The sequence below is a fragment of the Melospiza melodia genome, chromosome 4 (assembly GCF_035770615.1).
Source record: "Melospiza melodia melodia isolate bMelMel2 chromosome 4, bMelMel2.pri, whole genome shotgun sequence".
Taxonomy (NCBI): Eukaryota; Metazoa; Chordata; class Aves; order Passeriformes; family Passerellidae; genus Melospiza; species Melospiza melodia.
In genome coordinates this window covers 85,592,008-85,880,365 of record NC_086197.1, presented here as the reverse complement: position 1 = coordinate 85,880,365, position 288,358 = coordinate 85,592,008, and the positions used below count along the sequence as shown (strand labels likewise).

Sequence of the window (288,358 nt, the reverse complement as noted above, 5' to 3'; positions counted from 1 at the left end):
TTTAGCAGCATAGGCAAGGATTAGATGATCTGCCCAAAAAAATGGAAAATGAGACTTTGTGCTAACTTCATGGGAGAATCTTTCTGCTTCTGAGAGAAGGGGCTGTGGGAATGGGTGAGGAGACAAGCAATGGGTGTGGGCATTGCCCAAAGCTGTGATGTGGTGGAAGGGGGGCTGCAAGATTGCTCTGTCACAGGATGCCTTCCTTCCCTTCCCCATCCATCAGGAACAATCTGGCAGGAGGAGCCATCTCCCAAGGAGATAATATCTGTACATGAACACGTACACCAGGCACTGAGATGGAGTGCTCCTTTGTCTTGTTAAATAGTCCTGTCTCAATATCCTCATCTTGTTCTGGAAAATTATAGTTCTTTCCTCTGATTATACCTTTCTTGTATCTTTTCACTGTGCTCAGCGCTGTCTTGATGGTAGAAGCTCAGCTACTCATGTCATTCCTTTCTGCAGGCAAAATATCCTCTCTTCTTTTTCAGACACTTTTCCTGCCTGTGCTGTGCAAGATTTCCATCACTGGATTATTAAATTCCAGCTATTTTCCAGCTAAATTTTAATCTGTGCTTAGAAAGAATGCATATTCTTATTACACACCAGTCACAAAATTTGGTAACACCTTTACATGGTTACAGCGAAGGAAATGCCAGAGTGGTAATACAGTTATATTTTGGACACTGAACTGGAAAACATACAAATTATTTACTTTCAATTTTTTACATTTGTACCACTTTTGCTTAATCATAAGGTGAGCATTACTGGGCCAGAATACTTTGCATTTTTGAACTGATATTTAAAAGTGTGCCCAGTTTATGCAACAGTTATTTTTGTATTTTTTATTTTGATTTTTACCTGTATGTAGTATGACTGTCCTTTAGTGGATTCAAAAAAAGACTATAAATAGAGGCACTCAGAGACATTTCTTTCACCTGCACAGGTAAACTCTAGCTATGGGCCAGCTGTTGGGGAAGTCTCTCTTCCATTTTCTTCCCTTCTTATCCATTGCTTTTGAACACAGAAACAATTTTGAAATATTATAGTCATTGTTCACTTCTTGACAAAGGACTCTATGTAAGTGCTATCAAGCAATTGTGTTCATTGAAAGAAGACTGCATTTTTAAGTAGCAATGACAAGCTACCAGAAGGACAGTTCATTTGAGAGGTCAGAAAGCAGGATTTTCTTGTTATTAATAAACTAATAGCATAAAGGTCATTGAATCCATTAGAAATGCTATAGCCCCAGTGGAGCAGCTCTGCTAATTGGGTTGTTGATGTGGGGTCCCAGATCTCCCAGACCCCTCAGCACAGGAGACCATGTGCTGAGAATCTCACTGAAAGCACTTCTCCCTCCTGCAAGGGGAATGGACTTCAACAGCAGGTTAGGACGAGGATTGAAAAAGATCAGTAGTATAAAAGACAGCTACTGAAAGGGAATATGCCTTTGAGTAGTGTAATACTAAGCGACCAAAGACAGAGGGATTTAAAGGTCGAGCTGTGGTGGGGGAGCCCAAGGCAGGAGCGGTCCTGAGCATGGCCAAGGGCGCGGGCATGGAGCGCCGGCCCAGCTGGGGGACACAGAGACGTGTCAGGAGCTGAGCACTCCGGACATTCACGTCTTAGACTGCCAGGGTATAAAAGCCCAGCCTTTCCTTTGTTCAGGAGTCCCTCCTTGGGCCCAGCTCAAGCTGTGATTTTGTTATTGCTCCACGATAAATTATTTGAGATCTGGGTACCGCAGACTCTCCTACAGGAACCGGGGTTTGGGATGTCTGAGAAGAGCTGGTGTGACCATGGGAGTGCGGGGCTGAGCTGCAGAGGGAGCGCAGGTGGGTGGCACTGCCAGAGTCCATCTGCTGAACAGCTGGATGGGGAGATCTCCTTAACACAAATATGGATATGGAGGTTGGAAATAGGTAATCTTTAAGGTCCCTTCAAACCCAGAACATTCTATAATTCTATGGCTCTATGACTGACCTTATTCACAGCTAGCCTTGCTGAAACGAAACTGAAATTATTAGCGGAGCAACTTCTTCCCTGGGTAGTCATTTCAGAGGGGTCTGATGTCTTATGAAGTGCTTCATAAGCAGAAGGCAAGAGCCAGGATTTACCTCTCCTGACAGGAGGAGTTGGTGTACTGCAGACTGAGCAGGCAGAGCACTGTGCTTTCCAGCCATAATTGTGATGCTGGGTTTGGAGCAGCTCCTTCAAATTCTCTGCATTTCATTTTCACGGTTCCTAAAGGAAAAATACTTTGTAAATGTTCTGTTCTCTTTCTTTCCATTTCAAGCACTACTTATTTACAGGTTGAGAATACTTCATATTATTAAAAATAAAGAGAGCAGGGGAGCCTATCCTTCACTCTTTTGAAAGTATTTGAGAGTCCATTATTTAATAGTGGAGATGTTATTTACACAGAGTGTGGATTACTTCAGTTGCAAAGAAATATATTCTGTTAATTAAAAATTTTTGTACTGATCTTTGAAACAAAAGACATTAATATGTTTTGAATTAAATGAAACATTGCATTTATAGATTTTAGAATATTGCAAAAAAGGGCTCTTGAACTCAAAGTAAACAAATACTGCAGCATAAACCAAATGAAGATGAAATTTTATTTCACAGTTCAGAGCACTGTATCCAATAACTGTTTCCAAAAAAACTTTTGCAGAGATGAAAATATAAAAAGAAGAGGATTGGAAAAGAGGAAGATATCAATAAACAAAGGCACAAATATATTGGGATGTGTGAATTTTTATACTGTTGGTTAGACTGAAATAAGCCACTGAAGAAAAACACAATATGAGACTAAGAAAATATTACTTTGCTGCACTTCCTAAAATCCAAAACCCATTAAACCTTCATTGGAGATTCTACCCTCAGTAATAGCCTTATCCAAAATTTGGTGTACAGTAAACTACAGTAAATAAATTCAGGGACCTATAATGACAGCATATTTCAGAAGCTTTTAAATCACTTTTTAAATCCTCTTTCTGTCAGATTCTTTAATGTCAGGAACTTCCTTCATATTTTAATTCTGTATTTCACAGTTGGGAAGACGGTGTGTAGGAAGAAGAGACTTGTTCCTTTTAGGTTTGTAGACTAGAACAGAGTAGAACAGAATAGAATGGAATATTTCACGTTAAAAGGGCCTACAATGATCATCTAGTCCCACTGCTAGGGCTGAAAATTTAAAGCATATTAAGAGCATTGTCCAAATGACTCCTGAACAATGACAAGCTTAGAGGATCAACCACCTGTCTCGGAAACCTGTTCCGGTGCTTTATCATCCTCTCAGTAAAGAAGTATTTCCTAATGTCCAGCCTAAGCCTTCCTTGTGTTGCTGATGATCTAGATTTCCCTGAAACATTATGACTGAACCTTTGACAGGAGAGGACAGCCAGTAAATATGGCCTAGTATGAATTTCAGACATCTTAGAAACCCATTTTTTATTTAACTGTTGCCATTAGCAATGCCAAATATATCACAACATTGAGGAAGGTAAACAATACTTACCGTTGTCATTCTGATTCAAATGCTATAGAAGTCACATTACACAAATTAAAACATCCTAGTGTGAAAACTTGTTAAAAATATTCTTAATGGAGTTGAGTAATGTTTGCCTGGGGATAACAATATCCTTCAATTACTTCTTGGCTAAAGTGGAGTTTAAAACTAAACAGTCTAACACTTAACCTTTAAAATTGGTGGGGCAAAATGCCTCTTTTTAGGTGTCTTTGTTTCATCAATTAATCCAGAACCCAGAGTTTAATGTCCATCCTAAAATCCATGTCCAGTGTCCTGAGAGGGGTGGGAATGGCTATTTGAGGTAGCTACTGGCTACTGAAACAAGCACGAAGCCATTTAGAGCAAGCTGAGAGGAAAGAATGAACACACAAGTGCATAGGAAACAGTGTCACCTTTCACACTTGAGATATTGGGTCAGGGCTCCACAAAAGTATCTTTTTACCAGGTACACTCCATCCACATTCCTATCCTGGAAAAAAATGGCCACTTTTTTTTTTTTTTTAAAGAATGCAATAAAGATCATTCATTTTATAGAGAGGGAATTGTTACACATCTTTATACAACAGCTTGATTGTTAGAAAATTCATCCATACTCTGGAGTTGTTAAATTCAGCTCCTTTTCTACCCAAGGGGATTCAAACTAGTGTGATATTTCCTCAAAGCATGGCAAAAAACAACTGAAATATTCAATAATCTTGTCAGTGAATTATGTGCAAAATGTAGTGAAAGTTTTGCAGTGCAAAGCTTAAAGCAGTACCATTCTCCAAACCTGATATGAATTTATATGTAGTTTCAACATCTCAATAAGACCAACAAAGACCAAACAATGTACTACCACTGTGCCTAACTTCAGAGCACAGAGAAAGCCTTGTCTGCAAACAGAAGACATAAGATACATAAACCTTCCCAGCAGCATGAAAATTTCTGAAGGATACCATACAGCAAATACAGAAACAGTGCATATCATCTGCTAAAAAAGATTTGGGAAGGGAAAATATAAAGCCAGGATGGCTATTCAGCAAAGCAAAATATAGTACCAGAAACCAGAAAGTATTCTTTAAAATGTTATACAAAGATAAAGAAAATGAAAAGCCTGATAAATTTTGACAGTGTAGATGTAAAAAGTAGTACTATGAAGGCTAAGCAAGAGTTTGAAAAACAAACTCAGTGAAAAGAATAAAAACTAGTAATAAAGTTTTTGCCTAAAGCCATAGCAGCAAAATTCCTTCCAGAAATCCTTGTAGAATCACCAAGCAGAGCTGTGTCCTGGCTCAGCAAGGGTCAGCAGCTCCCTGGGGAGGGCACCTGCACAGACAGGGAATCCATCAGGGCAGGAGTCTCACCAGCCACATCTGTTCTGCCCCCAACCAGGGAGCAGGGCAGGTTTGGGCAGCTGGAGTGGCCGGGAGGGTGATTGGCAGCCTGTGTCATCTCACTGAGAACAAGCCAGTGAGAGGAGCTCTTTGTAAATGCTGGGATAGAACTGGTGGGGAAGATCAGAAGTTAAGAACATTTCAGGTATATGAAGGAAGAAAAAACCATTAACAGTAGTTAGCATGGATTCACCAATGGGGAGTAATGCTTTCCAGCATTGATAAACATGTGTGACAAAAGGATTGGCTCAGAAGATGAGAAGAGAGCAATGGATACTGTCTGCCTTGACTTCACCAGGGCCTTTGACAGCATCCCATAAGAGCCTCATAGAGAAGCTGATGAAGAATAGGCTGAACAAGCAGACAGCAAGGTGGTTTGAAAATTGTCTGAATGGGCCACAGATCACACCACCAGCCCCAGAGTGGGATGATAAGCAGCACAAAATCTAGTTGGAGGCCATAACTATCAATATACTTTGTGTTGTTATTATAGTGAAAGAGTTCTATCGTCATCTTATTGCAAAGGTTCCATACTGCTAGAGTTTCACACCGCTTCGATGGTTCTCATAGGCAGCTCCTCCAAGCACTGACTCTTCCTCATCCTCACAGCAGCCAGCTGACTCCCATTCCCCTCAACCAACCAATCCACTCTTTTATAACACTCTTCTGATTGGCTACAGCTGCGGCCTGTTAAAATCAGGCCTGTCCCCAATCTCTAATAATTGGCTCAGCTGCAACTCCTTAAGGGGTAAGATTGGTTTCTATACCACCTTTATTTTCTTATATTGTAGCCCCCCCTGCAATTTGGGTCAATGCATGGCCTGGTCCAGTTTAACGCCTTCATTAATGGTCTGGGTGCTGGGGCAGGGTGCCCTTTTATGTTCTTTTCCAGTTATTTTTCCTTAAGCATCCTCTCCTACAAGGAATTAAGTCCTTTGTTTGACAGGTAGTCTGAAAAGAGTGCAAGGAAAGAGTTAAGCAAAATTTTGGTATTTCTTCTCCAAATTTCAAAGAAAAATGCTGCCTGGTGAATGACTGGAGTACCTGACTTACTTCTATTTAAAATTCTTTTTTGAAAGTCTGTTGAAGCTTAGAAAATTTATAGTGCATCATTCATGCCACTGAAAAAGCCATGTCAACAAAAGAGGGAAAGATGAACAAATAATGCAATTAATACTTATGTAAATGAATGTTATTGCTTAACAAAATATAATTTTGTTATTACAGTTACTAATATTTTAATTTAAAACAGTGGTTAAGTCCAGAGTCCTCTAACTACAGATGCCAGCAGACATGAAGAAGAATTAGAAACTGACAATCATTTCACAAGCCATATTCTGATGCATCGTGTTTCAGCTTCAGAGACATCACAGACTCAGTAGACACAGTAGTTAAACAGTTCAGGCTTATTAAACCCTATTAAGGGAACAAAATCAAGAAAAGAAAGTTTAAAAAAATATCTAGAAAAATGTTATTATAGTATCATTCCCAAAGGACATTTCTCATATAATCAATAGAGAAGTAAACTCACAAAAAAAAAAAAAATAGTAAAAGAAATGGTAAATGTTTCAACACAACCAGCACATCCCCACTCCCTGAGTAAATTTACATGCTTTCCTTATGGAGGGCGACAGAAAACAGTTTAATTATGAGTAGCTAAGTTATTAATGTTAAATCCAAGGATCACATCTTACATTTATTCAGTAAGAAAGAGAAAATAACCACATTAACTAAATAGAGAAACACTAAAAAGTCACATTTTTGGAATTGTGATAAAAGTATCACAGATTCTAGAAGCCTTTTCAGCTTTCAGGCACCAGAAGCGATTACATGTGCATGTCACACTTCGATGAAGGTCTCCCTTCACTTTATTCTTTGCTTTTGATTAAAGAAGTTGAAACTCCAGCGATATTTGCATTAAGAAAAAAATTCCCCTGGGAATGTTTTCGGTGGGCCAGGGGCTGGCCCTGCCCATGGCTGCCAAACAGCACCTGGAGCCTCTCCCCTCTTCACCAACTGTGCTCACCTGGCTCTGGGACCAAAACCAGAGGGGAAAAGGTGCTCTCAGATGCCTCAACACCTGCTACTGGGTAAAATTCCCAGCTTTTAAAGGAGCTAACAACACATCATAGAAAAAGCATTTATATTTCAATGTGCTCGGTGTTTTCCATGTTTTCACCTGCAAAGTAAGAACAGATTTAGTTTGGTGCTGGGGATTTCCTGTGGCACCAACCTTTCTGAGCCCAAGAAAATAGTTGTCAGAGCAAAACTGCTAAAAGATAAAGCATTGGTTTGGTTTCTCTGAGGTATTAATAAAGTGACAGCCTGGGCTCTCAGAGCACTTTCTCTTGGACTGACTGCTCCCTCTAGTCTGGTCAGATCCTTCCCACACTGTGTCTGTTTCATTGTGCTCCCTTGAGGCTCAACATCATTTTCTTCCCTGACAGTGTCTGTCTTCCCTGAAAATCCTTGCAATTGCAATTCAGGGTGAAATAAAGTCAAGTGTACTTGAAAAGAAAGATATAAAAATCACAAGCAGCACATTAATATTGCTGCCAGAATTGCTAGGCAGGCTTCTGAGCATGATTTGTGGTAGCACCATGATGCAATGTTCGTGACCTAACTTGGAACGAACTTGGGATCAGAGACCTTCCCAAGTAAACACAACAGTTCCAGAACCTAGGCACAGCCCTACAATTATCCTAAACATTAGCACAGCCTCCAAATCACTTGTGTCAACTAGCACCCTCCCAAGAGCTCCTGGCACCACTGTGTTCCAAAAGGCAGTCCAGCTTTAGCCACCCATCTGGAGAACACAGCAATGGAACAACCACAGCCTTTTCCATCAGGTTCAGTGCCAGAAGTCAAGCAGTGGAGACATTGTCTGCTACTCTGACTTATGAAAGGATCTGATACATTACCATTCAAGATGTCCTACTGGACAGCTATCTTAAATTCTATATATGAGTACCTTTAACATCCTGCACAATTTATTTTATGAGATAGGTATGTGGCAATTAAATAATTCACTCATACCCAGGTCCAGAGCATTAAATTCACCCATAAATCCATGTTCACATTTTTCTGTCATGGCACTCCTGTCTCACACACACATGGGAGGGCTGCAGCTGCCTCCCTGCTCTAGACTCCATATGTCAGTCATGGCCCGGCAGGTGAGGCAGAAGAGAAGCTGCTGCATTGTCCCTAAGGTGTTCCCTAACCCCTTTATGCAGCACAGTCTGACACAAAGCAGAATGCATCCTTAAGCTATGCTCCTCTGAAATATCTCAGAATGTCCATATGTCTTATACTTCAGTACAACTCTGCTTCTGCATTTTCATTACATTTTTTATTCCGTTCCATCATGCTTTTGTTTTTTTTCTACTATCTTTTCATTTGCTTCCCTTGCAGTTAATACTCATTCAGCCCTTAATAGCTATACCCTCTTTTCTCTTTCTCTTCTCTTTCTTAGGCTGTTTTACTCTCCTGCTTGTGACATCACTCTCAGACCAAGCTTTAGTTCTTCTGACACTCTACTTCTGCTTGTTCCTGTAAGATTCCTACTAAACAACAGTCTTACCCTTTCCAAATAGGTACACAAAGCTGTTCCTGACAGAAACATAAGCAGACCTCAGACTCTTCATGCCATTTTAAGATGTTTCTTATTGAACTGCTGAAAACACCTCAACTTGTCTCTGTGTTTTATATTATAAAACACTTTTCTCTTTGTTCCTTAGACTCTGCCCAATTCCAAATTAAATTATAAAAATATCACTATCTCCTTACCACAAAGGAGCATCTCAGGGCTCACTCTTCTCACAGTGAGAGCAACGGAACACTTGCATGGAATTCAGTTCTAAAGACACTGATCTCATTAAAAAATAACTTAGGCTAATGTAAAAGTGTAACATCATAGAAAAATCTTTGGTTTTTCTCATCATCATTTTTATTATTCCCATGAATTGGTTAGCATATCTTTCTAGTTTTTATTTCATTTCTTTCATCTTTCCCAATGAATAAATACCATCTGACAAATCAGATCACAGGAAATAAGCACACTTGGTATGTACAACTGTTTCAGAGGAGAAGAAAAAGATGAGATGCACACTCCAGTACTCTTCAGACAGTGTATCTCTTCCAGCTTATTTGCTTTGACAGTAACTGTACAAATAATATCTTCTAAGCCTGAGCAAACAAACCTCTTTTAACAGCACAACAGATAATGCTAGGAAGTCTAAGGATCATCTGGGATGTTCTAGCGTATTGTCTGTTTTGCTATATTACTTTTTAGAATATGTTTGGCAAAGAAAATTAACATATAGATCCAAAAACCTGTCACTGAACATGCTAATCAATTTGTTCACATTATTGGTTTCAGTAATTTTTCATATGTAGATGACATTTGAAGGTTTCAGTCTGAGGAATTTCAAACTCTTGCATAGAACCCTTCTCCCTCCATTACAACTTATGTACCAGTGACTAGAAAAGTAAGTCACATACTTCAAAGAAACCATCTGTTGCACAATCATTTTGAGGTATATTTTGTAGCAAGTGATGACAAAGGCAAAATGCCACCTGTTTAAAAATCGTGACAGACAAGAGAACAAGAAAAAAGTCATATTTTTGCTTCATTTTGATCCATACAAGACTAACAATTTTTTAAGGGTAATAAATTTGTCATGGAATAGGGAGGAGATTTAGGAGAACATATGACAGTTTCTCTTGATAAAAATATTGTTAAATGCCTGTGTTCTGAAATCAAGAAAGTACTAGATCTCTGTAATAACAATAAATAAATTCCAGGGGGAGAGCATTTTCAAAAAATACATTTAAAAGTGCAAATTGGACAATCTATTGTCAATCCAGAAAACTCTTCCTTATGCCGCTAACTGAAAATTTCTACTGAAGAAACACTTCTACTGAAGTGTCCCAGAAGAATGTCCTATGGTCTGTAAAGAATGACCAATACAAAGTTTGTTGACACTAAAGTTTTATGATATGTGTCAAGAAAAGAGCTAACTTCACTTTGTTCACTACAAATAAATAAACAGAAATAAGAAATTTCTTCTGTGGACACCGTGCTCTATTGTAAGTGCAAGCCTTTAGACTGGAAAAATCATTTTGAAAGATAATATTGCATAGTGGTAACCCAATTTTTTTAGCCATTAACTGCATCTGTAAGTGGAATCCTCTCAGGCTAATAATTTTGACCACAACCCACGATCAAGAGTAAAATTGGAACATAATGTATTAACTGATGTGTTATAGGAAGTACTTCAAAGAAATGCTGTAGGAAAGGCCACTTTCCAGGCCAACACTGACTTTTCTTTTTTTCTAGAAAATAATCTCTAATTTCACAAAAGAAATGAAACTTTAACAGCCTGTGAATAGGGCTTTCTATTTCTTTTTACAATCTTACAGCCAGTCTGTTCCAAGACCATGGAAAATTAAGTTTAGACTCTGACAATCCCATCATTTTATAAAATAGCCAGCTCTGACAGCACTAACCATCAACCTCAAAAAAGCTAGGCTACTCTGTGTGACATCTGATACCTACAGTAGATTAAGTGCAACAAGCCTCTGTCCTTCAGTGTATTCTTAGGATATAAACAAGGGATTTTTTTATACAAATTCCTTTCCTGTTTTCATTCATTTTCACGTACTTACAGATGTTCCAAATTTCCCAACATAATTTTTATTACCAAAGGGCATAGTGATTGCCAGTTAAAGAAGCTAATCTGGACCACTGATGTCTTGGGAAATAAGGTCAATTACTGCTATACATGTTCATAATACTTTTTAAACCAAGAAAAAATATTAAATTACAAATAGAAAATTTACCTGAAAGAAATATAAAATTACATAAGGCAATTGCTATCATATTAATGTGAAATAAAATGTGGAAAACTTGTTTGGTACTGTTACCTTGTTGCTCTGTTAGTTTAGAGGAGGTCTCCTGAAACCATATCTTTTTAAATATCCAGAGGTAGAATGTCTACATGTTGTAGCAGAACTAAAACATAGATGTCTAATGCACATTAATAAAAATTAAACTGAGCTAAAATATACACCACAGAAACAAATTTATCTGGTGGACTTATCATATGTCCTGATTATTAGAGCAGTTTTGAATCTGTGTCTAAATCTGTCTATATGTATTAGTAACTCCATTTCTGACTGGCAGATTTTCAGAATTTAATTAGTTTATTTATCCTTACTGACATGTTGTAAATAATGGAAAGAACTTAAGAAAAACACTTCAGTGTCATTTCTGACAGCTCCATGAAAGCAGAGCTCCATGTGAAGTAGTGCTTAGTTGGTTATGCAAGTTAAAGCTCATCTCTACATTCAAAGAGAGGAGTGGGGGAGCCTAAACACCCTGCACCATCTACAAATCCATTTCCATGAGCCATCAGGGCCCCATGAGCCAGGGGAAAGAGCCTTCACACAGTATGGGATGGCAGAGAAAAGCACTTTGAGATTGTACAGGACTTATTGTGGGATGTTTCAGGGATGAACCAATGGTGGAGAAAGAGAGGTATCTAGGTGGTTTTGGAATGAACATAGCACAGGAATACAGGAAGATAAAGGGTTAACACAGGTAGCTCTTATCAGCACCCCCTGCACTATATCAGGAGTCTGATGTGTCTTTTCATTAAACTCCCTTTCTAAGTGCTGTCCTGAGTGGAGGGGCTCTTTCTGCTGGTGCTTGTTTGTGCCTAGGTCTGAGTGCCAGGGCTGGAGTGAAACCACCCATCAGAGGCCTGTGTGTTTGGGGTGCCAGCAGCTGGAGACATCAGGGTGTGTGCATCACAGTGTGACCTCTTGCAAACATCCAGAGCACAGAGAAGTGACCCAGGAGCCAGGAGGGCAAGTGTGTCACTCACAGGGAGACAGCAGGAGTTCAGCACTACCAACACCAGGGTTTGTTCCGGAAAACTGCTGAGGCACTGGGACTTGGGGAATCTTCTGGGACTCATTTGTACATGGGCATTTGCATCTGGGAGTGAGACAATTGAGAAGAGCAAGGATCCAGGGAAACAATGACAAAGTAATCATTGGGCGTGTTGTACATACACATTGTACATATATATATACATATATATATATGCTTACATTTCCTGCTAATAAACCTTTATTCTAATTAGCCAGAGAGGGAAACAGGATGAGGCTTTTAGTGTTGCTGAATGCTTGTGTGATTGCTTAGTTTTTTTCTCTGTGTGGCCAGTGAACTGCACATGTGTAGGTGCACCATGGGTGCCTCCCTGTCAGTCATTGGGAAAACACGCTCAGCATCACCCCTGGCTGGATCTGAGGGAACAGAGGTGCAGCAGCCTTGGCTCTTTCAGACTGCAGGATTCATCAGCCCCTACCAGTGATAAAGACAAAAAGTTGGGAAACACAAAGATGGGAGGACATCTAATCTTTAAAATTTTATAGTACCACAGAATAAATCAGAGAATATCCACTCGTAAAAAATTCACTTCCAAGGTTAGGATTTCAGGAAAAATGTGGCAGACATGAAAAAAGTAAGATACAAATTGTGAAACTGACTCTCTGTTGGAATAGTTAAAATCTACTGCATTCAGACATGGCTAAAAAATAATTAGAAGGAAATTCATAAAGGTAGAAAAGTAAGGTTGGTTTTGCCTACGTAATTTCTTAATTTAAGAAAAGGGGGTATTCATTCGAACTGCAGCCATTTCTAAGAGCAATAAATGAAAGTGCTTTTTTACCAAGTACATAATTCAGCAATGTCACTCATTATCAGAAGTTAATAGTCAACACAAGGCAGATGGCTGAAGATGCATATTAACTCGGTAAAATAATAGAAAGATTCCATTTGATATGAAGACAGAGAATAATCACAACCGTGAATATTAAGTAGGATAAAATAATTGGAATTCAAGCCTTTATACCTCAGGGCATAAACCAATGACTAATTAAATATGATACAAAGAGAATGTCTTTCTAAGCACATTTTTCTGTAATTGTCTATACCATTTCTTGCAACTGGTAGTCTCTGCTGATGCAGGCAGAGCACTATCATTCAGTGATCCAGAGAGCATATCCAATATGATTTTTTTAGGATCTATTTTAACTTACCCAGTGTGGTCTTTTCTATTTACATTACTTTAGCACTAGGCAGCTGTCACAACTCTCTCACCCATACAAAAAAAGCAGGCCATCCAGCTTTTGAGAAGTGTAGAATGGTTCTAATTTTTATTGCCAGTTTTGTCAATGCTGATGTTTCAAGCATTGAGCACTTTATAGTTAATTTATATTTTCCACTAATATATGTTTTGCCATTGTAGAGAACATTACAAGAACAGATAGTTGTAGCTAATTATGCAACTTCTTGGCATAATTATATTTTTCATCAGCAGACCAAATTCAGTAAATAACAAATAGTTCTTTAAAATACAAGATGGATCATATATCAAAGGTAGATAATTTGTAATGTTGTTTGGCTCTTAAAGATAATACTAGTTGTAGTTTGAAAGGCCACATCTTCTCTCCACTGAGAGGATTTGGTTTTCCTTAGCTGTAAGTCTGTGTTCTGGATGTTTTATCATGATGAAGTGTACAAAAATGAATATGTCATTTCAGCATTTGTTATTATACAGTAGATAACCAGTTTTCTTCAAGCTGAAAAAAGTCCAGGAATCATAGTATTTGTCAAAGCATTTAGAATGGCATCTGCATGTTTTGTAATAAGATTTGTTCTCTTTTATTTTGTTGTACATTTATTGATGCAATGTGAATGTACACAAGTGTTGCTTCTTTTTTGATTTAACAAGCCTTCAGATGTGGAAGTCACATATCTCCATGAAGTTTTCTTCATTTAATATTTTAGGCAGTTAGAAAAAATCTCTTAGCTTGCTAAAATGTTGTGGTGTTGATTTAAAAAGTTCTTATTATTTTAAGTTATTACACAGATTTAGGAAGTTCTAGGAAACCAAAAAGGGAAAGATTAATATTTTAGCTCAAGGCTCTGAATTCTATTTTGCTACCTTTTGACAGAGATCAACAGTTGACCTCTATGGTTTATACTTTGGTTACAAATGCACTTCCTGACAAATGATTTCTAACTACAGTGCTGCCTATTCTTCCAAATTCCAATTATGGTTGACAAAACTAAAAGGTAGACAGGACCTGAATTTTTTATTTCTCCCCAGCCTTGGGTAATGGAAGGTGTCCCCATAGGGGCAAAAACTCAGACAAAAATCCAAAGGTTTGCCTTGTTCTCTTTGTAGCTTTATTCTTCATTGTACCAGTTCCACGTGCACAGATTTAGTGTCTGTGTAAATTGCTTTAAATATATCTCTGGAGAGAAGTCCTTTTACATGGTCACAACGAAAACAAAGTGTGAGTGGAAAATGCTTTTTCCCTTGGGCACACTCCAACCTTGACCTTAAAATACACAACTGCAGAAGTGATAAAATGCCATTTTCAATTCTCCTCTGAGGTGTTGCTGCTTAACTGCAATTTATAGGTATGATGCAAATCAGGTCACATTAGGAAAAGACATAATCCTACAAGAGAGACAGAAATAGTAAGGAGTTTTGGAAAAGGCAATGTTATTTCCAAACAGGAATTGCAGGCAGTTCAGCACACAAAAGAGTCCTAACAAATTCTTTTTACTCAAATACATGGTGTAAATACTCTATCTCCTAATGTTCTATGAAGTACTCACATGGCTTAAAAATATTTTACTTGTCTGCAATTGAAATATTCAGAAAGATTTCACACCACTCTCCGACAATGAATCTCAAACAAAAAGGACCAGCACATTTCACTAGTAGAATGTTAACTGTGCTACCCCTGGAGAAAGGTAGCAATGCAAATGGTCCAAAAAGGTCCTTTCACAGCATCCATATCTGGATAAGATGTGGCAAGTGCAAGCAAATATCCCCTTGAAATGGCACATATAGGTTTCCTTTCCTTTATAAAAAGAATGATTCCGCTCATATTCAGGGTATTCTAAGAATTGACTGTATGAAGAAATATCTCTTTTCAGAACTGCAAACAGAAATATTTTCAACTTGAACAAAATGAAGAAAAAATTATATTGCAAAATTAGAATTCTACAGTGAAAAAGAGTAATTTCACTAATTTTTTTAGTAATTATGAGTATTCATATATTCATTATACTTTCATTCACTGAGAGATTCATCCTATCCAGGAGCATCTCTCAAATTTGAGAACTCTTCTATATTGTGCAGCTAGCTAGCAACTTCTGTTTTGAATTTTCCACTTGCCAAAACAATATTGTAACCACTGAAAAAAATTACACATCTTTATTTTTCATTTGCAGTTTTGGGGATCTTCAATGATTTACCAAAGTTCTCAGAATGTAGGAATTTATTAAGAAGAATTAAGTGTATCTAAATGTTTAAGAATATACAACTGTTTATCCTCAAATATTTCAATATAGATTAATATTGAATTTCATTAGCATTTTGTTTATATGGCTGCAACTATAAGAAAAGTTAAGTAATCAATGGATTTTTGAGGTATGTAATGCTTCCATCACTGCATTTCCTGATGATGATTGGATTTGATGTCTCTGTAGAGACAGAAAAAGATCAACCAAAACTCCAAAGACTCTGAGACTAAATTGTTTTCATGTTACTTTTCCGCCATTACAGTTTTCTACAGAAGGCAAGTTTTAAGCAAATGTCAAAATATGCTTCCTATACAGGCCAGTATAAATATCCTACTTTGCTCCTATAAGACAGTGACCATTATGTTTAAGGTATAATGCATTTGAACAACAGACCATGTTAAAAGTTCACACTTCAGTTTTTGCCTCAATAAACTGGTGCTGCAATACAAACTGGATGAGCAGTTGGAGCTAATCTGGCATGGCTCTGATCTGCAGTAAGAAAAATAAATCTACAAGTTTAGGGTGAAGAATCAGTATTGCATTAGCTTGCATAACCCTTGAGGATATTGAATTGGACAGGACATCACAGCTCAGCAAATACTACTCCCTATCATGTCACAAAAACCTGTGCTGAAATATAGCAAATTTCATCTTAAAATCAATTGCTTCTAAGCCTTTCTACTTCTTTTTACAGCAGTAATTAAAATACAGTAATACTTCTACCATGTATTTATTGTTGATCAGTATGTGCCATTTGTTTTCATACAAGCGTGACCCTTTTATTTCTGTCCTCACACTGCCCAGATATATGGGCCTTAAAATTCTTATGGGAAAAGAGTGATCATGTTTTATTTCAGCCTTCACTGAAGATTTAGCAGAACAAGCCCTTTTAGTATGTTCTAACAAGAGAGATGCTTTCAGCTGCATCAGTCAATCTGTTGCTTCTATACTTTAATTATTGTTTCTTCAACTTGGCTGATCAGATTTGTGTGCAGTAGTTTGGTAAGATATCTATATCCCTTCTGTAAATTATTCTTTACATATAATTAAAATACTTGGAAAAGTATTCCTTGGAATATTTGAAATACCCCAAAGACCACTTTAGTGGTTTTTGATAGCTGCATCAAACTGCAGCTACATATTTTATTGTTTAATACAATGCTATATTCAAAAGATAACTTACACAAATAATTGTTAGTATAACAGGTCTAATATCCAACTCCTTTTTGTTATCATATACGAGGCATTCTACTATTCCTGTTCCCACTTCAGCTGATTTTTTCCCTACTCTTTTGTTCCATCTGTCCTCTTTACCTTTGCTGGTCACTCCCTCAAGTAACTCAACGCCTCTCACTTTGTTGTGTTCCACTTGCATGAGATTGACCATATTTCCATTATCTAGTCAATTCACTTGTGCATAAAACTGGATAATAAAAATAGTTCACACTTCTCATTTTCTTCTAATTAGTCCTTTTTTTTTAAGTGTTGAAGTTTCTGTAATGTTTCCATCTGACACTGTTCCTTTTTACTGTTCAGAAAAGAATGCTAATGGCAAAAATGCACAGGATAGAACCCTATGATGCTACAAAACCTGTCAAAAAGTGATTTCTCTTGGATTTGTGGATTTTTGCTTTCTCTTTTATATACTTTTAGCAACATTTTTGTAGCTTATCTTTGTATGTAAGGAGCTACTGAACTGAATTTCAAAATGTGTGCAAAAAAAGAGAAGGCACTGGCAGGAAGGTAAGAGTCTTTACACTGAGAGTGGCAGAAAGAGATAAGCTTCATGAGAACATGCCTAGATGAGCAAATGTGAGATAGTCTGTGGGTATGTCAGCAGCAACAAGGATGTGATAAATATAAAGAGCAGAAGAAATAAGAAAAAAAATGAAGAGAGTAGGTAAAAGGCTGGGGAAATAGAACCTGGATAAAGAATACAAAACTTCATTTTTTAATGAATAAAGACATGATACAATGAATTGAAAAAAAACAGGAATATATTTTGATATGAGACAGACAACAAAAAATTACAACACAAGATACTAGGAAAGGAAGAATAAAATAGAGATATGCATTGGAAATAATAAAGACACTAGAACTGAGAAGTTTGCTTACTGAAATGTAATGTTTAACAAGATAAATGAACACAGGTTGGATAACATACAAATGAGAAATCTTGAGCAAGTCACAAAAGTCAGTAACTTTTCAATGTGTGTTAAATAAGATTAGCAGGGTGTCCAAGCAGTTCTGGAAAATTAAGGAGAGTTGTTGACCACTCAGAAAGACTTTTCCCAAGTGATTCGTGGCTGCAAGCACAGCCAAGGACATGTTAAATGTGCCTCCACGATAATGGATTCAGCAGCAAAGGAAGACACTTAACAGCTCTCTGGATGGGGCTTTACAGCCTGTAGCACTGGCAAATTTTTAGAGCCATTTCTCAATCAGCAAAGGAAACTATAGATCCCTGAAAGCAGCCACGATATGAACCACTTGCTTCTTTTGAAGAGACTACAATTTCTGGAAGCCAGGACTGTAACATTATGTATTCCACCACGATATGGTGGAAAAGCAAACCTTGTATTTTCCTTCCATACTGAAAGGTTCACATTCTGTGGGTAAGTGGCCCTCCTAGAGAATAGCAAGGAGACTAAAGTAAATTTCATCAAGCACATGCTACCATTGCTGTTTGTTTTTGGGTTCAGCCTTCACTGTGGCACCAACACATGCTCTAATTCAGAGAGAAGTTAAAATGACTTGCAGACTGGCATTGACTTTTCCAGGATTTGAAGCTGTATACCATTTTAGAAGCATAAATCCTGAAAGTGAAAACTCACTAGCATAAAAGCAGGGGAGGAAAGGGGAAAGGAAGATAAAATAAAACTTATTCAGTATTGAATCTGTCTGTCTAAAATTATAAAATATAGTTAAATTAAAAATATAATTATAAGTATGCTATGACAATGAGTGCTAGCCAGGAATATATATATGTATAGCCTGAACAATAGCATTTAATAAAACACATTTGTGGACCAAAAAAAAGAGAAAATCCTACATTTATATTATGTAGCTAAGATATTAGCATTCTATTTATTTTAAAGGAAGGTAAAGTCATAATACTGTATAAAAGCAATCTTAGGATACTGGTCCTGCTTTAAGACCACAAGGGAAAAAATAAATTGTTCATGTTTAATATAGTGCATGATTGAGCTAAATTTTACTTTTATTTTGAGATAGGAAATTCATTACATAGCAAGTCAGAGGAAACCTTTTGATTACTACAGTTCATAGAAAATGTTTCTGGGGAAATATTTTAACTTTTTTCAACTTGCTGAAGTTTATACACTGAAATACTCATCTCTGTGGGGTTAAGGTCACATTCAAAGTTGACTGCAATCAAAGGGGATTTGTGTGTGTGTGTGTGTGTGTGTGTGTGTGTGAATGTCTATAGCAGGGTTTCATTTGACATTAGGAAATGTGGCTTAGACTCCAAACTGGCAGGCTTTTTAAAATTACTTTAAGGTATTAAAATAATTTTCCCATTTCTTGTATATGCCCATCTCAACCACAGAAAGTAATCATATCCTTTAGTCAGGCCAGGTTTGGAGCAAAGGTATTGTGGTGAGAGCACCTCCTGTAGGGAGGATCATCGAGTTCTGGTTAACACCATATGTATTGAAGAAACTGAGTGATGATGAGCAGTGTTTTTACTCTTTAGAAAATTAACAACCACTGCTTTTCCATTGGTACACTTGTCCTGTGGTGTGGGACAGAAAACATACAGCCTGGAAGGTGGATAAAGGTGCATATTGCGGTACGAGCTAGCTTGTACCAGGCAATTAATTTGATTATAAACAAGAAACCCAGCCTGGTTCCATAAACCAGCCCCTGGGTTGAGCTATGATGGGATGGATTTTAATGCCTACAGGGACTTCACCCAGTCACATTCCACCCTAAGCTGCAGGCATGTCACTGGCACAGGAGCTGTGTTTAAGCCAGACCAATGAGCTGTCTGGACCAGGAGATTCAAATTCTCCTGTTTAAAGAGGTAGGAAGAATAAAATACACTGCTGTTGCATGGGAATTCTGGGGTGTGTGTCATCTCTGTCTCTGATCCACCCCTCCTGTCACCTGTGGTGACTCAGTGTGAGGACAGCAGCCAGTTCCTGCAGGCAGAGTGGAGGGAGACCAAGGACAGTGCATGCAGACCCTGTCCCTATAGCTAAAAGCTGGGAAAGACCAGATGTGAGCCCAACCCAGCAGCGAAAAGCGGCAAAAATACAGCCAGAGCTGTGAGGGAAATACAGCCAAAGAGCTGTGTGAAACAAAAAGCCAGAGAAACTGAAAAGCCTGAGAAATAGAAGAAAAGCCCCACCAAAGAAATGGGTGGCTTTGACTCTGTGCAGGATCATCCAGTTATAAAGGTGTGGTGCAATGCTACAATCCTGAAAGTGCCTTTGCCTCCTTGCTCTGTGCCACGGGGGTTTCACTGGCACACTTCTGGAGCAGAGCCGGGTTCAGTTTTGGGATGTGGAGCTGCTGCATGCACGGCGCATTCGGCAGGGCTTGAAGAAGGAAAAGCCAAGGAGCCCTTGCTTGCATCAGAGTGCCATGAACTGCCCAAAGCTGAGAAATGGAGGAGACAGATCACTGGGGAGATTTCTAAGAAAGTGGCACATCCAAAATGCTGCATCGCTTGAATTCAGAATTTGGGACCTGAATGATGAAATTAACAAGCTTCTGAGGGAGAAAGGACACTGGGAATACAGAATAAAGGAGCTGGGAGGTCCTGATTTTGCTAGGATTGGCCTGAAAATGTTAGATCATGAAGGGAAAGAAGTTCCAGGAGACAGAGGCTGCAAATACTTTGAGGCTGCAAAGGACTTGCCAGGAGTTAGAGAGATTTTTGAAAGGAACCCCTTGCAAGAGGTGAGGAGGTGGAGGAAGAAAACATCAATGGTACCCATGAAGAAGGGGCTGATGAGGAAGGTGGCAAGGAGAGAGAAGGTGAAGATGGCCAACAGAAATTTATTGCACATTTTCCAGTGCCAACTCAACAGCAGACTGAGGAAGCTTTTGTACGAATATTACTTTTCTACTTTTTAAGATATATAGTTGTTTTCCTTTAAGAGAGAAGATGACTTCAACTTAAACAACACTCTACACTAACAAAAATATAAGAAAATCCAGGCAAATATTACATAAATCCACAGAAACTAGGACACCTAAAATGTATAATTTTGTAGCTTACTAGGTTTGGGTTGCATAATACGAACCTCTTACTTTAATAAAATTTGATATTTGTAATCTTAGTCCATATATTTCTCCTATAATTTAACAAATTAAACAATGAGTTGTAAATAAAAAGCTTCAATACAGTCTTAACAGTTTTATTACTTTTATTATGGACTTAAATTTCATGCTTTTAAAAACTGTGTTCTAATTGTATTTTTCTAACGTAAACTTTTGCATTAACAGGACAATTTATAGAAGTGTCAAGACAAATATTTGATGGTTGATTATAAAGCAAGATTGATGACATCCCTCTAAAATATTAACATTTCTGGTAATAAACTCACTTTTTCTATTAAATAAAACTTTTTTCTACATCTAAGAGGTCAAGAAAAGTACTGTTAAAATATGACTGTGCTTTGCTACTTTAGTAGTGTCTTTAATCATTCATTCATTAACTTGTCCAAAGTGCCCATTTTTATACAGTAGGAGTATAAAATGTGATCTCTGACAGAATCCTGCTCCATAAAATACTGCAGATTTCTATGTAGAAATCCTTTTGTGTATGTTTCTATAAAGTTTGTCCTTGGATCTGGATCAACAAATCATACTGTTAGATGCAGAGGAGACATTCTCATTATCATATCTAATTCAGTTTATTAATACAAGTATTTCCCCATGTTCTTGTGGAACCTTCCCACCAACTCCTTAATAGACAGCAGTGGAGTCATACCACATTTTATTGGATTATGTTACATCAGAAAGTGGTCCTGTGATTAAATGAGTTGTGACTACCACATTTCAGCTCCTTTCCTACTCCGTGACTCTTGCCAAGAAGGCAAGATGGCCCATGCCAACATTCTCAAAAATAATCTCTTCCTTACAATTTGTAAACCTATGTACACTCCTGAAGTGTTCGCAGAGGACTTCTGCTGGAGCATTTGCGCTCCACACATGCAGGTTAATAGCCTAAACAGTTAGTTGGCCATTCTTCCTGGAGAATTACAGCTACAATAAACTTTGGAGCATTGGTTTGTAAGTCAGCAATCACAGTCTATCATCAAGATCCTCTTCTACACATGGTTTATTATCTACTTTAATTTAATTTTATGTTAACTGAAATAAATTCGGTTTGGCACTCATGAAAGTCACAACCCTTGAAAAGAGGGCTTCTGTCATCATCACCCACAGGATCCTGCAGCAAAAGCTTTGCAGCTTCTGTTTATTCTTAAATATTTTGGAAGCAATGATAAGTTCTTAAAAAAAACTTCCAGGTTTTTAGCTAATATAATTCCATGAGATAAGCAACTATTTTAATTAAATTACATTATTTAATTTTTTTTACTACCAGTAGCTTATTGTAATTCATACAACCACGACTGTAATCTTAGCCTGAAATTAAGTAATAGCCTTATACTTTCAATAGCTCACACCTTCTGTCTGTTTTGGTTTGAAGTCTTTACTTTCACATATTTGCTTTCATATATATCCCTGAGCTGAAAATAGTTTTACTGTAGAAACCAAAATCTAGTATCTGTTTGGTTACCTATAGCTATATTTCTTGAATTTTTCAAGAAATTGGGTCCAGAGATATTACAAAGAGACTTACTGAACCCTTTTATTTGAATTTGAATTTGGAATTTTAGTTATGAGTTACTGTTTTCCTTTTTGATATAATTTTTTATGAGATGATTTTTCTTAGTATTTCAAGGCACCAACTCTGTTCTGAGCAAGGACACCTTGCTGAAGTCCTGGAGTTGCATCTATTACCGGTAGGGCCAACATGTGGCATTTTATGATGCACTTCATGGCTTCTGACGACAGCACATTTCATTCTAATGTGACCTGGAGAGAAATAAACAGTGCAGTAAGTACCATGGCAGAGTGGGGAAATAGCAAATGCTGAAAGGTATGCATTATTTCAGCAGAAGCTATACTCATCCTAGCTCAGAACTGATACAAATACACGTAATCAGCCTTATTTCCAAGATTAAGCTCAAACACAAGTCAGAGGACACATTATGTGGACACCTAGAAGGTCGGTAACACAAAGACACAATAATTCTAACACAATAGTGGGAACATTTCAAAGAAAGTCTTCTTCAGGAAACCTGATAGTTGAGTTTCTTAGTTGACTCTGTGTGCAAGGCATCTCCTGCTGATTAACTAATTCACCCAGTACAAACTGGACCTGTTGCATGCACACTGCCTCAGCATGTCTGGAATTTTCAGAATGGGATCCAGCTTCCTGGAGCTTCACACAACACCCACAGAGAGCTGATAATGATTGCATGACAACAAGAGCTAGCATTTCACTCCATTATTTTTGCTGCTTTGAACACTGCGAATTTCCAGGCTTTTCACTACTCACTTTTTATAATTTTTTACTTTCAGATCCCACAAAATTCCTGTTCTTTCTCATGCTTTTCAATCATGTTCATTAAACACATGTGTATAGTAAAATACTCCAGGTTGGCTCACGTTGGTATTTTCTCATTGAAAAGAAAGCTAGACTAAGTGTAAGGATAAATGTGCTGTGGTGCAGGTCACTCACAGGCCACAAGGAAAACCTAACCTCCCATGGAGTACTGACTCCTCCTTTGACTTTTGTGCTCCCTCTGTTGTTGTTTCCTCTGCCCATGTGGTGTTTTCTGCCTCTGCTTAAATACATTTTCCCAGAGGCACCGCTATCATTGCTGATAAGGTCAGCTGTGCCTTGCATTGGGTTCATTGAAGCCAGGTGGAATTGGATGTGTCCAGCAAGGGGGCAGCCTCAGCCTCTTCTCAGAGGCCAGCAAAATAGATATATCTGGAAAAAAGACACTGGAAAGAGGATATATTAGTAGTACAAGTACTTCTTAGTGGCAGTATTATTCTTTTCAGCCTTCTTGTAACTGAAGTTCTTGGTAGAATTTCTTGATAGGAAGGAACCAGAATTAAAATTTACATTCAGTGTCTTCTCTCAGTACCTCCAAAAGCAAAGGAAATGGGTGGGCTTCCTTCCCAGCTTGCTATTCATTCTGGTATCAAACCTTTCTGAAAGACACTGAAGAAACAGAATCTCCATATTAGTGCTCAATAAAGGGAGAAGCAGAATCTGGAACACCTAACTTTGCTACAAGCCCAGACACCAAGAGCCTAACAATCAAGCCATAAAGTGTAAGTGGGAGGAGGTAAGGATAGAAGAAGAATAAAGTTATAATTGATGTGATATGTGTTTTCTCACTCTTGCTCTAAAAAGCAAGGAAATATGGCAAAATCTATATCAGGTTACAGCATAGCATAAAAGCCATTCCTGAGCACAAGGAAGCAATTCTACTCATAATTGCAAAGGCCATAGCCAAGCTGACAAGCTTTGGCATTTGGGAGCACCATAAATGGCTATTAAAATATGGGTCTCATTCAAATTGCTATGACAGGGCAGAGAGATAGAACATTACAAGGTCAGGTCATGCCAATTTTCAGGGTAGACTTAAGTCCAGCAAGCCAATCAATCATCCAATGCATTTCAGATTTTAACTAAACTAAGCTTGAAATAGAGGTGCACAGTTATATCAGAGAAAAATGCACAAACAAATGTGGAAACAGATTTAGAAACAATCAAACAAAAAAAAGGATTACCCATTTTGGCTCCAAAACATTACCAATGTACTACAATAACAGTAGCCTTTGGAAATTCATATCTAAATACAATTTCACTACATAAAAATTAACAAACTCTATCTAAGGGAATATTTATTTTACATTTCTCATTTGTGCTGTGTTATACTGGATAAGAACTACTTTGGTACACACTTTCTCAGACAAAGTGTTTAAAAAGAGAACTTTGGAGAGGTGGAATTATCAAGAAGGAAGAAAAAATCATGAAAAATATGAGATAATCTTATATGACATCTTGGTCTCTCATTTCTTTCTAAATTATACTTATGTTTTGCACTGTAATGTAATTGTTACTAAAGATCATATTTGCAGGCTTTACTAATGTCATTTGTACTCATTTTACTGTACAAAATTATGAAAAATCTATTTTGAGATTTTGTTTATGCTTACATCTTATATTTTTTGTATTGTATTTAATGTTGCCACAGGCTGTTCTCACACACAAATAACACCCAAAACCAACAAAAATCCTCCCCAATCTTTCTACTCACAACATTTCATTATTTTGGACTCAAAAAACTAGCAGCAACAGAGAAGACAAAGGGATTTCTCAAATTGCTAAGGATTTTGCACAGCTGTGTAGCTGAATGAAAATACATGATTGAAAGAAAATACAAGGTTTGTAGAGTTATGGTAGGGGTTACTTCTCTGGCATATTTCCTAAATGAAGTGTCAACAGGTAACAGAAGAACTTAAAAGTCAATAGCTCACAGAAGATCTTCAAAGTATTTTTCATCTTTTAAGAAACAGCAAATTGAAGCTTGACTATTATGAGAGAATATCATGGGATTTTTCCAGTTCCAAAGAAATCTAGAAAAATATAGATCCACAAAATTATGTCCAGAGAAATTCAAAAGGTATAAAATACTTCTGAATGTGATAAAGGCATGTTTTGAAAGCCTTGGACACTTCCAAGTCGCCCAAAAAATGTGGTTTCAGATGCCTCTCCCTAAGGAAAATCATCATCTTATGTATTTGTAATGCAGTTTATTATGTTCTCTGCTTTTCCATTAAGTATGTATGAATTGAGTTAGTCATGAGGAACCCAGTACCTGTGTCAGGTACATTTTCCTGAATTTTGCTATTAATATAATTATTGATATTATTTTTGTATTCACGTCTCTTACTAAAATCCGTTATAAGCAGATTACCTATTTTTCTTGTATTCATTTCTAACTCTAAGGTATTACTCATGTCTGTACATGTATTTAGAATCCTAAGTTGGAAAAGTTAAAATACTTTTATAAAATAAATACTCAATTTATTATTGTAGAAATAATATTAATAGTCTCTTGTTGAATACTTGTATGGGGTATTAATATAATTTTCTGTCAGCCAAGCAAGTTTTCAATCTACCTCCCTGTCTGCTCCTGCAGCCCACATATGAACAGCTTCTCTATGAAGATCTTATGGAAGATGGTCTCAAAGTCCTGACTGAAGCCCAGACAGAAAATATCCACTGCTCTCCTGTCATCCAGCTTTTGATTTAGTGATGGGTCGACTTTGGCTGTCTGCAAGAAATCTCAACCTCTCTGTTTCTCATTCCCACGCCTCAAGAGGACAGGAAAAAATAAGATTTAAAAGCTCACTGTTTGAGATAATGGTAGTTTAATAAGAAAAGTAGATGCCATTTACACAAATAAAGGCAAGATAAAAGAGCCAACATAAAAAAAGCAGATTTATGAAAGTTTCAAAACTTTGTAGTGATTTCATTTTCACAGAATTTAATTATTAATTGAAGGACTACAGTATCTGTGACTCACTGACAATGAGATAATATATATACACCAGCAGCAAACACAGAGGCATAACATATTCTAAGGTATCACACATAACATCAGGTGTTTGCAGTGTTAACTACTTAGCCTAGGTTCCATTTACTGTCAACTGAAGAAAATAAACATTTTTAGTCACAGTTTCTCAAAGCACCAAAGCCCCATTTTCTACTAATATTTGACAACTAGGTCATACTAAGATGCCAAACAATGACCTCATAAAAACCATCCCCATTAGACAAAACACATTACTGACTCAGGCATTATTAATGTTTGAAAGGAATTGCATTAAAGGCTTTCCCCTGGATATCTCTACTGAAATTAGTTTTCTCCTTCAAAAGACAGGGGAAAGAAGAAAGTCTTCTTGATCTCCTTCCTCTAAGTCCTGCTCTCCTGATGAAGACTGCTTTCAGGTTCTAGGATATATTTCTGTGTATGCTGTAACAAATGTGCTCCTGTATTTTTGCAAGAGGGATTTCCTGTCAAACACAAGAATTTTTCTTCATCTGTTAGCAGTAATAGCTACATGCCAGAATATTGCCATTGACTAAGAACCATTATTCTTTCCTTGATTGTAGCTAGATCATCATAAATGAGGAAGATTCTCAAAGAGCTTTTCTCTTCCAAGACAAATGTTATTGTTTTGGTCTTCTACCTGATTACTGGTTGTTATAATAGCAGATCTTCTGCTGCAGAATGCCTAATTAGGCAATTTGCACAATTTTTATCATATGTTGTTCTTTATCAAATGACAACAGCTACAGAGATTAATAAAGCTGTCAGCTGTGGATAAATTTATAAGTGATTATTTCAATTTCTATTCTCAAGTGTTATGCATTAGGATATTGTCATTTTTATTGAGGGAGGGAACTGAAGTGGATAGATTGGGTAGAATTATCTCCTTAACATGAGGGAGCTTCAGATTTTGTTGAATAGTGTCGTCCCTAGAGAAAGACACAGTAGCAGGAGAATTTTAACTAACAAGTCGACAAATTTCTGTTATTAGTATGGACTACATGTTTAGCTGGCAATAAGAAGCATCATGAAGTGCTAAGAAAAAGGAAGAAGAATTCATTATCAATTTTAAGTATATTTAAGCTAAATATTTGACAAATTTGCATCCTTACATTCTTCAATGATCTAATTTTAAAAGCAGAAGAATTCATTGAGTTATTAATACCATTTTAATGACAATAGATCTTTGATAAATGTAGTATTACATTGTTTTGTCTTTCTTAACAAATGTTGGAAAATACAAATCTCTCATAAGAAATAGTCAAGATCAAAAGTGTCATGACCATAAACTCACTCTGCAGTGCATCTTTGTCCCACTTTTTATAAAAATCTGTATTCATGTATGGATTTTTGTAGATCAACAGGGGCAGGAGCTGATTAGCAAATGAACAGATAAGGGACTTTGACTTGCTTGGCTTGCAAGCACATAAAGCTTCTTTCTTCTTCCTTTGCACCAACAGAGCTTCTAAGCCATAAGGAAATATATCCTTTTATTAAAAATGAAATTTGTAATTTTCCATTTACATCCATAATCTTTCCTTCAGCTTACTGTTCAGATTATTGAGTGTTCAAATCATCCATATTAACTTTCTAGTAAATGAACTGACCAAGTCTAACTGATGAAAATAGAAAAATCACTTAAATTTCGTTCATATTTCTTGGGTCTTAGTAAGTTTGTGCACATATTTTAAACTGGAACAAAAAATGTGAAATAGTCAAAGATGTTTTTCAAGCAAAAATGAAAATTTATATTCAGTAAATGAACTGCTCTTTGTCCACAGTGAAGCAGGGTGGAATCACTCTGTTCCTGTGCAAAGTCATGAAAATGGTGTGCAGAACATAATTATGTCTGGAGAAATCCAAAGACAAGTTTTGTTTCAGGACTTACTCAAACTGAAGGAATTTCTCCAGCTCACTCAGGAACTTTCAATGATCATGCTCTGTTTGCTTTACTGTTCAACAGTCCAGCTTCTGTTAGGCTGTGCTCATCTCTCTGTTGCACCCATTCCTTTCAGACACACTAGCTGCATCTACATTGCCACAAAGAGGAGTCTGAAAGTCAGGTTTTCCATGTCTACCCAGAGCTGGACATTGGGTAAGCTGCACCCAGGTTCAGTACACCTGAAAAGGGAGCAAAAGGTGGACACCTCTAGGACTTATTCACTTTAAATAAGTTTCACACATGTATAGTCTTCATCATAATCAAACCTGGCCTATTATGTTCATATATCCCATCTGCTCTTATGACTTGATAACAGATAAATGCAATGATTTGGAAATTCTTCTTAAAAAATTCACAGTGATACTTGTTACGCAGTCACCAAAGATATCCAGAGTCAAGTCTGGAAAGAGTCAAGAATTCTCTTGTTCTCTCCGAAAATAGAAAATATTCTTTGCAAAGAGCTATTCAGCATCTCTGTGTCATGTATTTGACGTCACATTGTGGATTCAAGATTCTTATGTCACTATGCTGTTGGTTCCCATTTTCCTTTGGCTGATAGATCACAAAAAGAGATCCTAAATTTGGGACATCTGTTGAATTGATTTTATTAAGTCCTTAAAGCAGTCATACTCACTAGAACCAAAAATTACTGTCTTTCCTATATATATGTTGTGGGGATGGAAACATGAAAAATTTAAAATAAATTTAAATATATAGCTGCAAATTAATAGGTAAGGATGTTAGTCATTAAGTTTCAATTAATAAGATCCTTACCATATCAAAATATTTTCAGTCATTGACCTTAACAATGATACAGTAGAATCCTGTAAAATCTGAAAGCAGTGGTCTAACTTGCATTTTATTAAATCCTAATCTGACTTGGCCTTTCTGATCTCAGCAACTCATGCTGAGTACTGTAATTAAGAATTGAGATTAAACAAACACATTATTTTTAGATTATGTGTGTTAAAACAAAAGGAAAATATTGTTATCTATTCTTATTTATTTTACAGCAGACAAATTATGCACCAATTTCTATACCAATCTTATAATTTCTGTGTAAGACATAATGTATCTCTTTAAACGCTATCCAGTGTTGATTTAAAGGCTGAGAATATACCACATTTCTAATTTCTACCACTGGTTAGTTATCCTCATTATTAAAAGTTTCATTATTAAGAATCAGAATTTAACTAGTACAAGCTTCCAAACACCAGCTCTCATAATACAGGATGCTTTGCAGATGAAATGTATTTTACAATTGATAACTAATAGTATCAGGGGATAATTAAAACAGACCTTCTTATTACCCTGTTCAAACAAGGGGCTTAGACTTTTGGTAGTCATATTCTTTTTTTCTTTTTTAGTTAACATCAGCAACAATATTTTCCTACAGAATTTTATTTAAAAGAATAAATAGAAAACATTTCAGTTTAAAATTGTTGTGGTTTAAAACCAGCTGGAAATTATGCCTCAAGTAGGTGCTTCCCTTCCCCCCCACTCCATCTGGTGAGAAAGGGAAAAAAAGGCAGAGGTTATGGGTTGAGATAACAATTTACTAGAAAAACTGAAATGAGATAGGGAAAACCAAAAAGTGATAGCAACAATACTGATAAAAACAGTGTATAAAAACCACTAAGGTTTAGATTAATTGTTAGAAGGAAGAGAAAGGAAACCTTTCTTCTAATCTCTCTCTATATTCAGATGTCACAGACAGTATGTTATATGCACTTAGCACATGACAGGAAAATCACATTGTCGTTAAACAGGAGAACCCCTTAGTTTTAAGTTTATATAAGTTGCAATTTACACTTAAATGTATAATAACCATTATGGTACAAGCAAGATGTTTAGGAATTAAACAAAGATCCAGCATGGAGAGAAAAGGAAAGAAGAGCTTTTATTTGCAAACTCCCTTAAAGCTTTTCTCCCTCCTTTTCTTCTCCTTTTAGAGAGGCGACCATAACTTGCCTTTATATGAAACTCACTGAAATTCAAAAACTTGCACTTCTACCCCATTTTTCCTGAAGTGCCTGGGGTAATTAATGAAATGAAAGAAAATTTGGTAATGTAAACATGTATTTTAATAAATAATGCTACACTTTGAAAATTACCACAGTTGTGATAAATATGCAAACTTAACTATCTATTCTATTCTTTACTAATGCTGACAGGAAAGATCCTCCACTGTGCTGCCCCAGCTACTGGGAAATACAAAGCCAAAGACCATTGAGTTGCGTGTGAGGATCCTGGGTGAGCAGACACCAAGGAATGTGTAACTTAGTGCTTCTGCTTTGCAACTTGCTTTTGTCAACATCAGAAAGTTAGAACATTCAGGTATAAAAGCTTGGGGCTAAGGTGTGAGAAATGTCATTCTGTCAAGCCCTGGAAAATGCAGCAGCTTGATTGTAATGCAGTTCCTTTTATAGCTTTGAAAAACCAGGTGCTCAAAATATCAATACACAGTAACTATTAACTCTGGCTCACAGCTCAAGCAAACAATTTTTGTGAAAGAAATCTCTAAAGGAAACAAGATTCTAAGCAGCAGACTGGAGAGGGAGCTTACTTATTTCTTCAGTAGTAGAAAGGAGATGTCTTTTTTACTCATACACAAAGACACCATGTTCTAAAAGCTTAACACAGGCTTTTGAAAATATACCTTTCTCTAAGCAAGTTACAAATAAAAGAAACCAAACCCTCTTGAATCAGTAAACCTCCAGTTTTCAGAGAATGTCCAAGCTACCATGATTTATCACCAGAAAGAGCTGTTTCTGCATCCTCTTTACTTCTTACAAGAAAAAAAGTCTCAAGGTTTAACAGCCCAGAGTCCTGGTGCACACGTTCAGACAGTCTCAGAGTTCACACTCGAGTACACGACAGGGAACACTTTTGTACTCTGCCACAAACTTACCATGATTTATCAGCATAAGCTAATGAAAAGAGCTCAATTATCCATAGAGCTGCAGAGAACTCACTTAACTTTTTCTATTACCACAATTACAAATAAGGCTGGACAGTATCAGTAATGACAGGAATTTTAGAGTTCTTGGGCTGCCTGTTAAGAGATCTTTCTGTTAGCTTAAGTGGAAGGTCAATGGGGTCACTCAAGAAAGATATTTGACCTGGTGTACATTTGTGTTTAACATGCTTCAATTTATTTTTGGATCCTGTTTTCCTTAGGGACAATAATTTAGGAGAGAACAGATTATTTATAATGGCATGAATCACTTAATCATATTCTAAATTTCTACCTTATTTTTACTCAGTTGTATTTAGGAGGTTCCATTATGGTCCTGTGTCTCTGCAATATTGATCTGAGGTTATGCTTTATACCCTCCTGTTAAATAAGTTGAAGGTATGAAATTAACAAAGGAACAAAACCTCTCCACATAGGTCATAAACCTGTGGAACACATTGTCATGAGGTGCTGTGCATGTCAAAAGTATAAATGCTTGCAAAGACCGTAACACAAATCATGGATGAAAAGTGTGCTGAGGACTGTTATTCAAAAGATGCAACAACAGCTTTCACCTCAGGAAATACTTGCTCTACAGTTTCTCCAAAGCAAGGACATTTATCAAGGGAAGCACCACTCTCTATATGAAGCCTTTCCTTATCATCTTTTTCTAGAGATGGCTCCTATCAAAGACATGATTCTGGACTGAAGGGTCATTTAGTCTGCTCCAGACACAGCAATTTTTCTTGTTGCTCCTAAACTGTTTATGTAAACTAGCACTACAGCCCCATTTGAATGACTGCACCTCAAGGTAATTGCTCTTCCAGAGTGACTACAGGAGCTGCCTTACCCAAGAACCCTCCTCAGCAATCAACAAAATGAGACATCTGCACAAGACATCCTATGCTTATCTTTGATAATGCTTTGTATCTCCTATTAAATAAGCATCACATATGGCAGCAATGCAAAGAACAATATAAAGGTATTTTCTGACACACAGACACTAAAAGCGTGATTGTGCTTTTTCATGGTTTGTTACAAAGCTCATACCATAAGATTTGCTAGGGAGATGTGTAAGCTGTGCTTCTCACATAAAACATGGTTTTGGAAACTCTTTTAAGAAGAAACAGATTTGGACTTGTAGGAAAACACCCGTGATGTCAGTGGGTCTCTGTGTGACTGCAATCACAGTCCCAGAGAATGCCTGGGAGAGGCCTTGAAAAATCTCTTTTCTTACCATGACTCATACGAGACTCAGCAACCATGCCTGTCCCTGCCCTTTGGCATGGAAAGGCCCTTTCCTTTGGGGCAGTGAAGAGGAAGGAGTTGCAGTTGCTGGGTGGCCTTTCCCAGAAAAATCAGCTATTAAATTAAAACACCACACTTCTCAGTGGCAAACCAGACTTCAAAACCAGAATTACCACAGTTTTCACAGAATAAATGTCTGTGGTTCCCAGTTGCAGATGCCATTTTTTTCTAAATCTTCCTTGCATTATTATTAGGAGTTAGAGATTTCTGGCACTGATCTCTGTTCAAAGCATTCAAATTACTTCATGCTGCACAGCGCTTCCTTTTGTATTACTCATTTTTCATACTAATTTTATGATATGTCAGTTCTCTAACACTTAATTAATATTTTCCACCTCCATGCTTTATTTGGTAATTTTAACATATTCCTCTCTGTCTTCTCTCAGGGAAATTTAGACTATAAAAACTTGACAGAAAAGAAAAAAAAAATCTATTAATTCAACAAGACTTGTAAGAAACAAAATATATTTTGTATCAAGATAAAATAAACAGTGTATTTTGGATCAATCACTGTCAGTGAAACAAGCTATGAAAACTGTCATTTCTTACAGGCCTGAAACCTGGGTATAAATGTTTTATTACCTAAATGCTTAATATAAATTCAAAGCTCTGCAGCAGCCCTCCTTTTAAAAATCTTATGTATTTTATTACCATATTATCCCCCTTGTCTTTGCTCAGATATTTACATGCCTAAATATTATATAGAAATTCTACCTAAAGCAGTATTAGTAAAAGATGTTTAAGGCTTTTATCATTGCAAAGAGCTACAATGAATCTTTGTAGACAGGAAATTCAGTCTAGCCAGAACACAGTAAATTATCTTTGTTTCATTATAGTGCTATTTGGGGAAAATCTCACCTAATTTAAAACAGTGCTGCTTCGGATATGGAACTGCTGCATGTCTTAGCTGCATCCTCAGTTGGGACTTTGGAATTTAATATGAAGTTCTTATCAGCCCCTAAAGTGACAACATCATCTACATACTATTTCTATTTCTAAATGTTCCTCAGGAATAAGCAATTATTTAGTAGGCAACAAAATTGGTCTATTTCTTTAGTTCTGGCTGAGTGATTCCAGGACAGTTTATTTATGAATAAACCATATTAAGTGAGGTACTGGCTTTCAAGAGTGACCATGTACCTTTAAAGCTATCTCTAAAACACAATCCTCCCAGCAGCCAAAGAAACAGGAACATAATTTAATTTTCTCTGTTCTAATCTTGAAGCTCTTTCTCATACTGCAAAATGGTAAATAAATGTCAACACAAGAAGCTGCAGCAATTTATATTCTTGGAGACTAGAAAGTCAGTTCCAAGCTCTTAGATTTATTTTGCTTTTACAACTCTTAGATCACACCGCCTTGTTGGTATTTTTAGGCTTGAAAAATAGTTCCCAAGGGTCTAGCTCTTTGTATCATATTAACAGTGTGTTCCATTCACTCCCCAAATTTGTTCTTTTTACTTATTAGAGATCCCATATTTATTCTGAGCATTAAATATAGAAGTATATTTCAGTTATGAATCATAAATTATTGACAACAAAGAGGTATTCAAACCTTGTTCAAAGTAATTTTTTTTCCATGTGACACTAAAATCACTGCTATTAAAGTCAACTTAATTTTGAAAGTTTAAAATAGATCAATATTTCCTTTTTAAAGCACAGGGACAACTTTAAATGAGTTTCCAGAACTCCTACTTGTACAAGAATATAACTTGTATTTGTTTCCACAGAGACAACAGCTATTCTGCATCAAACAACTGAGAGTCTGTCTCCTGGGCAGTGGCATTGTGAAGGGAACCCTGCCAGCTGCCCTGGTCTTACTCTGCATGAAGCCCAATTACCCTTGCATGAAATAAGTACAGAAATGCCAACTTTCACTAAACAGGAGTTTGCCTATAGTTACCATCAACTGAAGTTAGAAACCAGTTTAGGCTGGTTTCTTGGAAATCTTATTTTTGTTTTGTATCACGTTGAGAGATTGTATGAAATGCTCTCGGGTACAGTCTCTCATATTTTAATAAATCTACTAGAAAGAAAAGAACACAAAATTCCAGTTCTGTATGTCTTTTTTGACATCTACTGTACATTCTAGGAACCCTTATTTTGCTAAACTACCACCTACGTTTTGGAAGCAGTGAGTTTCAGAGGATGATCTTTGAACCACAGTTGATTCTCAGGGCCTCATGGGCAGCTTGTAGCTGTTTCCTGCATTGTCTTAATTTGTGTTTCAATTAAAATTCTGAGGAGAATGCATGGAGGTCTTTGGTTCAAGACCAAACTTGGACTTTGTTTAGAATATTTGGGTATCTCTCTTAAGGACATCTAGATGGTACTAAAGAAAGCCTTCTTTTCATTGTCACCAATGTTTGCAAAATTCACTCAGGTCAGTTTGCAGGAAAAATAAGGTTTTATCATTGATTTAAAGCTTCATTTTCTGTTGCAGACATCTTTTTCACTAAAAATCCTTTCTTTAGGATTTTCCCTTCTGGGAAGCTGAGTTCCCATAAAAAAGAATGTAAACAAAGGTTATATGCTGCTGTGGAGTGCAACAGGTGGATTTTTGATTGGGCCATCTTGAATGTTTATAATTAATGGCCAATCAAGGACCGAGCTATCTCAGACAGAGTCCAAGAGAGCTGGCTTTATTATCATTCTTTTCTTTCCTATTCTTAGCTTAGCTAGCCTTCTGAGGAAACCTTTTCTTTCTAATTCTTTTTAGTATAGCTATAATGTAATATATATATATCATAAAATAATAAATCAAGCCTTCTGAACATGGAGTCAACATTCTCGTCTCTCCTTTCACCTGAAAACCCCTGTGACCACAGTCAGAATTTTCTCCTCCCATAGTCATTGGATAAAGATTTACAATTAATAAGAGAGATACCTGCAGTAACAGATCGCAGTGCTGTACTCTCAGCATCTGGAGGCCACCCGATTGTCCTTGTCCAGCTCTGTTCATGGCTCTCCCCATCCTGCCCCATGCTCCAGAACCACATTTCAGCCCCCTGAAGTCTCTCCCTGCCCAGAAATGCTGCAGGAGGAGCTCCAGTCCCCATAGCCCTGCCCTGCCCATGGGCCCATGTGCCACTCCTACCTCAGGCCATGCCTCATTCCTGGGGCTGTCCCAGTGTCCCGCGTGTTCCCTGCCCCTGGCTGGGTGGGACAGGCCCTGCATGGGGAAGCCCCTGACTGAACAGCCCGTGTGAGCCACCCCTGGGGTCCCTGCTCCCCTCCCCAGGGCTTCATCCCTCAAGGGCACCCTGGCAGCATACAACTAGATCACTAGAATATAATCAGGTGTTTCAGGTCTTTATTTTTTCTTCACCTTCTCTTTCCAGACATTCATGTTTTGCAGAATGCAACAAGCTGTAAGTGCTTGGCAGACCCGACCAACAAAAGTGCATCCTCGCATCCCTGCTCTCAGTGCTGGCTCCCAGCACAATACAATTGAGGATCCATGTCTCAGTCCTTCTCTTTAAAGGCCAGCATGTGACTGGCCCTGGCAACCTAATAGATGCTCCCGGTTCCCCTGTCCACGACCTCTCATGACAACTGCATTCCTCTGGGGAACTGGAAATGTCAGGAATCAAAGAAAGACCAGAGAGTGTCAGACAGTTTTCTCAGCAGCTGGCTTGTGACTAAGAAATTTGCTGTGACAGAGATCAGAGAGACCAAAACCAAAATGTAAAGCTGATATGTTCGACCTAACTTTCCCTACATCATGGTGAAAGGAAAGGCACTGAGTGACAAGAGGATGAACAGGAAGGTTAGGGCAGACCCTCAGCTGCTGTAAAGGTGTATTGCCTGGATAAAAACAAAGGAGATGAGGCTCATTAACCTAACAGTCCTCACACGTATTTTACTGTTGCTAGAAAACGTTTTGCTGCATCATTTTAGAAAATGATGATTTGATGGAATTGAAGATTTTTACCTAAGTAATTTTTAAATGTACATGAAATAACAGAAGTAGCACATTCTGCTAGCGTTAACATACTTTGTTTTGACCTTATGAAACACTCTTAGTTCAACAAAGCCAAAATGTGCAAATTTTTATACTAATTTAATGTACTGTAATGGTTAAACCACATCATCTGTGCTTTATGTCAAGTCAAATTAATATAATGAAATAAAATATGACACTTTTTGTCACAACATAATATTGTCCAGTATTTTTACATAGTCTATTATTTACATCACATTCCTCAAATTAAATAAATTGAAGTAATATTGTTCTTTTACAATAGTTCAATTTCTAATCCAATTACTAATATAACTATTTCATCAACTACTTACTATCAAAATAAAAATTTCAACATTTGCAACAGAACAGAATTTTCAAAATTTCCAGCTTTTCTCATACATTATGGTAATGTTTAGATGACCAAATTCTTCCAAGGTAAGTATAACACAATATTATAGAAAAATAGAACAACATTCACCATCTCTATTGTAAATAGGCTTATCTATTTGGAATGACTGTCCATGTCCAATCCTTCAAATATGTTCAGGTGCTAACAAATATTTATAAAAGCAAACAAACCATGAAAATATTCTGCACACACAGGAAATTAGCAGTTTTTCCCTCTGTAGTTTAAAGGCATATGTCTCTCAATTTTCTCCCTTTACAACATGCAGAGGATGAAAAATAGCCTTATCACCCTGAGTGATTTTAGATATTCATCATTAAGTCTGTATTTATTATGCATAGAATCCATTAAGGAAGATGATGGTCTCTGTGGTAAAGGCCTGGGTTTTGCTGGGGTTGCAGGAACATCTGTGTAGCCATCCTGATACTCCCTTTACAGTGTGACACAAGGCTGCATGGTAGAATGTTGTGAAGCACTAGGAATTTCAAACAAGGCCTGCAGTAGTAGGTAAGTGATGTATATAAAAGCTTTGTCTGATCCACAGTCATTTACAGCAGCAACTTGTTCTTAATGCTTGCCATGAATTAGGGAACACCAGGGAGAGTAACACTCTTATTCTGGTTAATCAAAAGGCTCTGTTGAAGGGAATAGCTCAAAGCACATAATGAGCTGGATTTGCAATTGAAGTCAATGTATGCAGTTCAGAAAAGACATCAAAGGCAGGAGCTTATGGAGGCTGGAGGAAGGAAGAAATTTACCTCTTCTCTGAGACTTTATCAGCATTTTCACTCACAGGAAAAACTGATGCTGTTATGTTCTGCACAGTGTAATATTCCAAAGGTGTTACATTTAAATCCATGTTTCACAAGCCCTAGTATCCTTTGAGGGAGCAGAGGACATTCACAGCTTTAGTGCTATGGGACTTTATACAGACTTAAGTAATATCTCAGGGATAACTTGCCTAAGATACAGAGCTTCCTGCAGACCTTGGTTGAGGAACAGACTCCAATCCTCTAGTCAGATGAGAAATGTCTTAGACCAGAGCATAAGAATCAGAGAAACACAGGATAGTAAGAAACCTTGTGGCTCAGGAAACAGTAACTTGCTATCATATAAGCCTATTATTTTCTTAAGTATAACCTCCCTAATGGCAAAAATGGAATAACCACCTGGCACAGCTGCACAGCAAAAAAAAAGGATAGGAATATTAACCATAATTTGAAAATTTTATTATTATCTATAATCTGCTATACTCTGAATATCTTGACATTTGGTGATAAAATTAAGTTCTTATAGCATCTTTTCAAGAAAGAATGAAAAGACTCAAAGACTACACCTTGGATTTCTCCCAGGATGAGCCATTATCTGGTAATTTGAAGCAAACTTTCTATTTGGTATTACCTGAAGTTGCTAAAGTGGCAAACAAGTATTTTCATATGTTGCCAATGATAAGAAACAGGTGAAACTTTTATAACACATAAAGATATTCTTTATTGTACAAATTACTCCCACAGGAAGAACAGACAGGACATAATAATGCAAAAAAACCTTGTTCACCTGCCTGTTCACATCTTGAAAACCTCTGAGAATATTCAAAGTACATAGATCCTCTTCTGTAGATAGAGGAAAATTTTCTCATTGACTTTTCTGGAAGATGCCAAAAACATAAGTGGTATCTCCAAGTTCTCCTTAGTGATAAAGTCTGTTCCTTCCCTGTGGCTGCAGCACAGATGATAAGAATAATCTCAGCCTTAAGCTATACACTTAAGGGTTTGGGCTGCTTTTGGGTGAGGATTGAGAGGTAAGAAAGAGACAAGAAGCAGATGCTCTGTAACTTAAATTTTTGCAGAGCCCTGAAGATCAGACAGCTATGTTTGGTGCTTTGGGCTCTTGTTCAGGCTCTATAGCTTCTTCTCTTCTAAGAGTTTCTTTTTGAAACACCTGAAAAAGGTTCATTTTAACTTGTTTTTCACTTGTTATAGTGACATGTGAGATCAATATTATGAAAAATGAAAATAAAGGTAAGAAAAAAGTTTTAAGTTTTTATGTGGAGCAACCAGAACTTTACTGGAGGGGAAAAGGAGTAGTATTAAGATATGTATTTTCTGCTATTCTTACTAAGAGGTTTGGGTTTGGATTTTTTGGGTGGAGTTGTCATGTGGACAGGAGACTTGGGTATTTTTGTGGGATTGTTCTTGTTTTGTTTTGTTCAACTAACAAAGATGCCAAAAGTGACAATGTGAATTTAGTACAAGGACCATACACTTCAGAGCTCCACTAATTGTTTATTGTCTAGCTTCATTGAACATCTTTAACTAGTTAACTGATAAAACAACTTTGCAGATTTTCCTAGCCATGAGGCAGTCTTTCAGTTTGACACTTTACTCCACAGTTAGTCTACTCAATGGGTTTCCTAACAAAATGGAGTTCTTCTAGAGCAACAATCAACATCTGTGAATACCCTTATCCAGAGAGATTACTACTAGGATCACTCAGAATGCTTTTATCTGTGCAATGTATTTTCTAGTTATCAAAACTAAAGTAAAAATTGTGCCTTACCACTCTATTCACTGTTTTCCTATGGAAAAATGTCTGGTTTACAAAGTACCTCAGTAATCTAAAATCTAAACAATTTCTATCTAAAAGTAATCCAAAATATCACTAATGCCCTGTCATGAAATCTGTAATCAGTAATCTTTCTAATGAGGAACAGAGAAAAAAAACTGAAGTTCATTGATTCAGAAAACAATTCTATCAATCAGGATCCCTCAGGGCAGGAACTAAGAGCAGGCTCAAAAGCTATTGATAGCATCAAAATCCTCTAACACAAGTATCAGGTGAATTTCTGTGATTTTACTTCTTTTAATAAAAAATCCACTTAATCTTGCATCTATAAAAAATTCTCTGTGAACATATAAACTGAAAGAAATACCAAGATACTGTCCCATAGTCATAATTCTTCTTTATGGAGAAATAAAGAGAAAAAGACTAAATTATGGGAACCAGTAATGTTATTTAATTGACTAGTTTAAGATACTCACAGTCACCACCAAGACATCAACAGCATAAGAGCTAAGAAAGACCAGCAAAGTCCTTCCCACTTGATCAGCTTTCACAGTTACCACCTTTAATCATGCAAGTCTTTCTGATAGACTTCTGTGCTTGCTATTACTATCCCACACAGGCTCAAGAATCTTGTCCTGAAAAGTTCATAGTATAATTAGAAATAAGAAGGAAAAAAAATATATGTATGTGTATATGTTTATGTATATGTGTGTGTATATTTTAAAGTGAAATTTAAAAATTTAAGTTTAAAAAGTAAGGAACACTTAAAAATCTGTAGAATACAGATTTTAGAGATTTTATTATTTATTTATGTGTTCTAAATATACAGAAGAATCTTAGTAGCTCTGCAACAGCTTAACCCAGCCATGTTAGGGTTTATACAGTTTGTTTTCTCACTGTATGTTCTGAAAGGACTGATCCAACAGATGTGTTTTAAAGATTTCTGTTTCTTGCCCATAAAAACAAATTCTTAAATATAAAAACCACAACGGTGATTTTCTTAAAAAATCACCCCATGGAAGTGAAGCAGTTAAGATCAAAAGGTTAAGATGGGGATCAAAATTTTACCTTTGGGGAAGGAGATTCTTTGCTTCCAGGCAAGAAAAATATTCTGGCCTCTGAGGTATAGCAAGCAGGCAGAAGTCACAGCAAATACATGTCTGAAATGTAAGAAATTCTGAAGAGACAGTGGTGAGGAGAGTACACTTCTTACAATGAAATCCTCAGATTTGATTCATTTGGAAGTCTAAATTAATTTTCAGCACCCAGACATATGCTGGGAATATAAGGTGTTTCAATACTTCCAGGTGTAAACCACACAGCAAGGGCAGCCAAAGAGAGTTTGTGCCACCAGCACCTTTGGAGGTATTAAAACCCTCAAGCCCCAGCTGTACAGAGCCCTGGGCAGCCTGCTCCAGGATGTCCTGCCAGAACAAGAGGGTTGGATGTGGTGACCTCCCCTGGCCCCCACCACCAGCAGCTGTTCTGTGACCCCCCGGGCAATGCCTGCTCTTTGGGATGACCAGGGCCAGGCCAGGGCCTGGGAGCCACTGCCCCAGGGGCCTCGGGGCAGGGCCAAGCAACCAGAGCCCATCAGCAGCAGGGCCATCAGGGCAGAAGGAGAAAGCTGGGATGGGACAGGGACAGGCAGAGACCCGACCAGGCCCATGGCTATGGCGCAACAGGCAAGAGTCTCAGCTGGAAGTGTCCCCACTGGGCTGAGGGACAGCCCTGGCCACGGCCACCTCATGGTGTCCAGGAGCATGTCCCAGGGTCACAGCAGGAAGGTGCCACCCTCAGCAGCACCAGCTCTCAGCTGGTCCTGAGTCCCAGCAGCCAAAACTCCTTCCACCTGTGAGGTAAGGGAGGTCTCCTGGTGCGCCCTGGGCGGGCAGTAGATGCAGTAATACAGCAATACTTTAATTTTCCCAGTAGTTAAGTGACATTAAATCTGGTATTACACTCTTCAATGCCTCTCCCTGCAGTGTCTGAGAAACTGCAGATCTCAGCCAAGAACAGTAATGGGAATTCACAGGCAATACAACTGTGCTGTGGAAATGAAGAAAAGAGATGGGCTGAAACAGGGTGAGAGACAGTTCAAGGGTATTATTGTACTCAATAGGCAGGTCAGGCTGAGACAGAGGAGGTCCCCTGAGTAAAAAAAAACAAAATATAAAGTGTTTCTTTTTAGTGATAAAGGGCATTTGAATGACTTGCTTGGGGACACTGAGTGAGCCTGCCTAAATACATTTTGGGAAAGGGAAACTGAGGTGAAATTAATTCAAATTCACTGTGCTTTATACTCAAAGGTCATAGAAGTCAATGCCACAGTGTGGCTGCAGTTTCTGACCAGAGAAACCATTTCAACATGGAGCTTGCTCAGCTTCAAAGAGCACCCACATAATATCAAATGTCAAATTGATATGTATAATGTCAAATGGTAGCAGTGGGCTACACTTCTCAATTCCAGGCCTAGATTTTTTACTTTTGCCTTTGGCTGCAAAAATAAACAACAGCAACTAACAGATTCATATACATTTGAAAGCAGTTGCATAGCAACATCTTCAGAGCTATCTTCCTACTTCTTGGAAATTTATTACTGTCAGAGGGACTGGTAGAATTAATTACCTGTTTTGCTACCTTTTCTCTCTCATGTACTTCAGAATTCATCCCTAGAAAAAATAAAGATTTTTCAAAAAATATTTTCAATTTCTCTAAAAACCCAAACTCTTATCACACTAAATACAAAGTAAAGCACATAAGAAATGCAGAGGCTACAGCCATCACACTCTGTTGGTTGTTATAACAGTAAAGTGGAAACATATAAGGCTGGTCTCCAGTCCCTGCCATAATCCTGAGCATGAATTTTCCAAATCAGAGGTAATAATTCAATGGACTATTGAATAAGGAAAATTAGTCATATAATTTCCCACATATTATGTGTAAGCCACTCATTATTGATTACATTATTATGCTGCTGTATTTCTGAGTAATATGGAACAGATGTCTCTCACTAAGATTTTCAGCTGAGAAAGCAGCCTATCAAAACTGTGGAAACAGAATCTATGAACAACTTCAGTTTTAACAACCTTACAGCTTTTGTAGAAAAATAACATAATCGCTCATTAAAAATTCTTGTCTACTTATTACTGAAGATTTATTCCCAGACTATGATAGATATTAAACTTCAGTAAACAAAGTTTCCAAATGCCTAGCATGGAAAATAAAGAGCTTGCTTCTTAATTGTTCCAGATCAGAACACCAAACAAGTAAAGGATGTGAGCCTGTTAGATGAGTCCAGAGAAGAGCCACTAAGATCAGAAGGCTGGAGCACGTCTCCTATGAAGACAGCTGAGAAAGTTGTGGCTGTTCAGCCTGGAGAAGAGAAGGCTCTGGAGAGAGCTGAGAATGGCCTTCCAGCAGCTAAAGCACCTACAAAGGAGATAGAGAAGGACATTTTACAATGGCATGTAGTGATAGGACAAGGAAGAGCGGCTTCAAACTGAAAGAGGAAAAGTTTGAATTCTATATTAGGAGGAAATACTTTACTATGAAGGTGATGAGACACCAGCAGAAGACGCACAGAAGTTGTGGCTGTCCCTTGCATGGAAGCGTTCAGGCCCAGGTTGAACCAGGCTATGAGCAACTCGTTCTAATAAAAAACATCCCTGCCCATGGCAGGGGTTTAGAACTGGACAGTTTCTAAGGTCCCTTCCAACCAAACCTATGATTCTATGATTCCACGATTGTGTTTCACAGATTCTGTGGCAACCACCATCAGCAGATGATCAGCGCTGGAGTTTGGGGACTTTGGATCTCTGTTCATATACTGTTCACATACAGGCATCAGTTGAAAATATCTTTTTAATTGGCTACATGAGTAACTAAGAGATCTTAAGCCACCAAAAGAATTAACATTCTTAGGTATTGTTAGCAAAACTAAACTTTATCATTCTCAGACACTAACATTTGTGCATGTCTCACTGTAAAATGCAGAGACTCCTGTACTAGGCAAAGACTTGTTGCCATCATATTCCAAAAGTTCCATACTTTCTAGGTGATTTCTCATGGGCATTTCCTCACAGCACTGACTCCTTCGCTGTATAAACAACAAACTCCAGCCCTCTTCACAGCACAACCAGCAAACTCCAGCTCTCTCCTCACCCAGCTAACCCACTCTTTTGTAGCACTCGTCTTTTTATTGGACACAGCTGTGGCCTATTAAGAGCAGGTCTGTTTCTAATCTTTGGTGATTGGTACAGCTGCAGCTCCTCAGGGGTGAGACTGCCTTCTGCACTATTCTCTTACATTCTATCCCTCCACAAAGATTAATGTGCTAAGTTTCTCTATAAACTATTCTTCATGACAGGAAGTCCTGAGCACAGTGGATAACCATCAATGCACAGAGGATTTGGCCTTTGGTGCTACACTTCATTGGTTTTAAAATACAACAGACACAGAAATTAATTTGGATCTTCATTATCCCTTTTGTTTAATTATGTTTTTTAAATATTGGATGAAATAATCTTAATAATATTATTATTCATTTCTTTTAAAAGACAGAATAGAATATGAAGATAAACAAAATAAAAAATGAAGGTTTAAGTCACATTTATTAAAACATAGCATTTCATATTTATCCAAGTAACTATTTTTTATGAGCTAAAATTTGTTGAAGGTTAAAAAAGAGATCTTTATATACAGAAGGTGTGGTCTATCCCATGAAAATAAAATATTCCTGATGGAAAGAAGCAGGACATACTGTTGTATGTCTCTTGCTGCTGTGGATTGCTAAAGTGTGAAAACAAACCAATCTCTATGATTTACTTGGAATATTTCTTCCTATGTTCATAAGATAAACAATATCATCTATCCATGCCCCAGCTAGTCAGCTACTTGATCCTTGGGTTAGTCAAACGTATATATTTTTGTCTGACTATTCTTGCTTTTGTAATATTTCAAACCATCCTCCAACACACAGGTTTGCCTTAACAAGCCTTTCAATTTCATTTCTTAACCAAGTGTTATCTTGCTTCTGACTCATTCAACAGATCTCCCAGGATATTATTTTCATGTTAAAAAGTTCCTTCTGAAGTAACTTTACAGTTTATTTTTATATTGTTTTCAGCTAAACACAACTGTGTTCCAAATACAGCAGTACTGTGTATCTGTAACTGCACAGAAATAGATCAAAACCATAAATTCAATAGATATTTTCTAACATAACTTTCAAGCAGAGAAAAAGTCTAAGTAATTAAAAAAGAATTACATATCTCTGGAAAGAACTGGGCAACTGGGCAAAGATGTAATAAGCTCTACTTAGTTTCAAAAAACAACATCATGAACTGCTTAGCTCCAAATCTCTTTGAAATTGTGTTAAATGAATACTGACAACTTAAAGCACTGTTTAGATTTACCAATTCTTAATCAGTTTGCATGCAACACATTTTGTTACCACTTATATCTGTATGGCTATTGCTTCTGTTCCTGTAGATCTGCAAGGTTTTACCAGTTAAATAAATTGCATTTGCTCTTCACAAATGATCTGGAGAACACAGATGAGTTCTCCAAATTTAAACGCAATGCCTTATATTTAAACTTCAGAATATGACAAATCTTTCTGATGCATGTCAGTGCTCAGGGTGTGGCGGTATTCCTCAGACCCGGCTTTCAGAGTGAGGTTAGTTCTATCACCTGCACATCATCTGCACACTCTGATAGAAAAGCCTCACAAGCACTCTACACTATCCCAACAGGCCAGAACATTGTGATTAAAAAACAAACAGACAAACAAGCTAAACACACACAAAAAGAAAAAAATCAAAAAACAGCAAAAAGGGTCTTGTGCAATGAAAGCAGTTAGTGGACAAACTGTAAAATGCTTGATAAGCTTTCAACTCTTCTAAGTCTAACTATGGAAAAAAAAAACCTGAGCAAAACACTTGCAGGAGGAGGTCTAAAATGCTCTTCCAGTGAGAGCTTTGAGCACTCACATTGCATTGTTCCTTTGTATTCAGAGTGGCCTGTGAAATGCTGAGAATGCAGGAAAATATGTGAACCAAAAGACACTGTGGGATAAGTAAGATGACACTGTGAGATGTGAATAATGGAATGTCATTTCTTGCCTGGCATGCAGTTAAAGACAAGTGCCATTGGTGCAATAAAGTATGAAATAATTCTTCATATTTCCCACACAGGAGTGTCTTGTTACAATTACAATTTTGTTGTAAAGTGTGATTTTAAAAAGAGTGTGTATATATTAAGAAATAGGGTTCATAAATTACAACCAGTTGTTTTTTGTGATGACTAAATTTCTACTCTCTATTTTTAATGAGTTCAGCATGTATTTGAATAAAATAAGGCATTAGCAGTTATGACATAGGCAGTCATGACTTCTAAAATTCTCTTTCCTTCTCAAATAGCCTTTTTTCCCTTTCTTAAAGTGTTTCATTTTTACTTTTAATATTTTTTTAAAATAATCTCTGGTTGTTTTATTGAGACAGACCATGTCTCCAAGAGCAAGAGGACAATCAATGGATTAAGCAGCTGCCAGGGAGTAACTAAGTGTGGTGCTGTGCGAGTGTGAGCTGGAGGTAGTAATAACTTTGATGTATTAGCAAGAGGTAGGTGTTCCTAAGTCTTTCTGTATCTGGGATTTTTTTTGTTGACCGTATAGTTCTGAGTCTCACATAATTACATCATTTATAAATCAAATGGTTTTAATCCTCATTTGCGATGACAATGTGAATTTAGTAATTTTTCCCTGCTACACAATATACAGTTTTTATCCAGCCTGAATTCTGTCCAACTAGCCTGGCAGCCATGTGACCAACATCAACTAAACAGAGGCTTTCTATGCAAACTTGTGTAAGACTGTTAAGTGCAATATCTGAGCCTGTGAGGATTAAAGGGAAAGGAAATAATCCATGCTAGAGGGAATATCTGTGAGAAAAGGGGCATATATGTGCCTAAAAAGGATTACAGGGTGGAGGTGGAAGAAATTAGATGCATGAAATGTTGTAACCTTTCAGGAAGGGAAAACAGTGCTATGAAAATATAGAAAAAAAAAAAAGTAAAAATAGAAGTAAAAATAAAGTAAAAATAAAGTAATTTTTTTAGAGGGGGATAAAAAAGGGCTGCTAATAAGTTTTCGTAATGGCTCATCTATTCCTTGAATTAGGATTTCATAGAATAGTTCTGGGTTTGAGAAACCAATATATTCAACCAATATATGCAAAGACTGAGGAGATTCAAAACAAATGTCATGTTTGTAGGGACAGCTACATATTTGTCTCTTTTCTATTCTTTGAAGGATTTCACAGAAGAGGATCAGTTTTTGTCTTCAGAGAAAACCCCAAGCCTATTGGCTCACAGTATCACTGTGATATTTCGTGGTATAAATTGGTGTTAGTTTCCTTGATCACTATTGCCAAGTGTGAAAATCCTTGGCTGCCTGATACTCTTCACTGGTGATGAAGTACTGCTAAAATGACCAGAGTTTTTCTATTTGTGTCTTCCCATAGACAAAATGCAACAGGGAAATGATAAATAATTAATTCTTGGCAATTTCAACTATGTAATTACACTAAGACAGAACTTACATTCCAAATTTACACCAGTAGAGATCTTGCTTCACTTCAGAGGATGTGTGTCTTGCTAGATAAAGCTCAGTTTTGTATATAGAAGGAGATTTCTTTTGAGATAATTAATTAGGTTGAATACACCTTGAATCACAATAAAAATTCAAATAGAATTAATCCATTCAGTTCTATTTCTTGTGTTTTCAGGATTCCATTCTGATTTGTGAAACCTACATTGAAATACTCTAGGGCTTTGGACTTGTGAATACAGTTTCACTTAATTACAGGTGGAATTATGTGTTTGAATTCATATAATACACATCTTGCTGGAAAAAGTTCTTCCTGAAACTGTCTTTATAAGCCTTGCAAGGACTCATGAGGACCATTCAGCTACTTCCTGAGAAGATTAACTTAGAATATTTCTTTACAACTGGAAATTTATGCACCAGCTTGAACCAAAATGACAAGAGAGACCCCTGGGATATTCTTTGGAATATATTTTAATAGCACAGTTGCATCAAGCTTTGCATTTAGAACAACATAATATCAGAATGATTACTAAACAATGCATTTTTCATGCATGCAATATAGCAAATCCCTTTTACATTGTGTCATGAAAACTAAATTTATTGATCTAAAAACTTTTGTAAATGTTACGTTCCTGCATAAATTACATTTTCTTTTATTGTTTCTATTACAAGGGGAAGATAAAGAGGAAGTGCTTTGAATAAAAGTGAGAGAGTACAAATGAGGCAAACTTACACTTGGGCTAAAGCTCTTTTGATTACCCAGAAATAAGTGATGAAATATTTCACTTAATGCACAATAGATATGACAAGTCTCTGGTGCCTCTTTCTCTCCCAAGCAGACAGGGTGAATTTGTATTAGTCAAGGGATTTTATTCATTCACCTTATTTTAAATGCAGAGGTCTGGAAAAACTGTATCTACAAGTCTTTTGAGAAGCTTCTGTCTGCCTCCTTATTCTTTAATTCTCATGCAGTTTAAACGGCAGTAGAGATGCTCTTATGTAAATTTCATTTAATTACACTGCAGTCTTTTGAATCTAATCAGCAATATTCAATTTGTCCAAGGAATTGGTGGCCATTATCAAAAGGGTTAATGCAATGATAGCTGTTATTTATTTGAATAGTGAAGCTGCAGTTAGTGCCTCATTTCTCCACTCGTCAGGATTTTATTCTGAAGTGTACACACACACACACACATATGCACACATGCAACACTTGAGCTCTCCCCAAACACTACAGTTTTCTGTCATACAGATACATATTTATTACCAACAGAAACTAAATCTGTGTAATTATGAGGTGTTTTAATGGAAATCCATTTACACATTTGACATTTCTAATAATACTTCATTTTGTAGAAAGTAGCATTTTCATGAGATCCTATGAATAAAACTGTTGCTATCATGATATTTTCAGTGATATTACCACAGGTTAGTACGTACAGTAAGAAAGTAGCCCTTGTATTCTTTTCCAATCTTCAGTTTCTTTGATGAGATATTATTTTTCAACCCAAAATTTATGATGAAGAAAATTAACATGTTACAATCATTCAGGTAACATTTTTTGCAGTTTGATCCAGTGTTTGAAGCAATTAAAACAAAGCATGCATTTTGCTAATTACAGTGTGCATTGCATACAGTTAGCTTACGGGTAAATGCTTTGCTGCACATCAAAGCAGTATTCATTTTCAGACAAGTAGGATAGACTTACAGATGCACAAGCATTTTAATTGCAGTTAATCAATTTGTCCACAGTCTTATTCACTGCTAATGTCCACACTCTTATTCACTCACCATATATAATACAACATAATTAAGAGTTGGATTTTGAATCCTGGTATTTGTCCAGCAAAATGAACTTCTCTGTCAACATATCCTAATGAAGGGTATGACTAGACTTTACATAAACCTAGCAAGGGTGTATTAAACATTGATCACCTACTGTGCTGAAGCAGATCATGTGTTCATTTAATCTATTATTAAATTAGCTCTTTATTTTAGGATTAATGTTTTTAAGCACTTGAATACAAATTTTACTGTAACTAAGCCACTTGTAACATTAGTTTTGAATGAAAAACCAGTCAGCAATAATTTATTATCACAGTCCTAAGCTATATAATTTGTATGCAATTCCAAAATTATACAATACTATGAATCAAAAGGGCAACAAAATACTTTGGGACATGATTGAAGGATTCCATACTTAAGAATTAGGACTGGATCAGTGACAAGACCTTGCAGGGCACACGGAAAGTTTGACAAAATTAAAGAGAGAAATCTTTTTCCAGTTTACTGAAACAGTGATCATGACGTATACATTAAAGTTACCTTCAAACAAACTGCCAACAGACTGAGCCTGGGGATGTACAGTCACATTTGACCAAGTTCTTATCTCCAAGCCCATGCTGCTTCTCCCTGTCACCAAGGCCAGGACATTACTTGTCCAAATCATCCCAGTGTCAGAAGCCTCTGTGCAAACCTGAACCAGGAAATCTGTCTCCCTATTCCTTTCCTTTCTCTCCAACCCTTTCCCTGTACTTTAGAGAGCACACACTGTGTTCCTGACCTTGAGTGAGCTGTCACACTGTACAACTGAGCTGGGTGAAACTGGAAGGACAGCATGCTCTTGATGTGCTTCAAATAGGGTACTGAAACAAACACCAAGTGTTCCTGTAATAAGTAGCTGGATAGATCTGAAATAGTTTCTGTGAGCTTTGAAATATTGTCTTCTTTAGACAGGTTTTCCAAATTTTTCACATCATACCACATGGCTGCATATTCATGTTCTGTAGCTACTGCTTTCTTAATAACTTTCAAAATTATTGCTCAAATCTAATCAATGGAATAGAGATTTCAAGGATGCTAACATCATAACAACAACAACAACGATAATAATAATAATAATAATAATAATAATGTAAAATACATTTACTGCTGCGCCTATTAAAGAAAAATGCTAATAATCTGACAGAGGTCTATAAGACTTCACAAAGAGGGAGTATTCAGTGGTCTGTACTTTTCTCAGTTCTATTAACAGTTATTTTTGTTTACCACTCAGGGAGGAAGAAATTAAAAACAAAAAACAGCTTAAGGCTCAAACTTTTCTTATATGGTATTGTAGGTGTAAATTTAAAACGTCTAACTGGACATCTTCTAAAAGAATGTATTAAACCAGCACCTCAAGAGCCAAAGAGCTTTCCAATTTTTATACCTTCCTGACAGTGCCCTTAAAGAAAGAATGAGAATCAATGGTCTCAAGGAATTAATGGACCTGTCAGTTGTCTGAACATCTCTAAGAGCCATGATCTAGACAAGTGACCAAAGATAATGGAAGGAGAGGAAAACAAAGGCACCAGGGAGAGGAGACTGAAATATCTTCTGAAGTATTTCAACATTTTTTTTCCTTTCTTTTTTTCCGCTGTGTTTTTCTGCCTTTGTCTCTTGACTATGTGACTATCTGTTGTAATTTAGTTCAAATTACTAGCCTATTTGCCACAATTATTACAGGTTACTATAATTAAATTGTGAAAGGACCGCATATTTTTGTTTCTCAGGCACTCAATAAAGGAACCACATCTTGAAGTGCATTGTGATTGCAGTATTGGCTGTGTTTTACCAGGGCAGCTAAGCCCCACACAGATGCTCACTGAGTCCCCCTCAGTGGGTTGAGGAAGAGGCTCAAAAGGGTACAAGTGTGAAAACACGTGAGCTGAGATAAAGGCAGTTTATTGGGGGAAGGAGAAGCTGTGGTCCCAAGCAAAGCAAAACAAGGAATCCATTCACCAGTTCCCATGCGCAGCCAGGTGTTCAGCCGTGCCCAGGGCTCCACACATAACAGTTACTTTGGAAGAAAAATACCACTTCGACTCCAAATGTCACACTTTCCATGATCTTCCCCTAGATTATCTGCTGAGCATGACACCATATGGCCTGTAACATCCCTTGGGACATTTGGAGTCAGCTGTCCTGGCTGTGTCCCCTCCCAACTCCTTGTGCACCCCGAGCCTCCTCAGTAGCATGAGGAGCAGAAAAGGCCCCACCCAGTCAGCATTGATCAGCAATAGCTAAAACACTGGTGTCTCTGATTTGTTTTTGTCACAAATCCAAAACATAGCACCATGCAAACTGCTATGTAGAAATCCTTGAAATGTTTGAAGAGAAAACAGAGTATAGGTTTTCTGGCACTTAGGCTATAATGTCAAGCGTACTTTTGTCTACAGAGACAGAAGAGTGTAATTGTGTTCTCATTCTCTGTTCAGAGTACTTTTTTAGAACATCAAAACAATGCTTGCCTTATAATTAACAATGAAACTACAAGAAAGAAATAAACTCAAATCACAAAAAAGAGTACTTCTACATCAGGAAAAACAAATCGACAAAGAAAAATCCTGTCAAGACATAGAAATGTGCTCTTTGCCATCTCCTTCTTCTCCCTCTACACCTCTTACAAATCTTTCTTTGCCTCTGACTTCTGTTCTGAACTCCACTGTGATTATCCAATCACTAGCAGTGAAGTGAAATTATTTTCTTGATTGGATTTAGAATTTGGTCTCCTGACATTAGAACTTCATATATATTGAGAGATCACTGTTATTTCTACTCTAATACTAAGCACATTTTAGAACATTTGAGATAACCCAAACCCTTCTCATCTGTTTCAAAAAGTGACCTAGTCTGAGCTAGATGCAAACAAAACTTTATTTCATGTAGATAACCCAGCAGAGATACTGACTGTATAAAATAACATTTCAGGGAAGGAAACATTATCTTCAAAAAGGCAAACACTCTACACTCTTGCTTTGGTTGGCTTTCCTTTGCATTTCTCAAGGTTCTTCGTGATAATGCCAGGCTAATTTAATTATTCAGTTCCTTGGATCATTCAAAATCTATGCAGGCTACAATTCCAGTCTGAAGTCTGTACTGGTGTATAGAGCAAAAACACAACATTCTGCTCATCTGTGAATGTCTCTGCATTTCTACCTGACCTTTTTGACTTAAGCATAATAGAAACAAATCAGACTGAAGATGATACCATAATCAGTATATAATTCTTATTGATAGCTGACTTTACAGTGGAATTTCATTCATTGCAGGGGAGAAGATGAACAAGACAGCAGTAGTAAAGAAATAGCAAAATGGGAAATTAATATATGGATATGGAGCACATGTAACTGAAAGCAAGAAACTGACATATTCTCATCCTCCCTAGAAAGGTTATGTGGCAAAACAGAAATGGATGTAGGGTATGAAATAGACTTGCCACTCCAAAGATAAATACCAAATAGGCATTTTCTGCATGGAAGGAGAGGTTAGAATTAATAAGAGAAAGTATATTAGAGTATCAGCAAAGAGAAAAAGGGCAGGTGCAAAGATGGATTAAGATAAAACAAGAAAAACAGAAACAAAGGAATGAATAAGAAGAAATTTATAAATAGATAAGGTCAGAATGCAACATGCAAATGTCAAGGACAAAAAGCTGACTGGGAGATAGAAATGAAACTACAAAGTAAAAAAAGGGTAAATAAGAACTAGTAAGAAGAATATGTTTTGAAGGATAACCAGATAAACATAATGGAGCTTAAGAAAAAGTAGACAAGTACGGAAAAGAAGAAAATACTTTTTACCAAAGTGAAAGGATGCTAAATATTCCATGTGCTGCTCAGCTGCTCTCACAGCCTAATGCAGCAATAGTCAGACAACAGTATTTTGGGTAAATGGAGAAAATTGGAGCTAAACATCCAAACACCATTGAAACAAAAGGTGATGCACATGAACATCCATCTGAGCAATGTAGCTCTTAGCAATTTCTTCCTCTATAAGGTGTTGATTTAACAGTAGTGAATAAAAGAAAAGGGGAAATCAGTTTGAGTTACAGCTAGACAGGTGTTATTTCTCTTCAGATATGTGATTCACAGTTCTTAAAACTCAAGGGGAACTGAAAATTTTTCCTCCTTATACAGGTTTGGATTATAGCAATGCATTCAATGTATAGGGCATCTGTCAGCCAAAGTCCTTTCATCTTAAGGGAAATCTGAGAATGTAGTAGTTACCCTAAAGGCAGAGGGAATAGAGCAGACCAATGCCATACCAATTATCCTGTTTCTCAGAGGGATCCATTACAAGCATTCAAACTCCTTCAATTCTACTTCATAAAGGCAGTCTGTGTCAAAAGCTGAAAGCCACTGGTTGAATTCTAAGCTGCAGATCTTCACTCTCAAGGATTTGGAGAAGTGGAATATGTCTGATGCCTCCCATAGTGATGAACAATCTTCTTTGAAGTGTTAACAATCGTGCTTCGTGTCCCTCATTTCTTTATTTGTGCACAATTCATATGCAGGTAATGGTGGATTAAATATGCAGGGGAAAACAGCTATAGCTATAGCACTGGTTTTCACTTTTTTTCTTTTCCTCACAAAAAGAAAAGAACAAAGCCAGTGAAAATATTTCTATACTTTAGTTTGAATTTAAAAGACTTTCTTTTTTCCTCTCCTTAGGCTGTGCTCATTAATAATGATGACTATCTGTTAAAAAATCAGGTCTTTATAATCTTTCACTTATCTCTGTTGTTCAACTGTTGGTGAAGTACCACTGGGAACTTTATGTGGGATACCAATCTACCCAGGAGGGGGAGGAAGAATGTACTCTGAGGCAGGTAGCAAGATCCCCATTCTGTCCTTACACAGCTTGGGAAATGGGAAAGGTCACGCTACAACAAAATAATTTCTGCTGGAGGGGACATCTGGAGGTCATCTTATCCATTCCCTACACAAAGCAGGATCAACTTAAAAGTTCTATTCAGTTTCTAACGGCCTTGTCAAGTTATTCTCTGAATATATCTAAAGATGTAGACTCCACAGCCTTGGACAACCTATTTCATAGCTTAACTATTCTCTTGGAGAATGTATTTTTTCCTCCCTTGAGTTAGATGTTGTCTTGCTACAGCTTGTGCCCACTGTGTCGTGTCCTTTCACCGTACACCTCTGAGCCAAGGTTGTCTTTATTTCCTCTATAACCTCTCCTTCAAGAGTTAAAGACAAGCACTCTTCCTTTAGCCTTGTCTTTTTCAGAATGAAAATCAGTCCTCTCACATCATATGCTTGCCTAAGTCTCTTGGTAACCCTCCTCACTGGAACTGCTTCAGTGCCGTTCTTGTGTGGGGAGCTCAGGACGGGACACAGAACCCCCTGTGCGGTCTCACCAGGGCTGAATACAGAGGCATGAAAGTTCTGTGCAGGCCCTGACCACCTGCCCCACTGACATCATAACTCTCCATTGGAGTAGGATGATGTGGGTATGCACCTTTTCCCCCCCAGAGAGTTGCAAAAACAATGCTCATGAGAGAGAGCAGTGCTATGGCAACTTTACATTAGCAAAGAAGCACAAAATGAAGGAGGACTGTCTTGGTTTGAAAGACAGGTGACTGCTAAGGAAGGCAGGAGTGGAATGGAATGGAAAATGTAATCTCCTTTTCTCTGAATAATTCTGAAATTAAGGGGCTCTCAGGCAAAGATCTGGGAATAGGAATAGCAGTTCTTTAGTAGTGTGTGTAACAAGGCAAAGAAACAACAACAGCTCTGGCACTGACCCCACACAGAGCCCGGAGCCCCGGCCCGGCCTTCGGGCCGCGGCGCGTTCCCCTCGGTGCAGTTCCGGGCACGGCTGCAGGGGGCGCCGTGGCGCACACGGCAATGGCGGCTGGGCCCAGACGGGAGGGGATGGAGGAGATTGGATGTTTGCTTCACAAACCCTGGGGCAGCCGGTCCCGGTGCCCCAGCACGGCTCTCGGAAACAGCACGCTGGGCTGGCAGGATGTCTCAGCAGGCAGGGAGTGAGGGGCTACAGTGCAGCAAAATCTCAGAGCAGAGCTGAAGGAGCAGCGGCAGCCCAGCTCCCAGCAGGGCAGGGAGAGGTGAGCTCAGGATCCTGGACAGATGGGGACAAGTGCCGTGTTTAGTGAGGTCGGTGTTAATACGGGCCCAGTTCCGTGGCTGCTCTCACAAGCAGAGGCAGAAGCAGCAGCTCTGGGCTGGGCTCCGGCAGCAGCAGTGAATTCCCTTCCCCAAGCAGCAGCTCCAACCATCCTCCGCCGGAGCCGAGAGAAAGAGCGCCAGCAGCTGCCACAGCCCCATCCTTTCCCTGCTCAGTTCCAGTGGTATCTCCCTCCTCGGAGAGAAACTCCCGGAGAGGAGAAGTGCATCCAGATGCTCTCCTCCCCTGAGCTTGGCCACTCCATTTGTTTTCTTAAGTACCCAGTTGTTAATGTGTCATAGCAACTTACGGGAAAAAATTCTATAAATAAAAAGGAACAAAAGGAAAGAAACCTAACCCTCAAAGGACCATTCCCAGAGTTTAGGCCCAGGACCATAAAATAGGAAAAGGCACCACCATTGGCTAAGTCCAGATTATCTCTTCTATGGTTCATGAACAATTTTCCTAAGTACAAAATTAAAGGAAGGTTAATTTACTGGGGCTTTCCAAAGAAGAATCAAAAAAATTAATTCAATGAGCAAAACCCGTAATTTTCTATGGGTAATAGTTTTCCTAAAAGAGCAGAGAGCAAGGGTGTCTCCAAGAGGGGCACTAGAGACTCAGTGCAGAGACCATAACTCCTGCAGACTCCATCTCATGCCAAGCCATGTTCTCCAAAGGGCCTTGCAATCCTGTTCCCTTTCTGAGTGCTGATCATTGAGCAGGTGCCCTTGCTGAGACCAGAACCTGTCATCATCTGCTGTCAAGCTGTGTTGCTGCCTGGAGCCTGTCAACATAGGTGTATACATGCTCAAAGAAATCAGAGATATTCCTCTCTATCCACCAAATTTAGCTTCTGTTCTTTGTGGTATCTACCCATCTTTTGCTGTATGAAGGGAGAGACGCCTTCATCAGTATACTTCTTCTCTAATTAAAAGTCTAGATTAATGCCAAGTAATAAAATTATTTACTAGGAAAAGCTGCAGGGAACACTTCATTTTTATGTTCTGTTTGTATTTAGTACCAGAATGAAAGGAGACTGGTAACAGAGAACAGAAATCGATGAGCACCTGAGGCACCACTCTAAATTGGATGCAAATTGATAGAATAAGAATTAAGAGGATGCAGTCATGCAAATATTTAAACAGAGCAACCTGCCTTAATCTATAAGGAACTGTATTCTCAGGTGTTGTTGTCCTTACCTCTAGGTATCAGCTCTGTGTACTTTGTTAGCTTTGAGCAACAGAAAAAAATTAAAATCTCTTTATTTGTTACAGACACGGGGTATTGACTAAAGCTACTTGAAAGAAAAACAGTTTTATTACATCACACAGAGGAGGAGAGACTATTTTCCATATTTTTTTTAACCAGTCACTGTTTGAAATTATTCTTGGGATGGTTTGTTTACTTCTCTTCCCCATCCAAAAAACCCATAGAGGTTTACTTATCAAAAAACAGTTTTCACTGAACAATTGATAACAATCACAATTAAATTTAACCTGCAATTTCAAGTAACTCAAATTATGCCCCTAAGCTCTGTGGCATATTCACTGCTGTTCCATCAAGTCTCACTCCTCATCAAACCTTGAAGTTTTGCATTCCCCTCGGACTGCATTTTCTTTTCTATCTTTTAATGCTATAAACACTTCCAACAGTACAAAAGTAAGTAATTTTTTCATTAATAAGTTTAGTCAGAATGTCAGCTTTGTTTATTTCTCTTGTAACTTGCCAAAGCAGGATTTTTATTGTCTTTGTTAAAATGCATGTACCTTGCAAGTATTCAAAATCAGTTTTATCGTTTCATTTCCGTGTCTCATTCTTACATGGTGGTACTTCTTGTTGAATAATATGAATGCAATTTCCATAATGAAAATATAAAGACAAATTATGTGTAATTTGTTAAACATATGCAATATGGCAATATCCTGCTGACACCATTGCACAGATGTGGAAGAAATTTAATTATCAAGATGTTATTCTCTCTGTAAAATATTGAGAGCTGCTGAGAAACAAGACATATACAACACTTGAGCTTGGCTCTTTTTTTCTGTTTCACCTTCAGAAACATCACATGTATTTAAAGATAATGAACATGGGACACAGACCAAACAACCTTACTCAACCCTTTGCTAGTATGACTCTGTTCAATCAAGATGCTAAATTTATGTAATTAAAGTTTTAATGGTCTTCAGAAACATTATTTTAAAAAACCTTCAATTTATATTTTCTAGTTATAATCTCATCAAAAATTAATTTCTAAATCAAGTTACAATCTCAATGGAAACATTTCTTTTCATTAAAGAGCACATATGAAGTTCAGGAGCTATATTCCTGTCAAAATGAAAACACACTTGTACATTAATGAAGCTGGACTTCAAAGATCAGGTCCTAATGATGAAATTATAAACCACAATACTTGGGACTCACCCAAATGTCCTGCAAAGCAGGAGGGAAGGGGTGCAAAGAGTATACCCACAGATTATATTAATTCAGACATGTTGGCAGTCTAAGGTTCCTGAGAATAAAAATCACAGAATCCCAGAAACACTTATGTTGGAAGAGAGCTCCAGGACCATCAAGTCCAGCCTTTGTGTGATCACCACCTGTGATCTTGCCAACTAGACGATGGCATTAAAGGTCATGCCATTTCTTGAACACCTCCAGGTGCAGCAGTCCGAGGCCTTAGGTCTTATGTCCGGCTAGCAGGAAGGGCGGCCAACAGCCCACTGCAATCCAGGCACCCCTCAGCGTCTGAGCTTTGGGCTGTGCCTGCAGGACGGGATCACCGGAATGGCCAAGTAGAGAAGCTGCGAGGATGACGAGATAAAAGAGCCAGGACACTCTCTGGGGACAGTCAGCTTTAATACCCAACGAAGGTCAACCAGGGCGTGACCATGAACAGAGGGTGAAACAGGGAGGGATTTACAGAGAACCAATCGGGGTAGAAGAGGGAGTGAACTTAGAATAATAGACATTGAGGACAAACCAATGGATACATCGTACGGGAGGGGCCCCGGCACCACAGCCAATCCTGACTCCCAGGGTGAAGAATTCTCTGGAAAAATGGGAGTGCCAGGGAGTGATTGACTGGGCCCAGGGAGGAGAGGCAAGTTTACATATACGGAAATAAGGGGATTGACACAGCTCAGGGCGGGAAAAACCATGGCAACAACATGACGGGCATAACTGAGGCGGGAAAACTCTCGGGGGCAGAACCATTACATAAAATAGGGGAGCAACAGAATAAACTAACTGAACACACCACGACATCCAGGGATAGTGAGTTTATCACCTCCCTGGGCAGCCCATTCCAATGCTTGACAACCCTTTCAGCAAAGAAATTGTTCCTGAGCCTCCCTCTTGAGGCCATATCCTCTTGTCCTCTTGCTGGTTGCCTGAGAGAAGAGGCCAATCCCCATGTGGCTTCGGGCTCCTTTCATGTTCTGGTAGAGAGCAGTACAAGGTCTGTCCTGAGCCTCCTTTCCTCCAGCTAAACACCCTGAGCTCCCTCAGTCACTCCTCCCAAGACTTGTGCTCCAGACCCTTCCCCAGCTCCATTGCCCTTCTCTGGACACACTCCAACACCTCGAGGTTTTTCTTGTAGTGAGGGGCCCAAAATGAACACAGCACTTGAGGCGTGCTCTCACCAGTGCCCAGTACAGGAGGACAATCCCTGTCCTGGTCCTCCTGGCCACACTAACTGCTGACACAGGCCAGGATGACATTGGCCTTTTTGGCCACCTGGACTCATGCTAACCAATGTTCAGCTGTTGTCGATCTGCACCCCCAGGTCCTTTTCTGCTGGGCTGCTTTCCCCCAGCCAGTGGCCCTGTCTACATTTCTTGTGACAAGTGCAGGATCAGGCACATGGTTTAGTGGAGCCTCACACTGTTGGTCTCAGTATTTCATTTAATGAAATACAAGAAAATTATGTCTGCTAATAGTACAGCAAGTATACTTTTAGGAAAAAGACAGCACTCCTGGTTACATTAGCAGATACAAGACCAGCTTTCTTCAGAAAGCTGACTTATGATTCTTTGTCAGTCCAGTTTAAAATGGATTTTGAATTCCTGCTGTCTTGTGTCCTGGAGGCAGTAACACAATTTCTAACTCATGAAAAAGCAGTGGTATGGTAGTAGGTAGTGATTTGTTACAAGCTATTGCCCAACTCCCATTGCTAGCACTATGAAACTTCATTCATTTAACTTCAAGTTAAAGCTGGCTTCTTACTGATTGCTAAATGAGATAAATTGGAGCACTGTGAATGCCAGAATAGGCATTGGAGAAGTTGACCTTCTACACTTTGCAATTCAGGTGTCATTTGGTTCTATGGTAGCTAATGAGCAGAAGACATCACCCTTTTTCCTCAAATCTGACGTGATGTATCCATTGTAAATGCAAGTGGAAAAGTGTTTGAGAGAGGCATTCCTGAGGAAGGGACTTGTAATAGCTCAGCTCTACAGATTTGTGTACATTAGCTGAAGTGTTACAGGGCCAGCCCTTCAGCTGGCCTTTCAGCTCCATTAACTTTCAATAGCACTGTAACAAATTACATGAGCTCATGATGTGCCCCGTGATGTTTTATATCTGACAACTGGAGAAAAGTGGATTAAAGCAACATCAAAGCATAAAGGCTCCTAACTCTCTATATAGATCAGCATGAGTTTAAGCTTAGATTTCTTTTTGGGTTTCATCCTTCACTTATTACTTGTTTCAAGTGTCATATTCAAAAGCAGTGAAAAATTGCTTAGCTCAAATTGGGAGTCAGGATGATTATCTACTTATAGCATAACACAATGTATTAAATAGTTTTCTACTTGTTTTTTCAAAAATAATTTTGCATTTGTTTAGAAATGAACATATTTTTTGTGTTTTAGTTTGTTATACTATTGTATGTATGTAAATATAAAACATTTAACATGTCTACATTTAATTGCAATGAGGATTATATGTATAAAACTTCAACTATCAGTTGCATAAACTTTCAGTACATTTATATAACTATTTCTGACAATACAGTACCAATTCTGACAATGCCCTTGTATTGATAGTTTGGTATCAGACTTGAAGTCTGATAAAAATAAAATAAAAAAGAAAAAAAAGGAAATTAAAAGTTACACAGGGAAAGGAAGTAGTTACAAAGAAAATAGACTTCTTCTATTTAAATAATGCCTACCTTTGCAAAGCACTTTTCCCTCCAAAATCCCAAAAGCAGTGTTTGACAGCAGTAAATGTATCTTGATCACAGATTGAACTAGTGTGCACTATTATCTAAGAGATTTTCCACCAGAATAATTCCGTTTTTTAAAAAAATCAATAAAATCAGACAAACAAACTACAGAATAACAAAAAAACCATATAGAAATTATTTGATGTCAAACTCAGTTTCTAGGATGCCCATATTTAGTACGCTACCCAGATTGTGTAGGATTGTCACAACACAGGTTTATCCTGGATACTTCAAATTTCAGTAACTGATTTTACCTTTTTCTAGCCTGTCCACCCTCTCCTCTGCACCAGAAAGCATAGCAGTCATTTCCTCCTGCTCCACTGAAGAAAAACCACCAATACAAAAAGCTGGATTGTGACAAGATACATACCAAGCTCCTCACACTTAAGAGCAAATTTAGTGATATGAGCAATGACCAGAAACCTCTATTTCCACATTAAATGAAAAAGCTGCTTTGCAGTCATCTTGTTACAACTGACTGGAACAAAATGAAGGCCAAGCAGATTAGTGACCCAGTTGCATTAAGTAAGATAATTTAAATCAGAATTTCTTTGAATACCTTCATTCTGTTTGCACAACACTACTTACAGTGTGTCCTGGAAATAAGAAGGCAGATTAGAAAAAACAGCTCTGGGACCTTTTTCATTGTAGAGAGGATTATTCCTAACAATTTTTGTGCTCAGATTTCAGAATCATCAATGTGTTTCTGCTTGCCAATGAAAATTTTAGTATAACGCTTGTAATCCTTGTTTCAAGTTACACAAAGGCTGGTAGGAAGCATTTCAAGCCAAGGTCAAAGCACAAGGACCAATGCATAGGAAAGCACTGGAATGTAAGCACCCTTTGGAAACTGTGAAGAAAATGGTGGTAACTAAAAAGAATCAAAATTTGGTTACAGTTTCTTCTTCTAGATATTTTCCTCACTAACTTTACCTTTATTAAAGCCATTTTAGCTTAAAAAAAAAAAGTGAGTCAAGAGGAAACTTCAAAAGTACACTTTATCAAAACTTGATCCAGAAATTACATGAAAAAGTATTCATGATCACACAATTGTAATACATCTTAAGCCCATGAAAGAAAAGTGGTAAACAGCTTGAAATATAACATACAAGAAAATCTGACCCAATTCAACTGTTTTTAGGTGTGATTTTAAATTCCTGTCGCTGGAGCAACACAAAATGGCAAAAAAATCTAAAGCTACAAAAAACACTGCAGGTTTTCTAATTCCACCTGGAATAAAATTTATTTGAATAATCTGCCTGTTACTAGATTCAATTTTTCAATTTTGACAAAATTCCTCACTATGGGACAGTGCTGGAGGCTGTTCTAATACTTTAAAGTACAAGTATGCAAGCTCAGCATCTTCCTAGGAATGTAGGGTTGAGGAGAATTAGGATTAGATGATAACTGCAAGCAGAGGGATTAGCTACAATTCCCCTATAAAATCATACTCATGGCTGCTTACATTTAAGAAAAGGCTGAGGGTCATTTGCCTGAATATTGAAAATATGGCAAATAAAATTGAGTTAGTGACTCAAAACCATATAGTGACAATATTTTTCACTCTCTTATGGATTAAGTCAATGTGTTGACCAGACTAGAACAATAGTTTTTATATTTTTTCTGTATGTATCAGCTGCACTCAGCTATCATTTGAACTGGATACAAATTGTCATCCATTAAAATCCTCAGTCTTAAAATAAATCTGCAGCAGTATTGCACACAAATTTGAATTGGTAAGAGATTTCTATCTCCTATTATTAACACAAAGTGCTTTATAATACAATTCATATATTTATATTTTCATCGTTTATTAGGTTATACCTTGAATCTGAATGTGACAATTTAGCTGAAAGTAATTATGAAAAACTATGTTTTATTGCAAAGCGTCAATAATGAAATGGAAAAATTATTGTCTTTTAATTCTAGTCTTATTTTGGCTCATGGGCTAGGAATATCTGGAAATATTGTCTTTTAATTTAGATGACCAGCATTTCACAGCTAGATTAGTAAAACCAATAAGAATGCCTGCTTTCTCCAAAGAAAGAAAGAAAGTCTGATATTTCCATATATATATAAAGATGTCCTTGGGAAACTGACAGTTCTGACATGTATCAAAAGAATATTCATATGTCTTTATGCTGGAAAGTCCATTAAATACAAATCTGTAATTCAAAAAAGGACACCACTTCGTTTATAGGCTTCTGCACTGGCTTTCTGTAGGCTATTAAATAAAAAACATTGATATTATCTGTGTTATCTAGATAGTGAAATCAGGGTCTACTGAGGTTAATCAGTGTGTGCAATTGGACTCTATTAAGCATGATTCTTAGCAGACAGTTTGGCTTCCAGAGAGATTAAAATAAAGTTCTGCAGGGACAATAGGGCAATTTATTGTCTACCAAAAAAATTTGCATGTTCATTTAAACTTTGCGCTTGAACAGCTTCACTAAATCAACAGGGAGGGTGTATTCATGTTTAAGTATTCAAGTACAGGTGTAAGTATCTGGAGAATCTATGTGCACATGCTTCATATGTTTTGTCATTTCAAATGGTCACATTTTTCTGTTATTCATGCTAAACAAGAATGCATGATATTCATAAAAAACTTCCGACTTGAATCATTTTAGGAGCATTAAAAACTTTTTAGAACATATAATGTATCTTAAAAATATCAAGTGTCTGTGAATCTCTTGTTTTTCTGTAACTAAAATATGGCTAATTCCAGATGTTGTCAAAAAACTGTCTTTTGGACTGAGAATATGAATTCCAGGTTTAAACCCAATGAGGATTACAATGAGATTTAGTAATGGAAGCACTGACAGATCTTTAGTAACAGTAGAGCTTTCAGGCACAGCAATAATAGTAGCAACAGTTGTTTGCAGATGTTCCTGTCATTTTAATCATCCTGTTAACAGAATTAGCAATGATCCACAGTTGACTTTAGTATTCTGTCTGCAAACTGTTACATTGTGAAAAGATGAAGGGAGTCATAACGGCTTAATAGAAAAACATTAAGTCTTTTCCAAATTTATCACTTACAGTATTTAAATGTGGAGTGCTGGTAAAACTAATAAAACTTTTATTTAAGGAACATTTCCCTTGTATTATTTTACTGCAATTTCCATCTAAAACAAAGACTGCTTGCCTTCTATAACTGTTAGTGCTAGATATTCTTGCACATTAATGCCCCAGCACGTAATGCCAGGTTAGCTATTATATGCATTGCAGCCATTGCCTTTAGTGCTCTCAATTATGTATCAAGCATATGTTAAAAGCCTTATTGAGATGCAAAAGGAATGAAAATAGCTTCCACAGAGTTAAAGAACAGACAAAAATGTATTATGGCCAAGCCGGATTTTATTTTTCTAGTAGTCTACTCTGCACCTCTGTCTAGAAATTTTGTAGCAAATTTTGGTTGAGACAGGCTCAGGTACCAAAGGATTCAGCTGCAAGAGATATGAAAGGCACACCTGAGGTGCTGCTGAGTACAGAAAGCCCCAGTTATCCTGGCTAAACTGCTGTCTGCCCCCAGGCAAGCTAGTTTTAAAACAGAGTTGGCATGTTTGCATGTGGTACAGTCAAGCCACTAGACTGAAACACAAACATATTAAAGAAGTGCTGTAAGTGAACAGAGAGATCATGTAGGCTGACAACTTGGGCCACACTTTCATGATTCAAGTCATCTTCCTAAATACATACTACCATTAAAAGAGTGCCTGCTGTCCAGCCAAGAATCAGACTCCAAGTCGTGTGAAGCACAGTGTAAGCACAGAATAGGACTGGATGCTCCCTGGGGTAGGATTTCACTGGCTGGCTCATGGAGAACCTGTTGTTCACCAAGACTCTCAGCTCCTTCTCCACGGTGCTGCTTTCCAGCAGGTCAGTCCCAAGCCTGTGCTGGTATATGAGTTTATTCTTCCCCAGGTGCACAACCCTGCGTTTGCCTTTGCTGAATTTCAGTTCTCTGTCCATCTCTCCAGCCTCTCAAGGCTCTCCTGGAGGGCTGCACAGCACTCTGGGGTATTGGCCACTCCTCCCAGCTGTCAGCAGCAGCCTTGGTGAGGAGACATCTGCCCCTTCATCCAAGTCATTCAGGAATAAGTTAAACAGTACCTGGTCCAATATTGAATCATGGAGGTCACCATTAGTGACAAGCCCCTAGCTGCTCCTTGTTCATGATCATATCTTTGATCTTGAGCCTCTGGGGACTGCCCTTCAGTCAGTTCTCATCCATCTCACTGTCCACTCATCCTGTCCACAGTTCCTGAGTTTGTCTATGAAGTTATTGTGATAGATGTGTTAGATAATCTTCAGTGTAGAGTAATAGAAGATAATATTATATCTAGGGAAAAATAAATGAAGCCATTGCTGGGATTCATAAAATTAGAGGGTTTTGAGAAAGTGGTTAAAAAGGCAGGCCTCAGACAGCAGACTTGTGAACATTGCTAATACAGCGAAAAATTTTCTAAGCAGTAGAGCAGACGTGAGAAATAGCACAATTGACTTCTGTAATCTGTCCTTATAGATTGCAACAAGGTTATTTAATGTATATCTTTAGAAGGTTAGTATGAATGAGTCTCTGTGCTTTGTCTCTCATGAACGAGCCATTGTGTTAGAAAATAAGTCCCTATTGTGTTAACTACCATTAGGTGTGTTTCATATGATTGGATAGAATTTTTGTCAATATGTTTTGCTCTATGTGTGATTGGCTGAAACCTAGGCTGAGATGGCTTTATGCTACCCTGTAATGTGACATTTCCTTGGCATTCCATTTGGATCAGGGAGCTGCTAACATCCTGTTTCCATTGTCCTGAGACTGATGTGCTAAACAAAAAGCTCATGACACTGGTTCGGATTGCCCCAGCTCTCTTCATGTCTGTATATAGCTTTCCGTGGCAGCCATGTCTGAGCAATTCTGACCACAAAAGGAGCTGTTGCAATTCAAGAGAGAGCCATTGAGATCATCAACAGTTCACCAAAATCATGATATCTATATGCCATGGCAGCCAAAATGATATTTGGAAGAATATTGGGAGCAAGACAAATGCATAATTTGTATGTCATGTAAAAAAACAAGTAGCTGTCCATATCCCAAATGGTGTGTTGCTCTGATCTCTGCATGTCAATGAGGATATAGCAATGTTGGAGATTAGCTGCTGTGCTAAAAACAATAAAGCAGCTATGTTACAAAGAGAGACTAGAGATTCTGACTCTCCAGTTTGGAAAGCAGATGGAAAAAAAATATGATCAAAGTTTACAAGACTCAGGGTGTCAGTGGCTAAGACAAATACAAAACGAAATTGACTAAATTCCTCAGCGCAAGAACAGGGAGTACTTGATAAAAACAGTAGGAGTTCAATTTCAAACAAGTAAAAGAATATTCCTTTGAACAGAATGTAAGAATGAAACTCATATTACTTTTCAAAATGTATTAAATTTATGGAATGTAGAGATTTCAAAACCAGAGGAGGTTTTGAAAACAGCATCAGCAGTTTGGAAAGGTGCAAAAAATCCTGAGCAGCAAATCCAGAAACAAATATAGGTAAGCAATAGTAAGGAATGCATCCTCTTCCATCTGTAACATGGCAGCTGTGGATGCCAAAATGCCTACATGGAGAACAGATCACAGCAAGTGGTGAGGCTGGTTCTCTTCCTAAATAGCTCATCTTTTTGCTACTTTTTTCCCCATTTCTGGAAGGACTGCAATTAATAAAATGTAATGCACAGACTATACAGAGCTAGCTTCCAGTACCAGCCCCAAAAATATAGTTCCCAAAGCAAGGACTATCAGATATTAAACTGTTAATAGCAAAAATTGAAGACTAGATTGATTAGATGGATATTTTAGTATTCTTAGATAAGATTAAAGTCACAATTTGATAACCTCTTAACTAATCATTTTCTAAGGCTAACAATCTTCAGTATCATATCCTCTAAGAGTACTGTTCTATTTTCCACAGTACTCTTATATTTATATTCATCATTCACCATGCCTTGAAGCAAGAGTGTTTATTTACTCTGTAGCCTCAGTAGGTTGCATACACATCCTTCGTCTTTCATCCAGTCCAACACCCAACACTTCCTCACTTCTTTTTTTCTCCAAAAGTCTTCGGGTTTTCCTTTAGAAAAAGTATAACAACAAAAGTCAGACAACAGCTTCAGGCTTTCCCATGTGAAACCATCCTGCTCCTAATAACTTTCCTGCTTGTCTAATTCAGAACTTCCATCCTGAATAACAAAGTCCTTTCACTTACGGAATACAGCTTTATACTGTAGCCATTCTGGGGTGAAAAAAATTAACAGCAAGATGAGAAGATTAAACCTGCATTTCAAAGCTTGTCTCAAATTAGTGTGCTCCAAACAGAATGCATCAACAAACATCCATGCCATAAACACTACTGGGAATGCAGGGGAAGTTGTAGCTACACACAAACACAAGATGATTCAGGAATTCTGCTGTGCCCTGTGCAGTATACTGGCTTGGGATTTGTACTATACATAAAAAAAAACACTTGCACGGCAACAAAAATATCCAGCAGAAGCTGGAACTGTCTGATTAAACAACATATTGTTTATACAAGAACTAATGTATCTCAATTTCTCCTGGTTGGAAACTTTGGAGTGACATTGTGGATTGACATACTGCTCTTGTATAAAGCAGTGATTTGTAGCTTCGCACCCCATGGGGTAATAATACTTACCTCAGACATTCCTTTTCATTAGGCTCTGCTAGAATTATCCTAATGCACATGGTAGAAATCAGAGGTGTTTGGCTGAAAATTTGAAAGACTGATGTATTTAAACTATGACTATGCATCATCATTTTACCACCAGATTCGAACTTAAGCCCTAAATGATTAAAGTCTTGAACAAGGTGCAGTTGCAGCTGTATATAGAAATTCTGACTTAAAACATTTTATGAAATACAGCTTAAGCCTATTAAAAAAGTCAACTATCTGAAGCTTTGAACTTTTGAAAAGAATCTATAGTCTCTTTAAATACTATACACTTGATATGATTGAGTGTTTACAAAGGAAAAAGATGGATCCAACATTACACTGGAACCAAATCTGTGATTTTTTCTATTCCCCCCAGAAAGGACAACAAAACCAGGAATTAACACTTTCATACCCTATCAGGAGAGCTTTGGGCAAGTGCACTCAAATCAGTCTGAACACAGGCAGAAGTTGAGTTATATGAACTCTGCTTGGCCAACTGTCAAAAGTATGTTGTATACCTACACAAAATATTTTTTTTCTTTATTTTTATTTGATACAGCAACACAGGCAGGCTACCACTACTTTAGTACTTTAAATATATCTTCTGAAACTGAGTGGGGATTCCCTGTATATTAAGAAGTTAGAGAAAAAATGTTGAGTGCCATTAACACTGGATCTTCTCTGCTTCTTTTAGTAGAAAAGCACAAAAAGTCTTCTTAAGGAGTAAAACAGGATACTTTTACATAACAGTGTGTTTAAACCTGATTTTGTTCCATTTTCTAGACTTCTTCATTGTCCTAACCTCCTTTCTGTGCTGAAGCAAGTAGCACCCATCATAGATGATAGCCTATCTAAAGACTAGTTTACCCTCCCCATCAGTATTATTACAATAGTTCTTTGAAGAGATCACGGTACTTTAACCTCATGGTTAAATTAAGAATTTCACCTGACCTCAGAAAAAAGCTCTAATAAAATAGCTCAAACAAACTAGAAATTTGGGGGTTGTGTTTCTTAAAACCAACACACTGGGAAACTCTCACAAAAGGCCAGGTAAGATCAGTGAGGTTCTGTACTCTGTTCTCCCTGTGAGGCTCTTGCACACTGCATTCTATGCATTGCCTGAGTTAGTTCTTTGTCCTCAGCCTCCTACTGCAAAAAAAGTTAAATAAAGAGAAAATAAAACCTTCCCAAAATTATTTTAAAAGTGTTTATGTGTATGTTATAATGAAACCGAGTTGCTTAATTTCTCTTTTACATTTAAATAACTCCATAAAAAAGAAGCATTTTTTGTTACTGTAACATTGCTTGACCTGGCAGGTTACTACTATTTCCTGCAAAATCCAGATATTTTTCCTCAAAGCCAAATCACTGGCAATTAATTAATAGAGAGAAACTTTGTTTCACCAGACAGACTTTATATAAAATTTGATCTCCCAGAGCTTTGTTTTATATCTCATGGAAATACAAAATATGCTGTGCACTTTGATTCAAACACAATCCATGCCTTACAAAACATGTCACTGTTTAACAACGAGTAATGTGATGGAAAAGATAAAATAATGTTCTCCAACCAATATCAGTGAATCACCAGATAAGGAAGTAGTTATATATGAATCCTCCCTTAGCAGAGGAGAAAACTTAGACTTGATAGAGAAGGATTACATGACACAAACACATCATCTGACATTTACTTCTAGCTTATGAAAAAATATATATCCCTCCTATACAGTAAGAGCTGAACCAACCTGGAGCTAAAAAGAAAGAAGGGAATGAGAGTTGCCCCTTACTCTCATGTTCAACACAGACATCAAGAGCAGAACATCCTTTGAACAGTTTAATTTAAACATGTTAGGGTATTGATAAGTGTTGCTGCATTAAGGTTTGTATTGCTTATCAACAGATTTATCAGATGGTCACAAAATCTTTAACTCTTATGTGAAGAATAATAAATCAAATATATTTCTTAAAAAAACTCAGTAAAACTACAGATAATCATTTTGAAAAAAAAAAAAAAACCAAACAAAACCAAACCAAACCAGACTAAAAAACCATTAGTAATTCAGATAGCTCCTCCAGAGTAATCTTGTGTAGTACCCCCTACCCTCCATTTGCAAAAACAATTGATAAAAAAAGTATTCTTCAAATTTTCCATGCACTTGAACCATTTTTAGTTTGGAACTGTTCTCTGTCTTCTCCTTGATTAATTTAACAGCTAGCAGTTTTTATGGCAGCTGCTGTAAAAGATCTTGTTATTCTTGTTATTCTGCTTGCTATTATGAATAAGAAAATTGAGTTGCATGTAAAATAACCATTATTAGGGGCAATTCCTCACCTTGGAATGGATGACTGTCATTCTTAGATATAACCATTACTTCCAGTAACCTTATGTGGAAGGAGGGAGAAAGAAACACTTAACCATGAAGAAAAATGTAATTTTTAACCGCCAAAAAAAATGTAAACTGAAAGTGACTCTACATGCACTGTAGAAAATTACAGGATATAAAACTACTTGCATGATTTATCAATATGCCCAGGAGAATGTGGAAAAAAGCTTTTAATCTTGTGCATTCTCCATTAAATAACCATTTAAGTTGTAAAAAATTGTGAATTATCTCTTCTGTATTTCCGATATGGCAGAAAATAATTCAACCCTAAATTTAGGTGGTTTATCTGAAAAGTACTTTTGAAAATGATTACCCAGATTTATAAATAGTCAGGTAACGCTGATGAAGAATTTCTTTATTGGCATTAATAATTCTCACCTTTAAAATCCTGTTTATGTATTTGTCCAAATTTCCACAGTTGTGCTTTTCCAGAATACTAATAACTGTTCTTGTTACTACTTAAAAAGCAAACAGAAATATTTCAGTGTTACAGTGTATTATTTTTAAATCCAGAATGTCAGAAATACATCATTGGGGACTTCACATTGCTCAAATATTAGTCAATGAATGTCAAAACTCCTGTTGATTACAGAATACAGGAAGAAATTCCTTTAAACATGCTCTCAGTCTAAAGTGTCTACCTATGCGTATGTATTTGTTTCTATTTTGAAATAGAGTGAAAAAGCAACAAAGAGTGCAGGACAGAACATCTACTAACACCACCACTGTGTGTGCGCTGTGCCTTTTCCTGCCCTTGGCTGTGGAATTGGACTGAATATTCACAGCAGTGTCAGGTGCAGTGCCAGGGGCTTATTGTGAAGAACAGGACAGATCACTGGGTTGACTCTCGGTGTATCTCAGATTGGGACAGTGTGTCATACCTCCTATAGGGTATCTGAGGCCTCTGCCATCCCTACTGTGAGCTCCTCAAGTGAGTGTCTATTATTCTATATATCACATCTGGAACAAAGAAAACTCTTCTCTGTTGGCTCTTGGGCACTACTGTAATGTGAATAATAGGGATAATAATAGGGATAACATATTACAAATGAGGTAACAGCTGTGCTGGGGAGCCTGTGGAATAAGGGCCACATTACCTAAGACAATCTTTTCACTGAAGCCAGTTTTAGAAACTACATTTTGTAATGTACAGCATACACCTGTTTTGATAGAAGGGGGGCACTGCCAAGGCAGGAATAACACAGAATCAAGTACAATAGCACTACACCCAGTACTTTGGGCCAGAATATAAAAGCATTCAACAGCAGCTATTTAATTTTAACCACAGTGACACCAAAAAGCCACTTTGCATTTTCCATAACTGTGTGCCAAAAAACCATGATCACCTTTAAAAAAATTAATTGAAACTCTGTAAGAACTCTCCTACCCAGGGCATGTGAAACCCAGCTGCAGAGTCAATCATTGTAAGGGATTCTGCTTGCAGCTGCAGCTAGAACTATATTAAATCCCACTAACACATTTGGGGAAATGAGAAAGAGCATTTTCATTGTAAATGAATGCTAATTTTCTATTCTTGATGCATCTAAAATTTCCATGACAGTCAAGGAAGCAGTCAGTGAGGCCTAGCTATAATGACAGGTAGGTGTTAAGGCACTTTGAACACTGCTGAGAGAAAGAGACCTGCCCTGTCACTCTGCCTACAGATGTAATTTGAACCTGTGAGTTCCAAATGTGGGAAGACTGCTCCATGCTATTGACTAAATTTAAAAACTAGGCACAATTAACTAGGGTTAAACCACAACAATTACAGAAACATTAGAAGAAAAACTTGAAAACATTACTGCAATCGGTTGTTGACAATGACTAGCACCTGCCCACCCACATGCACCTTCACCTTTCTTCACCAACAGCACAGAAAACATGATGAAAAAGCTCAAGGATTGAGATAAAGACTAGGGGGAAATTAATTTGTTGCAAGTAAAAACAGATTCATATAGCAAGAAACAAAAATAAAAATTAAAATAATACCTTTCTCCCATCCAGTTTCACATCTCCATTTCTTATTCTTCAACATCTTCCCATCCTGAGTGGTGCAGGGGGACAGGGAATGGGGCAGTCTTTAAAGCTCTTATTTGCTGCTACTTCTGTCTCACACTTTTCTCCTACTCCAGTGTGGGTCCAGCCATGAGCTACAGTTCTTCAGGATAAATCTTCTTCACAGACATCTCTCTATGGGCTGCAGGGAAATCTCTGCTCCAGAGCTTCAAAATCCTCCTCCTACTCTTCCTTCTCTGACCTTGATATACCGATGGCTGTGTGACATTTTCTCACTCCTCTTGCAGAGCTGACACACAGTGGGTTTACCCTTTGTTAAACATGTTATCACAGAGCACCAGCGCTGCTGAGGGGGCAGCTGTGGGCAGTGCCAGCTCTGTTTTGGGGCAGCCTGGAATCCTCTCAGGGCAGCCCCATCCTCTCCTCACAGGGGCTGTCCCACAGCTCCCACTGCGGGTGGGAGACAGGGACACCAGAACTCTCCCCTGTGGAAAATTACCAGTTAGGGGCTCTGGGTTTCATCATATTGCTCACACCATAAAAGCCAAGAATGCTATTAATACAACTGTGGTTCTACTGTTCACTAGTCTAAGTGGGAATTTTTTACTGTTCTTAAAATCAGTGTGATTTCAGATTTCATGGATACAAGCTACAACTCAAGAGCACAGCTGAAATTCAGTGCATAAATTAATTCATATTTACAACCATGTTTAAATGACTACTATTAATAAAAAAGCTTTATCTTTTTGAAAGACTTTGACAAACACACTTTAAAAATGGATTTCATAGAAAAAGAATTCTTAAGGAAATGTTTAATCCAACCTCATACCCTGTGATTTTCTTGGTTAATATTTGAGGGTCCATTTTGGATGCAGCAGCTAGCTCACAACAACTCACAATGTCTTTCAGAAGAAGAATCACAAATGATTGACTTATGCTGTCAGATACACACATTACACAAGATACTTTTGTCCCAAACAGTAGAATGCAACCCACTGTCTGTAAAACACCTGTATCTGAATGGCTTTCAAGACACTCGATTAGAATAGAAAGAGATATCAGAGACCACTCAATTCATATGGTCTAACAATCAGATTAAAAAAAAAAAAAAAAAAAAAAGAACAAGAAATCAGAATAGAAAATCGACTTTATGAGGCTGGGCTAGACAGTTTCCTAAAAATGACACAAAAAACCAGTAGTATTCAAGATCAAAAAGCATTTGCAGTTTCTACTCATGCAAGCTAGTTATTGAGGTGTTTTCCTATGCTTTTCTGCTTTAAACATATTAAAGTAAAATATTTCCACACACATTGAGTACTGTCTAGAAGCTGATATCTTCATTCACATGTGAGGTACAGAGCAGTGTTCTAAAAGAATTCCAGCAGCACTCAGATTCATGAACAAAAGTGTGACTTGAAATTAATGTGGATACAAAAATCCACCCTACAAATGACTTCAGCCCTTTTTTGTTCTCTTCTAATTTTGCTGTTTAAAAGAAAAATCCATAAGCACACCATTCATTTAAGTTGTGATAAATGTACCGTGCTATCTCCAAAAGAGGCAGATCAGAGACTTAAAAACAGATTTTTAATTAAGGACCTTTTTTTCTCAGAATAGCAAGTTTAAGTAACCTTCATTTGTGTCATTCTGTATGCAAAAAAGCATGTATACAATTGCTTTTAGATATATCTCTGTGAAAATTATGGGGAAGTGAATCATAAAATAGAGGCAGATGAGGAGAATATTTTGAATTTTTTTCTTTAATGCTGATAGCTAGGGGACTTTAGTAAGCAGCAGGTGTTTTGTTATCTTTCCCAGATAATCAGTAAATTCCCTGCATTGTGTATCTGTCAGCTTTGCTATGACTCTTTTATGTTGTGTGTCTGTTGTTATTTCATAGAATCTGGGGGTCTTCAGAGTAGTTTGGTCTCCTGGCAGCTATATTACAACTTCTTGCCATCACCTCTATTCTTGCAGTTTTCAAAAACATGGAAGTCAGACCTTTTATTTCAATACAATTCCCTTTAAGATATTTAATATGTTTTTCCTTAGAAAGGTGAGGCATTTACTGGTGAAGTTTCATGCATCATTTTGGTTTGAGGTTTATTTTGGTAATTTTAACATTGCAAAACTTCTATGAGATTCTAACTGAAGGTGTATTTTTTATTCTAGCAAAAGAAACCATGCAAGGCTAGAAGAACAGCAGTGCTAAGTGCTCATACATGCTGGGGTGCTGAGGAGTAAGGGAGGAATTACAGTCCCTTGCAGGGGAGAAGGGGCTTTTCATCTTCACTTCTCAACACATCCAGGTGAGAAGGGCCCAGAGTAAATCTTTTCAGACCAAGGAAGTTGTGAACAACCTGCCCTAACACCAGCCCTAACCCAGGGTGGGGCTGTAAGTCACTTACAACTCAACCCAGTCTAGGATTCAGTTTCTTGCTCCAAAAGATATTATTCCTTCAAATCCTGAAATCTTATCCCTGACCTGCTTTGTCCTATAGGTCTTTCACCATTCCCAGGCTAGAGCCACTTTTCTTCGGCCTCTTTCAGCCCAAAGTGTCTCCCACACTAACATTACCTCCTTCACTTTCACCAGACAGGTCTATTCACTCCATCTCAAAACTCTCACATTTATCTTGATTCCATGCCAAATTGTTTCATTAATCTGTAGTTAATTCTTTTAAATTTTAATTTAATGCTGTAGTCTTCTAATTCTAAAAGGAGATGTAGCATGAGTATGTGTGTGTGTGTGTGTGTGTGTTCAAGTGGGAATAATTGCCACTTTTTCTGGATGCAGAAAAAAACAAGGCATCAATCAGCCTTCCTATGAGAAATGACTGACTTTCAGGTTTCACAGGAGTCACAGTGATTATTTGCCACTCAATAATGTCACTATTTACACCAAAATCAAACCTGTCTTGGTAAAGCTTTGGGAGAAAGGTGACTAAATGTTTTATTGCAAAGCAAGGATCAAGAACTGACTCACAAATGGATGATGGGAGCCTGGACTTTTGCACAGCCATTTTCTCCTACAGAATATTCCCTTGGCTTCAAGAGAGTTATTAAATAAACAAAACAAACAAAACAAAAAACTCAAACAAACAAACAAAAAAAAAAAAACAAAAAAAAAAAAACCAAAAACCTCCATAGTCTGGATTAAGTAGAAATAAAGACAATGTGTGTCAAATATTCAGTCATGTACGAGTTTCTATTTTTTGGACCATACCTTATTTTTCAACAACTGTGGTTTTCTTTTTCTTATGGAAAAGTCATAAAAGGTTAAAAAATGAAAAAGTAATAGAGTCTGAAGTATTAATGCTCAGCAAATATATCCTTCTCAATTCTGAATCCTGAGATGAGGCACTATACAATCGATTTTCTAATACTCAAAACTGAAGCATAACTAATTGAAAGACATATTGAGACATTATTTACAATGAGATGACATCTTTTCATAGAACAAATCTTGTAACATTGCAAAATCTTATATTTTTACATATTTTATATATTTTCCCTTTTCACAGAAAAAAAATCACCTATTTTTAAAGAATATTTATGTTTTTATATGGTATGTTTTTTCTAAGATTTCTATTAAAAACTATTTTCAATAACCAAGTAGTTTTATTAGGCCTGGGTAAAGGGCAAAATCATTGAGTATTCATAATTTTATTTTTAAATAGAATCACTAAATATAAGTGTATAAAAGTATAACGTAAACAATGGAGAAAATGAGAAACACGCAAAGGCTATTTATTCCTACTAAAAAAATATTGACATGGAACTTTTCAGCAGCTTTTTCTATTGCTTCAACCAATCATATCACAAGCAGAAATCTTCTAATCCATACAACAATTTTGCTAAAATAAATTGCAACACATGGCAAGGTTAGACTAAATATTCATCTGAGTATTCTTAATGCTAATCATTCAACCCTATAGCAGCTTATGTTTAATAATAAAATCCAATTTAATCTCTTGTTTCTAGAAGTGGTTATATTCCCTGGATCTTCAGTGGGAAAGTGGACACTAAAATATCGAGGCAGAAAGTAAAAAAATCTAGAAATACTTAGCAAGTGTGATGCTATGTCTGATTCAGTTCAGTCTAAATAATAGAGGCTTTTATTTCAAGCTTCAGCCTTTGCAGACATGTCTTCTGCAAATGTTTTTCATACACATTTTTCTAATAATGAGGAGTTAGTAAAAGAACATGGATTAACCAAAGTGATTTTTAAAGTATTTTCATACATTCTTGAGTGCATTCCTAAGAGAAAAAAAAGAACTGAAGCAGTAATGTTTCAGTCTATAATGTTTGCTGATAGTTTTTCCGAATACAGTTTGCCACTGGCAAATTATTTCTCTTACTTCTTAAGTAATCAGTAGATGTACTTTTTAGAGTCATTCAAGTGGCTTACAATTTTTAAAATAGCAAGAAATTGTTTCTTGCATTTCATATTTTTCAAGGGGAAGATAATCTCCAAATCAAGTGTATATTAGAATATCCAAGTCTTTGGACATTCATCCTCCCAAAATCATGAGTTTTGTAAGAAGCTCTCTCACATTCAGTATTCTCCTTCAGTCGGTGAAAGGGCTATTTATGTTTTGTAGAGGGCTCAAATAATGAAAATATATTCATTTCTACCTAATTCTGGTTTATGGTTCTAACAGTTCCACTTTGTTTCTCACTGAGGTGCTTTTTGTGTGTCCTCAACAGAGCAAAGATTTTCCTGGCACCATCAAACTTTGCCATCTTTTGAGCCTCTCTCTTCATTTTTGACAAAAATATCTTCTTTCAATAAATTCATCTAGAAATATTTATAATTTCTACCTTATATCTGTCATCTCCATTCATATGCAATGGGACACAGTTATAATGTTGGTATTAAGTTTACCATTTTCTTTCATTTAGGTAAACAAAACTTTTGCATGACTATTTGAATAAAGTTCTAAACAGAAATTCTTACATGCAATCTCTAGTAAATCATCTGAATCCCTGACATAACGTACTGGAAAGTTCATCTTCCCTTTTTTAAAGTACAGGAGAAAAACATCTCAAGCTTTGTCTGCTTTCAAGGGAAGGATGAAATGTTTTTGAGATGACAAGTAGAGATATCAATGGAAAGTAAATATAATTCAAATCTTTTAAATTACTAAAACATCATTTTAAATACCAAATAATTTTCTAACTAAGGCATCTTTTTTTTTTCTCTTTTGCTAAAAATAAAGCTAGCTGAAACTACAATGGTGCTATAATTTACAGCCATGGCTGGATCATTAGGCAAAAAGATTGCCTTGATGAATTCTTACAGGCATTGAAGTGGTCCCCAATTACTCCTAGAACCTGCTTTATTCTACCTAAATGAGTTGATTTTTTTTTTTTTAACTACTACAACTCTTTTTTTCCCTGAACATTAAGCATCTGCTTATGGAAGCAGTTGAGACATCAGTGCCTTTCAAATGGTGCAATTGGTCATCTAGAATACATTCAGGTGAGAGGTGTCTATTAGATGTGCTTGTGGAGATTAAAATCTGTGTCTACTAATATTCTTTTTTGGAATTTATTCACACAGTTGAAAAACAGACACAAACTGGCATTTCTCAGCCTACTTTTCTAAAAGCACAAATGTTCAAAACACCAAACTCTTAAATGATAAAATTGCATTTTTTTTTCTATTACTTCTTAAGTAATCAATAGATTTACTTTTTAGATTCATTACTTTAGAACAAGTCTGATCCACTAAAAAGTTATGTTAAGGAGTTATACCAATTGCAGTGGATGTTCCCTCAATAATCAATTTTTTATCTATTAAACACCAATTTTTTTATTAAAAAAAATCCTCTGAAATAAAAGGAGCAAAATTTATCAGCATAACTATTTTTCATTTCATCCAAAGTTCAAATCTGCCATTATAAGCTGATTTTTGCTATATCAAGTGGTACCATTAGAGGATTTTCTTGGAATAGAATCACTGAATTAGGTGCAGTTCTTTGTACTCTTGGAATAGCCTGATAACTTGTTGCAGCCATGAAATTATAAATGCTTCTAAGACATAAATAATAGTCATATTCTATTTCTGCACAAATACTTCTAGCTGAAATAAAATTTACTTCTCTCTAGGTGACTTGACTCAGAGGAAATAAATTGTACTTCACTCAGATGTCTGTATAGTCCTCATGATTTATTCCCGTACCTGACTAGCATCTTTTTTTTTAATCTCTGATATCTATTAAAATAACTAAGTATTAGTTCATTCCCCTAAGAACTCTGTGTAAAGGCATGTACAGACAAGAAATGGACAAGCCTTGGCAGAAGTTGTTGTGTATCTGAATTCTCCATCTCTCACACAGGTACTGTGTACAGCCAAAAACCTGTATGGGACCAAAGGCCAAATGCACAGGCCAGGGGGCAGCCTTGACTTAAAACAAGACTTAGAGCATCACATTTCCTATCTCACAGGAAAATAATAGTGCTTTCTTCCCATTTACACCTTCATGGGCTTCTAAACCATTCAAGACCCAAGACCTTGGATCCAGCAGCTGCTACCAGGCAAGAAGAGTTTGGCTGATGTTCTGTTGACAGAGAACAAAAGGTGCTCAATACACAGAGAAATTGTGCAGGCAAAGAACCATCACAGACATACCTGGCTTCCCAACAGCTTTCAAGTTCAGAGTTCTAACAGCCCCTGTAATTGTTTTCCAGCAGAACAAACCTTTTGCTTTTTGAAGAAACGAAAGGGAGAAAAGCATTCCAGGAGAAAATTTGCAGGGATAGTTTCTGCTTTACATTTTTCTTTCCATTTTTCTTCCAATTTTTCTTCACAATAGGGAAGAGCTGTCCCCATATTTCCCATATATCTCAGACCTGAAATCACTAATGTTGTTGCTGCATTGTTTTTTCATTATCATCAGGGAAAATTTTAGTTGTGCATGATACATTCCAAGTTTTGTAATTATAGCAATTCTGCCTTCCTAAATCCATTACATCCTTCAGTGTGCTGCTTAGATCAAGGTGGATGAGTGCATTTACTGATTTTAGGTATATTCACTATTATTTGCAATCACGGAAATTGCACAATTGTAGTCAATTTTAAAACAGAAAAAATTGAGCAACTTTTTAATAATAGTATGTAGTATACATGCTTATATTAGAAGTTTATTGTGGAATTTTATTCACTGCAGTGCTAAGAAGAGTGAGAATAAATGACACAGCACAAACAGAATGAATATTGAAAAACAGATGTTCAACAACCTCTGTCTAGCTTTGTTTTTTGCCATAACAATCATAGAATTCACAAATGGTATGAAACTTTTTCAATAACAGAATCCCTCTTGTGCATAAAATAACTCTTTCATGTAGCTATTACTCAACAACATTGTTATATATTTAAGGATAGATGAATCATCTCATTGCTGCTCTTTGTTTGGCATCTTTTTTTTGGTTATAGTTCAAGTTGCATGTCAGATGATACATCAAGAAAATTCTCATTCTAATATTCCTGCAAAAGCTGCATTAGGTTTTAGTTCAAATGAAATCCAATGGATTTACCTGGACTAGTTCCAACAGTGCTTTTGCATTTGTCTGATCTTAAATTAGTGCAGAAGGTAGACAAGTTAGCCTTTAATTTGCTTCAGATAATCATAGTCAATTCATCTGTAAGTACCCAACAATCCCACAGGAGGTGGTTGTCATTCTTAAGACCTCTAATAAAAGGATAAATGGAAGATGAAATGAATGTTTAATGACATGTTTAATGCTCTGACTTATAACAAAAGAAGAAAGAATCAAAGTTTAAGTTCCCAAAATCTCTGCTCTAACTAGAAGCCATGAGGTAAGAAACACCCACACCCTTGGTATAAGCATAGAAAGTCTTCATGGGATACAGAGATGCCCTAGAAGAAATAAAAAGTAGAGAATTACAGACAAACAACCAGTCCAGTACACTGAGTCCCACTGCTGAGCACATACAGGCTGAAATAAATGTGTTTCTATCAAACTTTCTAAAGCAACAGTTCTTTAAAAAGCAATAGCATCCTCTGAATACTAGTAATATAGGAGTCAGACTCCTAGTTTATCAACAATCCAACAGTGCCATCTATCAGATTTCATTAGCATTTTATTTTTCCATATGGCAACGTGTTATTTTCTATTGCGAAACAATTTCCAGATTTGAACTACAGAAAAGTGTACAGAAGACTGTTCATTTATACATTAAATTAATGCATGCAGAGTTCTAGGTAATCATAAAGCTAGCAGGGTGGAGGGTGGGAATTAAAAAAGGGAAAGCTTATCTTTTAAAAATGCTACAACTATTTACAAGATAGCAATTGGTTACATTCTTTTTCAGCAAATTGGTTATCCTTTCTCCTCATGCGGTTGTCAACTGATTTTCTGGAGTAAGAAGTTTGAAATCCTCTCTGAAACCACCTAACAGGCTTACAAATATAGTCTGTGCCATCTAAAATAATGAAATAAGACACAGATCAATGAGCACAATTTTTTAAAGTTAGTATTTGAAAAATAACCATTAGCAAAAAATGTGTCTTTTCTTCTCTTGAAAAGTCGTCAGGCAGGATAAATATAAAAAGCTGACCTACTATAAAATTCCCCAAACTCATGCTGAATGCAATTAGAACTTCAGAAGTACAAGACCTCTACATTGTACCTGACTTTCAATTTAACATGAAAGTTTCAGTTTCTTCCTCCTTTAATGAATTAAACTGCTTTGTGCACTTAATTATTTTAAGTTAAACTTAAAATAATTCAAATAAAGGAAATGTCCACGTGAGTCAGAGGAGAGGCAATACTCTCAAGACAGAAGGTTCAGGTAGGGAAAAGTTGATGTCATCAACTTTTTTTGTCATACAATTAAATAAAACTGTGACTTCTTAAGATACATCAGGGAACAAAGCAATGACATTTTTCAGAATTCAAGTGGAACTGCTTTCTATTAAACCAGACTTGGAACAGACTGGTTGTCACTGGGTGGCACTAAACATGAAAGAATATAAAAATCACGTTTTCAATAAGCACATAAGTTTTCTGGTGCTCTAGGGGAAAGTGAGTAGATTCCACTCCTCTATGCTGTCTCTACAGAACTTGCAATTAGTTGCAACTGTAAAGTATTGTGCAAGGATGATGCTATTCCCAGACCAGTAAGTAGTACAGGTCTACCACAAACCAATACGCAGATTTAAGTCATTCTATGATAAAATTAGATGTTTCTGGTCCTGAATTTATGTGATGAGTTTTACTCCAGACCACAGCTATCTGTGAAAAAATCAGATTAACTATTACTTGACTAATTCTATGAAATTCATTATATAAATTATTCAGTAGTACTTTTCTTACTTTTGCCAAATGTGTAGAAATAGTAGGACAATTAGTAAATTATTCATATATATATTTATTTTTCTTCCAGGACACTGGCTTTGAAACATTCTATAATGTATGTGAAATATTATATTCTTTAAGCAAAATACTGTCAGTTATTTGTTAATTCAACCAACATCTGAAAATTTTGATCATTTGTGTCTGTTTAAATTGACAATATTATAAAGCAGATTCCTGCATCTCAAAATGTCAAGATTTTCATAAGAGAAATCCTTTTTTTTTTTTTTGCAATGAGTAGGAAAATTAATTCATATTATATATATGAATTAATTTATATATTAAGTAATTAATTGTGTCTTCTGTTCTTTTCTGGACAACTTCAGTAGGAAGATTTGTCTTGAATAGCATGTTGGCTGGCCTTGACTCGGACACCTAATTTTCCAACATCTAAACTTGGATGAGACAAATTTCATCAGATACTTTGAAATCATTGAACTGCCCAAACTTGCAGTTAAATCTATGGTTTTCATCATGAATAATCTAATAATACTTTTTAAATCCACGTAAAGAGAAATTTTCAAAAACCCACAGTATTTGCCTAATTCTGCCTCCATTAAAGTCAAGGGAAGTTTTTACACTGACTTGAAGGGAGCACTAAAGAAGCAGAAGAGGAATGATCAAAAGCATTTGATATGGTAAACCTGGCAGCATTAGCTCAGGATTAAGTGCTTTAAAAAGTCTTGCCCCAAAACTCAAATGAATTCTTAATTATTTCCATGCATTTACAAAGTATGAAAGCGAGTTTCATAAATAAATCTACAGTAGATCCATATGTTTACTTGAAGCTATTTGGGGAAGGCATAAGCTAAATAAGAATTCAGTGTTTTCTTTTTCCCCAAGAGCAATGCTTATTCAAAAAACTGTTTGTTAGTACAAGTCTTAAAACCTCCCTCAACATTATATTTCACTGCCTTAGCTGATATGAGAGCTTAAATCTTGTGGACTAAATTCAGGCAATAGATGTGCTATAATGATAGTTTAACATCACCCTGAGCCTGTATTTAGAGTAGAGAGGACTATATCAATTGCCTCTTGTGCAGATTATTTCTTCTGATTACAGACTAGTGTATCTGAGATGAAGGACAACAAGGTCACAGAAGTTATTTTAGATCCGACAAATATATTTTGATCAGAAACATTTTCTGCTTTACTCAGAAACATTTATGATTTCTAGTATATATTTTTGTCATCTCTACCCTATTCTATCATATGACATTCTATTATAATGAGCATGAATTCTGTCATCCTAGGGGAGACCACAATATGGGCATTCAAACTCTACCCTTACAATTCCTCCATGCAAATTTAGCATAAAGGTCATGTATCTAGCTGCAGTATACAACCATAGATTGACCTTCTATGTTAGCTGTCTTCAGAAAACAAGCCAGCAAAACAAAACCAAATTAAAAAAAAAAAAAAAATCTGCAGCTGTAATTGATAAAAAGAGGGTACTGTTTTAAATGAAAAATTCCTCTGCAAATGCAAATATACAACAACTACAGTTCTAGCAGTGGTGCAGCAGTCCTCTGTTTATAACCAAACACATTGATATTCAATAAACAGTGCTGCATAAATTTCATCTCCCTGTGGGGAAAATTCAAACTTATTTTATTATTCCATTGGAATATTTTAAATGAGAAAAAAATGAAGATAAACTGCAGTTGACCCTAGGCATTACAAATGCCATTAAGACTCCCGCTCTGTTAGGCCCATCTGTTGCTTTTCAGGCCAGCTATTCATTAACCTTATTAGCACCAGCCCCCATAGCCTTGAGTTGACATTTCCCTGGTTAATATGGAAAGCCCATTTCCTAGCTCACATGAACAGGCTGATTAAAGAATTTGTATGAATTTTCTGATAGATGCAGTAAGATACAGAAACAACAGATCTGTTTTTTCCAAATCCAATACAAAATTCCCTTCTGCAAGCTTCCAGGGGACTGCAGTGTTCTAATATATTAATATGTATCTTTGCACAGTTACTGTCCTAATCAAATCAGCAGAAAATCAGTCTTCTTGGCATCAGTAATAATCTCTATCTGTTGCAGCAATATAAATCCAACTGGTATAGCATCAGATTTTGTACTAGATTTACTGATGAGCCAAAAAAACAACAGCAAATGTATTCATTCCACTGATACACCCAGCAGCTTAAATTGATGTGAATACATAAACTGTTTATCATGTTTAACCCATTCATATGAAGTCACAGTAAGGTGAATTGTTTAGTATTTAATCCCAGTGTCTTTTCATGCTGGGCATTCATGCAAATTTTTTTATTCCCACAGAGAATATTTTGAGCAATTAAATTTGCAAAATGCGTTTAGAGGAAATGTTTTTCTGTCTCCATTTAGGATTGGGTGTTGCAAGCATAAATAAAATTCTGTATATTTCTAAACCTGCACAAAATAAAACAAACATTTCAGAAAGTAAACTATATTAATTCCTCTCACATAATAGATTTGATGGCAACAGCTGACATAATTTCACACACTAAAAGGAAAAAATGAGTTTTTCTGTCCAGAGGTTTCTCTCAATTTTTTTTTCAGAAAAGTCTAAGAATGAAACTAAACAAACTAATGGGTTAAACTAGAGAGGGACAGTACAGCAGTCTTTCTCAGCATCCCTTTGGCACTTCTGATTCTTCTTGTATCTGTGGCAATAAAAGGTAATTTCCAGATAATTTTTCTCCCATAAGTGGAATGCCAAGATAATTTATAGAGATGCCCTATTCTTCCTCACCAATTTATTTAGTTAGGAGCAAGCCTTTAAAGATTTTAAGGCTAGAATTAAGACTGTCCTTCTTAAAAACATCCAATTCAGCAATCCAGCAATTCAATTAATTAAAAATAAGATCTGACCTACAGAAGAAACTACAATTACTATAGATAGAATGTATTGGAAAACATACAGCTGCCCAAATCTCTTTTACTGCGAGGATCTATTCATCAAGTATTCTCCCTCTGTTAATCATTGTGTGTCCTTTCTTGTAAAGTTATCTGTCTCCACCATACCTGTTCTAAGCCTGTGTAAGATATAGCCTTTCTTTTCACATCTGATTCTTTTTCTACTACCAGCAGCCCAGCACTAGTTTATAGGTAAAACAAAAATTATTGTAGTCATAAATAGTGCTGGTATTAATCAGAAGCTAGTGAAACCAATGCAAAGATTTGCAGAAAATTTGTGTGGTTTTGGAGAATATGGAGTCCACTGAGGCTCTTGCATAATGGTGTGTGTCACTGATAATGTTCTCTACTCCTCCTCACGTTGTCATCACTGGGATAATCTCTTTCAACTCAGTGTCTTGACTTTTGCACACCTGAGGTCTGAGCCTGCGTCTCTATTCCCTCAAAGAAATCCTGACGTTTACAAGTGTCAAGTAACCAAAATTTCATGTCACAAAAGCTATTTAAAAGATGGAGCTAACACAAAGATAGAAAAGCAGCATCTGCTGGAATTTCTACCAAAAATGGATAAATCTGAAATATGCAATTAGAGCCTTATAAGAACCTCAAAGTTTGGATGCCTATCTGAAAGTTTTTGACTAAAAATCTGAATGACTTACAGCTGCTTGGTTTAGCTGGAAGTCCAAGAAAATAATCTGTTTCTTGAGGCATGGTTAATAGATACAGCTGAAGACACTAAAAGATAAGAATGAAGTAAAAGGTCTGAACAAAACCAAAAAGAAAAATAGGCAAATTCTTCAGACCTCAAAAACATGTTTGACCCAGGAAATAGGTTAAGAAATGGACTCATTCATACATTTTATTTATGTCATCACTTGTAGCTGTTCATATTACTTCATTTTTTCATACTGAACAACACCCCAACCCTATAGCATGTTAAGAACTGTTTAGCATTTCAGTGAGACCCAGAGGGGGATGAAAAGACCAGTTCTGTCTGTTCCTCTGCCTTCATTCCTCTGCAGTGTGCTCAGCAAGAAGCTGAAGCTCTGTAACACAAAAAACTTTCCTAGTTCTGGTGCAACAGATGTTTTCACAAATGCTTCGACTCCCAGAGAAGCAAGGCTGGAGAAAACTACATAAGTTTCCTCATCCTAACAGAACAGCACACTACCCGGCAATCATGAAGCAGCTTTTATGTGAGATTTCATATAAAAATATAAAGTACCAAAAAAAGAAGTTTCACACCTAGGAGACTACTAGGTTTTTTTTTTTCCATGTAATTATTCCTTTTATTCCTGCATATGCAGCTCTTCCAGCTTCTGTGGCTGTGACAGTACATTTATCCATTTTTTGGCTTAAAATTTGTGCTTCGCCTTAACTCCCATAGTGCTACCTCGTAATTTGGTTCCTAATTCAAAACAGGGCTTCTTTTACAAAGTCCTGCGTATACAGAAGAAAAGGCTCTGTGCCTTATCCCTTACAAATGAATAAAGATAAAAGGTATAAAGTGTGAGAAAAATAGATACCCTTATTCCTGATTTTAGATAGAATTTTCTTTTTCCTTTTCTGCAGTCCTTTGTTCCCCACCACAATAAGGCCTAGCCCAAAACTCCGAATAAGCAATTCTAGTTACTGCTGTTGCAAATTATCTTAGTGAGTATTAAAGAAGATACTGCATGGTTTTTTGTTTTCCTAGACAAGTAGAATAATAAGTAATCTGCCAACTTCTTTCAGCAAATGAAATAAAAGCAGAGATATTTATTCCATTTCAGAACAATTGTTCAGAGTTTTGACTCTACTGGAATGTAGGTGTTTTTTTAGAGTATTTGAAGTTCATATCCAGTCCAGAAGAATTTAATACATATTTCTTAAATAATCTATTTGAATACATATTACTCAAATACCAAAAAATCTCATTCAGTCTAGGAAAAGAAGAGAGCATGTCTCAGTCTTATAGGAATTGAAGAGATGGACTGTCAAGGTTTTAAATGTGCAGGTAGCAGGTGAGTTTGTAGCGCTGATAGCAAAAAAGCAACCCAATAACAACCGTAAAGCCCTCCTTGTGAGCTAAGTTATGTAAATTGAAGAATGCCCTTACTGGCAGCAGGTATATTATTTCAAAGAAGACAGACAACTGTGTTAATCTCCCTTCTGCTTAATCCCTGTCTCTCCACAAATCATCACGTTGACAGTTTAAACAGATTTAGATGTGACTGAAATCAAGAAGAGGAGATAGTCTCAGGATGCTGAGGCTGATGCAGGCCTCCAAGAGGTAATTTTGTTTGTGGTAGAGAGAGAACACAGGAGAGAGAGTAAATCTAACAAATCTAACAAAGCAGCCTTCTGGCCCAGCCCTGAGGATCAAATCCAATTCCACCAAGATACACATTAAGCCCTGTCTATCACAGCTTTGCCCTTGAAAAGACAAATAATGATGAGATTCACCTTGTTGTGCTTGTCCCTGGAGAGAGGAGACAGAAGACATTTAAGGAATCTGCTCTGTTGCTCATTTCAAATGCCTTTTATTATTTAATTCTTAGTACCTTAGAGGAGGGGTGGAAAAAATAGTTACCTCTGTTAGTTTAACCACTTGCTGTCCCTTAAGTAAGAAGCAATAATCACTAGAAAAACAAAAACAATCAAGACTCAAGTAAACAGTGGTCAGTGGAACAGTGGCTCATGTATTATACATCTTGACCAAATTATTTGTTGCAAAAGGCATCTTTTTATACTTCCTCTTTTAAGTGAAGAGGAGCAATTTCTACTTACTGCTCTGCTGAAAATCATTGTGGAAAACATTATCAAAAGACTTCTCTGAACTTTTTAATTTAATAATTTTCTGATAGTATGAAAGTTAGATTCCCATGTATTCTTCCTGTGCCTGGGCTGTGTCAAAATCAATCCTTTAACGCTATTTTTCAGTACTTAACAGTCAAGTTTTAGATGAAAGAATCCTTTTTCAATAAGGATTTACCAGCATGCCACTCTTGAAGTTTTTAAACAAAAATTCTATAATTTAATCACTTTAGTGTTAACTTTTATCTGATCAAATTAGCATTTGCTAAAATAACAAAAATTGTCTTTGGAATAATCTTCAATGCAAAGAAAATTATAATTACCTGGGTGGTCTGAATGATCACAGCCTGCAATACTGTGTCTTAGAAGAAAACCAGAAAATTAATTAGCTAATATTAGTGATACTCTTTGAAGATGAATAGCTATATGAAAGTGCTGATAATTATTACAGTTATTAGACAGCACAATAAACTGCTATTCACAATATTAAAATTTCAGTAGTTTAACTGAGCTAAAGGGGATGCCACTGTTTGCAATTCCTTGGGGCAGCTCCCCAGAGTTCACATGGGTCGAGGGGAAAGCAAAAGAAAATCTGGGCAGATCATAACTGTGCAGGATTGAAGGATCTTTAATGAAAGACCAAGAGTTCAGGTTTCTGCATCCAGAGTAGCCAGGAGCCATTCTTCAGCTTTTGCAAGAGAAAAATCCTCTCTGTCCCCTTATCTCAGCAGGTACTGCTTCCCTTCTTGCTCCTTGTTCTGGGGTCTCTCCTATCTGAAGAAGGGCCCATGAAGGGCAAAGATGGGTTTATCTCACCATATGGGAAATAGAGCTTGGGCTTTTATTCTCTTTGGAACATTTGTAGTCTCCTCTAAAACCTTTCTAATAAACTTCAGTTGAAACTGTTTCCAAGAAAGACTTCTGGGTTTGGCAAATTAGCTTTTAACAACAAAGACTTCCACAAGATGACTCTGACCTATTCTAGATGCAGAAGTTCACTCCCTGGACCACCAAGGTGCCTAATTTGGAAGACACTGCCTCTTCACTGACAATTATTATGTTGTATTTTAGCATTTTTTATCTGTTGGTAGCCATTCATTCATTGTGTCCTTTTGAATACGTTACCATGTCATTCAAACATGGCCATGCATGGCAATTGCCCCTTAGAGATTTATTTTATGAGGTTTAAATTGAGTTTACAACACCTGCTGTAAATTTCATTCTCAGCCAGGTTTCTTTACTTCATGAAATATAATTTCTTAAATGCTTTTAGATCATAAGGAGGAAAGAACAAAGTAAAAGATGCAATATTCAAATTATGTATAATAGTATTAGTATATAATTCGGTTGAGAATGAATTGACAAATGTAGATTCCCTTTCTACACTGTGCACCACCTTTCCTGGAACTATTCATAATTCAGGAATATTAGAAGAGTCTTTAAATATGGTATTTTACGGACTGTTGAATATTCCTAACTTAAACCATACATATTCTTAAGGAGCTCAAAGATGCTACATAATGAAATTTCTATTCACTGATTGCTTAATTTTCATGAAGATTTGCTTGTGTCTGCAAAATCAGAAATAAGTTTTTGTTACTTTCTCATCACTTTTAAAATTTGCTTCAGGAAAGCACACTGTTACTTCAGGAAAGAATGCTTTGCCTGGATACATGCCGCAATACTCTAACCTTATTCTGCAGGTGAAAAGAAATTCTCAGTGTCAAGTTAAAATTCTGTGTCACAGCCACCTTGAACTTTTACGTCTTTTTCTTCTATGTGCATAATTAATCGATGTTTCTATTTTTTAAATTGGATTTCTTTCAAAAAGCATGAAATATGTGAATCATTGTGCTCATGTGTTTAGTGGCCCAATGCCACTTCAGTCGTCACACACACAAATGGCATTGAAATCTGCAGTGAGCAAAAAAGCAGATCCCTTGAAATGAAAAAAAATCACCTTGGCAAGACAACTGGGTTTTGCAAAGATCTAGAAAATGTAGTGATAATTAAATGCAGTAAGATAAATAGCCTCAAAGTTAATTGAATAATCAAAAACACTGAAGAAAGCTGTGCCAGCTCTATAGCTCTCAACTAATTCTCTAAAGGAATTGTCTCTGCACTGCACTGGGGAATGTTTAAGGCTTGTGGCTACTTTAGATTGCCTAAATGCAACCTCTTTAGAGACTAAAGAACAGAGAGGAGGATGTCTGCAGTGGCTGAGACATCATGAATATTGTAGCACCAAACAGCTCCACCTCAGAGTGGCACAATTAGACAAGAATGCCCTCTTAGGGTCATTAGCCCTCCTAGTGCCCAGATGCCACATTAATAACTGGGTGCCAGGTGTGAGAACATTGATAATGCATCCTTCAAAATGCAGATAACATAGGATGTGTCTCTGTCTGCAAAAGCACAGAACCATCACAAAATCTGAGCAGTTTGTGCTGTTTGTGCTCTTTGTTTGTGCTGCCTGCTCAGCCCTAAAAATCAGCCTTCATGCAAGTAAGCACTAGGGTGTTACAGAGGGAGGTGTGTGCTAAGTGTTATCTGGCAGCACAGTCAGGCCCATGCCATGTTGCACTGAGATATTTTGAATTATTCTGCTGACCTTTATGATAGGCTAACAAAGTACTGCAGTCACTGAAGAAGGAGGATGAGAAGAGAGTAGCTCCAGACATGGGTAACCCAAAATGTTATTGTATTCCATGACTACCTGTACCCCAAATTGTTGCCCTCCCTCAAGACCTGGCAGCCAGAAACAGAACCACGATGTCAGCAAAGGGGTGCTGCTCTTTTAAGGTTGGTGTTGCTCAGGCAGGAGCTCTCTTGCCTCACCCTCCCATTCCTGCCAGGAGAGCTGAGGCAGTGAGCACATGGCAGAGAAGCAGCCACAGCACCATGCCAAGGAAAATGGAACATCCCTGCTCCATGCAGCCACCCCAGCCTACCAGCAGCGTTGAAGTGGGAGGGCAGGGAGTCCCAGTCACCCCAGGCAGCTGTGTGCTGCTTTTGCCGAGGAGAAGGTGAAGTCCCTCCACAGGTTCCAGCTACCGATCCAGTTCAGGCCACCAGAGAGATAAGAGGGACACTTGGCAGATTTTGGACTCCAGGTTTTCTTTTTGTTTTGTTCTTGTTCCCCGTTGGTTGTTATCTGGGGAGAAGAATGAGTTTTTGTAATTGTGGAGGTTCTCTGGCCGTGTTGCTTTTCTCTCTTCGTTCTCTCTGCTCATACACAGTTGCCTATGAAGGGCATCACATTGGGGGGAGGGGTTATCCACCATTCTTTTCCTTTTTGTTCCAAGTCTGTGAGATTCAAGAACTTTGTAGCTGGTGTTTATCATATTTATTTTTTGCCTGTTGTTCCATTTTTTACTAAAGTGTTATTTTTTAACTTATATCTTCTCATATTTATCTCTCCTTTTTGGTGAAAAGGGATTGGTTAAAAAAAAGTGCAGGTAACTAATTTGGGAGTGTCCACCCCCTTAAATTGTCTTTATTTTTTGTATTGTTTCAGTGTGCCCTGTATTGAAACTTTTTAAATACCCTTCTTGAACTAAAAGTTATCATCTTTCTGTTTTTTTCCCTTTTCTTTAGTTTCTAAATTTTATTTCTCTGTTCCACAATCTAGATAACACTGATGAACTAAAACAATTGTTATCACGCTTTTCTTTCCAGTCTGATTTTTGGCTGAACCTTATTATGATGTTTGAATGTTCATTAATATCTTTGTGATCATGTTGGAAGTCTTCATAAAGTAACAGAAGTAATTACAACTGATTAGTGTGTTCTTAGACTAAGGCCTTTGTCGTAACACATTTTGCTTACAAAAACAGAGAAATGGAAAAAGAATATGAAACCTATCAAAGAATTAAAACTGGCTGATAATTTTACAAATGAGTATGAGCAGCTCCCACCTTCAGGAATCCACCTTACCTGCTAGTTTAGTTCCCTTGGTTCTTTCTGTAGGTATCAGAGAAAATGAAAGAGAAACTTCTTCAGAGGGAAGAAATGTGATTTATGTGCTCAGAAATATAGTCTTGGAAATACCTCCCTCAATTCTGTTAGGAACTCTATGAGACTGGTAACTGAGATCACTAAAGATTTAATCCCCCAAACAGAGATGGTAAAATAAATATCATCATTTGCTCAAGAGTGGACAGCAGCTAGTGTTTTAATATATGCTGCGTGATGTATTTGTAATTGCAGAGAAGTAAGGACTTAGAGGGCACATAAAATAAGGTACTTTACTTCTAGAAGACATAACAATGTATAAAAGGCAAACAATAAGGATAGGTCCCTAACACTAACAGTACATCACATGCTAAAATGAGCAGCAGTGCAGGCATTCAGTATGGCTTTGAGTGCTTTTTAATGCTTTTAGTAGATCCAAATGTAGCCAATGCTTAAAAAACAGAAGAATTTGTCTCTAATTTTTTATCTGAAGACATAGATATTAAGAGACATGTTCAGCTAATAGCTAATTCAACCTTCAAATGCAACAGCAAGATCAAAACCATTCACATAAATCCTGTTTCACTAAATAAAATATTTATTTGGAGTAGATAAGATATCTGTATTTCTGCACTTGGCAGTGGTACAACACCTACAGGGATATTGTCTTGTCCAGCTTCAAGGCCTGCATTATTAGAAGAGTGTAGAAAATGTTTATACAAGTTCTATTGATCAGAAAATACCTCTCACAATACAAGTCCTTCAGTAGCTAATTCATTCAGTCTTCCTTAATAAAGGGAAGGTTGGGTTGCTGCAACCTTAAGTCTCCATACCCACATGACAAACAGGCACTTCACAATAGCAGATTCATCAGTGCAGCAGGTAATTCTGTAATGAGACCAAATGATCTAGATGAAGTAAGCCAAATTCAGATCAACTGTAAAGTACTATAGACTAATAAAACATTAAAATAATTTGCTACTGATTATGGCAGACTTATCTCTGGAAACACTTTCAGGATTGGCTATTTTTCTAAATGGAACACTTTAGTTCATGTGGGAATTAATTCCAAAATCTCCAATGGACTCTGTTATGCAAGAGGTCACAGCAAATGATCACAATGGTTCCTTCTGGCTTTTATGATCTATGAATCTCTGAACTTGGTTCAATAAAATAAGTACAGCTGCCTAGCTGCAGACACACTAGATAATGGACTGAGCTTTCTCCTCACCCCTGATATGGAAGCTTACATTCAAAACTCCCAGCAAAACATCCACTGAAATACATTAATATTCCTCTTGATACAGGTGGCTGGCGCATAAACCTGAAAAATCTGTGTTGATTGTGTTATGTTTAGACAACTTGGGCCTGAGTTAAAAGGAAATTTAAGCACCTAGAAGAGGCAGCCTCCAGGGATGGGAAACAGTGCAGCAATGACTGGTAGTCAGTTCCAAACCCAAGAAATACATGTAACTTTTCTCTATAGTCAGATGAGAATTGTAGATACTCCAGAGAGGTGACTCCAAATCTAAGTTAGATGTCCAGGACTAGCATTACAACTGAAAATACAGGAGGGTGTGTTTATATATGTATATATACACACCAGTCAGAAAATCAGAGAACACTATGATAGAAATATTTAAGACTGATAAGCCAGGCCAGTTTCAAAGTTCATAACAAGGCTTGACTAGATTGCTGCTCATGAACAACACACAGTCACAGTGGTTGCTTTTTAATAATTTTGAATCATTATCAGGACACAGTCACAACATTCAGCCCTTACCATCATATCCTCAATTAGCTGTGCGGGCAGAGTGCTGCTGAACTGACACAGTGCAGTTACCTGGCTGACAGCTATGGGCCTTGACAGCCCATCTGGCCCTCTGGCTGAGATGACCACATCTAAGAGCTCTTCAATAAATCATGGAATCAAAGTTATAGAATGTTAAGGGTTGGAAGAGACTGTAAAGATCATCCAGTCTCAACTACCCCCTTCAAGGCAAGGACAGCTGTCCCTAGACCAGGTTGCCCAAGGCCTTATCCTGGCCTTGAACACTGTCAGGGTTGGGGAGGCTGCAACATCCCTTGGTGACCTGTTCCATCCAGATCTCACCACCCTCATAATGATGAGGCCTATGGCTTTAAATAGTCAACAAATATTGCACATAAGACCTTGCAAAAAGCATTAAATTGAAAGCATTTAACCTGGAATTTGCATAAAACAATAACTGCTATTTATTGTCATTTTAAGTTCTACTTCTCTATAGTCAAATATCCATATGAGCAAAAATAAGACATTCCTTGCACATGGAGGCAGAAATTCATTTTTAGTAGAAAATAAATTTAGAAATTTGTTTAAGTAAAATCTTAAGTTTGTTTGTTTTGATAGGGACTCCTTCTTCCTCAGCTCTACCAAGGTAGATATAATTTTACCACTCCTAATAAATAACCAAGTGGTTATTTAAGCAGATGTTTCACCCTTCTGCATTTACTGGATGGTATTGCTTTATGTTGAAGCACATAAAAAAAAGCTTTCCAAATAGATAGATGGCTTCCCTGTACCAGCACTGGTGGTATTGCAAATCTATTCCTACTCACTGAAAGATCTGACTGTAGGGATGACATTCCTTCTTGAGACAGTTTGCTTGTTGGCAATTATGATACTTCTGCTAAACAGAAAGATGCATCATTTCTACAATACCTGTGAGAGTCCAGGGAAGATAAACCTTAGAGAGCAATGAAAATTGTGGTGTACTAAACATTTTAAATCCAAACCCATAAAACTGCACTCAAATGAGAATTCCAGAATGTCTGTTTCAAGGTTGTGGAAGGACAAGATTGTATGAGTACAAATTCATGTGGCAACTTTTCTTCTGAGTCTCTTGATGAAGGAAAGGAGCAGGTGATCTAGAGGAAAAGGAAGAATATACCCAGTATTTAACATATCATCATCACAATGACAGATCATATTGCTGGAGTCAAGATAAACAAGAGAGCCTCTGGTTATCACAAGAGAGAAAGCATAATACAAGAAAAGGAATATGGTAATGGCACATCCCCTCAAAATGGTGTATCTTCCACTATAACACTGTGGTATACCTTCCATTATAACACTGTGGTATGACTTCAGTTATATCCCTAAGGTTCAGTTTTGAGTACAAATGATCTGAGAAATCATAGAATCACTTTAGCAACCAATTGAATAAACCACTCTTGGCACTAATTCAAAATATAAATGACATAGTGTGACCAATTCCTTTCAGTTTAGTCACATATTCTAGACTTACCTAATAAAGAAGCAGAATCAGCCTTTCTTCATTTAATTTTCTGCTGATCTTGGATCACCAACGAAAAAAGTTAAAGATGAAAACCCTGCAATTTTGTTTATCCTATACTATAAGAAATTGCTCTTAAACTGGATGAGTGAATAGATGGATGGATGTGTGGAAGGATAAATGGATGGAAGGATGGAAAGAGAAAAATGATGTATATGTCAACATATTTATGCATGCACATTTTCATGTGAATAGAAATGTGTCTGTACACATGCAGCAAAAAGCGTATTTGCTACAGACAAAGCTTAGTTCAGGCAGACCCTGAGGAAATGTATTCAAAAAGAAAAAAAAAAATAAAAGGCTCTCATGAAGTTACCTGACAAGCATCCATTTCAAACAGATTCAAACACTGTGGCATGCAGGAAAAGTAGACAGTTGTGGAAAATAGAGCAGTTTCCAGTAGAAAGAAAATTTGATGCTATGCAGTAGCAAAGGTAACACTTTTGAATTTAAGAATCAAAACCAAAGAACTTTAAAAACCCAGAAATTAAATAGCTGCAGTACAGCATATACAGCTTATTAAGTCAGCCACAACATTTCAGGTTTGTGCTGCTGTTTTAACAACAGACTTCTGATTTTTAAACAAAGCTCCTGATCTCATGCAGGCTTAGCCTAGATTTTAAATTCTGATAGAAGCACTTTCATATGTTAGAGAAAACTCAATAGTTGGAAAATAGATTGTTTTTCTTCAGTGATTATTTTGTTCCACAGATCATGGAGTTGCTTAAGGCAGTGGGACGCTCCCCTGTGGTGCTTTTTGCTTGGTGTTTGTCAAGTGAGTTGCAGAATTGTTCATCCGGTACTAATAAACAATCTCATTAATGCTGTCTGAGCCCTGCTGCCTGCTCCAGCAAATCTGTCCAAACCTTCATAGACTAGTCACCTTTACTGCAACACACTCTCTCCCTTGTGTGCAGGGAGAGCTCCTCCTCCCTGCTGCATTCCTCATCTCCCCAACTACCTCTCTGTGGTCCAGTCATTAAATGAAAACAAAAAAAAAAATTATGCAGCAAAACATACCAATTTAACAGGTGTATATTGCTTTCAAAATGTACAATACAAACCGTATGATCATGGGGACTGATAATTTTTCATCCCTCTATTATTCAGGGACCTTTTTTTCCACTGTAAACAGTCTATTAGGGCAGTAGAGAAATCTGATAACCAGCAAGATATCAAATCCCATTTAAGGGTACCTTGGATCTCAGTCCTCTAGGAAGATCATATTAGTTTGCTCTGCAAAATAATATGATCTTTTTTGAGTGCCTCAAAAAGCAAATAAGTGTCAGGATTCATTCCTATTGTCTGCTTAGACATTCCTCAAAATTACTAAACCTTGCCCATGAGAATATTTTTATGGTGGATCCCCAGGAATTTCCATAGGTAGAAAGAAGGTGAAATAATAAACTATAGAAGAATCCAAAGCTTTTGTTTCTCTAAATAAAGAGGTAGGCAGATAGCCAGTTCTGTTTTTCTAAGAACAACATTTTTGGGTTGAGGATTTAAAAGATTTAACTTGGGTTTTTCTTATTCAGTTATTATTTTTGTCCCATGTAGATTCTTTATATTGTATTTGTAAGCAACAGGCTTACAGTTCAAAATTATATTTCTCTGAGTATGAGAAGAGGAACCATTAATGACAAAATGACAAGTCAGACTATCCTTAAAAGAGAAGGTGTGCAGATGTAAAAGTGTTGAAAAAAGACCTACAGAGCATCTATACAATGCAAATATAAGATCTGAAGGCTCTTAAGCCTCTAGAGTGAACAAATTCAATGCAAGAAACATGAAAATAACAAAAGGTCATTACAGAGACTGTTTCTGAACAGCCAGAAATATCAACTCCTGCACTGAGGGCAGACCTACAACATGAAACATCCACATGACAGATTTCTTTGGGATCAGGGGAAGGCATTCATGTGTGTGCATTTCACATCATCCCTCTGCTCAGTCCATTCAGGTAGTGCAATTTCAGGACCCTGCTCTTACAAAATTGTGATGAGAGTCATTCCTCTCTGACTATGCTAGAGTGAATCACATAAAGTGATAGTTCTTTCCAAAGGATCAGGAAAATAACTGTTTAATGAGGAGACAGGTAGCCTACTTTGGCTTTCAAAACTTGCTTAGAGCAATAAGGGCATCTGGATTTTTGCAGGCTTCCTCAGAATTATTCATGTATACTGAAAATCTCATTTATTTTATTCTTATAAAATATGCTTGGCAATTTACTCATGTCAGACAGGGGAAAGGAAGATGATTCTTTACCTTTATATTCAGATGCTTCTTCAGAACTGAGAAGCAGATATTTAAAATTGGGCTGAGTTTTGTTGATGCTGTTTCATAAACTTTCCTCTTACGTTCTCATCTGAAGCTACATCCTGCCTGGCACAGCAAACCAAGGAGCTGTCCTATGACAGTCGCTGCCATGCCTAGACCCACCATTCAAGATGGGGGAAATAGGAAAGGCCTCATATTCTGCTGTATCTGCTTTCTAATGTCTTTTTCTTTATTAAAAATATATTAAACATAAAAGGGTTTCCAATATTGTTATGTTTGAAAGGAGTTACCAAAAGTGTAAATGTTTTTAGCTATTAGTTCTTAGTGAATACAAGTCTCCTTGACATAAGAGAGAGATTTTGACTAAGCTTAAAATAGTTCTTATTGCCTTCATAACTGGAATTCATGAGAGGAATTCCTGTGCATAAAAAGTTCATGAAACATAGAATGAACACCAGGAAAACAAGCCAATACATCCCTTGTTCTTAACTGAATTAAATACTTCTGATATAATTTGTGATTAGCTGATTGCCTTGTTTGCTAAACAAATGCAGCTTCTATCAGCTATCAGGATGAAATAATCCCAATGTATGACTCTGCTGAATAATCAGTCAGCTCAGCTATTTCAATACAGCCCAACACATAACAATCTACCAAAAGGAGTCAGAAACTAATAAACAGACATATCATCAAATAAAAGCAATTTATTCTTCGCCAATTTTCTTCCTATTGCCATTGTCCATGTTCTCCCTCACCATTCCTGCTCATTTTGCTAAATGCAATTATGCATTTTTTATCTCTTCTTCCATTTCTATCTTTTGTCCTTTCTAGTTATTTTCACCCTTTTAATGTCATATCTATTTTCTTTTTTGCCTTTGCAATTCTAGTTTAAAGACCTTCCTACAGTCTTCATTCCTTTTCTATATGGTGATTTATTCAGTTTCTGCAATCTTCTGCCTAAATTTTCTACACAATCTTGTGTTCTGAACATGCACTTAAAGGATTTATTTTTCACTTTTTTTTTTTACTGAAACCCCATCCAAGAAAGGCAGTATAATTTGCAACATTCTTCTATGTCAGGAAGCTAATCTAGCACATCAAGCACAGGACTACTTTCCAGGCTTGTGCTCCACCACAGAGCTGACTATCATGTAATGCCTATCCAAGCATAGTATGTTTGTCAACACAGCACTGCCCCACAGCACAGGAGAAGATCCCTAATTCAGCACTGACTTACATAACAGATGTCTCCTCATTCACACAGAAGCACCCTCACAGAGCCATTCCTGCAGGCAGCAGGCAGCCTTGGGAGGAGTGTGTGTGTGTTTGTGAATCCACCATTCCTGCACCTGCAGCACTTGGCAGCCTCTGTTGTGTTTTTGTGGTGGGCTGACCTTGTCCATCTGCTGCTCGTGCCCACCCAGCTGCTCTCTCACTGCCCCTCCTCAACAGGATGAGGAGGAATAGCATGAGAATGCTCATGGGAGATGAATACAGGGAGGTCACTTACCAGTGACTGTCATGGGGAAAATAGACCTAACTTGGAAAAAACTGATTTAATTTATTGACAATTGAAATAGATTTGCAAGTGAGAAACAATGATTAAAATGACACTCCAGCCCTAGAGCAGCACGAGGGGATGGGGAATGGGGACTGATCAGTACATAACAGCTCCTCTCTGATGATCCTTGCTCCAGAGTGGGTTATTCCACGGGGTGCAGTCCTGCAGGATAAACAACCTCCAGTGGCGTCTCTCCAGGGAGTATCTGATCGAGCACCTACAGTACATCATTCAACAGCTTCTTGTCTGACCTTGCTGTCTGCAGAGCTGTTTCTTACACCTTTTTCCCTCTTCCTTGGCCTTTATGGCCTTTCTGTGCCCTGCCTTAAGTACATTTTCACCATGCAGCTGTGCCTAGCTGTGGGCGGGCTGGGACGGGCAGGGCCCCTCACAGAGCAGGGGACAGGATGGCCACATGCTGGCCCACAGAGCTCATACAAAAACACCTCAAGACAGGCTCAATGGGCTGCCCCAGTGTGAAGGGATAGAATGTAAGAAAAAAGTGCAGAAGGTAATCTCACCCCTGAGGAGTTACAGATGTACTAATCACAAAAGATTAGGAACAGGCCTGCCATTAATAGGCCACAGCTATGTCCAATAAGAAGACAAGTGCTACAAAACAGTTGGAGTTTGTTGGCTGTGCTATGAGGAAGAAGGAGTCAGTGCTGTGAGGAGTTGCCCATGAGAAATCACTGAGAAGGTCTGGAACATTTGCAATAAGATGACAACACCCCAGCTCCCCAACACCCACACAGGCTTGAGTGTGTGACAGAGCAGCTGCAGCTGGGCCTTGCACTCATGGCTATGCATGAATACAGCTGGGCAGAAGTTTCTTGATTTTTGTTTAAGCATTTTGGATGTTTTTATCATTTTGTCCATGACCAGAGAGATATACCTATTACATGAAATGTTGCATTTTTTACACTTTGATCTCTTAATTTGGCTACAAGGTCAGCATGTTTTAGCTCAGTGCAGTGACTTAGATCAAAAATGCACCCCGGCATATTCTAACAAATGTACAATCAAAACTCTTGCAGCTTTCCTTACTGTAATAGCCAAATGGCTTGCAGTGGTGATGGCATTTTCGCCATTTTATGCTGTAAGGACAGATATATATGTTTTTAGGAGCTCTACTGTGTAGATCCTGAAGGATCTGGTCTGTAGGGGTTAAGATGTATCTTTAGCAAGTTCATGCATATCAATGCATTCTTCAGCAGCTCTGAGCTCAGTAAATGTTTCGCTTCAGATGTTCCCATTAAGAATTAACATAATAAGTCAAAGACAAAAAAAGTTACAAGAAAAAAATAATAATGGAAATACATTTGAGGCAAAATACGAAATAGTTGCTGACGGTGTTGGTAATTTACACAGATAAGGGAGAGCAATGCTCTCTTAGTGAACCAGAAGAAAATCCTCAATTTTTGTCATATTTTTATATACCAAAAATAATCATTATTTATAATTACATCTGTTGTGTATAGGTGTATCAGGTGAAAGGTGAGTTAGGTGTGCAACAGATGATCAAAGCAGCCCCTGGCCTTCACTGAAGAAGGCAGGACCAGATCTCTGCAAGTCTCCTTGAGCAATGCTGCCATAGGGACATGAAAAAGTTAATACAATGCAAAGCAATTTCAGCCCTAATTTTGTACCAGACCATCCTCTGGACTGTAAGACAATCCAGGGTTAGAAAGAACCATACCCTCTCAACACGGTTTCTTTTACTCCATCAGATCACCTCTGCCACAGCAAACTTTTAGGTACCTGGAAAATGAGATATTTTGTCCCTTTGAACTGGTCTGAGAGAAGATCAAAAGCTTACCTAGACTATTCAAAAATGTGTATTTGTTAGCCCTCTGAAACTAGCACCAGACACTTGAAGTCACTTTACTGAGAGAGGTCATTCCACAGTACTGGAATGGTTCAGAAATGGATTGTGGTTGAAATAAGTCATAAATTGTTATTGCATAGTATTCAAGACTGATATACTGTGGATTCTTCAGTGGAATGCATTGGTAATACCAATGATTTTGAATGTAGAGTGTAACTTTCTGCAGATGCAGGAACTGTAACTTTCTGCAGCTGCCTTTTCAAATAATTTCACTTATTTTCCTCATCTAAGATTTACACAAAGCCTCTTAAAACCAAACAGAATCCCTGAGTTGGTTTTCCACTGCTGACATTCTTTGACTAAATCTGTATATTGGTTAGGATGCCATTCACTGCCAAAGGATTGCAAAAGGTCTTCTCTGAATATAGCAACCTTCAAATGTCTGTTTAATACTTTAACTGCCCTTAATTTAGTAGCCAGGCTGAACTAATTATCATGAACATCAAAAGGTTTCCAGAAATACAGTCATTAAATATTTTTTTCTTTTTCATAGCATTAAAAAGCAACTCCTGGCTTTATTAGCACAAGTTTTCTCTTTAATTGGGTGCTAATGATGGTGCTTTTTCAAGGATTTTCACAGCTAGTACCTTGGGGTAAATAAACATATAAATAGCTCTGGTAAGCTTAGGGGCTGAAATTTCAGGTTAACGGCATCATTATAGAGAGGATATACAATTACTACTAGAAGTACTTCCTGAAATTATTGCTGGTGCTTTACATTTCCAAATGACTCTTAGCATGACTGAAGTCATTAATATATGCCTAACCATTAAAGAAATAAAAGTTATATTCTTACAGCTTTGGTCAACCTTTAAATAGCTATTTACTGAATTTCAGGGATACTTTTTTTTTCTTTCTTTACAGTGAACAAAACATGGGGAGGATTCCTCCAGCAGCAGCCTCTCAAACAATTGGAATGTGAAGAAACAGAATCTCAGAGGAACATTTTAAAATACACATTTTGGTCTTCCATGTATTTAATTAAAGACTATTTGCTCAGTATAGTCACAAATGATGTTTATTGGTATCTTGAGTACTGTAATTTACGTTGCATTTTACTTTGTACCCAAAGATTCCAGGGAGGCAATCAAGCTCCTGTCCTTCTTCTTGACTTAAACAAATTGAGGCTAAAGCTCTTTCCTTGTCTTTTCCCTCTGGTGGTGCAGGAGGGTATGGAGGAGTGAGGGCTGTCACTGATGACATTTAATGCACGAGATTTGTCAGTGATGGAGCACTGTAAGTTCTGGTCCTACCCTCCCTTACTCTAGTGGTAACACAAGCCATTATTCTTTAGGAAACCCATAACAGCCTGCTGTCACCAACCTCAGTGTGCAGAGCACTGTCTTACACCAGAGACTAGCTCTGTTCCTGTTCTCAGGAACTTCTGTTCTAAGATTCCAGGAGAAGAACAAATCAAAATGTTATTAATGTGTTTTATGCACTGACCTTAACAGCAGTGGCTTTAGTTGGGAAAACATTACTTTTTGGTACATATTCTTTCCTAAAAAAGTGCTTCATTCACTGTAGCAGACCTAAATTTTCCCCCACTTAGACAAGGAAGAAAAGAAGCAGCGAGTGAGCTACAATTCAGCTATTCTCCAGACATCACAGGTCAGATTTCCCTTTATAACAGATTTTTAAATGCAGGATAACTGCCATTCATGTGAACTAGAAACTCTCTACTCTTTAGGAACTCTGACATTTTGATCTAGATAATAGACTGGTTAGCCTATGAAACAGGAACAGAGGAAAAAGTAAATTAGAAAAGTTAATACTGAAAAAGTTCACTTTTGAACTTTGTATTTGTTTAGAGCATTTTACAGTCTACTTAAAATACTTAAAATTTTCTTCACTAAATGAAAAACTGAGAATTATTCTTTTATTTCTTATCAAAAACTTCACTGAAAGGAATAAGTTTGAAGGAAACAAATGACAGGTGACTTGGTGACTTTGTTTCTCAACACATCATGAGGTGCTCACAGGTAGGGGAGTACTTGGTGTGTACATGGACACTAAGGGAGCCTTCACCAGGAAAAGCAGTGGAGTCTTGGCATTTCCAGGGTTGCTGCAGAATGTTTCCTGTGGTATTCAATCACAGATAAAATGTGCAAACTTATACTCAGTCCCATGCAGCTTTTTGAATAAGCCATATAAATATAGAAGATAATTTTTGCATTTTCCTAACATTGCTGCAAAGCTAATAACAGTATTTCCTACTAATGCTAAAATCTTACCATTCTAAAGATTTTCTAGGCACAAAAACACCCCAAAACAACCCACAAATTTTAATGATTTTACTAAGCAAACTCATGTTGTACTTTAGATTTTTTTATTTTCAGCGTTGAAACTAAGCAACATCTCATTGTGACTGAAAAAAACCCTACTTCAAACCAATTGCCCTCTGTCTCTGAATAAGGTGAGATGATAAGAATTTGCCAGACAGAGACCTGAACCTTACTCCTTACAAAAGAAAAGTTTGCTCACTAGAGTCTTTGTGCTTTTAGCTATAGGAATGCATCACCTTCTTTAACAATGCCCTCTGGTCAGCTGGTTTTCTGCACTAGGCATTCTGCTCCAGATAGATGTGGAGATTATTAATCATGACAGTATTTTACCTCCTACTGCCCTGACCTTCACTGGGGAAGTGAAGATCTCAGAAACAGAATATCTGAAAGAGCAGATTAATTCGGGATGAGTCCTCTTCATTTTGGGCCAGATCCCAAACCAGAGTCAATCTGAAAACTCTGCTGAAGGCAAAAGAATCTTGTTATTGAAACCAGTTGAATTTTTTCTGCCACAGCAGTCTCTGTATGCTTAGGAGAAATTTACTTTTCACTTGATTCTAGGGTACCTAAAAATATTAAAATCACTAAAGTAAGTATACCCATATTATATATAAATGGTACCACTTAGATTCTTTGGAAGTCAAACTATCATGATTGGCACCTTGAAATTTTGACTGTAAATAAGGAATAATTTGATTCTTGCAGGCTAGTCCTCGGATAATTTTGCAAACTATCTTCTTCCTATAATTGCTGGAATTTTTTTCCAGCACTTTACTAGTAAATATTATGAATATATGAAGATGTCCAGTCTTGATTTCTTATTTCCAAGGAAGGTTCTAACTACAACAAAAAGTACAAAATATGTCTGTAATATTTAGTGGCATCAAAAATTTACACGGAAATTTAAAAAGGAAACAAAACCTGCAAGAGTCCCCACAAAACCCCTGAACATTGAAAACAAACTAGTAATTCTCCAGAAAGCTGTTCATCATATTTCAGTTTTTGAGGCTGGCAATGCAGCTGTTAGTCCCATTTCACAATTGAAGAAACTGAAGCAGTGTTTTGGATTGATCAGGGTGAGGTACTTTGAAAACGAGCCAAATGTCAGGGTTCAGAGGCAGGAGGGACCGCTAAGGTTCCCAAAAGCTCCAGATAAAAGCTCAAATTATATTCGTCTACCTTTTAGAGTTCATCATCATGTAATCAGCTATTGCCTCAGAGAAAACTAATCAACCCTTGTCCTTTCAGGGTGATTGTAGTGACAGGCTCTGTTTTGGAAAGCCAGAGACCCTCACTGTAAGCCAGCATGCAGTTCTCCATGCCTTGTAACTCAGTGGAAAATCTCAGCAACAGATGATTAGCCAAATTTGTGCAAAAGTAATTTATGCCAGTGTAAATAATATAACAAATCCTCACAGATTACTTAACTAAATATGCTACTGGAAGTTGGCAAAAAGCCTTTCCAAGAGGAGAAAAGAAATTTAATTAGAAAGTGTACTAATGCCCTCTATTTTTGACAAGGAATAAATCTTCATGAGACCCATCTCATCAATAGTTTGCAACTTCCTCAAAAAGCAGCCACAGCCAGGGCAGAAGCAGAACAAGCTGCCCCACTAATGAGCTTGAGCTCGTGTTTGAAGGAAGAGCAGTGCCAATGACAGGAGGTCGATAAAATTCTGACACAGAGGAGGGCAGAGGGGCTGCATGGCTGCCCAACTGTGGTCACTGCTCAAGGCTGAGGAGCACCTGCCCTCTGGGACACGCTCATGCATTGGCATGAGCCAGCACCTGCTGTCAGGGGGTCTCCAGAGTGCCTGAGCTCATGGCCCAGGATCAGCTCCCACACTCTCTGCTTGGGAACAAAAGGAGCACCAGCTTCCATCCCCCCTGTCTGACGGGATCCTGCCACCAGAGCCTGACTCAGCCACGGTCCTGAAAGCGAGCTGCTCCCTGTTTGCAAACGGTGAGCAGGTCACATTTACACTCCCCAGTTTTCCATTTTGTAGGAAGCCGCAGTCCCACACCCGTGTGGGTGTCGCGTAACTTTTCCCACAGGGGTGGGTGGTTCACCTCTGCAGGGTGAGGTGAATTTCAGGAAAGCTGGAAGCCCAGAAGCACCACAGCCCCTCAAGGTGCCTGTGCTGCTGTGGCTGCCACCATGGTGGGTGAGCAGCTTCCCAGCAAAATGGCACACACACAGGGTCCTTGTGTGCTCAGCTCTTGCCCCAGCTTCAAAAGAAAAAAAAATCTTTTAGTAAATTTTCTTTTTTTATCCCTTCCTCCTTGTCTAGAGAAAGTTCCCACAGTTTACCAGCAGGAACCAAGGTCCTGTATGGAAGAGCTGCCAAGAGACACTTTGGAGCAGCAGTGCAATGGGAACATCCAACTGCACCCAACTCTGCTCTTCCCACAAAGTAAAACAAAGTGGTATTATAGTTTGGGTTCAGGAGAACAAATGCTTTCCATGCTGTTGTTATACAAATCTCAGTTTCCAATACAATGGGTATTTTACACAGTAATTAATTTAAGAAAACATTTTTTTAATTATAACACTTTTTATAATAGTTTCCCTGTGATAACCTACAAATCCAAACAGAGTTTCATGCCCTCTGAGGTGATTTCTCTTTTAAAATGCTTTTATTTTAAGCATAATTTTTTCTTGTACTTCATAGTGTATGCAATAAATAAAAGGATAATATTGATCGTGCAGTGTTTACTGCAGAGAAACAGTCTCATTTTAATTATTCTGCAAATAATACAGCTTTAAGTGTAGAAATATAAGCCGGTAGTTTATGCAATGTTCTAAGAAATGGTAAAAGAAGAAAAGAAACTCTGCTTGTGTATACACACTATAATGTTTCCTCAGGCAGTTTGGATTAAAAAAGAGCTCCTGCTGGGACTTTTTAAGAATAAAAGCAATTAACACAACTCTTCACTGTTTACATTCTCAAGACCTTCTCTCTCTCTTATTAAAAGCAATTGAAAAACTCCCCATTAAATCACAAGACTAAGACAAGACCTCTAATTTTTCTGTCAACTTTCTACACTGTGATGTGGGTGTGTTGTTTTGCTGGCATTTGAGATAAAAAGAGAAACTACATGGGTAGGTTTTCTCAGTATTTAGAATACCTTTTTTATGAACTTTTTACACAATTATGGGGATTGGGTCTAACCTGCATTTTTTAATCAGGTCTTTCTTTAATAAGATTGAGATACTAAGGAAAAATTATTGTAGCCTATTCTAAATTTATCTCACAGTCAGCTTTGTCAGTGGAAGACAAAGACACTATAATTCAGTAATATTGCATTCTGGTAAGCTCCTTTTTTTTTTTTTTCCCAGAACTACTAGCTGGAATGTGCAAAATACAATTTTTCTTATACATTTCTAACAAAAAATTATTGCAGGTGATGGATAAAAGGTAAGGTACATTTATTTAAATACTTTGTCTAATGTCTCATAAAACCTTAATATCTGCAAAATTTATTTCAATTGGAATAGTAATAACCAAAATATTACTAAGTGGAAACTATCCAAATAGCCATAAATACATGACAGTGATAGATATAAAGGTTTTGATTTGTGGGAAGAAGTATTGAAGAATCAGTTTTGTTTGAAGTTCCTCCAACAAATTTTGAAAATCAGAAGCAAATTTGGAAAAAAAAAAAGACAAAAGGTATCTTAAGAAATTTGAAGTTTTAAGTTTGAATTTTGGTATCAAAAAGTGGGACAACTTAAGGCACTTCAGTCCCATCTCTGAGTAGGACTCATGCAGATCAAAACGTGTAAAAAAGGAGAAACCAGGAAAGCATTTACATCAGAGCTGATGGCACAGTCCTGTCACCATGTGGCAGCACCCACTGCTGCCAGGCTGCCAACACCCCTTTGTTCTGGCAGTGCCTCAGACCATGGCTTCAGCCTGCACTGTTCTCTGTGGCTACCTCAGCTTTTGTCTCCTTTTCTGAAGGACATGGAAGAACTAACTGGATTTCTTCATTTCCTTTCCACTAATCTTTATTCTTTTAACTAAGTCTGGTGATAGAGAAGTCACAATGGTCTTTGTCCACTTTATGCTCTAAAGAAAGGTAATAGAACCACTTTTTAATGCTCAGAAGCCTTCAGTAAGTCAGAAAATATAAATAAAATCTAATGTAAGAAAAGATAAAACTGTTAATCTTGTTTCTCTTGGCTTCTTTTCAGATAATTTCCCTCTCCTATTTAATTCTTGAATTTTGACATTTCCATATCCCAAATTCAAGCCTTGGAAAGATGAGATGCCCTAAATAGTAATGAGTAGGTGCATCTTGTTCATTGAATGAATACAGAAAAATTACAAAATTAATCATGGGGTTTTTTCCACTATGATTAGCAAATGAGGGTTTGTCATTGTCCACGTTTTGAAATAATATTTTAAGCTGGAGGAAAAACTAGACAACCAGAATTCCAGGGCTCATACACATTGTGACGCTCACCATCCTGCAAACACTTCCTCAGGGCCTCCTGCTGCCTGTTTCTGAAACCATTCTCAGGAAGGCTGAGTTATGCCCTGGGACTGCACTACCGACTATGCCCTGCTAAACAGACAATTTTGGGTTGCCATAATGCCTTCAAATCTTGGAGCGAGAGTAGCAGCTCCTTCTGAGGTACACCATGGTGCACACCACGGTGCTAATGCCGAGTTCAGTGGAGACAGAAGAGTTCCCATAGCTGAGAAGCTGCAACTGTGGTGGCTTTTTAATGCTGAGGACCACATTTTAGGTTAATATTTTCCAAAATATTATCAGAGGTTTTAATGCTGTGGGGTAGAGTAACGTATACTGAGCAGATAACGCGCAATACGTGGTTATGTTCAAGGCTTTCGTTTGAGTTAAAAATACAGAAGCTGTTAAGAGGTGTTCCTACTTCTAAACAGCCCCTATACTTCTAAAAGGATTGTTTCAAAACTAGGTGCCTGAATGAAAGTGAATATCAGTGAAGACTGGTTAGACCAAAGGAACATGTTTCTGCACTACTGGAGCTGCCGGTTTTGAGGGTACTGGGGCCATCAGAACGTGCCTTAGGGCTGCTCGCAGTGCAGCCCCAGACATGAGCACAGGATAACAGGCTTCAAACATGCTCCCAGAGTTGGAAACAGCAGCAAAACTATCAGCAGAATAATTTGTGGGGGCAATTTCAGTCCAAGATTGCCATCTTGTGGACTGCAGCTGCAGAAGAAAATTTTTACAATTTATATTTGCTATCTTGTGATCAGCAATGACAAATTTATTGCACTCTAAAAAAAATTTATTACTTTTCAATGAATCTTTAAGATCAAATTAAGGATGTTCAGCTCTCCTGAAACAATCAGGAATTCCAGTTTACGAAAAATTAATAGTATCTGATAATAAATATTTTACAGCATCAACTTTTTACAATTACAGGGAACATTTTTGCGTGCAAGAATGATCAATCTATACAGGCTGGGGGATGAAGGGACTGAGAACAGCCCTGCTGAGAAGGACTTGGAGGAGAGGTGGATGAGAGGCTGGACATGACCCAGCAATGTGCAGCACAGAAAGCCAAACATGCCCTTGGCTGCATCCAAAGCAGTGTGGGCAGCAGGGAGAGGGAAGGGATTCTGCCCCTCTACACGGCTCAGATGGACTCCTCTTGGAATGCAGTGTCCACTTCTGGGTCCCCAGCAGAGAAGGACATGAACCTTCTGGAGAGAGTCCAGACGGCCACGGAGATGGTCAGGGGGCTGAAGCACCTCTGCTCTGAAGAAAGGCTGGAAGAGTTGGGGTTCTTCAGCCTGGAGACCTCATTGCAGCCCTCCACTACATACAGGGGGATTATAAAAAGATGGGGACCAATTTTTATTAGGGCCTATTGTGACAGAACAAGGAATGACGTTTCAAATTAAAAGGGGCTACATTTAGGCAAGCTGTGGGGAACAAATTTTTTACAACATGGATGGAGGAACAATGGAATAGTTGCTCAGAGGGATCATAGGTACCCCATCCTTAAAAACATTCAAGACCAGGTTAGATGGAGCTTTGAGCAATCTAGTTGAAGATGTCCCTGATCATTGCAGGAGACTAGGACTAGATGACCTTTAGTGGTCCATTCCAACACATAATATTCTATTCTAAGACTATGATTAATGGTTTATAAATTTAGACATAAAAATTTAATTTAACCTTTCAGAAGGTGACTTGGTAAAGTAATATTCTCTCCCAAAAGACTTCAGCTAGAAAAGCAGCTTTAATACAGGAAAACTGCTCACCTATCAAGTTACACAGGCAACTGATTTCTTTAAAAGTTAGTGGGCATAAATTATTTTATTTATTCACTATTTGGATCTAAAATATTTTAACATGTCTGCATCCTACTTAAATATATTTTAGAATGCTGATTTTTAAAAAAATACCAAAACACATAAACAAACACTCTGTTCTCAAGGAAAGATGAATATAATAAGGAACGGTTTTAAGCCCTATTATCTTAAATAATAATAATAGGGACCACAGAGCATATATCCAATGATATGTGATGTACATATGTGTGTTTGATTTACTTAGGTTTACCATTGCCATACTTTTGAAACTGCCTGCTTTGTAAGCACACTGCCCTGCTGGACTGGGATTGCTGGGCTTGGAAATCTCAGACATTCCCTACAGCAGGGCACATCTGGAGAATGCAGGTTCGTTATGGGGAACGCTGAGCCCTGCTCCCTGCTCTGTCATCTGCTGCCAGTGAGACTATTTCATCCAAAGATAAAAGCTAAGAGCATTGTTTTATGTTTTCTAGGACTCTGCAAAATGTGCAGCTTCTCTGTACTGTTAATGCATAGCTTACAATGAGACCTCAAAATGCCACGTTCATTTGAGAAGCCAATAGGCCTGTGTTGAAAGGGACCCTTGGTCAATAATAACAACATATTGGGGATGCATGATATAGACAGTGTCAAATTGGGACATTATTGAAGATATACTACTTTTCTTTAAACATTTTACATTTTATTTTGGAGCTACAAATGAGAAACAATAAGAAGCCTGAAATCTAATCACATAGTAGCAATCCAGTAACAATCAATTACTATCAGCCTGATTTGCATTTAATTTACAGCATCATTTTCGTAAATGGAAGCTTTCTTTTAATATTTTATACTGTATTGCTGTCACTTTAAAATGTGCATTAAATATATAATATCAGCTAGTTAACTGTAAGAGATTTCTAGTGCAATTTTCCATAATATTTTATATAATGATCACTCATTCTCAGTTAACTTTGTCTCAGCTCTATTTACTCTGCTCTTTATTTGGTGTGGTAATACACAGAGGAGATTCAAGTAAACACATACAACTTCAATCACAAAGTTGAAAAAATGCAAACGTATTCAACCATTTGTGTCTGTGATAATCAGACGAATTTTAACAGTGAACATTTATTTTGACTTTCCAAGTTGGAATTATTTATACATTACTTTTAGAAGCTTTAAAATTCTTCCTGTCTAGATTAAATGAAGACAAATGCTGCTTCACTTTTGAAAAAGAATCATTAATACCTTGAATGGGCCATGTACAAAAGATTGCAGCATTTGAGAACGTGCAACATAATGCCTCAATGGACATCAGTGCCTGTCTGAAAAGCTCAGGTCTGTAATACAGCACACATGGCACACTCTAGAGCAATGTGTGGGGCAATATTTCAGTCCTTTAAAACAAGAAACGCAAGCAAACAGGCTGGCTCCCTTCCCCCTAAGGTGTGAATTTGGCTGAAAAAAGACACTCCCATGTTAACACACTCACACCTTAGCAGAATGATGGTCACAGACTCCATTCTGCTGTTATTAAGTCTGTGAACACAGACGAGATTGACATAAGCAGAGATAAGACCAAACAAAAAAATCCATATCTTCATGGTGTGTGTTGTTGCAGTAAGCTTTGTACATTTTATTGCTTTATCTTCTCTTCAAATTTTGCAACTTTTCATTATTATAAAATACTCATACAAAACACATGAGCAGGAGCAGATGTTGTGTCATAACAATAACAAATATACATATCCTCCTCATGTGATGTTTTTTCACATGTTTATATTATCACCTTTCTGTTAAATTGCAGTTTTGAAGAAAACATCAGATGTGACATCAAACATCATAAAAAGGAAAATAAATTGTACCTGTAGAGGATAATTTCATATGGGTGTCTAAAGAGGCCATGTACTGTCAGTGTCCTGTATATATCAGCTGAATAATCCAAAATTCTGAAGGTGTCTACTGACACTAAAGACATAATCACTAAGTCTCCTCCAGTTCTAATTACCTATCTAATGTTCCATGTTGAAAGAAACATCCCAGTGTTTCTTTCAACATGGAGCATTAAATGGATCTATTTTTAAAGAGCTGCCTAATGCAATACTAATGGCATGGAGACCAGTATTTCCACTGAAAAAACATAAAGGAATAAAACCAGTGAGCTCCTGAGATAAGCCACTTGTAGCTTATACTTTATGATACCACCCAGAGAGACACAGGGACACAGAAAATTCCACACTTAATGAAAATTCCACTTCTGCCTGGTGCTGCACAGAGAAATATGTACGGAATCCTGCTGTGGACCTCAGTTAATAATTCCTCAATGAAATTAATAGGAATATGAGGGCAAAATCATTGTTTGCACATTTGAGTAGTAATCTGCAAATGTCAAAAGTTTAAACTAATACTAGAAAACAGGTTATGTGGGGTTTACTCCTTTGGGAAACATCAAATATCATTAGAAATGTTTTAGATTTTTATCTTGGTCACCAACAGCATGTTTCAGCAAGGGCTAAACTTCTGCCAATTGACTGCGGCTAACACACTTTATTCATGCAAAGAAGTTGTTGTTGTTGTTGTTGTTGTTGTTGTTGTTGTTGTTGTTGTTGTTGTTAGTAGTAGTAGTAGTAGTAGTATTAGTATTAGTATTAGTATTAGTATTAGTATTAGTATTAGTATTAGTATTATTATATTGCAGAATAGAGTCTGGAGCTTACTGGGAGTCCTTCACATCTATCAAAACAATAGGGATTTCTTGGGAGTTTCTGTGTACATGTATCAATCATCTCCTGGTCCATATGTTTGCTGCAGCCATGTGCTGGAGTTCACTTTAAAACCTCCATTGATTAAAAAATGTCCCAGCTGTTTCTCAGAAATATATTTTTCTGTGAAGACACTTGGTCTGCTTCACTCAGTTTAACAGAGCCTCTGTATTTATAAGGACATTAAACCATCACTGTGCAGAAGCTGACTGAGCAAAATTTCTTTGCAAACCAGCTTTAAGTTTTAGTGGGTTTAGTTTAGAATAGGCTTTAAAAAATATTTCTATAGCAGAATCCAGGACTTAAGACCCAAAGGCTCAGATTATCCACTCTTGCCTGTAAAAGGACACATTTTTAATCTCTCTGGATGTTAAGCCTAGACATTTTTGTACCTACTTTCTCTACCTGTGCAAGCAGATAATCTTGGTGGAATTGCAGTAATAATTTTAAGCAGTGCCACACCGTGAGCCTTGCCATTGTCACCCACAGGTCTGTCACATTATGGGAATTGTCTGTAACCCAGTGATGAAAAGATATTAATACTGCATCACTACATATATGCTTCATACTTTTAACAGACATTTTTATTAATCACTTGCTGGGTTTTTCTGGTGCAACAATATTCTGGGTTCCTCTCAGTTGCTTGGCAGGTCATGGAGAAACAGAGTTAAAGCTGTGGATGTTATTTTCCATGGTCATTTTGGGGCCAATTATACAATCAACTTGACCAGAACACCAAGGAAAATGGTTTCTGCCATAGCAATGGTGCCAGCTGCATTCCAGACCTGCACAGGCAGCCTTGGCTGCTCCCACAGAGCCTGTTCTGGATGGAGGGAGCAGGGGAAGGATGAGAAGCTGCTGCAGTGACCATGACAGGCTGCATGACACAGCGCTGTGTGGTTACAGCCAGAGAAACACGGGTGACACAGAGGGATTCCCTGTTCCTGGCTCAGGGCTGCTGCACAAGAGAGGTGTCCTCTGCATCCTGTTTGGGATGGGCAGATACCCAAATCACACACTGTTCTCTAACAGCCATGACTTTGAAGGAGAGCAAATGTAGCCCAGTACCCCAGAGGTCTTTAGAAAATGAATATGGAGCATAATGCAATATAATTAATCTCTGCTGTTTTATCCCTAAATAACTCAAATTTTCTCCTCAGTACTTTTGTAGTTGTTTGGTTTTTTTTGGTTGTTTTTTTTTTTTTTTGTTGTTGTTGCTTATTTGGGGTTTTTTTGCATGAAAAGGAAATTAATTTCAAAGTCCCAAGTAAGCTGTCTTTGAAAGGTGGATCATGGTTTTGCACCCAAAGAACCTGTAGTTCCACCTTAGAATCACATAAATATTTTAAATGAACATACTCAGGTTCTGAGAAGAGCTGACCATCTGTCAGGAATAAGGAGAAATCCCTCCAGATCTGGTTTGGACAGGAGGTTGTGTTAACCACCTGTCTGTACATATGTCTGTAGGGACATCTGGGACCAGCTCAGTGTGACCTCTGTGTTCATTTAGATTTATTTTAACAGGCAATACGTTCTGCTGAAACAAAACTGTCCCTGTGGTATCACCCATCAAAGAGAGAATCTGCAGCATAAAGAGCAGGCTTCAAGGGGGAAAACACACAATTCTCTTCAAAGATGTCAATATTCTGGAGTTTTTACTCAAATCATAGCTGGAATGTTCTCTGGGTAAAAGTTGTGTGCAAGTAAAAAGGGCATGGTCATTGGAAGGATTAAAATAGGACTTGGATGTGAAGTTAAATTAAGACTGACATGGGAAAAACCCCACAAATTACTATATTCTGCTAATTTCTGGTAGAAAACAGAGGAATCTCCTGATGTTAAGATGTAATAAACTTTCAGATGTTAAGATGTAAGAAACTTTCTGTGAAGAGAAAGGTTTGATAAGGTTTTGGTGACAGCTAAACTAGATTTGTAGTTTAGGCTCTCCTTTCTCTAAGCCTCCAAAATGTTCCCAGGCAAACTTTTTATCAGACTGCTAACAAGAATTACAGCATCAAGCCAGGATAAAAGATTTATATTTCAACCACACACAGCTTCCCTGTTCAGGGTACATTTATGAGCTGATAGAAAACCCATAATAATGAAATTATTTCCTATTAAAATTATAATAAAGTGCTACACAATGTCATTGTAAGTATAAAGATGTTCTTAGAGTTTCCACTAGTCTATTAATTTCAGTATTATTTCTAATACTGATTATGTTATTTTAAATGTCAGTACCATTAAGTATTTCACAATTAAAATACTAAGAAGTGTGATGAGACTTGTTATAAATACTTATATCAATGTTATAAATATGGATAGCACCAGGAACATAAAAATAGTGTTTGAATTAAGACATATTTGTGTTTAATAGATCATGTGAAATGCCTTGAGCGTGAGTAACTGCAGTTTCCATGGAGTCATTTAGCTTTGATGTTTTCCATTTTTTAACACAAACAAAAACTCCAGAAAAAATAAGAATACTACTTATCTGTGTCACTTGTCACTGATTATTGATGGTAATTACATCTTGTAAAACAATTTGTCTTTTCATTTGAAAATTTCTAAAACCTTGGTCCTTTTTTAATGTGTGCCTTTGGAGTTTTCCACTTGGACACATTTTACTTTAGATATTGTTCTATCTTTAACTACCTGAGGAGTTCTCCTCCTCCTGCCAAGAGGAGAAACGTAAAAATGGTTCACATCAGATGTAAAAGTTTTAACCATAAGGAATTTGAAGAAAAAGACAATTTAAATATTATTATAAAGAAAGAGGAGAAAAAACCACAAATGCACTGAAATAGTTTAATTAATTACTCTGCTAATATATAAAATTATAACAATTCCACAAAATCTGTCAGCCACCTAAACCTGGGCTGTGAAAATGTCAGTATTAGGGAGCTTTTTTCCTAATGTCAAACCCAAAATATCTTGACATCAATTGAAGCCTGTTTTTTCTTCTCATACACAAAAGTTGTTGCAGAAAAAAGTTGCTTATTTGTTTGTTTTTGTTGTGTGGGTTTGTTGTTGTTGTTGTTTTTGTGGGGGGTTATTTGTTTTACTTGTTTGGGTTTTGTTTTAGTTTACTTTTTATATGTTGCAGGCTCACTTCTGGCTTCTCAGAGTTAAACACCACCAGAAGGCTGGATTATCAGATACTCCTCTTTCTGTTGAAAATGAAATCTTTCCTGTTGTCTGAGCATGGACATAGCTTCACACTGCATGAAACCTCCCAAAGGATGAAGACAGCAGGGCTGATCTGCTTTGTCTTTTCCTGTTGCTGCTGTTAGGAGAATTAAGAGCAAGAAAGGGATAGGAAAGAACTGACTAGAAGAGCAACTTCATGAGGAGAAAATGATCTTTGGATGTTTCTCACCTTATTACAAATGCTCATCCTAAGCATATATGGTCTCTTTTTCTGCAAACCTTATTTATATAAGCCATAACCCTGCAGTCAGGCTTGTGTTATCACACTGCAAGGGAAGGACATGGCCATCATCCAGACCAGCAGTGTCAAAAAGCTGCAATTGTCAGGTGTCTGCAAAACTGGTAGCAGAGCTTAAAACAACCAAACTATTCCTTGCTGGCTTTTCTCTGTAGCTTTATGTCTTACAGTACCCCTCATTTATGTCAATGTATGAGGAGGATGGGGAACAGAAACCGTGCTTCGGCCTCTTTAAGGGTCTTGGGACATGGCTAGAGGCTGTCTGAACCATTTGTTAGCTTTGATCCACTCCAGATGTCAGAGCACTCAGCATGAATGAAAATTCCCTATGTGAACCCATTCACATCATATGGGTTTACCTATACACATTGACACATAGAAGCTGAATTATACAGGTGGCACTCACCTGAACAACATACTGTTTCTTTCTCAGTAAACTTTTAAAGTCTTTGCTTCAGACTCAACAACAGAGCTGCAAATAATTGCAGAAAGATGATATGCATGGATTCATTTGGCATATACTCTCAAGGTACCTGAAATTGTTGCTTGTTCTGTTCCCTTTGAAGCAGGAGTCCTTTCTACTCTACCTAGTTCTGCAGTCTTGTGATTCCAGCTGACTATTTAAATATGAAAGCAAAGCTGTGCTATTTTGAAACTGATAAAACAGTCACCACTCAGCCTTTGAGATCTGTTCTCACTTTAAAGTCTTCATTAATAGCAGAAGAGCAACTACCTTGAAATATCTGCTTTAGCATCAGATCCCTCCAAATTGTGCTGTGTTGGTCACATATGCTTCAGACAGATGGATTTACAGCTCATCAGTCCAGTAAATATTGATTTAATGGAAAGTCACTCAATATTCTCAGTAAATTTTACAGAAAACCAGCAAATGCATTTTGATACATTGGACAGGTAGTGATGAATTAGCATGCAGAAACAGCAGCCCTCAGAATCAGGAAAAGTAAGAAGTTAGTTCTAGCTGGTTGGCTTGTGGACAGTGGGAAATAATAGCACTCTTCAAATGGCCTAAACAAAACAAATTTGGAAAACATAAATAAAAAGGTCACCAAATGACATTCCCAAATTATGCTGATTCTGCAGCAGGAGTGATCCAGCAACACATTTCAGCTCTACATTTAAAGTGTAGCGGCTTAAAGCATTAGATTCCAATCCTTCCACGGGTAGACTTCTATGCTCATGTGCTCATTCAGTGAACACCTGGGTAGGACTTCTGTTGCAAGGAAATGTCAGTTAGGAAAACAACATTTTTCAGATAAATAAGTTTATTTGTTTCAGAAGACTATTCACATAGTTTGAGAAAATCAAATTAAAATTCAATGCCTTTTATTTACTTCAAAACTGTATAACAAAGTAAGATAAATGAAAGCAATGAAAGTATCTACATTGCATATCTGATTTAAACCCAAGCTTTTCACCAAAAGTTCTTTAAAATCTATAGAGTTTTTGCTTAGCTGAGATGTCCTTCACTCCAGAAAGCCTCAGAAAGTCTGCAAGGAGACCTGTCAATTCTCAGCATATTTTAAGCCCCCCAGTACATAATATATTGCATAAAATATGGACTGAAACCCAGAAATTAAGAGTCTTTGCCAGGTGACTACAGGATCTGTTTGGGTCAGCACAGTTTTCTTGTTCCAAAGCAAAGTCAAAGTGGTAAGCTTAAATCCTCATGGTTAGTTATTTTGCCTGTGAGGAGAAAGGTCTTTATCACTGCTAAGGTTATTCCACTTTAAATAATCCATTAAATATTTATGAAGAAATGAATCCAGACATTTTATATCTTATGTTTTTTCCCTGGCCTACAGAATGAATCTTTGTGGAAACAGTTTGAAATTTGCCAGAGCTGAGCAGAAAAGAAAACCATGAGTATCTGCTTGCACTGTAGACATGAGGGTAGCAGTGGGAGTATTTGCACGGCTGTGTTCAGATTCCCTGGCAGACTCCAGCAGGGCACAGAGTTGTTCTCACAGATCCATCTTGCATGGTTACTGCCAAAGTTGCTTCCTTGATAGGAGTGGGGGCTGATCTGACTGGGCATCCAAGCCACTCTTTTACTCCCCTCCACAGCTGGACAGGGGAGAGAAAATGTAAAAAAGGCTCCTGGCTTGAGATAAAGACAGGGAGATATCACACAGCAGTTGCAGGGAGAGGGTACTCAGCTGTTTGATCAGATGGTCCCAGGCTAACAGACTCAATTCAGGGAAATTAGTTTAATTTATTGTTAATCTAATCCAAGTAGGTTCAGAAGAAATCAAATCTTAAAACACCTTCCCACCCTTCCCTTTTTCTTAGGCTCAATTTTGCTCCCCATTCCTCTAACTCCTCCCCACCAGCAGCACGGGGGAATGGGGAGTGGGGGCTATCATGTCAATTCATCACACCCTGTCCCTGTCACTCCTTCCTCCTCAGAGGGGGACTCCTCACACTCTCGCCCTGCTCCAGCACGGGGTCCCACCCCACAGTCCTTCCTGCTGTGCTCCAGCATGGATCCCCCGTGGGTCACCAGTCCTGCCCCCAAACCTGCTCCAGCCTGGGCTCCTCTCTCTGTGAGCCTGCTCCAGTGAGGGCTTCCCACAGGGTCACAGCCTATTCTGAGTGTCCACCTTTCCTGGCAGCAGTCTCCTCCAGGGGCTGCAGGGGCACAGCTCCCCCACCATGGGCACCAGGGGCTGCAGGGAATCCAGCTCCATTGCCTGGAGCGCCTCCTCCAACTCCTTTTGTACTGCAGAGCTCTTTCCCACACTCACACTCCTCTTTCCAGCTGTTGTGCAGCTGTTTCACTCCCTCCTTAAACCTGTTATCCCAGGGGCACCACCAGCACCATCACTGGTGGGCTCAGCCTTGGGCAGAACCAGATGTGTCTGGGAACCTGAGGGCATTGTCTTCATGAGACATGGGAGAACCTTCTGGAATCTGCTCACAGGAGACACCTCTGTAGCCCCTCTGCTACTAAGACCTTGTCACTCCACTCCAATCCAATCCAATAAGTTAAATAGGCTCCAGAACATTAATTTTCAAAGCCAGTGTCAAAATTTCTCTATTTCATGCAAGCATGGGATTCAGCAAGTGATCTTTTTTGATAAAACAAACTTTTTAAAACTGAAAAGTTGTTTAAAGCTTGATGCCCTAGATTTATCCTTTGCCAGCAACTCTTCCTCTGAGAACAAGTCAGGATTTAATTATGTCCCACCCTAGAGATTCCCATGACCTTCTAAATAGTTAACTTTCATAATTTAGTCTTAGAACATTATAATCTTTCTCTGCCAAAGGCCCACTGATATTGCTATTGTCTACATTATCCTGGAGACATCACTGGCAGAAAGTCAACCCTGTGACTTCAGTTACAGTCAAAGGACAGACACAGCAAACCCTCTCATTTGTGAACTGCATGAATCAAACCATGGCAAATAGTAATAAATTGAATGAGAGAACTGATTTTATATATTATTTTTTACAAGTGGTCCATAATACAATAAGAGGGTACTGTCTAAAAAGCATTAGTTTAACAAAACAAATTGGACATGTCAAATTGGAGGCAGGTCTACTATGCATAATACAGGCATATTTACTGAAGAATAAACTGGTTTAACTACCTTTACATTATTTGTGTATATTTCTTCTGTTTGAACTGCTAGTTGCAGAATACTGTCTGGAAATCAGCACCTTTGCAGACTTGTATTTGTCTGTAATATGTATTGTTTTAAAGTAGGTAATACAAGAAATGAAACCAAGCAGCTGATTTAAAATTTCGTATTTGATATGTATTGTCATGCAATTGTAAATGTTAGTTGCCCAAAATTCAGCCTGCCTACTTCAGCAGGCATGTTTGGGTGCACAGAGCAGGATCCACATAAACTGGTTCTTGTGCACCCTCTTAATCTCACATGGTGCAGTGGTAAAAGCCCCATGCTGAAGCTGTGCTCAGTTTGTTCACCTCCTTCAGTTAACAATTTCATTTCCCCTCTCACAGCAGAGGAGGAGAAAGAAAATCAGCTCAAGGGAAACTTGACCATGACTCTTAAAAGGGCCCCTAAGAAACCTGGAAGATGAAGCAAGACAGAAAATGGAAAACAGAGCCACGTCTGCTTCATCTCTGTCTCCAGGCAGTTGCATTTACAGTTCCACCCTTGGGAAAGATTATAAGAAATTATAAGGGGTGAGCAGAGAGAGGGGGAGGAACAAAACACAAACAAGTAAACAAACAAGTAAACAACCTTAACTGAGGAAGAGAGTCAGACTTAGATTTTTGTTGCAAAAGTTTTGGTCCATGGCTGTAATTTTTCATTGATGACACATGAATTTTAGCCCAAGCCTTAAGTTTGGGCAAAATTCAGCCCATTAAGATATGTATATTTTACTTCTGAGGGAAAATTATTTAACTAAGGTTGTACTCATTAGGTGAAAATGATTTATGTTTGTGAAAGTGCAGTTTATAATTTTACTGTGTTTTCACAATAAGCTGGTCTTTATAAGAAAAGTTTTTCACAAGAAAACTTATGCCTAACATGGTTCTCCTTTCTCTTTGTAGTATATTTGTACTAAATGAGCAGCTCATCTATCAGAATTAAGTACTCAAATCCCTCAAAGACCACTGTGCTAATTTCTTTCTATCCTTTGATTTAAACATGGTGCCTCCACTTTTCCAAAATAAGGAATTTTTTTCTCTTTTTACTACTTCAACATGTATTTAGGGAATAATACTTAACAACCTGTCATCTTTTTTTGCCCAGAGATATAGCAGTATGAAATTAACTTAAATTAAATGTTAAAACATTTATATTTTTATCAGCACATAAAGAAATGGAAATGGAGTTTCTAAATGAAGCAGAGACTGGTAAAACCCCATAACTTGAAACACATTACAGATCAATTTAAACTCTCTAACTACACACACTATTTGCTTTAGTAGTCCCCAATGCATTCCCAAAATGCACAGTAGAACTTGTCTTTATTTCAATACTGTCATGGCATACCCATATAGACTGTAGACTGGGAACAACTGGTACCAGCAGTCAAACAGCTGTAAATAGATTGAGATCACTTAGTATCTGTTTTTTGAGAGAAAATTTTATATTGTGTTTCAGATCTGCAACACAGGAGTAGAAATAAGGTAGAATCAAGATTTATGGGTGGATAAGAGACCAAGATAAATAAACATAGTGAAGCAAAACTTTTTGATATAATTATTAAGCTGGTTTTGGTAAAAATTTTGAATTTCATTGAAGTATATTCATTTCAACAAGGCTTTTTTTACAAGGCTTCATATTTACAGAATGGGTGGCTGGTTGAGGTAACAGCAGCCCATGTTCAGTGTCCACAGGATGAAATGGGAATCTGTCTCCCATATCCCATAGGGCTGCTCTGCCTACAGCACTGTTGACTATTCTAACAAGAGGTTAGAGGACTTCTGCCTTAAAATAAAAATAAAAAAATTACTTTAACAAGACCATTGATGCTGATGCAAAACAAAAGCAAATTGAAAAAAATCTTAAACTTTTGTATGGAGTCTGGCTGGAATGTCACAGCAGCTGATATTGTCTCATGTTCTGGATTTGTGACTGAACTGTGTTGATCACATAAAAGTGTTTTGGCTCCTGCTGAGCAGTGCTTGTACAGCACCAAGTCCTTCTGGTTTTCACTCTGCCTCTCTGCTGGGAGGGAGAAGGAAACTGGGAGGAAATGCAGCCACAGTTGTCAACCTGAACTGCCCAAAGGCATATTCCATGCTCACTTGTTAAGCTGTTTAATCTTGACCCACAAGTTTGCTTGCTTTTTCTCTTCCTCTGCACTCCCACATCCCACAGGGAATGATGGAGTAGCTCTGTTTTGATTTGCTGCTAGCTGGGGTCAGCCCAACACACTCCTTTCCTAATGAAATTCACTGAGCATCTGAGCCAGTGATTAAATTCCAAATCTATCAACTGATTTAAAAAGACATCATTTTGTCACTAAGGCAGAAATGTGTTCAGTTTGATTCCTAGCTCTGTCCCAGGCTTTCTCTGTGGCCCTGGATAATCTGAATTTCTACTGTCCTTGGACAATTCACTCAATTTCCACCAACCGGAGTTTTACCAAAACTAATTTAATGGTAGCAGCAGCAGCAGCACTGTATTGCTTTTGTCTTGCTCTGGAACTGTTTTCCCTTTTGTTTGTAATCAAATTAATCAGTAAGAGGTTGTCTAAACTTATTACCAAACAGCCTGTGGTCTTCTTTTATAGCAGATCCCATGAATATCAGAAAAGAAAATGGTAATTTGATTATGTGTGCTTGAGAGAAACCTACTGCAAAGGTTTCCCGTGTCCTCTTGCTGCAAATGCAGCAGCTAAACAGGCTCAGCTTCAGCCTTGCAACTGTGTTTTCACTTTCAAGGCTGTTTGTTCTTTAACTGGTGATTGTGCACATATAGCTGACATTAAAGACTGTTGAATACAAAAGCTAATACGAGCTTCAGGCTGTCCCCAAAAGGAATTTTGAGAGAGACAGGTAATAAAAGAGACTTGTGTAGTTCATTAGCTGCACCTAAGCTGACTGAATACATCACTGTCAACTCTAGTAACCTTGGACACAGAAGACAGTGTCACACTAACCAAGATTAATGAAACTACTGAATATTAAAAATAAAATAAGACCAGAGTTTTCAAAACTAAAACTTTTTATTGCTGAGGTGTTAAAATGCTAATGGTTTATTTTTATGCAAATAGCTTATATGAAGCATGGGAGGCTTGACAGACACTTTGAACAATTGCAGTAATAAGCAGCATCAACAGTCTCTGGCATGCAAGGCTCTGGAGGAGGTGCCATGTGACTATCTGCTGCTGTTACTGTCTTTGACCTTATTTTTTTTTTTATTCTAACTCTAAACTGAGAATCCTGCTCTCATTTTCTATGCAGCCTCTTTTTCCTTGCCTATAAATTAGGACTTTTAGAATAAAAACTACTTTACTTTTGTCAGTTCTTTACCTCTTCAGTTTTCTTTACCTTTTCCTTGTATTTTCTGATTGACAGGCATAGTCTATGATAAATCAAATTCAGTAACTTCTCTTAACTGCTAACAATTCTCTCTTACTCTATTTTGATGAGAAGTGTTTTTCACTCCATTCCAGGTCTTCTGAAAAACAGAAAAAAATTACAATATTGGATGACACATTTTTAACACAAAATATCATTATCTTAAAATAAACTCGAATTTTTATATCTCTTAATGATATGGCTTGTATAAACACCACCACAACAGTACCAATATCATGAAGTACATAATAAACAGAATGTGAGAGTAAGGAAACAAAAAGGAGAGCAAAAAAGACATCATGTTTGCTTCTCTCATTCTGGGAACCATTAATTCTGATTATTTATTCTGACTTTATTTTAACATATGAATTGGAGGGAGAGAAATGAAAATAATTGATAGTAAAATTAGACTTAAGAAAAATAGGTAAAAAGTCATATTTACCTGTCATGAGGCAGCTTAGCAACTAAGAATTAACACCACAGCATTGAAGAGACCTTCTGGGCCATGAAGGACAATGACCTGCCATTGCACGGTTCCTGTCACAAAATTATTAAGTTTTTTGTTTGGATTTTAATGCCCAGTTGTCTCTACCCCACTGCTTCAATGGCCACATGTCAGATCCATGCAGGATGCTTGTTTGCTCACTTTGCCCATGCATTCCTGCACTGTGTGATTCGGGCAAGGGAAGCACTGGTGCACTGAGCACCTGGATGGGGAACGTCCAAATGTCTGCTCTCATCTGTCTGACATCTTGTGCTTTCTGTTTCATGCTTCCTGATAAGTAGTGGTTTGCTGTCAGTCATTCTCAACGAAAGAGGAGCAGCTAAGGAACAACAGACAGCATTAAATTAAAGCAGCATTAAAAATCAGAATTATTAGAAAAGAAAACCTTGTGGTAAATAAAGTGGATCCCTTTGTTCTACAACATATTATCTTCATAATTTTAAGATTAATATTATAAATATTATATTATAGCTATTACATTAATTATTAACTTTTATGGTTATTTTCAATTAAGATTATTTTATCTTATTTTCCTTATATTTTCCTTATAGAAGTTCTAAACAAAATATTAAACAGCAACACTTTATGTACACCTTAATCGTAAATTAATTTTTAAATAACTCCTAAGAAAAGGAGACATGATTAGTTTTCTTACAACTGAAATTTACAGTGTAAATTTCTTACAAACTGTAATTTACAGTGCTACAACACCTCTGTGAACTCTGCATACTGAAAAATTAAACAGTCTTCAAAGTCCCAAAATCCTACAAGTTTTATGGTAAAAAATTGCTAAGTTTTTCAATAGTTCCCTGATTATTGACAAAAATGACTCATATTCCTGTGGTTCTCCAGCTACTTGAGCATGAGCAACAAGTTTCCATGGCCCTAAAGCAAAATTACAAAAGAGGGTATTATCGACATTTTTTTAACAAGGACTAGGAATCTGAATGAACTGTCACAATCTCAAATACAGTGACAAATAAAGTCCAAATCATCAATCAACTCCAATCCTTTATCATCTTTGCACCATCTATTAGCAACTGTTTCCCCATTAAAATGACAGGTGTGGATTCTCCTTTGTCCTCCTTGTACTTTCCATGTATTGAGATAAGATTTTTATGTGGTTCCTTTGAGTGGTTTTTTTAATAAGGATGTGGAAATTCTTATCCTCAGAGCTTGAAGTGGACAGCAAATGCCTCCTCATAGAGCCAAGTTTGGAGGAGTGAAGGACCCAGTAATGACCATAGGAGAGGAAGACATGTAAACATTCCTAAGCCGTCTTAGAATAAACCTACTTGGGACAGTTGCCAGGGAAGCTGAACAGAGAACACAATTACATCTCGCTAGAATTCACAAGGTGAAGCCCCTCATGGGGGAGAATGGCTCCAGACAGCTGAGACAAGACCAGAAACAAAGGTTAATAGGAGGGGATAAGTTGGTATCAATACATAAAATTTCATGTAAAGAGGAGCAACCAAAGACTGGACATGGAAATTATTCACATCACCCCAGACCCCTCTGGAAAGCCAGACTTCAGCCACTTTAGCCCAGGAAGTGGAGACCTCCCTGGTTTGCTGACAGTGCTGCCTTGCGCCAGTGAAGACTTCAAAACAGATCAAAACAACCAAAAAAACAAGTAGGGCTTGGAAGAACTGTGAAAATAAAAAGGAGAAGAGCAGCACAAAGGCAGCAGAACAGCAGCGTGATGAGAAGATATTGATATCATGGGGATTAATTAAAAATTTAAATAATATTTTAAATTATTAAAAGGAAAATAAAATTCTTATTCTCTCCATGCAGTAAAAGCAAAAAATAGAATGGGGTGACTGCAATCAATGCACTGTTGGTTAACACATAGAAACAATTGAAAAAGATCATTAATAGTGTTTAAGTACAGCTGCTGACGTTTTGTATTTTCTTTCCTGACCATCAGATATTTGATAGCACTTTCTATGCACAGCCAATAAAATCTGAATAAGTAGGCAGGTAAAAATAAATTTACAGCCCCTCCCCATCAAATACCAATTCCCAAATGTTTTCTAAAAATTTTTTAACTACATGCTATTCCAAAATATTATTTTCCAAACTTCCATTACCTTGAATTTACTCTTTTTCTACATTAAAAGTTTTAGAGGAAATAAATCTTTCAAGGAGGAAGCATGTCATAGCAACTGAATGTTAAACAAAACTCTCAACAAGGTAACCCAAAGTTGCTAAGCTGGATGTGGACAGTAAATCTCCTCCATTTACATTTCACTTCTGTATTTTCTGTTACAGATATAGTGGGAGTGAGAAAGTTTGTTCTCACATAGGCAAGAACTTTTACCATATGATCAAAGGACTGAGATTAATTTATTTGTTTCCCTAGCACACATCCTCAAGACAACCTCCCCTTGCCAGGGTGCAGGACAGAGCAACTGTCTCATCTGGAACTTGACCTCCACACTTGAGTATTTCTGTTAATTGATGTGTTTGTCTTGCATTGTGCTACCAGCAGCAGCCACCTCTGAGTCATTTTCTAACACTACAGAATGCAACTGTGAAAACAAAATCAATAACTAAATAAAAGTGTAAGAAGTTACTCATCTGTCACTGGCAATTAGACATGAGAGCCAGAAAATCCAGAGCTATTTTGTCCTTTGTACTAGCTCTAGTTAAAATTAAGCATTCCTGAATCAGCCCACTTGCAGCGAGAAGAGAGAAAGCTACTTCTGATGGACTAGAAACACTAGAAGCAAAAAAGACTTACTGTTTACAAGCAGTAAGTTTTAATAGCAGCATTTTGAGAAGGAAAAACTGAATACTTATTTTGTAGGTGTTGATGGTCTGTGTGCATTGCTCCCTCTAGTGTAAAAGACAGAAAATCACAACAAACATTCCCCAAAAAATCACTAACAAACTTTTTTAAAAAAACATTATTCTCTAGTCACATTTCCCCCCTATTTATACAATAGTTGCTCATATTTTAATACAATAAAATACATTTTCACATAGTTCCAACTGATGATATAAGTCTCACACTTCAATTAACAGGAAATGATCACACCAGAACTGAGCAGTGAATGTACAAACTTACACCCTGTACTTATAACTGTAACACTCCCCAAGAAGCTGGCAAGCCAGAATGTGGTGTTCCAGTTTTACTTTCCAGTGGAATACTAATTTCCACTCTATTTTGTTTATTTATTTCTGAGTAACTATTTTAAACTTTAACCCAATCTCAAGAGCCTCTGGATGATACTGGACTTCATCACAAGAGAGTATGGGAACAGCAACTGACACTGCAGCAATCTCCTCTCAACAGGGTCTGGGAAGAATTCCTGGGAGTTTCCACTGCATAACCAAACAAAAATAAACGAGCCTTTCATGTCAGTTTCATCAGAAGAAGACGCAGAACAAGCTTATTTTAATCAGTACAGTTTTCCAGCTGATAATTCTCATAAGTGCATACAGTCCCCTGTAAGATGAAGGCAGCACATCTTTCTTCTCCAAGAACTGATGAAACCACCTCTGAACAGAAAAGTCAAAAAATAACACTCAGAAATCTGAGCAAAATTCGAAATAGAGCTTTCCCTGGTGATGTGATTTTAAAAAAAGTTCAGAAATAATTAATGCTCTTTTTTGCAAAAATGAGCTCTTTTCTCCCTTGCAATGTTGCTAGTGTGCAGGCAACTGAGAACGTAGGAAGCCTTCTGAAGGATCATTTTGCAACTCCATGCTTTCTTTTTAATGGCACTTGTATTTCACAGGTATCAGCATCCTTATCATCTTCCAACTTTTGTTGTAACTGCATTTCAGCTTTCCAAGGTCCAAGACAGAAAAAAGGTCCATTTCTCTGTGCACCAGAATGAGGTTATGAATCATTATCTCGTTTTACACATACAAAATCGGAGTACCTTTTGTAGAACCAGTCTGAAATAAAATCTGATGCAGTGTATTTTTTTTTAATACCTTTAACAGAGTCCTCATGATGACAAGTGGTTCTACTGTCTCAACACTGCCCAAATTAAGTTCCAGTCCCTTTAAAGAAGAGCATGATTATACCTCAGATCCTTGAAGTCATTATATTAAGTGCAAACAACCAGATTTTAATTTTTCTACCAGATGTAGCTGTTGTGGCCATCAGAGCAGCACAGCTCAGTGATGGTCCTTCCAGGGTACCTGCCATCACTGCTCTCCCTAAAGCTGTGTCTGCTGTCAAGTCTTTGCTTGATCATTCGTGAAGTTTGTCCAACTCATCATCCCTAATTACCAGGGTCCATCACAGGCAGTGATTGTAGTCCCAGCTAACTGCAACACCTCCTATGCAAAGGGCTCAGTAAGGACAATGCTGGGTGCCACAGGAGAACATTCAGCTTCTTGGCCCAGTGCCTCTGGAGCAGCTCAGTCATGGAGTAAGAAAATGGGCACTGCAGCAAAATCTCAGGGGCTAAATTCAGGACAAAATTTACAGTTGAGAAAGAAATTTTATTTCAAGCTTCTACGGGGGTATTACAAACAATAGAGAATAAAAACATTAAAAACTATTTAAAAAGTAATTGTCCCTTTAAAATAAAGATTCAAGCAGGTTTAACAATGAAGTATGCTATTCAATGAAGTTTTAAAAAAAAGATTTAAAAAGTATTGGTTTTGCTGTATTTGCTAATCCTTTATAAAAAAGCTGGGCATAAATACTTCGTGCATTCATATGCATTATTTGGTGTTTCATATTATATAACTTGGTACAGTATTTACGATATCACTGCAAAAGAGTTCAAACACAGTGCATTTATAAATAATGGAGCCATTATAAATCACATTGCAAACATACCTTGCCATTTTCATTGTTACAAATTCAGTATCTCAGTGAAGGTAGGAATAAAGTAGCTACAACAATCAATATCTTGACTTTATTTTTTTTTCTTTTTAATATAAAAATGCAGTTCTGGAAACCCACCCTCCTTCTTCCCCCTGCCCAAACATAATGCTTTACTTCTTAAAAATAAAAATAAAGTACTAATTCTATATACATCACATGTACCATACAAAAATGTATCCAAAGTTTCTATTGCTACCAAAGTGTTCTAAATTAAAAGTTACATAAATCCCCTCATTGGAAACAAAAGATTACAAGTTACCAAAAAACCGAATTACACACAAACCATCGAGTTATTTTATACAATTTCCAATACATTTTTCTCCCAAAGCAAGTTGTCTTCTCATGTGCCTGTATAAAAATGCATATCAATATATTTGTCAATTTTATTTTTCATTATAAAGCAAATTAATACATTTTCTACAATAAATAAAACACAGGGAGGCACACATATCAACAAAATTAAACCAATGGGAGATAAATGGGATATGGTTTTGAAAGAAATAATGTGCTTGCAGGCTTTAAGCCAGGTTTGTTTAAAACAGTAAGAACCTTAAGTCATTTTGGGCAACAATGGAGTGTTTTTGGTGATTTGCAAGTGATGTACATAGTATAATTTTTATTGATGTCTTTCTCACAAAGTACCCTCCAAAATAATGCAACTTCCTTTCTTAAAATACATATTTGTAATTGTAAATTTACATCAATCTTAAATATGCGGTACTTTGTGCAAAGAGCAACAATTTACACAAACATTCAGAAGTCTTTTTCAGAAGCTACAGACCAAGGAAGAAATGATACAAGCAGCACCATGCTGTATATGATTTAGGCAAACATATATTTGATGCCATTTTGATATTAGGCTTTAAGATCAACTAAACACCTCAAGCTGGAAGATGGTGCTTAGGTAACTTAAACTCAGAAAGAAAAGAAAAAAAGTAAAAAGCATGGAAAAAACAAAAACCAATTCCCTCCCCAACAAAATTATAAAAGGAATTAAGGAGCTACTTCTAAAATCAGAATAAGTTAAGTGTTGAATATACATTTATGTACAATTATGAACACTATGAACAAGACATTTTAACAGGTTTAGTGGAAAATCCTCCAATCTACAACACAATAAAATAATTAATCAATATGGCAATGGTGATTTAGAAGAATTGCTCAACTATTTCAAGTTTGCAGAACTCAGCCACTGAATCAACAATTAAGGGGTTGTATCTTCAATACATTCTTTTAGACAAAGAGGTTCATGAGTAGAGTTCAAGTCTCTGTGGTATTTTTCATGCCTTGCTAGAGAATCTCTGTTAGTCAATATCACTGAAGTCACTGACTGGTTCTCCATGGACTCGACTCAGGTGATTCATAGCACGATCAAAAGCAATTCTTACTGCTTTTCGTATGCTCGAGTTCCGTCCTTCCATCATTTTTAACTTGTCTATGGTCTCATCTATCCCAAGGGGAACCATTTTGGATTTGGGAAGCCACTGCCTGTAAGAAAAGGGTAAAAAGTAAATCTGTTAAATATACAAGAAAATCAAGAAGTCTGTCCAGAAATGTCAAGGCTACTATGCCATGCTTCTCATATTGCAAATCAGTTTTACCACCTTAAACAAAACAATAAAACACCTTTTAAGATAGTGCTTACTTGCATTAAATATTTAAAGAACATGAAATATTAAGAAAATCTCTTCTGTAAAACAGAGAATGTATTCAGTGGTATGTACTTAGTGATTAAGTACCAACAGAAAAAACTTAGCCTCAAATACCGACGCAGTCAAAAGAACAGGCAGCAGCAACTAACAATGGACATGGCTCAAGATTCACCTGACACAGTATTGTTTCCTCTCATTCTTTCCCTTCCATTATTACAAGGAGTTTTCAGATGATGGATTTTTGCCTTACATTTCAGGCATCTCGATTTGTTCTTTATGGGGAAAGCTCAGCTAGCAAGGAAGTTCTGCTTTAGCATGCTTTTACCCTGCAGTATGAAATCCCACCAGCTCTGTATTCAGGGCACTTTTCTGTTTCAAGCTCCATAAATATCTTCAAATTCTGGGCATGGAGGAGTGATAACAGAATAAGGTCTACATCATCTTCTTCTAGTTAAAGCATTCTAAATATTTACTTTAATTTATACTTTATACTTATATATACTTTATACTTATTTATACTTATATTTATACTTTATACTTATACTTTCATACTTTAAAAGTATAAATTAAATTTACATCATTTTTATAAAGGTTGATTGTAATCCTGTTTTCCAAACCTAAAGACATTGAGGAAAACAAAAATTAGGTCAATTAATGAATATATTTACGATAGGCTACTGTAGTCTGCAATCCCAATCCTGCAAAAAGCAGAAGCCCTCCTTTTGTATAAAAACATTAGTCTGGGAGGGAAACCATTTGAAGCCAAACCAACAGGAGATCAGACAGTCAAATCTTCAAACATTTTTTTTACATAAATAAAATTGGCTCTTGAAATATTTTCATTTTCTTAAAGGACTCTAAACTAGATCCCTATTGTATTGAGCACACACAGAGAAATAAAATGAGAAGAGTCAGTACAAGGACACAGACAGTATGATAACAGCATGAAAAGCATCAGTCTAACCATTATCAGTTTTAATACAGATCAGAGGAAGTTTTAAGAAGGTATTTTTAAAAGAAAGCTTTGCAAGTCCTCCAGATATAAGCAGGGAAGAAGAAGAAACAAATATGAAAATCCATAGAGGATAGACAGTGGTATCACAGAATGAAGGTGACAGATACCCTGCAAATGAATGAAAATCACAAACAGGAGTTCAAGACTACAAGAGACACAACACAGATAGAATTATGAATGCTAAAATAATCACAAAAGAAGAATCACTACCAAAACAAGTTGGTGGCGTCAGGGTGGAGGGGAGGAAAGGGGCTGGAAGAAGTATTGAGTCTTTTCCTGTCCATCTATGCAGAGTACCCATTAGAGACAACTTTGCACAATATTTACATGATTTAGGACCACCTGCACATAGAGCCTAATCAGAAAAGTTCAAGCTGCAGAGGACTCCCCAGATCAAGAAGCAATCAGAGCAATTATTAAGAAACTGACCAGGGGAAACATGCGTTACATTGGCAACACCAGTAAGAGAAAAAAAATGAGAAACAAGCCTGAATATGTTTAAATGCAGATGTTCTCTGCGAACAAAGGCAGAAGAATGCAGGATCTTATGGAATCCTGAACAACTGAACAAAGATAATTATGATGAAGTACCAATTAATTAAGAAAATAACCGAAAACCAGAAAAATTATGCCAAAAAATCTAAGGGGCAAAAGAATAAACATCAGTTATAAATTTTAAGCAGAAACTTATTTAAGTGATAGCATACTGGCACAGCATCGCTCAATGCCACATATAATCATCTAAAGAGGAAACTGATAGCTAAAAGTAAGCAAATTCAAGAGAAAAACAAGACATGGACAGATTTACAGTTAGCTTGACCTGTATGGAAACTAGGAGAGGAGAGGGACAACAGAGAACATAGAAAAGAAATAGATAGTTTGATGAAAGGTAGATGAGAAGCTTCCATGTCTAGGAAAAACTCACCAAAACCATAAACAATCCTAACAACCAAAAGAAGACCAAAAAACCTTGGGTGTCTCCTCCTACCTCCCCAGAAAAATCCCATCAGCCCTAAAACTGAAGACCATGGGGGAAGGAAAGAGAATGTTTTGTTGTGTGAACTATCCCCCTTCAGGCTCTACATAGCATATTGCTGATGCCAAAATAAATGGAAATAAGGAAGACTTAATGAAAAAAAAAATAGAAAAGGCTAAGTGAAAGAAAGTGTTAATAAAGCATTGAGTTAAAGAGAGGTTAAAAATTCAAAGAAAATGCACTTGGGAAGATTGAGAGAAGAAGTGTTGTAATTCAGAAAGCAATGATGAAGGATAAAAGAGATAAATGTTAGACTATTACTTTTTAAAAACTTATGAAGCAATGAAGCAATTTCACCAGGTCAATAAATGAAAGTCACTTGTAAATAAAAAAGACTATAAATGACTTAAAATATTTTTTTCCAAACTGACGATAACAAGGTATCTTCAGTGATGATATATACCTTGGTCCAAAAACAGACTCAAATATGAAATTTTAACATTACAGTTTATACTTCCATTGAAATTATATCCATGGAAATATAATGTTTCAATTTTCTTCTAGACCAAAGACACAGGTTCTTAAATTTTAAGTCACTGCATCAAACAATACATTTCAATAACATACCAACTTCTTTTGTTGTCAAAAAATAGTACTAAGAATAGTTTCTCATCTGATTTGGTCTGCATTTGTTCTCCAATTTTCAGTACATCTAGAGGTGGCACTGGTATAGTAACACCATTGTGATGGCCAGCAACACGAGGCATCTTAGGGTCAATAATCTGCAAGGGAGAAGAAAGGACAGTTCCTCATTTTTAAAATTATGTAATTCATTTTAAGAAGGTATTACAAATGAAGTTAATAAGAAATAAATAATAAACTAAACAGCCACTGGATATAAATTGACTTTGTGTTACACACACTTTTTGACATAAGCTGAACAGGCACAGAGGAGACCTAGTGGCAGACTTGACTGAAAATGCCAAAAAAAAGCATTTTTCACTCATATTAGTTCTTCTTAAAAGTCCCATTTGAATTCCACTTAGTACAACTTTGAGACTGACAAGCAGGTTTAGAATGAAAATGTCAAACCATGATTTCTAGAAGCTGTAACTTGCCTCAAATTTTAGGGTTTGAAATTAATATACCTTAAAGAACTAACCTATGTTAAGGTATAAGTATTTCAGTAAAATACATGCTCCATACTCAAACTCTGGAGCAAAAATTTAAAAACAAAACCAAAAAAGGGCAACTTTCAAATATCTTGCATATCCAATTTAATGACTCAGTCTTAGCCAAAACATGCAGTTACAGTCACAAAGTCTTTCTAAACAAAATTGAGGGAGAGACATGTTTGCTCATGTTAAACAAACCATCCTGATGGAAAAATCCTTTGCAGGCAGCTCACAGCATTATGAAGTGCTTAGCTTCCACCCAAAGAATGGTTTTTACTCCATGCCTGTTCCACCCATCTCCTACTCTATGAACTCCTGTTGCTTTTCCACTATCCATACTGGCACCAATCTTAATCCATAGTAAACTAACTTTGGGAAATAAATTAATAGCAAGCTAATACTGTGGGGAGCTCATAAAAATCAGAAGAATTTTCCTCTCTTGACAGAGGTTTAACTCCTCAAATTAACTTATCCCACTCTCAGACACACCAATGCTGACATAAAGGAGAAGAAAAGGAAGACCCTTTGGTATTCATCAGTTTAAATCTAGCGCTAACATCTTTCAAGAGACACTCATCAAATTTTCAGTATCTGACCCAGGTGTCTTTGAGTCATTCACTGAGGGTACTTAAACTCAAGTGCTCTGATTCCACCTCCAGAGGTTTTCAACTGACTCTGTATGATTACATTTCACATTGTCTTTTGAACACACATATTAAAATCGTGATTGTCCAGACTCGTATATAAATCAAGCCAGTGTATGAACTGTTCATATAACCCCAAAAGCCTAAAGCCAAACAACTCATCAATATTTTCTCTGCAAGCTTTGATTTAAGCAGAACTATGTCTGTTTCTCTTTTATTAACACACACATATATGCATCTCCTCTGCTTAAAAACAGCTTTAAGTATCCAGTACATCATTCACAATTGGCTGCAATCAGTCAGTTTATTCCAGCTATTGAGTTTTTTGTTTCTTTAATGAGCTGCAGCATCAAGGGTATTTTTATACTCATTTTGCAGCAGAAATAATATATAACACAGAAACAAAGACTACTGAGACAAGTATGCTGGTTTTAGCAGGGATAGAGACAATTTTCTTCACAGTAGGTGGTATGGGGCTGTGTTTTGGATTTGGGTTGAAAACTGCATTGACAACATAAAGATGTTTTTGTTAATGCTGAGCTGTGCTTACACAGACAAGGCCTCTTCCCCTTCTCACCCTGCCCCACCAGTGAGGAGGCTGGGGGTGCACAAGGAGTTGGGAGGGGACACGGCTGGGGCAGCTGACCCCAACTGACCTTAGGGATGGTCCATCCCACATGGCATCATGCTCAGTATATAGAGCTGGGGAAAGAAGGAGGAAGGTAGGGACATTCAGTGTGATGGTGTTCGTGTCCCCAAGCCACATGTAAAGGAGCTCTGTGTTCCTGGGGATGACTGAACACCTGCTGCCCATAGGAAATGGTGAATGAATTTGCTTTGCTTGTGTGGATGGCTTTTGCTTTCCCTATTAAACTGTCTTTATCCCAACCCAAGAGTTTTCTCACTTGCACTCTTCTGACTCCCCTCCCACCCACAGGAGAACTGCACATCTCCAAGGGCTGGCAGGGTAGCAGAAATTATTGACTTAAAATCTGGTACTCCAGTAGCTTTACAAACTCAGTGCATAGTAAAGAGGGCACAACAAGCCACCTTTCTCCAACCTGAATGGGAATTTACCAATTACCTTAAGTCTGTGCATGGTGTTTTCAGACCAGAAACAGTCACCACTGTACTTCTGGGAAGGTGGGCACTTACCAGAGCTGGGTAGGAGGGATATCCACTGCATTTGGCCCATACTACTTTTAGAGGCTCAAGAACAGATGTTGCAGCATCAGTTGAAATCCACATACTGCTATGCCCAACTTCTAAGAACAAAGAAACATAAAATTAAAATGTTTCAGAATGAAACCTCAGACAAATCTGCAGTTCTTGGTTTCCTAATCAATAGCTCATGATCCTTAGAATCTAATACTAATACCAACTTTCACACACATACCAATAAAAACAAGGTAGCATTCATAAGAGCTCTTTACATGGTATTAATACTTTTTTTCCAAGCTTACAGATAAAGAACAAGAGTTTAGACACTTCTAGAAACGGCATATCTAAAACATCTTAGTTCTTAGGAAGCGTTTGCCAAATTCCAATAATTCCTTCCCTTTGAAAAAGCTCCAAAGAAAACATAAAATTATGGCACTTCAAATAACAGTTTCTTTTACTGTGATGACAATCCTGTCACAGAAGTGATGATTTTCAAGATGCAATTTGCACAGTATATATTTACAAGTGTTGGATACCTGGATACCCACACTGAGATTAGCACCTCATAACTTAGCAATACCGGTACACCTTTCTATTCTTATGACTAAATTCTGACCTGCATTTTGATTTCCATTTATTTTTAACAAGTTTTCTTGGTCTCTCTGCCCTGTCCTTTCCTGCAGTCAAGTTCACAAATGTCAACAGGTTTCCAGGCAGCAGCACTAGTGTTTTACTTCTTCTCAAAAATGAGATGAACAACTGAGTGTAAGTTACTGTGCACTTCTAGAGAATCCAATTTTCTTCTCTGCTGCTCAGCAATGGATTGAAGCCTAAGACAGGCATAAGCCTTTCAGTCAACCAAAACCACAACTGGTCCCCAAGATACAGTCCAGAGACTGATCAGAAGAGTGAGTTAACTTCAAGATGATCACCACTGGGGGTGGTGATCAAAGGGGGAAAAGTGATCCAAGTTCATATGCTGTAAAGGTCAGGCAGCACTTCTTATATGGGGAAACCTGGTACCAAGATACAGTTCAGGGGCTGCAGCTGCACTTTCTTTCAGCAGTCAGGCAATACTGCTGAGATAAAGTGCATTTCAAATGGGCATCGCTCATTTATAATGAAAGGTGGCATGCTCATACATGTTCTGTCTTGACATTACAAAAGCATTCCAGGGTTTGTTGTTGATCTTAAACCATGAAAGTGGTTTAAGATCTTTTAAAAGTAGAAATAGCAAGAAAAAAGTATTTAAAGTGATCACATTAAAAAAAAAAATTAGTACAGTCATTCTGCACAGTAAGTTGTTTCTCTGCTCTGTTAGTAACAGTTTGTAAAGTATTCACATGTCAGTTAGAAAGAGCCATGAGGGTTTCAACTAATTCATCTTTATTTACAGACTGTTTCAAAAAATATGTATGTAGAACTGTATCTGGTATATAAAAACAGTTCAAGTTCTCTTCTTCAGGACACCTAACAAGAAAGATATCTACACTATTCTCAGCTGCAAAGAAAATGGTATTTTAATGCTGAATAGAAAATCATACATGAGCTGACAGAATGCATGCAGCCAGACTCAGAGACTTCTCAGGTGTACATACAAGTAGGAGTCTCAGAATTTTTCCTAGTCAGAGTTTATTCCACATGGCAGTAAGGGGTTACTAATCTAGCACATAGGATTACTAATTTTCTTTTACAAGATCTGCAAAAGAAAACTCATCTTCTCTTTTTATTTCAAAACATCTTTATTTCCTCAAGCAAGAAGAGAAAATTAATCAAAAATCAGAGTCAGATGCTATTCTTTAAAAAGACTTCCAGGAGTCAAAAGCAGAATTCAGTAGTTTCTGGAAGGATATCAACAACACTTTGAGACAGCTTAATGTATTTAAGCAGTAAAAATAAGAATGTTAAAATCTGTCTAATAAATGGGAAAATATTATACACTACTATTAAGAATTCAATTATTTATAGTTACCAGCTGCAATTCTTGCTGCTTTGGCATAGTTTCCATTTTCAATGCATGAAATCAGTTCACTTCGATCTTCCAGTGTGTGTCTCCGTATCAGGGCAGGTTTACCTTTACCACACTTCGGGAGACTAAAACTACAAAAGTATTCATATTAAAATCACTACTCGATAATTAACATTGTTCACTATAAATCAAAGTTTTGAACGAGAATTTAAATTTCATCAGTACAGGGTAAAATCAATGGAGCAAGCTCTAAAAATATTTTGAGTAAAAAATACAAACAACATAAAAGCCAAAGTTCTGATTATTTTCAAACACAGAATTGCCTGGTTATCAGCAAAAGACAGGTCCACTGCTCCAATGGGTCTACTACACAGAAAACACAACTATTGTCTCTTTAATTTTTCACTAAAAATTTCAGTCTTTCAATTGTGAAATATCTCTTCTCAAAATGGGAAATTTGCTTTCTACACACTTGAGTTTTCTTCAAGAAATCATAGAATGTGAACAACAATTATACTGACAATTTGATCTAGAATATCACATTTAAAATAGATGCAATAGTAAATTATCTTTGTCTCTGAAAGCCTGTTTGACATGACTGCATTAACACCTTTCCCTTAACCTGAACACATGAATAAAGTCCTCTTTTTCTGTGTGACAGATTTACCCTATACTGTCCTGTATGTCCCATCCTCATAGCCCAGGACTGGAGACAGCTACCTGTCACCCAGAAATCAGTGTTCTTTCAGAAGATACACCACTGGTGATGGAGACATCAATGGTGGCAGAAGTGTCCATTCTGACAGTCCTGCCTTTAACAGCAGACTCCATGGAGAAGTCAATAGCTGGTACAGAGTTACTATCAACACTGCAGTACCTACCCAGCAACCCACACACTGACAACCTACAGTTCCAAGGCTATCAAACTACCTTTTTTGTGTAAAAGACTCTGCTTTGTAAGTTGCTTCTCTCTTGCCTTCACAAAAATAAACAAACATATTTTTAGTGTTCCAGATTAGGAAGGTAATTAAGCCAAGATACTGTATGTAAAAACATACCTGTATCTTTACAGAGCAATAGAAGCACAGTCAGTTTAAAAATCTAACTGCCTGGATATGCAATAACCTGAATTCAACAGAAGAATCCCAGCAATCCTGGAAAGGTGACTTGGATCTGACATAACTGAGAAAACTGAAATACACTCTTTTTTCCATAATTTATGCAATCCTCCAACGTGGGTCACAAGCACTATAGAAAACTGATATATTCAGTCTCAAATCTGTATTTCATATTTACAGTTTTACCTTGAGTTACACAAGAGACTGTTACTAGATGAAATACTAGATTCTGATGCACAGCGGCGACGAGGTTCAACTTTTCTTCCTGGAGTATCATCTAATGCTCTCTCCTTACTTTCATCTCCAAAACCATTTGATAGACCTGCAGCATAACACAAAAAATAAACTGCATCAAACTGGAAACCACACCATTTTCATTAACAACCTTCTGTATTTACACAATGCACACAATTATTGTTTTGCTCTTCAAATATTTTGGTGTGATGAAAAAGAATGTGAATATTAACAAAATATGTAATTTCAAGGAAGTATTAAAGTTCCTGTTGTCCAGATTTTAAAAACAGGATGAACCTTTAGGTAAGGTATTAAAAAAAAAAAAAAAAAGGCAAGCAGAGATTGTAACATGGGAAATACTAACAGGAGTAACAAATCAGTCTTTGCAGTAATGTTTCCAACCATTAAAACAATCACGCTGCAAAAGCTAAGTAGAAAAAACCCAAGAAAATAAAATGTTACAAATCAGGCAGATTACCAAGTCAACAAAAGGCTTATTTCAATGCAATGCTATGATCATTAAAATCCTTTTCAATCCTGGAAGTAAAGACTGATATGGATTTCTCCATGACACTATCTAATTCTTCCTGGTAGGGTTTCCAATTTAGTAAATTCAGACTGACTGACACTATGATGACTGTCTTCTGTCACCAATAATCAATAATATGCATGGTACTGTTTTTAATTAGCCTTCCCCTAACGAAAGTTTGCATACATCAAAGGATATTACATTTTAATATCTAATTGTAATGAAAACATTAAAAAGGCTCTTATATTACAATCCACTTATTTGATGGGCTGTTGCCAATCCTGCTCTGGGTTTGCTATACAAACAGTATTGTCCTTATTAAGCCATTTTTAAGCTTGATTAAAGAGACAAATGAAAAGTTTTAAGATAGCATTCTGAAAACTTTCCAGTGTGTGTGAGTGTATGTGGAGGTGTGGACATTACGACTAACAAGGAAAGAATTCCACAGTGACTCTAGAATATGATCAGAAATGTCCTCGGCTAAAGGCAATGGTACCAGCTTGCAGTCAGCCACTGCAAACTGTAGGCTACAAACAGAATAACATTTTAAAACAAATTCAACTCTGGGCATGCCACTCCCAACACAAGAAAGACCTACCCATCCCAGCCATCCTTATCACTACCAAAGACTTGAAGGCCATCATGATCATTGTACATTCAGACACAGTCAAACTAGGTTATGTAACTTCATATGCCCCTCAACAGAGCCTTTTACTGTAAAACAATTATGGCAGAACTCCCTTTATTAATTCTTCCAGTCTGTTTGCTACAAAGGAGGCTGATAACTAAGGAGCTTGAGCTTAGCAAATTACTTTTTACAATCCAGTAATTTTTCCAGCATTTCCATATAGTGACTTACAGAGTTTTTCCACTCCACCCCAGGAGACCTTCCATTTGGATTATCAACACAATTTCAGATTTTTAAGAGAAAAAGGAGTATATTTACTCAAGGTTCTGAGAGATTTACATATAAGTATTCTCCTTCATTGTCATTTAGCTTACACTGTAAATATTCATTTGAGAGTGTTTGTTTTGTAACTCCTATATTTGCCTTTGATTTCCTACAGAAGAAAAATGATAAAGGTAGCATTGTCCTGAGTGACAAGCACCAAACTATTCATCAGTGGTATTTATTAATCTTGTTCTCACTCTCACCAAGTTGATAAAAATATCTGTAGATTGAGGAGGAGTTTGGTCTTAGACTATGCTGAAACAGAGCATGCTTTATGAAAAAGTGAATAGGGGAATTTAAGTTATCACAGTACATTTCACATGGCATTTGAAATGAAAAGCTAAAAAAAAACATTCTTCAAAGGACATCTCTTATGTCTCTGCAAAAATTACTTGTTATTCTTCAATATCCTGTCAGATTTATCTTTCAAGTGAGGTGTATAAACTGTTTTGTTTTCATCCTGCCACAAGCCGGAGACACATTACTCAAGTTATCACTCAGGCATCTAGCTAATGTGAGGCAGCTATCAGCAGAAACAAGTCAGATCACAGACTGAATTTTGAACAGGAAGACAGATCAAGTAATGACTGCTGCCAGAACAAGGGCACAGTTCACATTTCCAGTGGACTGTAAAAATGGAAAGAAGTACCTGTGTTAAGAGAATGTGCAAAACATTTAACCATATATAAGCCAAATGTGACTTGGATGCTTATCTCTGCATACATTGGTTTTGTACATGCACACCTATGACAAAAGGGGCAAAATAGTATTTTTATTACTTCAGTTTATGACTGCGCTGTCACCAAAATGGACATTTTGGCACTCTCAGTCCCTGGCAATGGTGGCTTCTCTTTGTCATCAAGTCAGTGCCAAGAAATGGTAGGGAGCCAGTTTTCAGCAACACAGTGGACAAAGCTAGCATGTGATTGCCTGACTGCTGAAGTTAAAAAAACAAGGGATACAGCGGAAACGTGCAACTATAGCAATGGAGACAGTTCTCTGAGATGACAGTCCAGCCCTATTCTAGTTTAAACATAAACTGTGAGTTTAATGACTCACTTAATTCACTTCAGATTAGAGTAAAAAATGTTTTATGAATCTGTAGAATAGTTACTAACAGTGGTGTCCTGGTTTCTGCTGGGATGGAGCAAATTTTTTTTTCTGAGCAGCTGTTACAGTGATGTATTTTGATTTGAAGGTTGATAACACACTGATGTTTGAGTTGATGAGCAGTGCTGACAGTTAATTCAGGACTTTTCAGTGTCTCATGCTCTGCCAGTGAGCAGGGGCACAAGAAGCTGGGAGGGACCATGGCCCGCTGACCCAAACTGGCCAAAGGGATATTCCATACCATGGAGTGCCATGCCCCATAGATAAAATGATGGGAGCTGACTGGGAGCGGCTGATCACAGGGCTGGGCATTGGTTAGTGGGCGCTATGCAACAGTATTGCACATCACTTGTTTCTCTTGGGTTTTATTCCTTTTTCACATTATTATTATTACATTTTACTTTTTTTCAATTGTTAAACAGTTCTTATCTCAACCCAAAGGTTTTACCTTTTTCATATTCTCATCCCACTGTGAGGACCAAGGAGTGGGAAGTGAGAGAGTGGCTGGTTGGTACTTGGTTGTCAGCTGGGGTTAAACTACAGTAAGTGGGGAAAAAACCCCACTTACATATTTTTGACAAAAAAGGAATACTAAAGTGCAAAAGAATTTAGAGCTTCCCAGACATATTTCTCTCTTGCTTGTGGAAGTATGAAAAAAAAAGAACATGCAATCTATCAGCAGGAGTAATTTTCCTTAGCACCAAACCCCAAATGACAAGAGCTTACACCATCTATGAGACTCCAGTTTATACAGTTCATGTTTCAGAAGATATAAGGAACAGGCATTATTTTAAGAAAGGAAAACCTCAAGGCTTATTTTAAACAAAACACACTCATACCTAGTCATAGATTAAGTGGTTCACAGGTGACCTTGTAACTTGCCAGAAAAAACTGAGGCAATAAAACCTAAGTACTTTATGGTAGGAGCACTGATGTGCAAAAAAAGATCAGATATACTACACAATTTGGTTTCTGTTATATCATTACAAAACTATTTTCTCATGAATCATGAAACACCCAATGTCCTGTAGCTGCTACAGTAAGTGAAATTAAAGATCTCCCTTTGCTTTAAGGAACTTACATTTTATAGAATCAGTAGATATAACTAAGACGACCAAATAAAGAAAATCCATGAGACCTAACTCATCCTGCTTACAACTATTCCACAAGCTCATGATTTTGTTAGATCAAATGAGCCTTCTCTACAGTCATGGAGTGAAATTTTATGTCAGGTACTAAACTTCTTACACATACTGCCTCCTCATCAATACCACTGAATGACAACCCTCCTCTTCTCCCCTAAAGTCCTAAAGATCAAACTAAAAGCCTTTAATTAGTGGTTTGTTTCCTTTACTTTTCCACTCAGTTTTTAAGTTTCTTCAAAAAAGCAGTCCACTCTCAAGAGGCAGAACTTAACCTTTTTCAATAAAAAAGGGAATTCTCAAACAATGAAGTCTGCTATCACTCTTAAATGCAGGGTTACTTCCATTTCTAATCTTCAGCTCAACTTCTATTTACATGGAAAATTTACTGCCTTGCAAATCACAGCATAACACAACCATTTTGAAAATAAAGAAATGCTAACTAAGAAGAAAAAAAGTAAGGCAAAGATGGTCAGCCTAATACTTTTCCACAGGTCTCTCTCACTGCACTGAAAACTGTATTTATCAGGCAAAGTTTTAACTTCTCAACAGTGCCACTTTGTTTTTAGGCTGCATTTAAAACTTTCACTGACTACCTACATCAAGCAAGTTGGAATCCTTTTGTCCATATTAAATAAATGCAATCAGGAAAAGGTAATTTCCAAAAGAGAGCAGAAGTTTGGAAAACATGACAGAGGAACAAAGCTCAGTACAGTCCAAAGAGCAGCACAGCATGTCCACGAATGTACAAAATGCTGCCTCAGAACACAGAATTGTACATTTCAGACTGTAATACACCTTACAGTTCTGCTGAAACAAAAAGAAAGAAGCAGAACGTGCAAAAAAAAAATTCTAAAGCAATTAATTCTCTACTACGCATAGCTTGATGCAAAACCAAGCACATCAAAATGTAAGATGAAGTGCTCTCCTACAACTAGACCTGAAGGGCTGAAATTCAACCACTAAAAAACCTGGGAGCATTCAAACAATGACTGCACACAGTGCACCAGCACTTCCACAACACTATTTAGTCTCATTTTCAATTGTGACTTGAGCACTTACCCTGAAAACTGATGTTACTCTTCATTAAAATATATATACAGTAGAGGAAAATGTGTATTTTATTTTAAAAAAGCATTTTTTTCTGGTAGGTTTCACTTCTCCAAGGAAGATGAGACTGGTTTTTCTGGGGAAGGGAAGAGGATGGAGATGTAGCGTTCTTAGCTAATCTGCTCTCACAGAACATGTTCTGGGAATAAGAATGTTGGGACTGGTGAAACTCTGCGACCAGTGTGTGTCACATATACTACAACACGTACAACTTTGTAACTTACGGAAATGGGGCAATACATTGAATGAAGAGCATAGTTTCATATGTGTCAAAGACTTCCTCCAAGAGTGTTCATTTCTATTTGTTTTTTGTTTTAAGGATGGCTGGTGTCTCCAACATGATCCAAATTAATTACTTCAAATGTAATTGTCTTTCTGCGTTCCAAAATGATCATTTAATTGAATTCCATTCCATGTTGAGGATAACAGAAAATAATTAGGATCCAAAGAGATAAATACCCAGCATGATATTAGTTAATATGAGAACCTGGAAGACAGTGAAAAAGTCATTAAGTCTCTCTGAAAGGAAACAGAGCTTTCAATTAAATAAGCCATCCTTACAGCAGTGTCCAGAGACAGTGAGAATGACACAAGTGTCCTATGTATTCTATCACTAAAACCTAAGGTTTCTAAAGGGACTATCTAAGTAAGTTTCACTTTGATTCAGACCTTTGTCTTGAAAAAGAAAATACTGAAAGTCATTGAAAACACAGAATACAACCTCCATGTGCATGATAAGCATCAAGAAGACAGTTTAGAAATGTAGCTAAAAATACCTCCAGTAAGAGTAAGAAAGGGGATGCCAGCCACTGATTTAGGGGGATTTATACATACAGATAAGCACACACAGGATAAGGGAATGCTTGAAGGTAATAAATCATCAGAAGTTACTGCATTCTTAAAAATGCAAACCTTGGAAATGGGCAGACTTCAGAAACAGGAAAGCATCCATTAAGCTTTTTTTTCACATGTAAGAGCATAGGACCCTAAGAGAAACCCTCTAAATGTTACTTCAAACAGTAAATTCTGAAGTGCAGTAGGAATATTAAACACAATTCTTCTTTTCAGAGTTCACAGATGAATATCACAGCACAGCAAAGCTTCCAGTACTTAAAACAGTCTTCAGTATGCAGACAAAATGGAAGACAGTTACTCAAAGACTACAAAGCCTGGTGTGAAGAGTCCCCTTGGAAATAAAGCTTTTAAAAACTCGGTCATGGCTAAAGGCAGCAAAGACAGCTCAGTATGAGCTCATGATGTGGCACCTACACACTAAACAGCAGTACCTTTCAAGATCCTAACCAGAAAATCTTAACCTTTAAAGGTTTAAGTGACACAGAACAAATACAGTTTGGTGGCTCAATAAATGGCCTGTTTGATGGGCTCCAAAAGAATGCCAAAGAATTCATCTTGTAACTACTAATTTTCTTCAAATCTGAGAATAAGAAGTGTCTCTGGCAAATCAGATGAGGCTCTAATACAACAGCAAAATCTGATTTACACAACAGAAAGGAAAACTAATCAGAATTTAATAACTACAGCTTCCATAAGATAAGGATCATACATTGCTCTGTATTACAACAGGATCTCTGTACTGCAGAATGAGTGTTCAGGGCATTTCAAAGCATGTTGTGGGCGGCAACCTTAGTGAAGGAGTTTGAAAACACTCCAGAAAACTCTGAAACAAAAAGATAGCATACAAGAAGAAACATTTCTCAAAAAAAAACCCCCACATTTACAACTTCTTCTAACACAGCATCAGCTGTTCCAGTGGTGGACTGACAGACTGAGGCAGTAGAGTAGAAAATGCCATTAAAAAGTGCACACTCAAAATCTAAAAAATTCAAAATTAACTTTACAAACTGAATTCCTGAATCAGCTTTGGTTTATACAGTTTATGACATGTAAAACAGATGACTGCAAAATATAAGCTTTAAGTGCCTGAATCACATACAGACCAATGGCATGTCATTCAGGATCCAGAAATGACTACAGAAAGCCAGTAATATTTAGGACCATTTACTTCTAATTACCTTGGCAAAAATTACTTAAGAGGATTTAAGATCAGAATCTTTTTTCCAAACATTTTTACTGATTTATGCCCAAACAGTTAAGAACTTTAAGAAAGAAAAAAAAAAATTTAAACTTTTTCCATTTGAAGATTTTTACTTTCTCACCTACAAAATTCTGATATAAATGAAAAAATCTTTAGAGATTTCTTAAAGACTTAAATCAATAATTCACAAGTTGCATAACGAAAAAGCATGATAATTATTTATCAATACACTGCATGAAAATCCTAGTGCCCAGGAGTCTTTCAGAGCAGCCCAGCAGGACCTGACACCTACAAAGAAAGGCTGCTCCATTTTCTAAACCGAGATGTTCCTGAATGGAACTAACTTTTGAAAATCCTGTAGCTAGTAATTTCACACAGAGCTTTTATCAACTGAGATTTTTCTTCACTGAAAGTAAGGGTTTCCCTATAATTGCGAGAACACAACTTTTAGGTAGGCTATCCAATGAAAAGGGAACAGACAGACAGAAAACTCCAGAGCTCTCCTATGTAAGGAGATCAAGCAATCTGATTCTATTAAAAATAAATAATTTAGCATTTACTTGCCTTTTACAGCTGTTTAGGAAAATTGGTGCATAATTTGTTCCTCTTTCTAAGATAGGGAACAGAAAATGAAACTGAAGTTGCTACTTGAAAGAAAGATCAAGGCAGAGTTCTGCCACTCCTGAGATGACATACAGGACACCACAGTAAAATGTAAATCTTTTACTGACTTCAGAAAATAACTCAGCTGCATTCCCAGTCCTAATTTTCCTTTTTTACCTTGAGAGGTACTTCATGCAGGGAGCTTACAACTTCCTGTGATTCAGTATAAAAGATCCAGTGCTTTGCAGCCTCTGCAAGCCTTCTATGACAGCTTGCAGAGTACTTGAGGAAGTGCATGACCTGAGTCCTTTGAGACTGAAACATCTTACTAAAAATTTATTCCAGCCTAGCAAAAATCAACAGTGCTTGCTATCCTAAGATTTTCTTCCTGGCTTCATTGACAGGATCTGGAAAGATCAAATGAGATGTTTCACTGCTCATGCAGTCAACCTGACAGTGCATGAAGCATCCTCAAGTGAAGATAATCAAGAGCTATTAAAATACCAGCCCAGATTTGCTATTTTTAGGCAAAACTGAACAAAAGAGTTAAAATAAGGCTGACTTGCATGTTCGTATCTTTGTATCTCTAATCAGATGAATCTATAGTTGCTTTTTTCCCCTCAGACATGAAGTACTTTTATCTTCAACACAGAATATTTTTGGAGAACTCAGGAGTTAGCCATGGTTATCAACTGAAGGTTAATTCTCAGCATCTGCTTTTGTCTCCATTTTTTTTCAATGCCATGCTGTTAGGAAGTAACTTCTGAGCATTATGAAAGTTTTGGAGGGAAGGGAAAAAGGAGAAGTCAAGGAAGAAAATAGAATAAAAAGGAGGAGAAGAGAAAATGCAATTGAAGTGGTAACATTACCATATTAGGATAGCATGGCCTGTCAAACATGACCTGATAGCATGACCAATGACCACTGTAACAAAACAAAGCAACTTTGCTCCAATTTTACCTATTCTTGAGTATTACATGTTTCTTGGTGTGGGATATCTTCTTAATGTGTACCCTTCCTCTGTGCATGCCAAAGAAATTTCATCTGGGTACTACAATGAGAAACATAGCAGAGAGCTATTCAATTTAAACTATCCCCAAATACTGGGCTGTGGGTATGATACAAAGGACAAGTGCACGCTACCATAATTACTCTTTATGAAGGGCATTCCTCTATGCAGGCAAATGCATATTCTAATCTCTTCTAACTGAATGGAAAAAAGGGAAAATAAAAAAATCCACCACAAACCATAAATCCACACACAAACCTTCTCTGAGAGACATTAACCTGCAGTCAATCACACTGTGCAATCTGTCCCACTCTCTCCACTCACAGCAGAAAGGGCCACAAGTGACTGAACCTGCCAGGTTCAGTGCCTGATGCTGCTGTTGGAGCCACTGGATGAACCTTTTCTATTGTCCACCTCTTAAATCAGACCTGTGGGTGAGTATGTGGGGGCTGGACTGGATAACCTTGAAAGGCCCCTTCCAACCCAAACTATTCTATGATGTTCCAACAGCCCAGCTCACTTGATCCACGTTGATACACTGTATGTCTGGGAAGAGGGACTTCACCATGTCTAAGCCTGTGAATTTGAAGGTGAAGGTCATCTACACTAAGCCACAGCACCATGGCAAGTATCTTCTTAAATAAATTAAAACATAACTTACAAAAAATACAGTGTGGATCTCCAAATTCACTAACTTTTTAGCTATTTTCAATAAATCCCACAGCTCTGTTTACCATCTGTACCACACAGAAAAAAATAGTCTTAAATGTCACAAATGAAGCACATAGGGGATTATGACATTTAATTTTTTACAAAGCCAAACCTGGGCCAAGAAATGAGCTAAGTATTAAAAAAAAAGAGAAAAATAATAAAAGCAGCACTAGAATACCGTAAAAGGCTCCACAATTCCTACAGCATCAAGAAAAACAGAAGGGCTTCCAGAAATATTTGTTTATTATTACAGAAGATTTACTTATAATCATCTTAGAAAACACAGCAATTGTACATTGGGTACTAATAATTAATATCTTAAAAATAACCCAAAAGACTTTACTTTCAAAGATATTAACATTTTTAAGACCCCAAAAAAATTTCCAGAATACTAGTGTATAATGTACCTTATGTATACACACATCTCACAAGCCCTAAAAAAAGCACCACATTGCCATTTATCCAGGTGTTCATCAGCCCCCACCACTCTCAACTATGTTGCTTAAAATTCCCCTTATTTTAATAACATAAATCAAGAACTAGGAAAAGGATTTTTCATCGTCAGGAAGTCAACACTATGATTACTTATATGAAATAAAACCAGAAGGAACGTTTATGTTCTTAAAACACTTTGTGAGTGCTGATTGGCATAAAATAGCTTCCTACCCCCTCTTTCTGCCTTATGCACTTATTTTGTTCTATGTGTATTACAAAACCCCTCCTCTATCTCTCAAAATGTCCCCAGAAATTAAATTGGCAGAAATTTTCACAGGCCTGGCAGAACTCCTGGCTTAAGTGTGCGTGGGCCAAAAAGAAATTAAGAAATGCAATGGGGTTCTTTTTTCTTTTCCTCCTCCTAATTTCTTTCTTTAATTTGCTTTATTTTCTTAGTAAATCGTCCTACATTTGCCATTGGCCTATCAACCTACTAGAAGACCAATTAACCAAACATATTTTGACAACTGAACAGTCAGACTCCTGTACTTCCCATGTCTCTACACTGACAAATTTAACAAACCAGAGAATAATTCCTTTTAGGCCTTTATAACCTCCTCACAATCTCTAATACTTTGTTTGCAAATACACCTTAAAATTTTTTATGTTTCCAAACCTCCTGGAGTCAGGCAGCTGAAGTTCCTGAACACCACTAAAGTGCTCAAATAATTAAATTTCAAATCAGACTTCACATGAAACAATCACTATGCATTTCAATACAACAAACCAGGACTGTGGATCTGTAAATAGATTTAGTCAAATTGTTGCACCTCATTCATGAATATAAATTTTTTATACACACACACACACACACACACACACATATAAGTACTGTCATTCCTGTCTGTGCTAACCACAAGAGAAATTATACCAATTTGGGGCTTTTTTCAGTGAAGAACCTTTATTTTAGTTTTTTATTTACTTCAAAGACGCAAGATTCTTAGATATGCATGTTTTACTTTCACTTCCTCCATTTAGTGAATGGTAATGAACGCTGTGCATATGAAGCCTGACTTTTAGCCAAACGGGCCTGTGTTCCAGAGATGCAAATATTCATTAGAAATCAAGTACTCAAGAATTAAAAAAATGAACTGTGCTCCATTTCACTCCAGACACAATGTCTACCCTAATCATATCAAATTAAGTAACAGCAGTCCTCACTACAATATTAAATTCTATCAAATGCAAATGGAATTTGTATACAGGTTACTTGCCATCATTTTGTAATAGCTGAGCAAAAACAAAACCCAACATTTACTAAGAGATTTAATAAGGAATCTTTGTTGTATACTGATAACTGTACGTGAAGGATGTATTAAGAAATGATAAATTCCCTCACTCTGTGCTTTTTACTGTGTGAATATTCCACTTCAGGGATCCATATTCTAAATCTGTATTCTAAATATTCATCTAAACATGAGTTTCAGTACCTTGAGAAACTCTGTGTAGCTGGCAGCAAAAATATGAAGTAAATTATATATTTCACTGAAATTTCCTACTACTGCATTTGGACAATAAATAATAGAAACACAACATACTGCACTATAATAATCACTGTCTGAAATCCTGATTCTATGGTAAGTTACAGTGGTTGTTTTAGGATAGAGTATTTTAAATACTTAGTTTCTAATTAAAATAGAGAGTACTGTAACAGCAACTAGGAATTTTAAAACCTAAATTTACAAAAGCTTAGAGATGACTAATAAGAACAAGTACACAGGCAAATTTCATCTGATCATAAGCTAGCATTTTACAATGTTAAAAAGGGTTTATTGAAACAATAATTTGTTCCATCTGCTATCTTACTAATACACAACTGATACAGGCAGATTTTTAATGGTCAGTAAAATCTACCTTTTATTCACTAATCAATTTCAATTTTCTCTGATATAATAACTTCACAAAATATTTCCCTGAAAAAAAAATGATTCATCTCAGTAACAAAAGAGCAAGGTAAGTATACAATGGGTATTTTAAAAAGGTCATTAAACTTGTCACAGTTAAGACCTGACATGCCCAACCTTCAAGAATCACACATCAATCTCTGATGTCACCAAAATTTCCTAGGTAAACCAACAATCTTCTTTTGGAAATTGTTGCTAGATACCATATGAAGCAAACTCAAAATACATCAAATATGTATAGGAAATTTTTAAACATGTCTCCGCTATGCAGCTGTCAGTTTCAACACAGCAACTACAAAGACAGATGTATTCTGTGATAATGTAGAACACTAGAAAATTTAAATTTAAGATTACACTACTCTCCTGCTTCATATATTTTAAAGATTCACATATGAAAGGTCACAGTATGGAAATGAACTGCTTTCAGTTCCCTTTAAAGGCTTACTCACATTGTTCCATAGTCCCCTACTTCTGAAAAAGAGCTGGCATTTCAGTAACCTTACGTATGAAAACCAACAGCATGTGGGACACCACACTTACACAGGAGTGTGTCAGTGGATTCCATGTGTGTCTTTCTTGAAAATAACTAGAAAAACATCAACCCCAAATGTAAGTCAAGAGAGCACAATAAAAGCAGTCTATGAGAATAATGAAACAACCAGATAGGTGTGGTTTCACTCAACTAAATAAACTTTGAAGTCTTCCTTTGAATTTTGTCATGTAAGAATACAGGAGTGACAAGAAAGGGGGAAACACTGAAGAGAATGCAGAGTAAGGGACAGAAACAAGACATCCTTCAATAATGTCAAAAACCCTCATACTGGCTATGAATAGGTAAGAAAGAAAAAATATGTGACAGTGCAGCTCTCAACCACCTAAAAATTTTGATCCTTGGCATATAAAGTGGTTCTTTTTTATTATTTTTTCTGTATTTGGTAAAATTAAGGATAGGTAATATTCACACCATTCAAAGAAAACTGTGCAACAATAATTCATTTTCACCTGCAGGGATTTCCCCCAAAGCTGATAACTCAGTCAATGAACACAAGAAGCCTGTTGCATGCCTTTTCCTATGATTAGATGGCTTTGGAAGAAAAAGCTCTGCTGGATTCTATTGAATAAAAGCATTCTTACCTACAGCACGAGACTAAATTTTGTAAAAAATAACCAAAGAGAAAGGATGTATTGCTATATACATCATGTAATGCATTTTTATCATAATACAGACATTTACATGAATCAATACCAGCTGCATGCACAAAGAAATCTCAACTGTTTTTAAATCTTGGTAAGCATCTGACATTTGTGCTGGTTTCCTGCTGAACTGCAGCTCAAGATAGCTGCCAACTGCAAATTATTTAAATTAGTGTGGAGACAAATTTGGAAATAACATGGAAAATAAAATTTCCTCTGTGAAAGCAAAATGTTTACTTGCCAACAGGCAAACTAATCAAAGGAATAAGATCTGATAAACTGCCACATCTGTATGAACCATATATGCTTAAAACACAAGATACTATTAAAGAATCATAGAACATTTTCAGGTGAATATTAACTGGCCAAACTGTTTCAATTCACTCTTCTTGAACAAGTACAAATTCTAACTATAAATGCCCCCTAAGTATTAGTTCCACATAAATTTAACTCTCTTTATATCTTTACTAGCTTCAGAAAAAGACTACATATTTTTAGTTTAAATTAACAATAGAAAAACTTTTTAACTTCTGGATTTTATTCCTGTGACTAGGTTGTTAAGTTTTGAAGATAGTCAAAAGCATATTTGCTCTACATACACCTAACTCCACAGAAAGAAGGAAAAATGGCTGAATTTAAATGTATTCAGAAATCTGGTGGGTTTTGGTTTCGTATCTGCCTTTTTTCCCCTTTAAGAATTAAGTTAGTTTTCGTCCAAAATTAAAACCTTTTCTTCCCCTATAGAAAAAATCCACAATGTTTAACCCAAAAATTTCAAGAAATTAGGACTAATTCCCAGTGTGATCTAGCACAAAATAATTCATTGTGTATGATAAAATGCAATCTATGTCCAGGTACATAATGAAATTATCTAGGTTATACACTGGCAAATTAAGATATTTGGAAACCAAGGTTTTTATTTTATTAATAAAGATTAACTAATTTCTATTATCACACTGCCTTCACCTGGTACTTACTTCAGAACTAAAGTACCAGATCTAATCTGCATGCTCTTTCCAAGCTCTTAGGAAAATGAATGCAAGTTGGGGCTTTCTAAACAGGCAAACAAAACCAAACCCCCAAAATATAAATGAAAAACAATTCCCCTCACTGCATCTTACATAAAATCTTCTCATATTATGATTCCAGCATTAGAATCATTAGTGTCTTCACGTGATCGTTCAAAAAAAAAAACCCAGCCAACCAACCAACCAAAAAAGTGCAATGTCCCACACATCGAAAAATTCTGTTATTCAAAACAAAAAAATTTCCCCCAAATGAAAAAGAAACAACCTAAAAATCAATAATACTTCCCTTTTCCCCCCAAATAAAACTCTCTATCCCTCCCCCAGCTTTTGAAGTACATCTTCACACCTTATGTTCAAGTTAAACTCCTATCTTTTTCATTCATAGAGGCAAATCCCCACATGCTGTTTTCATACCTGCATAAGGGTTCCCACATGACAATGAAACAGATTATTTATTTCAAAGGTAATATTAAAGTCATAGCAATGGCCATGGATGACATTAAGGAAATATCCATAAGTAATTTCCTGATGCTGCTTTTCTTCCTCAAAGGTTTTGTGTGAATTTCTCAAATAAATAGAACTATGGTGTGCTAAGAAAAGATATAATTAATGTCTTGAGAGATATAATTAATGTCTTGAGCTGTTTGTTCTGCCCTAATGTATCAAGATAACATTTCCTTTCAAATATCCTTTAGAGAAGTCTCATTAAGAGCATAATCTCACCTTCAATTCTACTGAAAGTGCACAGACTAAAAATAAAAAACACATGAAGTGTCATTATATGTGGGGGTTTTAACATTTCCATAAAATACATGGATATACAAAGTGCCTCATACACAGTCATCAGTTTCATAATATAAAAATATGCTTGGAGTAACACTCAGCAAAATGAAATCATACATGGCACAGGTATTTTTCATGGTCCTGCTTACAAGCCTTCTAGTTTTGGCACCACATGTCAAATTTCCACGTAGTTCTAAGAGGGAATTTACAAAAAAGAAGCCAATTCATCTTTCCTACAGGTTTCATATACACCAATATGTGTACTTAAAAACTGCATCATGAAACTAAAGGACCCAAACCTGGTTCTGTAAGTCTAATTGTCAAGGGCCAACACAAAAATGAGTAATAATTTTTTGAACTGTAACTACTCAACTGCGAGGACAACCTGTTTCAAGTGCTAAAATCTGAAGATTAACAATCACATGTAGGTAAAAACTAACAGGTATGTTAACTTTCCAGATGTATCCATTCAAATAAGTTTTGTAAACATTTACCTGTATCCAAGCGCTTTACAGGGGACTCATCATCAACCTCAGAATCTCCACATGCACTCCTTGATCTTTTCCTTGGGTGCAGAAGTGTCTCCAACCTTGGAAGGACTACAGACAAAAAGGTTTTGGTCCCTAGCTGTGGAGAAGTTGGCTGGGTTTCAGTGTTCTTTGCAGACTTTTGGGGGCTTACACTTTTCGATTTGCAGAAGAGAATGGATGTACGTCTGTTTACATCAGTTGATGACTCAGCTACAGCAGAAACAGTCGACTCATTGAGATTACTGTCAAGTAAGTGTTCTGGAGTGTGTCCATTTATTTCTTTCTGAATGGAAGTGCTATATAATTCATTATCAAATTTTACTCTTTTGTAAAGCTTACTCTGCTCTGGATTGAGTTCTACTGGTTTGAGGGTTGGTGGTTCTGAATTAGTCTCCAAGTTTGAAGGAAGAGGTAATGCATCTGATGGTTCAAGTTTAGGGGGAGATTTATCTCCTGAAAAAATTATAAATAGAGTGTGATTTTTGAAAACCTGTAGTTATAAAGTCTATTATAAAACTCACTATAAATGTGCAGCCCACCAAATAAATTGTTGTCTGGAAACAAAGCATAACATTTTAAAACCAAAACTTGTCTAGCAACAATCTGTCCTAGTTAGTAGTTCCTACTTTTATACTGGGAATGCAACAGGGGTAGAAAAGAAGACATCTATAGTTGGTGTTAACAATTTATACCTGGATAAGTACTTGCTTCTTCTCATGCAGTTATGTTAGTTTCATTAACTAAAAACTACTGACATTTTTTCATTAGGAAGTTGGGATGGTGGATGATTATCTGTTAAATGCAATTATACTGCCATTCGAGTAAAATTTTTTGTAAGATACGTTTTTATCTATTTCACCTTATCAATATTCAGTTTACCTGCCTATGAAAAATTTTATTAGCTAATCAATTAAAAAAAAGGTACTTGTAACCTGTTCTACTTGAGTGAACTAAAACGTGTTACAAAATCTATACAAGGGCATGATTTGTAAAACCTTTTTACAGTTGTGACCATCCATTTAATCTAGGAAAAAGTAATAAAATGGAGAAGAAAACCCAACATCCCCAAAATCATGCAGCTTGATTAGCCTCTACTCAAAAAATAACACACTTGATAATGCAGATTTGATATGAGAAATCAGAAAAACCACCCTCCAACATTTTTCTCCCCTTCTCCCCCACACTTTAATATTGTTTAGTATGATCATGTCCCACTCAATTCCACTAAATCCATGCTAGGAAAAGACAATTGAGATATGACAGTGAGGTACAAAAGTAGTTTCAGTTTTTCATCACAAGTAATGGGAAAGAAAATAAACATTCCACTATTGTAGCATTCCCTAATACAACTAGGATGTCCTAACCCATAATTATCAACTCAAAAAGATGCTAAAATCTTTCCAGTTTCCAAAAGACTCTTTCAAGATACAAGAAAGGAAATACTTATTCTAGAGTAACTGCATAACACTAATGTACTATTTATGCTAAATAAATATTTTTTTTATATTTTATCACATTTTATCACATGTGATTTATTTTATCACATAAAATATTTAATATTAGTCAAATTTTCTATGTCACCTGAAAAAAGGTGTAAAATGCCAAAGTGTTTAAGTTCTCTATTTGCAGTTTATTTTGTTTGGTTTTGGCCCAGAAATATTTACTTGGAAATCAACGATTTCTAAGTGCAAAAAAAAAATCTTTACCCTGTTGTTTCAGGTTTAATGAAACAATAGCAGAGTCCATATTAAAAATACCTGATTTTAAAATACAGTGTGACTGTGCTTACATCTTTTGCAGGCACACAGGTATTAGAATTGGTAACTAATATTTCAGGAAGACTGTAGAATGAAATATACAGTCAGAAAAGCACATTTAGACTATCAGCCATTAAAAAATCCTGTGCTTTAAAATCTCCATGGTGACTTCCTTTGTGAACAAATTCTGATTTTCTTACAACTAATCAGAAAATATTTGCAGAAAGATTAAAGAACATAAAACCACTTGAGAATTATTTAGAAATAAAACCTAAATTTCATGGGGTAATTCTGGTACTATATTTTTCACATGATCAAAGACTGGAAACAGAACTGCAAGAGGGTAATTCAGAGTTCTATCAAAGTCAGCTCCTGTAGAGATCCTGGGTACAGGATTTTTCTTTTTATTTTGGGGCAATTTGTTTTCTTTACTCCTGTACGTACTTTCCTTTTAAGAACTGAAATTTGAACTAATTATTATTACTCTCCACTAGATCAGAACCATAACAACCATACCAATCAAACCTGGATCATGTCTTTCATCATGTTTCATTTTAAAAGCCTACCCTAAATATAAGAAAACCACTACTGTTCACTTTGCACTACTTTTTTCACAAAAATCTGCTGAAGTGAAAGGCTGTGGCATCAAAATGTTAAGCTACAAATGAAAAAAAGGTTGTGGATTCATTAGATGCCAAACCCCACATTCCTAAGAAACTGTATTTAATACCATCATCACCTAAAGATCAAAAAAATTCCCAAATTTAAAAAATCCAAACCATTAAACATTTTGAGAACACTTAAAAACTTCAGAACAGGAAAATGTGCTGATTCATGTACACTTTTTCTACCAATGCTCAAATCTCCAGCAAGTTCTGTTTGGAACTAAACACTAAGTTGCTGTTTGAATGGCTGTTAAGGACAATCATTTAATTGACTTCACCTTTCAAAAATTTTGATAGCATCAAGCCACAACAAATAGAGATTACTTTATTTATTACCATGCTTCCACTTTCCCTTGAGCTCTTTCCTCCTCCTATTCAAGGCACTTATGCAAAAATGAAACACATCTCTTAACTCTCCTAAAGAAGAAGTTTAGTTCCTTAGAGCTAATCATGAAACAAAGTCAATAGAATTCTTATTTGAGTGACAATGTTTCTTTCCATCATTTTAAAATGAGCAATAAAAATCTCAGAAACTCGATTTAAAAGCTAAAAATGCAAATATTAATTTAACTAAAATATTAAGTTAGTCCTTCCAGCACAGTGCTCTCACTGAATTCAATGGCAATTAGCCAAAAGTAGACACAGTCTGAGACAACTGTTTTGAGGAGGAAGAGAAGCAAAAGGGGAAGAGCTAGGCAGATGTGGCTGACTTGATTCTACAACGTGAAATTTGTTAAGTCTTATCAATAGTTAGCTTTATTTAAAAGAGATAAATAAATAAAAAAATAACCCCAAAGCCTACCCACCCTCCTCCCTAGAGTCTGGAGTAGTGAATAAAAAAGGCTACAAACACAGTAGAACAGCCAGAGTCTTCATTACCACTGACCTAGGCTCACATGATCCCTAATACATATTTTGACATTTAAGTGTATTTCCAAAAGTAAAAAGATATTTTCCACTCAGGCATTTCCAACTGCTTTTCATCTGATATTGTTTGCACTTTCGTTTTTTAACACCTAAGTTTTTAAAGCCTTGCTACCATGAAAAGTAATGGAAGGAGGTTTTCTTCAGAAGATCATCCTACTCTTAAAATATTTGTTGTGATTAGGCAGCTATTTTCGTATTTTCAAACTATTATTTTAATTTTAAAATCAGTATTTTAAATTTAGTATTAGTTAATCAAATTCTTTAATTCACACTATTACTCACATAACAGCACCTGACTGAAGCAGCTCAGACCAGTACTCATTTAAACCTGGTTTACAATCTTACCTTCTTCTTCTCCATCTTGTTCTAATGCTGCACTTTCTTCCTCGAAACTTCCAATACCTGACTCTATTTGAGGAGCTTGGTTGTGCTGCTGACTGAGTTTGTTGCGAATAATGCTGATTTCTTTCTTTAACAGCTTTGCTCTTTTGCTCCTTGACCCACTGGATTTCATTGCACAGGTGAGATCAAGCTTTTCTAGCAGCTCTCTCAGCTGTTCTTCCAAGGACATATGTGCTCTGTTTGCAGGATTCAGTAACCTATCCACTGAAGTCAAAACACGTACAATTGAAAACGTGTTAGCATTTCCCAGAACATCCTCAGAACAGTAATAGAACAAAAGGAAAAAACTGAATTTGCATGCCAAAATAAAAAATACAGTCAAAAAACTATTTAGATCCTAGCCAGAAATACTGAAATTAATTCCTACTATACAGTTACTATTTTTCTTAATCAGCATTTTGATCAAAAACTAAGCAGTAGAGCAAAGAAATAAAAGGTCAGAAGAAGACATAATTAACCCTTCCCACTTTAACAGATTAATTGCTTCTTGTTAAAGAAAACGACAAAATTATGGTTATAAAAGAACCATATTATCATGTGTTTATTATATAACATATAATATGTGTAAGTTATATAACACATATAATTATGTGTTAATTATTCTCCACTGCCAAACCTTAGAAAACTCATGTGTACGTCAAAAAAAACCTATTTAATTCTTAGTATTACAAATGTGCTCAATTTATCAAGTAGGTTACTCAGGAATGTGCTGAAGTTTATGAACACTGGTATTCATTTCCCATGCCTTACAAGCATATATGATCATGTGAAAGAAAGCACTCAACTTAAAAACCTTTTCCATGTAAATTGTTGAATTAGGCTCTGACACTGCCAAAATCAGAATCCAGATAGCACTGATGTCTTATGACAGATCTGGTAGAAGAGAAACACCAGACTCTTTCAAGCAATGCTTTTAATTGGGGGGTGGAGAATCTAGTTAGCAAACTGGACAGCAACAATCCTATACAACTATATGGAACGTACACACTGTATGCAATGAAGAATGCAACTTTCCAAAATAACTGAAACACATCTTACCATCTTCCCAAGAGAAAGGCTGGGGTGACTCAAGTTTAGGCCGTTCTGGTAAGTGCATTCCAGTTTCATTGTTGTAGCCAATTCCCTCAGCATCTCGCCTGGCTTGCCTGAGAACTACACCTCCTTGATCTCTTAACCGCACTGCAGCTCTATAAAATATTGTATCCTTTGCATTGTATTTCATACAGTTATCTATGATCAGATTGAAGTCCTCTTCAAACTCAGTGAGGTTTTTATAGCCTTGAGCTTCTAACCGTTTCCGCATGGTAGAGAAATCCATAGGATGTTTGATATGATCCAAATAGTCTGGAACCTTTGGATAAATATTTAAAACACAAATGGGTAAAAGTGTCTTATTACAGACAAAGAAACATTAGTTAGTAACTGATCCACTTTTTATATGTATCTTGTAACACCTCAATACAAGAAATTGAAGATGTAACTTAGAATTGCACATCTATATATTGCAAACATTTGCATGCCAACGGAAATTTACATATTACAATATTCTGCATCTCAGGTAACAAGTCTGAGCTCTACTAATAGATGCTGAAACTACTTTTTCTTGGGAATTCTGTGGTTTTATGTACTCCTACTTTCAGGCAACTAGTGATAGGACAAGGGAAAATGGCCTCAAGTGGCACCAGGGGCAGTTCAGGTTGGATATTAGGAAAGATTTATACATTGAAAGGGTGGTGAAGAAGTGAACAGACTCCTCAGGGAAGTGGCAGAGTGGCCATCCATGGAAGTGTGGCACTTTGAAATATGGTTTAGTCTGCATACTGGTATTAGGTCCAAGACTGGACTCAATGATCTTGGCAGTCTCTTTCAACCTTAATGATTCTAAATATAATAAACAGATGCGCATGCAGTACATCCACAAATGCACACATGTACACTCTAAGTCTATCTAGTTTCACCTTCAAGTAAGAACACAGTATCTGCATTGCAATTTTTGATATCCTTTGAATTAGCCTTACCAAAATCGTCTTACTGAAAAGTATCAGTATGTACCCAACATTCTATACAAGAATGGGGTATTTCCATACAAGTATTTCCCAGAAATTATTTTGCTATATGAGCATAAAAAGGCTTTCATAGCAGGAGACCATAACTCATAATGTTAATTATCAGAATAAAGATTAAAAGTTAACACTGCTTCTACCTCTGTACGTAATGACTTGTTTCCTGTACTTAAGTGCCACCAAGCCACATGCAAACACCAGGAAACACAGCTGCAAACATACCTCTTTAAGGTTCACAGGCTGAGCAAATATACGAGCAGAATCCTTTTCCTGCAGCTGGTCCAGAACCGATCGCAGCAGTACAGTGAATGGAATGAGCTGAAGCTCCATAGTGACCTGCTCCAGCTTGACCTAAAGAAGTAACAGTTATCCAACTGAGCATTTTCCCTTAACATACTGGATTCAAGTTGTTTAGCAGTAATAGTGTAGTATTTTAGATAAGATATAAAATACAAATACATTTAAGTAAATGAGTTCAGTACTACTTTTAATATCATCATGATTTTGTAAGGAAAAGAAATTAAAAAAAATCATTCTCATTCCTTCAACTCCAGCTTCCCAGAACTCAAATTTGTATTTTATATGGAAGAATTTTGTTCCACTTTTAAATGTGTCTTTTTAAAAGATGCTACATAGTAGCAGCTTCACAATTCACCAACAATGTGAAAACAGTAAGAATTTAAAAGTAATGTTTCAAATTAAATTTCAGTTGTACTGCTATGTTTAAACAGAGAATCTGATTTACAGGTTACAAAAGACTAAGATAAAAAGTAATTGGAAAGACAATGTTCTACATAAATTCCAAGAAAATTATTTCAAAAACCAGAATCAACATCTTCAAATACTTCAATATTCTTACAAATTTTTTTATTTTTGACACTGTTTCAATTCCTCTTGATTTTAAGAGTTGATAACTCTTAAAACAGCTTAATTTTTAAGCTGTTTTAAGAGTTATCAACAATGAAACAGTCTTGCTATAGCTTAAGTAAATTCTTAAAGAAAGATTAAAGGTGTGTCCACACATATATAATACATACATGTAAATAAAGTATAAGCAAAGATGCATATGTAAAGTACACATATATAAATACATATGTAAAGCAAATGATATGTGAATACACAAGAATGATGCAAAGAATTCCAGAAAGCACTCCAGAAGGACAAATTATAGTAGCTTGCAATGAATGTTCAGTTTGCAAAAGTAAAAATGAAATTGTGTTTTTACAAACAGGGACCATTAAAAACTCCTAAGTGCAAACATTCTGCGTTCACAGTTTTCATGTAAGCTTTTATCTTTCTGCATTATCACTTCCTCAAATCTCTCCTGGAAATGTTAACTGTAGAATGCTGTAGGACTTCAGATGCAGCTTTATTTTTGCTTTTTTTGTGACAGAAGGATAAAAGTGCTACTAAGTATATGGACATGTATTGAGAAAACCTGAATAGATCAAATCTTCTACAGTTCTTCAGAAACCAATCATTTTTCCAAGTCTAAGAGAATGTCTTCTTAAATACTTTCTCTATATCAATGCACACAGCAAGGGCAACAAACAGAAGGAGCTGGAGGTCACAGTGCTGGTAGAGAGCTACACTCTAATTTTCCATTACTGAAATCTGGTGGGATGAATCCCATGACTGAAGTGTGACTATAGATGGTCAGAAGTCGGTCAGAAGGCCAAGAGCATACCAAGGGGCACTGGGGTTGCCTTCTACACTGAGAAATGAATATACTGCGAGGAGTTGTCTCAAGGAAAGACAGGAGCAGGTTGAAAGCTTAAGCACCAAGGTGAGAGAAGAAACCCTGTGGTTGGTATTTATTTCAGATCTAGGGGAGCCTATTGACAAAGCCTTCTTGCTCCAGCTACAGACAGGCACTGCTTTTGCAGGCTCCTGTCCTGCTGAGGACTCAACCATTCTGACACCTGGAAAAGTAGCACAACAAGTTGTAGGAGACTGCAGGAGCGCATTATGAATAACTTCACAAGGCAAAGCTTCCATGTGGGGCACACAAGGAGATGATTCAGGACAGGCAGCACAGCCTTACAAAGGGCAAGTCCTGCCTAACTAACCCAGGGGGTCTAACCAACCTAGTGGCCTTCTATGATGGATTAACTCTTTTAAGAAGACAATGGAAGATGTTGTCTATCTGGACTTCTCTAAGGCCTCTGACATGGTCCTCAAAAACATCCTTCTCTCTAAACTGAAGAGAGATGGAGTCAATGGGTGGACTGCTCCACAGGTGGGGAACTGGCTGGATGGCTGCATTCAGAGAGCAGTGATCAATGGCTTGGACTCTGGATGGAGATCAGTAATGAGTGGTGTCCCTCAGGGGTCTGTACTAAGACCAGCAGCAGTTAGTATTTTCAACAATGACATGAGACCAAAGGATCAAGTGCAGCCTCAACAAATCTGCAGATGACACCAAGATGAATAGTGCAGTTGACACACCTGAAGGACAGGATCCCATCCAGACACAGACAAACTCAAGAAGTGGGCCCCATGGGAATCTCACAGGGTTCAACAAGGTCGAATTCCAGTTGTGGCAACCCCAGGTATCAGTACCAGCTGAGGCATGAATAGCTCCAGCCCTGTCAAGAACCTGAGAGTACTGGTGGATGAAAACCTCAGTATGAGCAACCAGAGTACGCTTGCAGCCCAGAAAGCCAGCTGCATCCAGGGCTGGATCAAAAGAAGGGTGGCCAGCAGGTCAAGGAAGGTGATTCTGTCCCACCACTCTGCTCTCGTTTGGCCCCAGCTGGACTGCTGCATCCAGCTCTGCAGCCCCCATCATCAGGCATAAAGCTGTTGGAGTGAGTGCAGAGGAGGGCCACACACATGATCAGAATGGAGCTCTCTTCTGAAGAAAGACTGAGGGAAATGGGGTTGCTCATGCTGGAAAAGAGAGGGCCCAAGTGAGACTTTATTGAAGCCTCCCAGTACATAAAGGAGGTCTATAAGTAAGGTGGGGACAAACTGATTGGTAGGGCCTATAGGGACAGGACAGGACAGGACAGAGAGGTGGTAGATGCCTTATTCCTGGAAAAAGAATATGTTAGATTGGACAGGGCTTTGAACAACCTGATCTAGTTGAAGATGTCCCTGTTTATTGAAGAGGGGTTGGACTATACAATCCTTAATCCTTCCTTTCAACCCAAGCCATTCTATGAAAATTTTATATATTTTAAATAGTTTGAGTGCACATGCATGTACATGTTACTTGACTCTATGTAAGGATTAAAATACAGCTGTCCTCCTACTGAAAAAATTGTGAGAATACTTAAATTATCTTTCCTTCAGAAAAGCTTCACCAAAATAAAGGTGCTGTATTTACCTGTTCTCTTTTTAATTTCTCACGCTTACGTATCAGTTCTATCAATAAACGTGCTCTTTCAAGATCATGGCGCAGCCTTTGCCAGTACTTCAATTTTTCTTTTAAGGCTTGCATTTCTTCATCATCTTCTCTCTAAGAAAAGAATCAAAAGATTTTCATGAAAAGAAAAATGCATATCTCTTTCTATAAGATAGTTCTATACAACTACAAAACGTATGCACATGAAAGGAGAATCTGCTGTGAGCAAGTTATGGCACTTGCTCATAAGCTTCATGCTGCAACAACAGAAAACCTGTGGTCAGGGTATCTTCCAGAGTTCCTCGAGGGTCTAATTGAAAATAAAATCTAAACTAGAAAGCAATCCTATGGCAATGGCTATTGACATCAGAAGAAGCAACACAGCAAACAGCAACCAAGAAATACAACACGCTGCAAAATATAATACAGGATTTTCACATCAAAATCCAAACCAGGTGAACACCAGTTTCTTCAGAAGTTCCAGCCTGGCAGAAACAAATTACTCATGTGGTCAACACAGTCCACCTCCCTCACACCCAGCAGAACTAGGACACACTTGTAACAAAAGAAAATAATTATGGCTTGTAAGGACAGGAAATGAAAAGCTATTTATTAGATAATATAGTAACTTCAAATGGTATTGCAGATGAAGAATTCAGCAATACACCCTTTTGGAAAATCAATGAAAGAATTTAATCTACACATTTTTCAGAGTAAGTAATGTCTAAACACTTGTAGTATTTAGATTGATTAGTACATACAAAACCCAGAGTGTTTGTTTGCCTTTACTATTTTTCATAAGGAAAAGGAAGGATACTAGAATACTACTTCCAGGATTCCAATGGTATTGCTAATTCATCAAAAATGAGGCCATAAAGAAACTGAATTCCTAATATTAATTAGTACCAATTACACAAAAGAAACATCTGCTTTGGAAAATTATTACATTTGAAAAACTAGTATTTTATAAAAGCATATCTGAGAGATATACAAAACTTTGCATGCTTGGCCGTAACTAGCATAATGAAATATATACTTGTTAAGTCATCTAGGAGGGTGTTCTAAAACCTAAAACAAAACCAGTAAATTCCATCACCTTTTATATATAGAAGACAGAGGAATACACATCAAACAACATTACAAATGATTACACCAAAAGTCATTAATTCCTTAAGAGAAGAATGATTTAGAAGTACCATAGGTCCTCTAAAGGAAGTTTGTGCCATTTTTCAGATAGTTGGCTCTAAAAATAGAATTACAAAAACTGGAAGCTTAAAAACATTATCTAATAGATTTGCCAGTGCTATAATTCTATCATCTGCATTGTATTTTATTGCTTCATGTACTTGTAAAGGTAAAACTTAGTTTTATTCAAATCTCTGACTTCACTGAAGTTGAAAATACTTAAAATATCAACTATTTCTACACTAGAATATACCAATCTGGAAATAACAGTTTGTTCCTCTTTTCATTAAGAAAAAAACCCCCCAAAAAATAAAAAACAACCTAAAAACTGGAGCTAGAAACTTCTAGTTCCCTTTCCCAATGACTATTAAAACAGTTGTAACTTCTTTTAAAGAGTTAAATCTTTACATAGACACAATAATTTAACTGCTGGGGTCAGAATAGTTCAAAGTACATTTTGACAGTTAATAGTATTAGTATTTTCAGTAATTTTCAATTCCTTAAAATTCTGAGGAGACTCATTGAAATAAGAAATCTACACTGCCACTAAACACTACTCTCCTAAACCCCTTCATCTCTGAGTATAAACCTCATGTGTGGATATGCAACCCAACTCTCAGTTGTACAATTCTTTCGGTTTTCCTGTTTGTCAGAACCAAAATTAAACTGCCAGAAGTAGCAAGCTTGTCATCCCTTTGCTTGCAAATACTCAAAGCCTGCTTTTTGCCCTATTTAACTGCATAATTTAAGAAACTGGAGAACCCAGCCTGATGAAAGCTAAGTCAACAAAGTGTACTAGTTCTAGGGTGGGTCAGGAAACTTAAATACAGCAAGAAAAAATAATGTTACAGCAGGCCTTAGGATTGTTTATCAGACACTTAAGTACTTGGCTGAACCTCAAGGTGCAGTTGCACTCAAATAAGATAAAAATATTTTACCTGAATCAGTTGTTTTACTAATTTCATTCTCTCTAACAGGCACATACTTGTCAATCTGCAGATGTGACCCAAAGTATCAAAAGCATCCTGCCTCTCTTTTTTTTCTGCACACATACACTACCTTTCTGAATGGCACTCTGGTTTGGAGATTAATAGCAAACCTCCAATTTTTTGACACTTCTATGCAAAGTAATGCTGGCAGACAGTTTACAGCTTAATAGCTAAATAATTCTCCTTTGCCCTAACCTATTTATTTTCTGACATACAACAAATACCTTAATTAGATTAAAAGGTCAGTGAAAGTTGAAGAGAGCACAATGCACTGGTTTCCAACAACCAACCAGTAAAAACATAAAATATAAAGGGTTTCTTTCAAATTTGTTAGCTTTCTGACATAGAGCTTTCTGGCAGGAAAATTCTTCTTCTTCCTTCTTTTTACAACTGTCCTGACAACCACCAAGTTTAATTTGGCTGATGACACAAGAAAAACTTATAAAGAAATTCTCGTTTGGAGAGGGACTCTTCATCAGGAACTGTACTGACAGGACAAGGAGCAAAGAGTTATGACTGAAAGAAGGGAAATTTAGATTAGATATTAGGAAGAAATTCTTGACTGTGAGGGTGGTGAGACACTGGAACAGATTGCCCAGAGAAGCTGTTAACGCCCCATCCCTGACGGTGTTCAAGGTCAGGTTGGGTGGAGCATTGAGTAACCTGGTCTAGTGGAAGCTGTCCCTGCCCATGGCAGCTGGGTGGGAACCAGATGATCCTTAGGGACCCTTCCACTCCAAACCATTCTGTGAGTCTATGATTTTCCAATGGACTTAGTTCTTGCTGAACATAGTATTACCTAGAAATACTACCTAGTATTATGTATTAAGTAGAATAAGTATTAAGTATTACCTAGACTATTACCTATTTGTTAATACTGAAGGAAAAGGAAAACATTTTTAAGTCTACACAAAGAACATGCAGCAGCTGAGAACTCATCTCACCATTAGTATGCTACCAGAGTCTCCACACCAGCAGGAATACTGTCAGCAATGTAGCACCATAGCCCTCCTTATGCTGGGTGTGAATGTGTGAGAACAGCCTCACTCCTCAGAGAGACTGCAACTTAATATGATACAAGCAAAAATAGAATGACCAGGATGAAACTGGACCTTGAGCAATACAATTAGTTTTATTAGCATGCTCTGCTGGACTTGTATGGCAATCAGACAAAACCATTTAGTGGCTGCAACTTGTGTTCTTAATGAAATCTTCAGTGCAGGTGTGATCTTAAGTCATCAGCACCTTCTCTTTTATTTCTTCTCACAGTGGCTTTAAACTAACATCACTACAGCAGCAGCAAGCTTCTACACTTACATTTCATGCTTCATTTTCATTCAAGTGTTCTGAAAGTTCAGGGAAAAAAACTAAAATAATGAGGATATAAGTAGTATTAGAGTACTCAAATACCTTTCCTTAATTTCTCTAGGTGGAGAGAGAAGTGAGAGCACAAACCATTCTCTTACAGCGTTCCTTGCTCCTGCAAATGGTGAGGCTGTCCAGGTCTTTTAGCCTGGTTTAGAATTCTTAGATCTTCAAAACCATACCATAACTGAACTCTGAAATGCATCTATTAGGAAGTAAGTCTAGATCATGAAGACCTCTCCCTTTGCCAAATTTGTTCTAGTAACCTAACAGAGAGGGATCAAAACTACTTTCCACCATACATCCTGAAATCATTTTCAGGGTTTTGGTTCGTCATTATAACACTTCTTTTAAATAACAATTTAAAAAAACTCCTGAATCTTATTACACCACTGTTTATATTTGATTAACTGAAAAATCTATGTAGGTTTCTTGATATTCTGACCCCTCACATAAAACAAAAAGAATTTTCCCGTCTGGACTGAAATGAAAATATAATCATGTCTATCTAAAAATTTTTAAGATGTTCTCACAACATCTATGCCAGTGCTGTTTATTGTCTTGGTTACAAATTGGTTTATACTTGGGAGTAACAAAATACATTAATTGCCTTGCAGTTATGACTGCTTTAATAAACAGCTATTGAAAGTGCTCTGGAAAAGACACAATGTCATACACAGGACACTTGCTACTCAATGAAAAGCACTAATTACCTATTTTTCATCAACAGACTCATTTAATACTCAGCTCACCTTGAAACTAGATTTTACTTTTCAGAAGAACAAACTTTTCAACAGACCAATATAAACAGCTTCCAATTTATTTAGAATATATTATTTTCTTATTTAAGAATCGTTCTCAAATTAGAAAAGAAAATAAAGAACTACTGCTTGTACTGAAGTATAAACAGGCAACTGAATTTTAAAATGCTCATATCAAGGCCACTTTTATTTTAATCAAACATCAATTACAATAATACTTTTATTGTGATAGTAATTGTTTATAGTAATGTTGCACCCTTATCATGCCATCCCAGAAGAAAATGAGCTTGTGTAATTTTTTGGACACTAACAATGGTCTAGTTCTGTACTGCCACAATAGCACCACACTCCTGTGCCTGCCTTTAGTATTTTGTAAGGACTCATGCTCATTTTAAAAGAAGTTTATTGTCTGAATAAATTAATTTCAACTATTACTAGGTAACACTAATTAGGTACACTGCCAGGTATCACTCTTCAGAACCTCTCATGCAGAAGTAAAAAATTAATCAAACTTCAAAACAGAGTGATATAGAAACAATGAAAACAAGACAAACAAGTGGTTGATTTATATTTAAAGTTCACCTAAAAGGAGTCCATGTAACTGGAATTTGAGAATCTCAGCTATGAGGAAAGGCTGAGAGAGCTGGAACTGTTTAGCCTGGAGGAGAAAAGGCTCAGGGGCAGAAATCTCACCAGTACACATAAATACCTGAAGGGAGGAGGCAAGGAGATGCAGCCAGGCTCCCTTCAGTGGTGCCCAGTGACAACACAAGAGGCAATGGGCACAAAGTAAGAACAGACATCTGAAGACTCCTGTTTTTTTCAGGAAAGCTTGTCAGTGCTTTCCTGACCAAGCACTGACACAGCTGCCCAGAGAGGTTGTGGAGTTTCCACCCTTGGAGATAACTCAAAAGCCAACTGGACATGGTGCTGGACAGCCTGTTCTAAGTGGCCCTGCTTTAGCAGTGGCATTGTATCAGATCACCTCCAGAAGACCTTTCCAATCTCAATTATTCTGGAAATTATTAATTAGTTTTTCCACAAGAAAAGCTAAAAAAAATAAATACACACACAAACATGACAGATCAAATAGTTAGGAAGCAGTGTTGACCACAGTATTTTTTATGACTACAAAATCAGCAAACAGAAATACAATTGTAACAAAAATAACCGTTCCATTTCAGAGGGGGAAAAAATTCAATTTAATACGAGTAAATTATTATAAAATTAATTCTTCCATTTTAGAAGCTATTTACAGGAAGTCAAGTGCCAGGAGAATGGAAAGAACACACCCACCTACACATTCCATTCCATTAAAAAAGGTAACTCAGATGCAGTAAAAGTTTCCACATCACAATGCTTCATAGCACTTCAAAGTCTACATGCAAGGACCCACACAATTCAGAAGTTTTCACTATTTTTGAAGCTATCCAGTAACTTGAAACCAAAACAGACCACCTGGAGTTGGTGTTTTGATGTTTTTCAGCAACTTATTCATAGGAGTGTACAACTAAACCTACGCTTGTCTACAATCCCACTTAACTGTGTCAAAAGCAAAACCAGAAGCTGAAACAGGTCTGAACTTCATCAATAACTTCCATTTTGTTATGGCCAAACAGGTGGGCAAATACAGGTATGAATTTGAATACTGTAAACTAGTCGTCTAACCCTTTACCCTGTTACAATCCACATTTTTGTCAAGTGTCAAATAAGACATCTGCTTTGCATCTTTTGATGAATTTAAAATAACTTTTATTTTTTTATCTGACAGTACACTTATTAATGGGTTCCAAAAAACTACAACACTTATCAAAGAATAATGGCATTATGATACTTGTGATGATAGCATTTTTGTGAAACATTTAAGCAAAACAAAAGAAAAAGCCGCACAATTTTTTTTACGTCTCACATATTAAAAAGTATTAGATAATTCCCAATTCCCAAAAAAGGTAATATCACTTCAAAATAGGGTAAAGAATTTATTCAGTCCTGAGTAAAAAAAAGTTTTTACTTTGTGCTAGGCTTCCTAGTTTATTTTTAACTCAATAAAAGAGAAAATTTCTAATTTCTTCTTAGAAATAAAAAGTATGTCACATACCTGTTGTGTGTTTCTTTGTGACTGTAAACTGGACTGCAGCCTTCTCAAGAGTGGAACACCATTCCTAGACAGTCTTTTAAGCAACCAGTAACTGTGCACTCGTTCAACAAAATGCTTCTTTCGCTGAATGGCCACCTGATTCATAATCTTATTTAATCTAAAACACGGAAAAACTGATATTGTATTTTTCACAGCAAAGCATAAAACATATTTATCTATGGAAGATAAACATCAGACATATATATATACATGAATGTATACTGTAAAACCAGAAGTAATCACTATGTTGCTAACTTCTTTCAGTAAGATCCCTTCCAATACAATTATTTCTGAGCAGTAAATTACAACCAAGTACATCTGCCTGACACTGCAGGTTCTACCAAATACATTAACATACTTTATAAAGCTAAAGGGAATCAATTTTTTTGTAACCATTATTGGAAGAGCAATCCCAGATTAGGGGTGAGAATGTACAGTTGATTTTCCTATTGAAAATGAAATCAGATAAAAATCTCCAAATCACTATGAAAATCATCAGATCATTTGTTGCCATCTACAGAAAGATTAGTAGTTTATTTTACAGACAATAGATCTTCAAACTCCTTCCATAAAAACATGCAATGAAAGCCTTGTATTACTCTGTTAATATTAAATTTCTGACAAATAAACCAAACAAAAAATATAAAACACAGGAACAATTGTTATTTTAGCCCACACATACAAGAAAATAACCAAACAGAGAAGACGCGAAGACAATGTAAACAGTTAACATAATATTTTGATCAAAATTAATCAGTATTTTCTCTGAAGTTGCTTTTTAACAAAAAAAGTATATGCATATACTTTTTTACAAATACTCAAGAAAAGTGCTTTATGAACATCACACACAACAATACTGATTCCTATTTTTCAGATAATGACATGTTAGACGACCAAGTCTCAAACATGACAGTGGCTTCTGAAAACACATTGAAAAGAAAGCTTATCTGAAACAAGTCTTCAGGTGTTTGTGCCTACAATAGCTTGAAATTACAGCAAAACAGAAGTTAGAAAAAGCTAACAGTTACAGAATGAAAATATTTTGACTTTCTATGTTAATGGTATTTGTAACCAGTGGCAGCCCTTGTAAAATAAATACAGGATGCCTCAAGCTAGCAATCCCCTGCACTGCAAGGGATGCTTCCTACATCTGGGGGCAGGGGTGAGCTGGAAAGAGAGCTGGATATAAAACAGTTACAGAAACATTAACAATGACAAAAGAAATCTGTTAATTCTTCACTCAGAATGTTACTACTACCCACAGCAAAACTGTACAATTGATAGCAGAGGGTTTTTTGCATATTCTGCAAAATTTATTACTATACCAAGCACCTATTAACTCAAGAAGTATCTGATTTGTAGAGCAGCACCATGAGACATTTAAACAAGAATCACAATTGTATATACATACTAATGTTTTTCTACTTTTCTCCTTTTTGTATTAGGAAGAAAGCAGTTTTGCAGGTAAGTGATAAAAGTTAAGCAGTCAAAATACCTAAAGAAAATGTAAAGTTAGAAGTAAGCTTTGGGTAAAATGGTTTTTTAAGAATATCTGGGAAAACAAAATATTTTTCAGGCTAACATACAAGTGAGTGTACTTCAACTTCAAAGGTCATCTATCCCTGGGGTTTTTTTGAACTGTGTAGAAGATAGGGTGCAATAGGTCTATTCAGTGCTATAGCTAAAGTTTTCAGTCATCACCAGGTAAAGGCAGAGCAAACCCAGATTTTCTTTAAAATACAGTGCCATTGTGTCCTTTGGCTTCTCAAGGCCTTTTTTTTAACTTAATAACTAAGCTAGTTAGGCATTCTTGAAAAATTCTAGCTTAATTTAAAGCTTAGGTCTGCAGATGGACTTCAGACTGTCCTGTCTTTCACTGGAAGGAAGACACAGGCTCCACAAAGATTTATTTACTCAATGCAGAACAGATGTGACCCTAGTAAACTTCAAACAACATAATTACAATTAATTATAGAATGCAATCAAAGTCAAATAATTGCTTTCACAAATCTCTTGGAAACGGTAAAACCTACTGAACCAAGTCAAAAAAAGCACAGCCAAATACACAGCTATTTGGAAAGATCAGAGAATCATAACATGAAGAAAGGTGCCTTGGCTTCATGCCCATCAGATGTGGCAAGACTAAGCAAACATCTTTAACTACAGCTTAAAGTACATTTGCCAATTCACATAACAAACCATTCTATTCATATATAATTATAATAGCAGAGTGTTAAAAGAAGCTCAAGAAAGATGTTCACAGAAGACCCTTTCCAATTTTCAAAATATAAATAGACAGAAGGTAATTTGGAGTGCAGAGACTACTTTAAAAGTAGTTGGAAACTGCTCATCTCTAAATTAAACCAAGTATTTCATTTCAACAACACATGGGTAGCAGCTATATATACTTGTCAAAATACAGAGCTCTGAAACTTCTCGTGGCAGGTATCTACACAGCCACTACACTAAGAACTTAGTGCTAGCAGGTTGTTACATCTGCTGTTAGACTCTAACTACCCACTACCTAGACCACAGCTCTTCAACCATCCTTTTGCCTAGTCTGATACTTCCAGGCACTTTTACTGTCCCAAGCACCTTAAATTTTGATGGGCAATACAACTATTTTGGGGAAATGAGACAGCATTGCTGTAGAACCCTGTAAGATGCACAGACTGGGTACTGATTTTGAAGCTCCCACCACTTAAATGAATTTTCCATACATTCTACTTCCCTTTTTTTTCTCCCCCTCATCAAAGATGTAATAAAAAACCCCTGAAGAATAAAAAAAGATATGTATTTGGGCTAGGTAAGGTAGAGCTCTTTAAAAACATCATCATTTCACAATCCAGGATCTGATTTGGATATGACAGGATTAATTGCTACAGTCAGTGCACTGATAAATCCCCAATTCAGAGGCAAGGCTTAGAGAACTTGGGGCACCTCCCAGAACTACAGAAAACACCTCAGCAAAGGCTTTTTTTGCTAAGGAATCTGTTCACACTAGCATTTTTTCCAGTATAAGCACATCAAAAAAACCCAGCTTTCTGTATTATTTGCTAAAGGCAAGTCAAGCATATCAACTACTGGGAGGAAAAAAAATCCATTGTTTTCCCCCAACTTACCAGTTATTTAAAACAAAGTACATTGATAGAGGAATTTAAAAATTCTTTAAAAGGTGACTGTTCCAATGATATTCAGTGACTGCTGCTATCTAGCTAGTCTCATAAAAGAAACGTTAGGTTTCTAGCTGATGACCACTGCAGCCTCTTGATGTTTTAGCACTAGCAGTCATAGTGATTCTTGGTTTTGTTGATTCAGAACTACATGCCAAAACTACACAGGTGACAAAAACACTTTTCAGAACCGTTTTAATTGTGCCACAGCCAACTGAGTGAGCCAGAATTACTTCCTTGCCCCAGCCCTGTAAAACACTGAAGTGCACTACAAATGAGGATATCATACAATTCCCTGCTTGACTTTAAACAGGCAAGGGTCCCCTTTGAACCAAACCCTTGAAACAGCACCGACAGTCTCCTCACATGGAGACACTGGATGGATAATCTGCCCTGTAAAGGATGACATTTAATGCACTGGTCAATGGATTCAGTGAGCTGAGTGTGTTACTCAGTCCTTGCTTCCTCACCTTTTACAGAAATGCATAAAAGAAATTTTGTCAATGTAAGATATGTGCTTTTAACATACTGCAAATCTCACAGCTGCCTTCTTTGACTCATGACTTCCTCTCCCAGTTTCAGTTACATTTCACCGTGGCAATAAGGCAACTGGTTACAGGGAAAAGTGAAACCAGTATTTTTGGTAGTGTGGCAGTTTAACCTCAGAAAGCCAATGAGAGATAATCAGCCACTCTTTTATCTATCTTTACTAACCACTGCACAGATCATAGATGCTTTTTAATTCCACAGGTATTATTTTACCTCAATATTCTTAAGTTTTTGACATACAAACTGGAGAGAATGTTTTCTTGAGCAAGTATGTGATTTTGACAAAATTACTATAGTAGATCAAGCACAAGGAACTCAATATGAAAATCTGTATTAATCAAACAACCAAAGGAAGATCATATATCCATTAAAATTAAACAATTTTTGAACATGAATGAACCCTAGTATTTTAATTACCATACCTGTCCTGAGTCTCCAGTTTTATCAGTTTGTTATTTTGCATTGTCCTTTATCCAGCATAGCACTACTAAGGGTACACACAACACAGGAAAACTGTATTACAGCCTGTAAAATTTCATTCAGTATCACTAACATATCAGCTTCTCTTGACCTATGCTAATACCCATCAACAATCAAACTATGCTCCACTTTACAGAGCAGATAAAATATCCTTCTTTGCCCACACAAAGACAGCAGATATGTTTAAAAACCTGTCAGAACAAAATGCTAAAAAAATTTATTGAACAAGCTGCAACAAAGTAAACTGGGTTTCCAGAACACTTGAATTTTCAATCCTTGTTCAGCAAAGTTCCACAAAATGTACTCAGACATGTAAGAAAAAGAAAAGATACAGGACTTCTCTAATTATAGTTATTCCAATGACACTTACTGGAAGACAATTAGCATAAAAGTAGAATACAGAGTTAGGAAGAATTTATTTGGGGAACTGAAATTAATTCTGGAGCCTTACCAACTATTCCTCCTGGCTCCATAGCCACAAACTTCAGTTTTTGAAGACCAGGATGCCCACCTGGACAGATGAAACTCTCTCTACTCTTTTCATGGAAATCTGTGGCATCAGCTACTTATGAAATTGTAAAACTTGCCTTTCAATACACTTTTTTTTTTTAAACAGAGGAAAACCACAATTTTGTTACCCTATTCTTCAATAAAAGATGAAACTTACTATATGACTTATTAACTTAAAAATAAAAAACGCCTCAAACTGCTCTGACCAACTTGAAAGACAACACAGGCAAATGAATAACTATGTAAAAATCAGAACCATCTGCATGTCTTTATTTCCTCTTGAAAAAGGATAACATTCCTTCAATACCAAGCAGAAGTAAGACAGGTGCCTAACAGAGTGCATATCAAATCCTGGAAAGACTGGAAAATATTTCATTTAAACTTTTGCAACAAAAGTCTGCAGAATCCACATGCAACAAATACACTTTCTTAATTAGAACTACTTTGCAGGTTTTATTCTTTTTGGACTGTTATGTTTTAGAAATCTAGCTACTGAATTTGCCTCTCCTAAGTTGAAGTCTAACAGTATGTATTTAATCTACTGATATATCTTCTGGAGCCTGAAAGCCTCTCCAGGTTCCTATTCATTATTCAACATTTACTGGTATTTAAATAATTTTGAATGCATATGTAGGAAGCAATTTGTTTTGCTTACATGACTGTGAACCCCCTATTTTTCTATTTGAGCAAGCAGCTTGTAAAATTTTACTTGGACAGGAGAAGTAAAACAGTGAACTGAAGAGGTAAGAAAACACTGCTATTTCAGTTAATTCTGTTATCTTCTTCCTGCTCTAGCAACTAGAGTTGGTCATTCCAAAACTCTGGATAAGGAAAAAAACCCAAAACAATAAATAAAATAAAAAACCAAAACCAAACCCATCTCAAACAATGAAAACCTCCCACTCTGTCACACTGGAAAAATATCTTCTCAGAAAAACTGTATGTGCACATATACCTCTGCAAGTTCCTATACATATATAATGACCACACATGATATTTTGGTATCTAATATCAAAAGGCTAAATTCATATCAGATGTATTAAACAAAAATCACATTTTGATCTGTAATAAAAGGAAGGCTCAGTATTTATCTTCTAATTTTTTGTCCTCTCTGTAACTTGATCATTGAATAAAAAAACTGCCAGGACACAGTTCTTCAGACAATGCATTCTTTAGATGTTTTGCTATGGCACAAATCACAACATACTCTACTTGGCACAAAAAAAAACCTGAACAGAAGTTCACATAACTGGTGAAGTTCTGAAAAGCAAAATCACATAAGTCTTGGTTTTCACAACTGCAATATCACATATATAATCACTGTGGACCAAGCCCCTTAGAAAGCACATAGAATAGTAATGAAATGCCTTACAGAGCAGAGGTAACATATTAATTTGCTTTAAGCTTCTTGGCCTTGTACACGTAAAATAAACAAAAGAAAAAAAAAATATTTTTACTCAAAATCTACTTTTACAATTTACTAAATAAGTTACACTTCTTTGAACACATTAATTAATCTTTATTTAATAAGCCAACCAGTGTCAAGATGAACTAGCTTCAAAATAATGCTCTAAAGTTACCTTTACTTTTTTTAAATACTGCTGAGGCAAAACTAGCGAACACCACAGTAGCTTTTTTAATTTAGGGAAAATTATTTTTTTATTTAAGCAAAGAGATCAGGATGACATCAGGAGTAGTTTCTACATGTACCAGAAAGTCAAAGTCAAGCAATGTGACAAGACAAGAAATCTCAGTTGAAGATTTCTGGCATTCCCCTCAGGTGATTCTATGATCCAAGTATTAGGTACAGTCACACGGCTGTACCTACATCATGCTCCCCTGGAATTAAAATAAGCATTTTCACACCATTCTGTAAATTATAAATACACGTATATTCAAGGCTAAAGAGCTAATAGACATTGGTCTGGATTTATTCAGCTTCCAAGTTCTTTGCAATGCTGGGCCCAGCAGTATTTTTCAATAGTTTTTTTTATGCTGAATTTTAAGCCACATTTCTTGTTCTTTACCCCCACCTTGAAAACTTTTTGAACTTATAAAAAAAAAAAACCACCCAGAGTACCCTAAAAAACGTTTTAAAAAATCCCCAAAAGAAATCCACAAGCTACATAAATGAATAAAAAGCATGATCTGTGAATGCAGACTAACACTGTCTTGAAGGCTTTGTTAATATTCCTTTCCCCTCCTACTGCATTTCAAATCTTTCTGTTTATTATTTTTCTGGTCCATACTTCCTTTCAGAGACAATCAATATTCCTGTATTAAGATAACAAGACTACATTTAATTACTTGGTAAGAAAGTTCAAGATAGCTCAATTGGGTAAATCATAAACCAAAAGAAAATATTGGTTTTGCCTTGAGACACAGTAACAGAAATCCAGCTTACTACCAGGAACAGTATTCCTCCTAATAAAACCAAAGATCAACATAAAGAAATCAGTTAAGGTGGGGCACATAAATGCTGATCTGTCAGAAGAGCTGAAAATGTTTTTTGTAAGAGTCTCAGCAATTTTTGCTCTCAGTAAGGCTATTACCTTACTTTCATAACAATCTTATAATTCTCTTTTAACATTAATGATGCAACAAACCTCATGGAACAACATACAGTGTTCCTACTTCTAATAAAAGTGGGGCTTTTCTACTTATTCTTTGCTTTCTATATAAGTATTGCATTTCAAATGTTTTCTTAATTTCAGACATAACAAACATGCCATGTTTGCAGAAAGAGAAACTAAAGATGAAAGCAAATATTTATATGCTTTTAATGCCAGATTCCATTTAACAGAGCAGTACTTGCAGGAATGGCATTTTAATAAAGCAGATTACACTGTATCTCAGTGTATACTTTTAAAATACTGTAGATTAAATATTTCATATCACATTCTATTTCCCTCCAAGTATATGGCTACAACATTGTAGTTACACAGCATTTTTAAATAACGTAAATATTGACACTAGCTAACAAGCAAATATTTTTAAATGCCTTTTTTGACACATAAAATTAAGAGGCTACACAAAACCAATGCTGTTTGTACTAGAGAATTAAGCAATCAAAAATAAGAGAAACCGTGTAGTTTTCCCAGCTAACATTGTAACACTTCTGCTGCACATATCCATCCTGATTGTTGAATAAGGTCACATTTACAAAGGACAAGGATGAGCAGCAGCAGATTAAAAAACAAAAAACACACAAGAAATTGAGCAGAGTCTGTGCAGATAACTGACAGAGAGAAGCAGCTAGATTTAGATTGCCAAGACAACCCCAAAAGTTAGGATTTCCTAACTTGAAAATTCTAGACCTGCAGTCTAAACAAAATCCTTCAGTATTTTTGATGGAATCTCTACACTAGCAAAATTCAACCATTACACATCCCTAGTGGCACATACCATACTTCAAGAACAAATTTGCCATTTTCTTCAGCCAAACTAGCTGGTGGCAGTGGGAGGCCACTTTCTGACTACCACTTGCCAAGAGCAGCAGGCACTGTCTGTCCCTCCCATACAGTGGAAAAGTTTTGGATGTCCTTTCCCACTCTCCTTCCTACACAGCACAGCTGCTCTGGCACTTCCCAGGAACACAACTTTTATATGATTCCCATTTCTACCTTTAAACAATCAAAAAACCCAAAGAAACAAACAAAAAAAGCCCACCAAAAACAGGCAAAGAAAAAAAAAAACTAATTAGTGTGAACAGTACAGTGTAAGCCACCACGTTCAAGAGTTTGGTATTTCAGTAAGAACTGAACAGAAATTTCAAGTAAAGAAACAACACATCTCTGCAGGCAGGTCTGACACACAACCTCCAGGCACAGGAGTTCTCTGGTAGTCCCATACATCATTACCAGAGCTAAGCAAGTCACAGGTCAGCACTGACAGCACTGAAAACTGAAACCACCTCAAGGCTCCAAGATGAACTACTGCACCTCTGGAAGTAGATACTCAGGTATAGACTTTCCAAAATACCTAGGCAACAGGACAGATATAAGCCCAGCATTAAAAATAAATTAGAAAAAAAGAGAAAAAAGAAGAGGCAGGGGAGGTAAGCATTTATCTCCTATCATCAAAGGATCAATGCTTAGCAACTACTGATCTGCACCCCTAAATCAGTAGTTCACAGATTAAATTCTGAGAGATCACATAATTAATTATAAATGACCTAGAGGATGACACTATCTATATAATTTAACTGCAAAAAGTGTAGAATATGAGATCTGTGGAAGAAATTCTGGTAGAAGTCATTCAAGGCAGTAGCACAGAAACTCAACCTAAGGTAAGCTGATCCAGAAATTCGTAAGCTACAAAAGTTGTGAAGAAATTATGAAATATGCTGTTCCACACCCAGTCTTTTTAAAACATCCAGGACACTGGGATAATTGCTTTGGAAACCAGAATTATTAAAAATTGTGTTACTAAAATGCTCAGTCATTCATATACTCTGACTATCCAGAAAAGGATACAAATCCTTCTCCTTAAACTGAACACAAATTGCAAATTAGTTTTCCTCAAGCTTCACCAGAAGTACTCAGGGGCTGCATCCAGCATGTACTTTCCTCCACTGTGCTCTTCCTATGTGTACACTCTTCCACTACCAACTCTGAAGAGCCAGCAATGTGCAGAGGAGGCTTACACCCTAGGTACTAACAAAGCAATCCAAACCAAGCTTCTCCACATGTGCTACAATTTCCAGAGATGTTGAAAACATAACAAAATCAAATTCTTCGGGTAGTAAAGCACTAGTGTTTAAACACTGAGTGTATATATTTATTCTCTAGTAAATTTAATCACTTATTTGCTCTTCCTCAAGGCCTCTGAAAAGTCATGCTTCAGCTCCAAAGGAAAAAAAGAGTATTTAATAAACAGATTAGAGAAAAAGAATAACATAAATGAAGACTACTGTGAAATGATCCAAATAATTTTTTTATACTTTATGTACTTAATTCCTACAGAAACACAAAAGTGTTTCCTAAACAGACAAAAATTGAAGAACAGCCAAAGGAAATGGGACAACTTTGGTTCTAAAACTAGAGATTTGGGTCTGCAGTGTAATCACTTTTCCTTTTAATATGCCCATTTGTTTCACTTTTAATTCAGGGATCAGTTTTCTAGGACTGAACATGTTCACGTTACAAAGAGTACTTAAGCCAGGGTCTCTCTTAGCCAAAGACAAACAATTTATAATAAAGCTCAACTTTAAAATACCTTTGAACTGTACACTTTTTACACTTATGACATACAGCACAGGAATTGTACTTGTTTCTAGAAATATGAAGAGATGCATAAATAGAAGTATGCTGAATTTCTCTGCAGTCTTGAAAAGAAAGTCAATCATTAACATGAAAAAAAAGAAAGAATAAAATGCCTTTTATGTGTAATCCTGGCATCTAATGACTATTTTAAAAAAGCCATCAGACAACAGCATATTTTTAGGGTCTGGTTTTGTTAAAAGTTGCCAATGGAAGGAGCTGCCAGAGGCACAACTAAGAACACACTTTCTAATCCTCAACTCTTAGTTCACGTTCTTTCTTACAGTGTCCCACAAAAAAGCAAAACAAAATAACACTACACTACCAATTTAGATTATCCTAATTAAGAGAAAGTCAAACTATTATACACCAACTTCTCCTTCCATGGACAGCAGTTCCTGTTTAAAGAGCAGTATTAGTGGCCTACTGTCAAATAAAGTTTTTCTGCAGTGCATCACTGAACATAAAAAGCATTTTACCAAGCCAATCCTAACAGGACAGAGCAATCAATCTGATGTTTGTAAACACTGCATGGGAGGTGAAGGCTGTTTGTCAAAGTCAGTCAATAAGTAGCTTCTTACATTAACAAAACTTATTACAGGAAAGAACTGCAGTCTCCAAACACATACTCATTTAGATTAATTTAACCAGCTTTAATTGCTCCCTACCTGAGACTTGGAGTCAGCTATTTAAAAGGCATTGCATTACATTAAAAGCCCTCACTTCTGTGCATCCAGAGTCCAGTCACAGGACAGGAAAGGAGCCTGCACATGGAACTGCTGCCTATCTGAGAAACTTTCCCAACTACTGCTCTTAAATTAGTAAGAATTTCATTCAACAGGTAAACAAATATACTGGTGTTGTAAACATACAAACATAAATTTCAGAAACACCTCTGGAGTAGTTATTCTGCTACACAAGGAAAATACTTCCTTGAAGGTTTTTTGTAAAACTTACATGGATAAGTTTATTCTTTATTTATGTAAGATGAACAAGATTCAAAACTTACATACACAATTGTAATTTTCATTTTGGATCCTTTAAAATTAGAAAAAGAAGCTCAGAAACCAAAATTACAAATAAAATTAAGTTTGAGCTTGGCTTTTTTCCTTAATATGAAGATCAGCTATACCTACTATTCCAAATTCAGCAGTTAATTCTTAGAAGTACAATGAATGACAAGTGGAAACACAACAGAACTTAAGTCTGACAAAAAAACTCAAACCAAACGTTCTGAGGACAAGACAGATCACTTGATCACTTAGTAATTTCTCTGAGGAAGTTACTGCATTTTTAATGCCACTCCACAACAGTGCAATGTACATAATTAAGAGTAGTTCTCTGTAAAATGCCTTTAAAGAAAGCACGTAAAAAACATACAAAAACTTCAAGGTGGCATCTAAAAGCACTGGTTGAAAATTATATAGATTAAATAAAGGTTTCTCATATTTTGATGGTTTACTTACCTCTGGGGGGGAATATAAGGAGCAGATACTGTTGGCATAACTGTACAGGGTTCAACCACTGTTTTCTTGGCTTTTTTTGTCTTTTTCCTGATTTTTGATGTAGACCTAGCAGTTCTGACTGATCCCTCCTTTCTACAAACACCGTTTTTGATTTCAGCTTCTCCATAAATATTGAGCGGTCTCCGTGTGCAGCCTGGTGGAGTATGTACATCGCAGTAGGCAGTCTTTTTCACAGAGAACGTCGTTCCACTGCCAGTTAGCTCTTTCACAGGTTCCATTTTCATATACAGACCAGCCTTTTGAGCACACGTCACATGGAATGCAGTATAGCAGTTTGCTTTGTGGCACTGGATGCAGGCACCAACACCTTTCTGTTTACAGAGGTAGCATGTTAACTTCCATCTGGCTGGGGGAATGTTCCTGACACCATCAATTGGCTCAATAAAAACCGTATTGGCAAATCCAACTTCTGGAATCCACAGAGCACACACCACGTGTCCCCAACGATCATCATCTGTCTTTTTAAAGGCACCTCCCTTGTTTGGGCACAGCACACAGTCTACAGGCCGAGAGCGGGACTGCAAACAGTGTCTGCAGAGCCACTGGCCCTCAGGTATATATGGCACCCCATAGCATTCCTGATGTACTGCTAAATTACACATATCACAAAACAGGATCACATTGCTGTTCTGACATTCACCATCCATGCATATACAACACACTGCATCTTCATCAATTAAAGACTGATGATCACCCTGCTTTTGGTTTTCACAATAAGACTCTTTTTCAAACCTATCCATAAGGAATTCAAACATATTTTGGGAAACAACTGACACTCCATCACTTTTCCGCTTATCATTGATCAATTCTAACCACGCATAATCTTCTTCATCCATGTCATACTCAACTTCATTATCAAGTTCTTCTGCTGACTTCTCAATGAATTTGTAATAAATGGGAGGTCTCCGAGGAGCTGAAGGGGGACTGTACTCAACAATCCGTACTTTTGGTTCTGGAAGAGGAGCTGTTGTAGCAGGGATACCATGCGAGCTCGGAAGAGCTTCATTTTTCTTTTTCACTTTGTTATTTTTATGGCGTTTGCTTCGTAGACAAACAGGTGGTCTTTCACTATTTTCTTTATTGCTGTTGCATTCACTCATTTCCTGGGCAGTAAGATCATCTTCTAGTATAATTTCTAAAGGATCAAAGATACTGATCCTATGCAGGCGACCCTCAATTTCTATTTCGACCATCCTTTGAGCTTGAGCGTACGTCAAGGTTTCTCGTGTCGGGGAGTGCTTAATACTGCATGGGGAAGAAGAATGCCTTGCTGCCGATACTCGATGGCATCTTCCTTTTCTCCTCATTTGGTAATGTTTACCTAAAATTAGAGCAACAGTTAATACTATGAACTTCAAATAATCATATTAAAATATTAGTTTTACTGTAGTAAGGGAAAAAACCTTCAGTTCTATAGCCCTCTATGCATATATTTAACTAAAAGTAAACAAAACCAAAAGCTGTCACTCTTACTCAACAGGACTGCTCAGTTTCGTACAAGCTTAACCTGAAGATCAATAGATGTTCTAAATAACAGGTTCCCTGAGTAAACACAGCTATACAAAATCCTTGCTAGAAACCCTCCAGAAGCACTGTCGGCAAGACCACTCCGTGAGAACAAAAACATTTCAGATGTGTCAGAGATTTAAAAATACTGCATTTATTACCTTGTAAGAAAACCTTTAATACAATACTTAACACCTTAGGGGCACCTGCAGTTTGAAAATTTTTGCAACAGCTACAGACTATGTCCTCTAGACCTCTCTTCAAAAGAACTAATGCAATTGTGAAAGAAAAAATAGTTTTCTGTGAATTTTTTTCCAGTGTAATTTGAAACATTCATGTTATCAATCCAACTACTATAGCTATATTTAAAAGCTAGAAAAGCACATATACTTCCACATTTGGCAAGTGGGCAGTTTGACAGCCCTATACTTTTTTTTTCACTTTCCTCAATCCTTAGTGAGCCCATTATTCTTCACAACATGACAAGAACATGACAGAACTCTTAGTGCCCAATATGGTGCAGTATGGACTGCAACCAGTAAATATTTCACCTGTAAAGCAGATTTGACTTAGGGCCAAAACATGTTCCCTGCTTTTAAGTACACACAGTCCTCTCCTTCAACAGATTCTTCAGGAGCTGTTCTCTAACCAACTGCTGATAGATTGAAATCTTCCTGCTTACAAACCCACTCCCAAGCTCTTTAAAACAATTTTTAAGTTTACAACCTACTGCAAAAAGATCACGTACCATACAAAAAGACAGCTTTCTTCCCCCACTCCAAAGCCCCATAACTAGGATGGTTACAAAACTTTTAACTTAAAAGTGTCCATACATACTCATGCCTTTTGACATGTTCACACTGGGTGGGGTTTTTCTCCTGCAAGGGTTGAAAATTTTATAAACCTGACTGACATTGTCAAGTCTAAAATTCTATTCCACTCCTTCCTTCTTCCCAAGAAATCATTAATAAATAGCATCATTCAACTTCAGCTACATAAAAATCCCTTCATCTTTAATCACTGCCTAAAGTATTATTAAGGCCTCACCATTTCAACTCTGCATTTAAAGTCAGGGCTGCTCACCATAACACAAGTAGTGTTAGCATGTATTGCCAAAATAGTGGAGAAATAGAGAAATCAAAACACAACTGCTGTGAAAGACCAGTATCCCCATTTCAGGAAGCAAACAGCAAGCACTGAACAACTAACTACATTAATTCCTCCACGCTGCTTGCCTTTTGCTTAAGTCTATGATGCCAGTTTCTAAAGGCCTCAAAGTACTGAGGGAACTCCTTTCACAGAACACTACTAGATCAGGCAACTAACCCTGAGACTAGTGCCCAAAGGCTCTGATCTGCGTGCTCACACAAACACACTCTTCATAACCTAAGCTAGTTTTATTATGCATGCAAGAATTGTGCTTCTCATAAATCTGACTTTTACACAACTCATTCTTAACCCTTATTACTAGTTTCTATGTCATATAGAAATTCAGACAACAGTCAATGCTCAATCATGACAAATCTCTGTTCTGCTCTTTATAAACAACAGAAGAATATAAAAGGTTCCATTTCTTCAAACAACTTTGGAAGAAGCATTTAAAAATTAAATTCTGTAAAACAACACAGGATTCAATCATACTAGTTTCTAAACTGTAGAAAACAGTGTAAACAATTAATAACAACAAAGAAGGTCCAATCACTAAAACATACCGGTAATTTAACCAAAACTAAAAATTTGTTTCCAGTTTCAATACAGATTTTGTAATTCAGAGACCCAAATGTTTTACAATGGCCCTGAATTCTGTTATTGTGAACAAGTAATGATGGATTCTTCAGCTAAAACACACTGATGTGTCCATGTACAGCAACAGAATCAGAATGACATTACCTGTCAAGAAACAAGGTTTACAGCATGTTTACCTCATACAATTGCATTTCACTTCTGTCTGAAGCAAAAGCCTGCTTTGGTACTTTTAATGCCCCTTCCTACACTTTAGCTGGTTGTGTATCTGTTTGTAGTGGCTCCTGAGGATAGAGACTGTTTCAGAAAAATTCAGAGGGAGGGATGAGAGGTGACCTTCAGAAATCAAAAACATGTGTAACTTGTCCACACTACCTTAGCCCAGTACCACAGAAAAATACATTAATGCTATGTTTCCAAGCTCTCCACCTCCCTCTGTTCCCAAGATTCTCGAGCATGGCTTCAGGCAGGAATTAAAAATAGGAAGAAAATACTCAAAAGCACAAGATCTTTAATCTTGCTTAAAGATTTAGGACAGCTGTTGCAAAAGTAAAACGAACTGTAGGAACCAGACTGATAAAAAAAATGACTGAGCTAGCACCTAGGTACACTGTAATACTCAACAATAAATACATCTGACTTAGGAAGGAAGTTACAGTCTCAAACACAGACTGGATAGCCTACAAATACAATGCAGTGCACAAAAAATCGAAACTGGTAATACTCAGGCCGACCTTCATGCAAATTTAGTGTGAATAACTTAAATGCTCCAGAGGCCAAAGCAGTGTTTTGTTTCTCCAAAATTTTTGTTTGCAAATGTTCTATAATTACTCCGGATGAAGACCAGAGTTCTGCATAGCAAATTCATGACCCACAACTGGTTTGCTTTTCCTACGCAATTATCAGCTGGCACTTCCCAGTAGATCAATAGGAATGAGGACCACAATGTAAATTTGAAGTGTAAACTAAAACAAATTTCCATTCAACGACCACAAAGATACTGCACTAACCGCACACAAGATTATTTTAATGCACTGTCCTGCCCTCACAGACTGCGGGATGTAAACCAGGAAAGTTATCCACAGCTCTCATCTCCTAGAATTGCATCAGCTACTTGGGAAGGAAATCACCAGCAGACGTTTTTCCTCCTCATAACACAAGGGAACGTTTCTGTGAAATACGTGCTTTGAGGCAAAAATAAAATTTAAAAAAGCTATTTACCAAGGTGTAGGATAGCTAAAACTAACACGAAAAGTACAGTACCATATACTTCTAAATTACAATCTCTGCCCTAGTTACCTTCCTCCTCTTCAAATAAACTGTCTTTAGTCCCTGGATCCCTGCTCAATGGATTAGGGAATTGCACTATCAATAGCACTTTCATGTAGACTATTAAAAAGAGAAAGACACAGGGATACTCTTTAGTCCTAGACAACGAGGGACGATAAGCAAACAGCGCTTACACGCACACTGGGTGGACACCACCCGCCGCTCCAGCCGCGCAGCGGGAGCGATTCCCCGGGGCACGGCCCGGAGCGGGGCCTCACGGAGCCCAGGGAACGTGCGCGGCCACGGCCAAGACACGCGGGACGCCCAGAGCCGCTCTCTCCCGGCCCGGCGCCGCCGGAGCCCGCGGCCATCCCGGGATCCAGCCTCCCGCGCGCGGCCCTGCCCCGCCCCCGCCCCGCCCCCGCCCCGCCGCGCCAACACTTCCTGCCCACGCCCAGGGAGCCTCCAACGCGCTCCCTCCCCTGCCGCCGATGGTTCCTGCCCGGCGCGGCGCTCCCCCCTCCCGGCCCCCGGCAGGATGGTTCCTGCCCGGGCCCATCATCTCCAGCCCTTCCCAACAGTCACTCCCTCCCCGCCGCGAAAATACTCGGCCCACAAATATGGCGGCTGACAAAACAGCTCCAGCGGCGCCCTCCCTCCCTCCCCCAGACCGCCGCGCTCGCCTCACCTCTCCGCCCGCCCGCCGCTGCCCTGCCCCGCAGGCGGCCGTGCCCAGTCCGCCCTGCTCCTTCCCCCATGCCGCTCTCCCGTCCCGCCGCAGCGGGACCCGCCGGCTCCCGGCCCCGCAGCCCCCGCCCGCCCGTCCCCGCCGCCCACCCGGCCCTACTCACGCTGTGGGAGCCGCCAAAGAGCGGCTGACAGACCTCCCGCTCCGCCGCTGCGGCCGACGCTCGGCCGGGTTAATGGCGGAGGCCCCGCCGGTGCTGCCGCCTGGCCCCGCGTCCGGCAGCCGCGGGCGGCCGAGCGGGCGCTACGAGGGCCGCGCTGCCCGCGGCGGTCACCCGGCGCTGGGTGCGGGGCTGCTGCTGCCGCCGGGCGCGGCGCATTCGTGAGGCGCGGCGCGCGTCGCCGTCCGGCTGCGGGCTCGGCGCTCGGCTCCCGGGGCTGAGCGGCTCCCCTCCCCCCGCGGCACAAACAATGCGGCTTCACCACAGCGCTGCGCCGACGGGGGGGAGGAGGAGAGGCGGGCGGGGAGGGAGGGAGCGAGCGAGCGAGGGAAGGGACGTGAGGGCGCCAGGCACCGCCCAGCCCCGCCGCTCCCGCCGCCGCGGGGCGGGGCCTGCGCGCCGCCGCTCCCCGCGCCCCCGGCCGGCACCGGCCGCGCTCGGGGCGGGAACGCGCTGGCCCCGCGACCGCCGCGCTCCCGCCCGGACCGGCCGGGCCCGCGCCCGAGCCCGAACCCACCGCCCGTCCCCGGTACAACGTCCCTGGTTCGAACGGCCCAGCGCGGGCGCCAGGGAACGGATGGAGGCGGGACGCGGCTCGTTACAAAACCAAGGCTAAAAAGTTGAAGCGACTGGTATTTATTATCTCTTTGGGGGGAAGTCCAAGCTCAAGATTCCTTAACGTAGAAAATGTGCTTGAAAGTCAGCTCTTTCGTGGTCTCTGGGTCAAGCTGCTGCTTGTGACAGAGAAAAAGGTTATTTCTGGCTTCCCCTGCGAAGGACACCCTTTGTTAGGTATTATTTTTAGACAGCCATTACAGCCATATTCGAGAACTGAAGGATTTTACTACAGTACATTTCTGCAAGGCAGCTGCACCCACATACTTAGAAAACAATGTTTTAGCTGGCCCAGCCTAACACAGTTGCCTGTGCTGATCATCCAGAACAAGTCCTGCATAAAGTAAAAAGCAAGTGATTTAGAGTAGGTATGATTCTTTTCATCCATCAGTATTTCACATCCACTCAGCTAAATAGCTGCAAAACAACTTACCAGTTCATTGTTATGCTTTCTCTAGCAGTAAAAGGTTTCCTTGCCTCAAAAACCAGTCTGTCCTACAATAAATACATGGCTAGGGAATCAGAAATAGATACACCTGTAGAAAATTAATTAAGGTTCAGAGAGCTTAAGCAACTAGGCTGTGAAAATCTTGTAGAATATGAAAAGTACTTTCCAAATTCCTTTTTCCTTATCAGGGACCATTTAGCACACTGATCTCTGAACAAAACACAAGCTATTAAAGCAGCAAACACTCGTGCAGTCCACTCAGTGTAGGAATAGATCCTTAGGCTCAGACACACAAAGTACCTTCAACTTCCAACACAAGAAAGTTTGTACAAACTATGGAGGCCATCTGGTCATTTGTGTACTTCCCTGTGAGGAACTACTCTCCAGTTAAATTGTTTTAGTGATCCTGCCACCCGTCTCAGAAGTCTTACAACATGCTGATATAAGTTACTGTTGTTGCACTGGAATACAATCTGTGATAGAAATGTATTAAAGAGCAAGTATCGTACCATTCCATATCATGTACATTAGTGTGCAGAGTATTAAAAATGGATAGAAATAATGTCAAAAACCTATTAAGATTATGATAAGGAAAGATATTGGTTTATCTTTTAAGGGATAATTCACATGTATCTGCTGTGCAGCTGTACAAATACTTTTTAAGTGGAAACAAGTTTTCTACAGAAAGCTTGATGGCATCCATATTCTAATGTGTCTGACACACAGCAAGTCTGCCTTTTTTCACAGCAAGTTGCTTTTTTCTGCCAGGTGGGCTACAGCATTCCACAGTCCCTGGACATCCCTTTGATAACATGGTATTCCTTATTGGTATTTGCATCATTTCACCAATTTTCTATAATCTCAACTCATGCTTCTAGATTCTTCCAATTACACCCAGTAAGAAGCTGGTGTGTGCAGTTTTCGCTCTGGAGCATCCAGGCTAGGACACAGACCTCATGTCATTCCTTCATGTAGTATTTCAGAGTAACAGCACAACATCAGGGCACGCTCAACAAAACGCTCTGTATTTGGAGTCTTAGACTTGTAAATCATTTCTCTTTGACCTTATGACAGGCTGCCAGAGCAGGATGCTCAGCCTCTCCATTTATAAGTGTACGTACATTAGCCCATATAGAACAGTATGTAGTATTGTCTGGGGCATCTGACCAGTGCTCAGCACATGTGCCTATAACCCCAAAGATCTGTTACCTTCATCTTTTCTACCTCACCTCATGGTTACTCAAAAGAATACAATTCTACTAGCATATGGTTCAATTTCAAGCCAAAATTAAGAAGCCCTCTGATCCCTAGTGTGATGGCAACAGACCCCTCAGCACCTTTTTTCACACCAGTTCAGCATATGCAAGGGGCTTCAGTCCCAGTCCTTCAGAATCCTCACACCCCTACCTGGCAGCATCAAACTGTTAAACAAACTGCCACTGCTGACTCACTCTACATGGAAAACTTCACAGAAGGAGGATCTTCGGCCTACTAGCTTTCACCTCCACTAGTTGTCAAGCTTTCAACAGAATCACTGCAAGAAAGATCACGCAAAGAAACATAATCACTATTTATCTGCCTTGGCATCCTCCTCTATTTTCTCATAGAATCAAACTTAATGAGACACATTTCTATATTTCTAAAGTGTATCACTTTGTTTCACAGATCACTAAAAGCCAACTCAAGGCTCACTGCAGCTGTAAATACTGGCAGAGGTACTGACCTACTTTGGATGCAACTTTGTATCCCTCTCTGGGCCCGGACAGCAGGCTGCTGAAGGGACAAGAAAGATTCGGAACTCACTCCTCGGAACCTACAACAACCTGTATTTCAAGAAAGGTTTTGGACTGCCATAACATACACATGTGGGTCTTCTTCCTATCATGATGACAAACCTGCCTAACCTTGCATGTGATACTTCTATATGATGCCTTAAGGTAATGTATCACCAGTAAATTTTCAAGTTTGGCTTCTCCATCATACAATTTACACCTTCACACTCATCTATGAGATACAACATTATTACCGTGGTCCTCTCATCCTACACGGGGATGCTTTTAGATCTCACTTCATCAGCCATGGTATGTGGCACTGGTAGAATACTCGTGGGCATGACTTCACAAGTTCACAAAAGAAAGGTTGTTCCCAAACCTCACAGAAGCCACAACAGCATTCACCGTGGAAAAGATTGTAACCTTATCAATAGACATATTACAGAAGTGTGCTCACATGATTTCAGCTGTTTATTTTCAGTCCGTGGGGTGGTGGTGCAGAATCACTCTGCATCTTCCGGGTGATCTTTGCAAATTTTTGTATTTGTGTAATTGTGTATTTGTGTAATACACATTTGTATAATGTGTATTTGAAAAATACACATTATCACTGCTCCATCTCCTAGTCATCATTGGTATCTTGTATGAAAGACTGGTATATCGTACTAGACTGAGTGGGATATATGGTTCAAAGTCCTGGATGACCATCCTGGAATGAAGATCAAATTTTTTGCTTCAAATATATAAAAGTGTTGGTCCATTTCACTCCTACTTGTTTACTGAATACATTCCTTGTTCTCTGGTTAGGAAGAATTGTCTGGATTTTCCTTCTCACTCCTCTGATCTGGAAGTTTTAGCTGTATTACGACAAAAGAGGGAATAAATTAAATAATATTGGTGTATATAATGTTCACCAACTGCTACAGAATCAAGGATTTTTTGTTTCTTACAGCCTCAGTAACTCTTACTTCCTGCACATACCACCTTTTTCATTCTCACAGCCAAAGCAGTTCTTTGTTTATGAATTGCTAAGACCCTTTAGTCTGACCCTGCAGAACAGCTCATGTCAATCCAAACAAACAGTCTTCACCAAAACACAAGTTTAAAAACACTGGGAGCTGTGTCAGTGCCTTTTATGGTACTGATGAAGGTCCAGAGACCTTTTATCCTCAGAGCTCCACCAGAAGTCACACTAGATCAGGGTGCTTGCTAAGAAATACCTCTGTAAGCTGCATCTGCTAAGCAGTCCTATGGGATGTTATCTATAGATAAGCTTGAAGATCATTTGACAGCGTGGTCTTCATAGTAAAGCTGCTATGCAAAGGCCCTCACCCCATTTCCATTTAAGAATTTGTTGGAACTACTACTTGGGGTCACCTACTGCAAGAAGAGGTGTGTATCCTGTCACTTGCTGATGGAGAGATACATCAAGCACTTTGCTGAGATAGGCAATTGACAGGGAAACCTACTGCCTGCTTTACTTATCCACTATCTTGAATCCTTTAACATCATTAAAGGATACCTTCAGGATTTTGCAGTTTTAAGGTGCTCTCTACAGGATGTGCTCATAACTGTTGCACGGTGGAAGGTGAGGATTGAGCTCACTCCTCTGGACAGTGCAAAGATGCAAAACCAAACTTCATGATTAGGATGTACATGGAAACATGTAAGCTATGCTCCAATAATAGACAACAAAAACCTGCATCCAAATTACAACAGGCTGCAACACAAGCACAGAGCCTGCCCATGTACTGACCTGTAGGTCTGCCAAACAGCAAAGCTATCATCTACTATTTTTGAGAGTATTTTATCAAGAACAAACCCTTGGAACAGAGTTATTGACACTATTATGTATGATGATATTGCTGTTTCCAAAAGAGTAGACTAGACAGAGCCATAATCAACAGAATAATATTCCCTTTCTCTTCCATCATTGTCTCTTCAGTATCAATTATTCAATTCCTAGTGTTTACAGTTTGGCACCTTTATTATGTTCTGCATAGTAACTCCCCCAGCAAAGGTCTTTGTGGGAAGCTGTTCCTGCCACAGGATAACTACCATCAGAACAACACCTTCATAAACAAGTTACCCATTTTTTGTTTAGCTCCCAGAGTGCCTCTCTGCATGATCAGATGAAAATGATTACGAGCACAAGAGAGCAGCAGTAAAGTAAATCCAGGATTTGGGAGTGCCTCTTCAGCATCCCCAGTTATTAGCCATCATTAGTTTAGTTTACAAAAGCAGCTGCATGTTTAGAAGTGGAGTGTCTGTCAATTCACACAGCATAACTAACTGAGCCAAGTTAGGGGTAAAGACAACGTCAGTGGTAATGGGTAGGATTCAAAAAACAAAACAGTAATTGCTATGCAAAAAGTTCTAAAAATATCATACTTGTACAGCAAAGAAATCCAAAACAGTGTGGCTAATCTACATTGGATTTTGACCTCTTTTTTTCACAAGACACACTGAGGAAACCTGAGTAGCAGACATAAGGCAGAATTTACAGAAAGATAATGCAAAAAAAAAAAGAACCTATTTGAACTGAACAATTTTGTCAAATGCAGCCATAGCAAAGGGAAAACAAAGTGTGCTCCATAACTGTATCTGATAAACAATGATTTTTGAGAAATACAATTTCTTTTTGTTTCTGTGGTTGTTCTCCTGATCAGGTTTGGATTTTGTAAGATACCTGAGTTTGTGATAAACCAAGTAGCTTATTAAGATAGCATAACCCAAGTAAACAATATTATGCAAATACATTGCTACTGTCGCTCTTTCCTACCTCCTTTCCTCTGCACTGGAAAGCATTCTCTACACAGCACTCATCCAAGCAAAAACAAGTTGCTCATTGCCTTCATAATTTTTAATTATACATAAAGTTTATTTTATTTGTGAAATCCTTAGAGTAACTTCCCTTTTCTCAATTCCTCTGGTGTCAGCTTAAAAACCTGCAAATGTAATATGAGATGTGAGGGAAGTTCTTTTCCTAGTTAGCTCACTCACAAACATGTATCTAAGAAACAATCTCCAATGTTTACAATGAGTTAATACTTCAGCCTTAGTATGATTAAGTTAAAATTCAATTAGTAATGAGACCCAAATCCAGTCTTAATTACTTTACTATCTCTTCCTCATTCATTCTAGAGGACAAACCTGGTCTGCAGATGATTAAGATGGTCTGCAATGGAGGAAGTTCAACTGTTAGAATCCCTAGTCATTTGTCACAGAAGAAATCCAAAAATAGATGGGCTAATTCAGAATTAAAATTTGCCTCCTCATTTATATGAGGAAGGACACAAGAAGGTGACATCAAAATCTGGGAAGGAAAAATAAAGTGAAAAATAAGTTAGAAATAAGGACTCAACACATGACATCCACAAAAAAGCCTCAACTGGGAAGAGCAACCAACATGGCCTGTAATCTTTCTCTGTACAGAGAAACCCAACACGTGTGTACCATTTAACAAGTACTAATGAGCCCTACACAACTTTGTTTGTCCCAGACTTGCTACTGCCTCAGCAAAGGCCTGATGCTGCCTAATAAAGAGAACTTCCAAACTCATGTATATAAATCAGTTCTGATACTGATGGCTTCATCAGGTAGACAAAATCTCTGTAGGCACAACAGGAATGCTAAAACAGGAACTTCAAACTGACCTCTCCTGAAAGACATACTCCAGCACCATGCTCACTCCACATGAAGGGTAAGTATGAGCAAATCCTGTCAACATGCTATTATATGCTCAACTCCAAGTCAAAAGTCAGTGACATACACCTCTGATGTGCTACACAGTGAGGATCATGCAGATTAAACAGCTGTGTTTGTAACAAATTAGGTAATTAATATAAATGCACACCATGGTGTTGGCAGTGAATGCTTGCTCCAACTACTGTGTGATTGCTCAGTCCTTATTCTCTGTGCACTCACCTGGACACCTTGGATCTGATGAGTAGAGCCAAGTACCCACTGAAATAAATGGGAATGTATGCTAAATATAAGTACTTTGCTATGTTACAAGTTCTTAGAAATCATACCCCTGTGACAGATACTAAATTGGACATCCAAATTTAGTACTTCTGACCTCTATTTTAAGGTTTTGATCATTAAGCTGACATTGCCTGGATAGGATCCTGGAAGAGGCTGGAGTCTACGCAAGGAGGAAAGGGGATTATTTTATTAAATGTATTACCTCAGTGCATACAAAAATCTGTAATTCTTTCTGCTTTATTTAAGAACTGTTATCTCTTAATGTAGTTTTTGTCTTCATGACTTCATATGGAAAATGCATCACTGATGCAGAAGTCACTAGAGGTGAAACCAAAGGTTTGAGTGAAAATAACCATACCAGAGCAGGTTAGGAGATAAATACTAAGTGCTCAATTTTGCTAAAACAAGGTAACAACATCAACACTACTAACTACACTGTTATTATCAACATTTAGTGTTTCCAAATGAATACAAAAGTAGAAAGACAGAACTACATCAATTTATCACTGCAGTACCAACATTATGTTTACTGCCAAGAAAGAAATGGAATGGAGGAAGTAATAAAATTAGATTAAGATGAACAGCCTGATGACTGGAGAGACCCTGGGACCACAACACACAAAACTCTGTCTGCAGCACTAAACATCTACATTTGGCTAATAACATCATATTGAAATAGGTGTATTGAAGGCATACTTTAAGTTCTGTCACAGTAGGATAGGATACAAGAATTTAATTTAGTTTCCAACTTGTCTTAGGCTCTTGCTATAGCCTCCCTGAGAGCCTTCCAAGTTCAAAGTATACCTCAGTACTGAGAATGACAGAGAGATGGTTACTTACAGCTACATAAGTGGTTTCTTTCTTCTCTGAACCTGTAATAGCTTTTTTCCAGAGAACCCAAACAATTTCCTCGGAAGCATGGTCTCCTAGCTTTCTGCTATTCTACAAAATATGGAGAGCCAGATACTTGCACTTTGCTCCAGGAACTGGAGTGAGAAATTACTTCTTTATATTCATTTAATAACATATCACTTTTAATTCATGCCAGGTTCAGTTAACCATGCAAATAAAGATGTTTATTCACAATATCTGAAACAGATAACAACATTGTAAATGCATAAATGGAGGAAAAAAGAAAAAAAAAGTTACTCTTCTGAAGTTAAATAATGGAAATTTTGGGTTCTTCCTGTCATGATGCCTTGCAGATTTTACTAATTATCTGTCTTCCTAAATGACTATGTTCTTTTACATACTTACACCTCAGACTGCAACCTTTATGGAAAATCTGTATCTTTAGACTATCACCACACCAGTGCTGCTACATTCACCACAAGCTGGCAGTCAGGAGCCTTCTCTAGGAATTTCAGTTACTTACTCATTCTTTTGCCTGCCACCAGATCACCACCTCTGTTTTATTCATCACTTAACTTGGTTGGTTGTGAGAAGATGCTCTTGGATCCAGCTTTGCTCAGATTTTTAAGACCCGATTTCTTGAGTTTCCGGTGTATTTTTGTAAAACAAGAACAGAAAAATTCCAGTTATTTCACTCAATCTGTGATATACACCTGTAGATTATATCCAGAATCACTGATTGGTTCTCAAGCCACCTAAAAGATAATTTAAAGAAATAATTAACTTCCATTAATCTCAATTTCCCTAACCCTTAAGGAAATTTTCAGAATAGGATGTATGAAAAAACGAAGAGATACAGAGAGGAGGTGATTACAGAAAGAGCAACATGCAGTGCAAAAATGCAAAATTAATTTCCAGTCTTTTTTAATTTACTGTAAAATTTTCAACTATAAATTGTGAAATTCTCCAAAATCACAGCTGTTAAAAAAGGCAGTTAACAAAGCCACATACTCTGATACTTAACCTTTCCATAATATTGTGATAAGCATTAACTATGTCATTCCAACTGTTGCAGTTTTATAGTTCTCTAAAAGATGCTTTACGAGGTGATGTATTTCAATACTAATAAAAACAATTGTTGCTATCATCACTGCTGTAATTTCCTGTCAACAGACTGGTGATAGAGACTTCTTAACTAAGCTCTCACACCTCTATTACTGTGTCTAGCTGGCAGATCTAGCCAAGATCAAACTTCATGTTTAAGCAGTTCTATTCATATAACTGCACTTTGGAGCAGTGGAAACTGAGCAAGTCCAAGAAACTTCACCTCAAATCACTTTGGCCTCAGTCACCCATAGTAACTAATACATATACTGTATGTATATAATATTGTCTGAATATACATATATATACACACACTGATAGAGTTGAACTCTACCAATAAAAAGAAAACGTAAATTAAAAAGTAATAAGGAACAAAGGACTGCCTGCACACAGTGTAACAACTATTTTGTTGGGAGTTTGAGTAGTGTATGAATAATAAATAAAAAAAACCAACTTGACATGAGATTTCCAAAGAAGTATTAACCACAACAGACCATTTACTGCATGTTGACTGGCAGAATCCATTTAGAAAATCACACCAGTACTTAAGTACAAATATACACCTAATATGGCAGAATGCTGAAGAGCTCCACTATTTCAAATCAAAAAGCTATCAACTGATCTCTTCATATACTGTCACATATTCCAACAAAAATACTCTTTACTTAATCTGTTCAAATTACAAAGAAAGAAAAGAGAAAATTAATTGATGAAAATAACTCAGATCAAAAAGCAAGCACTCCCTTAAGCACGGTCTCTCTAAACACTGTCTTAATCTAAAATTTAACATTGTTTTCAAACCGGTACTGTAAAGTGGTAAAGGTGGGAAACAAAGGATAAGCAATTACCTCTTGTAGCCTTACCAACACTTAAGGCAAAGAAAGTGAAATCCACGACTGCCACTGGGAATTTGATAACAAATGTGACAATCACAGGAGATTGTATCTCACACAGCTGTCCGGAGAAATGACATACATCAAAAGGACCAACAAACCACCCTTCTCCAACCCCCCCTGAAAAGCCTGGATCACTCGGCCCATTGATAACCTCAACCAATGTTTTGCAATCGGAGAAGAAAAACACCGACCTACAACAGAACACCGGAACTGGAGGAGCTTTATCCAGAACAGGACCTTAAGCATAGAGCTGGCACCATTTCCCTGAACGAGCGCATTGCATTCTCTTCAGCCCTGACCATCCTTCCCTAAGATGCTCAGGTGAGACTCGAGCGCCACGCCAAGCGCCCCTCCCGAGGCAGACTCAGTACATCAAAGCAGCGCCCAGAACCAAACCCGCTGTGCCTCAGACCACGCATACCCATCACGGAAGGTTTAACTGCGGATACGAACATCTGAGGCTAAATTCCTGACAGGGCGAGGGCTGCGCTCGGAACAGCGTGTCCGTGCCCGCCCCAGCGGAGCGATGCCCAGGAAAGCCTCTCCCGGCCGGCCCACGGGGAATGCGCAGCGCCCGCCCGCGGCCCCCGGGGAAGGCGCGGCAGAGGCCCCTGGAGGCACCGCCGGGCCTGAAGCACCGCAGGAACCACGCCGATCCCAGCCCGCCGCCCGCAGAGCCACCGCCCTCAGCCACCCCAAGAACGTAAGCGGAGTGCAGCGACCAGCGGCCGCACCCTTGCGAAGGAGGCCGGTGTCGGGCCCCGGCCCGCCCGGGGCACCGCCGGGACGCGGATGCGAGGGGACCCCGCACCCCGAGCACAGAGCCCCGCTGCCGCCATTTTGCGGCCCGGCGCGCTGACATGTCGCGCGCCGTGCGTGGCGCCGCCCCCCGCGCCTGCGCCCCGCGCCCGCGGCGGCCGAGCCGGGGCAGCTGCTCAGCGCCGCGGCGGCGGCGGAGACAAAGCGCCGGGTAATGAATGGGACGGGCCCGCCCGGCCCTTCCTCTTAACTCCTTCGGGCCCGGCCGGGCGGCGGCAGAGGCGACCTCCGGTTTCCCCCGCGGCGGCCGCCCGGGGAGGTGAGTGGCACTGTTCCGCCACCGGGAGGGCGCCGGGCAGGGCGGTACGGCTCTCTGGTCCCGCACCCCCCCTCCCCCTCCCGTGCCCGCCACCGCCGCGTTTGGCCTCGGCGGCCTCGGTGCCTTGCGCGGCTCGGGACCTGCGTCCCGGGCCCGGCGGCGCCTTGTCCCTCCCGGGAACGCCCGCGGGACAGCGCCGCTAGGCCGGGGAGGGGGCGTGTGGCGGCGGGGTAGTGCAGGAAGCCGGGAACCAGGCCCGCGGTGCCGGCTCTATTGTCTGCGGGGCCCCGCAGGGGGCCCGGACGGCCCGGTGAACGGAGGTCGCTGGTGCCCGGGGGTTCGGTGTCGTCCCGGGCCGCCCGGCAGACCCCGCCGCCCCCCGCCCGAGGAGGGGTGTCCGCCGCGGCGCCGGGAGCGCCTCGAACCCCCGGGCTGTGCGCGGGCCGGGCCGGGCCGGGGCGGCGGGACCCGGCGGCGCTGAGCGCCCGCGCCCACCTGGCGGGGCCGCAGGAGCCGGGCCCGGGAGGCAGCGCTGACCATGTGGCCGCTGCCATCCCGACCCAAGATGGCCCGGGCAGCCCCGGCGTGCAGAACCCGTCCCCCTCCTCAGGGTGCGAGCCCGGGACCGGAGACCGCCTCGGGTACGGGCTGCCGACACGGGTGCCGGGACCAGAAAGCCCGGGAATTCCTAAAAAGCCTTTCCCCCCCGAGAAACAGGACACGAGGTGGACAGGCGCCCGCCAGCGGCTTCGGCCGCGGTGTGAGCACCGCGTCTGTGCTTGTGTGTGTGCGGTGAAGTTCCAGCCATCCCTCCTGGGCACAGTCGCTCAAGAATGGTGTCTCGGAAAAGTGCAGAATTTAGCTTTCATGTAGTGCTGCTCTCGTTTTCTGCTTGGGGCGTGGTAATTTTTGCTTAAAAATGTCTTTTGCAGAGTCTAGATCTACACTCTGAGACAGCTGCTGATGTTAGAGAGCTTGTGTTAGAATGCTTACTGGAGTTCTCAGGGTGTCCGATGCACTTAAAGTTGTCTGCTGCATATACAGCCTACTAAAAGTATAAAAACATGTATTATTGTGCTGAAAGGCTGACGAGTCTTGCATTAATGGTGATTCTGTTTATCATTGCTAAGTTTAGTAGAGTTAGGCTTTGCAGTGTAGAGACCTTTCTCTATTTTGCTTATGTGTTAGAAGCAGTCCTGTTTCTGGGGGGGGGGTCCTTAGGGAAATTTCAGTAATTTAGCATGAGCTGTCATGCTACACCTGTAATACTAAGCAAATAAAGTATTTCAAGCCCCCATAATATGAATGTACTTTCCAGACTTCCCTTACATGTTGTTGTCTTTATGGCCCACTATACATGTGTATCTGTGTTGCTTTTCAAGAGCATGAGCACAGCACTTTTCTTCTAAAGGTTATCTCCACTAATGCAGTGTTTCACTTTAAGAGCAGGCATGCACCCTTGAGAGCACATTAGTGGCTTACATACTGGGGGGAGTGAAGTCTGGAAGACTTTATCAACTATCCCCAAAATACTGTGCTGCTGCTAGGATGCCTGTGTTTGTGCAAATACTGGGCAAGGGCAGTCTCGTTATTATTCACTGTGGAGGAAAAAAAAATGTGTTCAAAACAAAATAAATTCTTTTGTGTACTTTAAGAAATTTGGGTGCTGTCCACTAGGTATAAGACCAACAGGCAAGGTACTGACAGTTTTTGTACAGTTGGATGTGTGTCTCCTTTGGTACTTTATGTTGTGGTACATTGCAGCTTTGACAGATGTTGAGGAATTTATTCCATTGGAGTTCTCTAGAGCAGTCAAATGTAAGAATTGATTGAGAATAAGTAAAATGAAGTATCTAAACTAAGCATCTCGGATAAAAGTTTTCTAAACATTTGTACTGTTACATAACAATAACTCTTTTACTTCTTGTGGTGTAACACCCCCATCCTTGTGACTGCTCTGCCTTCTTGGAAGCTCCTGGTGAGCCCTGACCAAACCAGCTGAGTGGTGAAGTGTCCCTTGACTGTACCAGTTGGGCTGCAGGGCACTCCCTGATCACACCAGGAGCTCTGGCATGATGAAGGTGGGAAACAAAGGATAAGCAATTACCTCTTGTAGCCTTGGTAAACCATTTACCTGGCTGTAGCCCGAGTGGAACGGTGCCATTGTTACTGCACTTTGGGGAGAAAAGCTCACTAGTTACTGACTGGATTTATGGTCGGGAAGGAGGGTTACTGATGGCCAAAGTCAGTCATCCTCTGACCCTCTGAACAGCAATCCTAAGTGATGTTGTTTGGGCTTGCCTGGACCAGCACCTCCCAGAGCTCACAAATCCTTAAGTTTGTGGTACTCAAGGACTGTCAGCCCCTCTCCCTCCATCTCCATGTTCCTCAAGATGCAACCATTGCCTGTTGGGAAATGCAAAGGGATTTGACATATTGTAGTGAATTCAAAAGGAATTTTTCATATTAGCCTTTACGTACATATAAATAGGTGTATACACCATTTACCTCTGTGTATGTGAATTGATTGTGGTACCAATGTTAATATTTTGAATCCATAGTTAAGTCATTGTTATAGTTGTTGTGAAAATAATCAAACCACTTTGTAATTGTCAAAGTACTCAAGTATTAAGTGCTGCTAAATCCTTCTGCACCCATATCTTTCCACCCCATATCCTTTGCAGTCTTACTGCTTTTGTGTAAATCATTCCAAATTGCTTCTTATTTGATCTTCCTTTGCATGCTTTAGTTTGTGTAGTAAGTAGCAGAGTGAACCTTGCCATTGAACTCTGTAAAGTTGCATTTTCACTTATCTATAGTAAACCCTGCTTTTGCCAGTATCTTTGAGAGTGTTTCTTCAAGCAGCCAAACCACTCATTGGTGAGGTCAGTATAAGGCAAAATTGTAACAGGTACAGCATCCTCATTGATAATGTGAGAGGCAAAGTGTAGAACAGCAGAAGGCTGGACAGGTGATGAGCTTAGAGTAAGGTTTGCTGACTTTCTGTTACCTTGTCTGCTGCAGCCTCTCTATCTACTGCTTCCCCTTGCTATGGCTGATTTTGTACTGAGACAGTAAATGTCCAGAGCAAGAAGCTGTGTTTGCAGAACAGCCAGTGTCACAGGTGGTTAGTGCAGAGGGGGTCTTCTTCAATAAGTATTAGCACATCACTAAGACTTACAACAGGGCCTTGGAAAATACAGGAGGGCAACAGTTTTATATGTTTTTTAAAACTGTCCATCCACTAAAGTAGAATATCCTATCAAATACTTTCAACAACTGGGTATTATAGAAGGAAGTAGCCTTTGAGCCTGCTGGATCTTTCTGTCTGCTTCTCCCTTTTCCTTGGAATTTGTTCTCTTTTCGTTTTTAGACTCCTAAATACATTAACTTCTGAGAGATTTTTTTTTCCTCTGAGGAAGTTTGAATTAAAGAATGTACATGTTGTATTTCCCAACAGCTTGCTGCATTTTATTGCCATTCACAGTGAAGAATATTTACAGGGGGGTTTGTAAATCCTGTTTTTTTGCAGCTTGCTTTTAATTTTAAAAGAGTTTAATCTTCAAAGGGAGCATGTTTTGCTGTGTGGTTGCCCCTGTAATGAGCACTTAAAATAATCAGCCATATGTAAATAACATGATGATACATGTGTATTGGCTTAGTTTTATATAGAAAAGAATATTATAGATAGTTTCGTGGGGGATTTTGCACTGTATGGAGCAGAGTGTTTAACTCGTTGTGACTGACATTTTTTCTGAAGCAGGGACGATCTGTATTTTAGTGGTATCAACATAAGTTAATGTAATTTACATAGTGCTACCTGTTGTAGTGTATACTTTCAAAAAAGACTTCACAAAGAAAGTTCTTATATGACAGATGTGCCTTGTTTTCTGCACGTCCTTGACTATTTTATTTTGTATTTGTTATTGGCATCCTCAGTACTGGTCAATTTACAGCTATGGAATTGTTTCATTTCAGCCAGTTAATGAAAAATTTATATGTGGCCTAAGGGTAGCTTTCAAATGAAATCTAGAGTTTAAAGCTCTCAGGTCAAGAAGTAAGAAAAACTAAAGCTTTTATCATAATTTTTTGTGCTTTTTGTGTGTTTGTTTGTTTGGTTTGGTTTCAGGGTTTTTTTGTTTCTTTGTTTGTTTGCTGAAGCAAAGGAATTCTGTCCCAAATTAGTGTGATATATAGTTTAATCATGGTAGTATTGGTTTAGGTTTGGGGTTGTGGTTTGGTTGTTTGGTTTGTTGTTTTTTTTGTGATGAGATAGAACTCAATATGATTGGCTGTTAAAGCAACAACAGGGAAATAACTTGGTTTTTAAGGCCCTTCTTTTCATTCCAGTATGATGATTCAGGATACATAGTGATTTTTTTTTTATATTGAACAACATATTGGAAGGTGAGGTTATGAGTATTTTCTATAGTCTAAGACTGGTTTTCAGTGGATGTTGACATAAGAAATATTATTATATTACTATAATCTTTATGTAAACTCACAACCTGTGTGCTCTCTTTAGCAATTACTGCGCGGTTGCGTCCTTTCCATCTCTCAGCTCTTTCCCTTCCCCCTTTGTTGTTTAAAGACTTGTAGGGTTGGACAATCCCTTTCTGAAGGTTTAGAAGGTTACCAGTTTTTTTGTTACAGCTGTGTGAAAGGTTGTTGGATTTTTGGGGTTTTTTTCCTTTTCTTTTCTTCTAGTTTGCATTCACTGATGTCCTACAGATATGTTTTTCCTGTGATGTGTTAAAGTAATTTTTTCAGTGACTGTTCAGAATTTCTGTATATTTAATATAAAAACCAGTTCTGGGGTTTACTCATTAGCTTGGAAATCAAGGCTGAAAATAGAATTTTTAACAGTTAAACATTTTAGCAATACTTTTTTGCAATTATTTGCAAAATACATGGGACAAGATATTTAATAATGTATTTCTCTCATGTGACAATGATCAAAGAATTTGTGCCTGTTTTACTCCAAATAGGTTAAGTGGCTTTTCAGTAGTTATTCTGCTTACCTGTTGCCGTAATTCTATATGCTGAATCAGTGTCTGCCTCTAAATAAAGTAATCTGTGATCCAGAAAAAATTACTTTTCCTTTGTTATTCTTCTCACAAAATATAAGCAATCAAGAAAACACAAACATTAATTTGAATTGAACAAAATGTTTGGCTGGGCTTGAAACTGTAGTCATCTTTAACAAATTAGAGAGCGGGAAAATGGAAGAGTTGTGGGGTTCTGGTATTTTTTGAAGACATCAGGGAGCATAAAGATGCATATTTGTACTTTATTTTGCCTGTAGTCTGATGGCTCTGGCACTTGCAAGGAATGTGGGAGAGCCAGGTTCGTTTCCCTGCTTTGCCTGAGGAGCTTAATCCACATCTGAGGAGAGTTCCCTAACTGCTCTCCTGAGCACCCTGCCCCCGGTGGGTCTGTGTCTCCTGGGCTGGCACCTTCCCCTCTGCATACATTATTTAAATGTTGCTGTAATAGGGATAGCTACAGGATCTCCACAGTCAAATTAACCAGCAGCACAGCTCTGGAGGTGTTCAATTGCTTAAGAGACACTATAAGAGTGTTTTTAAGTAAAAAATGTCAGTAAGAGAAGTGACACCTAGTTCATTTCATAAGGCACACTAAGCCAGTCATCAGGACTGCTTGCCCTCTCAGAGGTAATCTCCTTCCTGAAGAAAAAAAAACCCTAAATGTGGATATATATATGCATGTGTGTGTGTGTATATTTATGTAGTGTTAAACATCTCAGTCTGGTTAAGAAGAGTAATCACTGTAATATCAGAGAGAATGCTTGTAGATTATGGATTTTCTAAGGTGGCAAAATGTTTTCTTGGTTTGTTGGGTTGGGTTTTTTCAGTGTACTGGGGCCTCTGCACTATGGCACTCATGTCTGTACATTGATGAGATCAGTGGGACTGAAGTTGCAAAACTCACAAAAGGTGTCCTGCAATAGACTGCTTTGGTCTGTTTAGTTGCTAAGTCAAAATACGTGATCTTATATGCTCCACTTGCAATCGCTCCTTTCTCATATGTGGGGAATGATAATCTTGTGTTGATTCTGTGCTATTGCATGTTGATTCATACACGTGGTTGGTGCAGTGTATAAGCAATATGTTTAGCTTAGGAAGAGAAGGTGCAACAAGGTGAATCCTGTAGTGCATGGAACGGTGCCAGCAAGCTCCTTTGAAATCTTGCATGTAATGTAAACTCTGTTTCATTCCGCATAAGCATTAAAAAATGGAGTAGTGCTAAAATAAATACAAAAATTTTACTTTTAAATTTTGTCTTAGCAATCATCTGAGGAGTTTTTATTATGTTTTTAATTTTTATTTTGCTTTGGAGCTCTAGAAGTGATAATGTCTCATTTTTCTTGATAGCTGTGAGGGCTAGAGATTTGAAAAAAGGTGAGAGTCATGTAAGTGCAGCTCCTGGAGCTGTCACCTGAAGAGAAATTTGAAACATCCCATGAGTCGCCACTGTGACAGTTAATGTGTTTAAAAAATAATAAAAGTAATTACTTTCTTCTTTTCCTTAGATACAATCATCTCATTAAGTTTGAGTAGCAAGTATTTAACCTCAAATGAAGCCGCCTGCCTGCAGTGGAACAGATGTGTAAGTTTGTTTGTTTTTCTCAATAAACTAGTGAGCAGCTTGTTTGTTTTGGGTCTTGTATCATTATTTTTATTAATTTAAAGGAAGACAATGGAAAAAGGCAATGAATAATTGTATGCCTGTGCAGTGACTTGTATGGAGCTTAATAATTCAGCAGGAGGTTTGTATGAGTGCCTGAGCCTTAAAAATTAAGTTTGGAAGCCTGGATATCTTTAGAGTGGTACAGAAATAGTAACTATTTTATGATTTATGGGGCATCTCTTACTCTGTGGTATCAGCTGGCATATATACATCCTTACCCTGAATTACACCGTTTAAAAAGGGGAGATAACTTAGATGCTGCATTCATGCTGTACTCAAATTACCAGCGTCTTAATCGGATTTTATGTCTTCACTGAGCGAGTTAGTTTTAATATTTTCTTCTAGGGATTTCATCTGAAAATATTAAAACATTATATGTTCTGTTTGAGCTTCTGAATAAAGATTTTTTGGAAGCCTGAGATTCCTGAGTAAGATGCCATAAAGAAAAAATTGTCCTTATGAAGATAAGCATTTGTATGTGGAGTAACAATAAATGTTGTTCTTGTATAGTGTTTCAGAACTTTGTATTCATTTCTTATCCCATCCTCTCTGTACCCTGAATAAAATAGTTCAATTTTTAAACCATCTGTATTACTGGTTAACATGCATGCAAGCAAGAGATGGACAAAATGTTTAAGATGGAGAAAATGTTGAGCTTGGAAGTCTTGTTGGGGTCATAGAATCAGAATAGGGGACCTCTAAAGACCACCTAGTCCAACCCCTTGCCATGAGAAGGGACATCTCCAACTAGACCACATCACTCTGAGTCCCATCCAACCTGGCCTTGAGTGTTGCCAGAGATGAGGCATCTACTGCATCTCTGGAAAACTTCTTCCAGCATTTAACCATCCTCAAAAAATCTGTTCCTTATATCTAGTTTGACTCTACCCTCTTTTCATTTAAAACCATACCTCTTTTCCTGTCATTAAAGACCCTACTAAAGAGTTTCTCCCCATCCTTCTTACAAACTCCTCTTCCTGAAAATCTAGTCGCTGGAGCTTTCTCTTCTGAGCAACCCCAACTTTCACAGCCTTTCCCTCTAAAACTCTGGTCTCTGTAGGAAGAGAAAATTAAAAGTATGATTCAGATTCATTGCTTGAAGGAAACTTTTCTTAGGTGACATATACAGAAGAAGTGGGAGATTTTGTTACATACTGAATCTGCCTGTGGATTGTTCTTCATCAGTCCAAGTAAAAATGAGCTGCTAGTGCTTTCCAAACACAGAGGAGAGCTGAAGAGCAGGAGAGAGTAGTTGTTGTTTGTACCAGCCTCCCAGGCCAGTTTTAGACCACTGTAAAGAAATCTGACAAAAGGGACAATGTTTTTTTTTCCAGAATATCCAAAAGTTCACTCTCCATGTAGTTAATGCTGTATTCTAATATACTCATCTCAAGGTCACCGAATGCTTTGCACGGTTTCATTATATGATGTCAAGCACTGTAGTGTATTATACTTAAAGTGCCTTTCCATTGTGACTTTCAAGGTTAAATGACTCCCATGAAAATAATCCACCTTAGTACTACCTGTCTAATGAAAATGAGTATCTGCTCTTTGTACCTTCAAGAACTATTTCTTCATTTATAGTCCTATATGAAATAATTGTTGACTGCAAGCTGAGTGTTCTGATAGGTCCTTTCTTAATCTCTGATTAAAGCAGCACTGTCTTGACAGTGGGTACCCTAAAAACAGATACTTATCTAGAGCTGCAGTATCCTGAGAACAAAGACTCTGATATTCAGATGTTAGTTTTACTGTTCAAATTTTAAATTTTGGTAGGTCAGCAATGTTACCTTTCTAAGTCCTCTAGCATCCACTGTAAGAATTCATCTTTCAGTGCATATGCTATACAGTAATTTTTATGTGCAGTTTAGATCATTGAAGAAAATCTAATTGCTGATTAAAGGGATCTAGTAGTGCTAGATGTGCCCTGGGAGAGAACAAAGCAGTGTGAACACTGCTGCCTGTTTGTCTCACACCCAACTACTGGCTCCTAGCTCACAACAACTTTTCTTAATATAAGATTTGAGACTGCAAATCCCAGTGCTAAAATGTGGCATAGCTCATGGCAATCATATAATTTTTGTGGTTTTTTTACTCTGTGGTCCCCTTATTTATTCTTAGTCAAAGGTGGAAGCATGATAAGCATGATATGGGAGCGTATGTACAGATGGGAAGAAAATAAAAAACAACTGAAAGACAAGAATGTAAAACTTGTTTCATGGGAGGTTGTCACTTGCTGTGACTTGCACTAAGAGCTGCTGAAACAGTGGGAAGAGTGGGTCAGCTTTCAGGGAGCCAAACAGTGTGCAGATTGTGCTGTCAGCAGCAACCTTGCTTTGGTACTGGGAAACGGGAGAAATTGAGGTTTTGCTTATTTCCTTTTTTAGTGATTTTGAGTTGTCTTCAGTGGCTTACTGAACTGTGGGAAGACCATAATCCATTTATGACAGGAAATACAATGATGCTCATAAAGAAGAGGAAGATTCCTCATAGTTTTCTCTAAATGTTTTTATTTCCTTTTTCTATTCCTCAGAAAAGATTAGGTTTATTAAAATAATTATAATAATAGAAATAAAGTGAATGGAAAGGGTTATCCATTTCTTCACCTTTTCTTGTACTAACAGTGTTGTGGATCCTGCTCTGAATAGGACACTTGTGTAGTGTGTAAAACTTTACTTAAAAATCAAGTTGCATTGCATTAATTAAAGTTTATGAACTGCACTGTTTAGAATAAGTACTACAAAAAGCTTTATTCCTAATTTAAAATTTCTTGTATTTTTTGCTCCTTGAGTAAAACCTTATTCGGTCAAATTAAGATCTGTCTATGGCAGTAGGATGGTTCTTCAATAAATCATTTTTTTGGGAGAAGAAGCTATTGGAGCTATTTGTCTCCTTGGGGTGGAGAGTGTACTTCCTGGTAGTGCTCAGTGTGGTGCTGCTGGAAACAGTGTTGGCTTCCCTTAGCTTGGTTGTCTGAGTCAGTTAAGTCTTTGCAAAATCTCACCTTACCTTGAAGAAGACAAAGAGAATATATCTCTGAAAGAGGTTACAAGGACAATACCTCTTGTCATGGAGGCTAGGAACAGGCTGGTTGACAAGTGAATACAGAGGTGTGCACACTCATTTCTCCCTCCCTCTCCCCTGTTCCATGAATAGGAAGGTTTGTTTTGAGAGGGAGAGAGATCTGATAATTGGTTTTTTTAAACTGTGATTTCAGGTGAAACTGTCAGATGCTACTGATGAATGTACAGTTTACTTAGAAAATACAGAATGGCAAAAAATACTTGAGAGAGGCATAAGATGTTCTCCCCTATTGTGGGCATGTGCCTTATGCCTGCATGTGATATGGAAGTTTGGTTTTAAAGGTTACCTCTTGTTTTTTGTTACAGTTCTTGTAGTCATTGGCAGGGTGGTGAAACTGAGTGTTTCTGAACTTTTAATTACCTTGGATAGTATTGTGAAAGTTGTTTTCTATTTTATTTAGTATATTTAGTAAAGAGATGATCTTTTCCTTACTTCAGAAAAAAATCTAGACATGCTTCTTCAGTTTATTACATGAGGAAGAAAGAAGGTACCCTCAGTTGCAAATGATTTTCCAAAGGAATTTTTCTTTTCCATATTAGGTGTCTTCTGACTTGAAATAAAGTTTCAAAAGAAAGATTAAGGTTAGGTTTAAAAAAATCCCTCTGAAGTTCTGTTCATACTATTCATACTAATACTGTTCATACTCTTGAAAATATGTTTTTGTGGTTTTGGGTACTATGAATTGCATTTTCTTTCTAACCTTCCTTTAAGTTCACAAGCATTCCAGGATATAAATGCTTTAATACAAGCATTGTATTATATCATGTTACACATATACAGATATTATTTATATAGATCATGGAAAGCCTCTCAATAGCATTGTTGAAACTTATGTGAGGGCATAGAACTAATTGACATCAATGTGAGCACAGAATTTGGATGATTGGTAGCTATGAGAAGTTTTTGAAACAGACATCTTCAGACTTTAGCATGAAAATAAATCCTGCTGCATGGTAGTCTTAGCAGTTTAACAGTTCCGAATAGTTCCATTTTGTAGATCAGAAAAATTCTAGTTGTAACAAGTTAATGTAAGATATTCTGCAAAGGACTCAGTTTGCATTCTGCGAGGTCTTTTTCTACTTTCTACTTACATGGATGTTTTCAGCAAGAGTTGCAAGAAAACAGACTACCCAAAACATGGTGTGTCTCTCCTAACTGCTTTTTTTTTTTGTTTTTCATCATCCTGCCTATTCAGCTTTTCTCTTCACAAGTGCCTTGTTTCTTACTGTAATAATCCTTAAAGTGCTTGGATTTTCACTCTTACTGGATTTAAAAATAGATATTTAACAAGAATAAAACCCACAAAAGTGTATGGTTTTTATTGTGTTGCAAGCTAGGAAGGTAGAGTAGTCAGTACAAAAATCACTTATCCTAATCCTGTCCCTTTTACTTGGTCAGCTTGGGCTGCATGAGAGGAGAAAGAGAAGAGTCTAATGGGCTGAGCAGAGAATTGGTCACTTGGAGAGGAGAGTTGTTAGAGGAGCTTTGCTTTGAATTTTCTGATGCTTTTCTGAAAGCAGGCTGTGCTCTCTAGCAATGTGGAATAAATCTTTAGTCTTTTGCCTTTCATTCTTTTCTGACTTACTTGTTGTTACTGCTGTTTTGGTTGTGTGCTTTTCCTGTTCTGTGGTAATACTGATGCATCTTTCCTACTCTGTTCTTATTTTTATCTTCTCTATTTTACCCTTGTGCTGTGTTACTGCAACCTTCATTTGTCTCCTGTCAGCCCCAAATTGTACAGCATGTGATACTAAAAGCAGCTTTGATGTCCTGCTCTAAAAATGCTCTAAACCAAACAATACATGCTTCAGCTGTGTAAAAAAAACCAATTTTTTTTCCTTAAGAAAAACAGCTTATTTCTTGTAACATTAAGATTTTCCCCATCATATCAGCATATGATATTTTTCAAAATTATAAAGGATAAAAATATCAAAATAAATGTATAATTTGCTGTAACAACATTGAACTGATGAGTAAGGCTTGGGAAAATACTGCTTAAAGTTTTCATGAAACTATTGCTTAAAACATTGGCATTTTAACAAATGAAAGATCTGACATTTGGTAGGTGTGAACAATAGCTCAGAAACATATCCTGCAAGTATTGCATGCCTGATAATGAGAAGTAACACTTCAACACTTGAGACAGTTTGGATCCTGGACAAATGTTGACATGATTTACTTAGTGTGATAGATCTGATTTTTATGAGTAATTTCTTAGTAGAAGCTGGGACAAATTATTAGCATGTGTAGAACCTGGGGGTTTTTTTGTCCTTCATTACAGAGTGCTGCAATGGGAAGTTAGTAAAGGACATGAGAAGGGATATAGCCCCATTTGAGATCTGATGGTATTTTTAGTGCACTAAGGAAAAAAAATAGCAACAATTAAAGGCTTATCAGGTGGTTGTAGGTGTGAATAGTTCTACTAATTCCAATGATACATAACGTTATGTGTGGTGGTAATGCAACATTCTTCTTAGTTTTCTTACTAAAAGTTTGGAGTAATATTGTTTTGACCAGGGTTATTGTTTTGTTTTTGTAGCTTTACATTTTTATTCTCCTTTTAAGATAAATGCTGCTCAAAACCGTGTGGAATGGGGATTTCTGTGCTATGGGCTTTAACATGTTTGTGTTACTTAAGTCCAGGTGGTGGAGTATGATGCTTCAAATAGATATATGCTTAATACATTGGCAGATAAGTGATGAAGATTGATTTCTGCAGAAATAAGGTTGAGCTTTGGCTCAGTAGCCTGTGTCAGACACCTGCTTTATTCTTACACATGCTGTGCAGTGAGCCTGCATCACTGAGTCTGATAAAACATTTGAGTACTGAGCTTGTTTACAAAACCCATTGAGCTGAATGGGAGCTTCAAAGTTTGTTAAAGAAGCCCTCCTGTGGGGTCACAGGGTGCAGGAGGGACCTCCATGCTTTCCAAACTCCTGCTCAGACAGGAGCCAGGGTGTGCCTGGATCCGGTCTAGCCCCAGACTTTTCAACGGGTTTTGTGTAAAGGATCACAGAGGTGTGATTGAACCTTCTGCAACTTTGTCTTGCAGGATTAAGGATGGCAAACCATATATATTTGTATAAATATATATGATGTATTATGCTAATGATTAGATATAAATAATTTACAGAATTATTTCCTACACAGTGCAGGAACTGTAACAACTATTATAGTGCACTGTGAAGCAGCTGTACTGAAGCAGTTGTAACAAAGCTGGCAAAAACGATTAAGTAGATTGATGTTACTCACCCATAACAATGACCTTGGGCAAGTCTCTTTAGCTCAGCCTCAAGGAGTAAGAGGAGTAACCTAGAGGGATATTACCTGTTTAGGGGAAGAATCTCCATACATACACTCCAAGAAGGCTTATGTCAGAAAACCCTGCATTAAAAATTGGGACTGAACTTTTATATTATACAGTGACTGATGATGGTAAGATGTCAGGTCAGAAGTCTCCATCTGTGTCAGCTCAGCAGCTTTGGACAAGTTATCAGTAGTATCACTTGTTTGTTCGTTTATCCAGGAACAGATCTACCACACCTTCATCTCACTATCAGGATGTTTAGCTTTGGGACTGATGAGTCAGGCTGGTCTCAGCGTTATTCAGCACCACAAGCAGCATGGTGCTCCCTTCTTCATTTACCACTTGTAGGTTTGCAAAAGACATTGTTCCAGTTGGTTCAGAGCATTCCAAGCAGAGCATCCTGCTACAGCACTAAACAGGGATACCAGAACTGTCCGCTCGATGTAAATAATATATATGCTAGCTTGAACATCTTTATTTCTATCACACTTTAATTAATATGAAATGTATAATATTGCGTAATAGTAATGTACCATATTTTAAAAGCATCTCAATTATTTTAAGAAGTTTTATGATTGAAGATATGTGAGTGTAAGGACTGAATAAAGAACTGGATCTTCTTTTAAATAAATATTGTTTTAAAAAATATATCTTCATTTCCACTTTTTCTCCGTTCCAAAGTATTTTTTTTTTATTATGTTAATTTGGAAATCATATTGTTTGTCTTCAGTTTTACCATTGTCATGATTTATTTTCAACCTTTTACACATTGGAGTATGAGCCAGTGTAGTTTTGCGCAGGCAGAGCTGGCATGCACACTGTGTTGCAAGATGATTTAGAGTTTGAGTTGTGATACTGGTACAAAGCTGGATCTTTTAGTTTTGAATCTTTTCTGAGGTTTCAGGGACTATTTGAAAATTATTAGTAAACAGCATCCCATTGACTTCCCATGTTTACAACAACAAGAGAAGAAAACAGCTGTACAAATAAAAACATCTTTCAAGAGTAAGAAGCTAAATTTGAGGAGTTTGAGTTCGTCCAGTGTTTTCTGTATGCTGGTTTCATTTTAACTCAACGCTGTCCATTTAACAATAGTCAAATGACTAAAATTTTCGCTTCTGAGCTGCTACCTTCCTGAGGTATTATTAATTTAGAGATGGTGGGGAAAATAGAAAACGTAGAGAAGAGTCCACTAAACCAGAAAAGTATAACTTGGCCCTAGAAAATTTGTTTTACTGCTTAAAATCATTTGTGTTCACCATAAAATTATTTGATGTTTTGTGGGGCAAGAGGCAAGGAAGAGGGGAATGTTTAGATTTAGTGTCTGTTTTTATCTTTTTAGTCTCTGCTTCAGCTAAATTCCTCCATTTGTTATTAGAGTTGAGTACTCAGAGTGTAATGGTGACTGTTATGTACCTTGTTATACACCTTGTTATACTGTTATACACCTTGTTTTTTTCTCTGCCTGCAATGACTGATTTAGGCCCCAGCTTACACCAAGCCCTGAGTTTTCCAGTGGCATGAAGGGACATGAGTGATCTTTATACCTCAGCAAATCAGAGGTCTCTGAGTCGTGTCCTGACAAGTAGCATGAGTGCACGGGGGAGCTCACAGAAGACTGTTCATGTCAACAAGGAGCAGTGTTCAATTATGGTGGTGCTGTTTCCACACTTCATTCCTTTGAGTCCAGATAGAGCATTTGGGGTTGTGGATGTGAGAGGTTGTTTTACAGGTTAGAGAGAAAACCTTTGTAAAACCACAACAGTTACTGGTTTTCATAAGACCTGCCTTTCAGGTGACTTAAAAGTAATGCTTTTCTCTTCCAGCAGTTCTCTACAAAGCATGCTTCCCATGAAGTCCAGAATGACTTGTGTCTTACATTAAGCCTGGCTTTCTGTACTTTATTCAAGATTAAACTGTTGCATACCTCTAGTTCATGCTTGTACATCTGTGCCAATTCCTGTGAGCTTCTGTGAGCCTTGAGACTAGGACCCACCTTGTTTCAGTGTGACTGACGTGCCAGTTTTGCATTTCTAATTCTGCATTTTTAATGATCAGTATCTTGCAAATCTCTCTAGTTTCATACAGGTGAGCTAGTACTGATGTTTTATCATAGGAAATTTCTATAGATAAAATGCACTGGTTTTAGTTTTCCTTCTTCAAGGGACTTAAAACTTTGAAAAGCAGTAAGGTTCATCTGGACTATAAATTTATACGAATATATTCTGCTGATTTGTTTATGATTTTGGATGTGTATTCTCTGGATTCTTGAAGGGGTTTTTTTTGTGCGTGTTTCTGTTTTGTTTGATTATTTTGCTTTAGCAAATATTCCTTTATTAGCAAAGCACCTGCCATTGCACTTGAAGCAAATAATTTCTTAAAGTATGTATTTCTTATTGCTTGCTCTGAGGTATTTCTAATGATGCTTGTACATTTCCAAAAATAAACAAGATTAATGCTATTATAAAACTGACATCCATTTGTGCAAATTGCTGTTAATGAGTTTTTTGTAGATCTTATGCCCAAAATCTGTCACTACTTTTGATTTTTTTTTTCAAACTAGTAAATGCTTTTACTTTCACTGTCTTCACATTTCACATCTTTTTTGAAAAAACTGTCCTTGCATTTTGCAAGTGTGTCTTTGTATTTACACTACATGCTCTTCAATAATAATGTATTTTTTTTTTTTTTGTTTTAAACAATTTTTTCTAGACCATTATTTCCATCAGGATTCTGTGATATAATCAAGTTCATGATTATTGCCTGACTATTCAATCTAAAATGGTTTGAAACTTACAGGCCACTCTCTGCTTTACAAAAAATAATCAGCTTATGGTTTGGTGTTCTTGCATACTTTTCATACTTCTCCGTGTGTTAATGTATGTCTCTGCAATTCTGAAACAGTGTTTCACTTTTTGCCTCCTTCCTTCAGCACTGATTTCTTCTGGTCATGGCAGTTTGTTGTGGCACTTGGGATCAGTCACGTTCTCCAGACATTTCTTGTCAACCACTGCACGCTTTCAGTAATCCCATTTTGAATGGAAAATCCTATAAAATGTGGTGTAGGCTTCTTCCCCCAGCAAACTACTGCTCAGGAGCTAATAGTCCAGTGTAGTGCATTTGAGTAGATAGTTGTTCTTTAGTTGTGTTTATTTTCTTTGAAGATTGTTTTGTGGCAGAGTGTCTCTATCTCATTGTGAAAGCATAAATCACTTTGAGCTAACTGCCTATAGCTTTTTGTACCCTTGAAAACATTTTCCTTCTTGAATATCCTGTTTGTTTAGCAGCAATCCTTAATTTTGAGTAGCTTGGGTCCGAGTGTAAATAAGCTATGTAAATGTGGTCATAGTCAAATTCATACTTCCTTCTAGGCAACTATAAAATTTTAAAACATCCTTTTTTGTTCCTTATTAAAAGAGACTGACTCTTGAATAGAGTTGGCATGGGAGGAGGAGATGAAAAACATCCTTATGTTTCTGTATTCTAAAGAATACAGATTGTATTCTAAAGAATCTTTCAGACTGTATTCTAAAGAATCTTTCAGTTGGACATGCAAGGGTGTTTGAAGGGAAGGAGCTTTACTGAATTTTACATGATGTAACACCATAACAGAATCAAAGAATGATGGGGGTTGGAAGGCACCTCTGGAGGTCATCTACTCCAACTTCCCTGCTAAAGGAGGTTCACCTGTAGCAGGTTGGACAAGATCTTTGTCCAGTCTGGTTTTGAATATCTCCAAAGGAGCCTCCAAAACCTCTCTGGGCAGCCACTTCCAATGCTCTGTCACTGTCAAAAGAAAAGTTTTTCATTGTTTTCAGATGGTCCCTCCTGTGTTTCAGGTTGGTTCTAGTTAGGTTTCCTCTAACCAGACTGCTCTGCTGATTGCAGCCCTCTGAGCTCTGCCATTTGGCCAGTTCTCAAAGCAAAAAAAATAATTCTTAGATGTTAGAAAGAAAATGGAAGAAAAATACATTCAGAATTTTCTAAGGGGCATTCAGCTTTGGGGATTTCCCAGGAAGTGATTGTCTCCTCTAATCTCAGCTATTTCTGCTCATTTCTAGAAGGCAGCAACAAGGTCGAGAAAAATAAATACTATGTAGCCAGAGACCAATAACAGCCATAGAGTAGACGAGATACAAATATTTTTTTTCTTGTCTTACATTGTCATAAGTACACTAAAATAGTGTAACTGACCACCATCTGTAAGTGCTTTTTAACACTGCTAATAGCATAACTCTGTTAACAGCCTGCAGGCATTTTCACAGCTAAGCATATATATGGAAATAACATGTAGCTGCAAAGGGAGACCTAGGTTTAATTGGTCAAAGGAGGACAAAAACCATGTGAATCAACAATTCAAGCAGTAAAAATTGCAGTCAGAAACCAAGGATACAGAATAATCAGGAAAGATTTCTGGTGGACCAAGAACAATTTTTTTGTCCTAAAGAAATGAAGATAATAGGGTCAGGAGCAGATGAGATTGCTTCCCACATTTTTTGGTGGAGGAGAGTATGACTATTAAAAAGACAGTGACAGCAGGGAGACATACAGAAGAAAGAAGTCTATCACCGTGGTTCCTGCTTCAGAGTCCAACAGCTCCCTCACCTCTTTACCTCTGCCTCAGTAACTAAGACTGTCAAGGACCACAGCCATCAGTATTTAACTGCATGGCATCAGCTCAGTGGTATTGTGTACTCAAAGCTAATTTAGGATAAGGTGATTAGGGCCTAAGTGTTTGAATATGTAGTGATAATGGCTGATAATGATTAAGAACTTAACCACCGGCAATGTGTTGTTAATGAATGTCAATCTAGTTAAGCTTGGTTATAAAGTTTGCAACTGGTGTTATTTATCAGGTTTTCAAATCTTCCCATTACAGCTACTTTAAGCTTCGCTGTGTTAAGCAGTAACTGCTTATCAGGACAGGGACAGTTAAATCGGTTCTGCAGATTTTTCTGTTTAAAGCCTAGAATTGGATTTTCGTTGTTAAGAAATTACAGGAATCACAGGATAAAGATGTGATTACCTGTTTTGAGTCAAAGAAATTGCACACAGCTTCATTAGAACCCAATGCCAGTGGATATATACTTTTATTTTGTGTGTATCTAGCTAGGAATCTGTCATGTCCTTATTGTAACTTGGCACTCCATACATAATTCATGTTCTGTAAGCTCTGCATCAAGCCACTTGCTTGAGAGCCTTTCTATCCTGTGATCTTAAGTCACAACATCTTATTATATTTTCTTGCTTTTCCTGTTTGCAGTACAAGCTCCAAATTCACAGATAGATCAAAGTAAAGATGAAACAAAAAATCCTCTTGAATTGATTGCTGTTTTAAAAAGTTGACTGTTACACTCTGTCTCTTGTCCCAGTTCCACATACGTCCCATATCATCAGTATGTGTGTGATCACTAATTTCTGTTTCATTCAATTTTATGTTGAGTCATGTAAATTTAGTCTGGCTGCCAGAATTGTTCTCTGATGTGATTTCACAAGCCAAAGGAAAGTCCTGTGTAATGTAAATTTCTTTTAGAAATCTAAGGTTTTTCTTCAAGTCTTTCCCTTCATTATTTTTCATGCTCAACCTTCATATCTTTTGGTACTGAGAACAGATTTTTTTTTTTTCCCTGAGAATAAGAAAGAAAGGCACAAGTACTAAAACTCGCACAGAAAGAAAAGCAGAATTGCTCCCTACCTGTTAGCGTGTTCTGACTGCTTCATCTCCCTTCTCTTAAAACAGCTGCAGTAAGACCATTGCCCCCCCTTTTCCCTGCCCCTTCCCTTGCACTGGAAAAAAAAAGGAAGTTATCACAATGATAGGCTTTCCATACATCAGAAATCCACAGAAAGTGAATGTTTCTAGTTTCTCTTGCTAACAAACTTCAGAGAAAAATTAGTTAAAATAGGTTACAAAACTAATATGACATTGATCTTGATACAAAGGGGAAATGTCAGTGTGAAAAACAGCCTTTTTAATGTGTTTTGTGGCTGTGGCTCATTTTACCTTTGCTGAAATCATAGAATATGCTGATTTGGAAGGGACCCATGAGGATTATCAAGTCCAACTCCTAGCCCTACACAAGACACCCCAAGAATCACCCCAATTCTGCCTGTGTTGTAGGAACACATAAAAGTTGTGGAAAATGTTTAACATAATTTAAAATTCTGTTTTGGCTTCAGCTGTGGAGACAGAGTTCCATAACATTTAGTTTGCAAAAATTGCAGTGCATAGTGTAGCATCACCAATGTGATGGCCAGAAATGTTTGTTATCTTGAATGAAGGCATCAATAGCTGCATTAATGACACAGAAGAATAAATGAGAAAGGGTTTGGCAAAATTTAAAATTCTAATATAGTTCGGTGGAAAAAAAAATGACTGATAAATGCAGACAGCTTCTTCATATTTGTGAGGGACTACTCTGTTCCAGTTTTTGAGGCTACTGTTGCCCTTTTGTAGGCAACTTTATATGCAACGTCAAAAACCTACTCTTTGTACTAGAATTGGTAGTGAATAATCTTCCCTCACAACTGAAATTAGCTGTCTTGTTGTAAAGGGGCTTTCTAGTGCAACCTCTGGGCATGTGAGGGACTTGAGCTGGCAGTGCTGCACTAGGCACCAGCATATGCAGCTCTGCGTGTCTTTGCTTCTGAGTGATGTTGCTACACTTTTGGAAGACCTCTGTCTGTATGGCATTTATACAGCTCCGTTGTCCTAAATTAAACTTTTTAGTTTTTAATCAGGAAACTTTAAAAGTAGCTGGTTTCTATAGCATATTGTTGTCTGACAGTGTTATGGCATGAACACAAATGTGTGACTATGGTCAGAAGCAGAATGATTAGTGTGACAATGCTGAACAACCTTACAGAAGTTACTTGTTTTCTTTTTAAAGACTGCTGTCAGTAATGGGGGGCTCACATGTTCAGGACTGTGTTACAACATTTGGTTTTAAGGACATATTTCTGTGTTAACATAATTAAATGCCTGCTTGTGTTCATATATATCAGTAGATATAGACACCTATGCAGTATTTGGGTTTAGATATGTGTGTGTGTGTGTGTGTGTGTGTAGTTTGGTATATGTGTGCGTGCAGTGGTTGAATGATGATGTAGGATAGGCACAGGTATGTGTGAGAAAATATGAAAGTGATGCTTGGACTCTTTTTGTCAAAGGTGAACCAAAGCTGCATATGCAGACACATATTTTCCCACAATAAATGTATCGAATAAATGTTGGGCTTTTTCCTTTTTTTTTTTCAATAGTACATTGAATTGTTTTTATCTCAAAAGAGAAAAAAAATCAAAACATGCAGAATACCTAGTGCCTGCTTTAATGTCACTTTTACTGTAGTTCTTTAATGTGCCTTAGTTAACTTTGTCTTCTGTTTTGTTTTTTTTTTTTTGTAGATGGTGTAAAAGAATCTCAGTTGCCCAATCAAGATGAACAGAATGGCTTTCTTCAACAAGAAAATAGAACATCCATTTTTAGGATTATATCTACAACATGAAGCATTTAGCAGTAGCTGTCTTTGAGAACATTCATCTATGACCTGAAATGTCCTGATCCTGGGAAAAAAAATGGGATTCCATTAATTAAGTCTATAATTTTTAAATGCATTTTCATCACTAATTATATTTGCTTATGCACAACACGGAATTCATAAACCAGAGATTATTTTAACATATGCACACATTTTGTTTTACATTCAGTATACAAGATACATAATTTTAATCAAATTTTAAATAATCTTTTAAATTATCTATATTTATTAATAAATGAAGTCTTGGCAAGAATTTGTCATCCATGGACATGAGTAAAGCAGATTTCCCCGGAATGGATGATACTTTTGTATTGGGTAAAATCAATAACTTGAAAGTAGAGCAAGAAGACAACAGCATTAACTGTACTCTTGAAAGAACGGATATAAAGACAGAACAAGATGATTTCAAACATGCAGACAGTAGTGATGAACAGGAAGACAAAGAAAAGAACTTCATTACAAACAACTCTGGTAAATATTTGTCTACAGAAAATGAAGATGATTATGGATCTCTTTTTTCTCAGTATAGTAATACGCTGTATGATGTAGCAATGGAAGCTGTGACACAAAGCCTCCTTTCTAGCAGAAACATAAGCTCCAGAAAAAAGTCACCTGCTTGGAACCATTTTTTTATATCTCCTAGAGATAGCACTAAAGCAATATGTATGTACTGTATGAAAGAATTTAGCAGGGGTAAAAATGAAAAGGACCTGAGTACAAGTTGTCTCATGAGACACGTGAGGAGAGCACATCCCACTGTACTAATTCAAGAAAATGGAACTATGCCAGGTATATCTTCCTTTTCTTCATCTACATTATTGCTGCCACCTCAGTCTGCAGATGTTGGAGATCTCAGTTCCATGTTATCCCCCATAAAACTGGTCAAGAAAATGGCTTCTAAAATACCATCTCCAGATCGAATAATTGAGGAATCTGTTTCTATTGTTTCTTCTGAAGAAATATCAGACCTCTCAGTCTCTGAAAAGTGCAGCAAAGAAGAAGCCATGGTTGGTTCATCTCCACAGCAAGCCAACAACCAATATGATGATACTGTTGAGAATGTAGCAGAAAAAACAGTTGTTATTCCAAAGAGTGCATCAGGTTCTAGAAGGAGATCCGCTGTCTGGAAACACTTCTATTTGTCACCTCTAGATAATTCTAAAGCTGTTTGCATCCACTGCATGAATGAATTCAGTAGAGGAAAAAATGGAAAAGACCTAGGAACGAGTTGTTTAATAAGACACATGTGGAGAGCCCATCGTTCCATTGTCCTGCAAGAGAATGGAGGTGGTACCAGCATACCACCTCTCTACACTGCACCTCCTACTCTCTTGCCTTCTTTACTACCATCAGACAGTGATCTGAATTCTATGTCATCCTCTCCTGGAAAACTAATGAAAGAACCAACTTCTGTTTCCTCTTCTCCAGACAGAATCTCCGAGGAGATCCATACTAATCTCACTTCTGGAGATACTCTAGTGGAAGACTCAATGCTGTCATCTTCTGATGATATAGGGGAAGTCTCCTTTGTTTCATCTCCTGAAAAACAGTGTGAGGGATTAGGTCCACTAATATTTGAACCTACTGCTGTGTTTCAGCAAAATAAAAGGATTATGAAAAGGCTTAAGTCAGAAGTCTGGCACCACTTTTCACTCTCACCTGCAGACAGTCTAAAAGCAGTATGTAGATACTGCAGTTGTATGATAAGTCGTGGTAAGAAAGGAGATGTGGGCACAAGCTGCTTAATGAGACACCTATATAGACGCCATCCTGATGTAATTGGAAACCAAAAGAGCTTTCTCGATGTGAGTTTGGCAAATTCACCTTATGCCACTTTGGCTTCTGCAGAATGTTCATCCTCAAAGTTGACTGACTTGCCTACAATGGTTACACATGATAATCAAATTATATTTCCTGTTAATAGTAAGAAGACCTCAAAACTGTGGAATCACTTTTCAATTTGTTCTGCAGATTCAACAAAAGTAATATGTACACACTGTGGACGTATAATAAGTAGGGGGAAAAAGCCAACAAACCTAGGCACGAGTTGCCTTCTAAGACATTTGCAGCGGTTCCATAACAATGTATTGAAAACTGATGTCCCAGAGCCAGAGTTATCCTCATCTACGGATAATCACATGCCACTCCGCACAGAATTACTAGGATCTTCAAATTTTGACGAAACCAATGAAAAGTTTTGTGACTCTCATCCAGTTGCCAAAAAAATCACAAGTCTTGTAGCCGAAATGATTGCACTTGACCTTCAGCCATATTCTTTTGTAGACAACATTGGCTTTAACAGGCTGCTTGAATATTTGCAACCTCAGTATTCTTTACCTTCTCCATCTTACTTTTCTAGGACAGCAATTCCAGATATGTATGATAACGTAAAACAAATAATTATTTCACATCTTAAAGAAGCTGAAAGTGGAGTGATCCATTTTACATCTGGAATATGGATGAGCAACCAAACACGAGAATATCTAACCCTGACTGCTCACTGGGTAACATTTGAGTCTTCATTTCGACCACAGTGTGAGGATTACCATTGTTCAGCACTATTAAATGTATCACAGATCGACTGCGACTACAATGGAATCAGTATTCAAAAGCAGCTAGAATACTGGTGGGAAACGTGGATTACTTCAGTTGGACTTCAGATTGGGATTACTGTTACTGATAATCAGAGCATAGAGAAAACTTTAAATGAAGGTGATCACTCAAGTGTACAATGTTTTAGTCACACTGTTAATGTAATTGTAAATGAGGCTATTAAAAGCCAGAGAATGGTTCAGAATTTGCTTAGTATTGCAAGGAAGATCTGTGAACGCGTCCATCGGTCAGCAAAAGCAAAAGAGAAGTTAGCTGAGCTGCAAAAAGAGTATGAGTTGCCTCAGCATCAGCTAATACAAGATGTTCCATCCAAGTGGAATACATCATTCCATATGCTTGAACGCCTTATTGAACAGAAAAGAGCAATTGATGAAATGTCAATAGAGTGCAGCTTCCGGGAGCTGATAAGTTGTGATCAGTGGGAAGTCATGCAGTCAGTGTGTCACGCTCTCAAACCTTTCGAAGCTGCAAGTAGGGAGATGAGTACACACATGTCGACTCTCAGCCAAGTGATTCCAATGATTCATATACTTAACAGGAAAATAGAAATGCTTTTTGAGGAAACTATGGGCATAGATACTATGCTGAAATCTTTGAAAGAAGCTATGGTGAGCAGATTGTCCTCCACGCTTCATGATCCAAGGTACATTTTTGCTACACTTCTGGATCCCCGGTATAAAACATCGTTATTTACAGAAGAGGAGGCTGAACAATATAAACAAGACTTAATCAGGGAGCTGGAAATAATGAGTTCTACCTCAGATGATGATAAACCTGTTTCAAATGGATGTGATATAGGTTCACCATCTACAAATTCTTATGGGGAAGATAATCTCTGGTCACTCATGGGTGACATGAAGAAAACAAAAGACCTGAAAGAGAGAGCAAAGTTACCAGAGGAAATGGTGCTTTCTTATTTGGAGGAAGAAGTGCTTGAGCATAACTGTGATCCTCTAACTTACTGGAACTTTAAAAAGTCATCTTGGCCAGTACTGTCAAAATTGGCTGTCAGGTTCTTGGGTTGTCCACCAAGCATTGTTCCTTCAGAGAGATTGTTCAATACATCCAATGAAAGCAACAACTTTAGTCAGTCAAGGTTAATGATTGAACACTTTGAAAAGCTTATCTTTTTGAAAGTGAATCTTCCTTTAATATACTTCCAGTATTGAAACTAATGAACAAACTGCTAGACTAAATCTATTGTTGCTCACTGGATATTAATATCTATAACTTGGATTTTTAAATTGCTCCAGTAGGGGCCATGTATGACATCTAATCAGTGACTATAATTCCAAATTTAAGATTCATTTTTTTCAGCTTTCAATATGTCTACATGTGCCTTATTCATAGTACTTCAGGCCAGATATTGTATATATGTTTTTTAAAAGTTCACACTAGAGATAGCCTGTCTCGTCAAATTATACAAAATTATGTAGGTTTTAATCCATAATTGTAAATGAACTTTAAAAAGCTCAGTCATTTGTTTTAATAGAATGGCAAAAAAAAAAAAGAAAAAAAAAGATGTAAACAGTTCTATTCTGTAGTTTTTTATTCAATTATTATGTAAAAACCATAAACCAGGTACTGTATTTTAGTTGAACATTGCTTTAATTGCAAGAAAACAGGTTTTGTAGTTGTCAAAAGAAAGCTGTACGTGAAAGATGGGGTTCAAGCTGTCTTTTTATCATATGATGTTTTTAACTGCAAGCCCTAAAGTACTTAAAGGATTGAGGAAGATGTGTTTACAGGAGACTGTTGACTTAATATCTGAAAATAAATCTTAAATTTAACATGAGATGGAACGTCACTTATACAGCAATCGGTAGTAAAACTTCCCATTCTGGGTTCTCCTGTTCAGGCTTTACATTTTAAGTGAATTACAGAAATATTCTGGGTATTTATAAAAGGTCTTTGGAAGTTCTCTCAAAGTTTGTGAATTAATGCTTGTTATTTAATGCTGTATACAAAAAAGGCAAGAAACTTACCAGGAAGACTCTAAATGTCATTCTGAAGCCTTTTCTAATCTTTAGTGCATCAAAACTATAAGGTCCCTATTGTAAAAATTGAGCCCTTACTCCTAATGTAATTTCAGTTGTGTAGAACAGCCTTTCTTAAAGCTCCTAGTACAGAAATAACTGATCTGGTTTTCAGTAATAGCCTTATGGATATGGTGCACTGCTTAGAACTATATGTAGTAGGGTTGATTCCTGACTGTTGGTGTCCATCAGGCAAGTGGGATATAAAGCCCTTAAAGCTTCAAATAAGGTGGAAAAAATAGCCAGCATTTTAATTTGAAAGGAACATTCTCCTTAGTTTTTCTCTAGAAAGACTTATCTTTTAATTTCAGTTTTCATTGAATACATTTTTGGGAAACAAGTCATCATTTGCCTATGACCTTTTAGAAAAGTTGTAGCTTTGTTAAAATACTCTACCTATGCCTAATCTAATTTTGCATTTACTATGTTTTAGTGTATTTATAAATTGTGAACTCAGTTTCTGAAATTAAACATTTTATTTGCAATTTTCCAGTGGTAGTCAACACTGCCTTTTATTTTCAGATGGATTTAAGACAACCATTGACTAAAAATTAATTCAAACAATTGTAATCATAAATATACCACAGAACAAGCTATTTGAAAAGACAGGTTTTCCATTCAGCTCTTTGGACTTGAGCCTGGATTCTGCTTCTTTTCATTTTCCAAAACTGTTTTAACTTCAGGAACATTGGTTGAATTACTTCCCAAGTGGCTCTGGTTTCCATGTGTTGTTTCTCTAAACATTTTACAGTTTCAGGTATTTCAAGTGTTATGTTTATATCTATACAATTTAAGTAAATGACTATGTAGTGCACTTGGGAAAGACTAATACTGCTTTTTTCCCTGCAGTATTTTAAAAGATAATGTTTACTTCTATCAACAGCCAGCATCTCTTTGTTCTTCTAGAGTTAAAGGAGAACAGCACACATTTTTCCTGCAGTAATAAAACAATTTGGTCTAGTTTATATGTAGCTGGAAGTAGGTGAGTTTGAAGCAGCATATTGGGAAACATGTTTAAATGGTTACTGGTTAATTATTATCTCAGTTTTTTTCTCCTACATTTTAACTGTGAATATGACCTTGACCCATGTAGAGGAGATTTTTAATCTCTCCAAACCAGTGGAGAACAGAGAGGATAAAAACCCATTTTTCTTTATAAACAAGTGATACAATTTTCACTCAAGGCTTGAACATAAATACAGGCTATGACTTGAAGCATTGTGGAGTCACATCAAACCAGGAGGAACGCTGGCAGTGAACAAGCTCACCTGAAAGTCAGCTCTCTGGACTCAAGAATCTTGGCTCCTCTGAAGGCAGTCTTTGCTGTAGCTCCTATCAAACTCCCTGTGTGGAGAGTTGTACTGATGGCATTTTGTAGTCCAAAATCGGCTTCTTAGTCATACAGATAATTAATTGTATAGTCATGCTTTTTGTCAAAACATCCTGAGAACACAAGAACTAGTCACTATTTTTAAAAGTAAAATTTCATCAAGTTAGGCTATTTATACCTGTGATTTCCCTATTTCATTTTGGTTTCATTTGGATTTTTAAAGGGCTTAGTTCCTAAGACCACACTGTTTCAGTGTCAGCTTGGTAAGAATGAATTAAAGACTTATGTTAGAATTTTTTAAGATAATATGCAGGCCCAAAAGACCTTAACATTGAAGCACTTAATTCTTAAATAAAAATAAGGGAAACTGAGAACATAAAGCTGCTGTTTTCAGTTGTAAGCCTTGATCCTTCTATAGGAGTTACAGGAGCATGTCCTTCAGATCAGGCATTGCTGCCTGTCAGAAAAGAATGGTTCCAAAAGAAGGGCTGAAAGCTTTCATTGAAGCTTGAGGTAAGTTATTGAGTGACTGTGTTTTATGTTGGGTTTGCCTTATTATTTTTAATGTAAATTCTCAGTGATTGTTAAAATTTTAGGGTTTTACAACCCTTCTCATATTTGTAATAGGGAAGACCCCCCCAAAATTTTAAAAATTGTAAAAAGCAATTTTTACAGTGCTTACCCTTAGACTGACAAAGCTGTAAATAGTGGGAGTTCTCATCAACCTGAGATTGTGCTGCACCAATCCCTGTGGCAGCAGACAGTTCTCTGATGCATAACATGGTGACCCTGCCACAGTGATACTTAAACAGATACTTTCAGTACATTAGCAACTTCAGAAATAAATTTAGTAAGCAAACTTTTTTTCAGTGTTAGCATAGAAAGTAAAGTGTAGATGATACTTGGTCATCATAAAAATCTTAAAGCTTTTGCTCCTTTTAAAAATAGGCAGGTGTGGCAACTATACACAAAAAATAGTTTTTAGTAATAAAGGTCAGAAGGGGAAGAAGTTGAGATCTGCAACAGCCTTTTCAAAGAACTCAGGTCTTGTGAAGGGTTTATAATGGAAAGTATCTATTGAGATGTACATTATGCTTCAGAAACCTGAGATAATGCTTCCCCCACGTTTGCTTCTTTTTATATGGGGCCTCTTTCCCTGCTCACCAAGTCCAAGGGAAGAAAACATGTTTGCAGAATTTAGTCAGTGAGCATTTACTACCAAAACCCCTTGCTTCCCAAAATCAGCTTCTGATTTATGAAGAACTGAAAGCTCAACTAGAGCAGTGTCAAGACCAGCGTAAGCATGTAATTGATTGAATTGATGACAGCTCAGAGTAGGTGTTTACAGTTTTTGAGATTTCTCCCTTAAAGTAGCTTTTTTTTCCTGCCATTATTCAGACCTGACCATATTAAATTTTCATTTCATTGCCTCCAAACATAGGAAAACTAAATACACACAGACACACACATATATATATATAATATACAATTAAATTACACTTTCTAGTTTTAGATTACTTAGATTTTATAAACTAAGCATTTTACTGTTACACAAACATATTCATCTTTTACTTTATTCTTAGCAACAAGAAACAGTGATTCTTTACCTTCCTGGTTTTATTGCAAAGCTGACCCAAAAGTGATTTCATAAAATGAGTATGCCAACCAGAAAAAGTAACCAGGGTGATGTCCCCGACTCAGGTATCAACTTGGGTTCCAAGGACTGGATCTTTGCTTAAGCTGTCCCCGACTCTTTTATTTAATCTATGAACTAATGCCTTCTTCCAGCTTCCTAAGTTGGCAGTTTTAAAGGAAAAGATGGACTCCATTTCAGGCAGCATTTTTACCTTATACTTGGCACAAACTGACAGATGAAGCCTTGGTACAGAACCACGGGCAGCTGTAGCTGAAATAAAGCAGAATTGGTGAAAGACTGCCTATAACAGTAAGATGTAGAATTTCAAAAGAAACACTGGCTTCCCTTTCTATCATAAAGGTCTGAAATCAGCAACCAAAAAGTAGTTGTAGTTGCTTATGGTTATCTAAAGAGCTGATCTAAAATAAGTAGTTGCATACAAAATGGACCAGTTACACTTTGAAATCCTACATATATAAATAGGAAATGAAGAAAACCTTTGTAGAGATATTTGTTATTTAGCATAAGGAATTTTTGCAAATATCCTTTTAATCTTTGGTGTCATGTGTTAAGCAGATAGTGATGCATTTCATGTCTCACTGTTTAACAGCCTCTTAACATTAGTTTTGGCATAGTTGAGACTAATTATGTAAGCAGCTCACTGAGACAGTTGTGGCTAAACACTTGCTTACATCAATGATAAGGTCAGCTTGATGAAAAGTTTTCTTCTTTTCTTGCAAACAGAAAGTGAAGCCACTTGTACAAGAAGGAGCCTTTGAATGCTACGAAGGAATGCTCTTTGAGGGTGGTGCTAGAATGGGAGTATGTAAGTCTGAGCACATGTAGTAAAGGCAAGCAACATTAGGCTATGATTTCTGGAATTTCTGTGTAAGTTACTAAAAAATGCTGTCAGATGCAAGGGAAACACTCTCTCTTGCATTGAAATTGATACAGCAAACCAATGCTAAGAACTCATATCCATTTCCAAGTTTCTTAACATTAGAAGAACTAGAAATATCCAGGAAAATAAGAATGGTCCTGGAACAACTGTAACTGCAGGAGCAGCAGCACAATCTCAAGCTTTGTTCTGAATGTGTAACCTGTCTCACTAAGGGGATGTGTGAAACGGCCAGGGAGCAAGAAAAAGGAGTGTGCTCAGTGTTTCAGAATGCACTGCACAAATAGATTGCATTGAGGTTGTGTTCTGATGGATGAACAAGGTTACAACCTGAGATGTCCTCTGTTTTCCCTCAGTTGTAGCAGATAAATGTATTTGATGTCAGATCCAATACAACCATTCTCCATGTCTCCTCACCCCAATTTAGATCAAGAGAGAAGACCCATAGCAAGTACTTAGGGCAGGTGTAAGATCAATATAGTCTGATTTTTTTCAGCTCTTGATATTAGAGACTTTGTGAACTGGAAGTTGTTCCTTGATCTTTAGTTATTTTGATTCTTGGTGCAAGTCATCTGTTCACCTTTATTTTGAAGCAGCTTTTACTTTCAGCTTCCAGAAATATCCTCTATTGGCAAGTTCCACAACATTTTTTTCATGCAATTACTTTATTTAGTTCTATAACAAGAATGTCCTACATCTCAGGCTGTAAGATACTGATTATTCACCTTCTTCAAGTGAAATGGCATGGTGACATATTTTTGTCCAAATAATCTGTTGGACTTTTTACAGGAACAAGCATTTCTTCCAAGAAATTAAGTCAAACTTAAAGAGCAATGTATGATGCTACAAAACATTTGACCCTGGGGGAGTTTAAACAAGACACTCTGAAATAAATCTCATTGTATATCAGCATTCTAGATTAACTGTACTATCTGTCTTCATGCTTTATTCAGGTTAATTCAACCTTCAGTTAATTCAACATGCTCACCTTATTTCTGTTTTTGTTAAGAAAAGCTGAACTTTATTGTAATCAGTCAAGTCAAAAGGTATTTTTCTTTTAAGAAGTTAAATAAGCATGAGAAATTTATTACTTTAAAGTCCCTTCAAAAATCCCAAGTGTTCAGTCACTGTCCTCCTACCTGCCCCATTCATTCTCTAACCTGATGCTTCCTCCTATGTCCCCCAAATGCAGAACGTGTAGTACCTCAATTCCAAGTTTGTAGAAGGAGCAGGAGACTTCCTTTATGCCTTGTTGTATTTAGGGGAACTTAAACTCACCTTTTTCTTCCATGCAAGTACTCTGAATAATAATTTATATGAAAGGAGAAAATAAGCTCTGTTGTTCTTGTGGAGCTAAAGAAAGGCAACACAAGAGATGTTGGAGACGAGAAAATTAATTTAAGGAGAGAGGGCTTTAGTTTCTGTTCCGGGGATTGGTTGTTTTATTCAAGCAGCCTTCAGGGGAAAACTGCAGTAATCTTCATCCCAGTTTGCCAGCTGCCCCTGCTTATTCCAAGTGAGGGCCACCATGATATTCATGGCCTGTGTCTGAGGCAGTTACCCATAGAATCATAGCTAGGAAGGAATACATGAGTTGGAAAGGACACACAAGGATCATCAAAGTTCACTCCTGGTCCTGCACAGGACATCTCCAAGAGACACACCATGTGTGAGAGAGTGCTGCCCAAACACTCCTTGAGCTCTGTCAGGCTTGGTGCTGTGACCAGTTCCCTGGGGAGCCTGTTCAGTGCCCAGCCACCCTTTGGGTGAAGAACCTTTTCCAACTTGAACGTGCCCTGATACATGCTGTTACAGAGGTCATACAGCCACAGGTGCTGTGCTGCTCCATGCACTGCCTGGGTCACAATCTAGCCCTTTTAGCTACAAATCCTAAATTACAGATTTTCAAACTAAGCACTCTCAATAACCACAGATGGAGGTACAAGATGTAACAGGACACAAATAAACTTCAGACACTCTTCAAAACTGCAATCCAGTATCTCTTTCCTGTTTCCTTGTATGTATTTTATCTTTCTCTAAACAGAGTAAAAGCCCAGTTTGAGCTGATTGCTTCTATTTCCATGGGTGATGAGGCTCTGAACAGTAGTAGACCTGAGCTCCACAGCTGAACACCATCACTGGTTTAAGTCCCACAGGTAGCACCCACACACCAAAGTCTGTGGAAGGATTCTATGACGTGAGTATGAAATTCAGCAAGATGAAACTCTTCAAATGCCTCATGTGTACATCTTCAGTGCTACTTCAGACAACAGCTTGAGATGCCTGTTCTGCAAGCACAGTGGCCCTAGGTTTTTTCTCTGTAGGTGATAGAAGCAAGTTCCTGCAGAGATTCTGACAGCCAGGGATTTGGAAAGCTGGAGCAACCACACAGACATTTGTATACACCTGGGCAGGATAAATTTTAGTTTGGGTTCTTGAGTTGTGGATGCCAGTGTGGGGGAGTTACATGAAGTAAATTATTAGCCTTAACATGAAGGCCTACCTACATCCTTAAAAGTTTGCCTTTGTGTGGTTCCAAATGTGCAGCGATTTGCACATGTATTTCCTTCTGTCTCTAGTGAATTGTTTGATGTTCAAACTGGCTCTGGAGGAAGCTAGGTTTTCTTCCAAAGACAAGTCAAATAGATAATACTTGAATGATTTAAATTTCAAGAGCGGCCAGAGACTGGACCAACAAGTTCTGCAGGTTGCTTTTGCCAGATCTGCTCAGGCCAAGGAAGCCTGGGCAACAACAGCCACCCTCGAGGGAGCAGGCCCCACCCCTCCAGATCAGTTCCACTGATACATAATCTAGATGACAAAAAGAAAACATGGTCCTAAAAACTGAAACTACACAGGTAAAGGTAGTTCCTGAATCAAGCAAATTTAAGAATAAAAAGAAAACAAACAAAACAAAACACCAAACCACTTTATTCCATAATTATATTTTACTCAAGTTTTCAGTCAGCAAGGAATAGTTTTCTGCCCATGATACTTTCAGTGATTCGGACATTTTACACTAATGGAACTTCTGTCATATTACAACTGGCCCTAACCAGAATTGTAACCTTTTTTGCTTGTTCCATTCAGCAATCTATACAGACATCCTTAACAAAAACATCTAATAAAGAAACTACAGAGCATGCAATCTTACCCTAGTTTATATAATGCAGCACATGGCACATTAGAGTACTCCTTTCCAAACTTAATAAAAAAAAAGGAAAACAGCACGTATCTTAAAGTGGGCATTTTCATAGGTGATTTTTACACTGAAAATCAAGATACCATTACAGCAGAAGAGGGGAAAAAATATTTTAAAGATTATTTTTCCCAGGAAATCCAAGTTACTGCTTTTTCATGAACTGCTGGAATGAAGATAATCATCCTTAGTACTCAAATCTGTTATGGAACAGTGCTTGTCAAGAGTCCAACTGCTTTTTAAGTGAATGTTTCATTAGTTTGGTAGCCTACAGGGCACAATTAGGTATTAGGACGAAGCAAGGATGAATATGGCTTTGCTATGTTTATAACACCGTTGGGTTTCACACTGGCAATCTGACAGCTGAGGGGGTTACAATCCTGCAGATACATAAAGTAATACATCTTTGCACACACAGATTACATAGCAAATTATTGCCCTAGCACAAACCTGTTGGTTTTGTATCTTATACAGGACAATTAGGACATACCTGTGCTACATGATGAAACAGACTACCAAACCAAGTAGACAGGTTTTACTTAATACCACTAAACTTGTAGGCAACCTCTCTCAAACATATCTAACAATACAACTCAGTATACTGAGCATATACTGACTAGGAATGCACTGTATTATTTGTAAGAAACAGGACGGAGCTAAATACCAGCTGGTACAGAGATTTTCTGTGCCTCTCCACAGAAGCTGAGTTGCAGTGCTGGAATGACAATTTGCTGCTGTCTTATATAGTTCAATCATCAGCAAAAGCACATCAAAAGACTTAAAATTCACAGTCAGGATGATAGAGGAAGTTTTTCCAACAGTACTAATTTTGGTTTCAAGTTTAAAGTAAAAGGAGGTAGTGCAGTAAGGTTCAACCCAATTTTACTGATGCCAGGTATATTTGCCAGTGGCCTGTGGGTTGTCTTGTAATGTGATATTTGAAGAGGATTTGTTTCCATCAGTATGTGTGTGTAAGAAAACATCAACTGGTCTCCTGGTTTAACATCTTCTCTTTTGTCATACCTGTAAAGAACAAAGAAGATTTATTTTTATTCCTTGCTTTACCTATTAAAGATAGCTATTATTGCAGAGGCATCCAAGATGAAACACAAAAATGAACTAACATCCTCAGTTACATCTCCTGATTAAATAGTACTAGAGGAGGAAATAGTATTTTTGAAGAATGTAGGGACTCAGTCATTCCATGCAAGTCTTTCTGCTGCTATTGTGATATAAATCACGACTCCTAGAAAATTTCTTAGTAGTTCTCTATTTGAATTCAGTGGAGCAAGGACTCCAAAGCCTAAGATTGTACGAAACTGGACCAATTTTTAAGTTTTACTCTACAAGAAATGCATTTGGAGAAACATGGAGGTGGTTTTGTTTTGGTTTGAGTTTTTTGCTGCTTTTTATTGGTTTGTGGGGTTTATTAGTAATTCTAAAAAATACCTTATGTGATACTTAAGCAGAAACCCTTTTCTTCTGGTAGTCATACATTAGAGTAGGAGCCTCAGAGAATAGCAGGGAGAAGACCTCCTTGAACGCTGGAGGAAAGGAGGAGCCTGGCAATTACAGTACTAATTTGGCACTTGTTATTTCTAAGTTCAGTTCCCTGATCTACTATATGTTTGGGCAGGTCACTTTGGGTCAGCTTTTATAAACTGTTAAAGTACAAAAATACATATAAATTATATATGTAATTTAAGAAAAGTACTGAGTTCTAGGACTATTTATTATGTACATTTAGGGTTATTTCTTAAAAGGATTTATGTTCAATCTAGCTTTTGGCAGTGATGTGAAAGATCTAGTTTCAGCCAGTTTTCATCTGATCTAAGCCCAAAACTGAAGTTCATTATCTCTTAAGAGCTGTGTGAGCCCCTTTAATCTTCTAGGAATTGAGACAGGTCTCCCTCACTGTCTCATGAGGACACAGTTCTACTTTGCAATAGTTATTTGTTCACTCACTGAGGAGAGTCAGGTGCAATTTATAGCTTTAAGCTTAGGATATTCATACTGGACATGGCAGCCTGTTTGAGTCCTCGATCCACCAACTTGACAGGAGAGGAAAGAGGTAAGTTCATTCTAAAACACTCCATAAAGCACTGTTAGGCTCTGTAACCTCAGTGAAGAGCAGTGCCCCTTCTTCACCTTTTCTGTTCTGTGAACTCCTGGGAGCTCCAAGAGCTCCAGCACTCGGAGTTCCCATTCTTAGGCCCCTGAATCCTTCCATACATTTCAAAGGCATCTTACTCAGGCTGTGACTTTCCTTGCAAACGTGGACACAGGTAAGGAAGCAGTGCAGTCCCAGCCCTACATACCCTTAAATGCACCAGGATTAAATCCACCCTGCATCTTTGCAGGCCTGGCCTCTCATTGGCCTGAATTCCCTGAAAAAAATGTCTACTGATCTGCTGATATTTTTATAATGCTGCCTGACAGGGAAGCCATTAACATTTAAGCTATTTGAAGGAAGTACTTTACAGAAAACCAGAGGTTTTGTGTGAATTGTTAACTAAAATTTTGGCAACTCAGGAAGGACCCCAGGCTGACAGACTTCATATGTGTCACTATATTCACTATATAATGCAGAATTAGACTGCACACTGAACAGGTGTTTTCTACTTTTGAAAGAATTGCATGCTAATTTCACCTGCTATTTCCAAAAATATCACAATACCCCTTAGGTTGGTAGATACATCCAAACTGGCAGAAGGAACAGCATTACTGTGTAACAACCTTACCAACTACTAATTTCACATTTTCTTCATCAGCAAGTAAAAGGCCTTTCATCTGGCTCCATGCATTTCTAAATTTTATTATTTTTAAATACTTTAAGCTTACACAGCATATTTATTCAGGGTTCAAAGAGACTGCACTAATTGAAGACGAGATTATAACACCTGTACCATGTAAGAACCTGCATCAAGCTCCTTTCAATCACCCTTTGAAGAAAAATAATAGATTGCTTGCATTTTTCTTGAGGCAAATAGATCTAATCTGAGCACACTACTGAAAGCTGATAACTTTAAGACACTTTTATTTATGGACTGCAGTTATCTGATGAATCATCAGCCTTTACAGCCACCCCATCCCTAATCTGTTTCCACCTGACATATACTGTCAATGAAGAGGTTAAGTTAGTTTCCATCCATCTGAAAGGATGTCAGTTTCTTGGACAATGAGAAAATGGACAGTGGTGCCAATAAACTTTGCACTACTGTGCTGTCAGACCAAATGGCAGTCCTGTGTATGATGCTCAGTTGTGGATTTTGCCTGACTTTTTTAATATGAAACATTATGCTGAATCAGCCCTCTCTTTAGCCTTTGATTTGCTGAGTACAGTTAGAAGTGAGAGAGAAACTGCTCTGTAGCTGCAACACCATAAAACATTTATCAGTGACAGGGATATTATTCATTCACCTTCCAATCCCACCAGGCCTTAAAAACCCAAAGCAATCCAACACTCACCAACTCAAAAAGCTCATTGGAATGAAGCACTACTGAGAGAGGAGAGTTGTATTCAGAGTAGTGTGTGTATTTAAGTACATTTTAAAACCCCAAATATTGAAACATTTTAGCTAGCATGCACATTCTATCCCTTGTACTCTAGCAGCTTAATGTCTCCTCCCAATTAATGGTTTAAGACTTCCTCTAGATTCAGCATACAAAAAACCAATTTGAAATAAACAGTGGATAGGTAATTGTGAAGGCTTTTAACAGTCTGTACCATCATCATGAGAGTGCTTGGAAATAAGAAGGCATAGCAAGATCGATGATTTTTCTAATTCCCCTGGAAGCATTCTCCCCTTCTTCTGCTTCACTTCCAAAGTACTTTTATCTCTAATCATACCAATAATTAAATTATGTTCATCTGATCCTGAACACTATGACTGGGCCAAAAGAACTCTATATGCTCAGAATACTTCTTAAATCAAAATCTGTTTGTGCTGCTTTTGTTTTGTGCAGTATGAAGGGAGGCTTTGTGTCACCTTCTAATGAATCATTTTCATTAAGTTAATTTTCATTTGAATTAAAAACTTATGCTTCAGCTGAAGAGGTAGGCTTAAAAATCAGAAAGGTGCCTACTTTTTGGTTTTCATCCTGAAAAGCACATGATGCCCCATCACAATGTCTCCTACTATTCATTCCAATATTCTAACTCTTTTTACAAAGTGTCCATAAATCACTGCTGGTCATAGTAACAAAGCACTCAACAGCCTTCCCTCAGAGCTAATGTGTTCACAGCAGCAGCTTCAATGCCATCTACATGAGGGGTGCTCCACATAAAACCAGACTTTCAATATTAAACACAAGCCTCACATTGCCACACATCATTCAGACAAATAATTATGCACACTGTTCTGCCAAGAAAGCTCTGTTTCACAAGGTCTAGTGGGGTATCAGACCTAGCTGCATTAAACATATTGGCATAAAGTTTGGTAAGCTAACATTTTTTGTGCTGTTTCTGATGTCTTTAGAATACCAGAATTACTAAGGTTGGAAAAGATGTCTAAGAGCATCAAGCCAAATTGTCACCCTAGCACCATCACCACATTCACCATTAAACCATGGCCCCAAGAGCCATATCCAAACTTTTAACACTTCCAGGGATGGTGACTCCACCACTTCCCTGGGCAGCATATTCCAATGCTTGACAACACTTGCCATGAAGAATTTTTTCTCAGTACCACACCTAAACCTCGCCTGGCACCACTTGAGGCCATTTCCTCCTGTCCTTCAAAATGTTCTATGCTATACAGGCAAATCAGAATCAACCAAAACAATGAAAAAACCCTGCAGTGCTTTATTTCTGAAATGGCAGCACTGCAGCCATCAAAAATTCCCTTTAGATTAATACTGTTCTTAAACTGGTTTAATAAATATGCTGTACCAGAAATTGTGTTTGCAATACTTGTCCCTGTGCATATGCAAAAAAAGAAAAAGCAGGCTACTGGCCTCAGATGAAAATACCTCATTCAGGACATACCTCCAATCAGAATTGATTTCTAGAAACCGAGAAACTCCCGTTTGTGCTGCAGCCACATCAATGTGAACAGAGACATCTACATAAATAAAAAAAATAGAATACAGTTTCAAAATTCTTCCAAGTACACTCTGATTAATAATAAATTAACAAAATATTAACAAAGATGATGTGTGTGCCTAGTTTGAAGAAGTAGTATGCAATACATGAAAAGATATACTGAAATTAAGATTAGGTGAACATACCTCAAAGCCAGCTTTACATACCTGCTGTTGAAGGTACCAGCTCATGCAACTTTTGAATTGCCACTCCTCCAGGATAATTGAAATGTGAAACATATAAAGATGTTCCTGAATAAACAGCATTGAGTAGAAGATGGATTACAATAAAGAATGATCCAAGTTTGTACAGCCAGGATCTCCGGTAGTTATTCAGACTGTTGAGGAAGAGAAAAACAAGGAAGAATAAACTGTTATTTTCTTTCACACTGGTCACTGACTACTGTGACACAATTGTTACAGAAACTCCACTTCTAGATAATAAAGATTAATAGAAATTTTATTAACTCTGTATGGCATATATTTATTACCAATTTCTAGAAGATCAACTTCTAGTGACATTTAAATTAGAATATTCTCATTAATAAAACTAAGACAAACTTATCAATACAGGTAAGTATTTCTGTGTTTAAAAACTTCAGCTATGAATATATTCTCTTTTAAAAAAGTTTAACTCCGAACTTTAATTTGTTTACTCAATATACCCAAACAGAAATATTTAACTCCATGTTTCACAAGCCTCACTTGTGTATTGAACCAACTCCTGAAGTAAACTGTGCTAACAGCTCAGGAGTACTGGAATATGTCTTCTTTTCTGGTAAATAAAGTGCACTGTAATAACCTAACAGTAAAATTAGGGCTCTACTCTCAATTCTCCTCCAGACTTCCCAAACAGTCCCACCAAAGCATTTGCTTTTCTGGGTTTCCACTTCTCTCTGCAGTCAAATGGGTACAAAGACCTCAAACGCCTTTCTACAGCACATGAATATTTCAATATGATCCAGAGGTCAAGATGAAAAAAGTGCATAAAAATAGTACTAATAGTTTTCCTTTTGCATTTTCAGAGGGGAAAAACCAACAAACAGGATTTTGAACTTACATTCGTGAGCACATTTTAGCAGCCACTATGTTGAAAACAGGGAAAGTGTAGATGATGAAACGCAGCTCCTTGTGTGGGAGAAACGAGTACAAGAAAATAAAGCCCAGTGCTGGCAAAAGTAAAATCCGAGTTCTCTTCTCTGTTACCCCTAAAGGTACAAATATTATGCTGCATCCCAAAGCACGAGGCAGGGCTGAATAGAAATACCACAGGAAGGGAGAGGTCTTCAAGGTGAAAAGAGTTAAGGATGCTTTCACTGCTAACAAGTAAAGTAACTATTCTTTAGTATTCTTAAGTAACATTAGTACTCACAAATTTTGCAAATATGAAGTATAGTTTTTGTGTACACATTCTTCCAGCCTTTCATTTTCTGTCTCATCTTTGGAGAACTAAAAGCAGTTGCTTAATTACATTCCCATTACCCAACAGAGACACATCAAATGGCACTAATGATGGGCAACATGAAACACCAAGGGGAAGAAACCTGGCTTTATACTGGTAGAACACAAAGAAGCAAGAAGAAGCAGAGGAGACTTACAATTTGCAGAAACACCTAAGGGACAGACACTGTCTCATAAGTTTTAAATAGTGAAAAGTAGAATCTAACACCCTGAGTCTCAGGAGTAAGTCACATCAAGACTTTGCGTTGGCTGGTAGTGTTCTTTTTCTCTGGATGTTTCAAAGGATACTCCCCAGTTGGAACTTTTGTTTAAAACTGTGTTATACCAGAGCACTTTCCCCTCAGGCCACACCAGCTGCCTCCAAAACAGAGAATCCACAGCAACTGTTAGCCCTAAAAGAATTAAAGAGATACAAATCTGCATGAACTAAAAACCAGGGAAAAGCAAACCAACACATCCAAATAGAACACATACAGCACATTGAGACCAACATAAACTGAAACGCATTCTAAGCCTCACCCAAAACCACAGAGAAGGCTGAATATGTCTGTTGTGCAGAGAAGGGAGGCACTTCTGAACAGATGCCTTTAAAGAAGCATGTTAGACATGAATCCAATTAAGATTCACCCCACTCCAACCCCAGATTTGAAAAAAAAGCTTTAATTGAGGTTTGTTTTAGAAAAGTACTAAGAGCATTAAATGTAACGAACGATAAGAAGCTCATGTTAACTTCAAATAGTACTAAATAAATTTTTATTGTAAAGCTACAATTGTTTTTTGTTAAGTTAAAAAAACAATCACAAAGTTTGCTACTAGTGGAGGGAGAATGAGAATTAGGGATGAAAGGCAAAAAGAAAGCAGCAAAACTGTCAGCCCTATCTCCTCCACTCAGCTCTGTGCAAACTGCTCTAGTATTTAAGGATTTTGCTCAAATAGGAAAGGGGAGTGCCAGTGATTAATTCCCATTGGATCTCCCAACTCTTACATCATGAGGTGCCTCCAAATGCACCTGGCATAACTGTTTAGTGTTTCTATTGTGCACTCTGTGCAAGGGACAGCACGCTGCCAGGGGTCATCATCACATATCTGACAACAGCATTTTTAATTAGGGAGGCTGGTGGAGCAGCTTAGAGTATTTATGTGCATATACACATGGGTCTTCCATGGATTGGTAGAGACAAGGGAAGTTTGCAACCTCTCCAGCGTGGAGATCACTTAAGCTATTAAATTTAATTTAACAATGGAATAGAGTTGAAGTGCAACTCCCCCCACAACCCTCCTGCTTGGTATCTCTGTCACACAGTTGTATTTTACCCTGGGACTCAGCTTATCACCATGGCAATAGATACTACAAGTGATAATATGCACAAGTAGCTACAGCCAGGTGCCAATTGTACTGAAGTCAACTTGCATATCTCAGCCTCTTTAAGATCAGGAGATTATACTGTGAGCATCTAAAGACAGAGGCCACAGTAGCTTTCTCTGCTCTGCACTCTTCTATTTCCTCACACCGAAACTTCCAAAGAAATAGCAAATCTCATCATATTATTAGCGAATAGAATCAAACTAAAACAATAACTCACAACATCCCACTAGCCCTCTCTCCACTACCATCCCTCAAATAAAAACCCCTTAAGGGCCTCTCAACAGATGAATCCTTGAAAACTCCAGTCTTCTCTTGAACTTAATGCCATTTGCTTTCTTCCAAGCAAACACTTACCCAACCAAAACATTCCAGCAGGAACAGCATGGGAAAGCACCTTGAAAATGGAGATTCTTTTAGTTAATAACGTCACCAGGAGCATGAGGCCCAAGAATATGCAGAGCTCTGATCTGAAGACTATAATTGCCAAAGCTGAGAACCAAATGAATGGCCTTTGCTTCTGCTGTATCCAAAATGTCAATGCCAGGAGCACTGCAAAAAAAACAACAAAACAAACAAAAAAAACCCCAAAACACATCACTCAACATACTGAACTATTTATTTCCTAAAGGGTAACAATCAATGCTATCTTCTTGTTCCTCTAACTTCCCAGCAAGCCTCTCTTGGTCTTCCCAGCATTTCTAGCCCAGAAATTCTTCCTTTGTTAGAGAAATGTAATTTGGAATAATGCACAGCTTTATACTGTTGATGCTAAAGTAATTAGGAAAAGTGTAACCACAGAAGGAACAAATGGAAACTCCTTCTAGGCAGTGTATTTAATAGCTGTTGGTGGAGGGGGGGAAGAAAAACAAACCTTAAGGGAGTACTAAAAGCTTCTCAAACTACGATTCATAATTATTATTGCTCAATATCAGCTGGGCAGTTTAGTTTATTCTCTTGGCTACGTATATTCTATATTCATGATAACACAAGCCCATTTCAAACACATAAATGAGACTACAGACTACTGCTGAGGGAGAAAGATCTATAAATTCATTCACATGATTAGGTGGGACACAACCTATCTCTACAGATGAAGTTGTCTCCTTTAGCTTAAATCTCGACATAGTAACGTGCTCAGGATTCTAAGGAAAACTTGAAATACTAAAGTACAAAATCATGAAACAACTTGTATTTCTTAATATGCAAAAATTATCTGAGACATTACTAGACACTTTATCTGACAATTCAGACACTTTATCTGACAATTTATCTGCTTTTATTTATCATTTCTCATCTGTACAGGTTCTTACATCAACCTCACAATGTTATTAGCTGAACAACTCGCACTGAAGCATTTAGTGACTCAGTAAATATCTGTCACATGTGATTAATCTTCCTCTTCATCAGCTCTGGGGGAAAACTGTGTATGTAAAGAACGGCTTGACATTGGTTTTTTAGGTTTTTTTAAATGTAAGTACAGAAATTGCTGAATTTGTACACAGCTTCAGAAGAGGAAAGTGAAGATGGTGCAGTAGGAGTTTCTTCTACAATCCCATTTGAAAGTCCTTTCCTATGCAGATGAAGTTCACAGGGTTTCTTTGAACTGCAGGTATACCTCATCCCCTTTCATAGCTCTATGCTTTATGCATTAGACATGTGAACCCAATCCTCTAGCTAATCAAAGCCATCTGACAAAACCTACATGTACTCAGATTCAATAAAACTTGATTGAACACACACCGTAAGCATAGATGGAAAAAAGAGAATGAAATCTCAAGCTTTTTAGTCTTGTTATCACACAAATCAATCAAGTAGATATGTCAATTTGGTCTGACCACACTTTTCCTGTGCTTTAACTACTGATACATTTGAAAAGAAGTTTTAAATTTTAAATTTTTTCCTATGAAATACCTACCAAATGGAAGTGCAAACACATTAGGGAGAGTTCTTGTACAGTAAAACATCAAATGAAACTGAGTAACAGTGATGAGACAGAAGATTGATGCTGTAGTTGCTCCAAACTGTTTTCTAACTTCTTTCTGCAGCCTCCATAAGGTGTAAATCACACTGAGCCCCAAACTTCCTCGGACTATCAGGAGAATAAAAACAGGAATCAAAGAGTAGTATCAGATGGATCACTGATGAACAGCCATGTTATATAATGTAATGAAAGACATTCTGAAAATTAACACTTAAGATACCACAATTTAACTACCTTCAAAGAAACAAAAAGCCAAACAAAATTCCATTTAGTTTATCTGTTCTAATCCACTTTTAACTTTTCTGGTAGTTCTGCACAAAGGTCAATGCTTCCATGCCAAAGTTAACAACCCTTTCTGAAGTGTACATGGGGGGGAATTCTCTGAAGAGACTTGAGACACTTGTTTTTTCTACACTGCCTGACATTTGTTAGCAAAGCCTTTCTGGGTGCTGTTAGTTACTCCCAAAGAGGGAGCTGAATGGACATGCTGGCCCCAAGTACCACAGCGTGGGTTTTCCTTCACTGAACAAAATAATATCACAATTTAACTACTGGTCCAAATGTAGCAACTATGTTTTAACTGGTGCTCTAATGGGTGACATCTCTGAGGATTCAAAGTTCTCATACCTATCAGCTGGGAATAAAACTTGGACATTCTTAGCACAGAGAGTATGTAGATAGCCGGGCTGGAAAGAGCAGCAATAAAAATTGGTCCAAGGAACGTTCTTGGGACAACTCCAGGAAATTCATGATGGTCATACTGCAAAAAGGAGAATCTACTTAAAATAAGCAAATTAGAAACAAGGGAAAATAAATCATTTTCACACCGCATTTATACAGCTACTGCAGGGAACTGCCATCTTTAACACTGTCCAAAAATTGAGTTATTATTTTCAATTTACCTTATCCAAGTCCAGCTGGTGGTACACCACATCATGGATAGCTTGTAGGTTAAAGCTTTCCTCCACTTTTGTGAAAGGACAGACAGTTAAATGAACAAAGGCCACCACAATCAGCAGCAGCAGCAATGGGAATGACCGCCCACTTGAGCTCCTCTTCTGAGCCATCTTGGGTTTGAAATTCAGATATATTATATTATCATTAAAAAGAAAATAAAAAACAAATTACATAAATAACATGGCATGAAGTGTAGCACCAGAAAAAAAGATCGATGATGCAAGGAAAATGTACTACAGCAGTCAAAAAGTTCTAACAAAGACTAGTAAGTCAAAAAGTCCAGGAAATTTTTTACTACATTCAATGAATTAAGGTCAAAAATATATTCAGAAGCATTTTATAATTTATGCCACCATCTATAATTGTTTTAATTTTCACCTACAAAACCTCAAGACAACATCGACCCTACCTAAGAAAGTACAACCCTTTGCATTCCATACTGCCCCGCTGCTGAGTGTCACCTCAGTTGTGTCTGTGATCAGTGGGACAGCCTTGTCATCCCCCCTCACTTGAACTGCACACTGGATTTACAGATGGTCTCTAGAACACTCTCTTGTTTGTTCAGGGCTCCAAAACCAGTGGGAGAGGATCCAGGAGGATGAGAAATTGTTGAGAACAGAGAACTCTGATCTCCCGAGTTTGCCAGCAGCTCGGGCTGGACATGGCCAGAGAAGGACAAATCCCCCCTGGCACCCACACGTGTCACCATGGCAGGAGACATTCTGTGCCCCTGCTCCACACTTCCACCCAGAAATGAAGGGCCCCTCTCCCTGGTGCTTCACTTCACAACACTGCTGAGCCATTCTTATGCAAGTATTTATGTTGTATTTTATCATTACAATAAAATCATGTGTCCAGGTGATGCCAGAGCAAATCTATTTTGTGTTCTTTCAATTTAAGCTTCCCAATTTTTTTTAAGTTTACAATTCAATAAAAGAAAAGAGATTTTGTTTTTTCTTGCTCTGTTTTCACAGAAAAAAAAATTCTAAACCAGCACTTCTAAGATCCAACTGGGGTTTTGGTTAGAGGTGTTTTCTCCTGTGTTTTGGTCTAAATATGTCCATCAAACAGATGTAAGATAGTTGACAGATTTCCTGGGATCACTTAGCAACTGCCTCCTAGAGCTACCTTTTCCTGAACTGATGTTTGTGCTGCTCATTAGTAAAAATAAGTGAGCTCATGTTCCTTGTATTCACAATGAGCACCAATAAATGCTGAAATTTGGGTACTCCCTGTAAATTGCATGTATCTGCATATTATTTTAAACACCTCACTGACTGCATCTCTTTTTCTCAAGATTGCTTCTGCTGCAGGCTGCAACTGAAGCTCTAAGCCTGATCTCAAAGACAGATAGAGAGCCTAAACAAACCCTTCACTCCAGGAAGCAAGAACAGCCTTTTTAACCTGTGCCTGGTATTACTTCTTTACAAGAATGGATAACTGTGGTTTGTGCTGCAAGAGAATCCTCATCCCACAGAGTAGGAAAAGAGGCATGGGACTGACACCTCAAAAAGTGTCTGGCAGGAATTAAGTCCCCGCACAGGGCAATTTATGTTGCACAAATTCTCTCTGAATTCTCCCAATAAATGCAGAGGAATTTCATGATTCTGGTCAAACTTAACTGAAGAGAAAAATGGACACTGCAGGGTCAATCCACAGCTGCACACAGCAACACAGCACTTGAGCAGCTCAAGCATCAGGTGAAGCAGCAGCATAGTGACCTGCAAGGTAGGCACTCCTGACTCCAAATTCTCAGCTTCTTAACACTGCAGGTATTTTAGGACCCGATAAATCCTTACAAAAGAACCCAAGTGCCAAGAAGCTCTATTTTTATTCATTTTTAACTACATCATCTGCATAACAATGAGCTGTTACCATCACCTATAAATACTGCACTCATTATCCTCTGACCGATCTACAACACAGCCTGCTCCTGGTATCTTTACTTCCTAAACCAGAATGGAAGTGAAGTGAAGGTACAGAGCCCACACACAGTTTATCAGAAGCTTTTTTTTTTTTTTTTTTTTTTTTTTACATCTTGTTGACTCCAATCCTTTTGCATGTCTGAAACAAGTAAGCACGACTTGTATATCCTGGAGTTAATTATATGCATTATAAATACTGAAATTCCCTGAAGGGAAACATGCTAGAAGATAAAAAACCAAAGCATGAAGACAACACCCAGGTTTCTGAGATAAAGCCTAATAAATTCAGTGGTCTTGTCAAGAATCAAGATAATTTGCTCTGTTGAAAATTGATGCTGACAAGCATCAAAATTCAAGTGGAATTTACCAAGACAGGGAGACACTGAATTTGATGATTAAAATAAATTTGCTATATAAAGGCAAATACTTGCAATTACAGGTTTTTTATTCTTTTAAACGCCAAAACCACAGAAACAGCTTTTCACTTAATAAAAATAATTTAATAATGAAGCTTAGAGGATAATCATAAGCAATACACATAGGTTTGTCCATTGATTATATGCTGGAAACTTCAGAAGAATCTTCCTCAGGCCTCTAAAACACAGTCACATTGACTCCCTCCAGGAATCTACATCAAGACTGAATCATACAAGAGCAGGGGTCTTTAACACAAAGGATTCATCTCTTCCTGGAACTAAACTGGGTGGGAAAAAAATTTGGATTTTCATTAAAAAAAAAAAAAAAGCTGAGGAACTTCCATCAAAAATGGTTTGTTGCTGTTTTATACTTTTTCAATGGAAGTATCATTAGTTCACATAGATTTTTTACTCTTCCCGTGAAAAACCTACCCCATTTAGCTCACTTACATTTTTCACATATGCTTCAGAAGAGCTGTGATAGAGTCTGGCAGTCAAATTGTGTGTTAAATCTGTCTGCAGAGTGATTTCACTTCCTCACACGGAGGAATCTAAGCAGAACCACCAAGCGCACCCCAGCACAAGCTCTTCCCTCTTGGGCTCGATCTAGCTTCGGCAAAACCCATTTTGTATTATCCTAAATTTCCATGGCTTTTTTTCCTATGTCTTAATAGCTCTTCCAAGTTTGATCTAGAACTGATACATCAATGAGGTCAGATTTAAACCTTTTAGTTGCTGGGACTGCTTTTCCTTGTATTGGGGAAAAACTGCAGTTACTATTCTTATATACACGTCCACATGAGTTTCGAGATTAGATTAAAAAAAAAAAAAAACAAACAAAACAAAAACAAGGAAAAACAAAACCACAAAAAACTAAGAGGGGAAAAACAGAAGAGAAGGCTGAGACAGGAAATACAGTGTGGGACGCTACCAGACACAAAGCTACGACGAGGCGATAGAGAAAGAAATGGCACTCTTGGGGCCGGGGAGGAAACCTGCAGAATGCTCTCGAGTGAAACCTCTCCAAATCCAACCCGGCCACCCTCCCCGCGCCCCCATCGCTCCCGGTCCCAGCAGGGGCACCCGGACCCCCACCCGACCAGCCCGGCTCAGCCCAGCCCAGCCCCACAGGTGAGCACTGGGGCGGGTTTGAAGCGCCGCCCGTGTCCGGTCGCTCCTGTGAGGGGGCTCCATGAGGGCTCCGGGCCGAGCCCAACACCACGCGCCGCTCCTGCAGCCGCCGGGCCCCAGCGGCAGGGCAGGCACCGCGCCCCGCGCACACCCTCAGGAGGCGGCTGCCCTGCCCAGCCCTGCCCGGCCGCGCTCCGTCCCTCCCGCCGCGCCACAGCTCCCGCGCCCGGGAGGCGGAGAGCTGGGGCGGCCGCCCAGCAGCGCCCGGCGGCGCTCCCGGGAACGCCCTCTGGCCGGGCGGCAGCAGAGGCACGGGCAGCTGGCGGCTCTCCCGCTGCCCCGTCCGTCCCTCCCTCCCCGCCGGCCCGGGCAGCGCCCGCCGCCGCTCCCGCACTCACCGCGCGCGCGCCCACGTGGCCGCCCCGCAGAGGGCGCCGGCAGCGCGGGAGCGGCAGCGCCAGCCCCGCGAGCACGTGACCGCCTCCCCCGCCGGCCATCTTGGATGAGGGCAGGGCACGCCCCCGGCAGCAGAAGGTCTCCGAGGCGGCTGCCGAATACAAATGGCGGGCGGCTCTGAAGCCCCTACGGAGCCCGTGCTTGCCCTTTCTCATGATGGCGGCGGCGCTCTCTCTGACAGCTCTGCCCCGCCCCCCGCCCGGCTCTCAGGGCACGCGGGGGGCTCCCATTGGTCCGGAGCGTGGCGGGCGCTGATTGGACCACGTCCCTTCGCTCCTCCGCCTCGACCAACGAGCGCCCGCGGCCGGCGCGCGCGTGGGGCTGACGCGGAAATCTGAATGGAGCTCGCGGGCCGGCGGGGCCGGGGCGGGGCCAGCGCGGCCGCCGCTGCTGAGGGGGCTCGGCTGGGGCGGCCCCGCTCCGCGTCCAGGGGTCCCGCGGCCTCGCCATGGGGCCCGGCCCCTCTCCACCACCGGGTCCCGCGCCACGACCGACACGCGCGGCCTTGGCCGTGCTGCTCTGTGCCGCCGTGTTGCTGTCGCTGCCTGTGAGCGGCGCCGGCGAGCGGCGGCGCTTGGCATGCTCCACCTGCCGGGGCGTCGTGGACAGGTTCAACCAGGTGGGCCGCGGGGTGCGGGCAGACAGCCCCGCGGTGGGTCTGTTGTTCGCGGGGCTCCCGGTGGGGTCGAGCAGCGGCGTAGGTGGTTCCGCGCCTGCGGCGCCGAGGGGCATTGCTGGCCCTATAGCCGGGCAGCGCCGGCCGGCTCCGTGCCCAGAGGCCGCGCTACGGGAGCGCCTCCGCCGGAGCCGCGTTCGGGCGGCGCCCGGCCCGGTGATGGGGCAGCGGCGGGTCCCGCTCCGGCAGCGGTCGCGGTGCTGAGGCGGATGGGCGGCAGAGCTCCTTCATCTCTGCCGCCAAAGATGTTTTTGTGTCAAAAGGCTGGCTCCGCTGCAGCGTGTCCAGCTCCATAGGAAGTGCTGGTGGAAAGCTTCGTTCCCAAACATTCACTATTTGTTGCCACTTGCAGCAGCCTTACGTGTGGCAGAGTAAATTGTGCGCCGGCAGCGAGGGCTGCTGCCCCTGGAGAGCCGTGCTTTGTGCTCTCCACACGCGTGTCGGCTGCCGCAGGCTCGCCGCGGCACTTGAACCGTGGGGTGTGCTGCCAGGTGTCGTCTGGTGGCATCGGCTGTGACTGGGGACAGCTGTGCTGATCGCCCTCTTGTACGGTTGTGTGCTTAACTTACAACTTGGTGCAGACCGGGCTGTTATCAAAACTGAATGAAGTAGAGGTTCTGTTCCAATGATAACAAATAATAAATTTCCTAAGGACTTGAGGAAGAAGGGTGTAAAGTTTCACATGTGTGGGGCTTTTTTTTTGTAAATAAAGACTGTAACATGGCTTTGTTTATACATTAGGAAAATTTAATCATGTTATCCTATAACATATGCTTTCTCACTTCTCATGTTGTCATTACCTGTTGCTTTCACTCAGGAATTTGAGCTGCAGCTTGAGAGCTGTACTGTAGTTTATGCACGGCATTTTTCATAATTTCTATATAAGCATTAGTTACCGCCCTTATTTTTTGTTAGAAACAAGCCCTATGTAATTCCTGGTACCTTTTATTTGTAGGGTTTAGCAGATACAGCTAAAAAAAACTTCGGTGGTGGAAACACTGCTTGGGAAGAGAAGACGCTGTCAAAGTACGAGTCCAGGTGAGCTGTCTCAGTACATTTCATTCAGCTGCTTTTTGTGTTCACTGTGTGTAACTTCACTGTAGCAGTGTTTGTTTGGAACTAAGTATTGAACTTGGCAGCTAAGATGTCTCTTGTCCAGACCTTAAATTCTTAACGATTATAGTGTTATATAACATTGTAATCTAAAGATTATAGTAAAAACTCAATGCCTTATTATTGCCTCTATTCATCTTGTTTCTGAAAACTACAAAAGTTAATTCTGCTATTGTTGTCATCTTATTGCAAAGCTGCCATACATTCTCAGTGATTTCTCATGAACGTCTCTGCACAGCAAACAAACTCCAGCTCTCTCCTCACCCAGCTAACCCACTCTTTTGTAGCACTTGTTTTCTTATTGGACACAGCTGTGCCCCATTAAGAGCAGGCCTGTTCCTAATCTTTGGTGATTGGTACAGCTGCAACTCTTCAGGTGTGAGACTGCCTTCTGCACCATCTTTATTTTCTTACCTTCTGTCCCTCCACATGTTATTAGTTATAGTAGGGTTTTTTTCTATTTACCTATTCAAGTCATAAAATAATGAATCTAATAATGGTCAATATTTTATTGCTAGCCATAAAAGGTACAGAGTACTGAAATACTTGATTTAGAATTGAAGGCAGTATCTTCTCCCTAGAGTTGTCAGTGTTGCACTGCCAAAGAGAAGGCAGATTACTGTACATATAGCTGGTTGTACATATAGCTGGTTAACCATGGAGAAAAGTAACCTGATACCTTTCTCCTGCATTTCAAATTCGTTTTTAATCTTAGTTGGAGCACTGAGATGTTGCTGTGAGATTCACAGGCTTGTGTTAAATAAAAATACGTTAAATTTGTTGTTGAACATTGAAGTACTGCACTTCAATTTTCTAGAAAGCTAAAAATCTATCAAACCTACAATCTAGAAATGTAGTAAATGCAAGCAAGTCACAACATTCTTGTGATCATTATTCTGGGTCTGGGTTTCTTTTTTGACCGAAGTAATGTTTATTAGTTCTTTACTCTGATGTTTTGAAACTAATTCATGCCACCCCATAAACTGATGAAATATTCTCACTGAAGTCTGGCTGCTCTGTCAGGTCTTGAGTTGTATTGAACATTTAAATTAAATTTACAGTTTTCCTTCTCTGCTTGTAGTGAAATTCGTCTTGTGGAGATCATAGAGAATCTGTGTGACAGTAGTAACTTTGAATGTAACAACATGGTAGAAGAACATGAAGAGCTGATAGAGAAATGGTGGTTCAAATTGTAAGTATCATTTTCTCGGTGGAGATCTTTGTGTGAATAAATTATCTAAGAGGATGACCTAATAATGTTAACTCTTGTGCCTGAACAATAGCAGTATGGGTAATATATTCATTATCTTTCAAGAGTTGCCATTGTGTACAGCTGGTTTCAGGCTAACTTTTAGTATGTGCTGCTGTCCTGTGCTCTTTTTGATTTTCAGTTCCAGCAGTGCTGCACCAAAGCATCTACACTTGTTTCTTTTACACTGTCCACTTAGTAGTAGACAGTAGGGTGTCAAGGCAAGCTAACATTGGAAAATTTTGAAGTTTAGTTCCTTATGTTTTCCTTTGTCACAAAACTGCAAAGGGCTCTTTGGTTCTTGTGGGTTTTTTGTTTGCTTGCTTTTTTTTCCTTGAAACTACAATTTTGTTCCCCTGGCAATCAAAAGAATAGTTGGTGCTAATCAGGGTAGAAGTTGAATCTCTTGCAGATGGTGGAGTAGCAGCTGACTTTTCTACCTGCAATTTAAGCTAGACTGGAATTTGTGTTATAGCTAAGCTTTTTGTATACCAGTCTTAAATATAATTAGTGCATGAATGGTAGTGTAACATTTAGATTTCTTAATGTTTGGGGTTTTTAGTTTAAAATCATATTTCTTCTAAGTATTTTTCACTAATTTAAACTGTCAGCACTCCTAATTAGCTAGAATTCAACAGGGTAAACTGCCATTATAATGTTTCATAACTGGATAAGGCTTTTTGATGCTCTGCTTTCTTCTAAATGACCTTTAGCCCTTTACCTAACTATACAGGATTGTATATGTGTTAACACGTAGTGAAGGGAATAGAGTAGAATAGCAGAGCAGAAAATAGAATATTTCAGTTGGAAGGAACCTAAAATGATCACTTAGTCCCACTGCCTGACTGCTTCAGGGCTGATGAAAAAGTTAAAGCATCTTGTTAAGGTCATTGTGTAACCACTCCTAAAGCACTGATAGGCTTGGGGCCTCCACCACCTCTCTGGGGAACCTGTCCCAGTGTTTGATCACCCCCTTGGTAAAGAAATGTTTCCTGATGTCCAGTCTGAACCTCTCCTGGTGCAGCTGTGAACCTTCCCCTGTGTCCTGTCATCAAACACAGCAGAGATCGGCACCTCCTTCTCCCCTTTCCCTCCTCAGGAAGCTGCAGAGGGCAATGAGGCCACCCCCTCCACCTCCTCCTAGACAAGCACAGAGTCCTTAGGTGCTCCTCATAGGACATGCCTTCCACAAAGGTAAACTATGCAACCCAGAGTCTTTAATTGGGCTAAAATTTGCAGAACTTAACTAGAAAATCTGGCATAGTGAGCTTCCTAAAATAATAAAAACAATTAATAAAATACATTGGGTTTTGGAAAGTGTCTGTATTTAATAGACCATTTGAGTGTATGCAATTGATTGTTTGCCTTCCTTTCTTTAACCTGCAGTATCCAAATGTCATTCAGTTTCTGTGGTAGTTTCCAAAGACAGTTTCTTTGCCCATGAATACCTCAGGCATTTTTACAAGTTGTTCCATAGAGGGTGATCAATCACTGGAACAGGTTCCCCACAGCACCAAGCCTGTCAGAGTTCAGGAATCGTCTGGAGGACACTCTTGCTCACACAGTGAGTGTAGGAAGTCCCGTGAGGAGCAGGGAGCTGGACTCAATTAATTGGGGCTGTATGCTGGTGCTCAAGTAGCACATAACTAACTTGTTAATTTTAAACATGTCTTCTAAAATAATACTCGATCAATGCTAAAAAAATGAGAAATTTTAACCCAGTCATCAAGTAGCCAATAATTTGAACAGGTATTAACATCTCTTCCAGGCTGTCTTCTGTATACTTGAGATAAAGATACAGCAAGTATCTATACAAGAAATACATAATTAACACTGTCTAAACTGTATCTAAACCTTCCCTAAAAGTAAGGTGTTTAAAAAAAGATGTGTGTGTGTGTATGAAGAAGAATTGATTTTATTTGTTGCTCTTATTTCATTTTTTTCCTAAATATAATTTATAAAATTTGAGTAGAGCTTGTTAATAGTATTGTATTTTAAAAGTGACATTTTCAAATTGGAGGTCTTCTTCTAGAAATTAATTCCTGAAATCTTCAGAAGGATTAGATTTCTAATCTGTCATGTGCAATAGATTCTCTCCTGTGTTGTGCTGGGTCAGTTGTGTGAGCTGGCTTTTAAAGAATCTTTGTTCTTTTTGTTTGTAAATGAATATCTTTCATATACAGAAAGAAGAAGTATCCAGATTTGTTTAAGTGGTTTTGCATTGAAACAATAGAAGTTTGCTGCCCTGCTGGAACTTATGGACCTGATTGTCTCGGTAATTTTTCTTCTGAAAAATTCAGTAGCAGATACAGTTTGTATCTGTTGTACAGTTTTTTTACCTGTTTGTTTCAGTCTTTACTGTCACAGACAAACATATGATGTATGATATTTTGCATGAGACACAGGCTGCTGTGTAGTATGTACCTGCTTGCTGCCTCATGGTTGATTGGCTGCCTTGGGAATATCCTGCCTGAATAAAAGTCTTCTGGGCATGTAGTAATGTACTGAGCTGTCAGGGGTACCAAGATGTGCAGAAACAATCAGTCTGATGCTAATATCCACACCTGACCCATCCTTAAAGGCTCTCTGAATGAAGTCTGTCATTAAGGTGGCCTTGCAGAATATGTGTAGACAAGAATCCTTGGCCAGTTTCAGAGTAAAACAACCCAAATGCTGCTGGGGTTTAAATGAACTTGCAACTGAGGATCAGTTAAAAAGGCAATGAGAAAAATTGGGTAAAGGTTGGTGGGAGATGAAAGTAAGGTCTTTGCAAAAGTGATGAGAGATATCTTGGCCTCTGAAGCTGGTAAAATTTATAAATCTCTAAAACTTTGCAGCTTATTAACAGATTGATTTTGGCCACTTAGTATATTTGTAAAAATTAAGTCCCCATTCCCTATATTGATCTAAACGATAGCTGGTAGATTTTTACAAATGTAATATGAGCCTTCTCAGAGATACAGAAAAAATAAAGATACCAATTTTATCCAGGAAACTCAGAAAATAAATAAAATTTTGAGCCACGGTCTTTATCCAAAATCAAATTGATAACTGAACTATCCTGGAGATTGCTTTGAGTTTCCCTTATGCTTGAATATATTATTAAGCATTGCCTTACTGCAAAACTTTTAGTTATTCTCAAGGGTGAAAAAGACTCTAGGAAATTATATCTTACTTTAGTGTGACAATTTAAAATTAATTCTTATTTTATTTTCTGTGAAGAGGGAGGGACTTTGGGTGCTTGTGTCTGAGAGTAGAAAGTTATTTCCTTAAACATCTGATTTAAAAATACCTTTGATCTTTTTTTAGCTTGTCGTGGTGGATCAGAAAGACCTTGCCATGGAAATGGCCACTGTGATGGGGATGGTACCCGAGGTGGGGATGGCTCATGCAGCTGTAAGAAGGAGTACACAGGACAGTTTTGTTTGGACTGTTCTAGTGGTTACTTCAGCTCCTTGAGAAATGAGACACATTCTATTTGTACAGGTAACGAAGTCTTAACACGTGCTTAAATCTTTGTGTTACTGCTTCAGTTTTTGCAAGCAAAACTAGAAACATTTGAAACTAACAAATGCAGAAACAAAACACAATTTGGCCAGCTTTCAGCATAAAAGACTTTTTTGCTTTGACAGTCACTTTAGTGACAATTCTAAGATTTTGCCAAGTCATCTTTCCACACTGCCTTTGATTTTTAAATTGTTTTTTTCTGCTTTAAGAAGAATTTATAAATATCTCTGCTTCTCTGCTTCCAAAGTACTGCTGAAATTTTGAGCTGAAATTACTACATACTGGAGTGCTTTAAAAGCTAGATTTTCCTCATGTCTCAGATAAGCTTAAATGGAATAAATGGAAACAGTTGATCTGTACTGCAGACTACTTAGATTCCAGTTAGATATGCCTAAGTTTAGTTTTGAAACAAAGTCAGATCATAGGAATAAAATTATGTATTGGTCAGATTTTCAATTCTTCTTAGACCCTTGATGAGATTCTGCAACAGCTGCCTCCTGACCCTAGGGTCTAATAAGATTATTTTTATATAGTCTATTTTGTTGGGGTTTTTTGGTTTTCTTAATCTGGTTGTGTAGTAATTCTTCTCTATGATTTGTTTTAGATGAGAATATATAACATACAAATGTTACATAGGGTGTGTTATATATGTATATTATATATATGTATACAATATGCAGCTGGATTTCTAGTATAGTTCCATCTGAATTCTTCAGAATTAAATCACTTCACACATTGCTCTCATAGCTAGTTGCAAATATAAGTTGTGTGAGGATTCATTAGGTGGAGAAGTGCAGAGTTTGATGTTTAAACTCATGTCCCAGCCTTGAGGGGCTGAGCTAAGTTTGCCCTCCTGATCTCCTTTTTCCAAATATTTCAGAAATTGGACCTGCCACTTCTAGTCACTAGAATTTCATGGCAGTGTTTTCAGTGGTGCAAATAACTGTAATTGCTAGGTTTGGTTTCCAGTGGTATTTTGGGATTTGGCAGTTGTTTTGGTGAGATAGCTGCATGTTTCTAAATTAAATCTTGATCTTATGGAGGCATACTGCCTGTGAACGGGAGTTTCAAGCTCCTAAAAAATGATGGCTTCCACTGAATCCTAAATAGTTTTCTGTGAGAGTTTGTGTGCCCAAACTTGTCTTGGGATCTCTCAACAAAACTCAGGTTGAAGTTTTCTCCTCTCAGCCTGCCATGCTGCCTGTAAGACTTGTACTGGTTCGAGTAACAAGGACTGCCAAGATTGTAAAGAAGGCTGGATTAAAAATGAAGATGGAGCTTGTGTGGGTGAGTAATGCTTGGCAGACTTCAAACAGGTTTTGTAGTAACACTGGCTAGTAAGATCAGATGGCATCACGTCCAAGTTTTATTGTATTTTATGGAAATGATCTGTCAGTTTAGATTTCTACAGTTTTATTAGTCTCTCTCTTCCTCACTTATTTCATATTGCAGGAAAGCAGTATTTTCTCACCACTGATTGCCTGTTGATGATAGTTACCTTTATCATACTGTTCTGCATGTCTTTTTAGTTTAATGGGATTCATAGAGCAGCAAGTGGGGTGTTTCTTTTCAGACCTGAGTTTTCTTGGTGTTTATTTGTATGCTAAACAATATCCTGCTTCTGACTTAAGCTCTTTTGTCAATTAGTGGAAGATTCATATAGACTTTATTACATATTTTGTACTAATTGCACATTTACCTTCACATAACTGTCATAAATGCTCAACCCTAATAGAGTTGAAACACTTCACTAAAAGCCATGCATGCTGACTTTTCCTGTTGTTGGACAGAAATACCAGGAGACATCAAGATCAGTGGTTCTGTTAATTTCTTACCTGTTTCTGTCTTAGCAGTTAAGTTGGGTTATGAGGAGATAAGTGTGAAATACTTCAGGAAAAATTCAAACACTAAAAATACTCCCAATGCAGGAATGCACTAGGGGAGAGTAGCATGTTTAAGTGGTTAAATTTGACCCTTTAAAGACCTCTAACATAATGCCCGGAAACAGTGTCTTAGAAATTATGTGAACACTGCTTCCTTTTCAAAGTTCCAGTGAGAGCTTGTTTTAAATTACAGCTCTTGCAATACCTGCTTAGGCAACTACTGAGCACTCCCAGGGCAGTTTTAAGATGCTCTGGTACTGTCTTCTGTACAGCTAAGGTTTTTACAGATAGTTATTGCCACTAATGAACTATTAATCAATTGAGTAATCAGTAGGAATGATGGGTGCAGCAACAGGAGGAGAGTGACAGCAATGACAGGAAGAGAGGGACTAAAATAGCCTTTCTGTGTTTGAATTTTTTAATGAAATACTGTTGCACCCTTTCCTCAAAATCATAAGGCTTGCATGTTTTAACTCTGCAGTAGAATTGGTTTTCAGCTTGACTGGTCCTAATCATAACTTGGTTTGTTCCAGTTTGCTTTCTGTAGAATACTAAGAGGTGCATGTATGTGCAATAGTACACATTTTTTAGTCATATAAAAAGCTCTGTAACTTGGTAGTGTAGGAGTACAGAAGAAAATAGTGTTTCAGAACAATAGTGTGTCTGCTTGTTTGTTATGATATCTGCATAAATGCATTACTTGAAAATGGCAGGGATTGCAGGTATCCTGAAAGTTTATTTAATTTGACCTCTTGAATTTCTGATACATCTCTTATTGTCATCACAAAGTGTATGAGGATCAGTTTAGATTTTCTAATACAGGTTTAAGCTGAACAAAACTGTGTCTGTTACCATGCTAGTTCTGTGTCTCCTATGTTGCACCTGACCCCAAACTCATTGCAACAACTATTCTCAGTGCAGTCAGTTTATAGCATTCAAGTATTAATCTGTCTATTTAATCATAACTACTATTTTAGGTAACCTGTCACCTTTTATCTTTCAGATTTAGATGAATGTGTTGCTTCTCCTTGCAAAGATCACCAATATTGTTTGAACACAGATGGATCTTTCTCATGCAAAGGTTTCTTTTCAATCTTCTGTTGTATTTTACTGTCTAGAATCCTAAACTAATGCTAGAGGTAATGCTTAGAAAGTGCTTGATAGGTATTTGGTACAGTGTGGTCTGATCCTCACTGGGCATGGGATGAGGCTTTAGACCTATTGTATGAGCAAATAAAGAGATTTCTGGTTATTTCTGCTTGGCTTTTGTGAGACCCTCCAGCTCTGGGGCCTCCAGGGTAAGGCAGGCATGGACCTGCCTGAGTGGGTGCAGAGGACAGCTGTGAAAGTCTTGATCAAGAGGGTCACCTTCCCAGTGAGGACAGGCTGAGAGAGCTGGCATTGTCCATTCTGAACAAGAGAAGGCTCCAGAGCCTTGCAGTACCTAAAGAGTTCTACAACAAAGGTGGAGAAGGACTTTTTACGAGGGCATGTAGTGGGCAAGACAAGGGGGAATGTATTCAAGCTGAAATAGATTAGATTATATATTAGGAAGAAAATCTTTACCGTGAGGGTATTGAGGCACTGAACCTGAGAAGTTATGAATGCCCTGTCCCTGAATGTGTTCAAAGACCAGTTGGATGGAACCCTGATCTACCTGGTGTAGTGAAAGGTGTCCACCCTGTGGCAGGGGGGTTGGAACTAGATGATCTTTAAGGTCAACATCCAGCCCAAGCCATTCTATGATTCCTTGTGTGGGTAAGCTGTCTGACTTTAGGGTGGTATTTTAAACCCCAGATAGACAATTTTTTAATGCATAAAATATTTTATCTTTAGCATGTGATGCCAGCTGTGTAGGTTGCACAGGAGAAGGTTCTGAAAAATGTAAGACCTGCGCATCTGGATACACGAAGGAAGATGAGAAGTGTACAGGTTGGTGGATTTAGCAGTACCTGGTAGAACGCTGGTTAGCTCACTCATGGTTAGCCATGCTGAGGAGCTCATGGGTGCATTCACATTTGTGTGCTTCAGCTTTCATGCCTGTCAAAGTGAGCCCAGTCATTCTGATATTAGCTGCAAAGACATTCTCAATAAATTACTTTATATTACTGAGCTGATATGCTTGACAGGACATAAAGTGAATCACTGGTACAAAGGAACAAAGTATTTTATAGTAACTTCAGGAAACAGCTACATGAGTCTTTGTCAGTTACTTACCATTTCATCAGATCTGTGTTTCTATTCATTTTGTAGCAGAAAGGCAGGCATTGTGATAATCCATCAATGTCCAAGTTCAAATTATATTCATTCTTAGTGAATTAAAATGTGAAATTAGACTTCCTCTGTGGAAAAGCACAAGACATATGCATAATCTGAAGTAGCTATTAACTGTGATGGTGTAGTGTTTACAAGCTCTGTTCCCTTTAGCTATACTTTGATGGCATAAATAGAAAATGACTGTGGGGGAAATGTTCAGTAGGTTCAGACGAATTGCCTAATTGTGACAAACATAACTGCTTAATACATTTCTCTGTACAGGGACTTGGAAAACATTATAAAACAGCAGTACTGGGTGTTATCTGAATAACTTTGAAACAGTCCAAATATTAACAATTAGATTATTTTAACAGATGTTACATTTGTTGCAGCAGCATTCTGCTCCTCAGTGTTTTTCATATTTGAATAGAGTTTGGTTTATATGACTGAGCACAAATAAGGTTTATAACAAAATAACAGCAGTGGACTCTTTCTTTCCCTGTGCTGTCTCTAGATATAGATGAATGTAGCCTTCCTGAAAAGGTCTGCACAGAAGAGAATCAAGATTGTGTTAATACGTCAGGTAGTTACAAGTGTGTATGTTCAGAAGGGTTTGAAGATAAGGATGGAACATGTGTTCAAACTGTAAAATCAGGTAAGTAGCTTTTCAGGGGCAACTTAAAAAATATGCTGTATCAACAACTTGAAGTTTTATATAAGTCTAAGGATCTAGTTACTTGTAAATCCCTCTATATTATTTCTCATCTTCACACAGCTGTGGTCTGTATCAATAGTTTATAGTGCAGGCCACACTCTGATGTGTGTTTTTTGCCTAAAGATAGTTTGTTTTTAAACATTCTGTTCTTGTGTTGCTACATTTTTGCTCAAGTCAAGGTTGTGTTTTTAAGTCACTTAAGAGTTTGGCTTTGTTACATAAAATGAGGTAGCAAATTTCTGATGTCATAAAAATGAATATGTCCTCCCCACTTCTTTCCTTTATCATTAATTATAGTGATTTAAGGGTTTATCTGATTGCATGCAATCTTCAATTCATTGAAATCTCTGAAAATTACAAATTGAAAAAAGAATTACAAATTCTTTTTGCTGGATAAAAACGCTGAATTTGTTTATTTTGTGATCATGTAAGTGCCAGAGCTGGTGTTAAGATGAAAATGAGGAAGATGTTCATCTGTCAGTCATAGGGAACTGTTCAGCTTCACTTAAATTATAACTTTGTCAAAAAAATTAAACTATCATTTTTTCTAGGATGTGTTGAGCCATATGGACAGAACTACATACATTAAATGTTCCATTACTCCTTCTAGGCCTCTTTTACAATTCCAAAGAGAAAGATGGGATTATTTTGCAGGAGTGGTAGGAGAATAGATGAGAGACACCTAATTTCATACCTTTTCTTTCTACTTCTTAGCTTCTTTGGGTGTTTTTTTTACCCCCCCATTTCCATCCCCAAGGCTGATTTTTCATCTTGTACTAAAAAGGTGTAATGATGGATGTTGTATTGCTGCTCAAGGCCTCTCAGTTCATTCCTTTTACTCTCAGTGCTCACCATTTTTAGTCCTTTAGAATCTTCTCCAATACAGATGTGCAGGGTATGAGTTACTACCTTTGTTAATGTGGTCTGACATTTTTAAACTAAAAGTAAAATAAAAGGTAGACAAATTGACTTAGGTTTTTTTGTTTAGATAATGCTTTTCCCAATATAATAAAAATGCTCTGCTTTTTTAAAAGTTGTTTTAACATTTGAACTGAGCAGTTTGTAGTATAAAAACAATTTTGAATAAGACTTGCCCTACTTTTTCAAATACCAAAACTGCTCTTGACAGGTTGTGTAGAAAGGAGGAAATTCACTGTGAATAGCTGAAAACAAAAGCCTAGAATAGAAGAGCCTGTGCTGATTTTTTTTTTCCCTTCCACTAATAGTATAATACCAATTTATTTGAAAAATTTTGTTTTCATATAGTAAAAAAAAATTACAGGCTTAGGTTAGGAGAATGGTGCAAATAGGTGTTATATATATATGACTTAATTGCTTCTCTGGTCTTGATAAATATGTTAATTTGGGTTTCTGTTTAAAAAAAATCCTAATTTCCAAAATCAGAATTATATATATATAATTAATTATATATGTATAATTGATAGTAGGTCTGTAGATTCTAACTGTGCTATTTAACTTCACAGGAGAGGAAGTAGAGAGTGAAACAGCTGAGCCTTCACATACTGAACACGTTGACTTATGATCTGCATTCAGAACCAAAAGACATTCCTATCTGAAGTTTTAAATTATTGGACTAAGCCTCTGCTAGCTGACATACTGTGGAAGTGGTATGAAATACACAGGTTGCCATTAAGACTTTTTTTTTAAATGGTGACAACCTGCTCTTTAAGCTGCATTTCTTTATTCTTAAATCCCACTTTTTATATAATTCTTCAAAAACAACACTCTAGATGGGTTAGTATAAAATTTGACTGAACATAACACTGTACCCAGCAACTGTAAACAACTTGCAGGCTTCTCATTCTAGTGCCTACTGAAAACTGTTATCTGCTGGAAGAATTTAGTTGCACTTCATAATTTAAGGAAAATTTAGACTGAAGTTTGTTGTTTCTAATCATGAGAAATATTTCTGTAATTGAAATACAACTTTTGGAAATTGTCAAAGGGAATCTCTATGGGGGGGAGGGAAGCACTGTTCCCTTAAACAAAATAGAATGCCTAATATTGCATTCAATAAAAGCATATTTTGTTGGAGTGTGCCTTAAAATTTTTAAGATGTTAATACCTTGATGTGTTGTCATGCCTATTTTTCTTTTAAGTCAGTGAAAAAACACCAAAACCACAAAAGCAACCCAAGCAGCCCCCAAAAAAACAAAACTCTTGAACCGTGTAAACCATATTTCAGTTCAGCACTGAATTCAAACAGTTGTATTGGAATATACATGAAATAAAAACCCCAACCCAACAACACCCTTTCTCCCACACACACTTTCCTCTAAAGGAAGAATTATGTCAACTTTTCAAAGGCAGGTAAACAGGTCTTTCTGACAGATATTTGCATCAACTATGTAAACTAGTTTAGAAGGTGATGAAAAGTGGGTTTGGCTAACACATGCCTGCAATGGCTCATAGTTATTATGTGAGTGCTGTCTGGGATTGATGAATTCAGGACTTTGACTACAACCTACTGCTGTGTGTAATAGCTTCCTGTCTGCTGCAGAGCAAGCATACTACAATAAATTTTTCATCTTGTCTCTTGTGCCATTTCAGAGGGAAAGCTTATAAGCATAGCATAGACCCAACTTACTATGTGTTGTCTCTAAGCCTAAAGGCAAGTATAAGAGCTAAAATGGATATATCCTGTAGGACTATTTTTATTTACAGTTGTAACTAAAATAAGGACCATCCATGAACAGTCTCTGGTGAAGTGAGTAAAATTTAGAATACATTGTGGTGGTAGATACAAGGGGTTGTAGAATACAGCTAAGAAGAGCACAGTTTAGGCTTGACTATAAAGAGGTTACAAACTCTGAGGTAAGGGGACATAAAAAGGCTATGAATAGCATTGACCTACTCTGTTGAACAGTAAAGGTCAGACATCTTCTATATACTTCTGAGGACTTGTTCAAGCTAAGTCTCAGTTCAGTTTGTGAACAGTGCATGGAGGATTTGTGTGTGTGATAGATAGATTCACCTAGGTGAATATTGTACAAAATCCAATTCTGTTGGGTTCTTAGGTTAAAAGCTGTCTAAGCTGATCTTGTGCATGGTAGTTTAAATACCTAGTGGTATTAAAGTATCTGTAACAGTTTTCTTTAACTGTTTTATCTAGATGTTTCTTAACTTGCCAGTCAGAGTATGAAATCTTCAGTGCTTTCTCAGCTGTAATTGTCTAAGATGGGCCTTTTTGCTACAAAATCTTGCAAGTTGAAGGGTAGGCATTGTATTTAATGAGTACTAAATCAAAGGAAGGAAAAAATAGGCAGTTTGGGAAGCACATGGAATACAACTCAAGGATCTTTAGGGAGTTTTAGTACAGATGTAGCCAGTTACAGTAGTATTAGGCCCTAAGGATCCTGCAGGAGTGTAGCTTCTCTGTGTTACTCACTCACATTTAACTCCCAGGTGTTGCAGGTTGTGCTATGAATGGTCGTTAATCATAACAGGAAATGTTGTTTTAGAAACTACCATCAGCTCATACTCAAGGGAATTGTCTGTCCAATGCAAACTCTTCTATTGGTGTTCCAAGCCTGAAATAATGCTTCCCTATGAAGAAGAATTTGCTACTCTTAAATACCTTTCAACTTACTTGGGGCTCTGGGGATACCTGATGAGGTTCTTAACTACATTGTGGAAGCATTTGCTTCCCGCCTGCCAAAGCTTTGAATAGAAAGCCTTAACTAAATTGTCTTAGTTAAGCCCAACTGAGATGAACTGATAAAAACTAAAAATTTCAAGATTTTGTTTTTCTGTGGTGATAAAGAGGAGAAATTCTTCCTTGCCTGACCTGCAAAAGTAATGAGTAGTCTGATACAACCAGACTGTTTTTCAGTTCTGGAGAAAAATGCTTGCAGCTTTCCATTACCACAGCAGAACCATCAATCAGAGTAGTGTTCCCTACAGAACATACAGATGTAGTACCTGGATATTAGGAGTCCCTAATATTCTATTTTCCTAAATTCTCCCATTCTCCTGCCACCAAATACAGGCACATATTGCTCTGCATTAAATTATTGTGGGGTCCAGAAAGGTGAATTCACCTATTTAGAGCTTCCACTGAAGGAATATAGGCCAAGGTATGTATGTGATAAATATTTAGTACTATGCTGCTGTCTTCTGCCCTCTTGATGCTGAGTTTGAAAGAGTTAGTTCCCTTGTTTTGTTCTGTGTTCTCCTTTTACTTCTTCAGACTGTAATTACTGCTCCATTTTAGAAGTTGAAACAAAAATTTTTTTTGACTGAACTTAATCTTTTTTTTCCCCTCTCTGCCTTGAATACAGCAGAGATTGGATTCTGAGTTGTCTTGGGTTTTGCCCTTTATAATCAATGGAGGGGGTGGAAGAGTAAGATTTGAACTGATTGGCAGAAACTGGCCATGAAGGTAAAGTGCATTTTGTTAACCAAGCCAGTCTAGACTACCAGTGCTTTCTTCTATTTGTTAATATTTTGGTGCTAAAAGAAATCTGTTTCCATTAAATTTTTCATTGTATTGTAAGGACATCTGGTTATGTGATACAAGACTTTGGACTTAGGGTTGTCTGCAAGTAGAGGTCTCATGTCCAGCTATACAAGTATGTTGGTAAATACTTGAGAAGTGATCTGAGATAATCCAACAAAGAAGATTTGTGCCTGCCTCAGTGAAGTGTTGGTTAGGTACTTCTGTCATAAGTACCAAAGTGAACTTCTAGACCCACACCTATGATTTATTTTGTAAACTTCATACTGTGGTATCAAACTGGAAGCAGCATCCCTTTTCCTAGATTGTTTTGCTACTACTTTGGAGTTTCTTGACCTAAAACTAAGTGGTTTTTTGCCATGGGAAGTAGTACTCAACAGTGTATCTAGGCACTTGAAAGGACAAGATTCTCTTGTCTGTGTTAGCTGGACTCCACAGAAGGTCCAGAAACACTTTCCAGGAGCAAACAAACTTAAAGATCTTCATGTTCCAATTAAGGCTCTAAATAAGACCAGGAAAGTAGTCTCAAGTATACAACAATCCTGCAGTGCCTAAACTTGGAAGTCAAGGTATGTGCTGAAATGTTTTCAGCTGAACATTGGTACATAATACTGAATATTTTCTTTGATGTGAATTCCCAGCATGTCTGTAATAGACACTGAGTTCTCTTCAAAGTGTAATACTATCCATTCCTAAATAGGGCAAATGAATTCTCTTTTGCAGAACACCTTGATGACTTAGGTAACTCAAGAAGTTAGTTATCACCTGAAAGGGTTCAAATCATAATCTTTCTCAGGAAAGGTGCCAAAGTGTGTAAGTTATATACAAGACCAGGACACAGGTGACTGTAAAATATATGGGATATACTGTATAAACACAGGATCTTTTATGAATTATGAGAACTGATCATACATCATCCTAACATGTATGGGAGAGGTACTGCTCAGTCAGGCAGTTGTCAGTTGAAGAGTCAAACAATGACATTTGCAACTTCCAAAACACCAAGAATGTGAAAATCACCAAATCATACTTCTAGTTCTTGGTGTATATGGCACTATGTGGATATATGGAGACAATTCTCACTGATGATCAGGGTACACCCTGCCCTTCAGGTTACTTTCAGACCATCCTTAATACTGCACAAAGTCAGGCACACAAATAATTCAAATTTGCCTTAACGAGTGACCAACTGAAAAAAATGTGTCGAGAGAAAAATAAACAACAAAACCCCCAGCAACAAAAAAAAAAAAGCCTTAATAAATCCAAGAAGTTTTGGATCATATGTAGAAATAATATAGAGGACAGTTGTCCATAATGGTCCTAGCTGACCTCCTGATACCCCTCCCTGCCCTCTGTCTACCACACTGCTATGGATTGTTGCCTAAGACTGTGTTTTATCTGCTCTGAAAGGAATCTAATGAGATTATTCAAAGCAACTGCCTGTGCTTTTCTTTTCCCCTTTCCATGCATCAAAATGGAATTTTTCTCATCCCTTTCAGCAGCTTCACACCTTGTCTAATTTCATGGTTTCATTTGCTGCAGGCATACCTATAGCTGCCCTTAATACTCTTCAAGTTCCTTGCTGGTTCTTCTCCAAGCAGACTTTGACTTTCTTGATTCCTTCTGGGTCACTTGCCACTGTTTCCACCTTGTGTGTTCCTTTTTATGGCTTTAGTCAGGAGCTCATTGTTCATTCTTGTCAGCTTCCTGCCACCTTTGCTTGATTTCCCACACATCAGGATTAGGGAAAGTGATCACTGAAAATCAGCCAACTGCCTTGGACTCTTCTGTCTAGGGCTGTCTGCCTTAGCTTTCCTCTCATACTGATGCCTGAACTGCCCATGTCTACCATTCTGATATCAAGGGTTATGGTAAAGCACTCCTGCTACTGCTTGGAAGGCAAAATAGTACTTGATTACATTTCTTGATCTACTGCTGAGGTAAAAATGTTGTCTCTCTACTTAGTGGTGCTTTTTTGTTGAACCCAGCCCTTCTTATTGAGTCTTAGTCAGTAGGGTCACTGTAGGCTCTTTGGGACTAAGGGTTACCTTTTTTATGTTAGAGATATGCCCTATCTTGTCCCCCAGTTTGCATCACAGCATTTGATGTGTAGGATTCACATCTAGCACTGCATCCACCAGTGCAGAAACTGCATGAGCAGTAGCTGGAAAGTTGTGCAGCTAGAAAAATGTGTTTCTGTTGCTGAGTTCTGTATTCACAGTGCACAAAAAAAACAAAAGGAAAAAAAAAAAAAGAAAACAGTTTGATCTTTAAATACTTATTGGGGCTGCTATGTCAGTGTCTTTAAGCATATTGAAAAATTATGGATACTTTGGTGGTGGTGCTTCATGTTTTGCAAATTGTGATGTCTGCATAGTGTATGATTTTGGTAGATTGTGTATTTGGTAACTTCATAAATCCTTCTGTATCTCTGGAGGAGTTTTGATAGATATCATGCTTTGACTAGACAAATTTATCTTCTTGAGGAAAAAGAAAAAGTTCCTTAAATAAAATCAGTTCTGGTTCAAACTAATTTTTTCAGTGGCTTCTAGGAATTTGGTCCAGTTCTTGTTATTCTTTCCCATGCTGCATACCTGCAAGAAATTCTCTGTAAATAGAAACCAAACAAACATTGATTTTCTTTAGTATTTCTTAGTTTAAAAAAAAAATTGATTTATTTTTGTTTTTTTAATGATATGGAGGAAGAAGGAATACATACTTTAAAACTAAGAAATAAAGTAAGAAATAAAGTGTCCTACTTATTTGGGGAAGGGGAGGTTGGTTTGGTTTGGTTTGGTTTGGTTTTTTGTTCTTTGGGTTGTTTTTGTTTTGTTTTGTTATTTGTTTCTTTCTTCATATATAAAAATGGCTGCCCAAAAAAGGGGTATGTGAATCAATTAGTCAGTATTCTAACAAGCAAGACCTTGTGGGTCATCTTGCTCTTCCCTCGCCAGTGTGGAGTTATTCTCTCTGTGCCATTTGGAAATGCAGTATCTAATTAAAAATTTGCTGAGGTAATGTATTTTCTATCATTCCACATTATTTTATCTATCAGAATATATTATCATTAGATAGTAATTATTTTTAATTACTAGCACAGTAAAGAAGAACTCTTCCACATGCAGCTGTGATTATGCCTCATTTGTTTGAGGTAATGCAGAGACACAAAGGATAGTCCTTTGCAAAATGTGGAAGAGGAACCTGTTCAGGGAACTGAGACTCATCTTTGACCTTTAGCATAAGAAACATGCAGTCTTTTAGTTGGTTTTCAAGTTTTTTTTGTTTGTTTTGTTTCTGGAATAAGCAGTGTCACATTTTTAAGCACTAAAGCAAAGAAGATCAGAAACTACCACCAGAAAGGGATGGTGAGGTATCCACCTTCAGTTACAATCTCTTGGAGCTCTTTAATAATGGGGCCGAGAGCCTTGACTGAAGCAGCAGCCTCTTAGTATTTAGGTTAGGAAATAAAGAATTGTCTCTACTCCCGTTTTTCATTTACTCATCTTACATTGAAATGCTTATGTTCATAAAGAAACACTTTCATAGGTAGGTATATATAGACCTGTGTTCCATAGATAAACAACTGCCAGTTGAAGTACTTCATAGCTTTTAAATTTTTTTTCATTATGCATCATAAGATATGCAGCAATTAAAATAAATTCTTCCTGCCTGATGTCAACTTTTGCAACAAGAAATTTTATTGCAGTGTGGCCTGTAGAAACTGGATAAACTCTTCCCATGTGCTTGCAAGAGAGAAAAGATGAATCATTAAGACACAAGCTGTTGTGTCTTTTAGGACATAATTCTGTTATCAATTAATTGCACACTGTTCATGTTCAAAACAGAGTGTCCCTAGAATAAGTTTTGGTTTAGGCTAAAGCTTTTCACACAGATGGCACTTTACAGGCTCTTTGACGAGACAGTCATTCTAATGGGACAGTTCTGGAATTCCAGTTGTTTGGGAAAGAGCTCTGTGGCCTGTGGTGCAGTGTTGCTTCAGGCATTCCGTTTGTAGGTGATAAATGCTACAGCACGGCTGTTTGTCCCATGCAGAGATGCACAGCTGTGCTGCTCAGAGAAAGGAGTTTCTCTCTGCCATGCCGTTTCAGTATGTTGTGCTGCAGATTTTCACAATTTCAGTGTTAAGCCAGCAGAGGGTACTCTTAAGCTTCCCAGAATAGGTTGCATGGGATGCCTCAGGGGGTTCCTGCCTCAGAATTACTGTACTGAGGGGAGGGGCTGAAAATGTGAGCCCTTAATTATATGGGCCTCGTTGTACTTAAGTAAAAGTGTTGAACAGGCCACATACTTTGCCGAATAAACCTACACTGCTGCTTTTCCAAAAGCACAGCAAACCAAGACCTTGTCAGTATAATACAATCTTAAAAACGGGGAAATTCAGGCTTGAAGGTACTCCAGGTTGTTTCTCATCCAAACAAGTGCTGAGGCAGGGTTGCTGCGAGAGCTGAGCAGTTGCCTCACCCACTTTTGAAAGCCCATAAGGATGTAGACTGCACATCCTCTTTTGGCAGCTGCTCTCACAGGCAAAACGTTCATCTGTGTGTCCAGGTTGAACCTGCTGTGTTTCAACTTACACCTGCTGTTTCTTGCCCTTTTGCCATGCACTGCTGTGAGTCCTTGATCTAGTGGCTCTGCTCCTTCTAATGCATCCAAAAGGCTGCTGGCCATCTCTGCTGCCCGGGCACTGCTGGCTCACATGCATCCCACTGCCCACTGGACCCCCAGGGCTTTTGAACACAGAGTTGCTCTCCAGCTTTCAGTCCCCAGATGGTGTCACTCCAAGAGGATCTTCCTTCCAAAGGGCAGCAATTTGGGCTTGTCATTTTTGAGTTTCATAAGGCACTGTCAGTCCATTCCTCCATCTCAGCTAGATCCCATTTTTCTATGAATTCTTATATTTACGCTCCATTTTCATTCAAATCAATAGTTCTGCTGCCTTTAACGGAATGAATTTACTGGAATCATGTAGCAAGCTTAGTTTGTAGGCTTGTGGATTACAGATTTGTACACAATGTTACTACAAGTTAAACTACAAAACTAGATCATGGATTTCTAGTCTATTCAGAAAATAACAGAGGAACAGAGTTTTATCTTTTCTTTGAAAAATAATATGTCAAGAAGAAAAATAGTCTTTCATATATATAACTTACATATCTCTCGTGTGATATGATAGTCAAGGTACAAGGCACAAATGCACATTTAACTTGACAGAGTGATGAAAACCTTACTTATAAGTATTACTTTTATATTTTTAAAGGCTCATAATCTTTCTCTAAAAATCAAATATATTTATGTCATTACTCATGTGTAGAAACAGAGATTATTAAAGCGTAACTGTTGCTCCCTCACTGTTCTTCAGTCTTCTCCTCTGCCAGTCAGCTATATCACAAGTTACTCCTGCTGTCTACAGCTGTGTGTTTTCTGCAGATCACAAGGCACAGCAATGAGGTGGCAAGAAACACCTGGGACCTTTGCAGAATTCTTGCTGGTTCATCTGGAGCTCCCAGGATTGTCAGAGCACTGAAACTAATGGAATCACTTTTCTGATCAGTCTGCAACTTGGCACCACATGAACCAGATGAGTTGATGAAAGCTGGGACTCATTAGGGGCAGTATAGGAGTGTTTTGTACAAGACCCTTCACCGTACACTACAGTCAATTAAATTCTACCTATTTCTTCCCAAAACCTTGTGAAAATGTACAGGGTCAGCAAAAAAAAAAAAAAAAGTATGGTTTTGTGAAGGTCACAGTCTAGTGTACTTCTCCTTTCATTTCATTTTTTATGATTTCGTGGTTGGAAAAAGTAAGAGATTAGCAAAGAGAAAATTAGGTGCTGGAGTATGTGTAGACCAGGCAGTTACCACACTTGTTACCTGAAGAAAGGTGAGGTTAGTTTTCTGTTACTTGTTTCATTTTAAGGTTATGAATAATCTCAGTCTGTAACTGATGGGTTTAAATTTAACAGGAGAGGGTTCAGCATCAGCCTGGAGGGTTCACTGCAGAGAGAGGCCTGCATGTGGCTGAAATGTTTCCATCTAAGGCAAGGTCAACAACATAAAATGACAGAAGTGGGGAAGAGGTCATCCCTTCAGATGCAGTATTTTCTAGCTGCCACTGAGCTTCTTCAAGTGCACTTAGCCTCTAGTTGGAGAAAAATACTAGTCTGGCACAGTGCACTTAAAAAGATGCTGACCCCTGTTCTACATCTCACACTTCCACGGGAAACATCCGTGGTTGTTGAGTTTAGCTATATCAGAGCATGTGTTTCAAATCCTGTAAACTTATGTGTCTGTTAACAGCAATTTAAAAACCTGCCAGCTTTCAAAGAATTCTATAAACAAGAATATGTAGTACTTCTGAAGAGTTATCTGCTATTACTCTGAAAATAGTCTGATATTTACCAGGGAAAGCATCACCAGTGGAGGTACATGCTCCATTTTGGCTTGCATTCTGTATTGTAATAATATTTGGACTTCCCTCAATATGAAGTAAGAACACAGTGTTTATATGAGTTAGAAGCATAGTACTGGAAAGAAGCAGCCATATGAGTTAGTGTTCTTTGAATAGCAGTTGAATAAACTTTCATGGGAAATTTGTTTATTTCTGAACTTAAAAATGGTTCCAGGAAATACTCATGCTGGGACAAAAGGTTTCATGGCTCTTTGGAATAGGCAGGGATTTTATCACAGGATCACGGGCTTCTGAGTTTACCAGTAAAACAATGGGCAGGCAACACTTCTTGAGTCCTTGTATTTACAAGTATAAAGAAGAAGGAGAAAAGTCATAATTCTGCAAAATAAGCATGACAACTGTATTTAAGGAAATACAGGAAAGCCTTAATCCTCTTACAATTCCTAGTAGCAGGTTGAAGGAAGAGATGGGAATTTGTTAAAATAAGAAGTTGTGGGAGACATTCACTGGTGAGTTTTGTCACTGCTAATATCACTTTTAATCCTGCTATTCTCTATGAATAAGAAGCAAGCAAAAGATTTTTGCCAAAGCATCCAAACTAGGTGAGCTTCAACAATACTTTATTTTTAAAACTGAATAGGACTATAGGAAAAAAATAGATGTGATGACATGTAGAACAAAATACAGAACCTTCTGAAAACCAGGATAGCCCAGAATATAAGGTAAAGGTGGCACCAGTGAAATGGAATGAACAGGCCCTTGCCACCAAAGTCACTCCAATAGCACACTGACATTTTACTTTAGCTCTTCCCCAGGAAGAGATATGGAACATGTCTCCAGAGCTTCTTGACTGACACCTGTCAGCAAGGACAGATGACCAATGTGTGTAATGGCAGCACACCAAGGCATCAGTCAGTTGCATTCTGCGAGATTTCAACAAAGATTGCTCTGAGTTTTTCCAGGTCCACCTTTGAAGTACCTTTTTTAAAGCATAGGATGTTCAGATAGCATATCCATAAACAAATCCATGGTGGAGTGCAGACAGAGATGAGATTCCTGAGTTCTAGATGTAGCCTTCCTGTAAATTATTTGTGCGACTTTTGAATCGTTTTCTGCATTGAGCTTTATCCTTTGTGCAGGCCTGTACTTAATGAACTGGCCTGGGCAGTGTTATCCCAGTGTGAGGTAGGAGAGCACATCTCTTCATGCAGAGGGTGGAATGTCTCTGGTGCCTCTCATTGAATTTGATGGCCAGACTCAGGAATTAAAAGCATTGACCTTAGTTAGGGAATTTAATGCGTGAAGCAGCCACCCATAGTCATTCAAGGCATCGGTAGGTTATCTGACTTGCTCTGGAGAACCTGACAGGCCTGTGGCAGCCTGGGCTTTGGATGAACTCAGTGGTATCTGGTGCAAACCAAACATTTCTAGTGAGCACAGGAATCATAGTGCTTTTGTGCTTTCTAGTGCTTCTGTGAAATTTGTATCACTACAGAAGTGGGAGAAATACTCAAAAACCCCAGTGTGAAGTGTCCAAAATGATGAAACAACTTCAGGCTTTGGACTGTGGAGCATAACACACATCAGTTCAAACAAGTCTCAAAATTAATGTAAACTTTGTGAGGACAGGCAGCTGCAATTTTGGCCAGAAGTCAAGGAAAATAACAGGCAGGGAAAAAAAGTTGTTTTTGATTATATGAGGTTTGGTTGTATGACCATAACTGGAATTTAGACAGACTCTTATTCAGGGAATTAGTGCTGCTGTATACCCACAGCAAGAACAGAATAGATTAACAGAAAATTCTAAAATGCAACATGATGAATGCATATTGTCTCAATCTCTTCTTTTTTTTTCCAAATGAAATTTAAAAATTTTTCTCTTTATTTTACCTAAAAAGTACCAATTCTAAGAAAAACCAAAACTTTTTAGGGGATGGCAATAACAGCAGGATAAAATATTCTTTCTTCTTCACAGAGCCAATTTTTCTTATGAGGACCTGTTAAGAAATGCTAAACTTCAAAAAACTTCTTTAACTTCTCATTCTTCCACAGCTAGGATGTATCTCGTGGTGGCAAGTCATGAACAATTTTCTAGAACACTTGTTTCTAGTACTAGTAGGAGTCACAACATATTTTCCCACCTAAAAGCTCTTAGAGACAGGGATTAGTGTTTAGAGTAGGAACTGATTTTCAGAATTGATATTGTAGTGGAAATCAATGAAACCAAACAAATGAAAATATTATTCTTCTCCAGCTGCAAACACAGCTTAAGTTATCAAAATTACATGGCCTTCTCCAGTTTCAAAGCGAGTGACAAACATTTAGCTAATTATTTAAGTTGTGCATGCAGGCAGAGAGAAGTTCAAGAATGCCTTCCAACACAGAACAGATTTTGGAGATGGCAGGTTATACTGATTAACTGATGCTGAGGATCCTTTTTTTCTGGCTAACTCCTTGGCTTTCTCTGCCCCTCCCTTCGCCACCTGCTGCATTTCTCTCCTCTCCCTTCTTGGTTTTATCTGCTGCCAGTCTCCTTCCTCAGACCACAGCAGTCCAAAGGCCTTTGCTTGCTGCTTACTTTATTCCTACACTTAGTGTTGTTTTACCTCACTTCTGTTGGTGTCTAAAGAGAGGGATGGGATGCTTCCCTTTGCCAGTAAAAACTGGGATGATCCACAGCAATTCAACACCCCTGAAGGGATGGAACTAGTCAGCCAACCCTGTCACTGGGGGTATCTCTGTAAGTCAGGAGTTGCCATTGCTGTGAGTCAGTGGGAGCCTTACCCAGGGTTTTTAACTGGACCATGGCTGAGACCTTAGAGCACTGAAAAGGTGTGGGTGAAAACAGAAACCTTTCTGCCAAAGTTCTAAAGAGGTCTCTTGCAAGGAGAATACCCTAGTCATTGGGTGGGTACCACTCCTTGTATTGAAGAGAATGAGCTTTCAGAAAGGAACAAAAGATCAAAAGAGAAGAAAGATAAATGCATTCTGTCTGAATACTTGAATTAGATAATTGGACAATAGCATAACAGATGAAACTTTACTTATTCTGGCTCTCTCGCAAAGAGAAATCTCAACTCCAAAGATACACAAGAGTACAGGCTAAACAGAGGGATAAATTGAATAGCAGATGGGTTTGCTTGCTCACATGTAAGAAAAAGCAAAACACCTTTATAAGCTAGTCCCTCATGTGGGAAGTTCTTGCAAATAAGGACTGAGTGTGAGGGGAGCAGTAATTTGGGTTACACTGGTAGCTGCATCCCTGGGCCTGCTGGTGCCAAATGCCTCTCAGAAAGCTCCTTCCAGAGCACTGCACTGGGCTGGGGTGGCTGAAAATCTCTTGGTACGGTGCCAGTCCACAGTAGGTGCTCCACACAGATATCCCAAGTTGTTTATTATGACTGCAGATTTCTCCTCAAGAGGTAAGCAGTACTGAGTGGGGCTGGCAACATGTTTATATACCTTTACCAAAGCCTGGGTGTCTGCTGAGTAAAATTGCAAGTAGAAATATTTATGAAGCAGCTGCCCAAGTAATACACAGACAATAATTCTGAATACAAAAGCTAGTACCCCTTGTGAAGAAAATGCTGCTACCTTGATGATTATTCTTGTTCTGGATGTGTCAGGAGACTTAATGCAAAGTCAGACTATTATATCCCCAGTGAAGCTGAGAAAACAATATCACTCAGCAAACAAAGTCAGTCCCTCCTGGTGTAGGAATTAATAGTCTTTTGTCCTGCAGGGAGGCTTAATTTGGCTTGAATTAGCAGAAATGTTATTGAAATGGGTATGCCATGATGGAAATCAAGGCTGGCTCTGAAGTACTGCACCATTTTGAATGCAGGTTACCACAGACTGAGGATACAAATGAGGCTTGGATCAGCACATATTTTTCAAGGCAGATCTGCATTGCAGTTTCACCATGGAAAAAAATCAGAAAAATGTGTCCTTTTTTAATTGGAAAATGTTTTTCTGACACTGAATGTTCCTCAGGCTACTGACAGACATATTTTATAACACCTATTTTATCACATTGATAAAAATTTATGCTTGCAGAAGTTTTATGGTTCATAGCAATGATAATTAATCCCAAATCACATCAGCTGTAAAGTAGTTTTAGTGTTGTGCTATGTTATTAATAAATAACATGCCATTTCTCCAGGGTGAAGCTTCTCATGCAAGGAGTATATCTTCAATATAAAATTCTATTGTTATATTGGTTATGTCTCTCAATTCAGTAAACTGTATTAATAATTTTCCATTATTATTAATGAAATAATTTTCTATTCAATTATCAATGGTAATAATTGTCTCTGAGAATCTGCTTTCTGGGCCAGATTAGTAGTTTCTCCAAAACCAACAAAAAATGTAATTACAATAGGATAGTTTATGACAAGATGATAAATGCCTTGAGTATCTTTTGGGATCAGACCTATATGTTGCAATTAAATTATTTGGTATTTTTGATAACACCTCTTTAATATCTTCCAAGTCTTCTAAATAAAAAGTATGAATTTTCTTTGTTCAGCTTTGTGTCTACAAAATCTGTGGTGTCCAGGAGTGATGGCTTTTAGGACTATTTAGGAATTACCTGTTCCTCAATCAAGTCTCTCCAAAAAAGATTGAAGTGTTGCTGTCCTATCCAGTTTACAATATCTTGGGTGCACTGTGTGATGAGCTGCCCACTGCCACAGCCCACAGCCACCCTGCCAGGGCTGTTTGAAAGGGTCAAGAGGTGCCCAGGGACTCCTCAGTATACATGTGTTGGCTCTGGATCAGCACTTGTGTTTGGCATTGACCCATGGGGACCTCAAGCCAGCTTTATCTGTGCACAGCAGCTGAGTCTGAGAAATCTTCACCTGGCTGTTTGTGACCTCACTCAAAACCAAAACCTTGGGTTCAGAAGCTCTAGGCACTTCTGTTGTCTGTGTTGCACTCAGGTCAGGACAAGCGGGTGTTGACTTATCCATCAGGGCAGACAGTGATTCCCTTTGCACAGAAACCACCAAAATTGGATTAATACAGCATAGCAGCAGGAGAAGTTTGTTCCTTAATTAGAAACATGACCATTACTTACTTAGCAGGTCCTGCCCTGCTGAGTTGGAAGTAACCTGTGTGCTGTTATAAACTCTGGTAGGAGCCACTTTGACCTCTGGCTGGGTAAAGGTGGTGGGAGAAGCACATTCCTGTTCTCCACATGCTCCAAGTCTGCCCACTCCTCACTCATGGCAAGTGGAACTTTTCCTCACAAGGCCCTGGATGAGTCAGCCAAACCCCATAAATGGCCCCTACCCACACAGGCATTTTCAGTCAGAAATAGACCTCTGTATTGCAAAGCTGCTTTCAGGGGAGCTTTAGGAATAGTTCAACCAATAAAAACCACCTGTGAAGTGTTAGAGACTCATTGCTTATACCAAATCAGAGCAGGAAATTACTTTCTTCTTAGGATATGCTCCTCTCCTGCACTTACAACTAGGCAAAGCCATGGTAGGTGTGTCTGCTCAGTGAGACAAGAAATTGCTGAAATTACAGGAGAAAAGGAGATTCCTTGTTCTCTCAGAATTCAGAGTAATTAAGCTACGTTGGAAAAATACCATGTTCTTGTCATCCAGCACTTGCTGAGTGTTTATTTAAAAAAAAGAACAGAAAGAAAAAGAAAAGCTTATATTTTTAGAATACATCATTGTTGTATTGTATGTAGGTATGTATTGTATTGTATACATTGTATGTTATGTTATAAGATACATACAATACTTAGATTTTTGCAGAATGCATCAATTCATCTAATGTAACCCACAAAAGTAACTGAAGCCACCTGTTTCCACTTCCTCCCTAAGAAAAGGGAGATCTGCATTGTTTGAAACACGAGCGGTGAGTGCAGCAAGTCCTGCAGACGACTCTCAGCAAATGAGTCAGACAAAACATTTTTAGCAGGAAATGGCATATCCCTCTCTTTTCCACTTTGAATCCAAGCATTTGTGTTCATTATCTTTTGTAAAACTTCAGCCTGTTAGATGATAAGCCTCACCTACTGCAACCTGGAGTAGGATTATCTGTAGAATTTTGTTAGGTTTTAGGATTCCTTCCAGGCTTTATATTAATTAGGTTGCGTTTGGCTTGGAATCGAATGATGAAAATGGTCATGGGTTATCACTGTAGAGTTCAAAATAAATTTCATTCTCACTTCAGCTGAGGAGGTAATGACCATGACAAGAACTTTACTTTCTTGTGGTCTCCTGCTTAGGTACAAACTTAATACTGTTGTTAAATGGTGCTTTACCTTGTGAGTGCCCCACCAGTGCTTGTTGATCTCATCTGTACTGACAGGGTAATTAGTGCCTCTGGTCAGCAGATAATGCATTCATCCTCTGTGTTCTCCTCTCTTGCTGACTGATACTGAGGTGCTTTGAAACTTTATTCTCCTCATGTCCTTTAAAACACTATAAAGAACATTTTCAGGTATTTAATAGTAGCTGTCATTATTACTGCTGTCCTTAGCAGGATGATTCAAGCACTAGTTTTCATAAATGCCAGGTTCAGATATTGCACATTGCAGTTTGTGCCTTACATGTATTAGATGTCTCTGATAGGGTGCTCCTAAAGCTGCAGCTGATTCTTGCCCTAATATTTGAAACCACTGTGTCTCCAAATATCGAGACCTCATAACTTAGACTGATTATACTTTGTTATTTTAATTAACTTAATGGAATGGAGTAAGTAAAAAAACCATAAAACCCCTTTTCATTGCAATTGGGCAGATCATTAGCTGGCAAAACTGCAGCAAGGTTGCATCAGTTTATAGGATGAGGCCTTCAGATGCTGGAGAAATTACCTCTGAGAAGACTTTATGCTACTTACATTATGTATGTAATTGTTTGCAGTACAGTAGCTGCTAATTGATCATTCAAAAATTATGATTGGCAATCTAGAAATCATCAAAAATGTTACACATTCGCATTTCTTGATCTTTCCTTTTGATTGACATTCATGTTGTCACTCTGAAGCATGCATAGTTACCTAAGCATTAATGTTACAAAATCTGCTTTTCATATCTGCTTTAAAACCACAGCTTGCTTCATAGCTGTGGCACTGGAGCCTGTTGTGCTGGGTGGTGGAATGAGTTTGTGATTTGATTCCCCAGGGATGGTTCCCCTTCATCCTCCTGTAACTCTCAGGTGAGTGCACAGTGAGCGTGGCCAGCACAGCTTTGCAGGGTGTGTTTGTTTGGTGTCTCTGTGCAGTTCTGGTCAAGTCTCCCTGGGGGGACAAAGCAGCTCAGCAGCAACAGTGAAATGACATATACTTGAACTAGGAGCACATGGCACCAGTAACACTTCCATCCTTAGTGGCTTGGCAGTGGATCATTTGGGAATTAGGGATGAAAGCAACAGATGTTATGCATTCAAGCACCTGGATAAAGAAATGAAACTACATATATTAAGCTAAATGGTGAAACTTGCATTTGTCTGTGATGTCCCATTCTACTCAGATAAGGTACTGTTTGTTTTAAAATGGAAATATGGCTTGGCATAACATGACAAAACATAAAGGCCCTTGTAGCCATGTTACATCTGGGTCAGATGTATTTGATGTTCTTACTTTGATCTCCTGTCTAATCAGTGTGTTTCCAGCTTAGATCTGGAATCCATGTCTCTTGTAAACATGAACAATTCCCAGACCTTTTGATCTGCAAAATGACTCATTCTTCCACAACTCTGCTCCAGGACAGCAGAGAGAAGTGATTCCTCTTCATAGGGGTTCTTTGGCAGGCTCCCCTGAGACATATAAAACTCTCTCCTAATAAAATTAAAGAGGCTAAATAAGGTCTCCACTGGATCTCTAGGAGCTTTTTCTTTGACATTCCTCCCCTGGCTTTCCTCAGGACTTAAAAACTTGGATAAAGTTTGCTATGATGGCTGGATTAATTTACTGCTTTACCTGGAATTTGTTGCATAAGGAATCTGGGACTGTAAAGTAAGAAAGGAAATAATGGATAGTAGAGAGGCTCATGAATTCTGAAGGAAGAAAAGAAACAGTAAGAAAGTGAAAGACCAAGAAAGTGCAAGATAAGGTTGGGTAGAGGGAGAGCAGGGACAGCAGAACCAAGGCAGCAGGTGGAACTCTGACATGGGCTGGGCAGGGGCACGAGGGGAAGGGACTGAGGTGCCCCCGGCCAGGGTGTTGGAACTGGCTGAGGAGTTTGGAGAAGAAATCAGAAATCTGTACTCCTGGGATCCAGACCTGTGGTGGAGAGGAGTGATGGGAGGCGAGAGTGGAGCCAGGCTTCCTCAACATGCCAAGGCAGGGGTAACTTAACCCCTTGCTGCCCAGCCTTCTAGGACGGAGAGCAGGACCAGCCCAGGGAGAAATCAGGAACAAACTTCAGAGGCTGGGATGTGGAAAAGACAAGACTGAGGCCAGCCCAGATGGACTGGGAGCCCTAGCAAAAATGGGTGACAAGTGGTGACCACTAAAAACATTCTTCACCATATGACCACTCTCCTGACCTTCACCATGCATCCTCACCACTTTTTGTAGTACGAACTGGTCCTGTTTCTTGAAATCTCATGAAAATCTCTCTCTCTCTTCTATAAATTTAAGGGATTAGGTTTTATATTAAGCCCCCACATTAGTCTTAGTAAAAGTGTGAGGGTTAATTTCAATTGCAAGAGATTTTTTTTCCTTTGGAAGCTTACAGCCATTTTGGAAAAACAATTTTTCTCACCTGTCTCCATCTCATTCAAACTGCAAGTACTAAATAAGATATGAATCTTACTAAAAATAGGATGACACCGTGTAAGGAAAGACAATGCCAATGCACTTACAGGAGCCTGAATTACAAGAATCCTTTTCCCTTTGCCCACGAGTTCTATTTCTGTGCTGCTTCTATTGTGCGATATATTCAGAATATGGGTAGGAGCTGTGAGCTATTTTTGGTATGTAATACTACACATGCAAGGAATGGATCACGTTTATGAGCAGAAGATTCTGCACAAGATGTCTCATTAGCTGCTATTAAAAGTATGTAACTCACAAATAATGTGAAATGCAGCAGTCTTCCAAGACAGCAAGGCACAAAACCTGTTTGTGTTGTAAGCAAACAGAAAGCAGCGCTACATTTTTAATTGATGGGCGCAGTCCACCTTCTAAATTGCTTATTTTAACACAAAGTCTCTACACAGGCACAAATCTAATTTTTTACTTCAGTTCCCCAGTTAAATTTCTTTCTGTTCCTTCTCTTCAACTAGAGGAAAAGCCAGTGTTTATGTGTTATTTCCTTTATGTGCTTTTACCTGAAAAGCACTTGCTGAGCAGTGCCAGGAAGGTATAACATGTCATTCTTGAATGTCTCAGCATCTGCTGTCTGGGACCTGTGGCATCCAGGGGGTGGGAGAAATCAAGCATGGCTTTCACATCATGCACAAATCCATGCTTAAAATATGCTGTGTGGGCCATGTCAAGGCACCTCTGCTGCCATTTCCCTTACTGAAGGTGGCACTTGCTCATCAGGTCATTTTTAGCTTTTGGCTGGAAAACTGCTGGGCTTACTGAAAGGCTCGGGGACTTCCCTGGGTGTTTTCCATCAGAGAAACCTACATCCTGTTATTGGGGAGCTTTTGGACTTCCCTTTGCAAAGTGAAAGAAGTCTGGGAATGCAATGTTTATCTGTTCTGATCTCTTTCTGGCTCATGTCTGTCTATGAACAGCAAGTGCCTAAATAAAAAGGAAAAGCTATCTAGTAGGGTGCTGATTTACAAACCAACACAGATGGAACAGCACTGAGAAGTCTGTATGTAGATGCAAGTATATGCATGTGTATAAATGTATTAAACACTGTGTGTGACGGATCCTAAAATAATGATCCTTCGGGCCAAAACCATTTACACTCCTGACTGAAGATTTCTTGCGTGTGCCCATCTTTACCTCTCTCTGCACAGCACACACATGGGTGTATCTGTCCGTACGGCGGTGTCACACACTCCTGCGGGGTGGGACCCGATTTTTGGTGGTTTTGGGCTGCTCGGAGGTGCCCAGGGAGCGGTGTATCTGTCCGTACGGCGGTGTCACACACTCCTGCGGGGTGGGACCCGATTTTTGGTGGTTTTGGGCTGCTCGGAGGTGCCCAGGGAGCGGTGTATCTGTCCGTACGGCTGTGTCACACACTCCTGCGGGGTGGGACCCGATTTTTGGTGTTTCTGCGCTGCTCGGAGGTGCCCAGGGAGCGGTGCAGCCGCTAGAGGGGAGCGCGGCTCCGCGCCCAGCAGCGGCGTTCCGCGGCTCACGGGCGCGGAGTTTTGTTGCTAATACGCCTTTGTTTAATGTTTCGTTGCCAGGCCTGGCCTGTGTCCGTGGTAAGCCGGCAGAAGCAGGAGCAGGCTGTGCTTGGAGCTTTCCCTTTGCCCCAGCTGGAGAGCGGAGGGCACGGACGGGGATCCCGGTGGGAGCTCCTGCCTGCACAGCTGGAGGGCAGGGGGGGCCCAAAACCCCTCCCGTCCCCTCCCGTCCCCTCCCGTCCCCTCCTGTCCCCTCGGCACCTGGCTCCAGAGACCTGCAAGTGCTCCAGTGGAGTTCACAGGGAAACCTGCTGAGAACATGAAATCTGGTCAGGCAAAGTTTAACCCGTGCACATCTCCATAATTTCCATAATGCCAAGACAAGTATACGCACAATTAGCTTCATGAAGAGCCCATCCAATGATGCTTCTTTAAATGGTAAAGAAACTGCTAATTTGGTTTTTATGGAAAGGAGAAAGCTTCAAATATGTATTCATTATCTGGATGTATTTGGGATATAGCATTCCCTCATGCAGTTGTGATATTTATTCAGAAACAGCGGAGAAAGTAAGCTTTACTTTAATCCAGTGGATTCTGGATAGAGCTGGGACACCTGGTTTGTGTCCACTGTTGTTTCCATGTCCTGTACGTTTATTAGAGAGATGTGACAGCTTAGAAGAGTAAACCCGTGTGGATGAAATCCTTTGCTTCCCTTGGGGCCAAGAGAAGGGCACTGAGCACAGAGATAGAGTAGTAAAAACAACAATACCTTTGCCATTTATTTCAGGGTAAATGCTACCATCTTCCCCTTTTTGTGGGATATTTTATTATGGCTGAGTATAGTGCCAAGTCCCTGGCACATGGTCCAAAAATGCCCAAAGTCTTGTCACCTTCCTAATTCCTCACAGCTTGCTTTACTGTACTTTTTTTGGTGTATTGTTCCCTATATCTCCCCAAAGCTCTAAAACTGCCTTGAAAACTTTTGGGAATAGCCCAGCTTACAAACCAGTGAGTCACTGAGGAACGTTTCACTGATTTAAGTTAATCTGAGTAAACCTTCCATCCTGCTTTAAAACTTGTAATCTTTGTCTTATGTTTTTCAAGCATTTGTGAGATGGAGAATCATGCTGATGGCTTTAAAGTATTTAACTGCCTCAGCACTCTCAAAATCTCAGCCGAGCAGCAAAGCCAAGGGCCAGGCTCCAAGAGCACCCTCCCTGCCCTCAGATCATACTGGAGATTTGTTTGTTTGTATAAATCAACTGGAAGACTTCTTCATCTGAGCTCTGGCTGAGTTTGACCTCTGTGATGGGTGAGGTGTCTGGCTGTGAAGCTTTCAAAGGGTCTGGCATAGCTATGGGAGCTCAGGGTGTGCAGTGGTTCTGGGCTGGAGGCTCCCAGTCAGGAGCTGGCTGACGGGTGGGAGCCTCTCACATGGGGTAAGGGACCAACAAACAGGGACTCCCACTCTCTCTGGTTGTGCAGTTCTAATCTGTGGGTTATATTCAAAAAACCAAAGGTACTGGAGAAATCTGCAAGATTGTTTAGGAGCTTCTGAGGAATCAGATGATATAAGAAAATCAGCTGGAAATCTCTTTTCTTAAGAAAAGAAAAGAAAAAAAAAAAAAAGGCAGGGGATTGCAGGTCAAAAGCGCAGTGTCATAATAGGCAGCAGTGTGTCCAGGAAGGGGAAAGTGAGCACAGCCTGGGATCAGCTCTTATAAAAGCAATGGGAGAGGGAATCCCCTGAGCTCCAGTTTATATAAGGAAATTCCAGGAGGCAAGAAGCAAGCACTGTGGTCCAGCCACAGTGAGAAACAGGGCTTCTGTGGCTTTCTGTGGTCACCTAGGGTGACTTGACATTTTAAGTCACTCCAGGTGACCACAGTCAGTGGATTTCATCCACGTGGGTTTACTCTTTTAAGCTGTCACATCTCTCTAATAAACCCTGTCTCTCACTGATGGGGATTGAGGTGAATCACCCCAGGTAGAAGGGGAATGAAATCTCCACAGTCATGCAGGCCACATCCTGGCCTCTTGAGTACAGCTGGAAATGTGCTACTTCTTCCACTTCCAGGGAGTCTCAGATATTGTCATTTCTCTTTCCTGACAGTGCTTCAGAGTCATCATCAGGTGTCATGGTGGCTTTAAGCTTACACCAACCACACTACAAAACAACTTCTGAGTAACCAGGATATGGTAGAAATTCCAACCCCTGGCTTTGAGCAGGTGCTTTATAGCCTGTGCTATGCACATCCTACCCCATCCTACTCATATCCATGCTAAACAACATGGACCATTTCCCTTTTTTCACTTATTTGTCTTTGTGCCTTTTTATTGGGGTGATTTCTCTGCTGCTTGGTTACATATTTGTGTTGGACTGTGAATAATTGCCATGGTTGGTTTCTTGCTTGTTTGGCATAATTGATCTCCTTCATTGAAAAAAAGGAAGAACTGAGGTGACTGCAGAGCAGGTTGTTTTTCATGACCTCATTTTCACTTGCTGTTTGAATTTGGTCCGCCATGAAGGGCCGGTTGCCAGTGATTGTATCTGCGCAGACCTACACACACAGATACAAGGAACTCTTTCACAGTCAGGCCTCACAAGTAAATGGAAGGTACTTGTGTTCATACAGTTAGTTTGGATTTGTTCATACAAGCTTTTGAATGCTGCCTGTAAGCTGCTTCATGACCTCAGATGTCACACAACATCCCTCTTACATCCGATAGTGAAGTACCAAGCTGCTGAAGCATCTCTGTGTGAAGTGGATTTCAGAGTCTCTGCAAAAGAGGTTTTTGCTGAAAAATTCCACAGAGGTATGCTCCAGTAAATATTACCTTTAGTTCAGATAAAAGTATGAAAGACTTCATTTAATAGTGTTGCCGAAATCATGTCGTACTGAAAAATGCAGGAGTCCAAGAACTTGTTTACAGCAGGTTTTTTAGCGGGTTGAAAGTTTAAAACTATAAAAAAGTCATTGCACATAAGTGCTCCTGTATACATATTTTATAGTGCAAGAGTTCAAGAAAGATCAACACAAAGTTCATTATTTAAATATAAATGTCAATTTACAAGTGATATTGGAGCCAAGTCATACCACTGTGGAAAGACAGGGCTTCTCTTGCTTACCACGTTTCTCCAAATTGCTCGCAGTGAGTTGCAGGCATGCATAAGCAACACCCAACTTAAAAATTTTCAAGGCAGAGTGCAAAACACAAATTTCATAACTGAAAATCACAAAGGTCCGGCCTGGGGAGTGAGAAATTACCTAGCTATAGGGTTAGCTGAGGACATATCTGCCAGGCACGCTCTCACACTAGTAAAATGCGTGTACGGAATAGAATGATTTCAATTTGCATATTTGGCGCTGTTTATTTTCTCGTTCCCTAAAGCTTCGAGGATAGACATTTCATACCAGCCAAACGTCATAAAACTGGCTCCTGCCTTGCACTGGCATGCTGTAGAACACGTATTTTAAACCCTACCAGCAGCCTCCCTTCGGCTGTGCGAGTGCAATGCCAGCTGCCACCAGCCAGCCTGATGGTGCCCACTCGTGGAGCCGCTGCTGGGTGGGAGGAGGCTGGGGCAGCAGCTGGGGTAAGCATGTGCCCAGCCCAGAGCCAAGATAACATTGCTGTGAATTTATTTCAGTGTAGTGGCTGATCTGACTAAAGATATCTGCAGACACAGTCATGCAACTGCTGTCCATGCTGGAGACAAATACAGGGTGTGTATGTTTAATGCTTGTGAATCTGAGGGCTTTGATCTCATGCTCTGCCCGGCCGCTTGGGAACAGGAGATCACTGATAGCTAAAGTCATAGTGTAATGAGTGTGAGGTGATAAGAAAATGTGGAAGAAACCTATATTCATTACATGAACAAATATGATAGAAACAAAGTTCATCTGACGCCAGTTGCTCAAAAAGTTAGCTGTTTAAATCTAAGCTGCCAAAATTCAAGTTTATTTCATTCTAGAGCAGACTCATGTGCATCTGGATTCAGTTATCTGAATGTAGATCCTGTGTAATTTTAAATGCTTGTGAGACATACCACCTGCTGTTCCAAGAAACGTCAAATATTTTGCAAATTCGGTGTCATATGCAAGCCCTGTGCTACTGCCAAATGGCTTGAAATACCTAAGTTCTCTAAAGTAGCACAAGAACCTACAAGTATTCTTTGAATACTTTGCACAATTTCAACACCATGACCTCATTGTCTTAATCCAAAGCTAAATCCTACTCCTGAAAATTCAGTGACATCCGTTCCAAATAAAACAGACTTCAAAGCTTCAGCTCTGCACTAATAGCTACTAGTATAACACTGGGTTAGTAGTGATGAAGGCTTTGGGCAGGAGTAACTTGTAGCCTTGAACTAAGATGGAAGACAACTGATCTCATTATTCTTTGAAAATATGAAGGTATTAGATTTTTGCTTCCTTGAATGGCTAAGGAAAAAAAGAGCCTCATAACTCTTCAAATTTGGAAAGTAAAAAATATTGCTTTATTTATAATGATGAATGGAACAACACAGTATTCTCATACCTAATAAGATGTCATCAGTTACTGAATCCAGTCTGGAAGCTGGAGATGTTACTGGAGTCCTCTCTGGAACTTGTTTTCGTTCAATTTCATCCAGCAAGGAAGAAAGACCTGCAGGATCGCTTTGAGTCTTAAGTTTCTTTCTGAAATATGGCAATTCGTGATTGATAGCAAAATGAAGGCTGAGATTTTTCCCTGGAAAAAAGAACATCTATTGCTACAATCTCATGGATAATTGCCTCTCCAATGAAGGCATAAATCCTTGCCCACATGAGAAGTCCTCTCCTGCACAGCTGTGTCAGTAAAGAGTATTAGTGTGGATGCAGTTGGTTCTGAAGGGGATTTTTTCTTATAAGGGGAACTTTACACTTTTGCTCAGGTGAGGGAAGCCCTTCTGTGTCTCCCCTCCATTGGTATGGCATTTTACTACATGTAGTAGTAAGGTCTGGATAATTGGGTATTTCACTGCTTACTTGCTTTTCCAGGTCATTCATGAAGATATTAAATAAAACTAGTTCCAGCATCTCTATCTGGGGATACTCCAGTATTTTCTCCATCCTATAAGTGAAACTTAAGCACTATTTTTTGCTTTCTGTCTTTTAACCAGCTCTCAAACTCTTTAGTGCTTCTTCCAGAATAGTGGCATCTTGATAATCATTGATGCAGAAGAGCTTTTAGTTAGTTTTTACTGCACTGCTCATTGTGTTACTATGGCATTCATAATATCCTTTTTCATAGTACTGCCAGGTGATCAACTACCCCTAAAAGATTTTTAAATCTGTAAAATCTGCTGTGCTGTAAGAATTCAGTACGGCACGGAACTGCCCAGGCACAAGTCTCAGACACAGACATAGGCTTGGATTCCATCGAGAAGTACAAAGGAGAGGAGCACCTCGAGGTGTTCTGTTCCCCAAATGTGCACGTGAGCATGGCTGCTGGGGGTCACCTCTCTGCTTTGTGATGATTATATTTAGCTTGAGCTAAATATGGCTTAAGAAATTTAATTTGTTAATAAACTTCTCACCGCCATATCCCCATTGAACGCCACAGTGCATCTATTAAGTCTGTTCTGGATGTTGAGGGGAACCACACATGAAATAGGCTTCATGGTGTCCATTTTGACACTTTTGCTTCTGCTTCATCATTTGACCATTGGTAACTCCAATCCTTTGACATGAGAAGAGTCTTATGCCTTTACCCCTCATCCTTTTATTTTCTTGGATTTTATCAGGATGCTGTCAGGTAACTAATGGTGATTTTTGTGAAGCAGATGGTTTCTTAGGATGGACCCCATTTGTACACAAAAGCACTCACCCAGACCAGTCACCTGGGTGTAGCCAGACTCTAACAAAGCTCATTGTTTGTTCATTCAACCATATACACAGATGAAAGAGTATTTCACACTGGTTTTTACCTTATTTGAGAGCACTTCATAGTCTGATATTGCCATTTTAATTTAAGCCATTTAGTCTATAGTAACTGATGTTATTGCTTATATGGAGTTAAACCTTTAACTAAAAAACCCCGTATTTCTAGCTATGAGGTATAGGGTATGTATTTTTATTTTGCGTGGTGTGTTTGGTAGGTGGCAGTCTGTCTCTTCCTCTCTAAATGTTCCTGAGTTATTGTCATGGTAAAACTACTCTTCTAATTCTGTAAAAGAGAGAAACAAAATGTAATTTTTACCTTGACGGAACTTTGGGATGGATGAAGTAATTTACTGAAGCATCTTTATAAAAGGTTTCACCTTGGGACAGAAAATAGAAAAGAAAGATTCAGGGGTGTTAACCCCTATATACTTATGTACCTATGTAGACAAAATAATAAAAACCTAATATTTTCTAAGAAATCACCAGTGTGCTATATAATTTCTAACAATGCATCTGAGGATGCTGCATAGCCCCATTATACAAATGTCTGCAAGCTTCACAGTATTCAGTGTTTTTTCTCATACCATCCCTGCTAAGGAGAGAATGCGAACAGAGAGCCAGAACGACATTCAAAGCACTGCTGGACAAAGACCATGGCACTGCACTTGAACATCTGAGCTTGTTTCTGGGTTTGTCCCAGCACTCAGGCTGCTGAGGCTCAGCCCTGTGACCTGTGCCCCTTTGCCCTCCCTGCTGCAGGGGGAGGAAGCATCCAGGAGGGGCTACATCCTCCTGACACCAGCAGCAGCCCCCCAGACTGGTGTGTGCCTGCTCAGCCCTGCTCACACAGGCATCAGCCTCAGCTAATTCTGAGCAATGCCAGCTGGCCCACACAGAGCACAGGGACTGCAGAGCTCAGCCAGGCTGCTCAGTGTCCCTGGGCTCTCCAGGTGACAGTGCTGTGCTCTGCACAGCCACCCCTCCTGCACTAGCAGGGGTGGTCAGGGCTCTGTGGCTTGCGCCTTGAGCCTGGTTGTGATACCTAGCGGGAGCTTGCTGGCACCTGTCTTAAATCTAGGAAAATTTTGCAGCAAATTACAGCTGTCTATCACACAGTATTGAGTTCAGCACAGAACAAAACCCCAGAATTTTCCAAATAACAGCTAAGGAAAACAGATAGTACTGCAAGACTATAGATGTTAATCAGAAAGGGGGAGATCTGGTTTAATATTCCTCTCACCCTGATGAGATTCAGATTGTCCTTCCCAGGATATTGAACTCCTTGGCAGCCTACTGACAAGACTGTGGTGATGGTCATTTATTCTACAGGCAGAATGTGAAACTGATGAGAGAACAGAAAGCAAAAAAGTGTCTAAATCTACAGGCTACTATTTATAGGTACATTCTCAGCAAGAAGAAATCCTTGTTCCTGCTTCCACACTGGTCTGTGTGCTTGATCCAGTGATCTATAATGAGGTAAATTCAACACACCTGGCAGGGGTTTGATGTTGTATGAGGCAGTCATGGCAAAGTGTAGAGAGCTGTGATGTTAATCAATAGTCACCATGGCTCCTAAATTGTTTCTCTCAGCCAGAGATCGGTGAGATTGGAGATTGGTGTTAAATTACTGCTAATAGGTCCTTCCCAGATGGGAAGAATCTGGGAAGACATAAGAGTGTTCAGACATAAGAATGGGGTGAGAACAAAAGGTTAGCACATGTAGGCTGCTGCTGAGGATGCTGGAAGAAGGAGCTACTCTTGCTGGTGGAGGAGGCACTGGACAAATAGGAAGGCAAAGCAAAGATGGAGCTATGTCAGCCCAGGTGTTTGCAGAGGGAATGCCTGTGCCGATATGAGGAACAGCACAGTGGGAACTGTTTCTTTAGGTAAGAAATGAGAACACTGACCTTGCAGATGTCTGAGGAGACAACTAATCTTTGTTTTATCTTTCTTTTTTAATACATATAGCATTTTATTTGGGAGCTGCATATCTCAGGCTGGGTCATATAATGGTAGTGCTTCTGTTCTCTCCCCTCTGTGTTGGGTCATGTGAAAAGGGAAGGATCTGTCCGTGATGCTGCTGTCCCAGCTCTGGATCTTCCAGCGGTTTCTTGGCCTTCAGGATCTCACTTCCAAGGCTGTTGCTCAGCTTCTGTTTGTCTCTGAACCCCACAGCCACTCTGAAATCATGCAAGAAGCTTTGCCACTGTGTGCTGGAGGCAGCAGGGGCAGGTGGGCTCCACACACGGGGTTTTCAGCCTGTAGAGCTGGATATGCTGTGGGGCTGAATGAAACTGAAAGGAATTCTCATCTCCAGGTAGGAGAGTTTTCCTTGGGCCTGTCCACATTTCAGCATGGATAGAAGTCCTTCAAAACAGAACCTCATCTTGGAAAGACTCAAGAGGTTTCAGCAATCAAAAGTGATGTTTAACATTAATTATGTCCCTGCCAAACCATACTCATGGTGCTACTCATGTATTCCATGGGATCTATTAAAAACTGGAGTCAGTGAAATCAGTCAGTGAATCAAATGGCTAGTGTCCTTCTCTGGTAGAAAACCAATCCAAAACCATCCTGGCAAATATTACAAATGAATGGTCTTCCCTTAGTTCAGGGAATAGTGCAGGATATGCCAGTGTTTCTCTTTATATGGATAAGACTGCTTGCTAAATTAGGAGATTTTAATAAAGGATTTTGACAGTATCTGGAGTTACAGTCAGCTGTCATTTATTATCTATGATCATAGAAACATGACAAGTTTTTCTTGGCATTCTAGACACTTTCAGAGGACATTAGAAAGATACTTAAGTTGGGTGAGAGATACAGTACCAATGTATTATTGGTACCAATTCCTGTTAAATCTAGGAATTAAGGGCAGAGATGTGCATGATGACTAGAAGCTCCTGTCTCTAAACTGCCAGTGATTGGTTAAACAAAATTTAAGCCAGTTTTCTCCTGGTTGATGGGCACCAAAACCTTCTTTTCAGTGACCACCAAAGCGTAAATGAGCAACGTGATAATGGATCATCCTGCCAGTTATTAAAACCATTCTAAATTTAAAAAAAAAGTGAAGCTGAAATGTAATGAAGCATTAGGACTTGACCTCAGATATAATTTATGTAAAGAATAAACAGAGTAGTTGGTTTAGAAAAGTTATATAAGCAGTGTTTTTCCTTACCACCACACTTGAAATTAGTTACAATATCTCAGTTAAAATATGTCAGACTAACTATTTTGACTCACTGAGTTATAGAATAAACTTGATTGATATTTATTGTCTCAGGTGGCCAGCTATGATTGTTTCTTTGTACTACATTTCTTAAGTAGTCAATTATAAAAAATAGCTACATTTCACAATTTGCAAATAGTTTTATACAAAAAAGCACTACATTTGCTATATTTGAGTAGTGTTACCTCAGTTTTCAGCACTTACTAGGAAATTTGATTTCAATATCTACTTTATGCTCCCTCTTTAAAAATTGCTTCTGTAAAAAATATTGTGGAACTAAATCAAGTTATCATACAGAATCATAGTACGGATAAGGTTGGAAAGGACCACAGTGGGTCATCTCAACCAACCTCCCCACTCAAGCAGGGTCATCCCAGAGCACATGGCACAGAATTGTGTCCAGATGGTTCTTGAATATCTACAGTGAGGGAGACTCCAGTAGATTCAGCAGCGAGCAGTGAGTCAGTGAAGCAGTAAGTCAGACAAAACAAAGTTGGCATTTAATTCCTGACTCTTGAGCTTTAACCTGCCACTATTGAGGCAAGACAAAATTTTGCACTGGTGGACTGTCAGGAGAGCCCCAGTCCAGCTCTGAGTGATGGCTTTGCCCACAGCTGCAGAGGCTGATGTGGCCACAGCAGCAGTGTATTGCTGTGAGCACTGCTCTGAGCCTGCACTAGCTCTGCCTGCAGCCTGGGCTCAGCCAGGGCTGCAGAGCCAGCAGGGCTGGTGCTCTTGCCTGTGAGGATCAGCAACGCAGCAGCTCTGTGCTGAGTGTCCTGAGGGACTGCCAGCACACCCTGGGCGCTCTGCTGGCCTCAGACCTTGCTGCTGCAAGTCTGCACAGCTCCACTTGCCCCTGGATTGAGGGCCAAAGAATGGACAAGAAAGAGAGATTTGTTGGGCTTTGTTTTGGTCTTTTTTTGCCAACGCTCTTTGAAGGTTTTGTAGACAATGCAGCCTTAGCTTATGGAGAGTGGTGGTGAAGGACACCTCCGTGGCTCTCCAATACTGACCTGCCTATGTAGTGGTCATTCTTTAGCACACTAGCTATTCTCCTTTGCTTTACAAATTGGTTAGTCAGAGATTTTTAAAAATAGATATTCTTCATAACCATGGTGCATCAGAGGAGAGTCACCACCTTCCTTCTTTCAACCGCGAATGAATCACAGAGTTAATCTTGGACACCTGGAAAGCTGTATTTCTAAATATCAGGCAGCTATATAAAACCTGTGTTCAGCTGTCATTATGTCCTGATGGAGGTTGTGTGGCTCTGAAATGTTGAAAAAATGCACTATTTGAAAATAAAAGCAAGTTATAACACACCAGACTGCAAGCATCTGTACTGTGAAGGCTGGATGCAAAGCTTAGAAAAGAATACAGAGTGGAATTACATGCTGACAGATCTCAGGCATTTTTATTCAAATGTTTCATTTAGGATGATTTAAGACCTCCATGAGCAATGCCAGCAGAATAAACAAATAAATGCAGACAGTCTATGAGGAGAATGATGAACAAATACTCACATATCACATTCCCTGCAGTCCCAGCTTGTCCTCCACCCTCGTGAGACAGGCTCATGGATTTCTGAAGTGGTTTCAAAGTGAGGCACTGACTCCTGATGGTGTACAGATGTGACTTCCCTAAACACTTGCAAATGTGCCTATGTTCACACACCCAGATGTGCACGTTCCCATACCTCTGTGATTAATCTATGGCCTGAGTGGTGAGACACTACATCTGTATGTAAGACATTTCTTCTGGTCTCTCCTCAGAGCTGGTAAATCCTTAACACCACTGAAGTAATTAAGAGAGTCCAATGCCTTCACACCTAGGGAAGAAGATGGAAGATGGGGATCTAAATATGAAGCACAGACTTGAAGCTGTTCCTGCCTAAGGGTGTCCTAGCTGGGTATAACCTTTTGGCTTAAACAAACCCACCATCACAGTAATGGGTTGAAACTATCTCAGTTTCATATTATGAAACTCATCTCTCCCATGTTTTCCTCTACTGACAGTAATAAGCAATCAAACACAAACTGCAATATCTCCCATCATCAAAACCAGTCACTGACATGGGAGTCCATGCAGCACTAGTGTAAAGGGAAGGACACAAGCAGATCAGTAATCAGAAAGGATGGACCTTCCAGGTTTGTATTTCTTGGATGTTTTCTTTCTTACCATTACAATATCCAATAAGTTGGTAATAATGTACACTGCAGCTTCAGGGCCAAAGAAAGAAGTGTTCTTTTAGATTGCAGGCTCTTGCAATGCTCATGTATCCTTCTGAAATAGGATACAGGAGAGCAAGTGCTTTATCTGAGCTTGTTAATTCACCTGGTCTAACACATGAGTTAAAAACTCCAACAGTTTCTTTTCCTAGGAAAAGAAATCCTAAGATTTTTCTTAGAAAAAATCAAAACCTAATCTTTGATGTTCTTTGTTATGATCAAACTAAGGTGTGACTGGTTGCTGTAGATTTTTGGGCTCTGTATTTTGGCCTCTTCTTATGTGTTTTCTGTTCTCCAAAACAGAAAAGCAGATGTAAACTTGTTGAGTCACATCTTCCATTTAGAATGTAGAACAGCGGCATCTATGAGACACACATTACAAAGTACAACTGTAACAATAGTTGACATTCCAGAAACTTAGCAGGAGTCAACCAGATTTACTTTTCCAGACATTTCCCTCCCCTTCCAGCTTTTTACTTTTGAAGTGTTTGAGTTAATCTCTGACCTAATGCCAAGATAATCCTGGGTTGATAAGAGAAATAATTTCTGGATTTGTGAGAAAGTTGTGTGATAATTTATGAGAAATCTTTTAGAAATGGCCTCACCATACTTCTGCTCTTTGGCACTGTGGACATAGAAGCTGTTTGTTTTCTCTACAGTAATCTGGGATACATGACTTTAATTTCAGTAACTTTCATGTAATCATTTCAGTTAATATATGAGAAAAAGACATTTGTAAGATTCAGTCCCAGTGTGAAAATAGTTTTTCAGTTTGTGAATTCATTTGGATAATCTGGGACTCACTCCTTTTGTAAAAACTTATCAATCTGTCCCAGAGCCTAAAATGAATATACATCCAGTCAAATAAATTTCTCTAAGGATACGGAACCGTCATGGATTTTGACTAAGTAGATTCAAAACATTTTAGTTGAATTACTGTAATCTCTGTGCGCCACCCTCAATCACAGGGCTAATCTAGATGACTTTTATGGGAATTTTGCTTCGTCTTTTATTTTTCTACTAAGCCAGTAGAAATCAGTAGTTTTATTGTGAGGTGACTCAACAAAAATCAGACAGCATTAATCAGTGGGAGCAAATCCTCATTTGCATTGACATGTGTCCTGAAATAAAGCAAAAATAGCATAAAACTTCACTAGCCTGTTGCCATGACATTGGGAGTTTACATCACACAGCCTTCTCACAGGAATAATTCTTCCTGGTGGCTTTTCATAGAGAACTTTCCTCAAGAACCTAAGAGGAGGCACAGAGAAGATGACATTGACCATCTTGCCCTGAGCAAACCTCAAGGTATCTGGGTCCCTGATTCGTGCATGGAAACTCAGTATTAGGCAGTGATTACCCAGGCTGACCCGTGTGCTGTGCCTCATGGCTTTACACAAACAGTCTGTCGTGCTGCAGGGATTGACAGAGCACTGATTTCTGGATGCCTGATCACAGTGTCAGCTAAAACAGGAGTCTTTAATGGATACCTGTTGAAGAAAAGCTTCCACATGAAATTAGAAAAACCAGATTTGCCGATTTACGTTACCTCCCATTTGACACCTTTCAGATCCTACCTCCCAAAACATCACCTGCCAAAAATCAGGCAGCTGAAGGAGGGCAGGCAGCAGAGACAGGACTGCTCCAGTCACAGGAAGGCACATACCAGTGGAGGACTTGCTTCAGTGGCCTTCTATGACCATTTTATCTTGAAGATGGTTCACATGCTCCACATGAAAAAAAAAAAAATTACATATGTTTGAGGTATCAAAAACAATGGAAAGACCAAAAACTATTCTTGGTGCAAATTCTCCTACTGACTTCTGCAGTATTCTGGGAGAATAGCCTTACTCCAGAGATAAAAGAGTCTTCTATTTACATTTGAATTGTATTTGAAACCACTATTGTATACACAGGAAATGCAGAGAATAACAGCAAGATTAGCCATAGAAATAATTTCAGTATTGTATCATATAAAGAACCTTGGACACTGGTAAGACTTTGATCTTGTTGTAAACAGGATCACTGATGAGTTTCAGGGCATTTTGACCCAAGTGCTGAAAAGATGAGCTCAGATTTGGATTTAGTTTCTGGTTTTGGAGGTGACAGTATATTCAGCTGTGTATTCCCACCTCCTCTTTCTTGTTTAAAGGTGGAGCAACAGGATGCAGGCTGCGACAATTACCCATTTGCCTGGCTACAGGAGCAGGAAACTTTGGGGTAAGGAGAGAGCAGAAGACTTTATGTGAAAAATAGCTTAACTTGACTCAGGGCCTTTGAGCATTTCTTTCAGAGTCCTAAATTTAGATATTTAAACATTTGAGAAGGGTAAATTGATAAAATGCAATGACATGAAATGTGTCAGAGTACAGACTAGGTAATCTGACCTTTTCAATTGACCAAGAGGAGTCACAAACTCTGTATATATTTATTATTAGTATCATTATCGTTCAAGTGAATGATTTAGATTTGTTCTGGGCTCTGCTTCTGATTCCCATGAAGTGCATAAGTCTTTGGCAGGGAAGTGATGTGGTAGGGTTTGGCTTGTGTGCATCTGGAGGGTGGATTTCTTTTG

At 38.1% G+C, this 288,358-nt stretch overlaps 5 protein-coding genes across 9 annotated transcripts; 3 read left to right on the top strand and 2 right to left on the bottom strand.

Moving 5' to 3' along the window:
* The first annotated feature begins 19,677 nt into the window (after positions 1-19,677).
* LOC134418034 (pre-mRNA-splicing factor ISY1 homolog) lies at positions 19,678-20,424 on the top strand. The gene is given in 3 exon segments (XM_063155884.1): positions 19,678-19,970; positions 19,972-20,213; positions 20,216-20,424. Coding segments are annotated over 3 exon segments (744 nt in total).
* A 103,790-nt stretch (positions 20,425-124,214) lies between these two features.
* Positions 124,215-183,988, bottom strand: BRD1 (bromodomain containing 1). 4 transcript variants are annotated; one of them, XM_063155438.1, is made up of 13 exons: positions 183,896-183,988; positions 178,467-179,847; positions 166,989-167,145; positions 160,573-160,704; positions 157,464-157,592; positions 156,217-156,529; positions 155,122-155,382; positions 151,392-151,880; positions 136,224-136,359; positions 134,923-135,050; positions 132,945-133,054; positions 130,598-130,752; positions 124,215-127,815 (listed from the first exon to the last, which is right to left on the bottom strand). In XM_063155438.1, the coding sequence occupies exons 2-13, from the start codon at positions 179,831-179,833 to the stop codon at positions 127,632-127,634; spliced, it is 3,561 nt and encodes a 1,186-aa protein (XP_063011508.1). In that variant the 5' UTR covers positions 179,834-179,847; positions 183,896-183,988; the 3' UTR covers positions 124,215-127,631. The 4 variants fall into 4 exon arrangements, with proteins under 4 accessions (XP_063011508.1, XP_063011510.1, XP_063011511.1 ...); XM_063155440.1 differs by having other exon boundaries at positions 151,392-151,496; XM_063155441.1 differs by lacking the exon at positions 151,392-151,880.
* A 10,560-nt stretch (positions 183,989-194,548) lies between these two features.
* On the top strand, positions 194,549-220,486 carry ZBED4 (zinc finger BED-type containing 4). The gene is made up of 3 exons (XM_063155437.1): positions 194,549-194,704; positions 201,258-201,334; positions 215,212-220,486. The coding sequence occupies exon 3, from the start codon at positions 215,609-215,611 to the stop codon at positions 219,125-219,127; it is 3,519 nt and encodes a 1,172-aa protein (XP_063011507.1). The 5' UTR covers positions 194,549-194,704; positions 201,258-201,334; positions 215,212-215,608; the 3' UTR covers positions 219,128-220,486.
* A 6,284-nt stretch (positions 220,487-226,770) lies between these two features.
* ALG12 (ALG12 alpha-1,6-mannosyltransferase) lies at positions 226,771-241,812 on the bottom strand. Of its 2 annotated transcripts, XM_063155435.1 has the most exons (10): positions 241,775-241,812; positions 237,850-238,039; positions 237,575-237,707; positions 236,882-237,055; positions 235,321-235,515; positions 233,889-233,992; positions 233,200-233,423; positions 232,308-232,477; positions 232,045-232,120; positions 226,771-228,080 (listed from the first exon to the last, which is right to left on the bottom strand). In XM_063155435.1, exons 2-10 carry the CDS (start codon positions 238,012-238,014, stop codon positions 227,849-227,851), a joined length of 1,473 nt encoding a protein of 490 aa, XP_063011505.1. In that variant the 5' UTR covers positions 238,015-238,039; positions 241,775-241,812; the 3' UTR covers positions 226,771-227,848. The 2 variants fall into 2 exon arrangements, with proteins under 2 accessions (XP_063011505.1, XP_063011506.1); XM_063155436.1 differs by lacking the exon at positions 241,775-241,812 and having other exon boundaries at positions 237,575-237,723; positions 237,850-238,018.
* Positions 241,813-242,265: 453 nt separating this feature from the next.
* On the top strand, positions 242,266-255,286 carry CRELD2 (cysteine rich with EGF like domains 2). Its single transcript, XM_063155434.1, has 10 exons — positions 242,266-242,451; positions 243,464-243,546; positions 244,703-244,813; positions 247,054-247,145; positions 248,180-248,356; positions 249,566-249,664; positions 251,264-251,341; positions 252,097-252,192; positions 253,031-253,171; positions 254,716-255,286. Exons 1-10 carry the CDS (start codon positions 242,281-242,283, stop codon positions 254,772-254,774), a joined length of 1,107 nt encoding a protein of 368 aa, XP_063011504.1. The 5' UTR covers positions 242,266-242,280; the 3' UTR covers positions 254,775-255,286.
* The last annotated feature ends 33,072 nt before the right edge of the window (positions 255,287-288,358 follow it).

What these genes read in the sequence shown, in the direction of transcription:
- BRD1 (XM_063155438.1), bottom strand. Translation starts at nt 179,833, where the DNA reads ATGAGGAGAAAAGGAAGATGCCATCGAGTATCGGCAGCAAGGCATTCT. An exon ending in CCTTATATTCCCCCCCAGAG is followed by an intron (nt 167,146 to 178,466) that starts GTAAGTAAACCA and finishes TCCGTGTTTTAG; the next exon opens with ATTAAATAAGATTATGAATC. An exon ending in AGCAGCAAGAATTGCAGCTG is followed by an intron (nt 133,055 to 134,922) that starts GTAACTATAAAT and finishes CTTTGTTCTTAG; the next exon opens with AAGTTGGGCATAGCAGTATG.
- ZBED4 (XM_063155437.1), top strand. Translation starts at nt 215,609, where the DNA reads ATGGACATGAGTAAAGCAGATTTCCCCGGAATGGATGATACTTTTGTA.
- ALG12 (XM_063155435.1), bottom strand. Translation starts at nt 238,014, where the DNA reads ATGGCTCAGAAGAGGAGCTCAAGTGGGCGGTCATTCCCATTGCTGCTG. An exon ending in TGCTGGAATGTTTTGGTTGG is followed by an intron (nt 233,993 to 235,320) that starts GTAAGTGTTTGC and finishes TAATTCTTTTAG; the next exon opens with GGCTAACAGTTGCTGTGGAT. An exon ending in GCTAAAATGTGCTCACGAAT is followed by an intron (nt 232,478 to 233,199) that starts GTAAGTTCAAAA and finishes CTTCCTCAACAG; the next exon opens with TCTGAATAACTACCGGAGAT.
- CRELD2 (XM_063155434.1), top strand. Translation starts at nt 242,281, where the DNA reads ATGGGGCCCGGCCCCTCTCCACCACCGGGTCCCGCGCCACGACCGACA. An exon ending in TTATGGACCTGATTGTCTCG is followed by an intron (nt 247,146 to 248,179) that starts GTAATTTTTCTT and finishes ATCTTTTTTTAG; the next exon opens with CTTGTCGTGGTGGATCAGAA. An exon ending in GGAAGATGAGAAGTGTACAG is followed by an intron (nt 252,193 to 253,030) that starts GTTGGTGGATTT and finishes TGCTGTCTCTAG; the next exon opens with ATATAGATGAATGTAGCCTT.